This window comes from Lissotriton vulgaris, chromosome 8 (genome assembly GCF_964263255.1).
Source record: "Lissotriton vulgaris chromosome 8, aLisVul1.2, whole genome shotgun sequence".
In the NCBI taxonomy this organism is placed as follows: domain Eukaryota; kingdom Metazoa; phylum Chordata; class Amphibia; order Caudata; family Salamandridae; genus Lissotriton; species Lissotriton vulgaris.
Genome location: NC_141696.1, coordinates 341,791,770 through 342,080,127, shown reverse-complemented (window position 1 = coordinate 342,080,127; position 288,358 = coordinate 341,791,770). Strand labels below are relative to the sequence as shown.

At 45.7% G+C, this 288,358-nt stretch overlaps 1 protein-coding gene across 1 annotated transcript; it reads right to left on the bottom strand.

Moving 5' to 3' along the window:
* Nucleotides 1–68,188: 68,188 nt before the first annotated feature.
* FUNDC1 (FUN14 domain containing 1) lies at nucleotides 68,189–245,334 on the bottom strand. The gene is made up of 5 exons (XM_086934105.1): nucleotides 245,081–245,334; nucleotides 159,486–159,642; nucleotides 120,005–120,080; nucleotides 105,054–105,182; nucleotides 68,189–68,880 (listed from the first exon to the last, which is right to left on the bottom strand). Exons 1-5 carry the CDS (start codon nucleotides 245,265–245,267, stop codon nucleotides 68,803–68,805), a joined length of 627 nt encoding a protein of 208 aa, XP_086790231.1. The 5' UTR covers nucleotides 245,268–245,334; the 3' UTR covers nucleotides 68,189–68,802.
* Nucleotides 245,335–288,358: the final 43,024 nt, after the last annotated feature.

The following is a 288,358-nucleotide window of genomic DNA, read 5'->3' as shown; positions in this document are numbered from 1 at the left end:
GGGCGTAAAAGTTTGGGTTGAGTGTCCCATGTGAGTGAGAGTAGCGAGTGAGGCCAACTGCCCAAAAGGTGTTCCACAGAGTCTCCCCCGAGAAAAGTATGAACAAAGAGTGGGCAATTGGTGCATTTTCAAACAAACTTGACATAAGCAAGAAGGTCAAAAAAAGCAATTGTGAAATTGGAATTGCGAATACTCCACGTGGTTGCAGCAACATAAATAGCATTAGTGCAGCAGATACTGTGGCACAAGGGCCTTCTCCACCCCAAAGGTGTTTTTGAACTAAGAAGACAGATGATGGGGGTCTATTTTCCTTGCTTGTTTTTTGCACCGCAGAGCTGGGGCAGCTACCATAGACTTTTTAAAACGTAAGCAGCCTTACCTCAAGGGCAGGCCCAAACTGAAGGCGTCTTCTCAGTACCATGCACATATGCCAGTCTGCATTGCCAAGATGTGTTAAAAAAATTTCAGCTGACTTCCACATGGTTTTAGACAGTTTTGCTTGTGAAAGTTTAGGCCGATGTATAAAAACTAAACTAGGGAAGGATATAAGTGGGAAATCCTACTCCGAAGTTAACCGTGGGAAAGCGTATTGTCCAGGCCTCTGACCCCTCACCTTCCTCCAGAAGGGTGTAGCTCAGACCGATGAGAGCAGGGCAAATATGAGATAATAGAGAGAGTTGCAGCTGTGGAAACTAGAAAACGAGGTGTAAGTCTCAGCATCAGTTCAACAGCATCATAGGATTAATTCTGGGAAGATCACAATCTCCTCGTGCCTAAAAAACACAAATGCGTTCTTGTGTAATGTAACTGGTAAAGTACTCCAATACGTTCTGGTCAAGTTTGCGCTACAATTTAAACCTGCAATTCTGCAAATAAGAAAAGAGCTTTTATAAAGAAGATCACTAACGGCTACAAGAGAAACATGATGCTCTCAGGGTGAGAGCAGAGCAGGGTTGTGGGTTGCATACAACGCAGCTACAGACCGGATCCAGGTGGGAGACGCTTGAATTTCGAAAGCCAAACATGGCTTTCATTCATCTTTCTCCCGCGGTCTGAATTTGCTCCCAAGTCAGTACAAGCCAAAAGGAGAAATATGTTCTCTCGATTCTCATTTTTTAAATCTTAATCTATCTCCATCTTCATGAGCGGCTGTGAGGAAAACTAGGAGTATGGGAGATGCACTGAAGGGTTCAGACACCATCCGATCCTCCTGTTTCATGTGCGCGCCAAAGCAGTGTGTTTTGTCAACAGGGAAAGAGGGGAGAACTCTGTGCTTTGATTTAAAAAAAATCGAATTATTTCCCCAGTGATAAAAGGAGACGCGTTTCCGATTTTGCCCGCACCAGCTCATTTAATTTATAAGCATTTCCAATGACATAGACCAGAAACGGAAGCGAAATGCAAAAGCCTGCACATAAAGAATAAATATATCAATTGCTCTGCTGCGCCATGGAAAACAGAACAGGTGTCATTAAATTTAAAGTGCCTCTGTAGAGTTGAAGCAACAGTAAACAGAACTTATGCAAAAACTTCTAACAGACCAGGCCTGAGCGAGTTGCTTACTTGTTTCCCCACGGAGGCGGGCTGCTATGTGGTTTTTTTTTTATATTTCTGCTCGTTGTGAGATTGCGGGGCATCGTCGGAAATGGGGAAAAGCTTCAAGCCTTCAAGTTGGTGACTAGTCCTTCAATCTTCACACGCAGCTTCTCATAAAACCACGAGTCTGACTGGTGCAGAAATGGCGTCCTGCATAACTGCAGCGTGGGAAGCAGGAATAAGACTGAATCCAGCTGCACAGGTGATTGGCCAAGCAGTGCGGGCCACAGCAGAGCAGCCAACACCCACGCGTGGCACCATCCTGCTGCTGTAGCAGCCAATCCTGGCGCAGCGTTAACAGCGCCACTGCGCCAGGATTGGCTTACGAGCAGACTGCTATTTGCCCCTAATGAGACCGGGGCCGGGACTGCATGCCTGTCTAGTTTCTTAGTGCTAAGGGTGGGGGGGGGTGGACGGACCACAGTACGCATGCGCAGGCCAGTCAAAATATCGAGGCCTCCTGGATTTCCCATGCGCAGGTGTACAGTTACTGTAGTACACACTGCGCATGTGAAACCCACGAGTCCTCAATATTTTGACAGGCCCGCGCCGCGCGCAGTTACTGGCCAACGCTATTCTGCTTGCACCGCCCCCGCACGGCCCACTGCCTTATGCGCTGCCAGATTCTGTCGGGCTTCTCCCGGCTGGAAACGATAGCGCGCTGCAATTATAATCCCGGCCGTACCGTTCTGACGTTTTTTTAAATAAATTATGCATGCCATGTCTTGTTGGCAGGTGCGTCCATGGCTAGTGGGGCAACGCCCCAACGCCCCCAATGGACGCACCGCCACTGGTGCTGTGCGCTGTTTCTCCGAAAATAAAGCCCCAGTGGGTTTGCAAACAAAGTCCATAGCACACAGACTGCAGTTTTAATCCTTCCGATACGACCTCCTGTCCTGTTATCTGCTAATTAGCATCAACTTCAGGCTGCTTCTGCGCAGCGAGGCTCCATCCACGACTGGGTCAGCCGTAATTAATTCATCACACAAAAAGGTTACCCTTACGGATGGGCCACACACAGGTAGGTAGAGTTTTCGTATTTATTTCAGAAGCTGCAGCTTGGAGCAAAAGGTCTTCTTGCAATTGAACATGCCGACGCGTTTCGTGAATGTCTTTCACTTCTTCAAAGGCAGAATGAAGAAACAGCCGCACTGCCTTCTTTTATGTTGATAACAGGGCACCCGCCCTGACTCAGGGCGAGGCCTCTTGGTACTTGTAGTGACAGTGTTCCCTCCGTGGTAGGTAAGTAGTTTATAAATGTCACTTAAACACAGAGATGATAATATAGGACCATATTTTTGGGACTTGGCCCTTTTTGCAGTTCCATTCCAGACCTTTTTGCCTTCCTCCTGTATTTTTCTGACCTGTTGTTGGAGGTTTTATTACTCTAGGCACTTTATCTCTTCTGATCAGTGCTAAAGTGCATGTGCTCTCTCTTGTAAACTTGGTAAGATTTGTCTACACCTATTTGGTATATTTAATTTACCTATTAGTCCCTTGTACAGTGATACCCCATGTACCCAGGGCCAGTAAATTAAATGCTACTGGTGCGCTTGCAGCGCTGCTTGCGCCATTCACCTAAGTTGCCTTTCAAACCTGTCCCAGGCCTCTGCCCCTGCAGGGCCTGCGCACGCAGTTTACTGCCGCTGTGACGTGTCATATAAAGTGGTTGCCATGTCTGCAACTCCTCTTTTTCTACATATCAGTCACCCATACATAAGGTAGGCCCTGGCTAGCCCTATGGGCAGGGTGTGGTATAGGTAAAAGATAGGGCATGTGCCTTAACTGTGTGGCATGTACTGGTAGTGACAAACAGCCTATTTGGTTTCCCACTGCTGGGAGGCTGCCCTCTCATAGGTTTGCATAGGGGATTCCCTGATATGTGCTTCAGTGGTAATTTCTGACATGAGAGGGGTAGCATGGCCATGTTTGGAATAGTAGTGATAAATCCTGCTTATTGGTGAAAGCAGATTTATTATTACTATTTTAGAAATGCCACTTTTAGGATTGGGCATTTCTGTGTGCTGATGTGTCTTTGTGCCCTGGCTGGATGTGTATTGACCGCCTGGTTCAGACTGACAGGGGAGAGGGGGTGTGCATCCACTCCAGTCAGTCCCTGGGGGGTTGAGGTGTGTCCTGCCCTACCTGGGTGACTCAGCTCTGGGCCGAATAGGCCTTGGCTGAATTTAGAGTAGCTGGAAGAGATTTCCCTTCCACCTGAATAGGCCTGGTCTGCATTTGGAGTGGTGGGAGGAGTTGCACCAGCACCTGAATAGGGATGTGCCTGCCTTCTACAATGCTGGCTCTACCCCCTTGTGGTGTGTCTGGGGCCAAGGTTTACACTGTGAATGGGGGTGTTGTGCACTTGTAAATGTATTTTAAAGTGCCCCCAGAACAAAGACATTTGAACTATAAGTAAAGGGGCTTACCCCATGTAGTAGCAGATTAGCTGTGGACTGCCAGAGGACTGCTGAACGCCAGGAGGAACTGCCTTTTGGGACTAAGTTACTGCCCTCTGCTAAGGGGCTCTGCCTGCTGGCCTGCCTGTGCCCTGTTCTCTGCCCAAGTGACCTCCCAGGGCTTTGTGGCCTGCAGTGTGTGATTTTGACACAGTGCATGGTGAGCTACAGAAGACAAGAAAGACATGGTCTACGCGGGCGGCTCCTTCACAGCGAAATAAGATTGGCCTTAGGCGTTTCATTCACCCACAAAAAAGAGTTGACGGCCTGAATTAATGATATATGCGACACCGTAATTTTTCGTACCGACTACTCAGGATATGGGGGCAGTGACTGGACCATACCCTGCGGATGAACCATGAGCTGAGGTGGTGAATTACCCTCTGTACACCAGGGTCGAAACGTCGACACTCATCCCCCTAGTGGGCCTGTACCTGTTATCATCCCCACCCTATCCATTTCACAGATGATGTTTCTCTGTGCACCTTTTGAAAGAAATATGAACAATACCTGGCACAACCCATAAGAGGCAGGCCCTGGCAAGGAACTGGTCTGACTATAAACCATAGCCAGTTATCTATGTTGTACAATTTAGTGCAATTGACTCTCCATTGGATGAAATTCTGAACCCCTTCTATTCTACTTTATCTGTCCTACACATGAGCACACCTTCATTTCCCTCCCCTCTTGGAGCAACCTTTTCATGTATTGAATATGCCGATTTGTTCATCAAAGGAGAACTTGTGAATAAAACTGTTCTCTTGACTTCAATTTAATTAGTGCCAGTGCATCTGTTGAGAGTATGCATATTTCTCTTGGAGAGAAGTGTTTGTACTGTATCACTTTATGCAAATCAAATACATTTATAATGTGTTTTTAGAATTAAGAATACAGAACAATTTAATTATATGTCAAATTGGTCCAGGACCAACTGAAACGTGGTAATGACAGGAGCCCACTGAGAGCTTCAGGCCCAGAACCATTCCGGCAGCCAGAGGAGCTAAGCCGCGAAGATCACAGCGGCCGGGCTGATCAACCCCACGGGGGTCCAGGAAAAATCCGACTCATCCGGAGTGTGGGCGATTCTGTTTATGGCAGCATGCCCGGTAAGAAGCCAGGTGAGGAGCTGAGCCAGCATCACTCTACTTGCCAGGTAGAGCAGCTGCCACGTGTGGTAGTGGGCTGCCTTGACAAACAGGGCAACACAGGCAGTACTCAAGTGACCCTGTGAAGTCACCCCACTGAGGAAGGTGGTCCACCACTCCCCCATTTCTGACACACCTACCTTTTGGCATTAGTGTGTTTTTGAGTAGCCCGGGGTAAACCTCGACAGAGGCCCCGGCTCCTCAAATGGAATCAAGAGGAGTATTGAAAGCCCCGGTCGGGAGCACATTACCACATTTTTCATGGTGTAGGCGGGCATTTAGTTAAGGAGCCTACGAGAGGGTGCTGCTCTTACTAAAATATGGGTTGTGGTCATCTGGCAATCCATAGGTGCTATGCCCTGATGTGATTATCTTTTTAATGTTACGTTGCCAGGTTTTTGCACCACCTGTAGGGTGAGAGGATGTTCTTTTTCTAATATGTTCACGCTACAAGTGTTTACTATGGTTCACTGTTTATGAAGTTATGCATAATGCTTTACGTAAAGTGTAATCCTACCAGTAGTTACTGGTTGCCCTAATTGTGATCCTTGTGACAGTGGCCCACTTGGCCAAGTGGGTTATGTTACCCCTGTGATGTCTATGACAGTGGTCCAATTGGCCGAGTGATTTATGTGATCCCTGTGAAGTCATGACAAGTACCTAGTGGCACAGTAATACATGTGATTGTGATCTAATGTGTTTTTATGGATAATACAAAGGATATTTTTATATAACCTTGTGTGGAGTCTCTTTTGTGGTATGCCTAGTGTGTCACTGCTGTGTGAGTGTGTTGCGCAAACGCTTTACACATTGCCTCTAGGATAAGCCTGGCTGCTCTGCCAAGCTACCACAGGGAGAGCAGGGGTTATGTTTGGTGTGTAACTCCCTTGCCCTGACTAGAGTGGTGGGTGCATAGCCTATCAAACCAGAAACCCCATTTCTAACAATATTACATGTGACTTGTTATGTATTGTTTATATTACTTGTTTTACTAATTGATGTTACTACTCTTGAGAAACATTTGAGCGCCATCGGTTTAGTATTCATTGTTTGTGGAGACTACAGATGTGTCTGCTAATGTCTTGAGAAATATGTGTCAGCTAATGTCTTGAGAAATATGTGTCTTTGTTGGAGATAATATGCTAATATTTAAAATGTGTTTTAAGCAATCATATAAATTATGAAACGTCAAATTTTAAATGGCATGTGCATTGTATGGACATTTAAAACATGGATTCTAATATGTGGTTTTCTTTTGTAGTGTATCCAAATTAAAGAGTAGGTTTAGCAGAACATATATAAATAAAGAAAATAAAGTGTAATTTGTGACAGTGCAACATTTTGCAGAGAGTCTTATGCACTTCCAATACTTATTTTGACACATCCATGGGCAGATGGGTGTGCAAGGGTAAACTACTCAGGTGGGCTGGTTATTGCCCTGAGAGCAGCACTGTCGTTGTGAAAGTTTTTTGTTTACTCGCTCTGAAAGACAGACCAAATGCTGCGTTAACCGTCCATTTAACTTTTCTAATTGTTTAGGGAATAATATAAACTAATTCAGCACTATGAATTACAGCAAATAATTCAGAGTTAGACCTCTTTTCTTTGAAATATGAGCTTTGAAACCACTGTCAAACACTCAATAGGAAGGTTTACCTAGTTAATATTTATACTTTAGAATTAACAGGGTCGTCCTTTACAACAGAGGTATCTAGGCACTACTATGTGACTCAGTTTTTATTATTGTTCTCTCACCATAATTTCATTGAATTAATCAAAATACCAATAGATTCACTTTTACATCATAAACAATGTTGATTTACTTATATCCTTATTTTAAAAAAGAATCTTTATTAATTAAATCATTCATCAACTATTATCTCAGCACAACAAATGTAATCTCAAATAATGTTTCACATTCTATAGAAAGATATCATCAAAGAGAAATATAATACATTAAAGATCATAATAAGGGTGTGTGGCCTGGGAAGCCAACATGATGGCTGCTTCCTACAGCACTCTGATACCTTTCCCCGTCTATCTTCTTCCATCCTGGTGCTGGCACAGTGCAGCCTTCTCGTACCCAAGAGTCCGCAAGACAGGGAGAGAGGGTATCCTGAGACCCTTTTGTCATATCCGGACCTCATCTGTAAACGGCAGAGGCCGATGGCTCACCACCCGTGAATGGAAAAGGCGGCAGCAGCCAGTGTTGAGTCTCAAAAGTGAGCTGTGAATTCGCTGCATTACAGCAGCCTGAAATAAATGACCTGCTTCCGCTGACCCTAAGCAGCCAGACTTACTCTCAAAAGAGTTCTGCCTCACCAGAACCACCATGCAGTAGATTGTGGGCACCGAAGTGCCGCCCCTTCCCAAGAGGAGCAGGGCCACGGAAGAAGTGATTGGTGTGGGAGCCTGGAAAGGAGGTTGTTAGACTTGGCATAGTAGTCCCCCAAATGTTTTGCCTTCACCCCTCCTTTTGCTGAATTTGTTGTTGTTGTTAGTACTCTGTACACTTTACCACTGCTAACCAGTGTGAAAGTGCTTTAGTGCTCTTCTCCAAACATGGCAAAATTAGCCTGCACCTAATTGGCACATTTAATTTACTTGAAAGTCCCTAATAAATGGCATTACATGTATCCAGGGCCTGTAAATTAAATGCTACTAGTGGTCCTGCAGTACTAACTGTGCCACCTACTAAAGTAGCACTTTAAAAACACGTATCAGGTCTGCCACTGCAGTCTGTGTGTGCAGTTTGAAACTGCGATTTTGACCAGGCAATTATAACCTTTTGCTTGGCATAAACCTTCCTTTTTAGGTCTCGCCTAGCGCATTGCGTAAGCAATCGCTATGCGAGAGATATAGAGAGCTGCTCCAGGAAAGCTTACCAAGGGGCTTTTGAATGCGGATTCTGGAAATTGCATGTGGGAGGTGGCGCGCTTGCCATTTGCTCCCCAAGCCTCTGCATCAGACTTCAAAGGAATGCCTCCCACTCCCCCGCCCGCCACACCAGCCACGTCACAAACCACCATTTGCCTCACATCAGACTTCAAAGGCTTGCGCTTCCATCCTCCTTTTTCCCCTCATTAACAGGCTTTTTTTTTACCAGCAGGCAGTCTCTTTCCCTCGGCTGCTTCTACAACAGTGTCCGAGCTTTAATTATATGTAATACGATATAACACTCGCGCTTACATCCTTCTCTTTTCCCTCATTACTAGGCTTTTAACACCTCACTTTAATTTAGTTTTTAACAGCAGACCGCTCCCCTCGGACATGCTGCAATGCTGAGTACATTAGCTCCCCACCCCGTCCTTTCATAAATGTGGCAGCCGTCTGCTGTTTGGATCGGCATACCAGTGGGGCAGCTCTCCTCCCCTCGCGCTTGTAATTGAAAGCAATACAAAAGTTAGGAGAAAAAAATATATAATTATGCCCTTCTTTTAATTAAGACGTTCACTACTAACGTGTTAATTGTAGCAGTGCATAGCTATAGTCTTAGCTTCTAACTTTTACTGGGCGTGACAACATCGCACACACACACACAACCCCACACACACACCCACAACCCCCAACACACAACCCCACACACACAACCCCCCCGCACACACACACACACACACCCCACCCCACACCCCCCACCTCATGCTCGGCCTCACTACCTGTTCCCCCTCTTACTTTGGTTATTGCTCACACCCCATATGCTCGTTCCCTCCCACCCTTCCGACTTCAAAGGAACGCCACTCCCCTGCTCCCCCACCCCCCCCCCCCCCGTCACGCAATGCCGAGAGCACAATGTTATGTTATGTTATGTTATGTTATGTTAAAATGTGTTTATATAGCGCTCGGCTACTCTAAAAGAGTGTCCCGGCGCTTTCCACATACAGCTACAGTGTATAACAACATAACAAGAAAAACAAAAGCCCCAGAAGAAACAGAGAAGAAAATCCACCTAAACAGAAAGATTAAAAAGCCAGGTCTTCAAATTCCTTCTGAATTGAAGCAAATTGGGAGTGCTGCGAAGTTCCAGTGGGAGCGAGTTCCACAGCTGGGAGGCCTTGAGGCTGAAAGAGCGCCCCCCAATCCGGGCCTTCCTCACGCGTGGAACCACAGCCGTGAAAAGAGATTCCGAACGCAATGAGCGGGCAGGGCGATAGAAAGCCAATCTCTTCTGTAGATATCCAGCGCCTGAGCCAAACAGAGCTTTATGCACCAGCGTCAAGGCTTTGAACATAATCCGCTTTCGGATCGGGAGCCAATGCAGCGTCCGAGGAAGACCAGATGCCCGTGCGCGTCTATGCAGACCAAAGATTGCGCGCGCTGCAGAGTTCTGTGTCACCTGCAGACGCTGGACCAAGTAGTCTGGAAGACCCAGGAAAAGGGCATTGGCATAGTCTAGCCTGGATCCGATAAGCGCCTGCACCGTAATCCGTCTATGCTCCGCAGAAAGTAGTGGAAGAAACTTGCGGAGCATTTTCAGAACGCCGAAACAGGTGCCAGCCAGGCCAAGAACATGTGATCTGAGAGAAAGCTTGTTGTCAAGCTTAACGCCAAGATTTTTAGCCACCAAGGAAGATTGTGCCGGAGGACACATGGCGGCCGGCCACCACTGCCGCCACTCGGGATCGGTGACACAGCCGAAGAATAACACCTCCGACTTACTGGAGTTGGCCTTTAGACTGTTCCGCTGGAACCGGCCAAAGACCATATCCAGACAGTCCCGAATTCTCTCCCCATCAAATGGCTGGTCTTTAGCACATGTGAAAAGGAGTTGCGTGTCGTCGGCATAGGACACGATCTGGGCTCCGTAAGCCTCCACCGCTGCCGCCAGGGGGGACATAAAGATGTTGAACAATGTCGGGCTCAACACAGACCCCTGTGGAACCCCAACTCCCAATGGCGGCATCTCGGCGGAGCTCTGGGAAACCCAGACCGTCTGGCGGCGGCCCTCCAGAAAAGATGAAAACCATCTGAACACCGTCCCCCTTAGGCCGATGTCATGAAGCCTAGCGAGAAGCGCCTCATGAGGGACGGTGTCGAAGGCCGCCGACAGGTCCAACATGACTAGCATGGCCTTGCCACCCACATCCAAGGTCTCCCTGATGATCTCAGAGACCTCCACCAACGCCGTTTCCGTACTGAAGTTCGGACGGAACCCGGATTGGGACGGATGGAGCAAGTTGTTAGATTCTAAAAAGCTCGACAAGACACCATGAACATGTTTCTCGGTGATCTTAGCCAGGGCCGGGAGCAGTGAAATTGGCCTTTAATTGGCCAGGACCTCGGCATCAAGACCAGGCTTTTTCAGGAGGGGGATCACCATCGCCCTTTTCCAGGTGCGAGGGACACTCCCCTCTCTCAAGGAGGCATTGAGGATTGGGTTGACCAGGGGATTCACCACTGCTGCCATCCGGGCCAAAAATTTGGCAGGGCAGGGGTCAAGCGGGGAACCAGATTTGAGACTGGCCAGCAGAGCCCGGGACATATCACTTGAGACAGGTGGGAAGTCAGCCAGTACTGCCGTAGGCAGGGACGATGTTCCAAGTCCTGCCCCGGGGCCACAGCAGCCCTCCACAACGCTCTCCGAGAAGGAGGCCTGAATAGCCTTAATCTTGTCGGTGAAAAAAGTGGCAAGATCACATGCCCACGCATCCGAAGAGACAGGCGGGGGAGAATAGGAGGAAGGGGCCGTGAACTCCTTCACAATCGTGAAGATCTCCTTACAGGAGTTCGCCGCCGTCTCAATCCTCCTGGCAAGATATTCCCGCTTGGCACCAAAAATGTCACGATGATAGGCCTTCACCGCCGATCTATAGGCGAGTTTGGCCTCCCCATCATATTGAAGGCGCCAGGCCCGCTCAGCAACCTTGCATTTACTGCGAGCCAGACGCAGCGCCTCCATAAACCACGGTGCCGACTGCCGTATCACCGAGGACCGGGGGATCACCCTTGGTGCAAGATCATCTAACTTCTCAGTCAGCCATAGCTGCAGGGCCTCAGTGTCTCTTTCCGGATCCCCCGAGAGGGGACAGGGATGTTCCGTGAGCGCCTGCTCCAACATATCTGGCGTCACTCTGTGCAGCGCTCTCGAGGCCGTTCTGGGCACCGTGGGGGCGCAGATGTCAGACCGCCCATTTTCCAACACGGAAAACCCGATCAATCTATGATCCGACCAGAGCACCGGCCGCGTTTCGATGTCAACAATAGGGACAGAAGAGAACACTTGATCGAGGGTATGCCCTCTCTCATGTGTGGGCCCTGACACAAACGGTGTCAAGCCAAGCGGGGATGTAATATCCAGCAATTTAGCCCCATTCGGATCGTCCGTGACATCGAGATGAAAGTTGAAATCGCCTGCCAGCAAGCAATGCTGTGCAGAAAGCGCCAGCTCCGAGATGGCTGTCTGTAGATCCTCCCAAAAGGAACCCACCGGGCCAGGAGGCCTGTAGACTAGCAGACCCTTAAGTGCTTGAACTGGAGACAGTCTGAGCGTAAAGCCAAGGGATTCAGAGCCCTCAATGGAGTTAACAGGAAGAACAGAGCAGGAAATGTTCTTCCTCACCACCACAGCAACTCCGCCCCCTCTACCCTTCGCCCTGTCTTGGCGGAAAATATTATAGGATGGAGGGATCGCAGTAAAGATGTCCGGATTGGACGCCTCTCCCAACCAAGTTTCGGTCAGGAGCAGGCAAAGAGGATTATCCCTGACAAGAAGATCGTAGATGTGCTGGGCATGTCCACCTACCGATCTTGTGTTTAACAGCAGACATAGATGTTTCGCATGCACTTTGGATGTCCTAGGGGCGCAGCAAAGTGACCCAGTGGGCGACCAGCCACACGCCGGGCAGCGACGTTTACCCTTGTGTCGACCGGGGAAAACAGAGCGACACAGGCTAGATGTAGTACGCAAGGCTCGAAGCGTAGCAGAGGAATAATGTATCATCCTCCCTGCTCCTAGTCAGAGTCCGCTGCCGCCCCGCCGCCTCCGAGACGCTGACGGGCGCAGACAGGCAGGACTCTGGCACGACTCAGGCTAAGCGAAGGCGTCCACCTGCGCGTTCCGCTGCGCGGAAGGGGGCGACTTTAAGTAGGCTCTCCCGTCACCCTACGCGCGCGAGTCCGCTCAAAGATGGCGGCCGGCGCTGAAAGTAATGCCCCAAACCAAAATGGCACCCAAAATCGATCCCCAGAACCCGGACCCACCAAAGTGGTGGTGCTTGGAGGCACAGAAGTGCACTTTTTAAATGCAGTGAGGGGCCAGAGGGCGCGCGCTACAAGCTGGAAGCAGCAAGAGGCAGTGCAGTTTAAAAACGAAGGTAAGCGCTAAACAAATACAAACCCAGATAGAGAACAGGCAAAATTGTTAAAAACACAGCGCTAGTGCAGCGCGAGCTTCACGAAGTGGTAGGTGGTCAGGAACACCGCAACGTAAGGAGCCGCCTTAAGTAGGCTCTCCCGTCACCCTACACGCGCGAGTCCGCTCAACACTAGAATGCATGAACATGGGGGCCATACCCTCATCTCCGTCCTGACCATGTTGTGCATTCTTACATTTCACGTGCTTTACTTAATTTTGCCATGCTTTACTTAATTTAGTTTTTAACAGCAGAGCGCTCCACTCAGACATGCTGCAATGCTGAGTTCATTATCTCCCCACCCCGTTCTTTCATAAATGTGGCAGCCGTCTGCTGTTTGGATCGGCATACCAGTGGGGCAGCTCTCCTCCCCCGTGCATGTAATTGAAGGCAATGCAAAAGTTAGGAGAAAAAAAAAATATATAATTATGCCCTTCTTTTAAATAAGACGTTCATTACTAACGTGTTAATTGTAGCAGTGCATAGCTATAGTCGTACCTTCTAACTTTTACTGGGCGTGACAACATCACACACATACAACCCCACACACACACCCACACAACCCCCACACACACACAACCCCCCACACACACAACCCCACACACACACAAAATCCTCTCACACACAAACCCACACATACACACCCCACAGCCCCCCACACACAAACACACACCCCACACACACACACACAGCCTTGTTAATTCTGTTCTTGGGCCCTCCTTTCCTGTTCACGGCATCTGGGAATACGAAAGCACATAGGCTGCTTTGATTACTTGAATTAGTTTCACTTATACAGAAAATCTGCTTCTTGCATTAGTGTTACATCTTTATATACCCACTCGCCCTCTGACTTTTCAAATATTTCAAATCTCTTTGCTTTCTACACGGTCTCTATCTCTTTTTCTTTATTTCTTTCATTCTTTCTACCTCTTAATCCAAATCTAAAGTAGGCGTCTTTGCCACTGCACCCCTCCCTCTCTAAAGACGACCCTTCCGCAGATTTGCTGACAGATGGGCCCGGTGGTGTTGATTTAGGGGCACTCTCCTGACCCAGGCCGAGCGGGTTGCAGGCTGTCTCCGTGCCTGTGTTTTCTTGCTCTCTCTTGAACTTTTGTTTTCAACTAGGAAATATTCTTGGCAGTTGCTGTTGCTGACGAGCTCAGGCTTAGTTCTCATCAGCTTTTGTAAAGTGACTCGACTATTCTGCCACCTCTCTTTCTTATCCACGCACTTTGTCTCCTTATATCTTCTTCTTCGTGTCTTCTTCCTCTCTTTGCTTCTTTCTCATCCGTGTCTAAAATTTTCCTCTTCTGTTCTTTCTGCTTCCGCTCTTACTTTCTCCTTTTCTCTTCTTCCTCCACTTTTCATAGCTAATTTTCTCGAATTTACTCTCCTTCAGTCATGCTCTTCCCTCCCTTCACCCTTGCTTCCTCTCAAATATTCTCTCTGCCTTCACCCTTCACCCTTCATCTCACACTTTCACTCTCGCCTACTCTTGTTCTCACCTTTTCTTTTCTCCCTCTTGTCTCCCTCTCTTCATATGCTTCTCCCCCACACTCCGTTACTTTTTGTCTGGGTGCTTCTGCCCCCCCCAAGCCACCCACGTTGTGCATTTTAATTTTTATCATCTGTTTGCCAAAACCTCCATGTTTGTTCTCCCCTCCCACGGGCCCCTCCTGCTGCCTTCTCTTGGCGTTGCCTGACACTCGCTTTCACCTACCTTGCTCTGGTTTATTGCCCCCAACCGTTTTCTTTCCCCAAACCTTTTACCCTATTTGCCAACTGTCAAAATCAATATGCCTGTCTACACTCAGGATGTAAAACGGAGCATAACCTTTATACGGTCTACGGATACAGCCTCAGTTCTTCATGGGGAAGCAGCCTTCTCACTACTGTCTCTGCCGCCACTTAGTAACAGTAAAACAATGTTAATTAGCAAAGATAAAATGCATATTTGCAGTTGTTGCCACTCATAACATAATTAAAATGCACAGATTGATAGAAAAGCACCCCACGCCATTTCTTCTAACTTTTTTTTGTTTTTTGTTTTCCCATTCAATTTGGATCCAAAAATAGAAAAAAAGGCACTTGTGTAATTTATTAGGCGCATGTTTTCTTGGTGTGCGCACCTACGAAATGACATGCAGGTCGCTCAAGTTTTTTTTTAAAAGCCATGCTACACAGTATTGGTGACTGCGCACTCACACATTGCTCACTCACACTACTTTAGGCCACACACACTGCACCCTCACACCCGCACCCTCACACACACTCATTACACTGTGCCCTCACACACTGCACACTCACACATTGCACACTAACACTACTTTAGGCCACACACACTGCACCCTCACACCCCGCACCCTCACACACATCACACCCTCACACACTCTCATTACACTGTGCCCTCAAACACTGTGCCCTCACACACTGTGCCCTTACACACTGCCCCCTCACACACTGCCCCTTCACATACTGCCCACTCACACACACACAACCCCACACACACAAACCCCTCCACGCACACAACCCCCCCACACACACACAACCCCCCACACACACAACCCCTCCCCACACACAACCCCTCCACACACACAACCCCTTCACACACGCAACCCTTCCACACACACAACCCCTCCACACACAACCCCTCCACACACACAACCCCGGCACACACACATAACCCCTGCACAAACACTACCCCTCCACACACGCAACCCCCTGACACACAGCCCCCCCACACACAACCCCTCCACACACACAACCCCTCCACACACAACCCTTCCACACTTACAACCCTTCCACACACACAACACCTCCACACACACACACATCCCCTCCACACACACAACCCCCATGACACACACAACCCCCACGACACACACAACCCCCACACACACACCCCACACACACAACACCCCCACACATCCCCACACACACACAACCCCCCTCACGCAACCCCCCTACACACACACATTCCCATACACACACACAACCCCATACACACACACAACCCCATACACACACACAACCCCATACACCCACGCAACCCCCCACACACAACCCCACACACATCCCCCACACACACAACCCCACACAAAACCCCACACACCCAACCACACGCACACACAACCACATGACCACATACACAACCCCCCACACACAACTCCCCCCCACACATACACACACACCCCACACACACAACCACACACACACAACCCCACACACACAACCACACAACCACACAACCCCACACACACACAACCCCACACTCGCACAACCCCACTCACACAACCCCACTCACACAACCCCACACTCACACAACCCCACACAACCACACACACACAACCACAACCACACACACATACAACCACACACACACAATCACACACTCACAACCTCACACAGAACCACAACCACACACACAACCATCTATCTATCTATCTCTCTATCTATCGCCCTCACTCTATCGTCCTCACTCTATCTATTACCCTCAGTCTATCTATCTATCTATCTATTTATCTATCGCCCTCACTCTATCTATTGCACTCACTCTATCTATTGCATCACCACAACATCACTCAGCACCATCACAGCATCACTCAGGGGCACCACAACACCACTATGCCCTACCACAGCATCACTCGTCGCTACCACAGTATCACTCGTCGTCACCACAGCATCACTCGTCGTCACCACAGCATCACTCAGCTTCATGGGGAAGCAGCCTTCTCACTACTGTCTCTGCCGCCACTTAGTAACAGTAAAACAATGTTAATTAGCAAAGATAAAATGCATATTTGCAGTTGTTGCCACTCATAACATAATTAAAATGCACAGATTGATAGAAAAGCACCCCACGCCATTTCTTCTAACTTTTTTTTTGTTTTTTGTTTTCCCATTCAATTTGGATCCAAAAATAGAAAAAAAGGCACTTGTGTAATTTATTAGGCGCATGTTTTCTTGGTGTGCGCACCTACGAAATGACATGCAGGTCGCTCAAGTTTTTTTTTAAAAGCCATGCTACACAGTATTGGTGACTGCGCACTCACACATTGCTCACTCACACTACTTTAGGCCACACACACTGCACCCTCACACCCGCACCCTCACACACACTCATTACACTGTGCCCTCACACACTGCACACTCACACATTGCACACTAACACTACTTTAGGCCACACACACTGCACCCTCACACCCCGCACCCTCACACACATCACACCCTCACACACTCTCATTACACTGTGCCCTCAAACACTGTGCCCTCACACACTGTGCCCTTACACACTGCCCCCTCACACACTGCCCCTTCACATACTGCCCACTCACACACACACACAACCCCACACACACAAACCCCTCCACGCACACAACCCCTCCACACACACAACCCCTCCACACACACACAACCCCCCCACACACACACAACCCCCCACACACACACACACACAACCCCTCCCCACACACAACCCCTCCACACACACAACCCCTTCACACACGCAACCCTTCCACACACACAACCCCTCCACACACAACCCCTCCACACACACAACCCCTGCACACACACATAACCCCTGCACACACACTACCCCTCCACACATGCAACCCCCTGACACACAGCCCCCCCACACACAACCCCTCCACACACACAACCCCTCCACACACAACCCTTCCACACTTACAACCCTTCCACACACACAACACCTCCACACACACACACATCCCCTCCACACACACAACCCCCACGACACACACAACCCCCACACACACCCCCCACACACACAACACCCCCACACATCCCCACACACACACAACCCCCTCACACAACCCCCCTACACACACACAACCCCATACACACACACAACCCCATACACACACACAACCCCATACACCCACGCAACCCCCCACACACAACCCCACACACATCCCCCACACACACAACCCCACACAAAACCCCACACACCCAACCACACGCACACACAACCACATGACCACATACACAACCCCCCACACACAACTCCCCCCACACATACACACACACCCCACACACACAACCCCACACACGCAACCCCACACACACAACCCCACACACACAACCACACAACCCCACACACACACAACCCCACACTCGCACAACCCCACTCACACAACCCCACTCACACAACCCCACACTCACACAACCCCACACAACCACACACACACACAACCACAACCACACACACATACAACCACACACACACAATCACACACTCACAACCTCACACAGAACCACAACCACACACACAACCATCTATCTATCTATCTCTCTATCTATCGCCCTCACTCTATCGTCCTCACTCTATCTATTACCCTCAGTCTATCTATCTATCTATCTATCTATCTATCTATCTATCTATCTATCTATCTATCTATCGCCCTCACTCTATCTATTGCACTCACTCTATCTATTGCATCACCACAACATCACTCAGCACCATCACAGCATCACTCAGGGGCACCACAACACCACTATGCCCTACCACAGCATCACTCGTCGCTACCACAGTATCACTCGTCGTCACCACAGCATCACTCGTCGTCACCATAGCATCACTCGGCGCCATGACAACATCACTCAGCGCCATCACAGCATCAATCTGTGCAACAATTCAACAACTGGTTCAAATATGTTCTCTCAATGTTTCAAGCTTTATTACAAATGTCACAAAAAAATGTTAATATTTCACTTCTGTTCTTGGATTTTCGTCACAATAATGTACACTGAACATTATCTTCACAAAAGTTATTTACAAAAGTTTAAGCTATTGCCATTATAAATTACAATAACTTTTATTTAAGTATTAATTTTTTTTTTAAAAAGCCATTGTTATTTGTAATATCAATACATCTAAGTCACATAAATACAACACATATTGCATAACAAAGGCTATAGGTGTCACATTTGCGAAAGTTATAACTATTGGCATTGTAAATGATAAAGCTATTAATTTCGCTATTTTCAAAACCAACACATAAATAAAAAATGTGTCATTTACAATACCAATAGCTCAAACGTTCCAAATGTGAGACCTATTGCATTGCAAATGCTTGTTAATATTTATTAGCCACCCCTAAAGGCTCATAGGGCAGCGTGCATTGCATAACAATGAAATACTAGTAAAGTTGTTTTTTACTGTTGTAAGGCCTAACACTCCGATTGATCAACACTGGGTACCTTGTTACATCTATTAAGTGCTAATGTCTAGGGGAAGAACTTTCCAGAACCAGATGTGGGAGTAGGACAGGGAGTCCCCCCCCTCACACATAAAAGCTGGCACCAGATATCAGTCAATACTGGACCTCCAGAGCCTCTCACCAGAACACTTAATACGTTCTACATTTAGACCAGGAGAAGTAAGAGAGATGCTGTATACATTCAAATGCCTTGTAATTTAATATCCTTATAATGGTGAAGTCGGATTTTAAGTTACAATTCTGAAAATACCACTTTTTGAAAGTTGACATTTTCTTCTCCCAACCATCTGTGCTTTCTGCCAGTGTCCTTGGTCAAATGACAGTGAATGGCTCTGGTGTTGGCTGCAGATGCAGAAAGCAGCTGCAGATGAGAGAAAGGTTAATATTGAGAGGTCATGAATTGTGTCCGAAGGAGCTGGATGTCAAAGCCAAACAGATCTCAGAGACCAGCGGCAACGGTGGCAGTGAACATCAGTGTCCAGTCGAGACAGGATGGTCCACATCCGCAAGGATCTGGTGCCTAACTTTGTTGGAGGGGATGACATAAACAAGTTGGTTGAGGCAAGTAATGTTGTTGTGAAGATGCATAGGGTCCCTGAGGAGGATTATGGGGCAGTCTCTGGAGGCATATACCAAATGAGGTGAGGGGTTCACTGCTGACAGTAGGAAAGTGTAACAAGATGAAGTACGCACTCATGAAGGAAGTCCTCGTTAGATAATATGAGCTCACCCTTGAGAAGTATAGGTTGAAGTTCAGGTACAGCTAGAAGTTGCCCCATCAGTCTTGGGTGGATTATGTGGATTACTTTTGTAATGCACTGGATAGTTGGGTAAAGGGCAGCGATGTGAGTGATTACAATGAGCAGTAAAATTTGATTACAAGAAAGCACATATTCAGTAGTTGTTTTACAGAGCTGCACCAACACCTGATAGATCCAAGCTCACTAACCCCAGGGATCTTGCAAAAGAGGCAGACTGCTGGCTCGGCGCCATGGTCCGCAAGAAGGTATCAAGGGGCGAGGGAGGAATCATCAACAAGCATTGGCAAAGCCAATAGGTCTCGCCTTTGAGGCCTTATAAGTGTTTAGCCATGCAGAACATTGTCCTTGGTGTTGTGCCATCAGGGATTGAAGAGCTATACAATTACTATACACTGGATCATGGAGTCTGATTCAAAAATACATGCTTGCCTCAGGAAACATTTATGGACAAATTCCAAAACGTTTTAAAGCACAGACAGAAAGACAAGTGAGTCTATGCAAGTTAAGAGTACCATAGCATTCTGTATTTGACTGCATCACTACAGTATTGAACAGTGTATGAAAAAAAGCCGTAGAGAACTTTACAATGCCAAAGACATCACAGCCGTCTTCTCCCAGGTCTATTCACCAGGCGCTCTATGCCAGAATTTCCATTCAAAACACTGCTTGCACCATTTGTGTACAACAAGCCCCTGGCCTGCCCTCTGACCCAACCCCCTGGGTATAGGAGCACTGGACATAGCAACAACAACAAAATGCTCCAATTTGTCAGGTAGAGGGGACATAATGAATAAACAGGCAAGGCGTCGTAATCACTTAATCTCTGCGCGCCTAAAAACAAATAAATTAACCTGACCTTGTGTAATGTAACTGGCACTTTTGTTAATCATTCCAATACGTCCAGGTCAGTCGAGTTCCGTTCTATAAAAATGCCCCCAAAATGTAATCTAACCTTGTGTAATGTACCTAGATATCCTGCCTCCTGCTTATTAGTTTTGTTGAAGTAACAATGTCTATCACATGTTCAATTGACTTGCATTTGGAAAAAAGTGTATGAATATATGTAATGTGAATAGGAGTTAGAATTATATTCTCCAACTGGATTTTGAGAAGATGCGCTGGTCCCTTGAATTGACAATAGTCAGTTGCATAGCTGGTTACTATTTTTCAATTAAAAAATGTTAGACTTTAGACCCCTGACATGTTTATTTTACATACTGTAGTCTGGCTGGGCTCCTCAACTATCTATCATGCATGTGTTTAGGACTACTTGCAAAATCCAGGAGACTCTTATTCCTATTCTTGAGTCTCAACACTAAAATTACAGAAAAAATACATAATCCTGATCACTTCACAAAGACTCAAATACCAATCGGATGACAGTGGTTTGGTGTTGAGACACAGGAAGTCGGGTATAAACAACAGAAAGATGAATAGAGGTCATCTGACAATGAAGAGATAGTGCTTTACATTAGACTATTTAAAATGTTTTAGAGGTTCAAATTTTTTCATAGTTACACGAAGGGATGAAAGACGTAGCCGAGTGGATGATGAACAGCCGCCTAAAACTGAACTCAGATAAGACGGAAGTCCTCATCCTGGGATTGTCGCCCTCCGCCTGGGACGACTCCTGGTGGCCCCCTGCCCTGGGCAGCGCACCCAAACCAACAGACCACACACGCAACCTGGGCTTCATCCTGGACTCCTCCCTCTCCATGACCAGACAAGTCAACGCCGTCTCCTCGTCATGCTTCAACATCCTACGCATGCTACGTAAGATCTTCTGGTGGGTCCCCACCTAAACCAGGAAGACGGTCACCCAGGCCCTCGTCACCAGCTGACTGAACTACGGCAACTCCCTTTACGCCGGAACCACTGCAAAACTCCAGAAAAGACTCCAGCGCATTCAGAACGCCTCAGCACGACTCATCCTGGACATCCCCCGACACAGCCACATCTCCGCACACCTGAGAAACCTGCACTTGTTCCCCGTCAGCAAGAGAATCACGTTCCGACTCCTCACCCACGCACACAAAGCTCCCCAAAACCAAGGCCCAAGATACCTCAACGACCGCCTGAACTTCTACACTCCCACCCGCCAGCTTCGATCGACCAGCCACGCCCTCGCCGCCGTCCCCCGCATCCGAAGAGCCACAGCGGGAGGAAGATCCTTCTCCTACCTTGCCGCCAAGACATGGAACTTCCTCCCCACCCACCTCCGCCTGACCCAAGACCACCTCGCCTTCAGGAAGCAACTCAAGACCTGGCTGTTCGAGCAGTAGCGGACCCCCCCTACCCCAAGCGCCTTGAGACCCTCCGGGTGAGTAGCGGGCTATACAAATGCTTTGATTGATTGATAGTTATATTACAACATAATCTGTTTCTCAAAAAGAGGATTATTTAACCCCTTCCAGGCTCATGACGAGCTGGGCTCGTCATGGTGTAGCCTCCTCGCACACTGATGACGAGCCCAGCTCGTCATGTAACATAGAGTTCACAGATTCCCAGCACAGGAGGGGAAAAGCCATAGCAGCCAAGGTGTTAAGAATGGTAAGCTGCCAGTGACCCTCTCATGTGTAACATCTTGACTAGTCCTTACTTTGCAGCCAATAGGACTTTAAGCCAGAGACCTGAATTATTCTACTGACATCTTAAGGTATCATGCAGAGCATGGGGCTACTTGTCAGATTTTTCCACCTATCACTAAGGACACCTGGAAACAATTAACAAAAGGTGGGTATCTCTACATCTGGCTTATGGCCTCACACTCCTTAACAAGATACACAAAATTAGTTGTCATTTATTTCAGTAAGCCATGTATTTATTGAATTGTTAATTAAAACTATACAAATGATCAAGAGAAATGAAATACAATTAATAAAACTCAAGCAAAACTTTTTCAAATGGAAGAATAGCTGAAAACGACCACAGTTTTGACAATGTCATGAAGCTTTTAACTTGCGCCAACAAATCAGCTTTTGAGTAGGCCTGGTTTTGGTACATAAAGCTGAAAACATGTTAGTCACGAGATCTGCACCTACAGGGATAAGCGATTGGGCTTAGTTACAGTCATTCTGAAATGAAATTTCATGGCAGTATTCAACTAAACAAATGTAAACAAAAATAATAACTAATTGAAAAAAGTGTTTTCATTAGAACGAACTTTATCCATTTCCTTGAGAATTTTCATGTACAAAGCCACACATATATGCAGCCGTTTTGGAGCCTGTGCATCAATATTGCAACTAAGAACATCATATTTATGGGGGCAAGTATGTCATCATTGTTATATTTTGAGCATTCTAGTAGTTGGGCGTGGGCGGAGTCATGGGGTGGAGGAAGAGGAGGAGCACGAGCAGGAAAGGGACAGTTAGAGTAGGGACAGGGACGAGGAAGGAGTGTGCCAATAAAGCTCCATAAATCTCAAGTAAGTGTCATTATTGCATGCACGACACTACAGCTGGCGACGAGGGTGGGATGAGGTAACCTGCCATCCCCACAGTGAGAGAGAGAGTGCCCTGTCCCTGGGCAGCACCGAGAAGTAGTCGCCGTCGCGACACGTGTGCCGCCTGAGAAGATCGCCGCCTGAGGACCCAGGCCAGCGACAGTTGTGACAGCTCCGCGATCCGTCGATCGTGTGGAGCGCTGCCGAGTGAGTGCTGGAAGAAGTTTGCGCTGAGAGTCACTTCGCGCCAAAACGGGATCTCACCCCAGATGCGTGCAACTTGGCAAGGCGTCGGAAGTGGCTGCGAGTGAAGCGACAGAATCGTGAGCTTACCCTGACCCCATCGTGAAGAAGCTCCAGTGAAAGGGAGTGGAGCGCAGCTGCTACGGTGCTGCTGACAAGATCGGCGGTCCGGTGAGTCTCAGTGACTGGATTGGAGCGAAGAGAATGAATGAAGTTGAAGTTTCGCGGGAGCCGAGATTTCACTAGCGGCGGCCATTTTGGAGTCAGGCAGCCAACAGGACAGTCCTTATGTGCGAGTGGGAAGCGGCCATTTTGAAGTCAGGCGGCTCATGGCTCCAGCAAGCAAGCACTGGTAGCTGCAAAAACAAGCACTGTCCAATGCAAAACAAGCATTGGTAAATGTAAACAAGCATTGGTAAATGCAAAAACAAGCACTGGCAAATGCAAAACAAGCATTGGTAAATAAAAACAAACACTGGCAAATGCAAAACAAGCATTGGTAAATGAAAACAAGCATTGGTAAATACCAAACAAGCATTGATAAACGCAACCAACACCAGTGAAAAGAAAGGTGATGCTGACAATCACTTGCAGAGATGTCAAATCCACCCCAGCAGAATGGTGGCAATGCTACTGTGGCGACCCCAGCTGAGCCTCGAATATCACACCTGCGTCCCCCTGAACCACTAACGCTGGTGGCTGGTGGAAGCATGGGCCCCCGATGGCAGGAGTGGCTAGAAGATTTTGAGGACTATCTTGAAGGGTCAGAGGTCACTGCAGATGAAGACAAGCTCATTGCATTGCGTAATTTGGTTGGCAAGGAAGTCAGCAAAGTGTTCAAAGAGCTGCCGGCAGACGACAAAGGAACATATGACAAAGCGAAAGAGGCGCTGAATAAGAAATTCATACACAAAATTAATGTGGACTATGAGAGATATGTATTTCATCAAGCTCGTCAAGACAAGGAAGAAAGGATGAGCACCTTCATCTCCAGGCTACGTCGACTATCTCAGTATTGCAACTTTGATGTGTTCTCAACGGAAGACACTATCCAACTACGAGTGATCGAGGGTTTGCTAAGAAAAAGCCATAATCTTGATGAGATAGAAGAAATGACAAGGATACATGATCAAGCGGAGGAGCACGCCAAGTGCATGGAGACAGGAAGAAGTGAGAGAAAAGAACAAGCATTCTGGACGCAAAACACCAACACTCGCAGGAGATCAGGTGAACGACAGAGAAGGTCCAGACCGGCCTATCGTCATCAACACAAAGGACGTTGGTGCTACGGGTCTAGCCGGAGAGACAAGAAGGCCGAACATGCAAGAAAGTCAGAACGGCCTACAAAATGCTATCGATGTGGGTACGATTATCCGCATGCAGATGTGTGTCCGGCGAGGGGTCAACAGTGCCACAAGTGTGGGCGAACGAATCACTTTGAAGCGATGTGTGGTGTATGCAACAAGGAAAGAAGAGGTGAAACGAACAAGCTGCGGTCTGATCCCAGCAGACATCACGCCAAAGCAGTGCAAGACAGGGCGATGTCATCCTCTGGATCGTCCTGTTCCAGCCGAGACTCTCATGGATCCCAGTGGACCAGAAGATAACCGAAACGATCACCATCGAGAGAATCAAGATCGACATCCGCAGAGTCTGAGTATACAGATAATATGTTTGCATGGTATCAGACCCAGATCAACTAAAAAGGTATCCCCCATTGGACATAAGAGTGGGGACCCATGAGACACAATTCATGCTCGACAGTGGGGCATCCCTAAATTACATGCCCATGACAGAATATAACAAAATGAAATCACCACCTCAACTGAGTCCAGCACACGTAAGAGTATTCACCTGGATGGCGAAGAAACCACTTCCATGTTTGGGCAAATTTGAAACAACTCTCACCCATGAAGACAAGTCAGTGACAGCATACATCCATGTCATTGAAGGCCCTGAGGCGGAGTGCTCCTCAGCTTGCCGACTGCGGGACGTCTCTGCCTTGTGGAGATCCTCTATAGAGTCAGCGATGATCCAGACATAATCCCTAAGTTCCTGAAGTTATTCACTGGGCTTGGAAAGATGAACAAATGTCAGATCCATCTACACATCAACGATCAAGTGCGCCCTGTAGCTCAACACCCTCGACGAGTGCCTTTTCATCTTCAGCAAGCAGTGGAAGATGAGATTCAGGGGTTGTTACAAACTGGCATTATTGAAAAAACAGATGGTCCCACACCATGGGTGTCACCAGTCGTCATCGTCCCAAAGAAAGGCACTCCGGAAAAGGTGCGCTTGTGTGTGGACATGAGACTTCCCAACACTGCCATAGAGAGAGAGCGTCACCCAGGACCCCATCTAAGTGACATGATAGCCGGCCTGAATGGAGCCAGAGTATTTTCTAAGCTTGACTTAAATAAAGGCTATCACCAGCTGGAACTCCATGAGAAATCAAGGTATATAACCCCTTTCACTACCCACTTAGGTCTGTTTAGATACAAGAGACTGAGCTTTGGCATTTCATCAGCAGCCGAAATATTTCAGGAAATGATCCGTCAGACCATCAGACACATACCCAACTCGCTGAATTACAGTGATGACATTTTGGTATATGGGTTGAATACACAGGAGCATGACAAGGCGCTAGATAGAGTATGCCATGCCCTTCTAGAGGCCAACTTGACCCTAAATAAGGACAAGTGTGAGTTCCACCAATCCACTCTCAAGTTCTTTGGCCATGTGTTCTCGGGAGCGGGCATGAGGCCTGACCCGGAAAAAGTGACTGCACTCAATGCTACCAAGAGTCCTCAAGATGTTAGTGACATTCGTTCATTTCTGGGCATGGCGAGCTATTGTGCCAGATACATCAAAGACTACGCCACTATCAGTCATCCATTGAGAACTCTCACCAAGCAAGGACAACCTTTTGTGTGGAGCCCCCAATGTGAGAGGGCCTTTTGGGAAATCAAACAGGCCGTTGAGGCTGCGGACAAACTGGCATACTTTAGCCCCAACAGGAAGACTGAAAAAACGGTGGATGCCAGTCCAGTGGGTCTGGGTGCCATCTTAGCCTAGTACGACAAAGACACTGATCAACGGCACATCATGGCCTATGCCAGTCGCAGCCTATCTGAAACTGAAATGGCCTATTCTCAGCCAGAAAAGGAGAGCCTCGCAGTCGTCTGGGCTTGTGAGCACTTTCATGTCTTCATATATGGTAAACATTTCACCATGATAACGGACCACCAGGCGTTGGGCACCATATTTGGCAACCCCAATGCCAAGATGTCACCTGGAATCAAACAATGGGGCCTGCGCCTACAGGAATACACATACACAATCATACACAAACCGGGGAAAGGGGAGAACCCTGCGGACTATATGTCCCGACACCCTCAGGCATCCCAGGCTTCGCCTGCGTCAGTAGCTGAAGAAAGCATACTCTTTGTAGTAGGATCAGCCCGACCTCCAGCCATTCCATTAGAGGCAATCCAGGAAGCTACTGCCCAAGATAACATTCTTCAGAAAGTGATGCGCTGACTGCGCTCCCATAGATGGAGGCATGACAATGAGGAAGAGAAGACCGATCCTCAGGTCCGCCAAGAAATGCAAGCGTTCAGGCACATCAGTGATGAGCTATCTGTCACCTCGGAGGGGCTCCTCCTGAGAGACCATCGGATTGTCATCCCGAGGCAGCTACGACAAGGAGTTATTAACCTGGCTCATGAATGCCACTGGGGAGTGGTTGCAACCAAAATAAATCTCCGTGAGCGAGTCTGTTTCCCGCTGCTTGATTCCATGGTGGAGGCCACCCTCAAGGACTGCCCCCAGTGTCAACTAGTTAGCCATGGAACACCCCCAGCTCTGCTTCAAATGACTAAGTTACCCAGTGGGATATGGCAAGAACTAGCCATGGACTTTTACGGACCTCTCCAATCCGGCAAGTATGTGGTGGCTATCATGGATGAGTACTCGAGCTTTCTGATAGCCCAATTCGTGCCATCCACGAATGTTTCTTGCACAATTGCGGTGCTCGATGAGGTGTTGGCCGCATGGGGTGTCCCAAAGGAACTCAACACAGACAATGGTCCTCCTTTCAATGGTCAGGAGTTTTGTGAGTTCGCAAGATACCTTAACTTTAGACATCGAAAGGTCACGCCCCTGTGGCCACAGGCTAATGGCACCATTGAGCGGTTCATGGTGACTCTGAAGAAAACGTTCAAACAAGCCACGCTCGAGAAGAAAGACTTGCAAGTTGCCCTCAACGAAGTCCTGCAAGCATACAGAACTACACCACATGCCACCACAGGAAAATGCCCGGCCACTCTTATGCTGGGGCGACCCATCAGAACAAGGATTCTGACGTGGGAAGGCGCTCTGCGACCAGTGTCTCCGACACATGTCCACCAAGAAGTGGCCCTGGCTGATCAAACCAGTAAGAACAAAATGAAATCGTATGCGGACACTCGAAGGAGAGCCAAGTCTTCTTCATTAGAGACAGGGGACTGTGAGGTGGTCAAACAAGAACAATCCAGAAAAACAGATTGCATGTTCAAAGACGAACCCTTGGTTGTCACGCAACAAAAGGGCACCATGGTCATGGCGGCGTCCGAAAATAGTGCACGCCCGGCCTGAAAGAGGCGCATGAACAGGATGGAGATCCACCGGAAACACAAGGACCCAATCAAACGGGCACAGCCCAGGGACCTGATCAGAGGACTGAAGCTGAATTGGATGATGGTGTCATGAATCTGCGACCTAGAAGGAACATTCACAGCCCTCAGAGACTGATTGAAGGACTCTAATAAAGTCAGTTCATTCAGTTGTTAACAAAGGGGGAGATGTTATGTTTTGAGCATTCTAGTAGTTGGGCGTGGGCGGAGTCATGGGGTGGAGGAAGAGGAGGAGCACGAGCAAGAAAGGGACAGTTAGAGTAGGGACAGGGACGAGGAAGGAGTGTGCCAATAAAGCTCCATAAATCTCAAGTAAGTGTCTGTCATTATTGCATGCACGACACTACAATCATGTCACGACTGAATTGCACAGGGACAACATCATGCCTTAAGGTACTGAACTAAATGTATGGGCATTTACATATGTGTGTGCGAGGGCCCATTTTTCATCTCATTCTCAATGCCATGAAGAGAAACAAATGTGCAGGACATAGTGCATGCATTCCAACGAGTGCAAACACGAAAGAGGTACATTTAGAAAAAATAAACGGAGGAATTTATTTCCGCATTAACTTGCATTGAAGGGGTGGTAATTTTGGTTGTGAGAAAGCAAAAATAAAGCAACTTTTGGCTTTAAAAATCAGGATTTCCCGCCTGAATCAGGTCTCTTGGCATGTATAAGTGTTACTGATGTGCAAGATGGGTAGCGGATGTTGATTTGGCAGAATCAGTAGAGAAGGCAGGAAACAGCGGGCTGAGACAAAGTGGCATGCGAACATGAACTTCTTTTCAACCTATCACCAATTCAAAGTGTGGGCATCTACACAATCCTCCAAGCTGGCCCAGTAACATGACGGGCAACCAGACAAGCCAATGCCTTAACGGAGTTCACCCAAACAAGACAAGTATTAAAGATGACTGATATAAAGCCTCCCTTTCTGTATGCTCTGTACGGGGTGTGTTGTGTCTTTTGTGCTAGCCCGAGGTCACCCATTATTAAGTGTATTGAGTCAGACTAAAATTACAGTGCAAACTCCTGTATCCGATACAAAAGCAACAACCAGTCCAGTTCAGAAAAACAATGTGCTTGCACAGCTCAACAATAAAAAATAAACAAGCAGCTCCGTTTTCTGCCAGTTCATTCCTGGAGAAAACCGAAAATAATATTGTATTGTAATTGTATTTATATAGCACTTACTTGTCTATTTAAAGAATGGACGAGTACTCGAAATACAATAATGGGTATGTTTATTGTGAGAATCTACTTCAGATGAAATAATGACGCTTGAGACAGGAAGTAGACAAGAAGAAGCAGGTTTAATCCAAAATAGTAACAGGACCCATCCAAGCCACAGCCAACTCAAGTAACTGCCACAGCCTGTCTGAGTTAGAACACAAGCCTTCAAATATTAACATTCTAATACCTAGGAAACACAGCATAGAACATTCCCATGGTCATAGCAAAGAGTCACCATGGTCCAGGTGTCATGGTCACAGTGCCACCGTGACACCTAGGATACCACATTTATATTTCTATAAGCAAGAGATGTGAATTAGCTTAAATTACAAAAACAGCACTTGCTTTAATTTCTCAACAACCTGACCATTTTTTAATTCAGGGACGCCGTTTCTACAAACGCATGCGTACCATATTTCAACGGTTTACCAAGCATTGAAACATTTAATCGTGTATCAAACGCGTAGTAAAAGCTGAATCAACCCTCTGCAAACATGTCTTATTCTATGTTAGAATATCGCCCTTGTGTTAGGCAAGGCTAGAGCGCGTGCAGCAACGGAGAACAACCTACCTAGACCTTCCGCCAAGCAAACAAGTTCAAAATAGAGAAGGAGCGTGTGAGTCAAAAGTGGACACTTCAGAGGTTCGCAACGCAGTTCATTTCTCTCGGCCGGCGGCACCAACTGGAGGAGCGCAGAGGAAACGGCAGCGGTTCGCATCAGCTGAGGAAACGGCGAAGGTCAGTACATGAAAACAAAACTCGGCACCTTTGCTACAGCCAGTGCCTGTCTTGTTTATATTCTGTGTAGTGTTCAAGTAGCTGGTCGCCTCTTCATCCAGAACACACGGTTTCAAATGACGCCAGGGACCGTTGAGAGAGTGCTGGCTGCAGGCGTCTCCAACCGGGATTCTTTGGGGATGTGAGCGTAGGCAGGCAGCTCGAACAAAATGTATACTAACAAAAGGATATGTTTCAATCAGGGCACAAGTCCTAAACAAGTAGCGGCAAGCACAACACGCGCGCACCTCGCTCTGAAAGTTTTAAAACAAGCATTGCCCGCGCAGTGCGGGAAGCTTATGGTAATGTAAAAAAAAACAACAAACAAAAACAAGCTAGTGATGCGCTTGCAGCAGCATGAAAAAGTAAAAGTTATCGCACTGGTAGGGAGGCAGATGGCGTCTGCACGCGTGCAGGCTTGCGTGAACGCAAGCGCTAGGCCAGCCAAAGCAGCTTGAAGCAGCAGCTTTTTAAAGCCCCTACTAAATGTCTCGCAGAGCAGAGCATGCGCTGGCTCTAGCGAGACCTAAAAAGGGAACAGGGCTCTCACCAGAAGAAAGAGGAGGGAGTAAAAAAAAACAAAGATTTCCCAAAAGTCACTCAAAACATTACTTAGGGGAAGGATTCCCAGCCCCAAACTAATCCAAAGAAAAGTGGCTATCCTGAGATGAAGTTTTCAGGACGTTTTTCCCCTAAATGCTGTGTGCTATAGGTACAGGCACGTCAAGGAAGTATCCCACTGCCCTAAAAGGTAGCAGTCCCCCACTGGTGCACAGACTCCAGGGATGGCCAGTGTGGTGCATGTGGAGGAGGTTGACCCAGTTAGTGAAGTGGGAAGTGCAGATGTTACACTAGTGTCCATAGGTGACAGAGAGAACATACTCAAGGTTCACATGCCTAGCGATACTAAAATGTATAGGCAGTGAGTCACCATCAAAGGGCAGCTAGTGGAGACTCTAAAGGACACACGAGCTAGAATAACTACTGTCAGGTGTCATCTGGAGTCCTCAGAGCAGGTAATACCCAATATATTCCACTTTGGTTAGCTTACAACCACAAGAGTCACTATTCCATGGCTCTCCTTCCCTTTGAATGGTGAGGGTCTCAGGTTCGTTAAGAGTTGCTGTGAGTCCAGCCATGCCTGTGGATTGTCTCCTTGGTAATGACGTGAAGCGCACCATCTGGAAAATGGTTGCACTCTGGTCCCTCCTTGAGATGTTAGGGTTGCCTGAGTAGGTGGGCCATGGCAGCCCAAGAGGGAGGTCAAAAGGACCTGGGGCCCGGAAAAATTATCCAGGTACCTGCCAAAATGAGGAAGGGCAGGGGACACGAGTAACCTACCCCTAAGACTCCCATGGTCCAGAAGGAGGCTGAGCTTGAGGGTGACACCCAGGCACCTATATGACAGGACATTGCTGCCCTAGGAGACCTACATAAGATGGCCACCTGAAGAGGGCTATCTGGGCGTAATTCTGCAAAGCCCAAAGAGAGGGCCCTACTCTTGAGGGCCTATGGCAGTTAGCGACATTGCTGTTAATCACCTGATCTATTGGGAGAATGATTTCCTGTATAGTGAGCCTAGGGTTCTGAAGCAAGAAGCAAACCATGTATTGAAATTCCCACCAAGCTACATGGCCTTTTTACTAGGTCTGGCTCATGAAATACCCCTGGAAGGACATCTGGGGCAGGCCAAAATATTTGCAAGGGTGCTCACCCAGCTTAATTAGCCCCAGTTGAGAACGACCTCAGATGTCTTCTGTAGGTCCTGCCCCACCTGCCAGGCCAGTGGGAAGTCAGAAGCAAAGAAAAAGTCCACCTTCTTTCTCTCCCCGTATTTGGAACACATTTTGAGATGGTGGGAATTGATATTGTTATGTCCCTGGACTCCAAGACTGCCCTAGGTAACAGGTTTATCCTGGAACCCAGAAGCCATTGCTCTAAGGAAGGTGGTTGCTCCCTCTGAGGCCAGGGCACTAATCGGGATAATTACTTGACTGGGCTCCACTTAGAAGGTTATGTCACACCAGGGTACCAATTTTTTCATGTCTGTTTACATGAAGTCCATGTGGGATGAGTGTGGGGTAACCTACGAGTTCTCCATGTCATATCACCTGTAGACAATTGGGCTTGTTGAAAGATTCAACAAGGCCCTGAACCCAAGAAGCATTGGTAGGATGTCCTCTGGATATGCCTTCTTTTTACTCGCAGCGAAGTGCCTCAGAAGGTAGTGGGGTTCAGTCCCTTTGAACTTCTGTCTGGCCACCCTGTAGGTGAACCTCTCAGTCTTGTCAAAGAGGGTTGTGAGGAAGCCGTCCAGAAACTCCCTCAAAATGTTATGAACTACATGCTAGCACTCAGGTTCCAGATAAAGCACTTCTGTATGGAAGCCACTGACAACCTGGAAGCCAGTGAGGAAGTGATGAAGAACTGGTACGACCAGAAGGTCACTCTGGAGAACTACCAACCTGGCCAAATATATGGGTTGTGAAGCCTGTGGAGCCCTTGGCACTTAGGGATCAGTGGACCGGGCCCTATGAGGTCAAGGAGTAGATGGGTGAGGTCACCAACACCTTAAGGGTCATGCATGTCAACTGCCTTAAACCCCACTTTGCGAGGTCCGAACGTGCCATATTCCTGGTGATGGATGATGGGTTGGAAGAGGAAAATGAGCCTCTCCCCAACCTTTTATCCTCTAAAGAGCAAGATGGTTCAGTGGAAGGAATTGTTCTCTCCCCTACCCTGACCCCTGAACAACAGAGGGACTGTTATCTTTTGTTGGAGAATTTTGAATCATTATTCTCACTTACCACAGGGCTCACCACTTAGTGCACCCACAGTACTGACACTGGGGATATTATGTCTGTCAAAAACTAAATTTACAGGCAGTCTGATAAAGTAAGAGCCAATATTAAGGATGAGTTATCCAAAATACTGGAATTAGAAGTTATTGAGCACTCAAATAGCCCTTGGTTCAGCCCAGTGTTTCTGGTAGACCTAGGCATAGGTCAGGGAGTTCTGCTCCGTGAAGTGCACAAAAACTCCACCGCGATTCACGGAGTTCTGCGAGCGGCAGAGTGAGGTAAGTCACGCTGCTTGCACTGATTTTTAGCACCAGTAGTTTGTCTTGCACTGGAAAATCAGCACAAACGTGACATCACTGACGTACAGATCCTGGTAACGGGCAGTGAAAAGATCTCCCATCATAAGTGCCCTTCCCCCATTTGGGGGGTTTTAGGGCCCGCTAGGCATTTCATTGCTACGTCCGCCTAGCATGGAGCCAAACCCAATGATAAAGCATGTGACCTAGGTTGGTGAGAGTTCTAAAATCTTAATTTTGGAATGCCTTGGGTAAACGTACACAAGCACTAGGAGATTAAATATAGGACACTTTATAGTCCAATTAACTAACTGTTAAGTTTGGGCTAATACAGTGGAATTTTTGTTGTTTTATGAATAATTGAAAAGCTGTGTCTTCAGCTTGTTGTGGAGATCAAGAAGAGATGAGGAGGCTCTAATGTGGAGTTGTAGCCATTCCATGCTTTAGGAATAATGTAAGAGAATGCCCATCCTCCTTATCTGCTTCAATCAAACCAATCAATCAATCAATCAATCCGAGTACTTGTAGAGTGCTCTACTTACCCGTGAGGGTCTCTATGTGCTGAGAGGGAGGGGGCGGGGAGGGTGCTGCTACTGCTCGAAGAGCCAGGTCTTGAGGAGTCTTCTGAAGTCTTGAAGGCGAGGCTGGCGGTGCGGAGCTGGTGGTTTGGGGTGTAGAAACTGAGTCTGCTCTTCAGGTAGGCTGGTCCGGCGTTGTGGAGTGCTTTGTGTGCATGGGTGAGGAGCTTGATGGTGATCCTCTCAGGTGGGGGTGATGTGGCAGCGGCGGGGGACGTTGACGATCAGTCGGGCAGAGGCGTTTTGTATGCGTTGTAGTCGTCGTTGGTGTTTGGCTGGGATTCCTGCATAGAGTGCGTTACCGTAGTACAGTCTGCTGCTGACAAGAGCCTGTGTCACTGTTTTTCTTGTTTCGGTCGGGATCCACTTGTAGATCCTTCTGTTTATGCGTGGGATGTATGCGAGTAGGAGTTCTGCGGCGTGGTGGTGTCCGGGTGGTTGGTGAGAGGAGCTGTGACTGTTCAGGTAGGTGGGGCCTAAGCGGTGTATTGAGTTTAATGTGTGTGTGTGTGTGTGTGTGTGTAAGGAGTTTAAAATGAACATGTTCGTGTATTGGGAGCCAGTTAAGCTCTATGAGGTGTGGTGTGAGGCAAATTCTGGGAAGTAGAGTGAGGATGAGTTTAGGTGCCGAGTTCTGAATGACTTGCAGTCTTCTAGTGAGTTGCTTGATGATCCCGGCGTAGACGGTGTTTCCGAAGCCCAACTTGCTAGAGACTAGGGCATCTTCAGGGACTGGAACCAGGATGCAGTGTTTGCGAGGACTTGTGTGGTCATGTCCAGTTTGCTATCAATAATTAGTCGGAGGTTCCTGGAGTGCGTGCTGGATGTGGGTGTGTGGTTTGAAATAATATAGATGTTTTCAATATAGTTTTCAGTAATATAGTAGTTGCAAATCTCTTTTTAAACGATTTTAATGTGTTTAAGTTCATATATTAATGTCATGCATTACTATTGTTTATGTAAATGCTATTGTTTTTAAATATAATATAAGTTTGAGTGATTTCAACATTTTTATTTAGTTTTTAATAATAATTTATAGTGGCATAGCATGTTGTTGGGTTATAGGGGGATAGGGTGGCAAGTTAATTAGGCGATAATTAATTAGGAATTATTTAATAAATTTTATTTACTTATATGATTGATATTTATTATGCAAATTATGTACTGATGTATTTATTTTATATGTTATTTTTGGGCTATTAGGTTTGTGAGGTTATAGGGCGGGGAGTAAATGAAGCAATAATTAACAACTAATCATTAATTAATCATTATTTTATTGAATCTAAAATATGTAAATTATGCAATACTTATTTATTTTAATTATATTTTAGTTGCGGGCTGCTAGGGTTGTAGGGGTCTAGGATAGGAAGTTAAATAATAATTAACTATTAATTATTAATTTTTTAATTGTTTTTAAATAAGTCATGGAATACTTATTTTTCTAGTTATATTTTAGGTGTGGGGTGCTAGGTTTGTAGGGGTCTAGGGTGGGCAGTTGATAATTGAATAAAAAGTATGTACTAATTGATGATTATCGAATAGTAATCATGTAACTTGATTGTTAGTAGTTGTTTTAATACATATCTACATATTTTTTATGTTAATTAATTGTTATACTAAGAGTTTAATTTATTTTTCTACACTCATGGGATTATTCATAGTAGTTGTTTTAATACATATCTACATATTTTTGTATGTTAATTAATTGTTATACTAAGAGTTTAATGTATTTTTCTGCACTCACAGGATTATTCATACATGTAATGTGTTTGAAGTGCAGTATTTTCCACACTCTTGCTTAGACTGCCGTAGGAATAGTAAAACTAACCAACTGTAGGTCCAACACTTTTCCATCTGTTACGCTGTTAGGAATCGGAATAGTAAATTTAACCCCTCTAACATCCAAAGCTTTCCCTACTGTTGCATAGACTGGAGGGGGAATATTACATTTTTACCCCTCCAAAGTCAAACACTTTCCCTACTGTTGTGCTGCTTGGAGGCCGAATAGTAAATGTAACCCATCCAAAGTCCAAAGCTTTTCCTACTAGAGTGGGAATAGTAAATTTAACCCCTCCGAAGTCCAACGCTTTCGCCACTATTGCAGTGACTGGAGTAGGATTAGTAAATCTATCTCCTTCGAATTTCAACACTTTGCCTACTGTTGCATAAACTAGAGTGGGAATAGTATATTTAAAATATTTAAACTCCAATAGTTTCCATAATATTGGCTAAGTAGATTTTATAGCATTGTTTTTTATTTATATTTTATAATATTTGTTTTTCATATAGATGTATTTTAATATTTATACTATTTTTAATAAATGTGTTTTTAGGGTTTTAGATTTTTTATATTTTATTTGATTTATTATTTACATTAATAAATATACTTTTTCTATTTCAATTGTGTCTATTTTTGTTTTATTTTGTACTGTGTGTATTGTATATATCTACGCACACTAACCATTACTGAAAACAATTATTTTACATAATATTTATTTTACATTTTAAATGTATAACTATGAATCGATATGTTCATAGTAATAAATGTAGTATTTAAAAACATAATGTAATATAAATATATGTTTATTTTTATTATTAATTATGTTATACTATATATGTGTGTGTGTATATATATTTATATATACACACACTCATATATATGTGTGTTTGTGTGTTTATATAAGTAAACATAATATATAGTATTAAATAGTAGTGTCATTTATTAATGTATATTATAGTAAGTTTATGTATTCAAATATTTACTACTTTAGTCTCTTTATGTTCTTCTCTATATTTTTGGACAATATTAGTGTCAGCTGTATACTATTTTTTTCTGATATTTTTGTACTTATCATTATAGATATAGGAGCACGATATTGTAGTGAACAATATTGTTAACACAATATTTTTTTCAATTATATTTTTTACCACAATATTGTGTCAGTGATCCGAAGAAGCAGATCCAGAGGAGAGCAGGTCCTTGGCTGCTTATCTCATGCAGGCACCAGATGGGGATGGGGTGTGAGACTACATCAAATGCTTCAGAGAGGTCTAGGAGAATGAGGACTGCCATGTCTTCTCTGTCAAGGATCATGGGAATGTCGTCTGCTGCGGCAATGAGTGCTGTTTCTGTACTGTGGTTGGGTCTGTATCTGGAATGCATGTCATTGAACAACTGGTGGTTTCTGAGGTGGTTTGGGAGGAGTCAGCTGATCAGTTTATATAATACCTTTGCCCAGCATCATAGGGGGGAGATGGATCTGTAGCTGGAAAGTGTGGCTGGGTCAGCAAATGGTTGCTTGAGCAGGGGCGAGATGGTTGTATATTTCCAGGTGTCTTGGAAAGTGGCTGCGTCAATGCAGGCACTGAAGATGAGAATTAGTGTTTCAGTAATCGGTAGAAGTCCTCTAGTGAAGGCAGGGTGGGGGTAAGGGTCAGACAAGGCCCCAGAGGAAGACCTTCATGGTAGCAGTGATTTAGATGGTGCTGACAGAGGCCATGAGGTCAGGGTTTGTTCTTCCGCTGTGATGGGAGGTTGATTGTGATGGAGCTGGAGTCTGGATGACAGTTAAAGTTGATATACTTGGAGGTTATGGAGCCATTAGAGGGGTGGATTCATCAGGGCCTGGAGAAATGGGGAATTTGGATCAGAGACTTTACACACGTTGTTTGGATGTACCAAGACAACACTCTTGTTTACCATAGCCACCTGGAACTCTCTGTGCTGGTGATGCTGGCAACTATGGTGGAATCTGAACGTGCTTCGGGTCTGTGCATCAATAAGCAGAAAACAATCCTTTTCCCCCCTGAGGCAGTGAAAGAGGAAGACCCAGTGAAGTGCTAATTTGCTAATACAATTGGCACGGTGTGACAAACTGCATAAACTTGGAAGGATTTGTTTTGTATTGACATGTCAAGTTTTGTACCAATTTATCTGGGAGGGAGGCATGTAATGCCCACTCTTAGTTTGGTCAATTTCATGCAGATCTAGCAGGAAAAGATTTAAAAGGGGGTGGGGGCAATTATTAATTTGCTAAAAAAAAATTAGCATAGTATAAAGAATCATAAACAAATGAAGGAGAATACCCAGAAGAAAGAAGAAATCAACAAGATACGAAGAGGGTGAAAAAAGGAAAAAGTATTCCTTTTTAAAAAGACCCCCCACTCACTAACCTAGTTGGTGACATGCTTCATCATTGGGGTCCCACCCAAGTAGCCGAATGCTACCCGGGTGTGCTTCAACACCTGGTTAAAGTGGAGCAAGTTATTCGCAACAATAGTGCAGGTGAGTGAAAAAGTGAGTTTAAAATTGTCTTTATTGTATGCCCGAAAATGTTATATGAAGCAACAAGACAAGATTAAAAGCAAGGTGTGATTCCAGAGTATCAACAAACACAACAGGGATGCTAAGGGTCTAAGGAGGAAACTACAATGAACCAATACACTCATAAGTAGTAAGTAAAATAGTTTGTGTAAGGAGAGAGAAGAATGTGGAATAATACCCATCAGCCCACCCATTGGCGGAGTCTCATCATCTGGGTTTTGTTGAAAACTGGTATCTGCTAGGTACCTCTTTGATTGTATGTAGAGGAATACTAGCAACAGATCAACCAGTGATAGAGAGCCAACAGAAAGTATAGGTGGGTTGAAATGGAGTAATGTTGCAGTGCTCGAAAGAAATTTTGTGGAGTGGTGTGTGTATAATAATTAAGACTGCCTAGTATGATGCCAAGAAAACAGCTTTATTAAGGGGGGTCATCATACTGGCAAGATTAAAAGCAGAGTGAAGATAGTGTGTTAAACAAATATCACTATCAGTTGTGAGAATAGAATGGTCAACATGTTTCAGCCTTACAAGGCTTTCGTCAGGACCTATTGTAATTACACTACTGCAACCGTGAAAAGTGAAAAAGAATAAATGACCTAACAGAAATAAATTATTTATATGGTGGTCTCACATCATGAAGAAAAAAACTCTCCCATAAATTTTTATGCAGATAGCCTCACCTCTCCTGGCACTCGCTCAGGTCAAAAGAGGCCCCGCTCTGTCCATCGGTACCTCCTGCTACCTTCTGAGCCTCGGCTTTTTCACTTTTCACGGTTGCAGTAGTGTAACCCAGGACAGAGGAAAATCTTACAATCGTACATTCTCAAACACCTGGTACACAAAAGCTGATTGGCTTACAGGGTGGCCTTCAAAAAACAGACTGTTCTGCTTCCCCAGCTTGCGAGTAAAATTTCCACCTAACTATAACTGGTGTGAAACCTATGTTTTTTTCAGTGAATTTAATAGGTTTTTTAAATGCTAATTCCTAACTATAACTGGTGTGAAACCTATGGGTTTTTCTGTGAATATATATATATATATATATATATATATATATATATATATATATATATATATATATATATATATATATATAAATAATTTCTATGGCAAAATGAAACCCCTCATTTTGTTCCTTTTCAAATTAAATGTATTAAGTGTTACCACTTTATTCCAATCAAGATGACTTCAGGTGTGCCATACTTTTGTCATAAGTAAGACTGTTAGCGTTCTAGTTGTTCTTTAGAACACTCTGGGACATTCTGTCATTGGGCTATAGTTGGGATCCATCTGGCTGATATTTGGGCTACATTTGGGCTCTTTTGTCTCTGGTGGCCATCTTGGGAGACTGCATATCAGAATTATTTTAATGAAATATAAGAGGATTTGAGAAGTCACTCAAAATGTGCCCTAATTTTTCTTTCTTCAGCACTAATCATAATTTCTATGGCAAAATGAATTCCCTCATTTTGTTCCTTTGCAAATTAAATGTTTTAAGTGTTAACACTTTATTCCAATGACTTCAGGTGTGCCATACTTCTGTCATAAGTAAGACTGTTAGCGCTCTAGTTGTTCTTAAGAACACCCTGGGACATTCTGTCATTGGTCTATAGTTGGGCTACATCTGCCTGATATTTGGGCTACATTTGTTTTTTGTTGTCTCTGGTGGCCATCTTTGGGCTACATTGGGCTACATTTGGGCTCTAACATATATATAGCCCAATGTAGCCCAATATATATTTTTTCAAAGTTAGTTTTCGTAAAAACCACTGGAGCACATATCTTGAGACATAGCAAAGGCACATCGGGCTACCAGTCCCTACAATTTTGCCACGTTTGGTGCAAATCCATTCAGCCGTTCGGGCTAAAAGTGAGTTCGACCGCCCTATGGAAATTAACATGGGGGAAACACGTTTTGGGACCCCCCTTTTATCTCAGCCCCCGCTTGACGAATATCCCCAAACTTTCAGGGAAGGATCGGAGCTCCGCGAGGCAAATTTGAGGAAATTTTCAGGCAGATTCGTCAACCGACGCCAAAGTTATTCACAATAGAATTTTGAGATTTTGCATTAAAAAAAATCCTAACTATAACTACCTACTGGCGACCGGGGTAACTTGTTTTGCTGTTTAATGGGGACTTTCCTTGGACAAGAGAAGGAGTGTTAGATTTGAAGCATCTGTCTGAAAAAATAAAGAAGCATGCACACACAAGAAAACATATGGAAAACGTGACGAGACTGGGAATGTTGGGAGACGCACTGATTGAGCAGCACATCAGTGATGCATATCGCCAAACAATACAGAAACACAATGAAACAGTTGATAGAAATAGACACATACTATCAAAAATAATTGATTGCATTTGTTTCTGTGGTGCTTTCGAACTGGCATTGCGAGGCCATGATGAATCGGAAGGTTCCACAAATCCTGGAATATTTATGGGTCTTGTAAGATTTAGGAGCAAGCATAGACAAGGAAATGGAAGCACATTTAGCAAGTGCTACAGTCTTTGAGGGCACCTCTAAAACAATACAAAATGAACTCCTCGAGTGTATGCTAGAAATTATGAGAAAGCCATATTGTCCAAGAGTTGCAAAACACAGACTTTGTGGCTATTCAGGCTGATGACACCACTGATGTGGCCACACAAACGCAGTCCGTATTAGTCTTTCAGTACCTGGACAATGGCTATAATGTTGTGGAGAGGTTCTATGGTTTCACTCATTTAAAAACTCCACTGCAGAAACCATTACTGCAGCTATACTGCATCAACTTCACTTTTCCAGAGGTGCATAAAAGAAAAAAACTTATTGCACAAAGTTATGATGGTGCGTCCGTAATGAGTGGAAGCCATGGTGGCGTACAGAAAAGAATTAGAGAGGTCTACCCGTATGCTCATTATGTGCACTGTCATGCCCACCAACATAATCTTATCATGCAACAGGCAGTATCAGAGATCTCCGAGACACAAATTCTCTTTCAGGATGTAGGAGGCATGGCAGCATTCTTCTCGCATTCCCCCCAAAAAATGGAAGCACTTCAGGAGATTGTGGACAAAAGGGTTCCGAGGGGAGCCTCAACTCGTTGGAACTATAACATATGTACAGTCCAACTAATATTTCAATATAGGGAGGACCTTGTGAAATGTTTTGCAGCCATAGAAGCCAATAAAACCTTTGATTTCAAAAGTCACAGTGAAGCCCGTGGCTTTGCTAGAACACTAAAAGATAGAGTTTCAGTTCTTTCTGTTTTCATTTGAAAAGATAATGTCAAATGTTGAGACTTTATACAATCAGTTACAAGGACGAGACATAGATACTGTCTCTGTGAAAAGATATACCACTGACTTTGTCGCAAGCATCAATAAAGTGAGAGATGAGGTTGACAATTTAGACAGCCAACTGCCAGCGGCTTCAACTTTTTAAAACCACAGGAAAAACCTCACCACTCTGGTCCGAAGTGCAAAAGAGATATGTGACATTGTAACTGTGCATGCACAAGAGCGTTTTGCTTTCACAAAACATTTGGAGAGTGCCGCATTATTGGAAAGTAAATACTTTGCAAAATACAATGAATCCTTCCCTGAGCATGCTCTGCATGAGGCTGTGGAAGCTTATCCGATGCTCAACCAAGAGGACCTGAAAAGTGAGTTGACAGTAATGTAGTCAATGCCTGTGTACCAGAAGGCCAAAGATGCCAGGTCTTTGCTGTCTTTAATTCATGAACTTAATATGGAAAAGACATTTACAGAGACAGTAGCTTTACTAAAAAATAGTAATTCCCCCTCCTATGACAACCTCAGAGGCAGAACGATATTTTTCCGCCTTAAAGAAGATTAAGACATTCCTGAGGATCACCATGCTTCAGGAAAGACTCAATGCGTTGGCAATGCTCTCTATAGAGATCAAGCTTGTTCAAAATATTGCTGACTTTAACGTTCAAGTAATTGAAACATTTGCTGCGCTTAAAGACAGATGTGCTGAATTTAGATACAAAAAGTAAATATGTTGAATGGTGATAGTTTGTGACCTGTTTAGTTGGTTCTTTTGTTGTTTGCAGTTTAAATCAAAAAAGTTGTTTGTTTTGTTGTTTGCAGTTTAAACAAAAACAATCTGTGAGGTTCTCAGCATTGTATCTTGAAGTCTGTTATAAAGCTCTGTGGTTATACTGAATAAGCAGCTACCTATGTTATATGACAGCTCTTTAATAATGTAATAGCTGCACTTTCGCAATTGCTTTATTAACCTTCCTGCTTTCTCAAATTTGCTTGAAAATGCACCATTTTTCCACTATTTTTTCAAAATTTTCTCGGGGGAAATTCCCCCGGAACCCTCCTTAGGGGGTTCGGGCTCGCTCGCTACGATGCAGTACGATTATCAGTTTCCGCCTCACCACTTTCAAATGTCACCAGCCGCCACTGCCGTCAAGCAGATTACAGTTAAACCCTTGTACTGGTGGTCTCTTGTCGGTGGTGCTATATCGCTGCACTACTGCTACCGCGAAGCACCAGAACAGTGCACATTGAATGCAGAAAAAAAACAACACAGCTGATGGCCGTTACCAAAGTGGACACACTTACAATTCACATTATAAAACACACCACCTCCCAGACCATGATCCTTTGCCTCTATTCTGTAGCACAGCAATTCCGAGCAGCATAAGTGGTCACACAAGGCAGCCCTTTACACACTATTCCATCACACGTGCTCCACACACATTTTTTTAACTTTTCTCTACACATTTCTTCGTTTACAAGGCTTTTTTCATTAACTTCACCCTTACTTATTTTAGTCACAAATTCATGTTTTTCTGACACCGAGTTGTCAGTGATGGTGGATGAAATCATCAGAGTAGAACCACAGATTTTTGGAAGCCCAAGCCCAGCAAATATCCATTGCTAGGAAGAATGAAATGTGGGAAAAGTTAGTCAACAAGGTGATTGCTGTAGGTACAACCCTGCGCACAAAGAAGGACATCAGGAAGAGGTGGCACATCTTCAGGGAGAGGGTGAAGAACCTGGTCTCCAGGCACCACCTGGAGGCCAAAAAGATAGGCAATGTTCCTCTCGGCCCACATTTAGAACTTGCAGCCTAGGATGGGAAGGTGAACGTCATCCTGCATTCTTAGGGCTTGACCCGGAATACCGGGGGAAGTGAAAAGTGGTAAGTTACAACACACAATCTGTCACAATATATCAATGTTCTGTTTCCACACATCTTAGCTCTTGCTATGGGGTTTCTTATCTATTTTTCCTATATGCATGAGTAAAAGTATCATAGATGTATTACGGGCAGTTACAATCAGTAGCCCTGCACTTAACCCTTTCGCTTCGGCACAAATTCTACCACGGCGCGGGGGGGGGGCTGAGCAAGGCGCTCCAGTACTAATGACGGCTCCACGCTGTCATGAATCACGGGCGGTGTGTGCTCATGACGGCGTGGAGCAGTCATGACCCCGCCTGCTCATTAATTTGCTTGCACAGGCGGGGAATTAGGGCCGTTTGGGCGGAGCAGCAGTTGCATGAGGTCGCCACGCTGTCATAAGCACACTCCGCCCATGGCTCATGACTGCGTGGAGCCGTCGTGAGCACGCATGAGGTTAAGTTAGCATGTATTAACCTCAATTAAATCCCACATGTGGGAATGCCATCTGCAAGTGCATTCATATCAAACCATCATCCCAGGGACCCATATCATGTACAAATATCCAAGGAGGGGGTGTTATGATTTACAATGTACCCCAATATAGTCCTGGGTAGTCACCTAACCTTTAACCTACATCTACCCTGCCATTATACTACATCCTGGTTTGGGTGCTGACCTTTTACCTAGTTATGGTGCTGCATAAATGCTGTGTGGTTTTTCCCAAAAACTAGCCTCATTTATTATGCTTGAGGATTCTCAGAATCACAGCAGAATTACCATCTTCTTCCTAATAACTATGTATAAGGTTCATCACTATTGTCATCCTCGGCCAACATGACACAGCAAGATAGAACCCATGAGGGTACCTTTTGGGTATAGAAGCGCTATATCTTTGCTGGGATGGGCAGAGGAGAGAAACTTCTATGCAGACACGCTGACAAGAGACGCTGGGGTTCCTTCATGCAGACACTCCAGCACGCAGTGGTTTGACATCTCTTGCGGGGTGTCCGTCTCGAGACCAAGACGGGGTCCTTCGTTCTCACATCAGGTAATGGGGTTGGCTTTATCCTAGGGGTATTCTTGAGTACACACCTACATACATGCTAGGTACATTTAGGTACATCTAGTTAGGGGTTGCATCGTAGGAGTATGCATTATTACGGTCATGTATTTATGTGCTTGCATATATTCATTGTTTTAGCACCATGGTACAAGTCTACCATCTATTTACTCTGTTGGTGCTTGTGCCAATATACATGTGTTTCTGTCTGATGGTTGCTGCAGCACACATATTTTACGCTAGAATGATGATGGTTCAATAAATATTCATTGAAAACGTCCTCCATCTTTTATTCTGTGTATATCTCGGAGACTAAATGAGCATGAGTGACTGAGCGTAAAAGTACGGTACCATTCCCATGATCACCGAGGGGTCAGGGTTGTCATGTTCGATAGTTGGCAGAAACTATTCTCTCCTTGGTAAGGGGAGATCATAGTGGCACTGTGAGCTAGCTGGTATACAGGCGAACATATGGGGATTGTCTGGAATCAGTCTGGACACAAGTCCCATAGTTTATGTTGTCTAAACGTGCATATCCTATATAGAATTACAGGAACTACACAACAGTGGGGGGAGAGTATCAAATGACAACTACCATGATGCTCTGTTGCTAGAACACTTCACAAGAGCCACCACTGTTGTTTCGCCTTATTCACTTGTCAGCCAGGTCACTACAGAGCTCCACCTCATAGGCAGTTAGCAATTGGTCAAGTGTTGGGAGGATAGAATCAAATGACTACAACTACCATGAAGCCCTGTTGCTAGAACACTTAACAAGAGCCACAACTGTTGTTTCGTCTTCCTCATTTGTCAGCCATGTGACTACTGAGCCCGTGTCATTATGTCTGAGCACCTTACAGACAATGTTCTGCTCAGGCACGTCTGCGCACTCAGCCTGAACATCCTTTGGTCTCCTTTAAAGAATAAAATGCTGCCATGAGTGACTTCATTTCAAGTTTGTACCTCAAATATCAGTATCGCATGAAGGTAATCCAGCACACTTGAAATGGCTGGTGACCCACCGACACTGTACAGCACACAGGATTATCAACGCTAAATCTACTACCAAGGTGTGTGTATGACTGTAATGTACACATCTATGACTTGGAATTTACTAATACACTTGTATTTTGACACTGTGTTGGCTTAAAAGTCTTTTAAAGAGGACATGTCCATCCCTAATGTCTACATAAAGCCAATGTTCAGGCCAATACCATTTCTTGTAATGGATGTCTCCCTATGTCTTGCAAAAGAGTCAAACACAATGGTTATACTCCACCCCTCTTGTCCCCCCTTAGGCCTGAACTCGCTGTTTACTGGTTTGTCTCAGGGAGGAGCCCTGGCGGAATCCGCAGCTGAACTCTGTAGGTTCTGAGAGGAACAAGGGTAGTCTGACTCGCTGTGTTTGGCCGGTAAGGAAGGAGTGGATCCAGTCCACAGCCTTGTCGCGGATGCTGGAGTCGTGGAGTCTCTTGATTAGGGTGTTGTGGGAGACTGTGTTGAATGCGGCCGAGAGGTCCAGTAGGATGAGGGCTGTGGTTTTGGCCCGGTCGAGGAGGGAGGGGTTGTTGTCGGTGGCAGCAAGGAGTGCTGTCTCAGTTTTGTGGTTAATTCGGAAAACGGATTGGGAGGTGTCAAGGACGTGATTCTCTTTGATGAACACAGAGAATTGGGCGTAGATGTCCTTCTCGACCTTGGCTTGGAGGGGAAAGAGGGAGATGGGTCTGAAGTTCTTGAGGTCTGTCGGGTCGGCAGACGGCTTCTTTGGCAGGGGGTTGATCTCAGCTTGTTTCCCGTCATTGGAGAAGGTGGCGGTTTCGATGGAGCAGTTGATGGTGTAGTGAAGCAGGGGGTGGCGATGGAGATGGCTGCTCTAGGGAAGATGTGGTATGGGCAAGGATCCGATGGAGCTTCATGGTCTTGAGTGTGTCGTCTGTGGTGTGTGGATTTAAGTTGAGCAGGATTTGTTGGGGAATGGTGTGGTTGTGTGCAGTGGTGGCAGAAATAGTGGCAGGGTCTTGGGTGTCAAAGCTAACGTAGATCTGCCTGATCTTGTGGTGGAAGAAGGTGCCGAGTTTGTAGCAGAGGTCTTGAGAGGGTGGGACATCTGAGGTCCCACTGTTGGGCTTGGAAAACTCCTTGGCAATGGCAGAGTTCTTTGCTGTTATGTGCATTGGCGTTGATTCTGTCTTGGAAGGCTGTTTTCTTTGTTGTTTTGAGAAGGTGGTGTATATTAAAGGCGGATTTGAAGGTTACTCAATTACATGGGTCCACATTCCATGCAAATGAGGGCAAACCCCATGACATTACATTGACTGGAAAAATCCACAAACATACATGTATTATAAAAGGGGCTGCTGAGTTGGCATCTACAGACCTTTTTCTGTAATAACACTTTGAACCAATTGCAAATATGAAACATAAGGTTCCATGATCCTATGAATTTTATCTGCACATTTTCAATACCTGGCGATAGAATAGTAAATTAAATCCTCATAGAATTGGTATGTAAAAAAAGTGCAGCGCTGACAGAAAAAGCAGCTGGTTTTAAGTTGAATGGAAATGACTGGCACTTTTCCGAATGTTCTTAGACAGCTACTTTGCGATTCTACCACTTAATTTCATCTAAGTAATATTAGTTCATTTTCACAATCATGAATGTGTTCAATTTGATAACATTCTAAAGATCTTCATAGACCATACATCACATTTAATCTGTCAAATGCACATCTTCCAATGATGTTTGTTCACAATGATCATGCACAAGTGTAGCGTCCATTAAGGTGCAGAAAAATCAGACACTGAATGGCCCTTTTATAGTTTAGAAGGCAGGAATACCACCATGAATTGCACATGCTACTGTCCCACATAATTGGTGGTTTTTGTGTAACATATTGATGAGGAACCACTAGGTTTCCTCTGGTGGAGCCTCAGCTGTCACAGCCGATGGAAACCCATTTGACAAGACAATCTATTTGACAGTGGGCCACCACTTCATAGCAATGATCACCAATTTAAGGCGTTTTCACTACCACTGGTTTCCTGTGTCAAGGTCCATTATGCAAAGCATGGGGGAACTGGATGATGAAATAATCAGTGTCCCTGATGCACTAGGAGAAAGCTCTGTACACATCAGGGCCATTGAGATCTTATTTTTTAGAGAGAACCCCCACTTTGGCGATTTCTTTTTGAAACACACTGACATAAAAACATGGACAATCACTTGGGATTACCAACGACAAAATTACACCTGCAATACTGTCAGAAGGACTTTCACAAGGGAGGTGGGTATGTATGTATGAATATGACAGCTGTCCTCTACCAAGGGTGTGGAGGTTAGGACCACCCCTGACCTGGCCAGTTGGTGGGCCATCTGCCAAAGTATAAATGATCCCCCTAGTCCCGCAGTGTGTTGTCACTTGCCTAGTGTTTTCTCAGTCCTAGTAATACAAATTCTGAACTAAAAAAACATCCAGTATGTGATCTTAGGTTACCCCATGTTTAAGCCAACATGCACAGAAAGGGACTACATAAAGCAAGGTACCCTTCACAAACATGTAACATTCACAACAAACGTGCTGCATGTGTTTATCAGGTTTGTCACTGAGGGTCTGAGAAAGCAGTACACTTGCATCAGGTTTCATGACAGCAATTTACCCACAGAGTGGCAGTCTTATTATTTGGAGGAAAAGGCTAGGTAACAGACTTCACTCTTCAAACTCTCTCAATAGCTACCAGATGGCACAATAAATGGTATGACGTGGGCATGTCTTGTACAAACAGTACTTTTTCGTTACTTCTATTCAAGGACCCTGGAGATGGCTTTTGAAAAATAATAGCAACGTAGTTTGAGTTCAAGATTTTCTCATCTTGATAACATTTCTTTTCCAGTTTTCTAATACAATGTACCGTTGAGTACTTCTTTTCTGACAATGCATTCTTTCTTTCTTATAATGGATGCACAATGTCATGGGACAGTCTGCTTTATGTTGAGTGCACTTCATAGTGTTTCTATTCATTCAATTTTGCCAGGACATTAAAGTTGTGGCTATAGGGACATAGCGTATGTGACTCATCTTGTAATCGATGGGTCAAGACAGAGCATGAAGATATAGTTCCATACTGACCAATGGTTGAAAGCAAGAAACCCATGAGTTACAGACATGTTCACAATTTGCAGTGATTTGTGCCTATCTTGCGACTCATACGTAAGAAAAGCATAGAGAATCCTATTTACTCCCCTTCTGCACATAGAGAAGAGAAAGCAAAGCAGAAAAGGATGAAAAAATGAGGAAGAGGGTAGGAAAACGATGACAAAAGAGGAAAGTAGGAATCTATAACAACCTGCATTAACAACACTATTCAAATACTCCACACCATACAATACAGAAAGTGTGTGTATGTGTCAGTGTGGGCAAGTATAACATCCCAGATTACAATCTACACACTTCAACTCACCTGACTGAAACCACTCCTAGCCAACTATGTCCCACTCCAAGCAAGGGGTACTCCTGGAAGGCTACAGGCCAAGGCACCAGTCTATATTGAACCTGCCTCACAGTCTTCATGTGCACAGGACCTGTGGCACGAAATATATCGGGTACAAACAATATTCTCACAAAGTAGCACGTACATGTGGCTAATGTTTAAGTGCAAGTCCTTGAATTAAACAATGCAGCAACAGTCGTGAGGCAACTCATAGATGTATGTGGAAAGAACGCACATGAAAATGGCGACCAGTGCATCCGAAGTACCAATTAATATTTTCTTTTTGTTTGTTTTTACGTTTGAATACACTTAACAATCCATCTAGAAATACCAAATTGAGATATCTTTCCCTTTATTAGGGGGAGCAAAGGTAACAAAAAGTTGTTTTGTTTCACGAAAATCTTTTGTTCTATCAAAATAATACAAGAAAGCTCTTTTTTTACATCCAATGTACGTAGAGCTCTTTTTGGTACAGAATCAGGTTGAGGAAAGAAAACAGGTGACTGAACCGACTTCTTAATATGAAAAGCAGAAACAAATTTTGGAAGGAACTTTGGGTTAGTGCGAACTACTCTGTCTCGATGGAGTTGAAAAAATGGTTCTAGGGTTAATGCCTGAAACTCACTAACACGTCTTAATGAAGTGATAGCAATCAAGAAAGCAACCTTTCAAGAAAGGAATTGCAGCGGGCAACTGTATAGCGCCTCAAAAGGTGGACCCAAAAGTCTTTTTAGAACAATGTTAAGGTTCCATCCAAGTGCAGGAGGAATTTTCGGTGGCATCACTATCAAGGCCTTCCATAAAGGCTTTAATTACTAGCACTTTGAAGACAGATAAGTGTTGTCGGTTTTGAAATATGCAGCTACTTCTGCCAGGTGTAGTCTTATGGATGTGTATACAAGGCTTGCACCTTGTAGAGTCAACAGATAACAAATAATTTGTTGCATAGAAGCATCTAGTGATTCAATTGTTAGGTTTTTACAATATATACAAACATTTTGCTCTTTGCAGCATAGCGTTCTCTAGTGGTAGGTTTTCTTGCTTCTTTAATAATTAACATGCAATCTGATGGCAGATTTAGGTATCCACACTATGACTTCAGGAGCCAAATAGCTAGGTGAGTTGCTTGGGATTTGGAGGTCGGATTGCTCCATGTTTCTGAGTGAGAAGGTTTGATGTGAGGTAAAGCTTTAGGTGTGGAACTACTAAAAGTTCCAGTTGCGTGCTGAACCATGTGTGAGCTATCAAAATGAGGGTGAGAGATGTTTGCCTGAGCTTCCGAACCAGAAATGAAAGAAGAGGGAGAGGTGGAACAGGAAAAGCAAACATCTCCGACCAGTTCATCCATAGTGCATTGCTTTAGAATAGTGGGCGTGAGAACCTGGAGGCAAAGTGTGGGCATTTTGAGTTCCGAGCTGTTGCAGAGAGATCCATTTCTGGATACCCTAATTTGTGAAAGTATGGGAGGAGGACTTGGGGGTGGAGTTCCCACTCGTGGACTTTTTGCCGCATACTGCTGAGGAAGTCGGGAAATTTATTGTCCGTATCTGGAAGGTGTTCTGCCCAACACCAAATGGCCCGAGAGACGTGTGATCACTGTAGAGAGTGTGTGTCCCCTCGTTTTTAGGTCTCGCCTAGACGAAAGCAAAAGCGAAGCTTTTGCTGTCTATGCGAGACAACTTATGTTGCCACTTTTCTGGGAATGGTGAGGACATCAGACTGTGACGAGCCTGTCCTGGAGATTGCAGCTCGTGAGCGCGCACGTCGCGTCGCCCTGCCTGCTATTCGCATTCACACAAAGGCTCCCGCACGCATGCGCACATACACACACTGCATACACACACATGCACCCCCCTTTAACAGACACACGCGCAGACAGACACACGCACGCACGCACAGACACACTACAACAGACACACGCGCACACCCCACCCCCACTCACCCCTCCTCCTCCGCAACACACTCACCTGTTCTGGCGGTGCTCGGCGTGCCTCTCGGGCGGCGGTTGCGCTTTGCGGGGCACTCTCACCACATGAGAGCCCCGCCTTCTTCATGCGCCCGGCCGCTCTTCACCCGGTCCCCCATCTCGGGACCGGGACTCGATCAGGAGTTCTCGGGGCTCCTCGGACAGTCTCTTCTCTCTCGCGCCGCGATGGGGGGGGGACTTGTTTTTGTACAGCTGGGCAAGAGTTTTGCGTGTGATCCTTTGACAACCCTGAACTGGATCATCCCAGAGGTCTGGCAAATTCAAACTGGACAATTCTGATTTAATAAAAGCCAGCCAGGGGATTTTGTTACTGCCATTCATCCTCAGTACATGGATAAGGTCCTGCCTATAATGATGCAGTTCCTCAGTGGACCATATCCGATGCCAGAACTTCACGGGTTTGGATAAAAGATCTTCAGCGATGGAGTGTAGGCCCAAATCCAATCTTAGGGGGAGCAGTGGCGTTCCCTGCGGGAGAGCAAGCAGGCGTCTCAAAAATGTATTTTCCACCGCTAACAATGCCTTCCCTGCTTTGAAACCCCACAGCTCGCTGCCATACGTGGCTGCTGCCTTCGCTTGAGTTCTATAGGTTTCGAGAGCCGGGCTTACAGGCTTAAAGGTGGATTTATTTGCCACCTTCAGGAGTGCGCCCGCTAGCTGGGATAGCTTCAACCTTGATCTCGCTATCTGGCAGTCCCAGGCCAGGTTTTCTTGTAGTGTTACCCCCAGATAGACAAAGGTCGAGACCCTCTCAAGGCTAACTTCACCCAGTTTTGGGTTGGGTCTGGTTCTGGCTGGGGGATTAAAGATCATAAACTTAGTCTTTTCTGTGTTGACCTCCAACCCGTGTTGCCGACAGAAAAGGCCAAAACCATTTACAATCCTCTGGATCCCCATGGGGGATTTGGAAAGCAGGAGGGTATCATCAGCAAACATGATTGCCGGAACCCTCCTGCCTGCCAAAACCGGGGCATCATTGTCCTCGACAGTCTCAAGATGTTGAATGACACTGTTAATGAACAGGCAGAAAAGGGTTGGCGCCAGGACACAGCCCTGTCTGACTCCTCTAAGGACAGGGAATTTGCCCGAAAGCTTACCATCCCTCCCACACCTTACTTGGGCATAGTTGTTCTCGTGAAGCCTGATGATAGTACTAAGAAGGTGTGGGGGCACTCCTAGCTGATGCAAAACCTCCCAAAGTTTCCCTCTAGGGACTAGGTCAAAGGCTGACCTCAGATCCACGAAGACCATGTACAGTCTTCCACCCTCTATGGTGACAGTCTTCCAATATAGGAGAAGAAGGCGGAAGATCTGATCCATGGTCGACGTGTTCTTTCTGAAGCCAGCCTGAAGGGGGGTCATGATGTCATTTTCCTCCACCCAGTCCAAGAGGTGATTAAGGATGAGGCGCGCAAAAAGCTTCTGGGGGACATCTATTAGGCTAATGGGCCTGTAGTTGGCGGGGAGCAGAGTAGATCCCTTCTTATGGATCGGAACAATCTCTGCCCCCAGCCACGACCCGGGGATTGACATACCTCCTAAGATGGCATTAAAAAGAACAAGAAGGTATGGGCCCCAGATGTCCAAGTGGTGCCTAAACAAATCCCCAGGTAGCCTGTCTAGACCCGGCGCCTTCCCCGGTGGTAGTTGCTTCAGGGCTGCCTCCACTTCCCCCAGGGATAATTCCAATTCACGGTCCTGCATGCCAGGAGGCGCATCCAGAGCTGTAACAGGACAAGGATTGGTTTCTTTATAGAGTTCCCCAAAATGGGCCTCCCAGACCTCGGGGGCAATATTGGGTTCTACTGCGTTCTTAAGTTCCCCTGTACCATTGTTAACAAGAGCCCAGAATTTACGGGAGTCCCTAGCTTTTAGGGCATCACAAAGATCATGCCAGTGGTTCCAGTCCCACTCGGTCCTGGCAGACGCCATCACTGTTTTATAGTGTTTCCTATGGGCACGCACCTCGGCCTTGTTTGACCCCTCTTTTATTGCAGCAATGAGCTCAGACTTTGCTGCCCTACAAGAGGAGGTATACCAGGTGGGAACACGGGTCTTTTTCTTTCTATTTGGCACCAGCGGGTGGAATACCTCAGCCAAATCTCTTACAAGACCCTGGTGGATGTCACCCAGTTTCTCATTATATTCCGGGGTTCTTGGTGCGTTTAGCAGTGCATCCACCTCCATAAACCTTGGGATTGCCAACCCGTATAATTTGCTAATGGCCTCTTCTGAGCTCACCAGTTTTCCCCACTTAACCCGTCGCCTGCTGGTTATGAGGACCAAATCCCCCTCCTCTCCCCCTGAGTTTTCTACCACTTTTCCCGCTGCATGGGGAGGCCACTGGATATTTAAGCACAGGGCGTTATGATCGCTATCCGACCTGTTTATTACCCTAAAATCGTGGACTTTAGGCCAGAGTGAGATATCCACCATGATGTAATCTAGCCTCGACTCATGACCCCTCCTATTAAAGGTACACACTGAGGGAGTATCGGAGATGGTGCGCCCATTACAAGCCCTCAGTGCGTAGTTCAGGGTAAGGGACATAAGTTGTATTACAAGGGGGGACCAGGCTTTAGGATATGGGGAGGACGAAGGTGGGACTCCCCAATAATCGTCTTCAGCCGTGAGGGCACCCTCCGACATGCCCTCCAGGGGTTCAAAGTGGCAATTGAAGTCCCCTCCAAGCACCACCTTGAGGTCTCCCGGCAGCTGCCCCAGGAAGGAGGAGAGGTCGTTTAGGGTGGGGGATTCGTCAGGCGCGGCAACCGGACAAGAGTAGACATTCACAATGGCCCATGATGGTTTACCAGGCCATGTGAGCCGAACACACTGGATGTCCTGCGAGGACGTAAGTACCTGTTCCGCCTGACATCCAGTGTGACTCGCAATCCAGATCGCCAGCCCGCCCGACGGCCTCCCCCTCCCACCCCATTTGGCAGGAATCTCAAATACGTCAAACCCATTCCTGGTTACAGTATCCCGTGCCCAAGTTTCTTGAAGGAGGAGGATGTCGCTACTGGCCAGTAAATGGTCCCACTCCGGTGTGCCTTCCTTGTTTGCAATGCCCGCTACATTCCAAGAAACAATTCTCAGTCCCTGATCTGTGGGTAGAGCACCTTGACCATCAGTAGGGGATTGCATATAGTCGGTAGGTGGGTGAGTTCCTGGCACGATGGTAGGTGGGCCAGCCAGCTCGACCCCCCCGGGTTGCAGGATGTGGCCAGTCCCGGCGTTGTGAGAAGACCCCTGTAAGCCCAAACTATCACCGCTGTTAGGTGGTCGATCACTAGCGTTAACCTGCGGGGCGTATTCTATTGCGGGGGCTGCAGTCATTCCCACCCGACTTTGCTCTTTGCCTTTAGCATTGACCAGGGAGCCAGGTTCAGCTACAGGGGTTCTGCTCTCTCCCACCCCCCTGAGAACCTCATCTACCATCTTTCCCGAGCCAGACGAGGTGTCACTGATTTGTAGTCAGTCGACCTGGTCTAGGCAGGAGAATCTGTTGTAATGTATGAAACTTGCCTGGGCATGCGAAGGGTGGTGCCTTGGTCTGTAGCGTGAGCCATCCACAGCATAGCCCACCCTAGTCCACCCCTTCTCCCCCCTTGCCTCTGTGCTACTTGCATTTGGGTAGAAGTACGAGAGGGGGACTAGTTCTATGTTGGACTTGTCAGGCCTAGCAAGCCAATTAGAAATGTAGTTGGCTACGTGGGGGCTTTTAAAACTTATGATGATACAATCCCCAGCCTTGTTCTTTGGGGTGTAACCAATCCAAGGGATCCTCCTAGCCATCAGGACCTCGCCTTTCAGGTTAGGGGGCAGCGGTCTGTTGATGCTAAGCCAGCTTATCACCTTGTTGCGTAACGAGTCTTGGGGCTCCCTCATATCACCAGTTAGCTCAGGTACTCCCACCATGATTACCGTATAAGGGACCGCTTCTGGGGGCAGGTTGACCACCCTACGCCTATCACATTGGGGAGCAGGACCATCAGTAGTGCCATTTGTAGGGATCACGGCTCCCCCAGTCTGTGGCGCTGGAAGTTGCTTTGATCTCCTTGGGGCCGGAACAGGGGGCCTGGGAGCCGAGGGCAACAAAGGGGGCGCCTGTGGAACAGGCGCCCCGACCGTGCCCAGCAGTACCACATTAGCCCCCTGTGACGGTGTACCGGACCGCAGGCTATTCACCAGGGAGGCCCGGGGGACTGGAGTGGGGTTGGTCATATTTCTATCTGTCCCGGGGCTTTTCCTTAGGTGACTGCTTTCCAGGGCCTTCAATCTGGACTCTATGGCGTCCAGTTTAGCTGCAATGGGAGTTAACAAATTCCTCATAATGTCAGTGAGTGTGTTGACTAATGAGTCAGTGCTGGTAGAAGTAGAAGTTGCCCCACCAAAAATGAAAGGACCCGTGTGCAAGGGTGGGGAAGCAGGAGCTGAAGAGCCCGTGCGAATCGGCCTGGACCCTGATAGGTTGAGGTCCGGAGAGGCAGAAATGTCTGTGCTGTCAGTCTGATTTAGCTCTACTATGTCCACTTTGGCCCTCTTTGCCTTCTTTGCTTTCCTAACCCTTTTCCTTTTGGGGGGGTGCTGTACTATGCTACCTACATCATCTATGGGCAGGTCAGCCTGACCTGCATCTTGTAGGACTGTTCCTCTGCTTTCCGGGATGGTAGTGTGATCAGAGATCCCAGATAGCCGGGAGGAGTTCCTGTCCCTCTGCCTCAAGGGAGTTCTTAACTGCTGAAGGACCGACTCAATCGTCTGATCAATGCTGTCCATTAGTGACATGTGGGTGGCATCCAGTGTGAGCGGTGTACTCGCCTCTGTAGAAAAGGTATCTCCCTGATCCAGAAACACACTTTCCGGGCCCATCTCAAGGAGGGCCTCAGGGATTGGCGGGCATTTACTAGCTAGGTTACTCGTCTTTGGGAAAAATTTGTCCAGAGTGCTTGTACCTTGTTGGGCAGACTTGCTTCGTGAGGTTCTGGTCGCCATGATGGAATATGTAGGGGGAGGTGAAGAAGACCCGAGGCGTCAGAGGGGTGGCCCGGTCCGGTCTCTGCCGGCCTCTAACGGCCTAGAACGGCCCGCTCTTTGCCCGGTCTTCGCCCCGGGCTGCGTCCCGCGCGCGTCCCGCGGTCCGCGGTCAGGCCCAATCTCATATAGAAGGGTTCCCAAGGGGGCGTGGCACTGGGAGGGGGCGCGGCTCCCCCGGGAAGAGGACACAGCTGTAGGTGTTTCAAGCTGAACCTCGCAGTCCCGGGGCCGCGCCTCTCGCCTCCTCTGCGGCCTCACGCCTCCCTCCTCTTGCTGGCAAAGGTTTATGGATGGAGTCCCAGGGCAATGCTACTCCTGTAGCGGGACCACACGAACAGGCTCTGGCAACACGGAACTCCTCTCACGAGCGGCACCCGCGAAGCGGGGGCCGCGAGGAGTAAAGAGCAGGCAGATGGGGGCGGGCACTGGGAGGGGGCGCGGCTCCCCCGGGAAGAGGACACAGCTGTAGGTGTTTCAAGCTGAACCTCGCAGTCCCGGGGCCGCGCCTCTCGCCTCCTCTGCGGCCTCACGCCTCCCTCCTCTTGCTGGCAAAGGTTTATGGATGGAGTCCCAGGGCAATGCTACTCCTGTAGCGGGACCACACGAACAGGCTCTGGCAACACGGAACTCCTCTCACGAGCGGCACCCGCGAAGCGGGGGCCGCGAGGAGTAAAGAGCAGGCAGATGGGGGCGGGCACTGGGAGGGGGCGCGGCTCCCCCGGGAAGAGGACACAGCTGTAGGTGTTTCAAGCTGAACCTCGCAGTCCCGGGGCCGCGCCTCTCGCCTCCTCTGCGGCCTCACGCCTCCCTCCTCTTGCTGGCAAAGGTTTATGGATGGAGTCCCAGGGCAATGCTACTCCTGTAGCGGGACCACACGAACAGGCTCTGGCAACACGGAACTCCTCTCACGAGCGGCACCCGCGAAGCGGGGGCCGCGAGGAGTAAAGAGCAGGCAGATGGGGGCGGGCACTGGGAGGGGGCGCGGCTCCCCCGGGAAGAGGACACAGCTGTAGGTGTTTCAAGCTGAACCTCGCAGTCCCGGGGCCGCGCCTCTCGCCTCCTCTGCGGCCTCACGTCTCCCTCCTCTTGCTGGCAAAGGTTTATGGATGGAGTCCCAGGGCAATGCTACTCCTGTAGCGGGACCACACGAACAGGCTCTGGCAACACGGAACTCCTCTCACGAGCGGCACCCGCGAAGCGGGGGCCGCGAGGAGTAAAGAGCAGGCAGATGGGGGCGGGCACTGGGAGGGGGCGCGGCTCCCCCGGGAAGAGGACACAGCTGTAGGTGTTTCAAGCTGAACCTCGCAGTCCCGGGGCCGCGCCTCTCGCCTCCTCTGCGGCCTCACGCCTCCCTCCTCTTGCTGGCAAAGGTTTATGGATGGAGTCCCAGGGCAATGCTACTCCTGTAGCGGGACCACACGAACAGGCTCTGGCAACACGGAACTCCTCTCACGAGCGGCACCCGCGAAGCGGGGGCCGCGAGGAGTAAAGAGCAGGCAGATGGGGGCGGGCACTGGGAGGGGGCGCGGCTCCCCCGGGAAGAGGACACAGCTGTAGGTGTTTCAAGCTGAACCTCGCAGTCCCGGGGCCGCGCCTCTCGCCTCCTCTGCGGCCTCACGCCTCCCTCCTCTTGCTGGCAAAGGTTTATGGATGGAGTCCCAGGGCAATGCTACTCCTGTAGCGGGACCACACGAACAGGCTCTGGCAACACGGAACTCCTCTCACGAGCGGCACCTAACTAATGCGTCCCAAACGTAATAAATACTGTGTGTGCAGTGTAGATTGTCATTGCATTTATATAATGCTTACTACCTCTGCTAGCACGTAAGATCTCATGCTGTTACAGACGGACAACCCCTGGAATAAACTGTAAAACCATGTGTATAACATGTACTACTCCTATGGCGGATGCTAAAGCGTTTACTCACATAGATAGCAAGCTGCATGTGTGTAAAAGTGGCCAACATTAGACCTCCACTTTGCTTACGCTTAAGTTCCAACAAAGCTTTGAAAGTTGACTCTCAGATTTTAAAACATTGGTATCAGTAAGAGATTGTGAAACTGTGTTATAAAGTACACTGATGAATAAAGCTAGTTTTGTTGGGTTTTGTAAAACTTTATTTAGATAACCCTTTTTGCTTCATCGATCTTGTTAATAAAAAGCCTACACCGAGCCACTAGTCGCTGAGAGTACAGGACCTTACTTTTTCTAAATTAGTGCACATTGTGCAGGAGCTCTCAGGGAAGTTAGCCAATGGCTGAAGTGGGCTGACACGTTGCACTATGCTGTACCAGTAGTGAATGAAAGAAAAATGGGAATGACACAAAATTAGATCAATGCACGAAGGTGACTGGTTTAAGGCACCACTAAGCAAGGCCTCCTTGAATTATGTGGCGGAGGAGGACCAAATTATGCGACATAGTTGACTAAGTTAGGAAGCCAGAAAAGCTATTGGCAATGTAAATGACAAATCCATTTATTTATCTGTTTTCAAAACCAACACATAAATAAAAAATTTGTCATTTACAATGCCAGTAGCTCTAACTTTTGCAAAGGCGAGACCGTTGCATTGTAAATGCTTGTTGTACATAGTAAATAGCTGTCATATTGTCTGTCCGGACTAGGACAACTTTCCCTATCAGGTGAGGTAGAAATGCTTTTAGCACCAAATGAACAGCTAGAAGCTCTAGGTAGTTGACGTGGAGACTCTTGTGTTTGGTGTCACATAGACCTTGAACTATTTGATGTTGTAGATGGGGACCCCACGCTGTAAGGGATGCATCCGCTGGGAGCACGATCTGTGGAACAGGGTCGATAAAGGGCCGCCCTTTTGATAAGTTTTGTGTTATCCACCACTGCAGAGAGCGCTGGGTGCGGCTGTCTACCAACACTAGATCTTTTAATTGACTCTGTGATTGACGTGCTAAGCATTCCTGAAGAGAACACATGTTTAATCTTGCACGAGGATCATGCAAGATCATCTGCTATCGCCCACCAGGGGCCTTTAGCACTCAGCACCAACACTCGCTACTTAATTCTCTTTCCAACATGGCGACTTCCCACAATAAGCTAATCATTTTAGGGGATTTTAATCTTTGGCCTAACGGTCCTTTAGCCACTGGACTGAATAATCTTTTGGCCTCCTGCGAGAGCATGGGGTTGCAACAGCTAGTCAGGGAACCCACTCATAGAGCAGGGCATCGACTTGATCTTATTTTTTCCACCCCTGAGCTAGTACATTTGAATGATATCTTGCCCATGGCTTGGACCGACCATTCTCTCCTTAAATGTTACATCAACTGTAAGGGAGCTAAAACGCAGACTCGCAGTACCTCCTCTGAAGTTACTTATAGAGACTGGAAAGGCGGAGAACTTCTGGTGCCATTTTCCAAGTGGAGGATAGCTTCTCCCCAAATCTTCCGGCCGAGGATAACTATGAAGCCTTATGTCTCAGGATATCGACCACCATTGACTCCCTAGTTCCGTTAAAAAAATGTAAGCACAAGGGTAGAGTATCGGCTCCTTGGTTCGACAATTCTTTAAAGGTTCTTAAATTGGCCTGTAAGCAGGCTGAAAGAAAATGGAGACTAGGCTACCTCGATGCTAACAAGCAACTCTGGAAAACTAAACTTCTGGAATACAAAAATGCGATTATGAAATCCAAATCTGATTACTACTGTTCCACAATTTGTACAGCTGCCAACAGCTCTAAAAGTGTTTTCCAGATTCTGAACAGCCTTACCCATCCTGACTGCGCTAAAAAATCTATCCCTCCCACACAACACTTGTGCGACAATCTCGCGCTGTTCTTCAATGATAAAATTGAGACTATAATTCGAAACCTTGGCAGCTCTCCGAATCTGGTCGACTCCACCGGCCCCGAGATTGCCACTAACAACTATGGAGCAGCGAGCCAAGTGTGCCAGCCAATGGACTTCTTGAGGGAGTTTCCCCCCATTACCGAGGTGGAATTTGACAGACTGTCCCAAGGAATTTCCTCAGGCTCTCCTCTCGACCCCATTCCCCCTAAAAACTGGAAGGTATCCGGAGAGGAACTCTTCCCCACCCTCTGTAGGATTTGTAATCAATCCCTGAGCAGCGGCCTAGTCCCTGCCTCTTGGAAGCAGGCTCTCATTAGGCCACTGTTGAAAATACCCTCTCTGAATCCTGAGTGTCTACAGAACTATCGACCAATCTCCCTGCTACCATTCCCGGCAAAAATCGCCGAGCGCTGGGTGAGCTCGTGTCTCTCCAAACATCTGGAACGTAACAACTTCCTGGACGAAATACAATTCGAATTTCGTCCAGCCCATGGCACTGAAACAGCTCTACTTACTGCCATGGAGGACCTTCGTATGCGTGCAGACAGGGGTCAGAGAGCAGCCTTGATTCTGTTGGACCTGTCTGCCGCATTCGATACGGTCAATCATATGATTCTATTGGAGAGACTAAGAGAGGCCGGGGTGGGTGGCACTGTCCTGCTTTGGTTTCACTCCTTCCTGCGGGATAGGAAGCAGGCTGTGTCCCTCCCCCCGTATTAATCGGCCTTCTCCCCGGTGACTCACCGGGTGCCTCAAGGCTCGTCCATCAGCCTGATTTTATTTAACGTTTATTTAAAACCTCCGATTACGTTAATAAAATCTCACGGGCTAAGAGCAATTAACTATGCCGATGACACTCAGCTCATTCTCTCTTGGGAGGGTGAGGAATCTATTCCTCTGGAGTTGTTTCATGACTGTCTACGAGCCACGGCCTGTTGGTTACACAAGAACTCCCTACAGTTCAACGCCTCTAAAACCGAGGTTCTGTTCTGTGCCGGAAGTCGGATCCCTCGCCCGATTCCAGTGGAGTTCTGGCCCCCGGAAACCCTGGAAAAACCACAGCCGGTTACCACTGTTCGCAATCTGGGTGTTATGATGGACAATAAGCTCACCTTGGAAGCCCAGGTTGCGAAAACAGTGCTCACCTGCACTGCTCTTATCCGCTCACTCCGTAAGATCTTCCCACTCATTCCCTTGCAGGCCCGGGCCTTAATAGTCAGGTGCACCATTCTTAGTCGCCTTGACTATTGCAACGCGCTGTTGCTCGAGGCCCCGGCTGTGCTGTTGGACAGACTCCAAAGAGTTCAAACAGCCGCTGCCAAACTAGCCCTGGGCTGTCCTAGGAGATCCTCGGCCAGTGCGGCAATGGCCGAACTTCATTGGCTCCCTTTGAAACAGCGAGTTGCTTTTAAATCTCTGTCTCGTTTTTAAAGCCTTACACGGAGTTGGGCCCGTCCCCCTGCAATCCATGTTTGATTGGTACATTCCAACCAGAGCCCTCCGATCTTCAACGGCCTGCCTTGTTAAAGTGTCAAGATTTTAAAAAGTCAGGAAAGGAGGAAGATCTTTCAGGGTTACTGCAGCAAAACTCTGAAACAGCCTGCCTCTGGAGGTCCGTCAAACAAGTGAACTTCTCCCTTTCAGGAAATTGGTCAAAACCTGGCTGTTCCGGCACTTATCCTGAGCCACGAAGGCGTATTTAAATGGGAGAAGGGGAACGATCACTTACCGAGTCCAGGTTGTTCATCCCGTAACGCCCTGAATTGGGGCCTGGTCCCTGAGGCGAGGTGAAGAGGGACAAGGTCGAACTGACTAAGATGGCGGCTGGTGCCCTACTCTACGGACCATGTCCAGGTCGGACGGCTGTCATACGGATGGTGCCGTGATGCTGGCGGCGTACACAAGAGCCCACATCCAAGGACGTGTTGGCTGTCCTAACGATTTTGCACAAGACTCTGATCTGTAATGCTCGGGACCTGGGTAGAAGAATAGCCGCCATTACTGTCTCGCCGTCCCTAACGGCCACAGTTCAATCCCAAGTGAGTGCCGACGTGCCCGCAACTATGTCCACGGGGAGAGTCCCAGCTCCGCCTAGGTACCGGGAGCCGCCGAAAGACCCAGTTCCTGTGACCGCTCTGGCCGACATGGTTGTACACGGGAGTGTCTCTTCGGGGCACATGTTCAATTGGCGGCTGGGGAAACAACACCGTTTTCCTTATTGGGCTGTCCCGGCGATGTCGTGGTGCTTGCCGGACTGTGTGACTCTCCTTTCTTGGATGGTACTACTGTGTATGGATTTTGGGAAGCTTCCGGGGTCAACATCGACACTACCGGATCTCCGCTGTATATACTCGGATGGGTTTGGGTTGCTGTACTTTTCTGTGGCTACGCTTCGGCCTGACCCGCCCGGATCGTTTGGACCCTCCAGGCTGCTCTGTATACCGAGTGACAAGTGGACATCTGGCGGTACCATTGCTAGACAAGGCCAGGGGTGATATGGTTCAGAGTTTAGTGGCCTTATTGTTGACTGACGGTGCATTGGGTGTGTTTGACCGGGATTCCATTGCTGTTGTAGCCGGGTCTTGATGTTCTCCATTGATATTTTACTTTGCTTCTGGGAATCTCCTGGGTGTAGGGGTGAAAGGTGGGGTCGGGCAGCGAGACCGAGGGCCCTCCTCTGCTTATATGTTTTCTTTTTCTCTCTCCCTTTCTATATTTTGGGTCTCCAATAGGGCGACAGGCACGCTGCTGGGGGGGGTAGGCCATGGCCTTCTGCTGGAGTGCAGGGTGGGGGGTAGGGGGGATTGTGTTTGTTCGGTATTTGTTTCTATGGCCCTTTAGTCTTTTTTCTCTTTTAAGTGTTGTCATCGTTCATGATCCCTGCAGTATGTTTTGTTTTGAGGGGTGGGGTTTGGATTTGCTACGTACTGGGTTTGTGCCTGCATTTCTCCTGATTTGTGTATCTTACCCCCGATACATTATTCGTATTTGTATTATTTGTGGATATCCTGATTTGCTCGCAGTATTGTAGGACCATGTAGGACTGTACGGCACTCTTTTTCAGTTCCCTATTTGAAAATGAACCTTTCAAATCCTGATTTCAAACCTGCACGTCTGACCACAAGTTATGTTCTGGTACTTCTATGACCCCGGCTTTCGAACTGCTATAACTTTCCATATTGCTTGCTGTACTCCTGCTCTGATTAGCGGCCGGCCGGGATGGTTGTAGGCCCATACTTGTAAATGCTTGTAATACTAATAAAGGTTCCCCAAAAAAAAAACCAACCTGGCTGTTCCCTAAAGATTAATCAACTGCTGTCTCCCAGTGGATCTGTTCCTAAGAGCTATCTCAGCGCCAGGATACCTGCAAGGTGATAGTTGCGCTCTATAAATGTTTTAAATAAATAATAAATAATGAGGTACTATGGCAATGCATGAATTCATCAGCCCTAAAATCTGCGCAAAGGTTCTCACTGTTAGATACTGGTTGCTTTGGATTTGTAGTAGCAGCGTTTGAAAATTTTGAACCTTGGGTGCATTGGGATAGGCTAAACCTGTTTTGAGTATTTAGCATGGCTCACCGATAATGTTGCAGTTGCATGGGTCAGAGATGGGAGATTTGTGCATGGACTGTAAATCGCAATTGATGAAGAAGACTTATCGTAATTTGAGTGTGTTGTAAACACTTGAGATGTGTATTGGCTTTGATGAGCCAATCGTGTGGCTATGAGAAGACATGACTGTCTTCTTAGACAAGCTGCTACTACCACTGGTCACTTGGTAACTACTGTGGGTGAGGTTTTTCCAAATAAGAGTACTTTGAATTGAGAGTGTTATCCTGCAACTACAAATCTGAGGTATTGCGATGTGCTGGATGAATAGGGATGTGAAAGTACGCGTCCTTTGAGTCTACTGTTGACATACAGTTGCACTGCTGTAAGAGAAGAAGCACTAGTTGAATTGCGACCATAAGAAAGTGGTCTGACATATATAAGTTTAGAGGTCTTAGATTCAATATTGGTCGTAGAGAACCGTCCTTTTCAAGGGATTAGCAAGAAAGTACACCCCTGTCCCTTGATGCGGTTTTAGAACTGGGTGTGTACTTCCTGTTTCAGTAGTTGTTGGTGCTCTAGAGAGAGTTTATGAGTGTGAGGTGGAATACTAGGAGGATTGCTGGCGAGCTCCAGGCAATTATGCTGGGTAATGTCCAACACCCACATTTCTTATGTTATTGATTGCCAAATGCTGATGCAGGCTTACCCCGAAAAGGGTGGGGTGGGGGAAATATTGTTATCAAGTTGATGTGAGATGGAGCAGTGCGTGTTGGTATAGCTTTGCCTTTAAAATTGTTTCCTCTGTAGCCACCTCTGTAAAATCCTCTAGAGGGAGAGGATTGTTTTGAGGTTTATAGGAAGATGTGTTGGCATCTGTTGAGGGAATTTTTGAAAGTCCCCTATGAAATGAGCAGCGAAATTAACCTGTTAGAGGGTAACGGTAGTGCTCCTATTTTTTTTGCCACGTCTGTGCCCTTTTTTCAAGAGATGTTCCTTGTAAAATGGGGCATTAAACCCAAAGATTTGTAACCATGTGTGTCTTCTGAAGAGAACACCGGTGTTAACTCTGGCTGCGGTACCAGCAGAGTCTAATGCACACCTAATAGAGGAATTTTAAATTAGTTTCCCCTCCTGCACTAGTTCCTGTCCTCTTTTTCTATGCTCCCCTGGAGATATTGGAGTAAGTGTTCCATTTCGTCCCAGTGTGGCCTGTCGTGCCTAGCCAAAAGACCTTGTGTATTGGCAAAGCACTAGTTGTTGGCTGAATGTGCAGCCACTCTTTTGGCTGAGTCATCTGTCAACTTGGACTCCTTATCTGGAGGTGGTGCATCACCTGAAGTTTATGAATTTGCTCTTTTACGAGGATTGGACACAAATAAGGAATCTAAAGGACCCATAATAAAAATTGGGTCAGATGGTGGGGGGTTATATTTTTATCCCCCATGGGTGTTATTATACGTGCCCTCACTGGACCTTCATAAATGTCTTCAGCATGCCTCATCATACCCTTTAACATAGGTTACGACTGTTGTCTTATATGTGGCCCCTAATGTTTCAAATAAGAAATCCTCCTCCAAAGATTCCTTGCGTAAAGTGACTCCATGATATGTGGCAGGCCCTTGGGTTAATAACGGCAAAAAGACTTGTCACAAAACGCTGGAAGAATAGTGAACCTCCCCAGGCCATACACTGGCGCACTTCATTTGCTACCTGGGTGCAGGCAGAAAGCGTGGCCCTGCACAGGGAGGAAACAGCGGGGTCCACATGTATCCGAGAGCTCAGACATGGGATGACACCCTAATTGCCTTTCACCAAGTGTGTATACAAGGTGGGATCACATAGAGGCTCTTCTCACTAGGCGCCGCCTGACCCCCCCTCCCTGCTTTCCTCTTTCCTCCCCTTCTTCCCTTCCTCTAGGTTACATATTGACTCCCGGCGTCCATCCCCCTCCCCCTCCCTCAGAAGGGGACCGCCCTTAGAGGTCCCCCCCCCCCCATTGCCGCCGCCCTTGCGGCCACTATGCGTGACATTGGATGACACCCACTGCAGACACAATTACACATGCACTTGCCCCTACCCGTAGCCCCGTCTCGTTTGTTTAAATGCAAGCTTCTTATTTTGTTAATATTCCCCCCTTCCTCCCTACTATTATTTTCTCCCCTTCCGTTGGCTTACAGCCCCTATTTTCACAAGTTCTTTAATCACTGTTTAACGTTCTGAGAACATGATATTCAATATTGATTATTCGCAGGTTTCTTTCTAGCGCTCTGCGGGGTGGCTGTAGGACGACGTTGATCACTCAGTCGTGGATAGCACCCTCAGGATGAGTGTGACACTCAGGGACACGACGTACGGGTCATGCCCCGCGACAGGGAGACGATGACTAACGCTACACTTGTTTCATCAGTGCAGTAGCACCCAGCCTGCCCGACTTTCCCCCAATATTACGCTTCTTGTGGCTTGGATATTCTTTATTACCAGCGACACACTACACCTGTCCTGCTTAGTGCTCTTTCGTCAGTCCTCTGGCGCACTCAAACACTTCTCGTCAGTCACCTTATTGTAATAAATGTCCCGCCATACAGATGTTCGTTTTCTATTGCGTAAAACTGGGCAGAGCTAGAATACTAGCAAACTGTTGTCATGGAGAATTATCTTTGTACAGCTGCATTTCCCATCCTTGTCATTCTATGTTTTAAACTGATTCGTAAAATTATTTTTTCTTTATGTACTCATATGTAGACAATGGATGTATGATGACGTATCTAGTCAATACTACTGCTGTACTGTTCTGCTTTCCTGTATTCTAATGAAAGAAATGCAATAAAATATATTCAAACAAAATAAATGATATGTGGCGGCCCTGGCAATTAACGCCTGATATGATGTGCGGTCATCAGGAGGGAAAGGTTTAGCAAGGAATGGAGCTTGGTCTGTGTCTGTAAGAGGATCTATATTATAATCATCCCATAGATCCGGTGGTGGTTGTCCACAAGTGTCATCCCAGCCTCCACATCAGGATCAGTACAAGGAGAGCCCTGTAATGTCTAGAAGGTCTGAAGGTGGTATAATAGGTACTGGTGGAGATGGTGGAGGGATATGAGGAATGGGGTGAAGAGGGCTAGTAGCCAGGTCCTTGTTGAGAGGGATTTTATATCCGGTGTCCATTTTCCTTTTGGAGGGTGGTATCACTGGCTTTGCTGTAATCGGTCTAGTGTATGGATTAATATAGATTTTCTTTTGTCTTGTATCCAGCTTTTGTTGCATGTTCTCCAGAATTGGCTCCAGAGGTTTTTGAGGATCATCTTTCTGTTTCGGTACCAACATTTTAAGTGGCGAGCTGGATTTGTCCTTTGTCTTTCAAGCCAATGTTATAGGTGCCAAAGGTGTGGTATCTCAACTCGAGCCCAAGTCAGAAGGCTTGATGAGCACTTTCATTGTTGAGACGGAGTGCAGGGAGTTGGAAGCTCAGTCTCTGTGCCTACCATGACAAGGATGTCTGTGGCAGCTCGGAAGCCTTATGTTAAGTGGAAGCGGGTTTTGTGGGCAAAGGGGCTTTGGGACTCACGGCAACTTGACCAGCTGGAACATCATGGGACTCCTGTTCTATCTCCAGCTCGGAGTGGGAGTCTTGGACGGAGAAGGCTGTTCTTCTGCTGTGGACGCTTCCATTACTTCCTGTTCAGTATTTTCTCCGAAGATATTGGGGGTGTCTTTGATACTTTGTGGCTGCATTTCTTTACGTCAAGCTAGACGTCTCGGTGGCTCTCTTTCAAGCAAAATAAACTACAGGTGTCACAGTCTTCTTCCTTGTGCTCCGGAGACAGGAACAGGTTATGGACTTTGTGAAGGTCAGTGCGCAGATATCTGGAATGACACCGAGGGCAGAATTGAAACGGAGCCCGTTTCAGTGGCAGATTACTCTATGATGTTTTGTTCGAGTAAAAGTGAACAGGCTAGGCACGAAGGCCATGGTTGGAGTTTTCGATCCAACAAGGGAATGTTTTTGATTTTCGACACGTGGCAGATGGGAAACCCGTTCGAAACAATAAAGATGCGAGTACAGTGGGTTGCAAACCGAAGGGATCTCTATGAACTGTCTCGAGCCAGAGCACAGCAAACCACATCCGAACCCGATGGCGGAAAGAAAACAATCTACCCACAAAGCTGATGCCCATGCGCACTATCACCGAAAGCAGGAGACACCTTACCTCATGTCTGGAAAAGACATCTTAGAAGAAAAACAACTTGCAAATATCCAGACCAAACACTAGATGGCAGGAGTATGCAAAGCATGTGTATCTACAGAACACATGCCTCGAACATCTATGTATGAAAATTATTTGTAATACAGCAGTTGGTGTGACTGCTTAACACTGTAGCACGGCGGACCAACCGCCTCTGACAGAACTGCAGAAGCCGGTCCGACCAGCATTGTAATGAGGCCATTTGCTTCTTTCTCATGTAGATTGCATTGTGCTAATCCCCATGCTTAAAAACTTTGAGATAAGCACATTCAGAATTTTGCTGGTGTTGTAGGGTGCTCAATACAGAAGCTGCTCTCCATCGTAACTTGGGAACTACCCAGAGTTCTCTGCTTTGCATAATTTATGCAGCACTCTATGCATGAAAGGGTTTGTTATGGCTTCTACTGGGTGCTCACTTGTGTATGGACAAAGCTAAAACTCTCTGAAGAGCTGTAATAATAGCGAAATACGCCAGGGGTTGCTTTTATTAATTTCAGGTTGGCTTGGATGGTATTTTACCAATCTAAAGCTGTAATACTGTGCTTGGAGGGGTAAAACTCTTGTCATTTTACAGCTCGGCGTGGATGGCACTGTGCTAATCCTATGCTTAAAGACTTTGCTGTAGAAATGGCAAAAGACTTTGTCCCTTTCTATCTCAGCATGGATGGCATGGTGCTAATCCTATGCTTAAAAACGTTAATTCATGCTGCAAGTTGAGAACGATTCCCAGTAAGACTGTTCTGGAAGCAAATGTTGAATTCTTACAATGAGGCATTCATTTAGCCTGCTGAAAGAAGAAATCACTCACTGTTGCAGAGACCTAAAGTCTTGTACTCTACCCACATCGGTTTACCTTGTGGTAAAAAAAAAAACTCAAGTGACATGCTATTGCTGACAAACAGAAAACATGATAATCTGCTTTAGATTTAAGTTCTCTTTTAATAATGAATACATTCAGAATGCCAATGATCGATTTCTGTAAGGAAACCTACATTTGTAGATTATTGCACAAGGTGATTTCTGAAGTCACATGGGCAGCTCCAGGCTGCAAAAGCATACAGCATCCATTTATTGGCACTACAGAAGAGCATCACAACATAACACATTTAAGATAAATAAAATAGCTATGCGGTTTGGAATAAAAGTTTAAAAGATACAAAAAGTTTAAAAGAAAGGCGATATCCTTTACACAACCTCAAATATACAGTTTGGAGAAAACATGAATGATAATTCACAAAAACAGCATAAAAAATATTCTCATTTCAAACAGCAGTTTAAGAAACGTCAGTCCATAAATACAATAATGCATACAGCACCATTTATTTTATTTTTAGCCAGTCCTAGTTTTATTGCAAGCTTCTGTAGGAGTAAGCCTTGGGTGAAAAAGCGTCAGTTTTGCTAGGCCGGTCAATCTTCATGAGATTGAGAGAACAGGACTGCACACACCAGTATCTCCCCAGCGACGCCACCACCACTGCATCATTTGTTTTTTTTCCTTCAGGCGTGAGCATTAAAACCCACCTGGGATGCAGCTTAAGAGGCGAGACCGAGCAGAAACCCCCCAACAAATCCACTGGACACCACTATATTCTGTTTCACAAACTCCGTCGACTGAAAGAAAAGAAAAGGGTTATTTGAACACTCAAGATTTAAAGATTGTTTTCATTCACTGCAGAGAAACAGATCAACTGCTCGTATACAGACTTTTAAATAAAACAAGGTAATAATCTTAACCAGAACACAACAAATTGTGCAAGAAACCGGAGATTATTGAGAAGTGCACATCAGTATAGCGCTACCATAAAAACCTGCAGAGTACAACCTTAGATTCGCATCCTACCTTAAAAACTCTTTCAGCATTCCACCAATTCGGTCCATTTACTCCGACCGCATTACCACACACCTTGTCAACTACAACAGATCCCCAAACTTCTCTTGTCTTTTTCTTACATGACAATCTTTCTTCATGGGAACAACATCCCCCACCTCAAGAACAATGTCAAGAACCTACTTCCTCTAGTAAAAATATGAACTCTGTTTGAGTTATGCTTTAGAAACATTATCCCTGACAGAGGTGTCAAGCTTGACTAAAGACACTCCTTCTTTAACCCATGTGGCCAGTTTGCACTCTCTTAACAATTCAAAAGGCAAAACTTTGGTGGTGGAGTGGGGAATAGTTTGACATACGCTGAATGCATTTAACCAACACAAGGTTCATATGTTCCACAAGACCATTAGTTTATGGGTGGTAAAGTGAATTCTATGGCAGGACCGGAGGCTCAGATTATGCCTCTTTCTTCGCTGCTTCCGCAGCCAGTTAAGTGTTTTTTCTCCTCTCTCAGTTTAATGCTGTTAGGGGATTTTTTCAGATGTATTTCTGCATGTAATGTTTATATTTCTTGGGGCTATGGGTCTCTGATGTGTTTTCTTAGCAGTCCCATTCAGGTCGCGGAAGCGCCGTCTCGCTTCCTTCGCGACTGTTTCCCAGTATTTGTTGTTGCGGTGCGCAGTCATCCGCAAGAGGGCGCGGCCGCGTCTCGTTGGTCTCCGGCGCGAGTTTCTCCTCACAGAGGAGCCGCGCTGAGGAGACCAACCGCCGCGGAGCCGAGCCCTCAAGTCTGCCTCACTGAACGCCCGTTTCTCGGGTCTGTACACTTTTGCCCCATTTCTGAATGCCCCGGTGGGGGTCGGTATTGCGGTGTTCTACCGCGTTAACGCCGATTTGGCAAGTCTGCACTCGTGTAGAACATTGGTGTGGCAGCGCGCTGTGAGGCAGCTGACCTGGTCCCCCTGGGGTGGGTCTGCGCGCTGAGGGAGCGAGTGCACCCAGAATTTTGCCAGTCCCTGGCAACCAAAACTGTTGCAGTCCTCTGGTCTGCCCTAATCTCTGTGACACCCAAACTGTGGGTAGTGTGTGAACCCCTTTGCGCTAGCTTTGTGCAACATGGAGGACGAGTATTATGGGGGTGATTCTCAATCCTATCTGCAGGATGAGGAGTTCTACCAAGCAGTAGACAGCTCCATCTACCGCTGCGTGACAGAGGTGGTAACCCCTATGGAGGAGCGTCTCTCTGCGCGCATAGTGGAGGAATGCGCCAAGTTAGCTCAGGCGCAGTCAGGAAACCCTTATGCCCTCCCAGGCCCATCGGGTGAGGGCCCCCCTGCTTCTAAGAAACCCTGCAAAGGGGGGTTGTCGGAGGGTGCTCAGGGGGTGGACAAGGGTGCCTTTGAGCGTCTACGTGACGCATTTTTGGCTAAGGCGACTGAGTCCCCACCTGACCAGCCTGCGGCCCCCGCCTCGGTGGTGGCTACTGGAACTGCCCCTTCGTCTCCAGGGGATTCCCCGGATTCGGATGGGGACGAGGAATCGGTGCGTTCCTGGCGACCTTCGAGCTCAGCCACTGAGTTACCGCGGGACAGCTCAGGTATGCTGGACCCGGATGAGATCATGCATCCGCGGTCCGCAGCCTGGGCCCCGGGTGACAAGGTGGCAAAGTTCGTGGCTAGTCGGCTGCGCAAGCCTCTGGAGCAGGAGGCCAGGGGATGCCTCCGTGGAGAATGCCCTAGACCCACCTTGGAGGGGAAAGTTGCCATGACACCGGATTTAGATGCCAAGATGGCGACATTTCTAGCAAAGTTTATGAAGGACCCCCGTAAGGGCATTGACCAATCCTGGCGGTCGTGTCAGGACAAGATGCTAGACGCAGTGGGGCCCATTACTAAGATCCTAGACATGGCGGAGGAGGCTAAAGTTACTGGATCCGCCATTGACCCCGATGTCTTGTCAAATTGGGCGCAGAGGGTGATTGTTTTCTTAGGCAATGCCAACTGCGCCCTTTCCACCGAACGGCGGAGGTCTTTCCTGATTAAGCTAGACCCTAAGTTGGGAGACTTAGCCTCTTCGGAAGCAGGAGCAGTTGCCCAAGGCGGTCTCTTCGGAGAACCGTTCATTAAGGAGCTAGGGAAGTTCGTGTCTACCTTCACATCCCTTGATAGAGCTCAGACCAGTATCAAACGCGTGTTCCAACAGCGTTTCTCCCAAGGGGCCGGACGCGGTAGGGGCCGCGCGACCGGCCGTGGCGGGCAGAATGCCGGTAACAGAGGGCAAGGCTCCGGGCGAGGGCAGTACAACACCTCGGCCAACTTCAACTCCTTCTACCCTACAAGAGGGCAGCGTTTCGGAGGTCGAGGCTTCAGAAAGAACTCCAACGCTTCCAGCACACACGGTGAGTGTTATCCCCGCGGAGCAGGTTCAGATTGGCGGCCGACTAGCAGCCTTTCGGAGGGCGTGGGTAGATCTTACAGCGGATGCTTGGGTGCTGCAAACTATCCGCGGTTTTCATATCGAATTCTACGATCAGCCTGTCCAGGTGTGCGCCCCGCGCCCTATAACCTTTTCGGTGTCCGATGCCCAGTTGATAGACGAAGAGGTCGCGGAACTTCTCCGCAAAAGGGCCGTTCGCCAATCAACTCGGCATCCGTCGGGCTTCATCAGCAATCTTTTCCTAGTGGACAAACCCGGCGGAGGCCGTCGTCCGGTGATCAACCTCAAAGAATTCAATGGGTGGTTGGTCTATCATCATTTCAAAATGGAAGGAATGCATCTCCTTCGAGATATCCTCCTTCCACGGGACTGGTTGGTATGGTTGGATCTCAAGGATGCTTATCTTGTGGTTCCAATCTATCCTCCTCACCGTCGCTTCCTCCAGTTTCTCTGGCGGGAACAGGTGTTCGAATTCACGGCCCTTCCGTTCGGTCTATCCTCGGCTCCGTGGTGTTTCACCAAAGTGTTACATCCCGTGGTGGAATCCTTGCGAGCGCAGGGGATTCGCCTGATCGTCTATCTGGATGACATTTTGCTGATGGCGCAATGTCCGCACAGCTTGCTTTCTCAACTGGGCCGGACTGTCGACCTCCTTCAGGATCTCGGTTTTGTCATCAATGGAGACAAGTCGGTTCTTGTACCCTCTCAGAAAGTAGAATTTTTGGGATTTGTCATAGACTCCGTCGACGCCTCCCAGAGTCTTCCGTCTCGGAAGATGTCCAAGATCAAACACGTCTTGCGACAGACAATTACAAAGTCTCACACGTCGTTACGTCAAGTTGCCAGAGTGGTGGGCCTGCTATCGTCCTCGATTCAGGCCATCTTTCCGGGCCCTCTGCACTACAGGGCTCTCCAGCGCCTCAAAGCTTATCATCTACGCAGAGGCGTGTCCTACGACCAAATGGTTCCCCTATCGGTAGAGGTCAAGGAAGAGATGTTGTGGTGGCTTACCCACATGGAGGCCTGGAATGGTCGGGCAATTTTCGGATCTTCCCCGGACCTCGTCATCGAATCCGATGCCAGCAGAGTCGGTTGGGGAGCGCGCTGTGGAGATTTTTCAACAGGCGGCACTTGGTCCTTGGAAGAACAGAAGTTGCATATCAACTGTCTAGAGCTTCTGGCGGGTTCCTTTGCAGTACGCTGCTGGACCAGGGACTCAGTGAAGTCGTGTGTCCTATTGAAAATGGACAATGTATCGGCAGTGCGGTATGTGAACCACCTAGGGGGCGCGAGGTCCCGTGCACTGGCGAATTTGGCAAAACAGTTCTGGGATTACTGTCTAGAACATCATGTATCGGTGACGGCGGAGTACCAGCCGGGTCAGGCCAACCAGGTGGCAGACTGGCACTCCAGGTACCTCCGGGATTCCAGTCTGTGGATGTTGAATGTCCAGGTCTTTCGCTGGCTCAACGGGCTGTGGGGTCCTTTCTCACTGGACCTGTTTGCGTCCCGCTTGGATCATCAACTTCCGAGGTTCTTCAGTTGGAGACCGGATCCGCTGGCAGAGGCCACGGACGCGTTTCTCCAGGACTGGAGCAAGGAGAAGCCGTTTGCGTTTCCACCTTTTTCGATGGTGATGCGAACGGCGGCGCAGGTTCGCCGGCAGGAAGTGGAGCTGGTGTTGGTGACGCCGCTCTGGAGGTACCAAGTCTGGTTTCCAGTTCTTCTGGAAATTTCCTGGGATTCTCCAATCCTACTCCCCCGGTTTCCTCACCTGCTCCTCAACCCGGATCGGGATCCGCATCCTCTCATCGTTCAGGGCTCTCTCCACCTCATGGCATGGAGGCTTTCAGGAGACGTTGGTCGCTCCCGGGCCTTTCGAGATCAGCTGAAGGTCTGTTATCCAAGGCCTGGGCTGTCAGTACGTCGAAGCGCTACAAATCCGCTTGGTCTAAGTGGGTGCGTTGGTGTCTTCGACGGAGTTTGGATCCCTTGGTCGCGGGACTCGTACCCGTGTTGAATTATTTGGCGGAATTGGCCGTGGGTGGCTTTGCCTACCGCACGATTAATGCTGTGCGTTTGGCTATTTCTGCGGCACACCACCCAGTTGATGGTGCTCCGATCGGAGTACACCCTTTTGTATGCCGACTTTTGCGGAGCGTCCGGTTGGCGTTACCACCAGAGCCCCGGTACTCGGTCCTTTGGGACATCAATTTGGTTTTGAACCTTTTCCTGTCCTGGCAACCTAACAGGTACCTATCGGTCAAGGAACTCTCTGCGAAACTGGCTATGCTTCTATGCTTGGTGTCCTGCCGGAGAGTGTCGGACGTGCGTGCTCTGGATGTCTCGGCACGCGTGTTTTCACCAGATGGTGTCACCTTCACGATTGGTCGCCGCACAAAGTCGGCTTCTAGAACAATTTCGTATCCGGCTTTCGTGGATGTCCCGAAGCTATGTGTTGTTCAGTGTTTGAAAGCTTATGAAGATATGACTTGGGACATTCGCCCTCCGGGCGAGAGACAATTGTTAATTGCCTTGCGAAAACCACACCATGCGGTCTCTTCCCCCACCATAGCGAGGTGGGTGCGCTGGGTCATGCAAGAGGCAGGTATTGATACCAAATGTTTCGGAGCTCACTCTGCCAGAGGGGCCATGGCCTCTAAGGCTTTCTCTGCGGGAGCTCGTTTAGAGGATTTGATGCGGGCCGCGGACTGGTCCTCCGATTCCACCTTTAAGAGGTTTTACTTTAAGCCGGTGGTGGATATTGCAAGTTTGGTGGTGAGTAAGCTTTGAACTAGCATAATCTGAGCCTCCGGTCCTGCCATAGAATCGAAATTTGCCTAGCATTTGTAACGGTAAGTTTCAATTCTATTAAGGACACGGAGGCGAGGATTATCTCACCCGGTATATCGTCGAGCGACACCCCCCCCCGTATGGCAGTAAGTAACCAGGTTTTAAAAGTTTTTCCTCATGGTTGAATATGAGCCTTGAATAGTTAATTCGATTGTAAAATCCAGAATTTTCCGTTACGGCGCTGACGCAGTTCTATTTCTTCTGTTAGGAAATGATGGTTCCTTCCGCGACCTGAATGGGACTCTGCAAAGAAAACACATCAGAGACCCATAGCCCCAAGAAATATAAACATTACATGCAGAAATACATCAGAAAAAATCCCCTAACAGCATTAAACTGAGAGAGGAGAAAAAACACTTCACTGGCTGCGGAAGCAGCGAAGAAAGAGGCATAATCCTCGCCTCCGTGTCCTTAATAGAATTGAAACTTACCGTTACAAATGCTAGGCAAATTTCGATTCTTAAGATGTTTGACATCACCTAACTTCAGAAAATGCCTGCCCTCTTCACCAACAACCTGGACACCATTATCAGAGACTAAAAACTGCATAAATCCCTTGTGTATGAACTCATCTCGGAGAAACATAATTACTGCTTTAGAATTAGTTTGAGGAATTAACCTAGTTTCTGGCCACTTGGAGTAAAAATCTTCAAGAACCAGGGAAAGTGAGGAATTAAGTGGTCCATCAAGGTCAATGCCTACCTTCTCCCACCCCCTTGATAGAAGCTCAATGCAATGTAAAGGAGAGTTGGTAATTTTAAGGTCATTCACAAATCATGCCTTCACAAATACATTCACCCACTTCTTGATGGACCACATAACATTTGAAAAAGTCGCTGTTTGGTAAAAGTACACCCCAAATGCCCCTTGTGGGCTTCTTCATCAACTTTAAACCCTTCAGGTGGCACCAACTTTTTCCCGCGGATAAGCAAGCCATTCTCAAGTGACTACTGGAAATGAATGTTCCAAAATGGTTGACAAGAACACACAACACCTTTCTCTCCTGGCTAAACAATAAATACAAATAAAATTACTTGTTTCATAGTTTCGTCTGCAAGAATTTCTCTCCACCACTTTTCTTCAGAAATAGCACACACAGCTTCAAATGTATAGATGCAATCAAACAACTCTCATTGTCTTTATCCCTAGTATCACTAAGTGGTTCCTCAGTGGCAGGGAACCTAACAAATAATCTGCCCATATATTCCTAGCACATATTTGTATCTGTACTTTAACAAAATGATACTAAAATATTTTGGTAGAAACCTTGCAATTCTAGCATTCCATCTTTAAATTTTCGAGCACTTAAAATGGCCACTAGAGACTTATGGCCGGTCTTCAAGGTGATTTTTGTACTCCAAAATTAAGTATTAAACTTTTGTAAAACAAACTAGAAGGACAACAATTCTCTGTCAATAGTCGAAAAATGTACTTCAGTATCTCGGAGTTCTCTTGTGTACTCTGTGTAAGGACTGCTCCCAGACAGATTGTTGGCATCATTGTGATGCAGCTGCATGATAAATTGAGGGGTGCGAGGCCGAACGTTTTAAGAGACCTGGAGCGGGCTGGTTGTTTTTTTAATCAAAGGATTCTTTACTCAATTCATTCCAAATAAACATGAGTATTTTTCTTTAGTAATACAGAAAATGGTTTAGCACGAGAAGCATAATCAGGAATGATTTGTGTACAAAACCCACACAAACCCCAAAAATGATTTCAGACCCTTCTTGTTAGTGGGTGCGAAGCCATCAATAATTGCATCCACTAGACCAAGCTTAGGTTTCATTCCATCTCAAGACCGCATGAAGACTCCACCGTGAGGACTGAATTAACCCTCCTTCATAGGGGTCAAAACTTTGACGACACACACCTACATCACAAGCTCTGATGACTGATTTCCAATTAGTGGATGTATATTAGAGTTCTGTGTATACCCGGGAACAATTGACCTGTTTTAGGCCGGGAAGGTTATATCATGTATAATCGATGTATATATGTCACATCACCTCTTACCTGTCCTTCACCCACACGTTTTCACTTGATTCCCAACCTTCCCCTTTTTCCTATATCAAGAGCACTGTAAATACGGATCACACGGTTATATGCTTGAGCAACTGTGTTGCCAATAATAACCAATGCTTTGAATTAAAATTGCATTGAATGCCAATGATTCATACAAGAAATTGGATTTATGCATTAAATGAAAAGAATGCGGTTATATTTATTGTATGTTACAAGTGTTGCTACCGCAACCACTTACATATTGTACTGCACTACCAGGTATGACAGCCATAGAGAGAGCTCAATAGGTTCAATAATGCTCTTATCACAAGTAAGTTCCTTAGGTGTCAGGACAATCAAGACAGCAATTACAGTAGGTTTTCAGGGCATATATCTGCAACTGAGCTGGCTATTAAAATACTTTGATTAAAGAACAGTAGAGTTACAGAAAGCAATTCTGGCCACCTATGCCACTTGACTGAAGTCTTCCTTCACCTGAAAACATGAATGTCCTCGAAAAACGCCAGACAATGCAAATCTCCACCCCTCAAACGTAACCGGAGAGAACAATTAGGTTGTTCCAGTACTCTTCATGGACACAGCTCATCAAACAACTCATGAGTAATCCTAGGTATTCTTGACAGAGACAACCAAAAGTCTCAAATTTTTGTTCTCAACGACATCAATATAAGGGTCAACACAATCAGAGGGATCCCTGTTTAAAACATCACTCTCACTGATGATCATCACAATATCTTTAAGGTCATACTGAATTTTGTTAAAACAAACCACATTTCTTCGGACACTAGCACACTTTCGCAAAGTGTCCCACTTTATTGCAACTCCTGCATGTGACAACTTTAGTTGGGATTGCCCCACCTCCCTTGACATGTACTGGATGAACACATCTGAAACAAATATTGGTTTGACTGCAAAAAAAAAAAAAAAAAGAAAGAAAAAATTACAACCAAACCTTTCCCTACTATTTTTTTTACAACTTTGAAATCTTTGGCTTCCTTGAAATGTTGTTTCCTTGGGGCATACTACATTAACTATCTCGGTGTTTATCCTCCAGCTCTAACAGAAATTTTGGAAGTCTCAGTGCTTTTAGCAGTCCTAGTGGTCTCGTCTAGTGTTCGATAGATGGAGAATAGATAGACGTTTTTGTAGAATTGCTTTGTCAGTTCTTGACAAAGTACTGAAAAATAAATTGATCACACACTAATTCATCTGTAAATGTATCGAATTCACAGTAAGCAATAAGTCTCCCGAATGCAGCAATGTATGCATCGACATTTTCCCCACTTCAATGTATTCCACTATTTCTTCGCCTTCATTCTGACCCAGGTTAGGTTAATGTTTGTAAACAGACCTCAAAATCAAGAGAATTGTAATAAAAAGAATGTCTTCCTTTCGGGTCTAAATGAGATGTTCCAATTGCTCTGAGGTAAGCCTGGAAGACATAGTGTTAATTCCTTCAAGAAATAGGTTGGTCCCCCGGAGTTTCTCAAATTACCTGGAACGTGCAGCTCTATCCCCCTGTGCCACTCCAACACATACTTTTGACCTTTGACCTTGTTTTTTGGAGGTTTGCTGCATAACCGGTTATTAAGGATAAGTAGTCTCACATGCCCGCGATGCTATATTCAAAGGATCAGTTGCATGCATTTACCATCTCCATAATTTCATAACAGGAACACAGATGCTCACAGTGACACCGTCAAGCACAAAGGAGGAGTAGCCAACTGAGCGTTGGACTCAAGCTGCACATCGCAGACGAGGCCCATAAAGGCTTAAACAACTCAGTTGCTTGTATTCAAGTTCAAAGGTAACATGACCGAAATAATCGGGCTGGACCATTACAGGTGGTGCTGGACCAGGGCTGGCTTGCCTGTTGTGGTTGGTCCCCGTCTGTAGAGACACAGTAAACACAAAAAAAACAACAGACTGGAATATGGCCCAAAATGAGCACAGTGTCTACGAGTATATTAAGCAATTCAACCACTACTATGTTGTTTCTTAAGCCACTTCAACCCACAGAAAGACAACTAAATAGATACCAAATAACCTAAGAATGGGTGGGATGGACAATTTCACACATTAACAATGTAACAGCCAATACAGTTTAATGCAATGCCTTAATTCCCTCTAATCGATTAGTCTTTAACTTCCAATTACCAAAGCAACACCATGAAGCTGGAAGCACAAGAGAAGAAACACCAATAAGAAGCACCAATGAAACATTCATATAAAAAAAAGGAATTATTTTCCTAAAACTGTCCAATAGCTATTATATTAGAATCCATACAGCCACCATTGTGAATATGTGTAAAGTTGCCGCTTTTCAGATTTCAAGCAAAGGTTGTCTGGTGAAAGCAGTGAGTAAGCACTAAACTCTGGTTATTCTCTTTGTGTAACAGAGAAGTATGTGCGCAAATCACTTGAAAAAATTATAACCAAGAGAGAAAGGAGCTGTTTAAGAGAATACTAATGCCGGGGAGCCAGAACAATACTTATGATGTGATATATAGGCTAGCTGGATGAGAGAACCATTATAAATCAGTTGCTATCCTGCCACGGCAAGCTTGTGAATCCCCGCTCTCATTTAGAGGTTGGTGGAACCAATGGAAGACTGCTGGTGGAGCCCAAAAAGCCCCCAATGTTGGCATATTACATGCATATGGAGGACTGCCTCATTTAGGGCAGTTCTCCCTGGATATATTACTCCCTGAGCAGGAAAAAAAACAGTGGCCCCAAATGCAGAGAAAAAAATGCATGTGAGGGTTATTTGCTTTCTGTTTGTAACAAATAAAACTCTTGCTTTGAGTTTGGTTGTGATAAACAAGAAATAAATGCAGTGTCCAAAAACATGGAAAAAATATTGCGATTCTTTTCAAATGCTTCCATGAGGAGCGCCAGCATAACCCTTCAATCTCCTGAAGCGCCCTGCGATGGTGAGGAAGGGATCCCTAGGCGTTAATGCAGTCATGGAGGCCTGCTGAGTCCAGATAATGTGATGGTGTGAGAATCCATACTATGAAGATGGATCATCACTAAGGGCCAGTGGGTACAGTCTGGGGCCCGGAAAAAAATGGCAAAACAAAGTTCTGGTCAAGGAAAAAAAGGGGGCAAGGATAGAGTGGATAGAGTGGATCAGCGCTGCAGAGCACTGTAACTCTGGGGTCAGGGGAAGAGTAACAATATAGTAGAGATACTTTTGACAGTCTCTTTCTTACCCATCTACAGTCACGGATCCTCCGCTTAAACCATACTAGCCTTTCCTCGCCCTCCCATGAGGAACCCTGCACCCAGAAATGTGGGGCACAATGAGCAAAGTGAGTTGAAAATTGTAAAGCCCCTACAATGGAACTGGAGTGAGAAGCAGTTTGTGCAGAAAAGTCCAGCCTACGCATGAGATGTGCGCAGAGTTTTGACATACAACAAGTGAGAATATAAGACTATGCGCAAAAAAGGGGGAAGAGGCCTAAGGTGGGCTGCCAGTGTGGAGTCCAAGACAGACACACAGTCAAACACCAGCATCACGTAACTGGAACACCTCCCCAGCTGAGCGGAATATGAATTAGAGACAGAGGTACGAATGAGGGACACACTGAATAAGGATTAGGTTACTTACCCAGTAAGCATCTGTTCTTGGCATGTAGTATTGTAGATTTGCATGCTTTGCATATGTCCACCATCTAGTGTTGGGCTCGGATGATTACTTGTTTTTCCTATAAGAATTATTTTTGAGTTACAAGACAAAGTGACTTCTCTCTTCGGTAACAATGCGCATAGGCATGGACTCCATCTTTAGACTGTTTTGTAGCAAATGGGTGAGAATGGAGTTAGAAATAGTGTAGAATATGTGATTTGATTTATAAATTTATAAAGCGCAACGAATGCCCGGAGGCGTCTTGGTGCTGGAAACTAAAAGGACGAGTCAGAGTAGGGGAGGACACTTTAAATATCTGTTTGAAAAAGCCAAGTCTTTGGGGGCGTGGCTAGCAGCCGAACATGGCGGCAGCTTAGAGGTCTAGCTCCGAGAGAGAAGCGGCCTCTCCTAACATCCGTAGCCTGATCCGTGGCTATTACAGGACCCCGAGGGAGGAATTGAAGGCCCAGGACCGGGCGGCACTGGCGGCAAAAACTCCGACACGAATCGGACGTTGGAAGGCGGAGTTTCGATCGACTATCCCGGCGGCCCGGAAGCCGACCAGAAGCAGGGGACTCCACTACTCGGAGTACCCGACCGGAAGTGCCATCAAGCCGGCTGAGTGGGACCGGATGTGACCGGCGACCGGAGGGTGAGGATCGAGGCGTCCCAGCAGCGTATTCCAGGCGACCCTGATTGTGGCAGAGGAGAGCCCCAGAAGGTAGCGGCCAGCGGCGGCGGAACAACAGAGGACGCCGCCGCCAATACTTCGCGCTCGGCGACAACGCGGCCGAGCGCCAGCGCGGGAGACCAGTGCAACATACCGGAGGCAGCGAGGGCGGTAGGATTCTCCGGAGCAACATTATTAATAAAGAAAACAAAATAAAAAGAGATCCCCCCCCCCCTCTCCCCGCGTCGAGCCTGACTGGGAAAAACAAAAAACAAAAGAGAAAACAAAAAACAATAAAAAATGCGATGAACATGTGGTGAGGCTTGGCAAACGGAGACGAGCCTGGCAGAGGTAGGGCCCGAATTCTTTGCTGGTCACTGAAGGGCTGGCTCGCAAGGGACCACCACGAATTTGAGCAGTCGGGAGCACAGGTGTTGCAGGTACAGACCACGGTGGGCTCCATCTCCACAGAGATAACCCTCATACGAGCGGACCTCCACAAAATGGCTGAAAAAGTGGGGTCGCTGGAACTGGTCACAAAGTCCCTGGTGGAAGATGTGTCAGAGCTACAAACAGCGATGGAGAAAATCACGGCAGAGAACAACGCGCTGAAAGAAAAGCTGGACGACCAGGAAGGGCGTTCCCGAAGAAACATAAGAATCCTTGGAGTTCCGGAATCTGAAGGTGTCAGAGCAACTGATCTCTTTGTGGAAGACCTGATTAAATCGAAACTCCAACCTAAGGGGCTGTCGACCTTCTTCTCCGTTGAGAGGGCACATAGAGTGCCGGGAGGACGGCCAAAGCAGGGGGCGTCCCCAAGACCTATCTTAGCACGACTATTTAACTTCCGAGATAGGGATGCCATCCTACAAGCGGCAAGAGTATCTCCTCCGGTAAGGATACAGAACTCCACTCTGGCCTTCTTCCCTGACTACACAGCGGAGGTGGCTCGTAAGCGGAAGACATTTTTAGAAATTAAAAAAGAATTGAGACAGAGAGAAATTCCATACTCCATGCTGTTCCCAGCCAGACTGCGAGTGGAGGCGGAAAACAAGACTTGTTTTTTTGATAATCCGAAAGTAGCCCGAGACTGGCTGGACGGCTTGATACCGTCTTCTCAATCCCGCCGTGCGGGCAGGAACGCTAGAGACCAACGTACGGATGGACGGGCGGACGTCCAGACTACAGGACCCGAGGCAGCGAGTCGCTCACCAACAAGAGAGTGTTCACGAGGATGTGGAGGCGGAAGGATAACAGTCCGATGGGCAGGGAACATTTAATAGTGCTGGAAATGCTGGGTAGGCTGCCATGGACACTTGGCTGAAGACCTCCAAGGAGAGTATGAGGGGTCGCTGACTCCGGAGTGTTCTTCTCCCCCCAACGAGCAAGTAACTTTGAGTTTTATATGTGGGTTGGTTAGGCACTCTGCTAAGTTTGGGTGGCGGGCAGTTCAAGGTCCGTGTAGCAGGGGGGCAGGGTGGGGGGGGGGGACCACGGGGGAAAGGGAGTATGTTAAAGGTTGATTGTTTAAATTGTTTGACTCTTACGGAATATGCGAGGTACACTACATGGCACTATGTGCTGGTTAACACATGCCGGTCACAATGGCATCAGTCCAAGACGCGAATAGACCCACCACTACAGACTAACATCAACAGCTCTATGGTTAGTTATGGGCCGTGGTTACTGATGACGTCTCATATGGAGTTCATCTCCATCTCTGTAATTAAGTAATGGCACAGGCTGCGCAGACTGATAGTTTAGGGGGGGAATCCCCACTCAGGTCCGGTGGCCCCACTACAATTGATGTCCTGGAATGTGAGGGTACTGGGGGACAAGATAAAGAGAGGGTTAGTCATGCAAAGCATTAGAAGGATAAATCATGATCTGGTCCTCCTACAGGAAACACATCTAACAGGTGACACTACTAAGGCACTAGATAGACGTGGCTACCGTATGATAGTCCACTCAGACTTCACTTTAGGGTCCCGGGGGACAGGTATTTTAATGAAGAAGGCCTCCCGGTTCATACGACAGACCGTTAAAACGGATGACCACGGCCGCTTTGCAGCGGCATGTGGTCAATGGGAAGGGACGCCCCTTAACGTAGTGTCTGTATACATTCCACCGGCGTTGCATGCGGCTGCACTTCAGAACCCGGGTAGATTCCTGATAGAACTCCCAGAGGGTGATCTAATAGTGGGGGAGACTTTAACGCTGTAGCTCACAATACACAGGATAGGTTCCCGGTCAGAACCCAGACGCCCGGCCCATCTCGCTTCAGTGAATTTCTGGAGGCACAGGGTCTACAGGAAATATGGCGGCATCTTCACCCTGAAGGCCAACACTGCACCTACTACTCGGCAACCCACAATAGCCTATCCCGTATTGACTACTTCCTCACACTGGGAGAGGGCCGCCTCACAATTAGTGACATGCTGATTAGACCCGGGGGTATATCAGACCACTCCCCACTAACGCTAAGCTTGTCATGTTCCGAAAGTACACGCAAAAGAGTATATCCAATTTACCCAGGGTATCTCAGGGTTCCGCACATCCGTAAGGCCCTGAAAACCACGACCAAGTATTACTTTTCAGAAAATGCAGACTCAGGGTCATCCCCCACGACCTTATGGGAGGTCGACAAAACAGTGTTACGGGGACAGGCGATAGCAACGATAGCAGGACATAAACGCGCGCAACAACAGGAACTGCTAGATTTAGAACTGAGGGTGGAAAGGGCTAACGCGGACCATATGGCAGACCCGACAGAGGAGGCGCTTCACATCTGTCAACAATTACATGACGATCACCTTCGACGACGGACAGTAGAGAATATAGAGGCGACAAAACACAGAATATATGATATAGGGGACAAGGCCAGTAAACTCCTGGCATGGCTAGATAAAAAAAAAAAAGGAAGGCAGCAGGACTATACTGCAATTGAGAGACGCGGAGGGGCTGATACATTCACGCCCCTCTGAAATTATAGATATCCTAGCTGATCACTTCCAAGGGGTGTATACCCCGGAAGCGGAGGTCACAGCGGAAGCGGCGATAGCAGCTCTTACTAATGTGCAGACTGAGATCCTGCCGCAAGAGGCCGTAGAAGACCTGGAAACTGACCTGTCGGTGGAAGAGATACGGACGGCGATTAACGCGCTTCATACGGGTAAGGCACTGGGCCCCAATGGGATCCCGATCGAGTGGTTTCAGACTATGACAGATGTACTGTTCAAGCCCTTACTAGACATGGTCGTGGAGTCGGGAGAGAGGTACTTTACCTTTGGATCAACGAATGGCGACTATAGTGGCCATCCCAAAACCGGATAAATCACCCACAGAATGCACCTCATACCGTCCGATTTCGCTTCTTAATGCCGAAGCGAAAATCTTGGCGAAACTGCTGGCCAATCGACTGTTGCCACACCTCTCACACCTGATTCATCCAGACCAATCAGGCTTCATGCCACATAGGAGCACGGCTTTGAACCTCAGACGCGTGCACGGAGCTCTAGCTAGGGCACACATGCTAACAGACCCGGCAGCCATACTTTCCTTAGATACCAGAATGGTGTTCGATATGGTGGAGTGGCACTACATCTTCGCAGTCCTAGCCCATATGGGCTTAGGCCCCAGGTTCATCTCATGGGTAAGACTACTATACACAGAACCAGTCGCACACGTAGCTGCCAATGGCCACATTTCCCGAGAAACCCCCCTGGCCAGAGGGACACGACAGGGATGCCCACTCTCACCCCTACTATTCGCGTTGGTCATAGAACCATTAGCCACAGTCCTTAGGACGACACCATTATTGAAAGGAGTGCAGTGGGGAGATAATTGGGAGGATAAGGTTTCCCTATATGCAGATGACATGCTAATCTATCTATCTGACCCGGAGGCCGGCATCCCGAGGTTACTGGCGCTATGCGATACACACGGAATAAACGCTGGGTATACGATTAACTGGTCGAAATCGGTCATCTACGTCTTACGGGGTCCTGCCCCGACCCTACCTAATGACTGTCCATTAACGATTGCAAATACATCGTTTAAATATCTGGGCGTCCAAATCACTCGAGACGCGGAGGTATTCTATACACAAAACCTGCTACCACCACTTGTTCGCTTAAAGGCAGACGTAAGACACTGGAAAGCCCTCCCTCTAACGCTGCTGGGAAGAGAGGCGTTATATACAAGGAGGCGTGTAGCGTCATCATTTTAAACATTAGAAAACACCCCAGATGCGGTACCGCCTTCCTATTTTCGAAGGGTGACTGCGACGATGACAGGTCTGTTATGGGGAGATCGCCCAGCCAGGGTGGCGCACGCAAAACTTAATCGAGGATGGTATGACGGGGGAATAGCCCTGCCAAACATACAATTATATTACTGGGCATCACAGCTTAAGGTGATAGACCAGTGGATACACGCCCGCAAAATGACCCAGCATATCTAGCGGACAGCGCCAAACTAGGCACACACAGCCTCTTAGCCCCACTATATAATCAGGGTCTCACGGCGAAGCTGATTGGCCCAACCGGACACACAGTGCAGCTCTGGCCTAAGGCGCAGACGCAACTCAAATGGAACGGGGTTATTACTAAACTTACACCATTATGGGACGCCAAGCGGCTCGGCTGCCTGAGATTTAGTAAGGGATTTACCCAATGGGATAATATTGGAATCACAACAGTGGGGGACTTGTGGACCAGCAACGGGATGATCCCTTTCTCACAAATGCAGCAGCAGTACGAGTTGGGCTCCAACGAAACCTACAGATACATACAAATAAGACATGCATTGATGACAGTCATCGAGCCAGGGTCGACAGTCCCCGAATCTTCACCGTTAGAAGACAGTCTACTCACTGATTTTATGCAGACAGGTGCCACATCACTCACATACCGGAAGCTACTGAATAATCTTCCAGACCCCCTGCTTAAATTAAAAGAGAAATGGGAGACCGAATTGGGTGCCATGGACGAGAAAGACTGGAACGCCGCGTTGGCATCACCACGAGAAGCAGGCATTTCAGCGCGATTTAGATTGGTACAATTTAAAATACTGCACAGAGTTTACTACACCAGAACCACCCTTCATAAAATACATAGAGCGGAACACCCGAACTGCCTTAGAGGTTGTGGTGAGGAAGGGACATTGCTGCACACACTTTGGGACTGCCCGATTTGCTGCATATTGGAGACAAATTATGCGCACCATTTCCCAAACCTTAGAGACGTCACTTGCACCGGACCCCCGGGTGTGCTTACTGAATGTTTGGGAAAGAAGTGATCTGACGCGCCGGGGGCAGCAGTGGGTTACGATTGGGGTCATGGTGGCCAAGCGAGATATAGCGCTGAAGTGGGGGGTGGCAGAGACACCGACACTAGCGCAGTGGTGCAGGGCGATGGACAGACTTATGGTGATCGAGCGAGCAGTATATAAAATGAGAGCTAACCCTCGCAAATGGAATAAGATATGGCAAGCATGGACAAGCTATAGGGGAGATCTGTACGAACCTCTACCTGAGGACGACATAGATAGCTCAGGGGACGAAGAAGGGATGGAGGGCTGATGCACTAGAGGGCGGTTGGGAAGAATTGGGAAGGGGACTGGGACACGCATACATCTAAGTTCTGCCAGGATATGGGGCAGGAGAGGGTTACGGGGGATGCATGGGACTCGCAGCCAGCATGGGGTGCCTGAAATACATGGCCTTTGACACCTATAACTACCTGAACTTAAGGAGTCTAAAGTTTTGTTGTATAAAAATAAAAATGTAAGACTACTCATACTGCATACATATTATGCGAAAGCCTTATATAAACTATCGACAAACGCTGCCGGACCGGAAGGTTGTCGGCTGAATAGCTGTGTAACCATGACTGAACTTTTTGTGTGATTAACGATGAACCACCGGATTATACTGAACTAAGATGTATTTTTTGGCAATTACAAATAAAGTCTTACGAAAAAAAAAAAAAAGCCAAGTCTTTAAAACTTTCCTGAAAGTGGTAAGATTCGCACTGGTTTTAATCGGAATTGGTAAACTATTCCAAATTTTTGCCACTCCCAACAGAAAGCTCCTGCCCCCCCAGCGTACCAGTTTGAATCTTGGTATTTGGAGCAGCTTCTGCTGAGCGGATCTCAAACTCCTCGATGGGGCATAATACTATTCTGGAAGTCAAGTAGGACGGGCCGCTGCCATGAAGTGCTTTAAATGTAATACAGAGTGCTTTAAATGCAACTCTTTTCCGGACTGGCAGCCAGTGAAGTGCTGTCAACCGTTGTGCCACTGATTCATGCCTTGGTATATTTAAAATCAGTCTGGCCGACGCATTCTGCAGGCGTTGGAGCTTACTCAGATGTTGTTTTTAAATCCCGAGGTACAGTGCATTACCATAATTCAGCGTTGATATGGCAAGGGCAATTACGACTGTTTTCAGGGCTTCAGGGGGAATAAACACACAAATCTTCCTAATCAATTTCAATGTGGCCCAGAAACTAGACGTAAGGGAGTTAATCTGGCTGTCAAAAGTTAAGCGACAGTCGAAGATCACCCCCAAGTTCCTGACCTTGGATACTGGTATGGGGCAATCACCTAATTCAGTATGCCACCATTTTGGCAACCAGCTCAGAGGGTTTGTCCACAGCAGTAGTACCTCGGTTTTTGTGCCATTCAATTTTAAACAGTTTGCCTGCATCCTGCTATTAATATCTGACATGCAGCTGTTAAAACAGTCTGCGACCTCCTCTTCATTATTAGAAATGGACATCACAATTTTGTGTGTCGTCTGCATAACTAACTATTGAGAAGCCGAACTGTCTAATCAGAGCGGCTAGCGGGGCCAAATATACTTTGAAAAGTGTGGGGCTCAAAGAAGAGCCCTGTGGCACTCCGCAATGCAGGTCGAAACTTTGTGAGCTAGTCTCACCTACCTAAAACAAACAACAGGAGAGTGTTAGTATCCACAACAGACAAACTCTACTAGCCAAAATTAGTTCTGAATACCACTAAGTTAATAGACAAGGCTGTTATTGTCAGTTGGAGAAGATAGAGTGCACGTGTTTAAAGAACTAGCTAAAAGGACCCTCAGGCCCCAGTGGAACACTGGTAGCCAGTTGTCTTCATTGGGTCCCTTTTGTCGCTAGGGAAGTGAAAGTGAATCTAAAAAGAGTGTGCACTACTCCTCAAAATTATTTAATAAGAGGGTAGCTCTAACTCTATTAAAAACAGTGATCGAAAAACATAGTTGTTTTTTCTGGACTACTCAGGGTTGTGCCAGTTTGAACCAGATAGTCCCATTAGTGAAGTGAAAAGGAAATATTTAAAACGCGGTCAACATGTTTCTGCCATTTGAGCTGAATTTGCTCGGCATTCGTCAGGACCAGGAAGAAGAATAAACTCACTGTTCTGGGCACACTAAAGTGCACAGATACAGGGAGTAATGACATTTAATGATACGACCTGCAATTTGTCGAAGCACTTAGTTGAAAAATCTTCCCCAAGTTGCTAAAGGCTCCTTCTTATAGGAGACACCATTGGATCTGTGAGGGTAGATAGAAAAAGTGAAAGAAATCAGAATATGAAATATTAAACTTTGGCGCCATAAAATATATGCTTCTACCCTGTTATGGCTCCAATCATGTGCACCTAGTTATTCCTACCAAATGTGTCTTTATTTCGAAGGAAGAAGGATTGTACCTTCAAAACACCAAAGTGGACCCATTGTTATCGGTATGTCCACCATTCAATCAACATTGAAGACAAAGGCATTACTTTATCTTGACAGGCATTGTATACCGAGAATAAAGAAGGAATGTGATTACATAAAAAACAGTGCTTAGATGTACCAAATGAGTTTGAAAACTGGGTGAGTTTGAAAACTCGGCAAAATTACGTCTGAAAAAACACACACACACTTTTGCAAGTAGCATATAGAGCACAAGATACTTCAAAGGAGGTAAGCCTAGTTGTGCACTTACTTATCATTTAATGAAGATAAACCCCATGGGCAATGCGGCAGGAGGAATCTTCACGTTTGGGTGCTGGAAGAAATTATTTACAAACACGCGTTTTAGCGTATTTCCAAAACCTGTGGCAGTTTAGTAACAAATCTAATATCCCGTACGGGCTGGCAAGGGACTTACTTTCTGCCAAACGGCTCCCTGCTGGATCACCTGAAAGCGGCCACATCCGCCACCCGTATCATCCAGCGCGGTAATGGCGCTGTGTTAGAGATATACGCTTAGAACGCGCAAAGCGTCCAGGGCGGTGACGCCAGTCACGTGACCTTCTGGGATCGCGTAATTTTTAAAGGGGCCACTTTGTTTATCAACATGAATGTAGAGCGATCATTGCACAAAAGGGAAACCTTTTGGAATCGCGTAATTTTTAAAGGTGCCGCTTTGTTTATCAACATGAATGTAGAGCGATCATTGCACAAAAGGGAACTAAGAGAGGGAAACCTCAAGAGACAGGGCGAACATCGTGTTTATGTTGTACAGCCCAATGATATAATTCCCATGTATATTCACGCTTCAAGTAAATTGAATGTCTCATAATATTATTGTCTTTGTAAGTGAAAATAAAATTCAGAAGGCCTACTGCGTATGTCATGTAAATAGATCGTACATTGTCTAATTACCATATTGGCTAGGTAAACAAACACCATGAGGTGTCAGAACTGGTAGGCAAATAATCAGAACTAGTAGGCTGGTAGTCAAAGTGAGTGGGCCATTTATCGACGCAATACCGATCCCCAGGGGATGTCGTCATTGAGGCCCTGTCTATGCGTGGACAGGCGGTATATCCAACGCTGCTCCTTTTCGAACAGTGTATTTTTATTGGTGTTATTCAGCTGTTCAATTACCACCCACTTGACGTCATTAGCACAGTGGCCTTGCTCCAAAAAATGAGTGGTCATTTTTGTGGTGGCTCTGCCACATCGGATATTACTTCGATGCTCTCCTATTCTTGTTTTGATTCTTCTCGTGGTCATCCCTATATACCTAAGGCCACAGGGACATGTAATCATGTAGATGACGTTACATGAATTACAGTTTGTATGATTTCTTAGGTACCAAGTTTTGCCTTCCTCTAGTTGTAGTGTTTTTTTAGGCGATGTTAGGTGGCAGACACTAAATCCCCCACAGGGGAAATGGCCAATTACCGAAGGCAAACCCCAAGCCTTTAGCAACTTGGGGAAGATTTTTCAACTAAGTGCTTCGACAAATTGCAGGTCGTATCATTAAATGTCATTACTCCCTGTATCTGTGCACTTTAGTGTGCCCAGAACAGTGAGTTTATTCTTCTTCCTGGTCCTGACGAATGCCGAGCAAATTCAGCTCAAATGGCAGAAACATGTTGACCGCGTTTTAAATATTTCCTTTTCACTTCACTAATGGGACTATCTGGTTCAAACTGGCACAACCCTGAGTAGTCCAGAAAAAACAACTATGTTTTTCGATCACTGCTTTTAATAGAGTTAGAGCTACCCTCTTATTAAATAATTTTGAGGAGTAGTGCACACTCTTTTTAGATTCACTTTCACTTCCCTAGCGACAAAAGGGACCCAATGAAGACAACTGGCTACCAGTGTTCCACTGGGGCCTGAGGGTCCTTTTAGCTAGTTCTTTGAACACGTGCACTCTATCTTCTCCAACTGACAATAACAGCCTTGTCTATTAACTTAGTGGTATTCAGAACTAATTTTGGCTAGTAGAGTTTGTCTGTTGTGGATACTAACACTCTCCTGTTGTTTGAGTTATGGATTCATAGGGGCATGAGAGTGTTTTTCTTATAACCCTTACTCTCTTGTTGATGGAACTAGTCTCACCTACCTCCACTCTGAAAGATCTATCGGCTAAATAGGATGACAGCAGTGTTGCAGACGAACTGTGGATCCAAAGCTCTAGGATTCTCGATATAAGGATGTTATGATTGACGGTGTCGAAGGCCGACGAGAGGTCTAATAAAATCAAGGCGGCCTTCCTGCCTCCATCGAGAATTTTCCTGAGCTCCTCACTTGTCGTGATCAAGGCAAATTCAGTCCCATGTCGTTCTCTGAATCCATACTCAGAATAATCTAGTAGATTATTAGAGGAGATGCAAGTAGATAACTGCAAGTTCTCTACTGTAAGTTATCATGTGATGACCATGCAAATGACGTAAATAAATGTAAACTACCAACCACACAGATATCCAGTGAGGAAGGAGGGCACATGTAATTCTACAGCACTACATACCAAGAACAGATGCTTATGGGACAAGTAACATTATCCGCTCAAGGCTTGTGTGGCTGTAGATACACATGCTTTGCACAGACTGTAAATTAGTCCCAATCCTAAAGCGGTGGCTATCCTGTGGGGCATGTAGTTGTTTGAAATAGAGTGCGTAGTACAGTCTGTCCAACATTAAACTGTGGTCGTACTGATACATTCACACAATAATATTCAGTAAAAGTATGTGGTGTAGACCAAGTTTCCATTTCACATATTTCAACAATGCAATGTTCCCTAAAAATGCCACAGAGGCACCAACTTTACTGGTGGAGTGGGCTTTAGAGGTAACTAGCAGCAGTTGTTTAGCTTTAGTATAACACGCCTTGATGCATTTAACTATCAATCTAGCAATTCCATTTTTTAAAATTGGCCTTCCAGTGCGTTGAGGTGAGAAAGCAACAAATATTTGCTTTGCCTTTCTGAAACTTTTAGTTCCGACAATATAATACGTTAATACGCTTTTAACATTCAAAGTATGAAGAGCTCTTTCTGTCACATAGTCCAGGTTTGGAAAGAACACAGGCAATTCAATAGATTGGTTCATATTAAAAGGAGAGACAACTTTAAGAAGGAATTTTGGGTTTGTGCTTAAGACTACTTTATTTTTGTGCAATTGGAAGAGAGGTTCTTCTAATGTTAATGTCTGGAGTTCACCAATTCGTCTAAGTGAACTGATTGCTATTAAAAAAGCAACTTCCCAAGCCAAAAATTGAAGTTGATATCAATGCAATGGCTCAAAAGGAGGACCCTCGAACCTGGTTAGGAAAACATTATGGTTCCAAACTGGTTCAAGTAGTAGTCTGGGAAGAATAATTATTCAAGTCCCTCCAAGAAAGCTTTATTAACTGGTACTTTAAGTAAAGATATATGTTGTCTGTTTTGTAGATAAGCAGCAATTGCAGAAAAATTTAGTTGTATAAATAATAGTTAGTACTTGCACATCAAATGTATTGCAATTTTTGTTTTGAAAGTAAATAACAAACCTTTTCCATTTGGACGCGTAACATTGTCTAGTTATTAGTTTACATGCCTCCTTAAGAACATCCATACAATTTTGTGGAAGATTAAAGTACCCAACGTTATGACTTTAGGAGCCATATTCCAAGGTTCATCTCTTTGGGATCTCATGTGGCACCTGAAAAAGTGCCAATAGGGTGGTAAACCATGGTTGACGTGCCCATGTGAATGCCCCCAGTATTAGTGCGAGTGAAGTTTGCCGTAAGTTCCTGACCACAAACGGAAGTAGTGGGATAGGGGGAAAAGTGTATGCAAATATCCCTGACCAATTGATCCATAGGGCATTGTCCTTGGATAGAGGGTGTATGAATCTGGTTGCGAGGATTTGGCATTTTGCGTTTTCTGGGGTTGCGAATAGATTTATTTGAGGAAACCCCCTTCTGCGAGAGTATGGGAGTAGGGTTGAAGTTCTCAAATGTGGACTTGTTGCAGCGTACTACAGAGGAGGTCTGCAACTTGATTGCTCGTTCCTGTGACATATTCCGCTAAGTGACAGGTGTGATGTAGAGCTAGACGCCATATTCTCTAGGACTAGGATAATGTTGTTCTTCAGGTGAGTTAGGAATGCTTTCAATGCTAGGTGTGTGTAAGAACAACAGGAGGAAACCCATAGACCACGTTGGGATGGGTGTGTAGTGTAAACAAGAACAATTCCCAACAGGTATCATGCAAAGGCAATTTAAACAATGCATGCAGTTTGCATTACAAAATTAAGGAACAAGGAGTCACTAGAGTTTTTTGAAAAAAGGCGGTATTATTCACCAATAGAAACAGGGAAAGGTCTTTCACATGGCAATACAGTTAAACAGCACTGTACAGAACAGATCATGTGACAACCCAGTGGCACTTGGTGCGAGGTGATATATACAATTGGTGATTGTGAGGGTGCAAGTGCTAAAGTGAACAGCGTAGTCGGCGCATAAACATAAGTTGTACATCAATAATGGCTCCACCAGATCAAGTTGTAATCACTTAAAACAAGATTGTATAAATTTAAACAGGAGCACAAAACGTAATATGCGTCATATAGTTATGCTGTAGAGTCGACGGCGTTTCGATCCCCGTTAGTCGGGATCGTCATTAGGACAGGGTTGTCGATGGAGGCAGTGAGTGACACCCAAGCGGGGACGCGTGGGTGGCTAAGATCCATGCGGTCGCTCAAGAGTCGAAGGCTGATCGGGGATTGAATCTGCTCAGCAGGCAGGGCGTGCGGCGCCTGTGTGAATCAGGGCGGCGGAGGGCGATTAGGGCTCTTCTGGATGTCGAGTGCTCGCTCTTCAGCATTAATTGCGAGCACTCGACATCCAGAAGAGCCCTAATCGCCCTCCGCCGCCCTGATTCACACAGGCACCGCACGCCCCGCCTGCTGATCAGATTCAATCCCCGATCAGCCTTCGACTCTTGAGCGACCGCATGGATCTTAGCCACCCACGCGTCCCCGCTTGGGTGTCACTCACTGCCTCCATCGACAACCCTGTCCTGATGACGATCCCAACTAACGGGGATCGAAACGCCGTCGACTCTACAGCATAACTATATGACGCATATTACGTTTTGTGCTCCTGTTTAAATGTATACAATCTTGTTTTAAGTGATTACAACTTGATCTGGTGGAGCCATTATTGATGTACAACTTATGTTTATGCGCCGACTACGCTGTTCACTTTAGCACTTGCACCCTCACAATCACCAATTGTATATATCACCTCACACCAAGTGCCACTGGGTTGTCACATGATCTGTTCTGTACAGTGCCGTTTAACTGTATTGCCATGTGAAAGACATTTCCCTGTTTCTATTGGTGAATAATACCGCCTTTTTTCAAAAAACTCTAGTGACTCTTTGTTCCTTAATTTTGTAATGCAAACTGCATACATTGTTTAAATTGCCTTTGCATGATACCTGTTGGGAATTGTTCAATGCTAGGTGAACAGCTTGAAGATCGAGGTAGTTGATATGGAGACTCGGCTTTTGCATATCCCATATCGCATGTATAGTTAGATGTTTGAGATGGGCTCCGCAACCTGTAAGTGAGGCATCCACTGTAAGAATGACTTGGGGGAACAGAGTGTAGAAACGGCCGAGCCCTTGGTTACCCTTTGACGGTTACACCAATGCAGAGAGTGATGTGTGCGTCTGTCTATCAACACTAGATATTGAAGGGGACCCAGTGACTGATTCCATTGAAGTGAAAAGGCATTCTTGCAGTGGTTTCACATGCAATTTGGCATGTGGAACTATGGCTATACAAGAGGCCATCATGCCAAGTAGTCTTAGCAATATTTTGACTTGAATGTGTATTCCGGTCTGAAATTGTAGCACTAAGGACAAAATATTTTAAATGACTTAATGTGGCGATGCTAGCGCCAGTTGTGTGTTGAGAATGGCCTCTAGATATGGCTGTATTTGTGCAGGTTGCGAATGGGATTTTTGCAGATTCACTGTGAAACCTAACTGGTCTAGAAGAATTAAGGTCGGCTAAGTATACTGATTGCATAGTTTTAGCCGGTTTGTTTTTAGAGGTCAATCGTCTAGGTAAGGGAAGACATGAATGTTTTCCCTTCTTAGATGCTTTGCTACCACTGATGGACATTTTGTGAATACACTTGGAGCTGTTGTGACTACCAAAGAAAGTACTTTTAACTGATAATGTTTGCCTTGAAACAGAAAACATAGGTACTTGCGGTGTGCTGGATGAATGGGAATATGAAAGTAGGCGTCCTTGAGGTCTAATGTAGCCATGAAATCTCCTTGCTGAAGTAGAGGTATAAACTCATGAAGGCTGACTATGTGAAAGTGTTCTGACAGAATGTATTGATTTAATACCTGGAGGTCTAAAATGGGTCTGAGTGAGCTGTCCTTTTTGGGAATAAGAAAGTACAGGGAATGTACTCTTGTTCATTGTTGTAACATTGGAACTAGCTCTATTGCCCCTTTTGATAAAAGAGCTGCAATCTCTTGTTTTAACAGAAGTTGGTGCTGAACAGAGAGGTTGTGTTTGGGAGGAGAAATGTTTGGAGGAGTTGTGATGAGCTCCAGACAATAACCATGTTGGATAATATCCAACACCCATTGATCTGTGGCGATGTTTTTCCGCAGTGGCAGATAGAATTACAAACGTTAAATGTGTGTTAAAAGGTGTTAAATGTTCGGAGGGTACTAGACTTAAGTCATTGTTTGGAATTGTTGTTATTGGCTGTGCTTGCGGGATTTTCACTGCCTTTGAAATTATTTCCTATATAACATCCTCTGCACAACCCCTTTGAGGGGGTGGATTGAGTTTGTCCCTTGTATGAGGATGCTGCTGTGTCAGTACTGGCAGACCTAGCACCTTGTCTAAATAATGAACGTCGAAAGGAACCACAAAATGTTGTGGTTTGAAGCGCCTCCATTGACTCTGCCACCTCTATATACTTTTTGATTTTTTTCAAGTGCTGTGTCAAAAAGGTGTTCCTCATCAAATATTAAATTTATGATAGCTTGTTGAACCTCTGGTTTAAAACCAGATACTATAAGTCAAGCATGTTTGCGAAGTAAAATACTGGTGTTAATACTTCTAGCCCCAGTATCTTCTGCGTCAGGCACACATTTAATAGAGTTATTAGAAATTAGTTTGCCTTCAGCAAACAATTCTGGTCCTCTTTTCCTAAATTTTTGTAGGAGATTTTGGAGGACTCTCTCCATTTCATCCCAGTGCCTGATTATTTGCTATTCTTCATTGGTTTACGAATTGTGCTGCAACCCTTTTTCCAGAAGATTCAAGTAATTTTGACCACTTGTCTGGGGAAGGAGTATTTCCTGTAGCCTGGGAATTAGCTCGTTTTCTAGCATTTGCTACCACTAAAGAGTCTGGTGTTCATTGACCTTTAATGTATACTGGGTCTGAAGGAGCTGCCTTCTACTTTTTATCTATTCTAAGTGTGATAATGTGAACTTTAACTGGATCTTTAAATATTTTATCAGCATGACGTAAAACCCCCTTTAACATTGGCAGGCATTTGTTCCTCTTTCAGCATAAGTGAGACTCTCAAAGAGAAAGTAATCTTCAATAGGATCTCTGTGTAATGGGATCTGATGGAAGCATATTAACCATAGCAATTACATCTCAAAAGCGAGGCATCATCTGGTGGTGAAGGCCTTGATTGGTATAAGTCAGAATCAGTATTTATTTATTTATTTATTTAATGATATTTATAGAGCGCGTGCAAATACCCGTAGGCGCCTCGGCGCTGATTATTATTATGATGATGATGAGTATTATCTTGCGGCTCAACCTAATAATCAGACCAAGAGTTGTGTGGTTGTGGATGATCTACTAAATCATTTGTGTCTACAATATGTGCAGGGGAATATTGAGAGACATTTTCCTCCTGTGACGGAGGTGAAAAATGAGGAGGTGTAGTTACAGGTTGTGGTGGAGTAACAGGTTGTGGTGGAGTAACAGGTTGTGGTGGAGACGTGTACATTTGGCTGTGTATGTCTAGTGTCCTGGTCCTTTAGTTTTTTAAGGAGGGGTGGTGAAGGGTCCAGGGCCTCTTGAAAGTGCAAAGGCTCCTTGGAAACCTGGGTTTTTGCTGGCTGTACAATTATTTTCTTTGTGCCAGGCTGTATCTGCAATGTCTTCTGTTTTGGGTCGAGTTTTCGGCCATCACCTCCAGAATTGCTTGTGGAGGAGATTTCGATCTGACATGAAAAGTTTTGGGCCCAAAAGCGAAACATTTCGGTGCCAAAATTGCTTTCGGTTTTGCAGTCTGACCGCTCGGTTCGGAATCAGAGAGTATTTGTTTCGGTCCAAAGACACGTTTGTTGGATTTGGAGGTGGAGGCTCCTGCTGAAAGCCGTTCTTTTGGTGCCGAGCAAGAAAGCGTGGGTTCCGAAGATGATTTTTGGTGCACGCCATGGCTTTTATGCAGTGGAGGCCGGTGAGCAGGTTTTTCGGTGGAAAGTGATTTGTTTCAGATCAGGGGCATATATCTGGCGTGTCGCCAGTGTTTTTGCACTGCACCTCGAGACGGCGCGCATGCTGGTCGCGAAGAGTTTTCTTTGAGCAGAACAATTTCCACGATTCACAAGTATCTTGTTTATGCTTGGGCGAGAGGCATAAGTTACAGATCAAATGAAGATCTGTATGGGGATATTTGGAGGGGAACTGTGGACAGAAACAGAACTGAGTGCAGCCCATTAACAGCTCTTTTTCTTACTGAGCTGACCAAGTGGAAACTATGGAGTCGGCCACAGCCTGTAGGCCAAAAGATTATTTATTCGATCCGGACCCGTCGAAGATATTCAAAATGTAATATAAACAACACAATAGAAATAATACAGTTGAATGTAGAGGACTAGCTAACAGACCTGAGGCCGAAATGACGACCTCGAACAGGAGCGAGAGGGAGTACATCCGAACCAGTTGGTGGAAAAAACGATCTAAAGATGGAGTTGATCCCCATGCGCAAGCGCATTGTTACCAAAAGGAGAAGTCGCATTGCCTCGAGACTCAAAAATAATTCTTCGAAGAAAAACTTTTAATCATTCAAGCCCCAACACTAGATAGTGGACTTATGCAAAGCATGTGTATCTACAGTCAAACATGCCTTGAACACATTGCTATAGCTACATAGTGGTGAGATGTAAGACAAAGAAGAGCTAATGCAACACCACAAGAGACTCAAACAATGTAATCACCCTTGAGGGTGAAAAAGAAAATAGCTCAAGGGTACAAGCCATCAAAATAGATGAATATGTATGTGATGCAGACAACACAGGAGTCCCAAGGAAAAACACCTGACCCCTCATTAGTACAGATTCTCCACGCAATTAAGACATTCCAGAATGGTGCTGGAGAGCAAGACAGAAACAATATACCCAGAAGTTAACACCTTGCCTGTGACAGGACATTCCAATCGCGGGTGGGGTCGTGATGGAACCATGCAGTCATGAGCACAGCCCACCCGTGACTCATGACGGCATGGTTCCATCACGAGCATCAAAGGGGTTAATCTGCTCAGAGCGGACTTGAGAAAAGAGGCAGATAAGACCCAGAAGACACAGTAGGCAGCTTAACATACACAAATACATACATGAGCAGGAGCTTAAAAAAACAGTGTTATTGTTGTCTAGAATGACCAGGCTTTGGAAAATGGGTGACGACACCGAAGGTTGGGCAAGAAGTAATCATCTCAGATTTTTGGAAAAAGTGGATGACCTTTAGCAGAACGGTCAAGCCCACATTTCTCAATTGAGCAAGCTCACACAGACACTACAAACTCGCACTCAAACAGTGCATAATAGAGAAAAAACAAAGGCTGTAATAAAAAGGGAAGATGAGAAGGAGGATTGCAGCACACACAGCATCCCTCGCAATGAGAAGCATTGCGATTGTCTGGATGGGGATCCCAGGGTTCTCCTGAGCCAGCGTTGGTGAAAGTTGTGGACAGTGGTAGAGGTAGGGCTGATAAAAGTCGTTAGAACTGGCTAATGAAAAATTAACAGGTGACTTGGCAGATTGGTCAGAGATGATAAAGCGGCTGTAAGACGAGCCCGGATGGAAGATCACGATGCAGGACAGCGATGTGATATGAGCACTTTTAAAAATGGATTGGAAAAAGCAAGAAAAACTGTTAAGAGTTAATAGGGTACGTGTTGACTGGATAAAACGAAGCAGGTGTACATATTTCATATGTACCCCAATTTAAGAATAAATAATAAACAAACATAAAAAATAAAATTACCAAAATCCAACAAGGTGGAATGTGTCGTCATGAAAGTCATAGTAAGTGGCATGTTGCGATTCGGCATAAGTGGGAATACAGCAGATGAAAATTGCTATAACAGACTGACTTTTTTGAGATGTCACGTTCATGGTTCACAATAGCACCACAATACCACTTTTGAAAAACACAACGTTTGCGATATCTAGCAGAAACAGTTTTGCAAATGAAGCAGCATTGAAGTCTTAGTTGTTCATTATTTTGAGGGCTCTCTGCAGTCTTATTGACAGTTGTTGTGGTTTTGATTCAAAAGTTCTGATTTAGCCTTCAGAGTCCCAATCCGCTCATTTTGTCTTTTTATTAAGATACCTACAACTGGGGGAGGAGCTTCGCGGGCAGCCAAGATGGCCGCGTAAGCTCGGAGCTCCACGGACCTTCCGATCCTCCTCATATATCCTGATTGAAATCCTGATCCACGAAGGGTGGATTCTTATTGCTGATGGTCTACTGAGGCAGGAGCTGCCTTCCGCCTTCGAATCGGTGGTTCCTACGCTGAGCTACGTCGAGTTGAACTCCGTGCCGGTGGCTGTGCCATTGTCTCTCCGGTCTCCGCCACTCCGCAAGATTAGACTGCGTAGTGACTGACTGCTGTCCCTGATGGCGGAGTGCTAGTGCCTACAGTGCGCTCTTTCATCGGTCTGGTCTAGCTGTCTAGCTCGGATTCTCTTCTTGGCTCACGGGGCTCGGGCTTGGCCGGTGCAGCCCTTTGTTCTCATCGGAACCAACATGTCCGGCAGAGGGGACCCCGACAAGACATCGAACAAAGGCGTCCGCGGAAAAGCTCAGTCACAACAGAGCAGAATTGAGCGTTATGTCCAGCCGAAGACGCCGCCTGCCACGGGACCTTCTGCCAAGAACCTTGCATCTACGGGCTCGCCTGATGGCTCCGAGCCTACCCTGAGCGACATTATGGGGGCCATCACCAGTTTTCGGGCTGACATGCAGCAACAACATGAGATCTTGACCCACAAGGTAGACCCTATGGCTGTTGAACTGACTCTCATTAGAGCCGACCTGGGCAAAACTAATGATCGAGTGAAGTCACTGGACATTAGGACCTCTAGCCTAACGGCCGACGTCTCGGACCTGCAAACCGAGGTCCGGAACCTGCGGATGACCGCTGACCAATTCTCCAGGAGGCTGGAGGACTTTGAGGGACGTGCCAGGCGACAGAACGTCCGCATTGTTGGTGTCCCGGAGGGGTCGGAGGAGGCGGCGACGGACCTCTTTGTGGAGGACCTGATAAAGACCCATTTGACACCGTCTGGTCTTAGCAACTTTTTCTCTGTGGAGCGTGCCCATCGAGTACCGGGCGGCCCGCCGAAGTCGGGCATGGCGCCTAGACCCATTGTAGCATGGCTACTCAACTTTCGTGACCGAGATGCGGTCCTGCAGGCGTCCAGACGGCATGGACCACTCAAGTACCAGAATGCTGAGGTTCACTTTTACCCGGACTTTACCAGGGCTGTTCAACGACAGCGCCAGAGTTATGCGGGAGTAAAACGCCGACTGCGAGATATGGGATATAAGTACTCTATGATGTTCCCTGCCAAGCTCCGGGTTGAGCATGAGGGCCGTGCCCTGTTCTTTGACTTTGCCGAAAATGTGAGTGAATGGTTGGACACTTTATCGCCTCGTCGGGACGCTCAAGATGATCAAGATGGAGGTGCAGCTGGTGGCCCGGATCTATGAGACTTGGCTCTATTGTGTAACACTGGCGTTTGGTGACCGCGCTTCGTGAGACTGTCGGTATTGTTTTTAAGTGACCCTGCTGACTTTCCTGTCTTTACACGGAGGGTGGCGGGAGGTGTTCGTGGAGATTCCTTACTCCTCTGGGACTTTTTGTAGAGTAGTTTATGGGGCGACAGGCACACTGCTGGTTGGGGGGGCTTTTTAGTCTGATGCAGGGGTGCAGGGTGGGGGGTGCACTTATACGAGTTTCTTTGTTTGTTCGTTCTTTCTCTCTTCTTTCCTTTAGGCAATGGACCATGTTTGCTACTGTTTTTTACTTGAAGGTTGGGTTGGCTGAGGTTGGGTGGGGCGGGTTGTGGGACGATGGGGGGTAGGAAATTGAAAGTGATCAGTTGGAATGTTAACGGGTTGGGTGATCGAGTTAAGAGAGGGGTGGTGATTCAACTGCTTAAGAGACATATGCCCGACATTGTGCTCCTACAAGAGACGCATTTGATTGGAAACTCTTGCAAGGCTCTTAATCGTAAAGGCTACAAGATGGTGGCCCACTCTGGGTTCTCTTCGGGTTCCCGGGGGGCGGGAATCCTGGTGCGTGCATCCCTCCCCCTTGAGATAGACGCCACTGTGATTGATGAGAGGGGGCGCTATGCTGCGGTTGCAGGGAGGTGGGAGGGGCGTTCCCTCGCGCTGCTTTCGGTTTATGTTCCCCCAGGCCTACAATCCAGTACTTTCCAGGACCTTGGTGGCGCCATTTTGTCCTTGCCTGATGGTCTATTGATAATAGGGGGTGACTTCAACTCAGTCTGCTCTGGCTCCCTGGACCGCCAACCGCCGAGAGACCTCCGCAGTTCCCAATTGTGGTTGCCTTCCTTTCTAGATTCCATGGGTTTGGTGGACAGCTGGAGGCTTCTGCAACCCGCGCTCCGCCATTTCTCCTTCCTTTCGAGTGCCCATGGTAGTCTCTCTCGTATAGACTACGTTTTTACCTTAGCTGCGCATGCGTCTGCGGTGTCAGAAGCCCGTTTTTTGGCGCGGGGAATCTCCGACCACTCCCCGTTGTGGGTCTCGTTTGATTTTAACATCGTCCTCTCTGACCGGCCGGTGGCGGTTAACCCCTGGTACTTCCGTAATCTCAAGACCCGTACACTCCTTGCTAAGGCCATTGACCTCTACTTCTTGGAGAATGTGGGCTCTGTTGGCTCGGCCATTACCTTGTGGGAAGCATTTAAAACTGTGCTAAGGGGTGAGGCTTTTGCTCTCATTGCAGAGGCCAGGCGAGTCAGGGACGCCGCCCTCACGTGTGTTGAAAAAGAGGTCTTGCGCCTCGAGTCCCAACTGGGGCCTGAGCCCGATCCCTCTCTCTTGCATGCCCTTTCCCTTAAACAGACGGAATATCATGATCTTGCCACAAATGCTGCCCTTACCCTTGCCAAGGAACAGCAAGGGCGTATTTACGATGTTGGAGATAAGGCTGGGAAACTGCTGGCTTGGTTGGATAGACGCGAGATGGCTAGCCGCGTCGTGCCTGAGATCTTGGGCGACGACGGGGTCGCCGTCACGGACCCAAGTGCTATTGCCGAGTCTTTTGCTGATTATTTCCGGGGTGTCTACACTTCCATCTCAGACCGCTCCGAGGCTGACTCGGCTGCGTTCCTCTCCACGATTGACCTTCCCTGTCTTTCTGAAGAGGACCGTGATGATTTAGATCGGGACATATCCGCTGACGAGATCGCCACGGCGATCCGTGCACTAAGGTCGGGAAAGGCGACCGGCCCCAATGGTATTCCGGTCGAGTTATACAAAATCCGACCAGATGTGGTGTCCCCGCACCTGCGGACTATGTTTCTGAAGGCATTGGACGAGGGTTTCCTCTCCTTGGACCAAAGGCTGGCCACCATCGTGGTCATTCACAAGGAGGGGAAACCTAGGGACGTGTGCCGTTCTTATCGTCCTATTTCTCTCCTTAATGTGGAGCCTAAAATCCTGGCCGAACTGCTTGCCAATCGGTTGGTTGGAGTCATCAGTGATTTGGTGCACCCAGACCAGTCGGGTTTCATTCCCCGTCGTAACACTGCCCTTAACCTGCGTCGGCTCCATGGTGTCATGGCCAGAGCCCACACCCTCGAGGAACCGGCGGTGCTTGCTTCTTTTGACGCCACGATGGCTTTTGACTCGCTTGAGTGGGGTTACCTCTGGGCGGTTCTGGCGAAGCTTGGATTTGGACCAGTCTTCGTGAGTTGGGTGCAGCTCCTTTATGCTGGCCCGCTGGCTAATGTCACTGTCAATGGTCGCGTGTCGGCGTCCTTTGCCCTACACCGAGGGACCAGGCAGGGTTGCCCTCTGTCCCCTCTCCTGTTTGCCCTGGCTCTTGAGCCGCTTGCGGCCATGCTACGTACACACCCGGACCTACATGGTATAACTTGGGCCCCGGGCTTTGAAGATAGAGTTTCCCTGTACGCGGATGATATTCTGCTCTATCTTACTTCCCCCTGCAAATCGCTCATTGTGGCATGCGACGTGCTCAGGCTTTTTGGCCGCTACTCTGGCCTGGTCATCAACTGGGCCAAGTCTTCTCTGTACGTTCTGAAGGGAGACACACCGCGCCTCCCTAGAGGCTGCAATATCCAGATGGCCGGGCACGGCTTTAAGTACCTGGGAATACACATTTCCGGTAGCTCTAGGGCGCGATACGACCTCAATCTGCTCCCCCCCCCTCCAACGGTTGCGGCGGGACGTGGATAGTTGGCGCAGGCTTCCGCTCTCTCTCCTGGGTCGGGCAGCATTATTCAAAATGATGTCCTTGCCTAGGTTCCTTTATGCCTTGCAGAACACTCAGGACCCGGTCCCGGCCCGTTACTTTCGGGAGATTGAGAGTTTGCAACGGGCCCTTCTCTGGGATGGTCGACCTCGTGTCGCCATCCAGAAGCTCACGTTACCGTGGTACGACGGAGGCATAGCCCTACAGGATGTACGTCGATACTATTGGTCCTCTCAGCTCACTGCCATCAACCATGGTTTCTATGGCCCCACTGATAGCCCGGGCTACGCAATGGATAGGTGGCTCTTCCGCGGCAGCAACTATTATCGTGCCCTGTACTCTAAGTCCTTTGATCGGCGCCTATCGGGCCCGACCAAAGCAGCGGTTCACATCTGGCGGACGGTCACTAAAGCGCAGGGATGGCAGGACAGACTGACTAGGTTTTCCCCACTGTACGATTCGGACATTTTGGGCAGGTTATGGCACACCAAGGGCTTTGACAAATGGGATCTTATAGGCATCTCCAGGGTGGGCGATATGGTAATTAAAAGCGGAGTCAAGACCTTTTCTCAACTTCAGGCCGAATTCCGTTTAGGCGCTTCGGAGTTTTTCCGCTACGCCCAGCTGAGACACGCATTGCTCTCTGCCAAGACACCTGAAGGAGAGATTCCCGAAAGCTCCCCCTTGGAGGACAGGATACTGGATGGCCATATGCCTGACAAAGCTATTTCCCTGTCCTATAAGAAATTGATTAATGTTCGAACTGATCTCCTCCTGTGCTTGCGAGACCAATGGACGGCGGATGGCCTGGAGCTTGACGACGAGGACTGGCAGAGTGCAGTCTCCTCCCCTAAGGAGGTCGCTATATCCTCACGTCTCCGACTGGTACAATTCAAAATCCTTCACCGGGTTTATGTCACCGGTCCTCGGCTCATGCATATGGGATTCTCGCCAGATGGCCTTTGTCGTCGAGGTTGTGGTGCTCTAGCAACCTTCCTACCTATTCTTTGGGAGTGTCCCGTCATTGCCCCCTACTGGACGAGAGTGCACCGGATCATGGGGGAGGTGACTGGAGTGGTGTTGGCTGCGGAGGCGCGGAGGTGTCTCCTTAACGTCTGGGAACCGACTGACCACAACACGGCACAGACTCGTTGGGTGACATTGGGCAATATGGTTGCTAAGCGCGATATTGCTCAAAAATGGGGTGCTGCTGCAGCCCCCCTGGTGGTGCAATGGAAAGCCAACATGGATTGGTGTATGCTCCGAGAAAAGACGGTCTATGTAGCCAGGGGGAGGCCTCAGACCTGGAATAAAGTGTGGGGGGCATGGAATGCGTACAGAGGCGATGTGTGCTTGCCGCCGGAACCCGTCTCTCTGGACAAACACCTGTCACCGTAACCTGTGACACCAACTGTTTTATGTTCTTTACATCTCTCCTGCTTTTTCCTCCCCCCCCCCCCCCCCCCCCATCACATCCTATCACTCATTCTTTTACTGATTCTTCGCCTGTCCTCCCCTGGCCTTTTGCTGACTCCTTGACATCTTTATTGCTCCATTGCCACTCTCTTGCGCCTTTTGGCGTTTCTTTTCTTGGTTTCGTTTTCTCTCTTAAAAAACAATAAAACAACCTGCAATGTTCTTATGTGAATAACCTTGCACTTTTCTCCTCCTGATTCTATGCTGCCTTGCCTCCGGGATGTTAGGCTGAATAGCTGTGTGCTCTTTTATAATAAAGGTTTTAAAAAATTTTAAAAAAATAAATAAAAAAAAGATACCTACAACTTTTTTCGTTACTGTCCTACAGATTTGATATGACTTACCTCTTCAATAAGGTTGTTAATTTCCGGTGCTGCCTGGTTTGCTTGTTTTCTTATCTTTCGCTTGGCTCGAGTTACATCTTTTTCAACTCGTTTCCAATCAATTTGTACATAACCACTGTGACTAGCAATCTGAAAAACACATACAAAATGGTAAACATCTCACCAAAACGTACAACAAATCCTAGAAATGCGTAGCAGACTGTAAAACGTATACCATGTTTATGCATACAGGAGTCAGACACTAGACATACTGATCATCAGGTGCTACTGTACTTCAGCGAATAGTACTTTATTGGAGCTGCACGACATCCTGTTAACTTAAACACTAATTTACTTCAGAATCCCCAGAACCAGTGTTGTGTATTTTCTGTGCTTGCAGTAACAGATGGAGATGAATGGATCACTGTATATATGTTTAGATGTGGCCTAAAGACAGTTTGATGCCCCTCCAGCCTCATGTTTTCCAAAAAGCTTTTGGTCTGCCCTCTTTGTCCATGGTCTGCTCAAGCATCATTTACATTTTGCTTCTGCACACAAGGTATACAGCGTGGAGCAACGGATCAGCTTACTTTATCCACTCCAAGTGGCTGCAATTTGCCTTACCACATGTGCGTATCCACATGAAAATAAAAGCACTTCAGCGCAATGGCCGTTTTGGCTGCGGAATCACAGCCTACTTTCATATTTTTTCCAATTTGTTTTTTTTGCATATTGAATATGTCAGTTCAAATAAAATGTACAGCCAGACCTACTGGCTTTCCAATAACCGTTTAATTGTACAGTTGCAGATTATTTCACTATTCTAAATGTATTTCTTACTGTTGACTACCATGCCTGCTTTTCAAATAAACGGCAAGTCAATTTTTTAGAAAAGGCGCTAAGGTCACAGGAAAAAAAGAAATTCAACTACCTCTTTCTTATCTATTCAGGGAGTTGCCTTACACAGAAGACAAATTTAGCTGTACTGAGCTCTTGGACAAGAAAGCTTTATGTATCTGCATAACTTGGCTCCTGGCCATCTCCCAGGTCACATTTCTACCCATGTCACATACCTTTGAAGTTCTCCTCATCCACCAAGTCAATAGATGCAGAATCAAGTTGCTTTGCAAAGGGGAAATCTCCTATTCCTATCAGGGCTCCCACATGTTGTAATGGTCTATCTCTAAAACCGTGCACATAAAAAAAAACGGATGTTTTTCAGAAGAGCCCTACAACTCACTTTTTTGTTGTTGCTGTATTGGTTGCCTTTCCGCCCCCCAATGTAGTAATGTAGGTAGAGTCTGTAGGAAATGTTGGCAATCAGTCAAGACCTCTGTGACAGCATGTGCAGCCAAAAAAGCAGTTCATTGGTTGCACCTAAGAATCTCTGCAATCAGTCTTGCTCATTTGGCATCATGACCAACTGGAGGCAGCAGTGAGGGATACCTAAAGGTTCAGAAAAAGTGGCCATGCAGAACGATGGAGTCTGTTTATTGGAACTGACCTCAGATGAGCTGGCACTCATGCAGGAAGCAAGTCGTTTCTTAAAAGAAAATCTTAGAGAAGGCTCTGAGAACTGGAAACAAGCATTTACAATGCAAAGGTTTCGCCTTTGGAAAAGTTAGAGCTATTGGCATTCTAAATGACAAAATTTGTATTTATGTGTTGGTTTTGAAAACAGATAAATAAATGGCATTGTCATTTACATTGTCATTAGCTTAATCTCTCACAAATGTGAGACCTATTGTACCTTACGGACGAGCTCAGCAGACAGCAATTACTACCACACACACACACACACCCCCAGAACCAGCCATACACACCCAGAGCCAGCCACACACACACACACACACACACCCAGAGCCAGCCACACACACACACCCAGAGCCACCCAGAGCCACACACAGAGCCACACACACACACACCCACCCAGAGCCACACACACACACACACCCAGAGCCACACACACACACACACCCAGAGCCACACACACACACACACCCAGAGCCACACACACACTCAGAGCCACACACACACACCCACCCAGAACCACACACACACTCAGGAGAGCAAGCACAGCGAGGGGGCAGGGAAGCAAGCACAGCGAGGGGGCAGGGAAGCAAGCACAGCGAGGGGGCAGGGAAGCAAGCACAGCGAGGGGGCAGGGAAGCAAGCACAGCGAGGGGGCAGGGAAGCAAGCACAGCGAGGGGGCAGGGAAGCAAGCAGGTCGAGGGGGCAGGGAAGCAAGCACAGCGAGGGGGCAGAGAAGCAAGCACAGCGAGGGGGCAGAGAAGCAAGCACAGCCAGGTTGCAGGGGCAGGGAAGCAAGCAGGTCGAGGGGGCAGGGAAGCAAGCACAGCGAGGGGGCAGAGAAGCAAGCACAGCGAGGGGGCAGGGGAGCAAGCACAGCCAGGTTGCAGGGGAGCAAGCACAGCCAGGTTGTAGGGGAGCAAGCACAGCCAGGTTGCAGGGGAGCAAGCACAGCCAGGTTGCAGGGGAGCAAGCACAGCAAGGTTGCAGGGGAGCAAGCACAGCCAGGTTGCAGGGGGCGGATGCCCATCATCTGCACTGGCACACCTCTGCTGTGTGCAGTCACAAAGATACACAGTACAGGACAAACATCAACTGCAACCTACGTGTCTGATATGCACACCTAAAAGGAACAACTGCACTCCTAACTCCAAAGTGCCAGCAGACACATACATTGTGTGTACATAGAGCCATTTCAGGAATCTTTTCTTAGCGCCACCACCTCACCTTCACACTCGGGCAACTCTCCAGGTGGGGCACAAGCCTTGCTCACTTCTGTAGCTTTTCTTGAGGAAAACTGAGAAATACAAATAATATGTACTGGCACCAAGTTCGCACATGTGGTGAAAGTGCACTAGGTGCACTTCAGTTGAGCTACCTAATAAACATATGATTGTGTGCACTATACAGTCACAGAAAGCCCAGCAACTGCGTCAGGCTGCATATAAATGAAACAAAAATGACTTACGTGAAGCCTTTTGTTCCAGTCCCTGTTCAGTATGTGTAATGGGAAAGTGCATTTTGTATGTACTGTCTGCGGCCATGAAAGTGCAGTCGTCTTAAATATCGGTAGCCACCGCTGCAAACAATGGAAACTACGAGGTGCCAGGAGGTGCACTGTCTGAGAGTACTGGACGCCCGGCAGTGTTATCAGAGGTGCAGGGTACGTTATGACGGAAACAGGAGTCATTTCAAATGACAGGAAGTCCCTCAGCTGCACTCCATACGCACTATATATATTTAGAAAAAAAGTACACCTCGTGTGTAACGTCGGCGGTCACAGGAAGTGGTCTTTGGAAGTAATACCGGACATTCAGCTATTAGTGGTACCCCGAGACATACCTTTAAATCTCAAATTTCAGTTTCGTGTATATTTATTGGTCTTACATTGACAGGCAAGGGAGGCTTAATACAGTTCATATTGATTTTCAAATGCTATCCTGCTTTAAAATCCCGGGATTCCTTCAAGACAACCTGTAGTTTAGCACACACTTGATGGGCATTCACAAGGGGCTGAGATTACATGGGTGGGCAGAGGTTAAGTAAAAGCACAATAAGATGAGAATTTACTTTGTTGATCGTTGGAACACTATGTGCATACCTCAAAAGTAAGAGATTGTACATCAGAAAGAGAGTCAAATTAAACCTCTGCTTTGAAATGTTTTGGGCAATATGTCTTTTAAAACAAAAGGTAAAGTTAAGTTTTAAACAAGCACAGCGAGGGGGCAGGGAAGCAAGCACAGCGAGGGGGGCAGGGAAGCAAGCACAGCGACATACAAGTCGGGTGGCACACTATGTTAAGGCAGATTTTTATCGTATATGTTTTTAAGCCACGCCCTTAATTACACTGGCCACGCACCTTGCAGAGACCCTCCAGTTTTTCGTCCCAGTTAAAGCCCTGCTGCTCCCTACGTGTTCCTCCATACACGGCGAACCCTCCCCAAGCCCCACACATCTCCCCATATCTCAGCAGTGATCTTCGGTGCCCTTCACCCCTCCTCCTTGTGCTTCTCCCGCCGCGCTGGCAAAGAAACGTCTCATCATATTTGTTGCTATAGTTCGGTGCCTTTTAAAGGCTGGGGTGTCTGCGGTGTCGACGGGCACCCCTGGCAGTACCAGTGCCCCGGCCCTGCTGGCCTTCATGGTGCGCTGACTCTGAACAGCTCCTTAATGTTTTAGAGGCTGCGCCGCGGCCCGTCCCTAAAGCACCACTGTGGTCTCATTTGCATGTAAACTACCCGTGAGGCTCTGCGCAACGAGGACCGCGCCTGATTTCCATATAACCTGCCGCTGCCAGCCTCGGCAATTAATTCTCGTTTCTTAATTGGGAACAATTCTTCTTTCTAATGGCGTAAGGTTGGAGGAGGCCTGACGGATGCCGGCGGGGACTGCAGCAAGCCACGTCCACCCAGTGTGACTCTGACCTGGGCGTGTCGCCCTTCGAGCACTCACCACTCCTGACCCCACTGTTCTCAAGGTCACCAGAGCAAGGGTCTGCCACAGGTCCACCCCACACCTAAGAACTTCTTAATACTGACCCCACCCTGGCGCGTGGCACCCCACCGGACCTGTATACTGCAGTGTACCATGTGGTAGCATGCCGCCAAGGACACAATACTAAACTCCTGCTGTGTATTTTAAAACCCCAGTGCATTCTGGGGCTTATAGGACTGGTTCAGTTCCGTTGCTCCAAAAGACCAACTCACCCACCTGAAAAGAATGATTTGTAAAAGAAAAGCCCAGGACTCGGGCATTGCGTCCTTGAGAGAAGGCGTCCTCAGGACCCCTATATCTGCCCTTGTGTGACAGGCAGGGTGCCTGGAATTGCCGATTTATGTAGGGCTCCAACATTTCTAGAAAGGATCTTTCCACCCTGAGGTGTTGCCTCCCTCTTGCGTTGATCAGTGCTTCGATATGATTTTGAAAGGCTGGGCACTGAAGCTGTTACTTAAGCGTTCACTTCGATTCAATTGCTTTCTGCTCCACAGGACTGGAGACGAGGCTCTGTCCTCCTCCTTGAGGCATTAAAAGCCCAGTACAACAAGACGGCACTGCGGAGCTTCTCAAGTAAGCTACTGCCCGGCCGCCATCTTCGGAGAAATGCCCAAAGCGGACGTCAGGCGAAACCTAAAAACGTCCAACAAGAAGTGGCCACTATACTGCTATTACATGCTGAACATACATAAGTACTGCAAGTACTTACCAGAGCTTTATCCTTGCAGTGTAGGACTGGCTTTTCGGGCTGTCTGGAACTACTAGATCATTTTCTTTTTTATTTATTTTTTATTTGCCAACGTAAAAAAATAATACATAAAGAATTTCAATGAAGCACCCACCCCCCCTACCCCTCAATGAAAGAGAAAACTATGTATAGTTTAGACAGAAGATAAAGACACAGTGCACCAAAAAAAGCACAGAGAGCACAGATGTTTAAGAAAAGAAGAAAAGAAGAAGCAAAATATGAAAATACGTGAACAAAAACCACAAGGCCTAGGAGTCGGTTAAAAAGAAAGAAAAAAGAAAAAAAAGAAATAATATTTAGTTTACAAAGAGACTAGGGAGGAGAAGCGGGACGGAATGAAGGTTCTCTTGACTGTGCCAGCCAAGATGTCAGTTTTTCCCACACCTCCAGGCCCTTTTTCCGTCCTTTCCTTCCTTTCTTTGTGTACACACAATTTCTAGGTGATACATAGCAATAAATCTGGCTAGCCAGTGTGAGAACGATGGGGGCTCCGGGTCAAGCCAGGCAGAGGCCACACAGAGCCGCCAAACTGTCATCGCAATAAAAATTAAACCATCTCTTTTCAATTTATAAGTATCTGTCTGTGTTCCTAGCAGAATAATAGTTGGATTCAGTGTGATAGGCTGAGTTGTGACTTCCCTTAAAAATTCCTGTATTCGGTTTAAGGTGATGGAGAGTTTCAAGCATGTAGAAAAAATATGGATAGAGTTGACCGCAAATTCCGAGCATCTAGGACATAGGGTGCCTTGGCCGGTGCCCCACTTTGCAATTTTACTAGGAGTGAGATATAAAAAGAAGATGGTTTTAAAGTGCTGCGCCTGTAGTTTGGCTGAAATTAAAATGTTCTGTGACAGGGCAAGTGAGTTAAAAAAAGTGGTGCTAGGAGTGTTAGTTTTGTTGTGCCATTTATCAGCTATGTTCTGTAAGTCGTCTGGGGTCTGCCTATTTATGATATTATATAGCAGGCCAATTCGGGGGGTTAATGGCTTGCGTAAAGTTTTAAGCAGGTCACTTTCCCTGAATCCTGAGGCCCCCCCTGCTTTCCTAGACAAAAAGTCAGATACAGAGAGATATTTAAATGCGTCTTCTTTTTTGAGTTTGAATCTAAGCAATAGCTCAGAAAAAGGGACCACCCCTTCACAAGTGATAAGGTCTACCAGTTTCAGTATGCCGGCCTTATGCCAGTCTGAGAAGTAAGCCCTGCCGAAGATTGCAGGCAAGCTGCCATTGTTCAGCGTGGGAGTATAGAAGTTGAATCTGCCCAGCCCTAAGAATTTTCGGATACTGCGGAAGGTTTTAAAAGAGTTTAGTAATGTCTTGAATCTCACCCTTTTATAGTATCCGTAGGTGGTTTCCCGGAGAAGACAGCCCCAGGACTGTTCTCCCAGTAGTAGCTGGAAGGGCGTGGGAAGCCCTAAAGTGTGTGAGGATGGAGCCTCTTTTAGCAATTCTGCGCTGAATTGTAAAACCGAAGCCCAATAGTAAAGAGTGATGTTTGGAAAGGACCAACCTCCTCGCTCTTTTGGTAGACAGAGCTGCCTTAAAGCCCTCCTGGGTTGGGAATATGACCAAATAAACTGTGTGAATATTTGTTGAAATTTTTGTAGGTTAGATTTACTGAATTCCAGAGGTATTGTGCGGAAAAAATATAGAAGTTTAGGAAAATGTCATTTTTATGACATTACATCTGCCAACAAGGGTTAGATGTAGATTGTTGATTTGTTTTAGAGCCCTTTTAGTATGTAATGCCAAGGGGGCTAGGTTGTCTGTGACAATTTCATCCAGGTTTGATGAGATAGAGACCCCCAGATATTTGGCTTTGGGAACTACTCTATAATCGGTCCAGGGTACTTGGCTATTGGTTATTATTTGGGTTTTGTTTTGGTTCAGGGCATAGCCAGAAATCCTCCCAAATTTTAGCGCCTCATTTTCAAGGGCCACTATGGTGTTTAAGGGATCAGGTGAAGTGATGGCCAGATCATCTGCGTAAGCCATGATCTTAGTACAGCTGCCTTGTAGGTTGACTGGGAGGATCTCATTATTTCTCTCTATTTGCTTGATAAAGGGGTCCAAATAGAGGGCAAACAGCAGAGGGGAGCATGGGCAGCCCTGTCTGGTGCCCCGGGAGATCTCAAACTGCCCGGTAAGTTGTCCATTAATGGAAACACAAGCTGTTGGTTTTACATTAAGGGCTTGTACTGCCTGCGTGATCCTTGGCCCGAATCCCATTCTCTTTATGACTGCCCACAGAAATTGCCAGGAGACCCGATCAAAGGCTTTCTCAGCGTCCAAGAGTGTGAGTGACATCGGGTCTCCCGCAGCCTGTGCAGCATCAAAAAGAGTAATGGCCCTCCTAACATGCTCTGTGGTTCCTTTTTTCGGGATAAACCCATGCTGCCACTCTGAGACCAACGATTCGACCACTAAAGAAATTCTGTTGGCTAGCACTTTGGAAAAAATCTTTGAATCACAGTTAATGAGCGTTATCGGTCGATACGAACTCATCTCTGTTGGAGATTTATCCTTCTTTGGGAAAATAGCTATTCTGGCTATGGACCAGGATGCTGGTGGTAAAGTCCCATTGAAGATAGAGGTTATTACTTCTATAAGAATTGTCTTAATTTGTGGAGCGAAAATCTTATAAAACTCTACTGGGATTCCATCCAGCCCAGTAGCTTTCCCATCAGGCAGGCTATTAAGGGATTCCAGTATCTCGTCCCATGTAGGAGTTATGTCTAGCATTTCCCTATCCTCTAAGGAAAGAGAACTGAGGTTGATCTCGCTAAGGTAGTTGGTGGTCTCATTAGCGATTAAGTCACTGGGACCATTGTTCTCCTCCGTATAGAGCTTGGAGTAGAAGTCCTGAAAACCCTTTCTTATGTGATCTATGTTGTTAGTCTCTTCTCCTGATGGGAGTTTAATTGCACGTATCTCATTGCAGGAGCCCTGTTGTCTGGTCCTAACAGCCAGATGATGCCCGATATTGTCACTGCACTCATAATTTTTTTCTCGGGTGCTTGCCCATTTTGCTGCAGTTTTTTCAGCAAAAATTGCCCCAATTTCGGCTCTAACCAGCACTACCTCTTTCTGCACTGTCTCAATGTCTTGTCTTGTTTGAATGCAGTGAGTCAATTTGGTTTCGGCCACCCTTAGCTTCCCTTGTAGGCTACTTATCACCGTTTTCTCTTTTCTATTTTTACGCACTGAGAATCCGAGAGTCTCACCCCTGATCCCAGCTTTTAAAGCGTCCCAGACTGTCATAAGAGGGGCAGAGCCAACATTAATCTCCAGGAATTCCTCTAGCCACCCTTGCATATGTGTTTTGTACAGCTGGTCCTGTAGTAAAGCTTTTCAAAACTCCAGGAGGAGGCCTCTCTAGCTTTCCCCAGACCTTTAATGTTAATGATAAGGGGATTATGGTCGGACATAAAGCGTGGGGCCATTTCAATAGAGCAATTGTTAATAATTGAGGATGAAAGGAAAATGTAATCCAGCCTAACAAGGGTGTGATGAGGAGCAGAAAAAAAAGTGTACCCTGGCTGGGAGGGGTTCATTTTTTCCCAACAATCTCTCAGACCATGCATCTGCGCAAGATCTATCAAGGCCTGATATACCAGGGGTTTCCTCCCCTTGTATTTCCAGTGGCTAACGCTATCCCAGTTGGAGGGTAAATGCAAATTCAAATCACCACAGAGAACAATAGGGGTGGGCCAGTGAGCTAGTTCCCCTGAGACCAAGTTGATGACTCCTGGGTCATCTACATTACTCCCGTAGATTGAGCAAAGTGTGAAAGGGAGGTTATTAGAAACAAGAAACTCAGTAATCACCCATCTACCTAAAGAATCAGCCTTGACCCGGGGTGAAGAGATAGAAAGTCTTTTCTCTGCCAATATCCCCACCCCCCTAGTTTTGGAACCCTGTGTAGTGGCCCCCAGGACTTGGAAACCCAAAGAATCTAATAAGTGTTTCTGGGAGCCCTCGATATGAGTTTCCTGTATGCAGTTGATATCCCCCCCCCCCCAGAGTGCGAAGCCCAAGTGCCACGTTCTGCCTTTTAGAGTGATCGTTTAACCCGCAGATGTTCACAGAGACAATTCTTAAAGAGTTTAGCTTAGCCATTTAATAAACAAAAAAAAAAACAACAAAAAAAAAGAACCAGAGGATAATAATTCTTCAGACTCCTAATAACTTGTTTTGTACCAAGACAAGTGTATATTATATGTACATGTGTATGTGCAGGAAAGATCCACATACTCGTGCTCAAGTTTTCTGTGCAGATCTCTTCTCTTGAGGTGCCGTTCCCATCCCTCCCCCCTCCCCCCCCCCTTTTCCGAGCAATCAGGCAGAGCCTGAGTGATGATAATCAACTTGAGCCCCGACTGCCAGCCACGCGGGATTGATAGAAACTTAAGCTCTAGTTCATCAGTTCGGCCGCATGCCCTCTTTTTTTGACTGCGCTCAATGATAAAGTGATAAAGTGGAAAAGTAAAATAGTGTGAGAATAACATAGAGAAATTAAGAACGCTGCATAGCAGAAAATAGAGCAAATGTCAAATACTGTCAAAAAGGTGCCACAGTCAGGGTCAAAGAGGGTTCGGCTTAGGTCTAGTTTAACTCATTGGACAGAGTGTACAAATGTTACTTCTTCCTGAGTTTCAGTTCCTCCAAATATTCCCCCGCTTTAATCTCAGAGAGAAAAACCTTGGTGCTCCCGTTTAGGATTACTTTGAGCCTTGAGGGGACCATAAGATACACTTCCGCCCCCAGCTGTTGGAAAGCGGAGATTAGCTGTCTCATTCGCCATCTCCTCTCGACAGTCTGATGGCAAAAATCTGGTTTCGCAAAGAAAGTTACGCCATTTGCACCTTTTTTGGAGTTAAAGCGGGCCTGGTCATAAATCATCTGTCTAAGGAGGAAATTCCCAAAGTACACGAGAAATACCCTAGGTTGCCCTCCTGACGAGTTGCCACCGCTGTGTTGTCGCTTTTGATGAAAAGGGAACCGGTGCGCCCTCTGAACTTCATGGTCCCAATCCCATCCCGGATGGTCTGGAAAGGAATCCTTTAGTAATTTAACTATGAAGAGCCTGGGGTCGTCCCCCTCCTTCCCCTCCGGAATACCAAGTAGGCGGAGGTTGTTCCGGCGCTGACGGTTTTCCTGCTCCTCAATCTTTGTCATCAGATCCATCATGCAGGCAGTATTAGACTCCCCCTGCTGTTTGGTAGCTAGGGCTTCAGTTTCCAAGTATTCTGTTCGTGCCTCTACCATCGTGACCCGGTCACTAATGTCTGCACAGGTTTTGTTCAACCGCCTCAGCCCACCCTGCAGCTTTTTGGCAGCATTTTTAGCAATGCGGTTATCCGCCCGGACTTCTTCGTGGAACTCCTTGATGGAAGTCAGAATGGCAGCTAGAGAAGGTTCAGAGGTGCCGGCTTGAAGGTTGCTGGTACTTCTCCATTGAGTAGAGATTAAATCGTCTTCTTCTAAGGGGTATGATACCTGAGAGTCGGAATAATCCCACTTTAGCTGACTGCGGCGTTTATTTTTGGTGGTGGGCTTTTTAGATCGTTGCACCGTGCCTGTGTCTTGGAGTGAAACCTCGCTCTCCCTCTCGCTGGATTCCTCAGAGCCATCTTCGATGGAAGAATTTGGAGTGCTGTCTGACACGGAGTAAAAGTCTTCCCCTCCTGCTTCGGTGTCCAGGGTATCTGGGAACCGAGGGGCACCGTCAGATTTTGGATCACTTTATTAGTCCCTGCTTCGCCAGGGTCAGAGTCATTGATGAGCAGTGGGGCCTCCATACTATTCTCGCCAAGTATGTTATCTAGTGCCTGTGCCTGTTGGATAGGCTGTGGCAGAAGGGTTGTGGTATCTACAAGAGGGAGTGCTGACACCGGGACTAGGTATGACCCAGCCTGCACCCCTGTAGGTTCTATTGATTCAGCGGAGTCATTGTCTGGTACAGTGCGTGGGGCAGCGCCATCCATTCCGCTCCCAGCGTGAAGTGCCCCTGCCTTTACGTTATCTGCTTGAGGGTGATTGATGCAGGGGGAGGGGGGCTTCATATTGGGATTTAGCACATTTTTTTTAATTCCCAAAAAGATTTTTGCAGGGGGGGGGTTGAACAGACTCAGTGTTTTTCGAATCTTTGGGCGGAGCCCCCCCCCCCCCCCGATTTGCCCCACTGTTTTGCCAGCGTCTTCTTATCCCCACTGACCTCATTTTTAGGTTTAAGTGCTCCCTCAGTGGCAGATGCAGCATCTTTGGCAGTTTTGATGTCCATGGGGTCTGAGGCGGTTATCAGAGTCCTTTGCTTTGAGCCGCTTTGAGCCTCTTCGAGCCCCTCGAGCACTCATGGTGGCCCTGCTGGATTCAAGCAGCTTTGCTCCACGGAGGTCTTTGAGAACAACAATCCAGAGGTCCAAAAGTTCGTTAACCTCATAAAATATCGCGCGGGAAGCAGAGAAAGCCAGGCAGAAGGTCGACTTTGTAGAAAAATGCAAAGCGTCCCGTGTTTTTATCACCAGCTTTTTGCGAGCAGGAAGTGCAGATAGATATTGGCCGGCACGAGATCACCAAAGCAGAGCCCCTTTCTGAAAAAAGCAGCCTCAGTGTTTGCAGCGAGGAGCAGAGCTGGCGTGCGTGATGATCTGGCATCTCTGAAGGCAGCGCAGGGCAGCAAGCCGAGCATTACGCGACCGGCGTGAGCAGCCGAGCAGCGTGAGCTCAGGCGAATTCCATCTTTGCTCTCCCCCAAGGAACTACTAGATCATGATGGGCTACCTTGAAAGGATCAGTGGGTGAACTGTCCTTTTTTTTTTTGCTCCTGTTGCTGGCCAAAGAACCCTAAAAAAAGGCTCTCTCTGTGCTATATTTACAATGCCATACTTTTATTTATCTAAAACATACTCTTGGTATGCACTAAAAAAACTTGCTAAAATTATGTGCTGTCCGTTTTTGTGACGGGTGTTCCACATCATCAAACCAGACATGACCAATGGGACCCTGGAATCACAATAATACAATCCTTATTTTGGCTTACAAAGAAATTAAATTGAGAAATATGTTGTACAATTCCCAACATTTGAATCGCATTTCTACCAACGGGCCTGTGAAAAGCATTTCCAAAGCCAATGAAAAGGAGCATCGTGCAACCCGCATCTACAGCAGGGCGGAAGGCCGATGAACACCAGACAGCAAGTGGCTCCAACAAGGATCACTTCGAGATTCAGAGCAAATGCAAAACTTTTATGGGACTCACAAATAATACCAGAAGTACTAACAAAAAAAATAGACCAAATGGAGATTTCTAGGAGAATCTGCCACATGCAAAACATTTTTGTATGCCGAATAGCCACCAGGTAGACATTGTAAGTGTGTAAACTGGAGGTAGAAGTGGACCTTTATCTTGACGGGGAAAACAAATTTCTCTGTGCAGAGATGCTTCCCCGTTAATTATAGAGGTGTCTCTTCCACAGTTCCACCTGGGAAATATAATGGCATGTTTCCATGTTCATGAATGCACTTTGCGAAAGTAAAAATTGTATGTTTGTAAAGTGACGTTTTTGTGCATCCAACTTTTTTCAAAAACAAAATTTATTAGCTTAGCACAGCATTCGCACAGACCAGCACTGTTTTAACAAGCAGTTGGTATTATACGAAATGGTCCAATTTCTTTTCAGCAACATTATATGCGTAAAATCTAGTTTTTTTCTTTGGGTGAGACATGCAAAGCAAAGGAGTGAACCAAACAATGTCTATACTAGAATTCCCCTACCCCATCGCCCATCCGATCAACACTCAACTCGCTCTCAGTAGGTCATCCAGGGTTCTAGTATTCATTACCTAGGCAGTGCCATCCCTCCCCAAAACCATCAGTTCACATCTAGGAGTTATAGCTTAACCATTGCGGAGGGTATACAATGACAAGTATAACATGGAAATAAATGTAATCGACGCATGGATTAAAACATTGGAAACTATGGAAGGCGTACCTTCAGGTTTCAAGCATCGCATCGCATCCCATCTATAAGTAATAGCAATTTTTGGACAACCTTGCACCTTCCTCCCCATGAAAATGCGTAAATTATACTTCCAGCTATCTGGTGACAGAAGGGGACAGAGGTACTTTTCCAAGTAACTGATATTATGCTTTGCCAGGAGTAAAGTAAGATTCACAAAGTTCACAGTCACTCGATCAGTCCTGAGATGTGGGAAAATACCCAGATGGCAAGCTCCAACTGCACAGAGATCTTTGCAGTCCATGGCATGGGTTAGATAAGCAACAACCCAGGCCCAGTGGGGCGCCAGCGTATCACAGGGCCACATCATGTGGACAAAGCCAGCCTCATCAGTGCAGTATCGGAACAATGTGAGGAAACCCAAGGAAAGAGGTCAGATTTAATCAGAGGTTAAGTAGGCTATATTAAGACTATTATTCTATATGCTTAAATTGCGTGTAAATCGAGAACCTGCTTACGTTTAGGAGGATCTTTCCCCAGTCCAAGTCCTTTAACACTCTGGATATGGACGTTTTCCACTGTAAGTGGAGTTCGAGTTCGACCCAAATAGATCTATAAGATGTAAATCATCTCTATAGAGCCATCTAATTAACTGCTTGTTGTTACCAATGATGTGCAGAGTTTGACGCAGATCGTGCACAGGTGGTTTCAAAGTTTAAATCTGCAATATTCTACATAAAGCTAAATTAATTATCATAGGTAAGGAACTTCCCTCTTGGAATGTTGCAATTTTTTATGAGGGTGTCAGAGTTGATTAGTGTCCCATCTCCAAATAAAACCATGGCCATCCCCCTCACAATCTACACCCGGGGTTAGTATTCCCCAAGCCATCCTGTGTGTTTGGGTAGGCCACGCATTGGGGTATCAGGAGCATAATGGAGTATATGTTTAGTAATTGTGTACCTCGGTTTCAGGCAGGCCTATGCAATTCACAGTAGTGTGGACGGTTGAATAGGTGGTCCCTTTGTGGGGAACATCAGCCTCTGTAGAGTACCATCAGTGATTCTGTCCTCATGGTGGCAGGTCTCCCACGAAGAATGGCCAGCCAGTCATCAGGAAACCCACTGGAGCTGTGCAGCAAGGTAGCATTATTCTAAGTCTGCAAGTCCCGCCCTCACATTTCAAAAGGCAATTTTAGTGCCACTATAGCAACTTGATATCGCCCTTCAGCCCACACAGAATCCGACCGTTTATTTTAAAAGTATCAGGCGCTCTAGTAGTAGCCGTCACGCCATCATCTTAGTCAGTATTTAATAGTCTTAATTTAAATTAGAGGCCTGTAGAAGGCCATTTCCTGGGGGCCTCTCCGTGGTTTTGGAACAGAAGGATTCATGCCCTCCTGGTGAAGGGTGGCGGGGTAAGTGGTAATTTACTTTGCATAGAACAGCACTGTAGAAAATTTAGGAGCGCCTCCATTTTTAGGAGTGCAAAGCGGCTTATGACAAAGGCAGCGAAGTCCAAAATGCTATCGGTGTATTAAAGTTTCATACTGCTTTGCCTAAGTTACCATCACAGAGGTCCTGTACAGTTTGCTAGATGTTAATCCCCAGATAGCTGAATGTTATACAAGTGTGGTAAGAGGAATGCATGGGCAAGGTAGGATTAAGTTTCTGGGCACAAAGTGTGCTTGACAGACAGTTTCCTGTTTATATATTTCACAAACATTTATTGAAAATACCTGTAGCAGGAGAAAACCACCACCTACTGCTGTGGCTGCAAGCTTCCCGACTTTCTGGAATAAAAAGCCTGCGCACCTTAAATGAGATGAAAAATAATAACAGTTAATGGAATACCCAACATGTAATTCCCCATACCATGAAATTCGAGTCTTTTCTTTTCAACTTATGGAAAAAAAGATGCATATAGCAGTCATCTGTGAGCACAGTTCAGTACAAATCCAGACCAAATGACGATATAATGATGCACAAGAACATAGGTACATCGTCTTTTACATTTGTCAAGCGATTCTGACGGAGACAGATATGCACAAGACTATCTACAGCTATGCAAATCCCAAAGCTACCCGAGGGTTTCATCTCCCTCACCTCAATGCCTGTCTGTACTCCCCTGTATGGAACTTCTGAAGCTTGTTGAGGGACTGGGAAGGGGCAGTGAGGACGATCTCAACAAATGTATCTGCAGTTCAACTGCAGCCGTGCCTTGTCCTGCTGCTCTGAGGCTATAACCCGTATGGAAGTTAGAGTTCTTAAGGCAAATCATCCCCCAATGTCACCTGCATACTACATTTACTCTTGGTCACCTCTACAGTGTGAATCCATGGTTTGATCCTTCAATAAGGCCCGTTTTTAGACAAACTGCATTTCATTTCCAGTCCTCACAGTTCTTTCACCTCCCTACAAATTTCCATGATGTAACATATCTCCACTGTTATTCCATTTCCCCTCCCACTTTTCAGGTTTTAAAGGAGGCATTTCCAGCAACCCTTTCTTTCCCGATGACCTACATGAAAGAGGTTGCATAAAATCTTGAAGCAATGTTCTCATATTAGCCACATACTTCACTACTTTTTCTTCTGTTATGGTGCATTTCAGAAGCATCTCTTCTGCGACTGACTGCGCTTCCACATTATTTCGCCATCTTACCAGTTTAAGTCCAAGCAGTTGAATTCAGGTGGATGCCTGTCCTTCCCTTTGAAAACAAATTCCCAGTACCATTTCCATCTTTTTGATTTCGAGGTCACCCCTAACATGTACTGCAGGGATCCAGTGGAGGCTGTTGCTTTGGCATCTACCTAATCTAATCACCAACTTGCCCCAGAATCCTTGAATTTTAGGCCATGGCTACAACTTGAAGTCCATCCCCCTTCCCTCACCCTCACAACATTCAGGATATATTTTCTTTGGTACTTTGAGCATCGAATATGTGTTTCATAGATAAATTGTATCAGTTAAAACCTGGCATTTCAGTAAGTGCTGTTAAAATCTGGTTTGCGACATCAACATCATCGGCGCCATCTTGTCCCTTTTCAGGCTCATATGTGCGCGTAAGTGGCAGCCATTTTGAATGCCATGGCCTCTCTGCCCACCGCCGATAGCCAGCGCGTCTCTCTCTCTCTCTCCCTCTGACAATGCAAGCATCTCCCCGCACACTGACAGCCCACGCACTCACATGCTCGGGCCATAAACTCCCCTTCAGCGCGACCCTGCCTCTGAGCCACATCCCGTAACCAGCTAACACCTCCCTCCGTTCCTTTCATGATCATGCATCCTTTGATGAACCCCCCCCCCCCTTTTCCTCTGTGCCAGATTGTCCTGCTCGTTCCCAGGCCACCACCTGGCCCTGCTGATGCAGTTCATTGCCCCCATACAGTAGGAAGCTGCTCTTCTCAAAGGATCTACGACTGATCAAAGCGCCCACCCCATGAGATCCGATCAACCGCACACATTCCGGGAACCGGCGGAATGTCCAGCTGCGCGACAGTCATCACCTACTGAGATCGGGGTGGGGATTTCTACTGTAAATGTGTGTGGGAACGGGCATGAAGCGGGGATTCAGAGAATGTCTTTCCGTACTTCAAAGTATTTGCAAGAGTGTGCCACAAGTAATAAACTGTAATAAAGACCATAAACCTGTGTATAAGAGGCCAGGCCTCAGTGATGCGTTTAGAGCACCTCGAGAAGATACCCTGTTGTCTGATTTGACGTGTTCTGCTCCGTCGGAATAAACTCCTGTTTCCTGTCTTCCAGTCTCCAGCGCCTGCCTCTTTGTTTGATAATTTCGAGTGGTATGAGAGGCGGCTAACGCCGGGCAATACTTTAAGGTTTTTGGTCGAAATCGGCCCTACCTTTTAACAATTGGCGCCCAACATAGGGCCCATTAGCGACACGTGGACCCAGTGGGAGAGGTCCTGACGACAGAGTGAACGACTGCAACGATCAGGAAGAGCTCCTGCCCGATAGACCCTCGTCTGGCAGCCGATCATCCGTACTTCACCTGGTCCGAGCAGACATCTCTCGAGTGATCTACGGTCCTGACTGGGAACCATCAGGAGTGCCGAGGCAATTACAGAGAATAGAGGACGATCGGGCGCTGGAAGCGGAAGACGAGAAACTGTCCATGCGGTCCGGGTAAGGTCGTGTAACACGACAAATTGCGAAACGATTGTTTGAAAAAAAAATACTAGTATTGCTCATTGATTGTTTTTGAGATATTCTCTGCCTGCAAACGGGGAAGAATAGAAATATGCTCTCTTCCTTTGCAGATAGTGAAGGGTAGGTAACGAGGACTTTTGTCCCCCGTTGTAATCTGTCGTGCCTATTTTTCTCCCCACTGATTGATTGATTGTCCGAACATTGATTGTTCGAAGTTGGTTCTTTGAGATATTCTCTGTTTGCAAATACCGTAGAATAGAAATATTCTGTCTAGTCTTTGCAAGTAGTGAAGGATAGGTAGTGCGGACCTTTGTCCCCCGTTGTAATCTGTCATGCCTATCTTCTCCCCACTGATTGGTAGTTGGTTCAGCCCGGACCGCTTATTAGAGATGAACCATCCAGCACCCCTAATAAAGGCACCCCTAATAAAGATATGTTCACCAAGTATGGACTAGTCGCCGTAGCCTATAGTAAGCTATGGCACAAATACACGAGAAAGGATCAGGAAAGTCAGTGGCCACTGATAGGATCCTTCGATGACGATAAAATAAATGTGCTGGAAACAGCCCTTCGAAACAATAAGACAACGCCACTATGCTTGATAGTCTCGGCATGTGGCGCAAAGAAGCAGAACAACGAAAAAAGAGAAACTAAGTCAGATTAGAGCAAGAGCTACGAAAAGCAGCTCACCTAGCTGCTAAAAAGTTAGAGGAAGAGATAAAGGAGAGAGAGGAAGCCAAACAGAAGCAAGAGTCCGAAACATCGAGCCAGTGCCCCGTTAGAACACCCTCTACGCTCTACCCTGAGTTACCCTCGAAACAACGAGCGAACGATGATTTATTGCTAGGTCCCCTAATCATCTATATGCCCCCTCCGTATGCCCCTTCTCAACCCGTAGTACAGCACCCGCAGCCCCCAAGCACAGGTGAGAATAGTGCCAGGGCCTCGGTCCTCACGGCCTCCGCGCCGGCCGAGCCTCTTGTACTTGACGCAACGCAGACAGCAACATCAGATAACCCCGAGGCCCGAAAGAAAGATTCCACTAGAGTGAACAGGTTGAGCAAGGATGAACGAGCAGGAATCGATAAGATAGTGAGGACACTGGTGGAACGAAAGGAGAACGAAGAGTGTGTAACGGATATGTACAATTCATATGCCGATAGCCACAGACGACACTTTGTCGTGCGATTTTGTTATCACACCCTCAATACCTACGAGGACCGATACCAAGACAAAGGTCCTGAGAGTCTAACGATCTTGTATAGGAAAGTCGACATTAAGGATGAAGGAGAGTGTGACGTGACGGACCTCTTCACGTGCACGCTTGAAGTTTTCCGCCACCTCACCGAACAGTTAGAAGGTTAGAAGCTAAAACTACGACTCCTGTAGCGACCGAACCTCGGATAGAAAAAATTAATACAATGATGCCTATAAGGGAAGCCGCTCCCTACTGGGTTCCCCCACGAGTTCAGGGAACGCATGATGACGTTAACCATCAAGATGCGAGAGGGAGGGTAGTTTATAACTGGGTCCACCAACCATGGGATCGACAAGATATCCTGACATTCCGAAAGTCCCTGCCCGATTTACGGAAAAACCCCACTGCTTTTTATACTGAATTAGGTACAGCCTTTGGTTCGACAATTATGATCCTATCCGACATGGATTTGTTTTTCGGGTTATGTCTGCCAGCTGATGTGTGGAAGCAAATCCGGAAAGTCGACCACCTTGAGCTGTTCGGACATACCTGGTCACAACTCGATGGCATAGACAGACAACGAGAGCCTGGAAAGAAACCTTTGAAATCCATTTTAGAGCTCCCAGACAAGATTGTCCAGAAATGGAAAACTCTGATCCCAGAAAAGAAGGTGGACTGGTCGATAGTAAGGGCCTGCCACCAGAAACCCCAGGAAGACGTATCAGAATACTTCTCCCGGTTTGAGACGGTGTTTTCCGATTACAGTGGCCAGGACACGACCACTGCAACCGGACATCATCTGTTTGTCCAGAACTATGTTAAAGGTTTGTCACAGGAGGTCTCTCAGAAACTACAGGCTAGCGAGAGTAGTTGGGCGGCCTCCAAGCCTGCGGCTATCCTTCAGATGGCCCAGTATTATGAGCATCGGAAGAACGAGAATGATAGGGCGATTGAGAAAAAGAAAAAGGACCTGAAGGAAAGGGTGATGATCGCACAGTTGCAGGGGGTGACTATAGGAAGAGAGCAGTACAAGGGAAATTACCAGTCGAATGCTCCTAGATTTCCACCCCCTAAAGACCGTACGCCCGCACCCTATGCTGGACGTAAAGACATCGACGAGAACCAGTGTGCATTTTGCAAGGGATTTGGCCATTGGAAATCCCAGTGTCCGGTTCTGTTAGAAATGAATAAGAATAGGGACACAAGAGATGTAGCGGGTGGGCCTAGAAACAGAGGACAGGGACGAGGGTCCACGAACGACACCAACAACGACAGGCCAGGCAGACCGAACACATATGACCGTCCCCGACAGAACCAATACCAACAGTCTGACTGCGACGACACCCACGACTTCGCATAAGACTGCCAAGGCCAAGGGAGGGATCCAGTCGAGCTCTATGTTGACCAGCAAGGTCCTTATGTCACCGCTAAGGTCCTGGGTACGAAGTCTCCATTTTTGGTAGACACTGGCACAACACGTAGTGCATTATCTAAACGACTGATTCCAAGGGCACCCTTGTATGGCTCATATATAACATAGATAGGCTTCGATGGAACGCCCTCCACTAATCCCTTGTCCACACCAATCTCCTTTGACTTAGAAAACAACACCACTGACACGACGTTTTACTCTCATCCCTGATGCCATTATGGGACTTGACTTATTGAAGCATTTCCGAGCTACTATTAGGTGTTCGCACAACGGAGTTTGAGTCTTTTTGTACGACAACCCGACTCTGCTCAGACTTTGTCCCACCCGACGCATGTTTTCCATCACTGATGCTGACTTGTCCCTGCTTGACACTCTACCCCCTTATCTGTGGGCCAAGACTGACTCGGACGTAGGACGCATGATGATCGACCCGGTGCACATAACTGTTCGACAAGATGCAATACTCCCAAAACTTCCATAGTATCGGATATCACCCGAGGGCTAGAGGGCATTGGTAAAGATTATCCAGTCACTGATAGATGCAGGAGTGGTAGAGGAAGTAGTTAGCAATGTTTGCAACAGCCCGATCCTACCCATTGTAAAGAAGCAGGGAGATGAGAAAGCGTACAGCTTCATCATCGACCTTCGAGAGGTTAACAAGGTGGTTGTACCTCAGTACCCCGTAGTCTCAGACATCACCACTATTCTGACTCTGATTCCCTCCACTGCCACCACCTTCACTGTAATCGACCTCAAGAACGCATTCTTCTCCATCCCCATGCACCCAGACAGCCGCTACCTTTTCGGCTTCACCCTAAAAGCCCGCTCGTATAGATTCTGTTGAGTACCCCAAGGCTACACCGAAAGCCCCAGCATCTATAGCCAGGCCCTCAAGAGACAACTGGACGCAGTCCAGTTACCGGATGGAGTGGTGTTGATACAATACGTCGATGATATTCTTTTGGCGGCCGACACCACTCCACTTGCAGTCACAGCCACCATCCAACTCCTGCACTTCCTCGCGGAAAATGGCCACAAGGTCTCCAAGAAGAAGTTGCAATTCTGCCTACCCCAGGTCACTATCTAGGCCACCTCTTGTCCAAAGACGGGAGAAAGCTTACACCTGATCGAATTCAGACCATTCTAGAGACCCCTATCCCTAAGACCCAGAAACAAGTCGGCTCCCTGCTAGGCCTTACCTCCTTCTGCCGACAGTGGTTGCCAAATTTCAGCCTCATTGTGAAACCACTGCTTTCCTTACTGGCTAAAGATGTCCCCTTCCCGCTTCCTTGGACCTCTGAATGCCAATCCTCCTTCAAAGAACTACGAGATGCCCTCTGCTCAGCCCCCATCCTAGGAACCCCCGATTACACAAAGCCCTTCTCCCTCTACACTCACGAAAGGGAGGGGTGCGCTTTGTCTGTCCTGACTCAGTCCATTGGCCCCAAACAACGCCCATGTGCCTACTTCTCTGCCACTCTTGACCCCGTAGCCAGAGCTTTGCCTGCCTGCCTTCGAGCTGTAGCTGCCGCTGCTGTCTCTATCCGACAAAGTGAGGGGATCGTGCTCTCGAACTCCCTCACGGTGTTAGTACCCCATGCGGTCGACACTCTCCTGAACCAGACTAAGACGCAACATCTGACTAGTGCACGACTGACTGTGATAATTCTTTATTGTTTGATTATTTAAAATCTTACAATATTTCCAATACAAAAACATAGTTTTAAAATACAGTAAAAAAACACTTATATCCCAAAAGATTTCTATAAAAAGTTATTTTAAAAATAATTTTTCTAAATCATTCTCCCAGTTTTGTAGATGGTATCTTTAGGAACTTTACAAAGGCAGCGTTCATGACTATATCATTTGAATGAAGACAGATTTTTAAAGCCTGCCTACATGTCCTTGTTCCACGCATATTAAAGTGAGATTTCAGTAGTGCACATCTTTCATTTCGGAAACCAGGGAAGATACATAGAAGGTGGACAATATTCTCTTCTCCACCGTTACATAGTCTACACTATGTGTTGCTGTTGGTCTTTTTCCACGGCGGGGCATGACTGAGGCCTGGTAGTATTTCAAATCTTGCTCTTATGAGATATTGTTTGCTTTTTTCAGACCAGGGTGTCTCCAGATATTCTTGTACTTTCTTTTTTTCGTATCCATTTATTACTGACCACGAATGCTTTCTTTTTGCCAACGTATCTTTGTCCTTTACTAGTGATAGATGGTTTGTTGTTCGATTTACAATTTTTTTAAATGATCCATTGCTTATCATATTTATCCAGATTGGCATTAGTGCAAACTCTTCTATTGCCTCATTGAGGTATTTCCATGCAACCGATTTCGTGTTCTTATTTATTTCTTGCCAAAGTAATTGGGATAAATGATTATCATGGTCATTTTTAATCCTATACCAAGTTTTAATAAATTGGCCTTTTCTTGCGAATTCTTGATTGTTTAAACCGAACTCCAGTCTAATTTGTGCCGGTGAAGCGTTATTTGGGAGATAGAAAAGCGTTTTATACGTTTTAGAAAGAACTTGTTTTATCGTTTCCGCATCCATCCCCATTAATGCTTCACTACCATATGATATTGTTGGGAGCAATTTAGCCCCTATAATTTTCAAAAGCGGTTGATGGGTCAGATTTCCGAGCGATTTCTGTGCTATCTTAAATGCTGCAGTAAGTGAAATGAAATGAAATTAAATGAAAACGGGATTTCTAGAGCGCATGGCTGCCCGGGGGCGTCCCAGCGCTGGGATTGTACTAACAACTGAGGGGGGGGGAATCAGAAACGGGAAGGGTGTGGGCAAATTATTGTGGGAAAAGGTGGGTTTTGAGTAGCTTGCGAAATTTGTTGTGATTCGATTCCGCGCGTAGATGGGTTGGTAGGGCGTTCCACAAAATTGCGGCTGCAACTGAAAAACGGCGTCCTCCAGTTCGGGCTTTCTTAATTTTGTGTACTGTGGCCAAGTTGCCATGGGAGGAACGCAGAGACCTGTTGGGTTTGTATGGGAAGAGCCTGATTTTATGCAACGGGGGACCCTGGCTTTGTAGAGCTTTGTGCGTTATGCATAGGGCCTTAAATTTGACCCTTTCACGGACTGGCAGCAAGTGAAGTGCCTTCAATGCAGGTTTGGCTGATGTTCTACGGGGGGTGCCTGTCAGGAGCCTAGCAGCGGCATTTTGAGTTCTCTGCAGAATGTTCATGGTTGTTTCAGGGGCTGACAGGAAGAGGGCATTGCCATAGTCTAGCCTAGATAATATCAGACCTTGTATTAGGAGTTTTTGAGAAGGTGCTGGGAGCAGAGGGAGAATTTTCCTGGCCGAACGGAGTAGGCCTACGCAAGTACCTGCTGTTTTTTTGGCCTGGGTTTTAAGTGAAAGGTCCGGTGAAGTTTGGGGTCCCAGTAGCATAAGCTCGGTTTTAGAGCCATTCAGTTTCAGCCTTGAGTCACACATCCACTGATAGATCCCTTCAAGGCAGTCATGAAGGTTTTTGATTTGGGCACTTTCTAGCGAGAATGAGACCACCATTTGGGTGTCGTCAGCGTATGTGATGGTTTTTATCCCGAAGGAGGTAACCACTTCCTCCAGGGGGGCCATGTAAGTATTAAATAGTGTAGGGCTCAATGAAGAGCCCTGAGGGACCCCACACTGGAGGGGGAAGAAGTCAGATCGCTCATTACCTTCACAGACCTAAAAGGTTCTGTCTTTAAGGAAGGATGTGAGCCAGCAGAGTGCCGTATTTCTTACTCCTAAGTTAGACAGTCGCTGTATCAGGATCTCGTGGTCAACCGTGTCAAATGCAGCGCTTAGATCCAGGAGGACCAGTAACACTGATCCTCCTGAATCCAAGATGCATCTGGCTTCCTCCACCACTTGAAGGAGGGCTGTCTCGGTCCCCTGCCCAGGACGGAACCCAGTTTGAGAGGGACGAAGAAGGTTGTTGGCTTCGAGAAAAGCCGATAATTGCTGATTGACAACCTTCTCTGTGTTCTTACTTATCCCTGGCAATAGGGAGATTGGGCGGAGGTTGGAGAGGTCAAGTGGGTCAAGACCTGGTTTTTTCTGTAGGGCTTTCACTACTATGTGCTTCCAGCAATGGGGGACCACACCTTGGCTGAGGGAGGCGTTAATGAGATGGGTGGCCAGGTGTGAGATAGTGGGTCCCACTTGTTTGAGAATATGAATGGGGGCTGGATCATTTGGAGAGCCACTTTTCATGCCTGAGAGAGTTTTTAGAAATTCTTCGTTGGTCATCTGATCGAAACTGTCAAGGAGAGGGCCGTTCGTTGGAGGTGCAGAGGTTTATGCGGGGGTTTTGTCAGATTTGGGGGGGAGGGTTTGAAGAATGGTTGTTATTTTGTTCTGAAAAAAAGTTGCTATTTGATTGCATCTAGCAACAGAGGGTACCTGGGTGGGGGGGGGGGGGGGGGGGTAGGAATTTTTAATAAGTCTTTAAATATTTTGTAGGTCTCGCGGGACGAGTTAGAGGCAGATTTAATTTTTTCCTCATAGGAGGAGGCCTGTGCTGACTTTCGGGCTAATTTATAGATATTCATTAATTTTTTATTAGCTTTTCTTTGTATATCCAGTTTTTGTGATTGAAAATTTCCTTTTTGGTCAAATAGTACACCCAAATACTTGTATACTTCTCTTTGTTCCAGTTGGGTGTTTTCCATATACCATTTATTTTTTTGTCTTAGTTTTATATTCCTCGTGACCACCATGATTTTTGTTTTGGTTTCATTTATTAATTAAACAACAAGGGGTGGTGATGGACAGAGTTTCTGAATTAAGCAGAATACTCTCACCCAGTCAAGAGATCAGGGCTAGATACAACACTGTTTTTTAGCTCACTGCACCATCCCAGCTCAGATCAAGCCCTGATCTTTGGACTGGGTAAGAGTGGTCTGCTTAATTCAGACACTCTGTTCATCACCACCCCCTTTGCTGAATCGTTTTCACCACCCCCTTTTCTGAATCGTTTTTAGCCACTATAGGTGTGGCAGGGTATACTCAGACATGAGTCCCTTTCTCACTGCACCATCAGGATTCAAGCAAGCCGGGCCGAAGACAGCTGAAATGCCAGAAACCGGTCCCCGGTAGCTTGTCTCCTTTCTGGTGAAGAATTGGCTTGGTAGTTTAGTCTGCCCTGTTCCCATGATGCACTGGGCCAGGGACAGACTGATTTGCATATAGCCATGTTCTGAGCTGGGATGGGGCAGTGAGATAAATAACGGTGATGGATCAAGCCCTGATCTTTGGACTGGGTAAGAGTGGTCTGTTTAACTCAGACACTCTGTTCATCACCACCCCCTTTTTGTAAATCAGTAAAATTCCAGCAAACAGTTTAGCATCCATGTCTTGTAGGGCGACTAGTCTATAGTTCTCCGCAAGGGCCCAATTACCTTTCTTGAATATGGGGGAGATTAAAGATCCTCGCCAGGACTCCGGGATGTTACCTGTCTCTATAACTTCTTTAAATACTATTTCCAAGTGCACGACTGACTGGGTACGAACTGACTCTGCTTGCACCCCACATCACATTGAAAAGATGTACCACGCTGAATCCAGCCACTCTGTTGCCCCTACCTGAGAACGACCCCAATGTGTCCCCTATACATGACTGTTACCCTCACGGACGAACAGACTAGGAGTAGGGTTGACCTCCGAGACACTGCCTTCCCAGACCCGGACGGAGAACTATGGGTGGATGGCTCTTGCATCAAACTCCCCGATGGCACCACCTCAGCTGCTTATGCAGTTACCACAGCCCGAACTGTAGTAGAGACCGCCCGCATCACACAACGATCTGCACAAGCAGCAGAACTGATTGCCCTCACACGAGCATGTATACTAGCAGCAGGTACAACAGCAAACATTTACACCGACAGCCAGTACGCCTTCGGGGTGGTTCATCATTTTGGGCTCTTATGGAAGGAGAGGGGATTCCTGACCTCACACGGCACCCCCATCCTACACGGAGATCTAGTCTCCGCCCTGACTGAAGCGGTCCTCCTTCCCAAGCAACTTGCAGTAATCAAATGGCAGGCACACAAAAAGGTGACAGACATCATTGGGCAGGGGAATGCACTGGCCGACATCACTGCCCGAACCACAGCCGAGAGTAGGACAACGACACACATGTATGTGACCAGGTCACAATCAGAAAAATGGACGGACTCTAGGGAAACTATTAGGGACATCCAGATGGCCAGCTCACCACACGAATTGACTGAATGGGCACGGGTGGGATTGAAAGACTATGAAGGCTGCTGGCGAACAAAAGACACAAACAAATGGTTACTACCCAACTCGTACCTGATACCCATACTGACCATGGCACACTCCCCAGCACACATAGGATCTGCCCCTATGGCCGACCTTGTCTCCAAAGTCTGGCACAATGACAAGATTACAGATTCAGCTAAACGTCTGGTCCAACAATGTCTGATATGCCTGCAACACAACCCTGGGAAAGGAACTGTAGTACCCCGGGGAGGGTTTGGGGTCCCCAATCATCCATTTGAAATCCTACAGATGGACTACATCCAACTCGAAAGATGCCAAGGCCTGAAATACGTACTTGTTGTCGTGTGCGCATTTAGCAAGTGGGTGGAAGCCTATCCAACTCGCGACAACACTGCCATTGCCACTGCAAAGGTATTACTGAAAGAATTCTTTCCTCGCTACGGCCTTTGTCAAATTTTGTGGAGTGACAATGACCCCCACTTCGTAGCAGAGGTTATCCAATTCATCTTGAAGGGGTTGGGTGTAAAACAAACATTTCACGCAGTCTTCCACCCCTAATCTGCTGGACTAGTTGAGTGACATAATGCTACACTGAAGCTTAAACTAGCAAAGATAGTGGCTACCACAGGACTGAAATGGCCAAACGCTCTCCCACAGGCATTGCTATCAATGCGTTCCACCGCCACCAAACACCATTTGACCCCTTACGAGGTAGTTTTCGGGCATCCTATGAGTATTTGGTCAGCACCAAAACAGACATCCATTCACGACGTCCCAGACGTCCTAATGTCTGACTATTTGTACAATCTGACTAAGACACTGTCTGTTATCCATCAACAGGTGCTGCAGGCCATCCCTGATGCTTCCAGGGGCCCCGGACACGACATCCAACCCAGTGACTATGTATTAGTCCGGAACTTCCAGCGTGCAAAGAGTCTGGAACCCCGGTGGACGGGCCCCTGGCAAGTTATGATCACCACCCGAACAGCTCTTCGAGTGGAAGGGAAACGTAACTGGCTACATGCGCACCACTGCAAGAAGATCTCCTCAACCCTGACGACAACCGAAGACGTGGCTACCCAAGAAGAGCTCCTGAACAAAGACCGACCATCCCTGAGCTGTTACCCTGATACAGAGACACTTGAACTGGCAGAATTCCCCGATCCCACTGTGCCATCCAGAGAAGGGTATAACCTGCGACGAAAGGAGGGAGCTTCGGCTAAGCAGACCACTGACTAAGTTACAATTCTCAGAGCGGTGGCCTAACACTACTAAGGCTGCCAGGAGAGAAGCCAAACAAAGTTTGGAGTTCTGCCCACTACCGAGCCCCTTGAAGATGATGGAAGCGCCCGATATGAAGATGATGGAAGCACCCGACGCGAAGATGATGGAAGCAATCGGACATCCGAAGACCCACTATAGAAACCCAAAGACTGACAGAATTCACAGCTCAAGGACTATTGCTCTCTTTATCGCCCTTCTCTTTTGCCTCCTCCTCATGACCACCCTCTGGATTGTGGAAGAGAGCCACCAGCTCATAAGACATTTCTAACCACTGCACAGCCCACTACCATGAAAGAACACTACCTGGTCTCTCTTCCACCTCAACTCCGAGAAAGACGTAAGGAGTTTTGGAACAACTCCTTCGTGCAGTTGCTGCACCAGCACAACCTTGCTGCCAATGCCACAAACTGCTGGATCTGTGAGTTGTTACCAGACGCTACTTGACATTCTATCCACTTCATTCCTTCACCTTTCTCCGTTCACGGCTCCTGCCTTGCTTGGCTGATCCTCTTGCAAGAAAGCTACAGGGATAATGCCACTTCCAGCAGAACTATGGCACACTTCTATCATGGGGTCTGGCAGAACAAAACAGAAAGAACTGCAGCCCCCTTCTGCCCTCTGACATCCAACGACTCTATACATATGGACATTCCTGCCAAAGAACGGATTGAAATGCAGGTGTTCAACAACCCAGCCAGACCCACCTTCTCCTACCTCCGAAACGAACAGCTGCCACCCTGACTGTGGCCCTATCTGTCGTCAATATGTCGGGCCTTGTTTGCATCGAAGGCCTTGGGACACAGCTGGTAGGCCACAGCGCTTGCCGCATCACCAGAACTTTGGACTCAACTGATCCATCTTCTTTTGTCACTTCTCCAAATATGTACTTTGTTTGTGGTACGAAAGCCTACACTTGGCTCCCCAAAGGCTGGGGGGTACCTGTTACATTGCCTTCATCCTTCCTCCGACCTATGTGGCTCCAGCAAACCATCACTGACAAAAACGAGCAAAAGACATTGAGCAAGCCGACTCCACCGGAGCACAGTTCCTGGACGCAATGAAGGGACTTGTTCCACTCTGGGGTCCGATGGCGAACAGCCGTGCCATCCGAAATTTGACCCAGGCAGTTGAAACTACAATGAATATTACAGCTGGCATCCTCACAAACAATACAGCCGAGCTTCAGGCGGTCCCGCCTGGTGGCTCTTCAGAACCGCCTTATTCTAGATGTGGTTCTAGCGGATCGTGTAGGAGCATGCCATATCATTGGGTCCAGCTGTTGCACCTACATACCGGACAATTCACCCTCAGTTTACAAAGCCATTGAACACCTCCACAGACTTTCCTCAGAAGTTCACCAGGAACAAGAAGAATGGTCACTTGGGAGTTCGTTCTGGAGTACTGTAAAAGACTGGGCGTGGAGGTTGTTTATGATCATATTGATACCGATTGTCGTAATTTGTGGATTCTGCCTGGGTGTTTAATGCTTGCCACCCCTGTGCTCACTTTGTGCTAGCTGTATCTGCCCCAAGACTTTGGACTTTGAAGCTGAGCGCATGAAAGCTTTGTATAAAGTAGAAGTTCGAAATATAATGGGGATAGATATAGATTGACAAGCTGGCTAGATATGTTGAAAAGGGAGGACTGTTAAAATCTGGTTTGCGACATCAACATTATCGGCGCCATCTTGTCCCTTTTCAGGCTCATATGTGTGCATAAGTAGCAGCCATTTTGAATGCCATGGCCTCTCTGCCCACTGCCGATAGCCAACGCATCTCTCTCTCTCTCTCTCCCTCTCCCTCTGACATTGCAAGCATCCCCCCGCACGCTCACAGCCCCCGCTATCACATGCTCGAGCCATAAACCTCCCCTTCAGAGCGACCCTGCCTCGGAGCCACATCCCGTAACCAGCTAACACCTCCCTCCGTCCCTTTCATGATCATGCATCCTTTGATGAACCCCCCCCCCTTTCCTCTGTGCCCGATTGTCCTGCTCGTTCCCAGGCCACCACCTGGCCCTGCTGATGCAGTTTATTGCCCCCATACAGTAGGAAGCTGCTCTCCTCAAAGGATCTACAACTGATCAAAGCCCCCACCCCATGAGATCCGATCAACCGCACACATTCCGGGAACCGGCGGAATGTCCAGCTGCGCGACAGTCATCACCTACTGAGATCGGGTGGGGACTTCTACTGTAAATGTGTGTGGGAACGGGCATGAAGCGGGGATTCCGAGAATGTCTTTCCGTACTTCAAAGTATTTGCAAGAATGTGCCACATGTAATAAACTGTAATAAAGACCATAAACCTGTGTATAAGAGGCCAGGCCTCAGAGATGCGTTTAGAGCACCTCGAGAAGATAGCCTGTTGTCTGATTTGACGTGTTCTGCTCCGTCGGAATAAACTCCTGTTTCCTGCCTTCCAGTCTCCAGCGCCTGGTCGAAATCGGCCCTACCTTTTAACAGTGCTTCTGATGTGCAAGTGTGCCTGCCATAGTGTATTCTGTCTCAATTAAACAGGCCAGCAGTTCATACAGCTTTTGTCCCCAACAATCAGTTAGTGCTTAATTTGCGCCAGTGTTTGCCTGTGATGAGCACCAGTACTTTTTTGCTGCCTCAGACTTATATTTGTTGGCACACTTTGACTGAAAGTAAGAGAGATAGACGGGAAAGGGGGAAGAGAACATTTGAAAAACAGTGACTAAGGGAGAAAGCAGGAATGGAAAAGTACATGCAAGAGTGAGTCAAAACGAAGGAGAGTGTAGGTTGGTGGAAGAAAAAGGTACATGGTGGAAGAGATGAGACAGCTTTGCTTTACAGCAACCCTTTCTATTCTGGGCTTCTCCTCTTTCTCTACTGGGCCACGCTTGCACAATGACCAGCTCGTCTCGCTAGACGCACCTGATGCGGTGTATATGGTACACCGGGTGGCAGCCTTCCAAAATGGGTGGCCGCGCCGCCTCATGCAGTGAGCCCGCCCCCGGGCCCGCACCCCACCCAAGCCCGCCCGCACCACCAGGATCCTCGGGTAAGCAATGGCGCCGCTGAAAGCTACGCATTGCGGCCTAGGGTGGAGGCTGCTGCCAAGTAGGTGAGGAATTGTTGCTCCCACCTTTAAAGGAGAAACGGCTCAAGTGGTCCTGATTAATTGAATCGTGGGGGCTCAGGGGCTAAGACGACTGTGCGGTCATCTTGATAAGCCCTGCCTGACTTCAACACGGAGCCCAAGATGATACTTGCCTGACCCTGACTTGACGCCCATAGTATAGAGGAGGAGCAACATGCAGGAGCGAAGCCACTGTAAGATGGCAGCCAAGCTACATACCCTTTCCTATCATGCCATCCTCATCGTCTCCCCCCTCCCGTTACTGGACCCAACACTTTCGGTCACCCAAGAACCACCCTTGAGTGCAACACCATCTGAACACATGGCTGAACGATGGCAAGAATTTCCTGCTCTGTAAATATGTAATATATAATTGTCCAAGCCTAATCGCTGTTAAAATGTAATCATGAGTGAATTTGCCATTTGTATATATATTTATCTCTAACCACTACTATATGTAGTAGACCTTTGTACTTACTACCATTCCTAATTGATTTTAGAGTTTATCTGTGTGTATCTCTTCCTTGAGCGACTTTACAGCTTGTACATTTGCAATTTTTCCCCTCATTTCGCTCCACTTGTACAGTTGCAATTCTTTTCCTGTTTATATCTCTTATGTTACTCATGTAATCCAAAGTCCTTATGTAACGTAACTGGTTATTTTGTAAAGTGCTCGGACACCTTCGGGTAACGTTTGTGCGATATAAAATTGCATTAAATAAAACCCCAGCATTTGGCAGCACATTTTTTAATCTGTCAGACCCTATTATGCAGTCCACAGCGCAGGTAGGGGTTAATACCCCAACCGTAGTGAATGATATTATTTGCCACTGGTGCCCTAGCGTCCATCCTACTATGGCTCTGCAACTAGAACAAGTAAAAGTCTTTCTGCACTTGACTGTTGGGGTAGCGAGGGCAAGCAGTCAGAGGCTCTTAAAGGGGTAGTGTGGTAGACAGGAGCTCAGAACTCTGCAAACACCAGACACCATAAGGTACTGTAGCTCAGCGCTTATCATTTTATAAAAGAAAGTACAGTAGTTTTAATCTCATAGCAAAACTAAATACTACATAATTAAATCAATTTAATATACAGGGTTGTCGTAAGTAGCGCTAATCGTGAGGAATAATACTGTCCCCATTCCCCCAGTAGCCATCAGCTCTCCCTCTGGATCGTGTATCCCACTCCTACTGTGGAATAGGTAGGCATTAGGTTCAGGTGTAGACAGTTTGAACTGAGTTGCCTAACTGATTTAAGACACCTTTAAAGTCTTCAAAATTCTTTGGTTCTCGCAGTTTCAGTGGGAGTAGCAGTTTTCCTTGCAAGTGTTTCAGTCTCTCATCGCAGATGCAGATAGGCTTGCACTTACTTGTACTCCCTTATGGGTACCCGGGCTGTACAGCGGTCGCAGTGGTGGTTCCCACCAATACAGAGCAGGCTTTGCTGGGGCTTGGTCACCATAGCACTTTTACACACATTTTCCAGATAGGGAATGGGGTTACAATGTCATAAACTTCCCCAGTTTGAGGTGGTTCTTCTCTCCAACGTCCTTCCCAGGCCGCTCTCCAGACACAACCTTTGTGTAAAGTGCTAATCTTCACAACAGAAAGGTATGTGACTATCTCCAATCCCACAACAAGAACACAATGAAGTACGAGTTTACTACTCCTGGTCATGAGTCTTTCTGAGGCTGTAATCAGGAATAGACAAAAGGGCAGATCTGGCCTCCAAACTTCCTCACCAGGAACAGAAACTGCAGTTTCACCTTTCACACCTATCAAATAGTGTTCAGGAAAAACTGGTCAGCAGCCATTGGCTTTTCCAATTTCCAAAGGTAACCCGGTCACCATCCTTCTCACTTGAGTTTATGAGTCTCCTGTTTTTATTCAAGGAAGGGAGACTACGGCTCATATAAATACTGCTATCTCTGCCTTTGATCTTGCTGGAAAAAACGATATTGTACTAGGTATGTTGCTTTTAGACGCAGAAAAGCCATTCGATAGGGTCAATTGGAAGTTTTTATGGGCTGTATTGGCAAAAATGGGGATAGAGAATATTTTTAAACAGTGGATTCAGGTTTTATATGACAAACCACAAGCAAAATTAATGTATTTAGGGATACAATCAGAAGTATTTTCAATTTTTCGTGGTACACGACAAGGATGTGAGGTTCCGTGACGATTTGAACCCGTGTTTTCAATATTGTCGGAAATACATAATATTGGTATCAGCGAACCGCAAATGATCCATTTAGCATATCCTGGTGTTTTCGCTACGCTACGAGCAAGAGTACTCCTGTTACGAACATTTCTCCGATCTACCCATGGCATCCATCTTAGATCATGGCAGCCATTTTGTGTTTCTTGCCCTCACATACGCAATAACCTCTGATCACTTCATTTCGATTAAGGACACGTAGCCTTAGCCGGCGATTCACCTTTCTAGTGACACGTGCACCTTGGAACAGAACACGCTGTAGCTGCATGACTCGACAAAGGCTGCCTCCTCTGCCCGAGGCCAGTCCTGCTATACTGGTTCTTGTGGTCGTTGGCCTGATCACGATTAGGCGGCCGAAGCCGGTAGCCTTGCCCATTTACGACCCACAAACATCTCTTATCCTGCTTTTCTATCTTCTGCACCTGGCTCTGCTCCTTTCCTTCTGGGCCTTTATTAGGGGGAGGTAACGAAATTTACGATGAGGCGGTCCGGGTCTTGAATGAAAAGTTGACATGAGATTATGATGGAAAAGTGGGAACCTCTCATTCGTAATGTTTTGTCATCAGATATTGTCGACGATTCCTGTGCAACGCCAAATATTTATTGTTTAGGACACAAAGGTTTGGGAATGTACTAACATGTGAAGAATTTGCCTGAAGCCCAATTTTTAGTATATAAGGAGCAACCCTCTTTGTACAAATCGAACAGGCTCCTAGACACTGCCCATGCGTAGTTTCTGTGACTTCTGTGTCCCTGCAGTAATAAACCTTTGGTCTTTGACGCCACCATCGAGAAGCCCGTGTTTCTGTTTATTTGTGCACCAAGACAGGTGGAACTCCGGGGTCTTCGGGTGTTGTTCCCTGACACCTCTGGACGGAACCAAAAAGTCCAGAACTCCAGATATCCACATTCTCCCCTTTTATTGGCTCTTTATATTGAACCGCTTATTTTTTCATTACAGTTTAATCCTCAAATTATACCGTTACGATAGGGTGCAAGCTCATTAAAGGTAATCGCTTATGCGGATGACATAGCGATCTTTACAAAAGAACCAATAGGAGCAATGGAGGAAATTGAAAAGGAAGCAGCTGGGTTTGGTGCAATAGCCGGTTATAAACTTAAAACTCCTAAAACTCAGACACTCTTAAATTTTACACAGAAGGAGCCTATAAGTGGAGTGTGTACTGTTGCTACGTATCTGGGGGTTAGATTATCTTCACAGAATAATCAAATAGTTTCCTTGATTTATAAGTTTATGATAAAAGATACGGCCATTTTGTTGAAAAAATGGCATAAACTTCCCATTGGCATTATAGGCCGGGATAATATCATTAAAATAAAAAAACTCCCAAATGTTTGTATTTTTTTAGGTCTATTCCTCTGCGGATCCCGAATAGTTTAAAAAAAAAATTAGATGGTCTCTTTTGCAGTTTTATTTGGGGCTACAAGAGTGCAGGGAGAGCAATGGATTTACTTAAACGCCCCTTTGATCAGGGTGGAATAGGCTTTCCAGATTTTAAGATGTATTTTTGGTCTGCATTCGTGTGTCGTTTTCGGAGTCTATTAGTTCCTTCATGCACCACCTTTTTTCACCAATTATTGCTGGCAGAAAATAGCTCGATGTATCTGTATAAAATTATTGATCCAAACTATTTTAAGCGTGTTAAATTTAAGACCTTACGGGATACTATGTCTATTTGGAAAGCTATCTTGATTAGATGTGATTTATCATTCTATCATGATAAACTTCCTTTGTGGGGGAACTCAGTCTTTCCTGAGATCTTTGAGGATACTATAAGTAAACAATGGGCTGACTCTGGTATCTTAACACTTGGGGACCTGTATGATCATGGTGGCTTTGCTTTTTTTGAAAACCTGCAACTTTTGTTTAAGTTACCAGGGCATATATTTTTTAAATATTTGCAAATCAAGAACTATCTTTTGACACACTTAAAACTGACGAATAGAACTAAGTCAGAGATATGGGACAATTTTTATCAGGATAAAGCTAAATCTATCATTAGCCATATGTATACATTTTTCGCTAGTTTCAGAAATGGGGATGGTAATAAATTAGCCGAAAAATGGAGTATAATATTGGGGGAGGAGGTCACGGTAAACAATATAGAACAAAGTCTAAGGGTAGATAAGAAACCTGTACATGCTACCAATTTACAAATGCAACAGCTTCGCACTGTTTGTGCCCTTTATTAAACACCCGAGAAAATAGCTAAATGGGCTATTATAGGAACTGCCAGTAGGCGATTAAAATGCCCTAGATGTGATCTTTTCGCAGCAAATATAACACATATGTTTGTAAAGTGTCCCAATCTCGATAATTTTTGGCAACAGGTCGGTCAGATTTGTTCTCAAAAGTTAGGGATAGATTTTTCCCCTACTGTGAGAGACATCATGTTGGGACCTGAAACCTTCAATCACAGACAAAATCGGCTATTACGGATATTGTTGGTAATAGCCAGATTAGTGATTGCCCGAGTTTGGATCAGCCCACATCCTCCAAATACAAGTGATTGTTGGATGTTAATGAAGGAAATATACGCAATGGAATACACTTTGGCAAATGCAAGGAGAACACAAGCTCTGAATAGATTAAAATCTATATGGAGACTTATATTTTGATATATAGATATGAACTAGGATCGAGGGTTTTTGAGAACTATCTGTCTTTGTTTTTTTCCTTTTTTTGTTTAGTCCTTCATTTTATACGGGATATATGCAATTGAACCTGCTGTTTGTTGAATATGCTGACTTGTTGATGAATAAAGATATTTGAAAAGAAAAAAAAAAAAAAGAGTTTATGAGTCTCCAACCTCCAGCCACAGGAATGCAGGCAGGACACTTCCTCTGTCTGGGAAAGCTGTCCTTAACCTCCAACTTGTGCCATGCTAAGTCAGGGACATCCAAAATGGACCCCACTGGCTTCAAGACACAGACAGACAGACACAAAAACACACACACAGACTATACATGAATCACAGGCTCACCGCACACACAGGCACCAGACGCTCATACAGTAGGCCACACTCTCCCAGAGACAGATAAAAGGTTTGGTCGCATTATCCAACGCAGAACCATTTCACTTCATCTTATGCATGATTGTAATCCACTGTTCACTAGGAAGGCCTGCTTGGTGTAACCCTCTTGGTCACATATCACATTATCAGGGACAGGACAGGGCTTCTGCACAAACACCAGCTCAGTGTAACAGAAGGGCTAAAATAAAAGTCAGGATACCAGATTCACATGTAGTCGGACACTCAGAGCAGGGGAACATACCTGTATACCAAACAGAGACATTCACTATTTTTTTTAACAAATGAATCACTATTGCCAGCAATGAACCTAACTTTCATATCACATATTGCCCTACCGAGCTCAGTCTTCTCCATCTAGCAGTGCTAGCTGTTTTTATAGTGTTTCTTTCTCCTGTGACGTTTCCAAGAATTTGCTCCAAGTATCCACAACGGTTCCGTCTAGCCTTGCATAATGCAGCAATTTTCTTGAATTTCTACAGTTACTGCAGGAATGTTTGTTCAGATGTTGCTATCCAAGGTAAATATATGAGTGTCATAAGTATGCAATGACATGGGAGGCAGCCAGTGTCTGTATACCTTATTCAGCCAGGCATGCCCAAAGTCTACATATTAAGGGTTCCACAACAATTGCAAATTAGTGTGAGAAAAGGCAACACAGATGGGTGCCTCTTTCAATCTTACAGCATCTCAATACTACCCCCTTATCTCAACTCTTACAATAAATTAGGTACATAACAATCGGACCAAACCCACAAAGTTAAGTTCAAAGTTCAGGCTTTGTATAACTGTCAGAAAATGCCAAGATGGCAGACATTGCTGATACTCCTCACATTGCCTTTTGGCGATGATCCCCTTGAATGTGACCCCTCCTCGGATCTCTTCACTCGCCTGGTGCTCCGGTGGACAACTGTCCTTTTTGACTCACCGATTCAGAGAATCACGGACGACACACAGGGAAGCGGAACGTTGGGACAGCAGGGAGGGTCGGATCGCCCGAGACAGACTTCTACGTGCAAGGCCCGATGTTATCCGTCTGGCTCAGCGAGTGATCGTCTGTACACAGCTCCGGTCAGCGGACCTGACTTGCCCTCCAGGAGCAAGTAGATCAAGAGGATGCCTTTGGTTTTCTTTTAGACTTTGCTGATCCACCTGGCTGTATTTCACAGACTTGCCTGACCTGGAGGCCTGTTTCTGAGATGGCAGTTGTCAACGCGGAATGGGCGCCATCCAGAGGTCTGGCAGGTGGACTTGATCAGCCGGCGTTTAATCAATTAGCCAGGAGGACCAAGTAAGCACCTACTCTTGCATTTACTGTCACTAAAGCTCACCATCCTTTCCCATCGCGCCAACAACTCTCCTACCTGCCTTACTCAAATGCTTGACCTCAAGATGGCGGCTCTCTTTGCAATGTAAGCGCGAGCAGTATAAATAGACAGACAAATACACGGATCCAGGTGGAACCAGGTGGTAGACCCGACTTACCCTGCAGGAGCAAGTAGCTAACATTAATATGTCCAGTAATCTTTGGCCATTCTTCAATCCACCTCGTTGCAATTACCCCACTTGCCTGACCATGCTGCCTATACCTAAGATGGTGGACAACCACAGAAAACAAATGTGTTCCAGATGTGCAGCAGTGGGACCAGATCAACTGGCCTTAAATTGTTTCACCTAAAAGCATAATTTAAGCACCTCCTCTTACATCTACTCTTACTTAGGCCACAATCTTTCAAGGGCCCGCCTACCCCTAGAGTCAAGGTATTTGAGGCAGGTGAGAGATTTCAGCAGGTGGCAGACAAGCTTATCCGAGTCACACCTGACTGGTGATGGACTTCAGCTTCATCCGTTGGCTTTTAAAAGTTCTGATAGCGGCAGTGAGTTCTCCTTGCTTAGACCAAGGAACTACGGTGGCGCGCTCGGCTCTCCTGGGGTCGAGCTGGAGGATGAGGCGAGCATCGCTTCCCAGTAACTCCGGGACTGGTGCGGCTGATGGAATCTATGACGATGCCCCCGGGCGGAAACTATTTGAATGTTTTACTGACCGCGGAGCCGGAGCAACATGGCAGATGCCCAGTGGAGCTGTTTAGGCAGCTACAGAGGAGTTTTAGCTCTGATTCACCCCCTCGGCCGGCACCTACCCAACCGGACACTGGACATAGTTTTTCCTTGTCTCTCATTGTGTTACGTGCCCTTTCCCGCCTTTTTTTGTCCTGGTTATGTTATACTCTTCGAACTCATGTTATTGTGTAACATTGTCTTTTTCAATTGGCATTTTATGCTCCAGTAACGTATGTAATTTTGTAACTTGTCATTCCTCGTGTAAAGCGCTCTGATACCTCCGGATCTAGCCAGCGCATTATAAAACTTCAAATATATAAAATCGAATAAGAACATCCTTCCAAGCAATGGTGTCAAAGTTTTTTCTATATACAGCAGCCAATGCACAAAACCACAGTGGTCCAGTTGAACCAATGCTCCAATCACTAGTAGCAGTCTGGTCATGAGAATTTTACTTAATATTGGTGAATGGCTAGAATCTCAGCTACTGGTAATGACTTTGTGCCATCATTTTATTTTTGCACACCACGCACCTTTGACAGGAAACTTCCATATGCAAATCAGTCTTGGTCCTGCTCTAAACGCAACAGTTCACCTTAACTGGCAGGACGGATCCCATCCGCGAGGGAACATAAGCAACCCTAGATGGGTGCAGCCTATTTTGTCTTTGTCAGTAGGGTGTAGTTTAAGTCTTTTCGCGCACAGTGAGCACAGGACCCACACCTGGGCATATGCATCACACTTAGGGCATTGCACTGAGGACAATAAGTGTGATCAGTGGATTGCTTGAAACAGTCGCTGGTACTTAACTCTAGGTCACAACCTAGTCCATTGTTGAAATCGGTATGGAATTTATTTGTATTCTCATCTGGAGAACACCTGGTGTGCAAGCCCAGGCTGAACTGTTCCCATTGGAAGAAGAAAAGAAAGATTTCCACAAAACAGGTCTCTGTCTAGAATGACATACTGGGTGAAAAACCATTGTCTGTGATGCTGAGCATGTGGCAGTGGCTGACATTAATTCAAGCATTCCATCCATCATCTTGTTGTTTGTTGCAGAATACTCTATAAGTGTGACTGGTATGCCCACATGCAAGTCCCTTACTCACTGTGCCATAGGGCTCAAGCTATACCTCACAGACCAGATCTAAGTAGTGAAATTAGTCTGGGGTTGCTTGGGTTGACATCTGGAGGGGACTGGTCAGGTAGTTCAGGCTTGATTGTTCCATTCAAGACTAACTTGCATATAAAAGGTTTCAGAATTAAGAGGCTACACTTAATGGGGGCCCAAGACTATTCTCCTCTCAAGCAGTCAATATTGGCCGTGATGTACCACAAGCCTCATCCATATTCTGCTGGTTACCTAATCTGTGTGTACTCTCTTTGCCAATCCCAATTTCTACATGTAACTTTCAACGCTACATGTAAGCAAATGATACCCATATCCTTCTTGGGTTGAATGGTGAAGAAAAGACTGCATTATCACGCTTTGGCACTGTGAAAACATGTAGTTCACCTGCTAGAAAATCAAGGGAAAGTAGAATACAATTGTGATTTTGAGTGAGCAAAGGATTTGTGGGCCCATGCTTTTTAGAAACCTATCCAAATGATCAAGAATGTAGGTTACCTTATCGACACGCATAGTTCACTAATCACTCAGGAGAAATTGTGTCTAAAGCCGGTTTCTTTCCAGAAGTCAATTCTTCAGAGGAGTTTCCTTTGCATCTGTCTTTGCAAAAGACCTATTATCAGTGAAGCAATTACTTATTTATAGGATTAATTATTCTAATATTTACTGAGACAGCTGCACTTAGTTCACCTCTCCGGGACTGTGTTGGGATGGGCGAGATGATGTTTGCTCTGAGTGTGTCCGACTTGTATCAAAAGAAAGGCCAAAATTCTTTGGAGGGAGAGGCAGGAGTTTTTCAGTTTTTTTTTGGGGGGGGGGGGAACGTAGTCCTTGGGGATCTGGAATGTTCTATGGAAGCTCTCTATGCACTTATCTTTGAGAAATGAAGAAAAACATATGTGTTTGTCCTTGTGCCCACTGCCACTTATTATCTGGAATGAGAATCTTTTTGTTTAAATAATGTAACGCAAGAAAGCAATGACAATACATCACATTCTCACATCCCCTGCACCCACCACCTTCACCTAGCAAGTCAGTTTCAATTTCCAATCACGTCACCAATATCCGTTCGAGGCTCTACGCTCACCTTTATTGCACTGCCCACAGTGGCCTTTTAGTGCCCTTTTGTACCTCCTCTTCATTGGATATCTCTCAAGGAACCCTGTCCACGGGTCCCATATTTTCTCAAACTTATGTAGGCACCCCATAGCATAGAACACCAACTCCTCTTCCCTCCTGCACCAGTCCATATTAGATGACCATTCTGTCACTGTGGGGACTTTTGCTTCTCCTCAGTACCAGACTATATCCCTCCTGGCCACCCTTATGCCACATTACAGAACAGGAGATGGTATATGCTGAATTTAGGCTCCCTCCAGATCTGCAGCGTCGCCAATTGTGGGGTGAGAGTGATAGGGTAGTCCAGAACTATAGTTATCCTGTCTCTCACCTTTTCCAAGTAACCCCATATGCTTGGGCATTCCAACAGAGTGTGGATCAAAGTTCCCTTCTGGCCACATCTCCTTGACAAAGGTCATTATCCACCTGTCACATCTGGTTGAGGCGTGTTCTTATGAATTATGCCCTATGGAGTAGTTTTAGCTGCTCTAGCCAAAAACCTGTCATGATAGCTACCTCTTGGATATATTTGCAGGCTTCCCCCCAATGGTCATCCTCCAACCTCCCCAAATAAATGTCCTGCTTGCTTAGTGGGGCATCAAGAAGGGGCAGGCTATGAGTCAGGAGGGTATATTTGTGATCCTGCATACGTGTGTGTGTGAGTGGGGGGGGGCGTACTTTCGATTCAAGGGTCGCTTCCTTCCCAATATCCCAGAGGAGGTCTCAATAGTCCAGAAGAATATGTTTTCCCTGTTGATATTGAAGATATTGCCCCCCTCTCCCCGTCTGTTTGAATTGTGCCAGAATTACAGGAAATGTAATAATGTCTCCGTCCTTCCAGACGTATCCCACTTTGGAAGTTCCTAGTACATCCCACTTACTATGCCCCTCCACACTTTTCAGGCACTCAAGCAGTTGTGAGACCCAAAGCAGGGTCTCCAGCGTAACTCGACCCTTCCAGCCCACTGCTTTCATTGCTTTCTGCCACATCCTAAACGCCTAGGTGGTGAGGCCTGGCAGTAAGTTCCACCTGCCCACACCATACAGCCAACTAAGGTATTCCCACAGGGTCCATTGCCTCCTATCCGCATGTAGTGAGAAATCTTGCAACATCATGAAAACCCAATCATTTATTGCCTGCAGTTGACCAGCTCAATAGTATAAATTGAGGTTTGGGAGGGCCACCCTCCCGTCCTCTGGCTTCTGAGTCAATACAAATAAAGCAGTCCTTCGTGGGCCCCCATTCCACATCACCCATCGGGTCATCGCCTCCATGTCTCTAAATAATTTGTCTGGGACCCTAAATGGTGTGGTCTGCAAGATATACAGAAACCTAGGGAGAAATATCATTTTGTAAAGGGCTGCACAGCCTAGTTCAGAAATCGAAAGCTTCTCCCAGTGGGCCAACGCCCCTTTATAGTTATGCAAGATATCCTCCAAGTTTTCATGAAAAAAGGTGTCCGGCTGCATTGCAACATAATTGCACATGTACCCAAACCCCATCTCACGGGACAACTTAGATTGCTAGGTGGGGTCCACTCTGTCAAGGGGAAAGCTAGAGATTTGTTCCAGTTAATACCGATCCCAGCATATGCCCCGAACACCTCAAGGATATACAGAATACAAGGGAAAGAGCTTTCGGGGTCAGCTACAGATAGTAGGATATCATCCGCATAAAGCGATATCACATATTCCCATTCTAAGTCCTAGTTTAACCACTTGGATGCTATGACTCCTCTGGCTCTTCCATGTAATTTCCATTGAAATCAATGGAAACTCCATGACGAGTTACCCTTGTCATTAGCGGCGAAGAGGTTAAGACCCTGAGCTGTGCATCACCCTGGATTCAAGTCGCAAGAGGCTTGATCGTCAGAGCGAACAATAATAAGATAGGGGGCATACCTGTCTGGTGCCAGTGATGAGTCTAAAGTCCCTTGACCGTGTCCGCTTTACACGGACCTCGGCCAGTGGTTCCCGATAGAGCAGACCTACCCATTTCAAAAACATTGGGCCAAAGCCCATTTTCAGTAAAACTGCCATCAAATATGGACATTCCACTGAATCAAATGCCTTTTCGGCATCCAGTGAAAGCAGCATTGCTGGAAAACCACTCCAGTATCTCTGGGCCAGATAAACAAACAAGCTTCTAAGCATATGCCTGGTCACCCTGTATGGCATGAAGCCTGACTGGTATGGGGTTATTAGTGTGTCTATCATCTTCATGAGCCAACACCCAAGCACCTTGGCCAGGATTTTCGTTTTAATATATAGCAGTGAAATCAGCCAATTGAAGGCACAGTTCTCCCTCGGCTTCCTTTCCTTGTGGATTAGGACTATGTTGGCCTGTATCAAATCCTTGAGTAGGAATCCTTCTTGCAGGGCTTTCACAAACATAACCTTCATGGGGGCCACTATATGGGATTTCACACCCTTGCAGAACTCTTGAGGTGAACTGGTTTGGTCCCGGGGCCTGTCGGCTCCTAAGCTGAGCCATCACTTCGGAGATTTCTTTCTCAGTCATTTCTATCTCTAGGACCTTACTCGCCACCTCCTGTAGTTGGGGAACTGGAAGGCCCTAAATAAACTTCTCCATGTCAGATTGAGACACCTCCAGTTTCGAGCGGTACACCCCCTTGGGTAAAGACCTGCGCTATTTCATTGGGGGTCTCCACTAGGGCCCTCCCAAGAATGAACACTCTGTTTACCCATCTTTGGCATTCCTCCTTTTTGACCAACCAAGGTAGCATCTTTCTAGATTTATTTCCAATTTCACACAGCCTCCCCTGTTTATTTCTGAAGAGCTGACTCTCCTCCTGCTGGGCCAGACTCCGGTAATCTTTCCTCAGAGCCTCGAGTCTCCTCACCCCTTACCTAGTAGGGTGGGCCACATACTTCACCTCTCTTTATACTAACTCATCCGCCAGTTTCCTACTTAGTTTCTCCCTTTCTCTCCTTTTCTGTGATGTGGGCTTTCAGGTCCCCCTCAGTACTGTTTTGTATGCCTTCCAAATTGTCATGCTTGAGCTCACCAACCCCACACGGACCTTAAAACAACATTCGGTGCCTTGCCTTATGTCACGCGTATTCCTATCTGTCAGTTCTCAGGGATCTAATCTCCACCCCCTCTCAGGACTGGGCAATCTCATCCAGAGTGTTTTCACCACTGGGGTGTGGTCCGAGATTCCTCTGGGCGGTTACTCCCCATTCCCAAAGGCTTCCACTAGGTGGTGCGGTATCAACAGATAATCAAACTTGGATATTGACAGCATGGAATTGGAGTCTTTGGGAATTATGGGCCTCCGATAAAATCGGCCATTCCGATTGCAACCAACAAGTCTCCCAATTGGGTATCCTCCTTTCGGGGGGATACCAGAACAAGTCAGTTGGTCCCCGTCTCCCTTATGAGTCAGACTGCAGTCTCCCCCCACTAATAGCAGGGCAACCGGAGCATCGATTATTAATTCTATGATCCTAGCCAACCCTTCCCATTGCAGTCCCGATGGTAGGTACCAGGAGGCGACAACAAACCCCATGCCATTTCAGCAGCCTGTCACTGCAGCGTAACATCCCTTGGGATCTATCCATGTTTCAGTCACCTGCAGGAGAAGCGAATTTTGCACCAATACACCCACTCCCTTCAATTCACTAGAAAAGCCTGCATGAGCCAGAAGCCTATAGCGACCCCGGGCTATGGAGAAGGAGCAACCACCAATTCGGCTGTGATGAACGTGGGGTGTGTGGGTGAATGAAGAGGAGCACAGGTGACTAGCGGATTGGTGGAAGTTCAGTCAATGGTTGAAGTAGGCAGGTCCTAGATCATGGAGGGCTTTGTAGGCGTGTGTAAGGATCTTGAACTGGCATCTCTTCTGGATGGGGAGCTAGTGGAGGTCTCTAGGAGGTGTTAGTTTGAAGAGGTCCAGGAGGAGTCTGTCTGCCGCGTTCTGTTTGGTCCAGAGTCTTAAGAAGAGCTGAGTGGAGATGCCAGCATTGATACCGTTGCCGTAGTCAAGGCGGCTGGTGAAGAAGGCCTGAGTAACTGTCTTTCTGGTGTTGGTTTGGATCAACCTGAATATTTTGCAGAGCATGCAAAGTGTGTGGAAGCAGGAGGAGGCGACTGCGTTGACTTGTCGTTTCATGGTCAGTTGGCTGTCGAGGATAATGCAGAGGATGTTAGGTCGTTGTGGATGTGGATGTGGGTCCGAGTTTTGCCGGCCAACAGCTGTGGTCCCATGCGGATGTGTTCTTCCCGAAGATCAGTAGTTTAGTATTGTTGGAGTTGAGTTGGAGGCAGTTGTCTCATCCATTTGGATACGATGGTCATGGTGTTGCAGAAGTTGGCTTTAGCATTGGAGGGGTCCTCGGTGAGCGAGAGGATCAGCTGAGTGTCGCCTGCGTAGGAGATTATGTTGAGTCTGTGGGATCGGATGACATCTGCAAGGGTGGGGGGTCCTGTAGATGTTGAACAGGGTAAGGCTGAGGGAATATCCTTGTGGGATGCCGCATATGAAGTCTTTGGGTACGGCAGTGACGGGAGGCAGTCGGATGCTCTGTGTGCATCCTGCAAGGAATGAGGCAATCCACTTTTGGACGTCCTGCTGTATGCCTATGTTGTAGAGTTTGTTGAGGAGGGTGTTGTGGGAGACCATGTCGAACGATGCAGAGAGGTCGAGGAGGATCAGGGCCACAGTTTCTCACGGTCAAGGAGTGTTCTGATGTCGTCTGATGCAGCCATCAGCACAGTCTCCGTGACAGAATTCACTTCATGTTTTTCATAGTGCCAGGAAGGTACTATTCACTATTTCACTTAGAGCGATTGTCGACTTTGAATTTTCTTTAGTGGAACAAACATGTTATTGTTTCATTTTTCACAATCTGCTTACGCAAAGCTGATGGGTATGGAGTGAGAATTGCAGTGAGGTGGTGTGAATTCGTGTCATAAGGTGTAGCACTCGGATTAGTCCGTCAGTATGTGTGCCAGACTGGGATTCGTTATGTCATTGTGTGCCGGACTATGAGTGGTAAGTTTAGTGGTGCCATGAAAGGATTGGGCGTGTGTTATGGAGCATTAGCTTGTAATTTTTTGAAAATTGTCGGTTATTTCAATTTGGAGTTTACGATTTCCATGTTGTTGTAGGTAAAGAGTAAAAATTTAATTCTTTGAGAAAATAAGAGCAATGTGGAGAAATGATATGAGAATACCTGTTCTTGAGTGTGATGAAGCCCCTCCAGAGGGCACACTTGTAATGTAATGTAATGATGTCTTGTAAAGCGCATGAATCACCCCACATGGGGTATCTCCGCGCTGTAAACCGCTGGGGAACCCGTCCTGGCTTTCCCTGTGAGATGGTCCCTGCTGGGTAGCCCCAAGGTGAAACCAGGCATTCCCGGCGTATGTGGGGGGCCGTTGTGGAGAGGAGGCAAGCTAATGCCCAGAGTTGCAGAGTGTGATGCCTGGTTAGAGTAGGCACCGAGGCGAGAATTATCGAGTCCGCTGACCCTGCCGCGTCGGGAATTGAACCCTGGTCCCGGGCCGTCCTCTGCTTCCGGGTCTGCCGCCTCTAACCAGTGAGCCGAGCCACTCCACTCCACTCCACAAGTGTATTTGAAACAAATAATGAAATAAAATCACAACGAATAAATGGTCCTTGCAATTTCCCCACATGGAACCTTTAACTTGAGAATAACTGAGAAACCAAGGCGAGTGTTGTATGAAATGAAACCTTCACCTAGACCTGCTCAATATGAGGCATTGAATCCATGGGAGCATGTTGCACATGCGAAAGAGAAGGAAAAGTAAAAACCTCAACCATGAAACCATGTCCATAGTTGGATGGAGGTAAAGAGGGATGCAGATAGCAAAGAGAAGAAAAGAAAGAAAGAAAGAAAGAAAGAAATAAGTGGTAGGTGGGAATAAAGAGAAAGGGGTGAGAGCAACAGTGACTCAGATGACAACGTTTTGGACGATTTGCCAACTTCTGGCAACCCCCATATAAGGTTGTTAATCAGGTTGTAGGAGACCAACACTGCCCGATAGGAGTTAGGGGGGGAGGAACGAACAAAGGTACAGGTGCGAGAGAGCACTCGTTGATCAAGACTACACAGGAGGGAGGTCAGCCTCTGAATCCCTGAGCGAAGAAGACATCCTGGGTACTGTAGAGGAGGACACTAAATGGGCTATCCCAATACTCAACGTAGCGCCAATAAAGAAATGGACTCAAAGAGCCATTCAAATCAATGCCCTGACCTTAGAGCATAATCTAAGGGCAGCCAACGGCAGGACTCGCTCTGATCCTGCAGGAGCAAATACATTTAATAGGATTAGCTCTCCCTCCTGCATCGATTATTATATTATGCTGGATCTAAGTCTATGGGCTGACCTAATTGACATGGAGGTTATCCCAAGTCTTGAAAGTGACCGTAACTTCTTGTCCATGCAACTTAGAAGAAAGGAGGTCAACACATCCATTGTGAGAGCTAGTACTACGCTTCTGTTAACAAGGGAGGCAGCACCATCTAACTGCAACTGCTGCACTGTTGAAGGCCTCTAACTCTTTTTGGGAGCTCATTAATATAAGCACGAGGCGGGGAGCAAATCCGCTTACCAATCATATTACAGGCCGCCAATGGTTTGATCATTTCCAGGGGTTGTATTCTGGAGGTACAGGGAGTACATCCTCTGTCCAAGAGACTCAGCTAACTACCATAGTGACCCGGATAGCCTCTGATACTACTACTACCCTTAATTTGGGAGCACAACCTCATACAAGACGTAGTCCTCTTATAAGTGTGCCCGTTATTGCTGCTGAGCCAGAACCAGAGTAGCAAGTCTCAAAAAAGGAGGCAGCTCCTAGAGGATTGGATGTCTTGAGGCTTAGAGTTTGGGGAGCCAGCAAAATGAAAACTAGATTTAGAGTTCATAGAAGGGTGCAATGGAAAAGAGCTTTTATTTTTGAGCAGGGAAGCTGCAAGACGAGCTTGTGAAACTCAAGAAAAGTTTGGAGATTTGGCTGCGGAGTTTGGATCGGATTTGAGAAAGTCAGGATTTAAAGAAGAACTTCATGATGTTTATATGTGAAGGTACTCTTAAGAGTTTGAGAAGTCCTGGTTTGAAATTACATTTTTTGGGAACTATCAGGCAATAGTAAAATGGAGTAACATTCAAAAACTCAACAATCGATGGTCCAAGAAGAAAATAAATCAGAAGTAGAAGGATGATACAGGTGGGACACATGAGGAAACTAGTTCGAGCGATCAGAGGTAAAAGCCTACCAGTTGAGAGAGGTGCATGCAGAAGGACTTGTGCATGTGCCCTGGAGTCACAGTGACCTTTCCACATTTCCACATTTACAAACCAGTTTGTAAACAATTGTGAGAAAACGCTGATCTATGGAGAGGTCTAAATGGTTCAAAGGTGTTGTGGGACTCCTTAAACACTTTCTTTGACATTGTGGTTCCTAATGACCGATGACCAGAATGAAAGGTAGCCTTAGCTTGCCCAGCTGCTGAATCACAGAGATGCTAGAATGAATGCACCTTCTTCTACTGTCATGGCAAAGTATAATCAAGTGATTACCTTTTTAAAAACAAAGGTTCCACAGAAAGAGGATGATTGGCTCAAGATAATCAGAACTACCCAATAGTCTAAAGAGTGTGTGCATGCCAATTATGGGAGGCAAGAGTGGGCCATTTGTAAATGTAAAGGTGAATGGCCACCCTGTATCATTTTTGATTAATACTGGAGCTACCCGCTCTACTGTTAGAATGGTAGAGGTACCGAACCTACCCCTCTCGCGAAAACAAGTCCACGTTTTAGGCATATCTAATACACAGAGCACAAACCCAGTTTCAGTTAAAGTACCTGTGAAAATAGGGTCTCTTGAAGTTGATCATCAGTACGTAATATGAGATTACAGTCAATCTACTTGGCAAAGATTTACTCTGTAATATGGATTGAGTCATCTATTGCACATCGGACAAGGTTGAGCTTAGACACATAATGAAATTTTAATTTAAAATTGAAAACCCAAGATTCAACCATTGGGTTGTTCCCAGTTTTATTAAGGGAAGACTTACCTCTTGTCTTAAGAGATTTGGTGAAAGAGGAAGTCTGATATTTTCCATGCAAAGCTATTGGTCGTATTAGGGATGCTGAACCAGAGAAAATAACCATAAAACTGTAGGGTATCCCTGAAATCCCCAATACATCCTCTCATCTGAGGTGGTGGCTAAAATTACGCCCATGACTGAATCTATGCTAGAACAAGGAATCCAACAGGAAATATTAGGGAGCCCCAGCAATTCCTCTGTGATGGGTTTGCAGAAGCCAAATAAGAGAAGTGGAGAATATTTCAAGATTTCATAAAAGTGAACCAGATCATTGTTCCATGCAGTTCCATGGTAACAAATCCTGCCTTAATACTCTCTCAAATCCCTTGCGATGCTGAATGGTTCTCAGTCATTGACGTGTGTCAGACACTACCTACTGGTGACGTCTCTAACAAAGAGAGAATCTTTACAATCCAGAGAATTAACCCCTTATATGATGCAAAGAGAAGTCAAGGTGTTTCTGGGAATGGTGGGCTACTGTCCACTGAATTACCAACTTTTCCTCAGTGGCAAAGCCGCTATAGAGACTTAAACATAAGGATGTGTCTTATATGCTACCTTGGGATAACAAACACACGAGTGTCTTCCTAAAGGTGACAGAAAACCTCTGTTGCACCCCAGCTCTAAAAATGTCTGATTACGACAAAGATGTTATTCTCCACTGCTATGAGTGTGAATGGTGCACCTTGTCTGTGTTGACAGCCCCATGGTGAAACCAAAGGACCTGTTGCTTATTTTTTAGCCACAGTCGATCTGAAAGCTGCAGGGTTTCTTGGATGCCTTTAGCCAGTGGCTGCACTTGATGTCAGCATTCAGCAGTGCAAGGGCATCATCATGAGTTACCTCCTTATTGTTATGGTTCCACACTCAGACAAGATGTTGTTGACCCACACCCTTGGTAGCTTGGCACGAGCAGACAGGCTTATCTCAGAGGCAGTGTGAAAAGCATTTGTGAACCCATACAGTAAACAAGTGACAACACTACAGGTGGGCACCACACAGGCTTTATATCAAAAATACGTTTTCTTTATATAGACTTAACACAAGACCACAAACGACAAAAATCCACAATACCGTACTTAAAAGGGTAGTTTTAGCTTATTTCTGTTCAATTCTTAAAATGCGACACTTTAAGTCAATGTACCTTATGATGCGTGACGCTTCCACAACAAAAGTGTTGCAGCGATTGAAATGCAACAAAGTTCCGGTGCAAAGAAATAAAGACGTGAAGATCTTCCAGATGCAGCACGCTTCTCCAATGTTGCAAGAAGTCTCGGCTTGATGTGCTCGTCAGTGCTCAAGCACCAACACAGAGCATTGACGTCTATTTCTTAATCTTTCTCCTTCTGTGCCCTCAGAAATAGAGCATGTCAAACAAACTGTAGGTGACCATGTGCCAAAATCTAACTTTGGACCTTTAAAGATGTTAAGGAGTCCACTCTACAGAAAAGGGAGGTAAGGGGGCAGTGTGGGACCCGAAGTTAGAATATGCACGAGAAAGGGCATTAGCAAAGATAAATAACTTTCTTCTGAGGGAGACTTCTAACTGTGGATCCTTCCCCTTTACATAAATATGACAGCACTACATGCCAGAGGTGGATGTACTCAGGAGTGGCCTCAACTGGTGGCGGCTGAACTTAGACCTGCATCCAGACCCAGTACCCATGCCAAGAACTGCGAATAATCCTCAACAGCAAACTAGACAAGTCAATGATGTACTGCTTCCTGCTACCACACCCTGAAGATGATGGGGAAGAACTTCAAATGGCTCCCAAGTAATACTAGAAAAACGGTCAATCATGATCTAGTCACCAGCAAGTTAGGCTACTGGACCCTCCTATACGGGGGATCACAAAGTAACTCTTTAGAAGTCCACAATACACAGAACCACATCAGGACGCAAGGCATTCTCTTACACTGCTCCTAAAGCGTGGAACAACCTCCCACTCCACATTCGAGCCTCTTCCTTTCTTCTTGAATTCTGCAATTAACCGCCTACCATAGGTTGTTGTATGGCGTGTTATGATCTGAGCAAAATTTCCAGATTCATGCCCTTATATAGGTACAATTCACATTGCCCTAATATAGGAATAGAAATCATACCCATATTTAGACATAGCCCATGCAGTCCAAATACAGGCATGGCTACATCCTCCCGCACCAAAAAGCCACAACGATTTCTTAGAAAATCGGCTTAAGCAGTCAGGGACTTCCCCTTGCTTCAATATTGATTTGTCCAAGAACTCATGGAGTTTACAAAGAACTGCCATTCCCTTGGGGTTCTTTACTGACGATATTATGCCCGACTTTACGTCAAACTAGGCACCTTAAGGTATAAATATGGCTTCACTTGCTCTAGCAAGGACACAGTGGTTCGGAGCAGCTCGACTATCTACTTGCCCGTCGCAGCTCGCTACAGCAAGTGCCGAAGGAAGCCGACCCTCCTGCTCACCCACTGATCGAGAAGCTGTCTTTTCTCGCTCTGAGAATCCAGCTCCAGTGTTTCTAAGCTCCCCTCGCGGGGTGTTGGGAAATCGAGTCCTGAGACAGAGATACCAGACCTCCTTCATTCTAAACTAAGGTATGGGGCTGATTAGACCCTAAAGAGAAATCTTGGATAGATTCTTGGCAAAGAAACTAAACCTATGGTACACCATACTTTATTCTTCCCTCGTACTGGACGAAGCACCAGTTGAGTACTTTTAGCCTTTGTTATTTATGTATGTATTTATTTATGGTTCAGAAACCATACAATGCTTTTACAGTATTATTTTGTAACACTCTTCACGCTGTACGCATTATACTTTGAAGCCTGTATTACGATTGTAGCAGTTCACTTTACTTGCATAAGAAATAAGATAGTTCAATAAATCCCTTTTATTGAAAACGCCTGTCCCTCTATTTCTCTGCACCTCTGATGAAACGAAGCATGCACGATTGACTGAGCAAAATATCTATCTATTGTTTCCAAGACTCTGAAGATACGTATATTCTTGGGGAAACAAAGTTGTCATGTTTATGCAGTTGTCAGAAACTAATCCCTTCTTGTTTATTCGAGAAAGTTTCTAGTGACCTCTGAGCTAGCTGCCACTCACAATTAAGTCTAATATATTCGATAGAGACCTAGTAGACATAAGTCCTACGTCAAATCTATAGGATATATTATTCCAATGCGCAGAGCCTATTGGGAATATAGGAACTACACTACAAGGTAGGGCTAGCTACACACTCCTGCTCAGCGCCAGTATACCCTAGCAGTCAAAAGTGCGCTTTACAAATACACATAACATAATAAGAATTTACTCCACAACCTTTTACCAGAAACGCCAATGACGTAATCGTAGTTGTGTTCACGGATTTGGCTCTATAAGTGTATTCTGTGATATAAGTGTAGTATTTATATATGGGCACCACAAGCCCTGTAAGGAACATTGAGAAGATATACATATATGTGTGTATGTGCCTTAATACCATCATGTGTATCGAGAAAACGTCAATCCGTATGTGAGCCTTGACATGTACCATTACATTTAATTATTGAATTGCTATGTACTTTTTATACCAACCTAAGGATGACTGAAATACTAGTATGCATTTCGAGTTACACGCATTTCTTATGCATCGCAGCCATTTGATTTAGTGTTGTATTACTGTACATTTTCTACTCCATGTAATAAGCGTAGCTTCGTTCAGTGGATTGGAATAATGAAAGGGAAATTCTAGAAAATAGTGGAGCCAGCTCCTGTATGTGCTTCTGTAACAATTTGTCATGATCTTCTCACATTCTTTCTCGTGAGAAGATCCTGGCACTTGCTTATTAGTGATTATCATTTAGTTTCACTCTAGTCACATGTTCCCACTTCCATTCACTTGCATGGATTTTCTTTTTTCAATAAAATTTGGCAAACAAATGTATAGATTTCAGCATTGCAAGCTCCAAACGATTAAGGGCAGAAGTCCAGGTGTGTTGAAACAGCAAGTTCCTTTAATTAATTTTGCTTCCTTATTGGCTATTTTACATTAAACACCTTAGACCCTATGGGCTATGCTGAATATTGAGTTTTCTTTTACAATCATACAACATTATCTGATACCAAGAATGCCTACTATTTTTTAAGCAGATTATATAAGCATTAGCTGGCAACAAGCCAGGGAATGGCGGAGGCGGACAGTAGCACTTCACCTCTCTTCTAGAAATACATCTTAAACATGCATCAACAACAAAAAAAGGGACAGTAGCTCACTTTTAGTTTGGTCAAGCACGTGCTCAGGGTGTGGGTACAAGCTAGCATTCAAAACAAAAAAGCTTTGACGATTTTTAGCAATGGTGCCACAGAAGAATTATTCCACTATTGTGAAATAGTGAAGTGGTTACATGGGACAAAAATTTGAAGAAAAAGTTTACATTATAAAACAGAAAGATGTACTAGCTTCTAGTAGAGTTGAGTGCCTTCATTCAAGAAGGCAAGATACAGGCCAGTCTCATCAGTGTTGGTCCCTCTATGCATTGTTGGTTCCTGCTTGTTCAAGCGCTAAAAGGAATTCAGACCCCTCCGTTCATGTAGGGACTCTTTAAATTCATCTGTACTTTTTCTTCCCACTGTGTGATGTGGTAGGGAGCAAGGGAAACGGGTATGTAGCCCAAGTTTAGAAGTAAAATTGCTCTAGATTTCTTTAATTCACTATTGATCCCTTCCTAAAAGGAATAAAGGCGAGTGAATTGTTCCAGAAATGAAATGCATTCTACTTCTTAAAGTATTCTGTTCCCAGTAAAGGCAACAATTTAATTCCTGGATTTAAACAGACGGTGTAGCTTTGGTCAAACAACCAGTTTCCTCAAAGCCTACTTCTTGATCGTCAGAAAATAGTATGCTGTCCTCTCTCTCCCTCCTCCAATCCCATCCCCTCCCCGGCTTCCTGGCACCGTGGCCCCTCAGGTTTATATTAGCGAAATCACACCCAGTTAGTACGATAAGGCTCATCATAAGTGGACACACCCTTCCCTCTCGACGCCTCTACTACACCCTCGATATGGTCAATGTAACTTCAAAACAGGGCAACTTACCTCCCTTATACCCCATGCAGCAAACGACACATAACAGAGGCGATTTCTTTTCTTACATCAACTGCCACACCTCCCTATAGACTTATGCACTCTGGGCATTGTCCCCGCCTTGTGCCTAGGAACCAGCACGATCCCAGTGCAATTTGATCAGACATGACATGGCCTCCTATAATAGGTTATTGCAGTCACGTAATCCCCCCCCCCCCTCCCACCTACACCTTAACACAGCACATTTAACAACTGAAACGCTGATATAGTCACATCTTTCCCTCCCCCTTTCCTCTCTTTCTTCCCATTTCTTTCCCCCGTCCTATCACATTCTTCTTGAAAAATTTCCTCATTTTTCAAGAGGCACGTACCACACAACGTTTTGCTGCAATATCGAATGTTCCTAGAATCATTAAGGTGAGATAGGGTGGTAAGAGCTTTACAGCCACAACTGCAAGCCTTTGGAACTCCTTGCCTATCACGTTGAAAAAAGAGAATAGTCTCTTTAAATTCCGGAAGGGCCACAAAACCTGGCAGTTCTCGGTTTGTCTTACTGCATATTAAAGGCAGCGCCTAGGCACCCCAGGGAATTTGTTGCGCTCTACAAATTTCTAATCATCATCAATGTGGTCATTTTATCTATGTGGCCGATGCTGATGTTCCTACAATGTTATTTTATTTCAAATTTGCTAATAAAGAATCACCCAAAAAATAAATAGTATGCTGAAAAATTAGGAAGCCAAAGGGCAGAAAGCAAAACTTGCTGACGACAGCAATTATAAAATAAATTAATACATCAGGAAATCAGAAAGTAAATGTACATGGAGATTTTTTTTTTAAGTGGGGACTGAAAATAACTTAAAAAAAAGAATTTAACATTACATGATCGTTCTAAAGTTGAAGAGAACCAAATAATATTGAAGGATAACAAGCTGAACGATGAGATATACAATTTCTTACTAAATCATGCTGGCACTTTCAAATGAATAAGGCTCTCCATGCTTATTATTAATGTATAGACAAATATATCTTACCAGCCAGATACTCCACCAATTACAATTTGAGTAGCCACAGAATATTTTTCAGTGATTGGTCCAGAGTTGTTGCCAAAGACCCTGCTCCACCAGTGATGACGTCTAGCATACTGTGTTATATCTAACACTTCAAAGGAGTCGTCATCACTCTCGCGATCTTTGCAAAAAATTAAAAACAAGAAATTGTTAACATCAACACTTGTAAGCAATTTTTAAGAAAATAGGGTTCTTCTCGGCTTTCACAGACTGCAAGTACCAAGCATTTAATTACATATAATATTCCTTGCTCACAATCACATTATTTTAAGCATAAAACATACAAAATAGCAGTGCATAATTGGCACTAAACACTACACTGTCTAACAGCACAGATTTAATTTTGATTTGATAGAAACAGAAAGGAATATGGTAAATATATATGTATCCATTTCATGGTAAAGCATTCTAATTTGAGACCAAAAAAATCCCTGTATCAGGATCCAATTGGGATTACCTTTTTTCTGATTAACTCCTCTAGTATAGCGGGGGTGTTGTGTGTGGGTGTGGGTGTGGGTGTGGGTGTGTGTGTGTGTAAAGGTAGTTGAGAGATGGGAAAATAGGCAATAGGTTATTTAGCACAGTGAACTGATACCCCTTTAAGGATTTAATAATATGCAAATACAGAGGACAGAGTAAAAGACACATGAATATAGTGTGGTATTGTGAAATAAGGTTTGTTCTTTTCCCGCCAACTATCCATTAAACTACTGTTCTATGTAAAACAGCTTCTGAACCTACAGTGACTCAGCAACATTGTTTGTATAAATAAAATAGGCAATTCGTGGCAACAAAAATCTTAGTGTTTTTATCGATGATGAAGGTGAAGCATTGCATAATAGAGTATAGCTAATATTGAAATGAACTTGTTACGATATGAGGTTAATCACGTATACACAAAGGGATAACAATTGTTTAATTTCAGGCTAAAATGTATGAGGGAACTTCCATTGGCTCTTGAATAACCAATTCACAGTGTATCCATCAAAGAGGGGCTCTACATAATGTCTTATACCTCATTGTAAAACACATGTTTTAAACAGGGTTCTCAGTGCTTAATTTGAGCACGGTGGTTTTCGGTGCTCAGCATCGGCACTTAATCAACACCGGCGCTTTTCCAGAGCACCAGTTAAGGACACATTAATTTATGTGAAGATTACGTGATTTGCCCAGAACAGAATGTGGAGCTGGTTCCCCGCCTCCAAAGTCGGCAGCTCTGGGCATTGCGCCTCATCCTATCCCCACTTTCACTCCCCACTAGTAGTTGGTTCTGTTCGAGCCGGCGCTAACAGAGTAAATGGGCTGGTGCAAGCTGCTTCCAAAACCCTTCATTGTCTGGCAATCATAACGGTTCTTAAAAAACCCAAAAGACAGCTTCTACGAAGTGTGATGGGTGACAAACGAAGGATGGGTCCAAAGCCTTTATGTCTGGGTGTCCACCAGCCCTTTTGCCATTAATATTTTTCCATTAATATGTGGTAGTGATGAGCTTCCAGTTGTGGCACCACCAATTTGTAACAGGAGGAACATATCAGCAGAGAGGTTTTTGTGTTTTTAATACTTTGTGAATTTGGGCAAGTAGGAATGAGTTAAGCCATACCTAGCAACCTTGATCCACTGAATACACCTTACCATCTGTACTTTTTCTGATGCTTCATCATTTGTCATCCTGTTACCAATGTTTTAGACCTGAAAATTCAGTGCCTTCGTGCATCTTAATGTGTTAAAAATGATACCCACAGGTGTTGCAGAAGCATGCTTTGTATGCAAATCTTTCGTACCTATGGGTAATAAAGTGTCAAATGAAGACCTGTCACTGCTTAAGTAGTAACTGGTCTGGATATAAAAGGCACTGCAAAGTAAAAGATGGCCAAGGTGGCAATGCACCAACAGTTTATTGGTTATATTTATATCACTGAGCCCAACGTATTCTTCACATGGTCCCTGCGTTCACTGCCTTCAGAATATGGGCCAGCTAAGGATATAATTGTTCTAAAAGAAAATGGATGGGTTAAAAAAAAAGGTTCTTTTGAACTATAGTACAGGCATGGGGACTTCCTCAAGGGCACAATCACCAAATTACCAGAGAATATCCCGGTTACATGGGAGAAGACCACAGTGTATGCTCCCCAGCCATTGTGCCAGAAAACATGGCCATGTCTACACTGTGCCAAAGCACAGACCCCTACTACGTAATGGAACACAGCCATCACTATCACAGAGAACTTGCTAAACATTGTACCATGAGAGTAATTGTGTCACAAAACAGTTGGCCGATTGTGGTTAGGAACAAAAAAAGAAAAAAGCAGATAAAATGACCTTAACTGAAGGTTCTACCAGCCAACAGGTAGTCTCAGCAGGATGTTACAGCTAAGAAGAACCTTACAACTCACCTAAAATGGTATCTGTTTTCATAAGAAAGCCTTTTCTACTCAAACTGTAAGTTGTATGAGCAATACTGTTACGAATCGCAACAAAAGGTTTATGGAAGTATACAAAAATACCCTTCCAGATACACTTAGGTTGTTCTTCAAAATAACCCAACGTACTTTCTTGTTCCAAAAACATTTGATATCCAAATATAAAAAGGAGATACGAAAAGGGGTACAAAGTCAAGAGCTTTTCAAAAAGACACAGAAAAGACGTCCACTCAAAAAATAATTCCGGGATGAAGAGGAATAAATGTGATCTCCACTCCACCATACAAAGAGGAAATTGGCTTTTCTTATCAGAATGAACAAGGCTTCTGCAGCCCAAAGTACATCACAGGCCAAACAATAAACATTATATCCTACAGCAGGGGTAATCCTACAGCAGGGGGTTCCAACCTTTTCAACAGTAATAGCTACTTATATTCAATGAAAACCATTCTGCGCTACTAATATTATTAGTGCCAACACACCAAAAAAAGATTAGATTAGTGATAACCACATGCAGGATTACCCGCTGTGATCACCTCAGAGCAGGATTACCAGCAGTAATGTAAAAAAGGGTTGCTCAATTTTGAATGCCTCTACAAGGGTAATACATAACAGCCACAATGGCAATACCACTAGCATCAAGGTAATAATTCAAAGGTAACAATATTTTTAATAAATCTTCCAATGCTGCATGATTATCATTTTTCAGTTTTTAATATTTTTGGACATTATGGTCTTTAAAAATGCACACATTTTCATCTCGAATACCCACTTTTCAGTTTTGGTTTATAAATATTAATTCAACCAAGCAAAAGCTTCTAACGAAGTAGGCTGGAACGCACACAGGAGAGCTACTCATGGGTAGCTGGAGAAGCCTGTCCTACGGGCTATTTCAGCCATCCTTTCTCTTCCCCTAGCCAGGAGACGAGAGTTGCCACATAGTCACAAACAGACACTAATGGGGACAGCAAAACAGGCATGGTAGGCATAGAACACACTTCAACAGAAAAGGGCAGCAAGCAGCTCAAAACAGCCATGCATATGCTTAGCATTAGAGAGTAAAGAGCGTGGCAGCACCCTATTCTTTCATGGAAGTCACAGGCAAGCAGAAACATGTATTCACCTGACGTGCTATGAGTACATATTACACAGGTATCGTCCACCATACAGTAAATGGAATTTCTGCTGCCGGACAAGACTAGTAAATGCTAATTACTGAGTTTATGATACAGCACTTGCTCCAAGTCTTGTGATTACATGCTGCTGTAACCAGGAGGCGTTACTGCTAACCAATTCTCTGCCATTCATTTTGTCATCCTCCAAAAGATAATATTGCATCCAAAAACTATCAAATACACATGATCCGTTGTTTTTACACAGGTTTTTGAAATATGCACCTAAGCCCACGGAGGTGTACCCGTGACTTTCATACTTCATGTTTATCCAAAAATATTTATTTATTCACTTTGGAAGAGGCAATACTGTTAGTTTCCATAAACATGTACCACGAGATGAGAACAAACAAAAAAAAAAAAATCACATTTTGTACTAAAATACGCAAACACCAAAATAAGTACCACCATTTTTAAATCTCAACGAATTCACAATACCGAGTTATGTCCTAGTAGAACTTGAGTGTGGACTAAGCAAAGCAGATACATTTGAAATTCATACCAAATGTCCTTGGGTTTATAACCAGGAATCAAAGAGTCTCTTACATTTGTTCTGGTGTGGTTAGGTCTTCAATATTGAAGCATGTCACAAACCTTGGGCGAGGTGACCTATCCAATTCTTTTCGGATTCCTACAACTCACATGTTAATGTTAACTGGTATTTATATAGCGCTTAATCACAGGCAGGTCTATTGGAGCTTGAAGGAGTGTGGCCAGAAGCTACTAAACGGTGTCATAGACAGTGCATGGATATGGAGCTAGACCGTATTCAGACATGAGGACACAAGAAACATTACTCCACAGACGTAGAGACCTCAGCACTTGGAGTGTGTTATTCTTCTATAGGGAGGCTGTGCTCAGGTCAACGACCTATCAAACTCCCTGTGCATGTACAGACTAGCAAATCCACCCACACACATGACAAGTGAGCCTTAGGGACCCAATCAGCAGGCCAAAATATAAGTAAAAAAGAGATGGGCATTTGTCGGCCACACATCCTTTTTTGTAGTCAAAATTACTCTACCCTGAAATCCAGCAACTTTCTCTATTACCAAGCCAAATACATGGTCTTGAGAGATGCTACTGTATGCATCTATTTTAGATTCAGCTATTTAGTTTAGTTTTGTGAGTGAACAATATAACCTGGGGGGGTATTAAAGTGCATAACATAGTGCCCGTAATTCACCCATGTCGGGCAAATACACAAATGCTTAATCTACTCTAAGATTGTACTAAATGCCCTAAATCTAGTATCTACTTAAATCCGGTCACACCAGATCTCTGGCATTTGTCACAAACCGCAATGCTGTCAAATGTCGATATTGTTTGTACACAAGCATCTTCCCTAGTTATGATTGTCACATTTGGGAAACCCTTCGTTGAACAAGAAAATTCACCAAATAGAACTGATGTTCCACCCAAAAGCGAGAATATGAACAGAATGTATTATATTTCTAGATCCCCTCTGCTTTTGAGCTGATTTGGAGCCATAATCCAGTTATCGAATAGGTTTCCTACATTTAAAATAGAAACTGGTAAATGATTTAACGAGTGAGCTCAAAGATTACATTATTTGCCAAGCATGTTCGCTTTGAAAGGCTCGGGCAATAGGAAGCTACACCTTCCAGCCTTTTGGTGATCTTAATTAGATAATGTTCATCACAGCAATAGGTTACCTTAACCAACTGCTATTTCAGTTTCCATTACCTAAAAGGTAGCTCTGGACTGTGCTTCTTATTTTTATGTTCATGCTTCTGGAGCTGCCACCAATCCTCTTCCTGAAGTCTTTAAAATGCGGTTACTTTTTAGGTGTTGCGCAGCATCTGATATCGCTCAGTGCAGCAGAGATAAAGGCCTTTGTTGAAGGAAGTCTATGACAACCAGTATTATACAGTTACACCAGTATTATACAGTTACACAGGAACCTTTTTCGTTTTAAAAATGCCATCAGAAACAATTAATTACAGTGTATGAAGCAAAGCAGAAAGTTTCATCATGCTTTTGAAAACATAGCACAGTTAATAAACATCTTCATTTTAAACAACACTGGCTAAACAACATTAGCACATTTTTCTAGTTATCTTTTAACATTTTTCTATTATGTCTTATATAAAATCATATAGGCGGCCCTGGTGTAGTTTATTCATGAATTAATCCATATAAATCATGTTGTGTTTTTTCTTTCTTGAGGAGTGAACTCTGGTACAATAGTTTTATGTTCAGATGATAAGAGCAATTGGATAAAGAGTAATTTGTGCTCCATGAGCATAATACTGCACATTTTTGGTATTTCCACATTGGGCTTATTAAGTGAAATTCCACTATTACGCCACCAACACCCGGAACGTGGACGGCTGCTGCTTGAAGCACCTGTGTTCTTTTGCAATTTGTCAGCATTAAAAGCATCCTCACATCTTGCACTAAAATATCGTAACAGATTCCGGTTTCACATTTCACAGAATTTTCTAAAATTTCACACAATTACACAAAAGTAAATTACACTCATTTCGCACACCCAAGAATGATCTCCTAAGAAACAAATGGCAAACAAATCAGAAAGCACCCAAAATACTCTTTTGCTCATCCAAAGCCTAAGAAATTGGGATGCCCAACAGCTGCATAGTGAATAATCCAAGGAGAGCACCAGCAAACCGGCTTCTTTCTGGATTCCCAGAAGACTTTGCAGAGAGCAATTACATAGTAACTGAGAATATCCAGTTAATCAGCATGTGCTCTTTGAGTATCTGAGGCAGTCACTTTTAGGTCGAGCTTTGGCAGCACGCATGCGCTGTCTGCAAGACCTGCTGTAATCTACCTACAAAGGGAAATACTACCTGCTCTTACCATTGGTTCACGTCTCTGGCTTTCTTTGGTGCGTCCTTATTGGTTGGGACTTGAGTACATCATTTTCGTTTTGGACTCTGGAGCACCGGCTAACTACAGTTCCCTTACGCTGTAGCAGTTTATTTGTTCCTTCGAGGACTCCTTCAGGAATGGAAAAGTGTTAAAGAAAGCTTACAAATATAGCACTGCAGGCTATCTGGCGCTTCCTCACTCTTAGAAACCTATTTGCCTTGGCCAGGGCCTCAAGTATTAAAAAAGGAATGGGGGGGGGGGGGGGGGGGGACTCTTCAAGTTGGGTACAATGGGGGACATCACCTCGAGGTGAAATTACGGGAAGTGGCATCAGAGCACATGTTCACATGCGCCATCACAGGGATTGGAATCATAACCTATGACCTCACAGGAATTGACAGCAGATCTTAAGACCTCACATATGTTTAGCAGGTCTATCATGAGTACATTTGAGTGCATTACAATATTTAACAAATTTGATTTTGTATTGATGTTGTGCCAAAATAGACGCATCTCCGACGCAAAAGCTGAGCCTCAACTTGTACATTTCCTTTTTAAGCCCTGCCACAAAGAAACTGGCTACAAAGGGAAACGTGGCAGTAAATCTGTTCTGCTTATTTGGTTGCAACGTCAACATAATTGCTGGAGAGATCTGTTTTTTGCCTAGTCCTAAATCAAGGTAGAAGAGGATTAATATGTCTCCTGCAAAGCATGCTATGTAACGTAGGTCTTGCATTACTGAAAGTTTGAGCTATTCATGGTGCATAATAATTATGCTGATTTGTACCTGCCTTGCACTCCTCGGGTGCATATGAGCCGAGCAGGGGTCGCTCATTTAGGGCTCTGGTCCCTGCCATATGGAACTCCATTCCTCTAGCCGCTCGCAGCACACAAGATCATTGGGCATTTAGAAAACCGATCAAAACCTGGCTGTTCGGGGGGAGGAGCCAAGCGGGCGACCGAAATGGCCGCATAGACGCTCGGCTCCCAGAGCCCTCTCGACCCGCACATACATCCTGACACTTATCCTGCGCCGTAACGGCATATTTCAGAAGACAAAGGAAAACTCTCCCTTACCGTTTGCTTTTGGGGCTTCTACGTGCGGCAGATCCGAAGAAATGTCCCCGACTGTTCTGCGGCCTTCACGGAGCTGGGACCGGGGTGTCGAGTGAGAGGAGCAACCGGCTGCGACTGTCACAACAGCGGCCATTGGTGGAGGTGTGGTGTCGGCCGGTGGGCTCCGGAGGTGTGCTGGGCCGATGGAGGCGGCGGCGATTCAGTCCGTCTAGCGGAGTGCCTTGTGTGGGTGCGTGGCGGTGCAGGATCGGGGGGGGGGGGGCACGTGAAATTTGGCCCCCCTTTCGGTCTTGTGTCCGGGCATGACAAACGGCTTCCCCCGGAATCGGTGGGCAGCTCCCGAGGAGCAGCAGCGAATTTGTTTAGCCCTTTGGTGGTTCTTCGCTGGATGGCCTGCCTAGACTTTCTGTCTCCACACTGTACATCCTGTTGAGCCCTGGTGTAGGGCCTGGTTCCGGGGTGAGGTGAAGAAGGACGAGGCCGGATCAGCTAAGATGGCGGCGGTCACCCTCCTACGCAGCTTGCATTTGAATGGAAGAGCCGCTGTGCGGGAGTGTTCAGGGGTCTGGCGGCACGAGACTGAGCCCTCGTCCCAAGATATATTGGTTGCTCTAACGACCCTGCATGCGGCCCTGATCCATGGCGCCCAAGATCTGGGAAGAAGGATGGCCGCCATTGTTGTCCTGACATTCCATACGGACACATCTCGATCTCAAGGAAACGGCGATGTGCCTGCCCCAATGTCTGTGAAGAATTTCTGCTATGCCTATGTTCGTTGAGACGCTGGAAGACCCGGCTCAAGAGATCGCCTTGGATAGCTTTGTAGTACGCATGAGTGATTCGTTGGGGCGTATACTTGATCAGCGGCCGGGGAAACAACGCCGGTCTATGTCTTGGGCTGCCCAGGTGCCATCTCAGTGCTTGCCGTATGGTGTGACTCTTTCTCCTTGGACGGTGAGACTGTGTTCGGACTTGAAGCTCTTATCGGTGTCGATACCGACTCATATGGATTTTCCTCATGCACATTCGGCTGGGTTTTGGTTGCTGCAGTCCCATGGAGTAATTACGCGGCTCGGTCCGCCCGGATCTCCTGGACCCTACACGCAGCTTTGTCTGCCGATTGTGAAACGGACGTATGTTGGTGCTATTGATAGGAAAGGCCAAGGGTGACACTGTCTATGATCCGGTGGACTTATTGATGGCTGATGGTGATTTGGGGGACATTCGGCGGGGAGTTAATTGATGATGCCTTCAATGCTTAATGTTTTCCGTGGCTATTCTGATTATGTTTCTAGGATGTTTACCGTGGGCTGGGGGTGGGGCCGAGTGGCGAGATCGAGGGCCCTTCTCCACTTTTTCTTTCCTTCTTTTCTTCTTTCTCCTCCTTTACTATATTTTGGGTCTCTCATTTAGGGCGACAGGCACGCTGCTGGGGGGGTGGTGGGGAGGTAGGCCGTGGCCTTCTGCAGGCGTGCAGGGTGGGGGGTAGGGGGATGGGGTTGTTACTTTGTCCGTTCTTTGTTTCTATAGCCCTTTTGTCTTTCTTCCTTCTTGGTGTCGTCCTCTTTCATGTTTCCTGCAATATGTTTCGATTTGAGGGTAGGAGCGTAGCTTGCTATGGAATGGGTTTGTGGTCACATATGTCCTGACTCCTATACCTTACTCCCAATACTTAAATTGTGTATGCATTATTTGCGGATTCCCTGATTCAGGCTTGTTATTGTAGGACCATGTATGACTATACGGCACTGATCCTTAGTTTTTCTTATCATAAAATGAACCTTCATGAATCCTGAATATAGGGCACTACGCCTGAATATGAGTCATATCCTGGACGTTCGTTAGACCCCGGTTCTTGGGCTGCTCTGTTTTTCCTATATTGATTGCTGTACTTATGACTTGGCTAGCGGCCGGCCGGGATGGTTGTAGGCCCATATTTGTATCTGCTTGAAGTAATAATAAAGGTTCAAATAAATAAATCAATTAAAACCTGGCTGTTCTCGTCCATCTAGCTTCATGGTGTGCACGCCTGGTGCGCACATCTCCCCTGGACATTCAGATACTGGTTATACCTGATCGCTGTTCTTCTGTCTAGCTTCTCCTCCCCTGACTTTCCGTCTACCAGCGCTGGGACGCCCAGGTGCTGGGGCAGCCATGCACTATATAAAAATATTTAACATAACATAACATTAGCAATGCCAATTGCTCAAACTTTCAGTAATGCGAGACCTATTGCATTGCAAATGCTTGTTATTTTAAGTGGTCCAAGCTTTGGTGAATAGAACAGTCACTTTAGCCAAAACAGCTAGCCTATGTAAACTCTCACTTACAATATTAAAGGGAAATATTTGTTAAATGTTATTTTAATGAAGAACATTTTGGTTTCTCTACACAGTTACTTTTATAAACGATTTCAATACTGTTAAAATATGGATAACCCAAGATATAAAAATGAATACCACCTCATTTATTAGAATTAAGTTCAATGTTGTGTGCTCCAGTTCCAGTGACTGTGACCAGGAATCGGTTGCATTTACCAAGAACTTTTAGAGAGAGTAGAAGGCCTTTCCGTGATGCAAAGATGGAGGCAATGTTAGAATTTTTTCACAGGATTTCATATTGAACACACTGTGGTATAGGGTTGGTCATACTGTTTTTGTTTATACACACTTGAAATTATTTTTCAAATAGGAGACCGCTCTTGCATTTCTACCATTGTACTTTAAAGACAACTCAGCTAGGTTTAAACATATTTTTGTTTACCAAATATTCGCCTGTAAAAAAAGAAGAAAAAAAAATCTGACCAATTTCTGATATTTTAAGCTTATAAAAAAAACAGAGACACTAGTTACCATCAGCAGGAAGACACTGAAAACAGAGGTGGTGGCTCACTAGGAATAACTTACTTTGACAACCAAACTCCCTAAAACTTCAGTTTTACACAACCAATTGATACTAACCACCTTGTTTGGGCCCCACTCCGACTCCCGGTAAGGAGGCAAAGAACTTACGGATTTGGGTGGATCCCGCCCTCTCCTATGAAGTTCATATACAGCGGCCGGTAGGGAAATGCTTTGGTGTACTAAAAACATTGAACAAAATGTTGGATCTTCTCCCATTAAGCCAGGCAGACAATGACTCAGGCGCTCATCATGTCCCGCATGGATTACGGGAACGTATTATATCTGGGAACGTCTGAAAAGATTCTAGGCCGACTACAGGTTCTACAAAAAACGCCACAGCTAGGCTAGTGTTGAGACTCCCTAGAAGAGCGCAGGCTAAACCCACTCTGGTAGCCCTGCACTGGCTTCCTGTTAAGAAACAAATCCTGTTTAAATCCCTTCTCATATGCCATTGTATTCTCTGGCATAAAGCTCCTTCCTATCTAGGAGACCTGGTTACCAGATACGTACCAGGCAGGGAGTTGAGATCGGTAGGGTCAGGTCAGCTAGTTATCCCCAGGATCCAGAAAGCCAGGATGGGTGGTCGCTCTTTCAGGGTCTTAGCCGCACACAGCTGGAACAATCTCCCGACATCCCTTAGACGAGAGTGTTCTGAGTCCAGGTTTAGGAATCTTCTCAAAACACGCTTGTTCTCCATATAATGTCAAGTAGAAATTGAGGGTGTTTTTTTTCTGAACTGTAGGTAGGCTATTGTTTCTCCACAGCGCGGGGACACGCTGGGATGGCGTTACCAGGCACTCTATAAGCTTCTTTATTATTATTATTAAATATGCAGCCTTACCTTACAACTGTTTTAAGCTCACGGCATAGATTTTTGCTTACACGTCTAAGATTGGATACATTTCACAGATTATGTACTTTTCCCACTGTGAGCGAGTGGTCAACAGAACTGGTAAATTGTCCGCGTGATGGTAGGCTGCGGCAGAACACCATGCATGTGGTTCTTTTGTGAACATTTTACTCTAAATATAGGAAGCTGTATTTTTTTTTCAATTATAAGCCAGCTAAGTTTTAAACAATGCCGCCCTGTTTATTTGTACTTCCTTTGGGCAGTTTTTTACGCTAGAAAGAAGATGACAACATGTACCATATAGAGTATAGTAAGGGGAATATACATCAATGAGCCACGGTCATCAAGGTATCTGGGAATAACAAAATCTGGAAAGGGAACACGTGGAATACTGTACTATTGCAGAGTAACTATTTTAGGATTATATTTGTATAAACGTGTGTCTTGACAGGGTTTTTGGCTCTATTTCGGAGTGATGAAGACTTTAAGCTTGCTCACACCTATAGTCTGTATTCTTACCTTGTGTTGGCCCTTTTAAGCCCTTTTTCCAGACCTAGAAGAGGATAGCTGCTTTATATGATGATAGATCCCTTATTCTTGACTCTAATCCATCTATTGCCTATTGGCTTTGACATAATTATGTGTCCTTTCATTAACCTGCCTATAGTAGAGGGTGGATCCTGTGGTCCTGACTTTATATTACATATTGGTATGGTTTGTGTAGGTCCTCTGACAGAGCTAAGGGTTATTTCATCCTTCTCAGGCCTACAAGGCCCAGAACTAGAGACTCCATTTTGCTTTCGATCCCTGCAGAGCTGAGATGCTTGAAGGGGAAAGGTAATATTTTGGTTTTGAGCTGTTGTTCGCCCTAAGCGAACCGGAGAGAACCGGCCAGAGCTGAATCTAATCAAGAAGTGTCCCTGGGCTCAGGTCTCTAGACGAAACAAGCAGCTGATCACTGTGGGAGCGTCTAGAGCAAGGAGCCCGGTGCATGGACCTGGTGGGAGGAGGCTGCTGGCTGGAGCTTTCCACTAGAGGAGAGGATTCCATATTAGCGAATTGCAGGAGAGGAGGAGTGGTCAGTTTGGTTCTTGAAGAGTGGAGAGTAGGATGTTTGCTGGAGCTGCAGAGTGCAGTTCAGTTCTATTGGTTTTCTGGAATGGAGAAAGAAGGCAGATGATTGCTGAAGCTGGAGAGAGCAGTCATATGAACAAAGTTGGAACTATCAGCTGGGACTGCCAGTTTATCAGAATGCATTAAAGCAGATGGAGGAGTTGAGGCTGTCAGCTGAAGCAGTTGAGCCAGAGGCGTGAAGCTGTGGTGACGGAGGGAGAGACAGAGAGCCCTGATCCTACCAGAGAGAGATAAAACTTCCTTCTAATAGGTGAGGTAGTTTAAATTAGTTTGCTTTACACTTACACCTTAATCTTGTCTTTATTCCCTAGGCTATTGTATGTCTAATCCTTTTCTTTCAGCGGTGTGTTATAGTTCCTGTTAGTTACAGAGACCCCTCAGATTTGTGTATGTGTATTCTAATGTTATTGTAATAAAGATACCCCAGTTCTTAGTGAACCAGTGTGCATGTGTTATTCTTATGATAAAGCGAGCCTTTCTTCTAACCAGATGCTTTAGCAACTGATGGATCACAAGGAAATAGGAGCGTTTAAATCAGGGAATAACTCTTGCATACAGTGTGTGTCTCTTGTTCTTAAAGCACAGGTAACCTTTCCTTCTAGTCAGGTGTTACAGCCAGAACAGATGCTGCCCCTGATCCGGTAAGTAGCCACTGAATAATTAGGGAGAGAGAGGAGCCCTTGAGCTAGGGAATTATTGACACTAAGTGATTCGGCCATCCCATAATATTATTGTAGTAGCGAACCCTTAGTGAATAGTGAGAGAGACTTCCCAACATAGAGAGAGAGAGAGAGCTGAAGGTATTCATAGGAAAGTGATCGTCGTTGTGTAGCGGCGTTAGTGAGAGCACTGATTGTGGTCAGTGTGTATACCCACATGATTGTGGCTTGAGAGAGCACCAGGGGGATACGGTGTGTAATGAGATCGCCTCTAGGGAAAGTGGCGTTAGTGAGAGCATCAGGTGGAAGCCTGATGTGTAGGTCCGCCGGATTGTGGACTGGATAAAAATAGCACTGGGGCTGCAGCTCAGTGTGTATGGCACGCCGGATTGCGTGTCGAGTGAGCACTGATGGTAATCAGTGTGTAATGGTAAATAATCAGAACTGCCCCAGGGTAGATTAGTCTGGACCCATGTGGTCGCGAGACTATGAAGTATGAGTGTGGTGTAGGGCATGGATGTCCTTAGTAATCAGTGAGTATTCCTAGTAATCCCTATAGATTTAGTGGTGTTTCTGATGATATGAGCTTGTATATTGCGAGTTCCCCATCCTCAGGTAGGTACCCAGGTGCCTGGATAGATGGGTCCTGAGGAGGGAGGTGGTTACGTTCCGGCTGGGTTGGAGGTGCTCCAAGGAGCTGATCCCATCTGGTTCGAGAACCCGGTCGTTACAACGTGTAATGGAACCCTGGGTAGCAGTGGTATTTTAGTACTTCGGCCTTATGTTTATAAGACATTTTATAAGTATTGCAATTAATTTAATAGTTTTTTAATATTTTGATCGTATGATGGCTCTGCTTTTAACCCGTTTTTATATGTAATGAAATGAATTCGATATTTGTTGTTTTTATCTGTGTAATTGCTTTTACGGATGTTTGTTGTGACTCCGAATAAAGCTATATAAGACTATGAGTTTATAAATAAGGTTGTGCAAGGACTCTATCCTAAGTATGCAACTCTAGTCCTCAGCCTTTTTGTAAAAAATCAAATAACTTAAAATGTTGCATCACCATAGTCAGCACATCTGTTCTGTTTGACTGTGCTAGAGCATGCATTTGACACATCACTTGGTGTGCTAGCTGCTGACACACACACCCCTACCGCTAGGCACCGTCAACCAGTCAAAGAAAAGGAATATGCAATGAGAGGGGGCGATCTAAACTGAGAAGCAGTGGAAGCATGTGCTTTATTGTAGCAAGGGCACAAATTAATGCATGGACAAAAGGTCAAGCTTTATTGTGGCACAGCATGCATATGCTTGGCTATATAGGACTCATCTAATTAATGTCAAGATCCTTGGCTGAGAAAATGCTCGATTTTTAGGTCTAGCCTACAAACCGCCTTCAGATGTCGACTGTCAAAGTCATACTAGGGACAATATCAAAACTTAGTAACCTTTGGAGCAGCCATTGCTTACAATTAGTTTTTTGTCATTCTCTTTTACTTGCTTCAGATCTGATCGCTTTACTTTCTCCTCTTGAGTTTGTGCATCTCTCTGGAGAACATCTTCTTTGGTATACCTTTGATTTGATGACTTGCGTCCTTCCACTGCTCACATTCAGGCAACTACTGTTTTTGTGTTTTTGTTTTCCCTTCAGCACTCCATGGCAGAGCAGGGGTTTTTAGGTCGAGCCTGGGCAGGGTGTGCATTGCTCTGCGAGGCATGTTGTTATGTAGACTATTGCTTGCAGCACCTCTCATCTTTTCAATTTGTTTGTGTCTGTGCCCTTCATATATGCCTGCTTTTGATTGGATAGCATACTTCAAGAGTCCCACCTTTGCATGTTTCGGACCCTCCCAGCAGACTGCCCCTGCAACATGTGGTCTTGCACGTTTTATAATTTATGTACCTTCCTGGGTCTTGTGTATCAGCACGGCGCCCGCTTCACGGATGCGGCGCTTGCGTTTACAAAAGGTATATTTTTCTCAGAATAGCCCGACTGCCGCCGCATCGAGTCTTGTTCATGTCTTGTTGGCCATCTACTCGCTGATCGCTGCTTTCCTATTTGTATTGGCGTCCCCCCACTGCCTACCCGGACGTGGTTCTATTTTGGAGCTTCTTTTTCATCCAACCTTTGACCCTTACACAAAGAAGTACTTTGGAAGATTGTTGACAATCGTAGGAGACATTCTATACAATTATGAAGTATCTAGGACCTCTGTTCCTGTGGACTCACTCGCTTACAAGTCTACACCAAACTCCCCTCTCCCCCTTTACTGAAGAACACCTCTAGAAAGCTCACATATCCACTTCAAGAAAATCTTCGAGCACAAGGCACAACGCTGCTACAGCTTTTGTATTCGTTTTTAGGTCTCCAGAATCTGAAAGTACGAGCTGTCTGCTTGTGAAAGACATATTGTGAATTTACAGTGGGCTTACAGGCCATCCATTGCTTGCCTTTGTTTAGCTTTATTGTCACCCTTCCTTTGTGTTTCCCTTCTTCTTATGTGTTGGTCCCTCCTCTGACACATAGCCTCTTTACTTTTGTCTTTGCATTGCTCATATTTTGGAAATTACACTTCCCGGTTTTTTAACCACTCCATGAGGGTGCATGTATTTTCCAGCTATCTCCCTCCTTTACTTCTTTCCTCTTCCTCTATAACAGCTGTGACTGCATCAGTTTCAGCTTCATAACACTTATAATGTGCAATAGGGAGAGGCAATTTTAGGTCCTTAAAAATAATTTTTTTTATAAATTGTTACAGCTCGTTAGCTATTTACAACACCAATAGCTCAAAGTTGCTCAAATGCAAGACCGATTGCAAAAATAGTGACCAACTAGTATGGGTGCAAATTCAGGACGACGAGTGTGAAAAATCAGGACAAAGGGTCAAAATTCAGGACAAATATTCAAGACAGAAGGTCAAAATTCAGGACAAAACTCTGAGACAAAAGATACGTTTTACACACACATCAGAGGAGATTGCGCAATAGTATAAAAGTAAGTAAATAGACAAACACATAACAAGCCAAAATAAGTTTATATTAGGTTGAGACAATTTTGCAATTTGTGGTTTTTCGGCATGGGAGCAGCTTTTAGCAACTGTGCAGGTCTTTTTGTGGTATTTCATATACATCTATTTATATGGTTACTGCACTGGGTTGTTCAGTCTGAAATTCTGTTTACAGTTCATGGTCCTTAGCAGGCACGTTTGGTGTGAGAAGTGGTCGGTAAGATCCGCTCGGATGGACTTTGTTACTAGCGTCTCATATTTGAGTACCATTGTGAGATGTAAAGCAACACTCATAGGATACAGTTAATTGTGCCCTGCAGTGCTGGACTAGAGTGCAGTCCTCTGAGTGACCAGCTTTATATGTCAAATCGCTTCAAGTATTCCATGTCTGTTCAGCTAGTGATGACTGGTTATGGGGCTGGTACAGTACTGAGTAATGGATAAGGCCCAGTTAGATAGGAGTGGACATTACTATACAATGCCCTGGCTAGTCATATATTGCCCTCCTTATTTTACCTGTATTTGGGAAATAGTATACTGATTGGGCCATTTCATTTCTGTGAGCTGTAAATTGCAGATTCTCAGTGTTACACAGAAGTGTTCTATAGACTAAAAACTGTATACATTGTTGAGGTATTATTGTAGGTCAGAAGGAGGCACTGTCTTTTACATGCAGAACATTTTCTATTGAAAGGAAGCAAAATGTTGGTGCCGACGTCTGCAAGCGCAGATTATATTGTCTTACCCACACTTCCCTGCGAAGGGCTGCATGGAGTCATGGACTCCCGCATCTCTTGTGGCCTAAGGGCAGGGAGAGGGCTGCTCGCGCAGCCTGCTGGCGGCCTCAGGAGCAGCGCTGCATAGCAGCACAACAGCGAAACGTCTCTTGTGGTACCATAGCACTGTACAAAAATACATTTTCGGCTTTTTGGCAGGCCAAAGGAGCATTTCGAGCCAGAGTTCTGCACTTGCTGCCATGTGTCAGTTTGGGGTGGCAGGTTGAGTCTTCCGGGGTTGTGGCGCCCAAAGTGGGGAGGCTGCGATGTGCCAGCCGCCCCGGCCCCCAAGGAGTTATTGCCCTAAGAGAAAAGGTTGCTTGTCGTGGTCATCCTGTGGAGTCTGTTTGACGTGAAAGCTGTTTGTTTCCCGAAGAGTGAAAGTTGGAGTCACGGTGAGAGCAGAGGAAGTGAGAGAGACGAGGGGAGCTTACATGCGCAACTTTACTGCGCGAGCCCAGTCCCCGCATTACACTCTGTGGGCAATGGGTATGCTGAGCAGGTGGACACCATAGTCCTGGCTAACACTTTGCCCGACACCCCCTGGCTATGGGATCGTAGGGCTGGTTGCACAGTCTACCATCCTGGCTATGCATGCTGCCTTACACTCTCAGCCTGTTTTCACACAGGGCTGGGTGACACGGTCCACAGACCTGGCTGTGCACTCTGTCAGTCTATGGGCACGTGGGCAGCAGACACACTGTCTAATGGGTTCTGGCAGCTGTCATCATCTCAAATGTCATTGATGCTGCTGGGGTTTTCCCACATCTGTGCCCAGGCTACGGTTGCTGCTGGCAGGCACACACCTGCTGTTGCTATTTGTAAGGTGCTCTAGTTATTGGTGTGAGAGGTAAGTACTTCTAAGGTGCAGTAGATACCATACTTTGAAATACAGAAACTCGGGATTTAAAACATAACATGGTGGTTGGGTTTGCTTTTACTAATAAGGATTTATTATTATCCAAAAGAATCCTATTTAGCAACCTTGGAATAATGAACGTTTGTTGAAAAACAAAGGCAGGTAATAAAAGGAATTATGTGACAACCGCAGTTACCCACTGAGCTATTCACATATAAATCAATTTGTTCATCTGCACGTTAAACCGTGTGCTTTACAAGAGGCACGGTATCCCTCTGCGCTACTTGAGTCATACTGGGACAATATATTTTTTGAGCACGTTATCATTCCAGAAAATCGAGAGGATCGTTGGGACTATCTTCAGCTTGTTGCTGTGGTCCGAGGAAGCTTGCTTTCGTCTGAGCCAGAGACATTTTTGCAGGATCCAACCTATTCTTTTTTACTTCTTTCGCTGGCATCTTTTAAAGAACTGTATTCTCATACGGAGCATGGGATTGTTTGTACATTTCTTCCATCTGGTGAGGTGCAAAATTGTTCTTTATGTACCATGTGAACAGTTTTTTTCCCCTCGATGGATACAGAATGCTCTGCCCTAGACCAAGGAACAAGGGGGCACACTGCATGCTGTAACAGCCCAGACTAGCCCATTGAACGACAATGTGTCCATTCAAGACTGAGAGGCCGGGGAGGGGCTTCTCTTGAGCACAGATTACTAAGCTAATTAGGAAGAGTAAGTTTTGTGTCTTCCTGATGGTGTCTTTAGTGAATCCATGGAACAATTGCATGAAGGATGACATATTAGATCAGAAGCGTGTCGCCTGGAATGATCTGTACTTCAGCCTGTGCCAGAACTCCGACCTGCATGACAACCTTATTTTTTCAGGGCTGTGAGAAAAATCATCAGATGCTTCCTCTTCAATGTTCTTGATTCAGAAAGGCACAGATTCTTCATAAATAGTTCAAAGATGATAATTATTCTCATCACAATTTAGCTGCTGCGGAAATTGAGAATAGATTTTTCACTGAAACTGAACCATGTGAAAAGAGAATGCCTTGCATTGTAGACAGTTGCATGCCCTTTTATAGGTTCCACCTTGCCTAATGCTGCTTTCCACCATGGGGTCCTGGTCCACTTCAATCCCTTTAGCAATATAACTCAGCTACACTTTGGAATTTTATTGCACAATTTGCCAAATTGATTAACACCACGTTTATGAATTACATCTCTCACTGAAAATAAAAGCTTTGATGATCGGATCTTTTTCGACTAGAGAAGGGCAAGATGGCTGCTGACAGGCCATAGCACTTAGTCGCAGATCTCTCTCCCTCCTCTCTGATTTACGATGGCGAGTTAAAGAGAATGTTGGTGCTCCCTACTCTACAGAATTTCACCTCGGCAGCGTGACGACAGGATTGTGCCTCGAGGCGGCGGTTACTGTACCCTGTAACCTCATTTGTGGTGCTGGTCCAGCACAGCCTTGCACGAATAGCAGGGCTGCTACAGCAACAGAGCTGGGCACACGATGGAGCCGAGGGGCCCGAAGCAGCTAAAGGAGCAGAAGGACCTAGGAGCCGCTAAAGAACCAAGCAAGGATACCCCGGCTGTGAATCCAGGGCAGCGTACTATTGGGACGTTGCACAGGACACTCACGAAGAAACTGACTGATCAGCAGGGCAATGGCGGTAGTAAAGACATCCCTGATGCTGGTCGGAAAGTTGCATCAGCTGTAAAATCAGTGAAGGACACGATTAAACCTAAGGAAACTTCGCTTCGTCAGCCTACCTTAGCCGAGTCCTTCGCCGCAAAACCACAGGAGAGCACGGAAGCGGGAACTGATTAAGCCGGCCTCGAGGACGCTGGAATCCCAGTATCCAGGCAACGTGCGGATACAGTGTTGCAGGCACCACCTGGGGCAGACGCGAGTCAAGGTAAGCCGAGCGCAGAGCCAGTGGGCTCGGTCCGAGAAGATCACTCAAGCAAGATAGGAGACTCCGCTGCAATGGAAACTGGCATCAATGCGGTGGTGAAAGCTGGAACTTCAGCGGGAGGAGAGCTGGTGTTACCGGAGGATGCCGTGAGTAATCAGGAGCTGGGACTCCTATTAAATCCCTCAGGGCCTGCTGATTTCACAAATATCCTGCAGTTTCAGGGGCTAGCACAGGATGGAGGGGCTACGGGCTCAACTGATGGGGGACTGTGTTTTCTCTTTAAATGACGGCTCGGATTCTCTGCTTTCAAGCGAAGGGAGTCTTTCTGGAGATTCGGACTCTGCAGACAGCTCTTCTGTGCAGAAGGCACCCCATAGGGGCACCCAGCAGAAAAGGAAGTCCAAATCAAAAATTAAAATGCCTGATAGTCCCTCTAACACCGGGACAGCAAGGAAGCTTATTTGGGACTATTCAGCTACATCACAGTTGTATCAAGACAATGGTAGTATAAATAAACAGGCGGGACAGAATGCATCAATTACCCCTCCTCAGCCCACCTCACTGGATCTTCCCTACACTACGCTAACGCAAATGCAGGGAGAAGCCAGGAAAAAGAGTCGGAGGTCCAAGCAGGCAACTAAAAAGATACAAAGTTCTCGGAGGAAAATGAACTGTATGAAGACATGGCAGATAGGGTTGCCCACGGGAAGGAGAGAACAGGAAGATTGGAGGATGACGTTAGCAGATGGCAAACTTTCAAACAAGCACAAGAGAAAGCGGTTGAGGACGTCCAGTGGAAGCTGGAGGATTTTGAAAACCACCAGCCGCGGAATAACATAAGGATGTTGGGGGTGGCCGAAGGGGGTTGAAGGGCAAGTCGTCAGGCTGTTTGTAGTTAATCCTCTGAAGGGCGCTTTTGCCGAGATGGCCTCTTGGAACTGGGAGAACAAGGTACAGAGAGCTCATTGGTTCCCTCTGACTCAAAAGGAAAGCTTTGGGGCATCTCAAGTTGAATACCTAGGGCAATCTTGGTATACGTGGGTAATTATCTTAGACAAGAAGTCATGGAAAAGGCAAAGCCCAAGTCTAGGCGCACATTTAATGGTATTTCATTCTTTGCCCCACCTGATTTCTGCCACGTTACCGAAGAAAGAAGGTGGAGGTTAAGGCAGCTGATAGCTCCTTTTTAGGGACTCGGGTCTGAGGCTCATCTATTGTATCCTACAAAGCTTAAAGTGATCACTAAAGGGAAAGTCAGAATGGTTTTTTTTCCGAGGTCAAGGCCCAACAGTAAAAGGATGAATTAAAAGGGCAGAAGGGGGGGGGGGTGAGGTTGTGGGCCCAAGGGTAGGCAACATTATTAGGGGGTTTCTCTGTCTGTTGTCCACTCCAGGGGATCCTGGTGTTCAACTTTTTCTTTTTTCTTAGATTTCATTAGGTATCTGAAGACATGGTCTGTCATGGTATGATTTAGGGACACAACCGGTCAGAATAACGGAGAGGGGGGAGGCTGCGATTGCTGCGTGCCAAGCGGTCACATATAGGTCATGCTTGAACTATTTGCCTGTAAGGGGGTGGTGGGGTCGAGAACGTAGCATTTCTGCAAGGGAACCCTCTAGATCAAGTACTCCTCAAAATTATACTTACAAAAGCAGAGGCAATTGAGAGTATTGCTAGCAAGGTGGCAGCGAACTTCTTAATTAAAAAACAGCAAAGTCACTAATTAAATGAGCGGGTAGGGCACACTTACGTACAAGGCAGAAGGCAGACACAGGGGAAGAAAGAGAAATCTCAGACGGCAGAGGAGCTACAGTAACGGATCCTGGAGAGATCCGTGAGTTTTTCAGACAGTTTTATGCAGGGTTATATAATGAGGAGGTGCCAAGAGACTTAACAGTCATTCAGGAGTATCTCAGGGATATATCAGCTACCTGGCTCTCTGAGGGGATAGGGCGGCACTTGAAGTTCCTCTGACCCTTGATAAGATTGCTACAGGATTAAACAGCCTCCCATTGGGTAAAGCAGCAGGTCCTAACCAAATCCCTATTGAGTTCTACAAGATCTTTCATGAGGTCATCCGCTTGGACCTGGTGGATACGATGCTCCAGGCACCATGTGGAGTCTCCATACCAAATTCTTGGGCAGGAGCAGACAGTGATAATATTGAAAAAGGGTAAATTTGAGGAAGACCCGTAGCTGAGGTGTTGATTCTCCCTCTACAGCGCAAGGGTCGAAATGTCGACGATCTCCCCCCATTTTTTGAGGCCTGCACCCCCTCCCCCGCCCTCTCCCTGAAAGACTATAAACAAATCGTACGATTGATATATGTGGGGCAGGCTCAACACTAAGGGAATAGTACCTTAGCTTTTCTAACCATTGGATTATCTTTTCATTTATTCTCTCTTTCACTTGAGCACGCATTTTTGCACTTTCTACTGCACCTGGCACAACTCTCCCAACCTCTTGGTTTTTAATGAATATGTATATTTGTATATGAAATAAATTGCGAATTTAAATTGCCATACACTTCTGTATTTTTGTGTTTTGGGTATCATCCATAAGACTAGAAACGCATTTGGTTCCTCTGTTGCTTTTTCCTCCTTATTATTCAGGATTAAATCCCAAGATATAACTCTGATTCATAATGAGTATTACATTTAAATGTGTTGAATAAATTGTGTCTAGGACCACTTTGTTTTCTATACTATCGGATACCCAGGTCCTTTGATTTTTCTGGGTCATACCCCATTTTCTTAATCATTGCACCTACGCAGCACAAAGTATGATACAGCCCCTGGCCTGCCTTTTCATTGTCCCATCTCCTCTTTCTATTTTCCTTCCATGCTCCCTTTCCTCCTATTCCAGCTATCCGTTCTTCCTTCTTTCATGCCTTTCCACTCAGCCTCAGTTATTGCAAACTTTTTTTTTTATCTCTTCCCCTTACTCAAGATCTTTACTCCTACTACTTTTTCTTTTCTTTACACTGTGGCGTCATTCTCTTGCCACATGTGCTTTGTTCCACCTTACCTTCAAAACTTTTCCCTCCTATTACCTCCTTTTCTTTACTTCATTGTTCCCTTACTCTACACTTCATTTCTTTCTCCTGTCTGCCTTTTGTTGCCACTCTCATAGCCTTCAACTTTTTATTCCTCATTTCTGTGTCCTCTTCCTCTCTGCTCTACATTCTAGAGCTGTTCCAAGCACGTTTTAATTCCAGAGGGGTACAAATGAGCTCATCTCAAGGAATAATGCCCAAACGCCATTGAATACACAATTATCCTTCACCACATGTACAAAATATTTGAAAACAGCATGAAAAACAAAATACAACACTATACTAAACCGTACCTAAATCATTTCGGATATAATAGGAAATACAAATTGTCTTAATCAAACAGTGACAACTACAAAATACATCTCAGCCAGAGGTTTCAAAACAGAGTAAGGCTATGCAACCATGGTATTAGACTGGAACGTCTAGATGTGTTGACCATGGTATAATCTAAGAAAAAGTACTTTACATCCAAATGTGGACTGAGTAAACAAAAATATGTCCCATTATTTACCCTTACCAGAGCCACAGAAACTTCAACTTGACAGCCCAGGTTAAGTCCTGCACAAACACATAATACATGTCAGGAACACTACCACCATCAGAATCAGTGTGTTCTTATATCGTGAGTGCAGGCAGGGGTTTGTCACTGGGGCCAATCAAGCTATATCGTTTCTATATAAATAGCATGGCTATACAGGTCAGGCTTACCTTCTTTTTTCACTTGACTGGGCCTCTCAGATCGGTTAAATCTCCTGATACGCTGCTCCTTATCACCAAACTTAATACTTTCTTTTCTGGAAACACTGTCCTTCCTAATACAAATGTGACACATTCCATTTGTGTTAGCCCTTGGAATGTTTTTAATACATGCCCAATGCAAATTGACAGACTCATTCTTACAATAAGTGTTGTCCTATGATGTTTGGTGGGGGACTCAATGAGTATTTATGAACATAATGAGATTCGGTCAGGGTTTCCCAATCATCTCACTGAGGGGCCAGCATTTCTTAAGAATTTTTTTCCTGTTCACTGTTACCCTCAGGGTGTGTCACATTGCTTCCTGGAGATACCTAGACTATTTCACACTGTAGTTGGTAAATAACCGTTTTAGCCACACTCGTTTGGTCAAACCTGCTAAAATGAAATCTCGATTTATATATTAACTTTCTGCATGCCTTGCCATGAACACTGCACTCTGAGGTTTAACTAAATATAGACCTTGATGGGTAGTCATTTTCGGAACTACTCTACAAGAGGCACAGTGAAAATACCCTTTGATCGTAAAGCGGCTATTGTGATTACCTATTGCTTCAAACTGCAATAAAATGGGGTATTTACATCACAGGGTAATCTCTCCTTTCTGACTTTTATTTCTTCGTAGGATACGATTATCAGAAAATAGACTACAGGAACCTTGTAGACGAAGAGAGCCAATGATGTGGTTATTTCTCTCTTTCTGCTTGTAATTAATACATACAATGTGGTGGTATAATTTGTCCGTTTCATTTAAGGACCTAGATTGCAGAATAGAGTGAAGTCTCCAGAGTCACACAAATGCTCTCTATTCAGCAAAAGTGTGTCTTTCTCAGGTCCCCCTTTCCCTCCACCACTGCTCTCAGGCGCGTTTTGTTTTCTAGTGAACTTCATGAGGATTCTGCAGGCAGATATCTTCACTTTTTTTGATAGAATCTTTTTGGTTATATGATTTCTTGAATGCCATTACTGAAATCTGTACTCCGAAAACAGATTGAGTCAACATTAACAAGTGTAAACAAAACAAAGAGGAAACCGTTGCTGATTTTCCAGATCAACTGACCTTCCTTCTGGTATTGTGAGCTCTGACGAAACATCTCAAGAGCCAGTGGGAGATTATTTTGTTTGGGTTTACTGCCAAAGGTGTAAAAGAAATAGAGAATCATTGCCACAGGCTGGCCATACAAATATACCTCTGGTGGTTTCTATACCAAGTCATTATGTAGTGGTTCAAGAATGTAAAAATGAATCTATTGAATCGAAGCTAATGTCATTAAACACACAATCCTTTCAGCAAACAGTCAGAGGGAGGACCAGAGAGGGACTAGGTGGGGCGAGTGGACAGGGTAGCATAATGGTACGGAAAGGAAAAGGGCAGGCAATGAATGGTTTAAAATGCAGCTGCCACTCTAGTGAAAAGATGTCCTAGAGATAAAAACAAACAAAAAGAACTGACCAGATAGCTTAATATTCATTGGAATCTCCTGCCTGTGTTGAACAACCATATTTTTGAGCCTACATCTAAACAGCAGCTCAGCTGTCGAGGTGCATGTGTCAAAGGGGAGGACACTCTAATGCTTGGGCATTAGATAGACAAAAGAACTACCACATATCCCGGAATGCTGAAAGCAATGGATCCACAGAAACTTGGCACCAGAGGACTGCCATTGTCAAGGGTGAATCTGAAGGACTAAGAAGTTTTGAATACAGATTAGACCATTTTTGGAATAGGTTTTGAAAGTCATGCAATTACATCTAAAAAGGACTTTCTTTCTGGAAGTAAAGAAGTTATTCCAGATGAGCTGAACCCCTAATGGCAATGAGAGAGACGGATGATCAAATGAGCATCTGGGTGCTATACAATTCAGAGTTTACAAAGAAGATACATTTGGAGACCCAGATATAGCTCATTTCTGTAGTCTAGTATTGCAGTGATAAGGGCATACATTACGGTTTTCAAAGCTATAGTAGGTAGCAGATCATTCATTTTCCCAAGTGATCATAGTACAGAAAAACAAGTGGATGAGACAGTGGTTATCTGGGAAGAGAAGGATAGATCTGAATCAAATTATATGCCTAGATTTTTGCAAAGAGTGGATGGTGTAGGTATAATCCTAATTCCCATTGCCATCAAGCTTCCATACATGGAGGAAGACAGTTTACCAAAGATCAGCATCTCTGTTTTATTGCCGTTCGATTTCATACAACTCTCCTTCATCCTATAGTCCACTGTATGCATAGAGGCTTAGAAACTGTCTAGTTTAAGTGACATTATCTGAGATCGAGACTATTAGCTAAGTATCATCAGCATAAGAATACATACAAACGTTTACACTATGGCTACTAAGGGTACCATACTGACATTAAATAGTGTGTTGAGTTCAGTGAGTTGCCTTGCGGGAAACCCTAGAAAGAAGAGAACTTATAAGGAGGAAGAATGACAGACTATGATCTCTGGGTTAAGAAGAACTTAGTAATTTTAGAGCAGATTTACAAATCCCTAGAATGAAAATGTGTATTAATAGCATTGAATGGGAGAATGTATCAAGCCCTGGAAATAGGTCTAATAGGATAAAAGCAGCAGAACCTCCTCTCAATGTGAATCTCACTTCTGAGACTGATCAAAGAGCAGTTTTTCTGCTGTGTTATGGCCTAAATCCAGAATGGGTCTCTTCTAGTAGGGTGTTTATTTTAAAACACTCCATCAGTTCTTTATTATTGTTTTTTAAGCATCTAGTGCAGAAGTGGTAAAAGTATTACAGGGCAGAAATTGGCAGGAGTGGCACTACAGAAGCCTGTTTCCAGACATCTGGAACGATGATAGTACGGCAAGAGTAATACATTTATTGCAAGAGATTAGGTAAGATAGCTTCTGTCCCTATGGCAACCTCTAGATACCATCTGGAGATCTGCATTTGCCGAAAGAAAGCGCAGTTACAATTTTACGAATAGTTATATGAGAAAACTGGCAAACATAGATCCTGAAGGCGCAATTGAGGGAGCGTCCTCAATCTACTGAAAGATGAAGTTAAAGGTACTATAAAAGGTTAACAATTTTGTTTTCAAAGGAGGTAGATAATTTTCAGAGAGTGTACTTGTAGGGGACACTGTCTAGTTGACAGCGTTTGGGTCCAACTGGGATTTTACAATCTTTGCATAACGTATGACGTTTCCATTTTATTAGTGTAATAAGAGGTATGTGCTTTTCATATGTGGCAACAATAGGCTCTGAAGTCACTCTTTAGGTATAGTAATATTTAAAACTGTAGTCCAGGGGGCGTGTCCATGATGGCGGCGTGATAGGAAGCAGGTTTCCGAGGCTCCCTGCCCGATCCCGCCGATCGCCGCATTTAATGCCCGAATCTCCCCCAAAGCGAAGCCAAAGCGTTGGAAAAGGTGCCCAACGACAGCGGGGGCCCCGAAACCGTGCCCCTGGTCTGTACACCCTGAGGAGGTGCGAATCGGAGTGAGACGCCGCACTGCCATCCGCAATGGTGGCCGCACCGGAGAGCTAGCGCCCGCTGCCAGTGACGGCAGAAACAAACCCAGCTGGCGAAAACTCAGAGGACAGGGTTGGAGGAGCGGGTCCCTGCGGCGATTCCTGCACCGCGAACCCCCATTGCAGCACTTCGCCGCCTTTGCGATCCGGCCGGAGGTAGAGTGGGACCCGACCGGTGATCGCGAAAATTGAGTCCCCGGCTTCGGGCCTGCGACCCAGCCTACACACCCCAGCGGGCCTGGGAGAGACCCTGCTCGGGAAGCACAGTGCAGCGCTGCCCCACCTCCGCGGAGATCCGCTCCTGGTAGTGCACGAAGTACCGCCGTGACCCCGGGGAAGCCCTGCAGCCACACAACACTGGGCAGCGTCTGGCGGTGGGACGGAGCTGAGCAGAAGACCCGGACCTGCTGTGGAGAACCGCTCCGGGGCCGACGAATGCGGAGGTGAGGAGAGTAGAGGTGGGCACTTTGGCCAGCTCGGGGGGCACGATCGAGCCCCCGGTGTGGGATTGCAGGGAAAGACCTGAGAGACACCGCACCTCGGGCCTGGGGTGCCACTGGGGACAAGCTCACTTTGGGGCGTTAGAGGCCGTAACCACCAACCCTGCTATACGACACTGGCAATCACCTAGCTGGGAACTGTGGGACTGAAGCGGCGAGGCCGACTTTGCCGCGCTTCTCGCGGACCTGTGGGCAGGTGACTGCGTCTACTGCCTTGCAATCAGAGACACAGAGAGTGAGTTGCCCTACACCTGCAAGACTACCCCCCTGAAGACACGCTACAGAACTGCACCACCCCCCGGGGGCCCCAGTGACCCGCCATCTACCTACTACAGGGGCTGTCCACAAAATGGCAGCGCAGAGTGCTAAGAGGGGATCCCAAACGCTTCCTGAACTGATGGCCAAGTCCCAGCCCAAGCCTAGCAAAGACTCCCCCTCCCCGGTGACCACAAAATCGACGCCAGCTTCAACAGAAGACCAGGTACCAATTACTAGGTCTTTTCTAGAAACATTATTTAATTCACTCAGAGAGGACTTCCGATCCTTGAAGCAGGAGGTGGCGGGGGAGGCCTGAGAGCTCCGGCGTGATGTGGAGGGCCTTGGGGAACGTGTGGTCGCCATTGAAGAGGCAGACCAGACTAGAAGCAGCGAAATTGAGCAACTCCAGCAGGAAGTCCTGCGCCTCACTGACCAGCAACTTGACCTCCAGGCCCATGCGGAGGACCTTGAGAACCGTTCCCGTCGCAACAACATACGGGTACGGGGGGGTCCCTCAAAAGGAAGAAGGGACTGATATCACTGGCTACATGCAATCCCTCTTCAGGAGCACACTGGGGGAACCTGCGGACTTTGCCATTCTCATCGACAGGGCCGACAGGGTTGGGTTGCCACGTCGGGCCCTTGCCCCGCCACCGGACATTTTGGCCTTCCTCCCGGATTTCCCCCTGAAGGAGAGGATTCTCCGAGAGGCTCGGCGAGCCCAGCCCCTTCAATTTCAAGGTCACCCCATCGCCCTATACCAAGATCTCTCCTCCATCCCTATCCAAAAAAGGAAGGAATTCAAACAAGCGACGGACTTCCTAAGGCAGAAAGAGATCCCCTACTCATGGGGACACCCATTTCGGATAATATTCAAGTGGAATGGACGGCTACATCAGCTGCGGTCACTCAAAGACACCTGTGCCCTCCTGGGTCTTGACCAGGTTGATACTGAACTGATGTTAAGAAACTCACAAGGATCATCCAGAGGAGGCTGGCAGACTGAGTTACAAACGATCCCCACCTCACCGCCTTAAACCGGATGCCTGTCATCTCCTGAGAGCGCGAGACTGCGGTGGCGAAGGTAGCCAAAGAAACTTCTTCTCCAGAGTGATAGCCACTTCTTCAGGGGAGGTTCCACATTGCACATGCTCTGCCCATGCGGTAGGTGGGTCGGGCGGGGGGACCGGAGAGGCCGCCATCGGAGATGACCCCTTCAGTATTCTTTAACACGGCCCTATGTGGACTAACAGGACTGGGACTATGCATTTCTAGGTTAGTTGGGGCTGGGAGGGGGGAGTTTGGGTTGGGGGGGGGCAGTTTTAGAGCCTCCGCTTAGAACGATTTTCGCTTACATATGCAGCGACGCAGACAATGGAGGCTTTGGGTTGTTTTGGGGGGGCTTTTTGGGTTGTGGGGGGGTTCAAAGGAGGGAACCAGTGTGCCAGATCGGTTCTATCATTTGTGGGGATGACACGTCACTGCTGCGCCGATTCCGATGTTTGTCACTCACTTGCGTACAGGGTCTAGAAATGGGTCTGAGGGATTTCCGGGGGGGACCTGGCTTGAGACTTGTTACGCTGATGCTCTGCAACATACGGGATGCCTACTCTGAGCTATGCCACATGTCCACTGCACCATGACTGACACTACCCTTAAGATATTGACCCTCAACGTGAAAGGGCTGAATAACACAATTAAGAGACAGGCTATTATTTCCTACTTGGAACATTCTGGGGCAGATATCTGCTTACTACAGGAGACTCGCCTCTTGCAAAAAGACTGGCATAGAATGCGCTCCCGCACCTTCCCACAACAGCTCTTCTCCTCTCTCCCAACTAAAACTGCTGGGGAAGCGATTCTAATATCTAGAAGTTTCCAGGGAAGGGTGGGAAACAGGGTGGGGGAAATCAAGGGTCGTCTCTTAGTGCATGCATTTCAGCTAGGTGACACATCTTACGATTGGCTCTCTTTATGCCCCGAACACAGGACAAGAAGCCTTCCTAAAAGGCGCGGTTTCGGAGGCGCTTCAAACCCCACACGCACCCCTACTCCTGGGCGGGGATCTCAACATCGTTATGGAGACACATGCTGATAGATCGGGACACCGTTACGGAGGGGCTGGTGCTCTCTCGTCCAATAGTCGTGAATGGCTGCAAGATAGGGATTTAGTAGACCTCTGGAGGGCCAAACACCCGACCGCATCGCAGTTCACATTTTACTCGCATGTGCACCGCACATATGCCAGACTCGATCACTTCATAGGTTCTTCGGAAATACTCAAAAATCTTGAGGAGGTCACCATAGTGCCGGCAGCCATCTCCGACCATGACGCAGTGGAACTGTCACTCACACTTCGTGCGGCCCACCGCCCCCGCGGCCTGTGGCGCCTACGCGAAACCCTACTGCAACGACCAGACGTCACTAGAAGAATCAGTGAGTGCATCGCTGACTACTTGGCCACCAACCACATGCCGGGAATCACCATGACAGCTCTCTGGGGCGCCCTGAAATCGGTCACTCGAGGCGAACTCATTGCCATAGCAGCGGCCGAGGCCAAAGACCGCAAAAGTAATAGGGATGACCTCACTGCGCGCGTCGCGGAGCTGGAGCGGGTCCATAGCCGCACCTGCGCCCCACGCGTTTGGAGGCAGTTAAGAGCAGCACGGGACCAGCTAGCTAGCCTAGACACAGACAGAGCGGAATTTGCGGCTCTCCGTCTTCGACATACTTATTATGTCGGGGGCAATAGAACAGGCCGCCTACTGGCCAGCGCTCTGAAGGCCAAGACCCAGCGTGCTAATGTCAATGGTCTCTCGGGCGACAACGGGGCGGTGCTCACAGACGACACACAGGTGGCCGAGGCGTTCCGTTCCTACTATGCCTCGCTGTACGGAGAGGAGGAGACTTCCTCTGAGGACATTGGGGCCTACTTGGCCACGACAACCCTTACCGGGACCAGATGGCTTTTCGGCGGGATTTTATAAAATCTTTAGCCGACAGTTGGCCCCAGTGCCCACCCGCCTCTTCAATTCTTTCAAGGGACTGGGCGCCATCCCTTCGGACATGCTGGCCGCAGAAGTGGTGGTGCTACCAAAACCCGATAAGAAACCCACACACTGCTCTGCCTTCCGCCCTTCATTATTGAACCTCGACTTAAAGCTCTTTACAGGCATTCTTGCCGCGCGCCTTGGCCCTTGCCTTCCTGGAATTTTGGAACCCGACCAATCAGGCTTTGTACCCAATCGGCAGTGCAGCGACAACACCAAAAGGGTACTTCATCTCATCGACAAGTCGCATTTTCAAGCCTCAGACTCCGCATTGCTTACTATCGACGCGGAGAAGGCGCTCGACCGCGTGAACTGGACTTACTTACAACATGTCCTGCGACGCTTCGGCCTAGGCGACCGCTTCTGCTCTCGGATAGCAAGCTGTTACCATCACCCGCAAGCTAGGGTCCGCCTGGGAGGTTAGCGCTCGAACCCATTCGAAATCCAGCGCGGCACCAGGCAGGGGTGTCCCCTCTCCCCCCTTCTATTCGCCATGTATATAGAGCCGTTGGCGCAGAAGGTCCGAGATAACCCAAGAATTAAGGGTATCAATTTCGGGCACGAACCCCACACCATCAGTTTATATGCGGATGACGTTATACAGGGCTCGACAAATCCACTCGCCCGCTCGCATTTGCGAGGGAGAATGGATCAGGACGAGCTATTTTTAGGTCCTACTCGCCCTTTCTGGCGAGTAGGAAGTCAAACTAACTTTTGTCCTCTGTCTTTGAAAACAGAGCAAAAGTGACAAGATAACATGATTTAAAGGCACTTTTATTGCCCCTAAAGGGAATGAGCAATAAAGATGCCTTTAAATCTTGTTATCTTGTCACTTTTGCTCCGTTTTCAGAGACGGAGGTCAAGTGGGTTGCAGTCAGGTCGAGGGGATTTTCCATGGTACTAGACCTGCAGGACTAGTACCATTTTTCGGATTTGTCGAGCCCTGCGCGTCACCCTTGACCAACCTAATAGCTCTATACCCGCCTTTATGGAGGAGCTTGCCTCATTCGGCTCCGTTTCAGGGTTCCGAATTAACATAGATAAGTCTTTGATACTGCCGCTGGGCAAAAATGCATGCCCACGCACTCCTGCCATTGGTCAAGGGTGCGGTCTTCAGCTAGCTACCCAGGTCCCGTACTTGGGGATTATCCTAACTTCTTTAACGGACTTAACGGTGTCGACTAACTACAACACTCTCACCGCCCAGATCCGGACGGATCTGGAGCAATGGTCCAATCAGCCCCTTTCCCTGCTGGGAAGGGTAGCGGCGGTGAAAATGTCTATCCTGCCTCGAATCCTATATCTCTTTCAGACCGTCCCAGTTATGCCCCCGGCGGGCACCTTGAAAGACTTACAGGACACCTTGCTTAACTTCGTCTGGGAGGGGAAACGTGCACGAGTCCACAAACAACTGGCGTACAAGAGCATGGACGAAGGCGGCCTTGGAGTCCCCAACCTGGTACGATACTTCCAGGCATCTCAACTCCGCTACCTAGTGGAGTGGTACAGGCCAGAGTCGGAGAAGAGATGGCTCTTCCAGGATAGGGCTATGGCACAGACTCCGCTTTGGAGGATTCCATTCCTCGCTAGGCAACATAGACCACGATACATGTTAAGGTCCCCTATTACACGCACGACTATACAGATATGGGATAGGGTGTCACTCAAACACTGTTTAACAACCTTTCCTTCCCCATTCACTCCCATATTGGATAACCCAGACTTTCCTCCGGGCAATGGCGCAGGCACATTCCTCCAATGGCGGGGCACAGCATGTCGTTCCGCTGGCGACCTTTTTGATCTGCGGGGATTTCTTCCTTTCTTAGATATCAAACAGGTGTACGACATAGAGAACCCTCACCTTTTCCAATACCTTCAACTTAGACATTGGCTCACTGACCCGGACACCGCTGCACTGGTGGGTCGCCCCATGTCGACCTTTGAAAAATGCTTACTTACTAAGGACACGGATAAACACCTTATCTCAGAAATTTACAAAATGCTCACACCACCACACACCCCGGATAAAACACCAAGTCAGAGGCGCTGGGAGGCTGAACTGGGTAGGGCCTTGACATCTAAAGAATGGGGCTACGTCTACTATAAGGCTTCACATACCACACGTAATACAAAGGCAAGAGAGGCGGCAGTAAAATTGGGTATGTACTGGCACCTCACCCCAGCCCGCCTACACAAAGGGAACCCGGCACGTAGCGAGCTTTGCTTGAGGGGATGTGGGGAAACGGGCACTCTAACCAACCTCCTTTGAGAATGTCCAGAACTTGGAGACTACTGGAAAGCGGTCCTGGACGATATTGATTCCACCTTTGAGACCGACATCCCGAGATTCCCTGCATATGCTTTACTAGGTCTCCCCAACACACTAACCTTCCCCATGAAGTCGCTGCCGGGTCGGCAAATGGGAATTGCCATACTGGCAGCCACGCAGCATATACTATCACTGTGGGGCTCCACAACTAAACCTACGCACACGGGGTGGCTCCACAAGCTTTGGTTTACACTTGGGATGGAACGCATACAGGCCACACTCACCAACTCAACCGATGCATTTCGGAAAACGTGGCTTCCATTATTGACCCTCCTGTCCAAGGAATTCAATGAAATCACATGTCCCAAGTATCTTAAGATTTTGCGTCTCACCAATGTGAATCTCGGTGACTTCCCGGACAGGGGCACTGGGCCTCACTAGCCCGTTGACGGACCTTCTGGCACTACAGGGCACACTGGTTGGGGCGGGGGGGGGGGTGGGAGTTATTGGTTGTTGTTGTCCTTCTTACGTTATTTTATTGCACTGCAGGTCATTTGCATCCACGATGTCATAGTATCTCTTTGCCATATCTGTCTCGCTCTGCTACTCAATTTTAGGGAAGACATGCTTGTCTGTCCCGTCCGCTGTATGTGCCTATTGCCTCTACAACATGCCGAGATGTCTCTGTTTATGCCTGCTGAAAAACCCAATAAAATACATTTGAAACTAAAACTGTAGTCCATGCTTCATTTATATTCCAGTACTCTGTGCTGTTGCTTTAAGGTTCTTAGTTTTCCAGTGATTTGGGAAGCCACTTGTGAGAAATAATGAGAACTAGGAGATTTGAGTTGGGTAACAATCAAAAGCAAGTGAAATACATTTAATAGAACTATCAGGATCTCTGGAGAAGTCACAAGAGGAAGATGTTGTCATCAAGTTTACAGCATGCATAAACTTTGAGGCATAGGCCTTGAACCAGGAGCATGAAGGTTTAATTATAGTAGCAGACTGCGCACAAAACTTAAGAGAAACATTCTGAAAATGAATTGCGTAGAGATGAGTCCCAGAACTTGGAGTTTACATTTTTTTTTTTTTTTTTTTTTTTTAATCGAGTCTAGGGTATGCCCTGCTCTGAACATAGGAGATGTGACACACTGTTAGTTTGAGCGAGACTAAGGCGTCAATCAATAGTACAAATTGAGGGTGCCTCTTTGTTTAAGGGAAATTTAGATCACCAAGAATGAAAAAATAATTCATTTCAGAATGTAGGGTCTCAGTGAGAGATTTACCAAAATTGCTTGAGTGGCTTAAGTGATAAATGAGCATGCCCGACAGCAGGTGGGACAAAGATCATACCTTCTCCTTTGGCTATTTCAAGATTGTTAACAACGGAGCAGGTCAATTCAGAAGTGATAAATTATGACTACCCAATTGCCTACCCGCTGAGTGCAGTCTTTGGTAGAAATACATTCAAAGATACCCAGTCTATGATTAGGGTGGGATTTCACAACAAGGGGACATAATTTTGCTGGGACCTGACACTTGCTCACCCTGAGAGGTTCCCCCATTCATATTTTATTAGTATCCTAAGGATGACTAATTCTGCTTTTGGATGAGAAAAATTAACATGCATGGGTCCAAAGAGGGAATCAGACTGTAGTGGGGGTGAAGTAGAGCATTTTGCCCACCTGGTAACTCGGAGTCATGTTTAAACTGTGCTCAGTTAAGATACTGGATATGAGACTGGCCGAATTTAACCCAGAGTGCCAATGATCAGCCCGAACAGCCTCATTTCCATCCTCCTTCTCCCAACATGAACCCTACATTTAATGAGAGCTTGAGGGAAGAAGATCATGCCTTAATGATACTAGTGCTAGTAGGCCATCTGTAAGAACTTCCAAGTTCTCTATACTTCCTACCTCGAGATAAACAACTGATACAGGTCACTGTCTGCAGTGTAAAGCTTTAATGAACTAACTTACTAACCAGTGCCCCCTCCTGTAACTGTATACTCAACAGAGCAGTGGAGAGAACAGCAAAGAGGCAGATAGATCTACACACTGCCTGCCACGCTACATTGTCTGGGGTTCAATAATTAAACAACTGGTTGCTGGGGCAACACACTCCCTGTATATGTATCATCATCACTGTCTGCAAAGCAAAGATTTTTTATGAATTTGTGAAATTACTATGAGGAAGTGTGTAGTAAATAAGTTCCAATGGCCAAGTAGGTAAAGTATGAAGGGTTCTTTATTTAAGATAAAGAGTAGGTCGAGAGCGGACCCTTCACTGCAGTGGCAACCAGTAAACTCCCACATAGTAGAATACAGAACATACAAAACACAGAATATAGAATACAGAACACCACACAAGTAAGTTCCATAAAGACTAGAAAGATACCTTTTAATGAAGATAGCTTGTAATGTATTGTAATGAAGATAACTTGTAATGTACTACACATCTTCTCTCTTTCTTTTCCAAAGAAAATACTAAGGGAAAAAAGCCCACAAATTAACAGATAAAATCCTTTAAGTAGGCAGGTGGTCGATGAGACCTTGCAGAACGTGTATCCAGTACATCATTCAGAACAGGAGGAGCATTGCACAAAGGGGCAGGAGCATCTCCATCTCCCGAATTACTCAGCTCATTGTAGGATAAGGACTCAACAGGGGCATGCACAGCTAGCAAATACCCACTTGTAGAAGGAGTCAAAATGCTAGGAGAATCACAACCATCACATGATGGAGAGGAGGGAGCATTACCTTGAGAAATAGACTTCATTTTCTTATAAAGAGCTACCCTCCTAAAATTCCAACACTCTCCATTGTTAAGAATGACACAATGATTAAGTACTTTTTTCACTTTGAACGGCCCATTGAATTTTGACAAACCCCTTTGTACTCTCCCAGTTTAAACTTTAACCAAGTCACCAATCGAAAAGGGAACAGGGTCAAGTGCAATGGTGGGAAGAAGGGGTTGTGCGATAGGCCCACAACATCTCACTGACCATCTTTCCAACGATACCTCCATTGCTGGAAGCCATCTGAATAATTCCTTTCACAACCTTGTTGGCCTTTTCACATACTGCGTTGCCTTGTGGATTATATAAAGATGTACGGTGGTGTGAAATCCAACAATCCTTTAAGAAAATCTGCATATCCCTAGAAGTAAGTTGAGTCCCATTATCAGTAATCATTACCGAAGGTTAACCCTCATCTTTGAAAAGATTCCCTAAGAATCTAATAGTGCTACCTGCAGTAATGTCATTAGTAAAATGTACAACTAACCATTTTGTAAAAACGTCCACCACAACCATAGCAAATCTATCCCTCTCATTCAGTTCACCCATTGGACCAATGAAGTCAAGGCAGATAGTATGCCAAGGTAAATCAGGACTTTGTATATGTGCACCAGAACTGGATTTAGGACCGGTCTTCAAAAGTTTCTCACCTGCTCTACACATAACACAAATCTCAACCCATTCCACAACTTGGGCATCAATGCCTGGCCACCAAAAGTGATCTCTAATGCGATGTTGAGTAACAGTCTGTCCCATATGACCCTCATGTGCTAAAGCGAACACTTTATTTCTCAGACCAAATGGAGGTATGAACTTCTCTCTTTTAAGCAACATGTTATCTACAAGTGAAAGTTCATCAAATACCTTAATGAAAGGCCTGACTGAAATGGAGACTGAACTCTCACACCTAGGACCTAGCTTGATGAGTTTAACCACCTCTTGTAGAGTGTGGTCAGCAGCCATCTCCTTCAACCAGTCACTAGCTGAAAAAACACCTTCACCAACAAAAACAGCATCCTCAACCGATGCAACAGCTAAATCGTCCATAGACCGAGATAGCTCCGAGCCATGAAAGGTACGCCAGTCTAAAGACAACCTGAAAAGGCAATCTGCTTGCACGTTTTTCCATCCTTGGATATATTCCACTGAGTACTAAAATTCCTGAAGCTTAGCGGCTAGTTTCATAAGCCTCGCAGAACCCTTTCCTGCACCACCAGGAGAAAGAACTTTGATGAGAGGCTTATGATCTGTTCTTATGATGAATTTCATTCCCTACAGATATGTGCGAAAATACTCAACTGCCCAAGAAGCAGTGAATATTTTTCTCAGACTCAGTGAGCGTCCTTGACGCGAAAGCAACAGTGACTTCAGACGTATCTTTGATCTGCGAGAGCATAGCCCCTAGACCAGTCGCACTGGCATCTACAGTGAATATAGACTTATTGTGAACATCAAAAGAAGACAAAACTTTCGCATTACATATCTCATTCTTGATATTGTCAAAGCACTCCTGCTGTTGGGGACCCCAGGTGAAGCTAACACCACGTTTGAGCAAAGACCTGATACATACAGTCTTATCTGAAAAGTTTTTGACGAACTTTAAATAGTATTCAATAAGTCCCATAAAGGAACGTAGTTGGTCCTTGTCAACTGGTTGAGGAGCAGAACGAATGGCCTCACAAATCTCTTTTTGGTTTGATACCCAAAGAAGTGATGATGTATCTTAAATAATCCACCTGAACCACTGAAAACAAACACTTATCCCTACGCAAAGTAAGACCACCAGTAGACAACTTGTCAAGAACAACTTTAAGTGTGGAATTATGTTGGTCTGATGTTTTACCATAAATTAATATGTCGTCTTGAAAATAAACAACATTTTGTACCCCCTCAAAAATGCTCGAAACCATCCGCTGAAAAACACTAGCAGCAGAATTGAGGCCAAACGTGAGTCGTTTGAATTGGAAAGTGCCCCACGGAGTAATGAAAGCTGTTAAACTCTTTAAATCTTTATGAAAGTCGATCTGGTGGTAAGCGCTTCTAAGATCAAGTTTAGAAAAGAACTTAGCCCCCTTGAGTGTAGGGACCAGTTCTGCGATGTTGGGCATGGGAAAGGTGTCAGCCACAACACATTGGTTAAGAGACCTACGGTCCACACAGAAGCGGAGCTTGCATCCGATTTTTTGGTGACGACAATCGGAGAAGCCCAAGGAGAGGCCTCTACGGGTTCAATCACACCAGAAAGCAACATTTCATCAATAAGTCGTTTTACCTCATCTCTGATGACAATGGGTATACGTCTTACTTTATGTTGCACAGGAATTGAATCTTTTTTAAGAATAATCTTATGGGAAAATCCTTTGAGACGGCCCAAGCTCTCACCAAACACATGTTAGAAATTTGAAATGATCTGGGGGTCAGCACGTGGATTAACAATGATACAAAGATCATACTGGTGAACCCACCCTAGAATGGCAGGACCAGTCGCAGAAACATACACCTTCCCTTGAATTTGCCCTGTGGGAAACCTAATGTTTGCTTCAAAATGCCCAAGAATGTCTAAGGGTTCCCCTTGGTAGCAACCAGGAGAAAAGTCTTAGGGAAGAAGTGGCCCCGTGCCCCACACCTCAACATAAACACTATTAGGAATAATAGTGTAGCGTGAACCAGTGTCCACCATTAAATAAACATCTCTGTCATTAACCTCTTCGCCGCTAATGACAAGGGTAACTCGTCATGCACTTTTCATTGATTTCAATGGAAATTAGATGAAAAGTAAAATATTGCCTTAGCAGCCAAGTGGTTAATAGTAAACAACGCTTTGGGCCTGTTTCTACGTTAGGTTCATCCTCATGAGAACAGTCGTCAAGTCCTACAGTCAAAATCTTATTGTTTTGATCAGAGACTGTAGAAATGTCACTCACACAAGACACAGAAGAGTGAGCTTTACTCCTACACACTCTTGCATTGTGTCCTAATTTACCACACTTCATGCATTCTTACTTAGCAGCAAAACAAAATTTCGAGTCTGACGTGTGACCAAAACTACTGCACCTGTTACATTGTTTTGCTTGTAACGGTCTAGTAATATTTTGGGATTTCACTTGGACAGTTTTTTTGTTAAAGAACTTCTTGCTTTTAACAACAGCAATGTCATCTTCTTCATCTTCAGGACCTACCGTTGGATTTGAAAGAGACACTTCACTTAAGTCACTTGAAACCACCCTTTTTTCAAGTTCCGTCATACATCCCTCCGATTGTTCTACAATCTTAGCCAAGTCAATAGCTGTTTGTAAGTTCGGATTTTAGGCCACCCACAACCGTTCTTGGAATTTTTTTTATTGTTGCACTGGACTATAAGTTGATCTCTAATCAACTCGTCCGTCATGTTGCCAAACTTACACTTTACAGACATCTCGCGAAGTCTGGACACAAAGTCATCAATTGACACACCCACTCTTTGATACTTTGTGTAAAACTTAAACCTATTCATAACTAGGTTTTCCTCTTTTGAATACCTTGCTTCCAAACGAGAAATGGCTTCCTTATATTCATCTAAAGGAGCTTGTGCAACAGCTTGAAGAGCCTGTGGTAAAAACTTAAAGACACGCTGACCTTCTTTCCCAAGTGAACTTAATAAAAGAGCTTTTTTGCGTTTTGCAGAATATTCTTGTGCATCTAATGCATCCAAGTAATTATCGAACATGGGAAACCAATCTTTCCAAGATATGGTAGGTTGACCTGGGCTTGGAAGAAAGCTAGGTGGTAATATAACTGAACAGTTTTGAGAAATAGCTTGGTCAGACATAATAAACAATGTGCACACTGAAAGCAAAAAGAAAATAAAAGTGAAATAAACTAATGAAGTGATGTTAACAAGTCATAAAACATCAATAGTCTTCAAATTAGATATTTTCCACAATGTACTTGAGTTTGACGTGTATATCGTCGTAGACATACACAAACAAAATGTATTTGAATGGAGACAAATGTGTGTGGAACTGCAGGCTGTAGGATTCAGAGATCGCCGATAATGAATTTGTGACGTAAATCCTTGTCAAGAAGTAAAGTATGAAAACGGGTACACAACTGGCGTGTGTGTCGCCGAAAACAATCCACAATATACATTGCACCACAGACGTGTGGATAGTCGGAGATGGTTGCGTTACAGGAGGTGATCTTGTAGTACCGTCGGGTTTCCACGGCAACTCAAAATGGCTTCCTTACGGCTGCGTTGCGCGGTGACGTTTCATCTGTAGAGTGAACGTTAACCCGGAGACACCTCAAGATAACTGGAGCGTGGACTGCCAAGCGGTGATTGGATGGTAACTCCAGCGTCATCCAAGGATCCACCAACTCCTGCTGCATATTCTAATACATCATCAGACCAATGCGGGGAGAGGCGAAGGCAGACCAAGACAGCCGGACACAGAGCGAAGACTTGAAGGCCAAAGTAAGGTAAGAATTGCGAGCAAAATTCCAACAGAGTCACTATTTCCCGGTGATCACTTTAAAATGCACACTTTGAGAGTATGAGTAGCAAAAATGTCACCGTGCGGTCATAAGGTCATTCGAAAACCGCAAAAATAGTCAAATTATTTCGAGGAAGTTCAAAACGAGGTACTCACTCCGTCAAATAAAGTAGAAGACTCGACGGTCACTCTGCCAACGGAAACCACAGGATGAAGGCAATGAAAACACCTCAGTTTAGTCCGCTCTTGGCTTCAAGCTTGCACAACTATGATGGATTCGAGAAGATGTCGCCAAAAAGTTGTAGTAAATAAGTTCCATTGGCCTGTTGTGTTTCTATCTAGGACCCTAATTCGATATTCCCGATTCTTGCCCTTATGAGGTTATAATCAAGAATATCCTGATACAGGCATAAGAATCATATCCATATTCACTAATTGCCCATGCAGTCCAAAGCACAGCACGGCTACTACCATTGACTCCTAGACAGCACAACGCGTTCATTAAACAAACCAAGCCTCCAGCAGCCCGGGAAATCCCCCCCTGCTTTTGTTTTGATTTGAACAAGAACTCCTGGAGTTCAGAAAGAACTGGTAGTTCTTAGTGACGTCTTATGTCCAACCTTACGTCAAACTCTGCACCTTTCAGGTATAAATATACCAACAGTTGCCTTAAGCAAACACACTGTGGTTTGGAGCAGAGCGGCCATCTACTTGCCCGAGAGCCCAGCTGATGAGAGCCCACGGAAGCCGCCCCTCCCGTTTGACGCACTAAGAGAGACGCTGTCTTTTTCTCCAGCCGAGAAAATCCAGCGCTGGTGTTTCCAGCCTACCCTTGCGGGTTGCTGGGAGATCAAGTCCTGAGGAAAGAGATACCAGACCTCCCACATTCTATTACCAAGGTACGCAGCCGACTAAACCCTTAAGAGAATTCTTGATGCAGATTCTTGGCAAAACAAAATTAACCAACTTAACTTAAACGGCTACTTACTTACTCCTTCCCAAGTATTAGGCTTAGGTCAGGTACACAGGGGTAGGCGTAGTTAGAAGCACCAGTTGAGTACGTTAGTCAAATGTTTTTATGTATGTATATATATAATCCATTTTAAAGTATCATATGGCTAAGAAACCATATCAAAGCTTTTACAGTATTATTTCATAATACTACTTTTACTGTACGCACTTTATTTCATGGTAAGTATTGCGATTGTGGCAATTCATTTCTCTTGCATGAGAAAGAAGACTGCTCAATAAACGACACCTTTTATTGAAAACGCTTGTCTCTCTATTTCTCTGCACTCTGGTGAAAAAAAGTATGCACGGTTGACTGAGAGAAATAGATGCCTATTGTTTTCACACGACTCTAGAGATACACTCTTATTCTGAGGGAACAAAGTTGTCATGTTTATGCGGTTGTCAGAAACTGAATCCCTTCTTGTCTGAGTCAGGGAAGTTCATCCCTTCCTATTCATTCAAGAAAGTTTCTAGTGACCTCTGAGCTAGCTGGCACAAACCTAAATTAAGTTTAACATAATCAGTAGAGACCTAGATGAACTCAGTCCTACGTCTACACTGCTGTTTATGTTATTCCAATGCGCAGAGCCTATTGGGAAAATAGGAACTACACTACATAGCGCCCAACGTTTGTTAAGGCGATAATCTAATGCAAGACACTAGAGTAACTCAGTCGTGCTTTTTCACACAGAACCCTTTTTCCCGTAAAAACGGCAAAAGACCTCTGGAGTGGGTGAAAGGTTAATTTCCGCCGGAACTTAATAGGATGAGAATCCTATGTATTAGTTCTTGGTTTAGTCAACGTTGAAGGATACAGTGTTCCAAAATATTGTGCACCTAATCTTTGTTTCCTTGAAACTCGATCTGCAACAGAAAACTTTCAGTCAGTAAAATGTCAGAAAGTGACGAAGGGAGAGAAAGAGAAGCCTTAGCTGCTCGACTCTTAGAGGAAGACACAACCCTCCATGAAAATGACCCGAGTGTTATAATCATTCCGGTCAATATAAGAAGAACTATAACTCTTAAACTTATAGAAAACGGACTGACACCACAAGGTGGTACAGTCATATTTGTGGTAGGGGCACATGAACATCGGCAGACAGAGGTATTCTATTCATGGATACATTTTCCAGCAGCACACGCTGTGACAGAAGACTTCCACTATTACAAAATAGAGGAACCTCCAGGAGAATACACTCCTTTCGAAATCCCACTAAATTACCAAGAGCACCTGCTCTGGTTTAATGGCGCCCTAAAACATAATAATCACATCACCAGGCTCGGTCCACTAGGTAGACCAGAAGCAATGGGGCCGGTCCTATGCAACTACGCAACACACCCAGACATCGAAACAATGTCAAGCGAAGAACTCCTAGTTAAACTAAAAGAATTAACAAAGGCATATAGAGAATTAGTTCAATTGGCAAGCAATGATATAAAGTACCTCCAGAAATTGAAGGAAACAGATATAGCAGACCAACCATTTGAACTCGCCAGAATCATAGAAAAATCCTATGAAGAACTAGGAAGAGATAGTTTGGGTGGGAAACCGGTAAAACCCCAACTAACAAAATCCTGAAAAACATTTATTAAAAATAATTTAAAAACTCCAAAAAAGAGTTGGGATGGTAATAAACAATCCACTCCCAGGGAAAAACATTTCCAGTCCAGAGGAAGGTCTCCTCAGCGGAGAGAGAGATCTCCAGACAGAGAAGACAAGTCTCCCCAAAGGGAGCCCTCTGAAAGAAGATATAACCTTAGAGATAGGGATAAAATAAGAAAACCTGACAGATATCAAGATGTTGATACACGTCCCCCTCGATCCTTCTCACTCAATCTCTCGATCTTCCTCACAGAAATCGGAAAGAAGAGGATGGTCAAAACACAGAGAAGAGCACGTCAAGTCCAAAGACATAGAACCTGCTCATCAAAGTAAAAAATAACAATTTCCCAGAAAGAAGGTAGCAAGTATTAAAATTAAACATGCCGAGAATTCTGAGGACAACTGAAAAACGGAGAGTGGGCTCAGACAATGCTAGACAGCGCAGCAGAAGTGACAATAGCTCGCAAGATCCTGATGAATCTTCTGGAGACAGTGGACACAAATGAATACATTCAGGTGGAAACTGCAGACACACGAGTTAGTGTGCCCCATAAACTATATGAAATAACATTACGTATAGAGGGAGATAGAACTAGGAAAATAAAAGGTCTCTTTTGGGAAAAACTTTCTAAAGGCTATGACATCCAGTTAGCTGAGAAAGACTGGCCACCAGAGTTTGTCAGGGAGTGCCCTCATGGCGAAGAAATGATTATGCCTGCCTTCTCAAATCATATTCCGATTTATAAATAAAACACATTGGTAAGAAAATGGGCAGTGGCCCAAGCTCCTGCTTTATACAAAAATCATGTAGGATGGGATGAGGATTCTCCTCACCACAAAATCCAGTAAAAAAAAAATTCAGCCCACTGCACAAAGACAGTACTCAGTTAAACAAGAAGCGAAAAAGCAAGTCAGGGAGATCTTAGATCAACTTGAATATCAAGGGGTGATCGAAACATGCACCTCTCAAATGAACAATCCTTTGTTTCCTGTCTCCAAGCCAGACGATTCATATCGTCTAGTTTTGGACTACAGACACCTTAACTCCTGTTGTAAAACATTTGCAGTACAAAACTCACATAGTGCAGCACTAATGAATAACATTGTGCGCAAAAAATATAAAACGACATTAGTTATCTCTAATGGATTCTTCTGTCAAAACATTGCAGCTGAAAGCAGGTATTTGACCGCTTTCTCAATAATGGGATCGTAAAAACAATTTTGCCGACTCCCACAGGGATGCAAGAATAGCCCAGGATTATTCTCAGCAAGGGTAACAGAGTTACAACAAATTTATGATGATGAGGCATTATTCTATGTCGATCACATCCATCTCACAGATGATGACCGGGAGACTAACTTAAAAAAAAGAGTGAACACCATAATACTTGGGTTCGCATCAGAGGGTTACAAATTCAACTTTAAAAAGTCACGAATTGCCCATCTAACTGTCCTATTTTTAGGATATGAATTATCAAGTGAAGGCAAAAGCCTGGCAGACAATTTCTTAGAGAAATGTGCTGTACTCCAAGCACCAAAAACGCTGAAGAATTTACAATCTATACTAGGTTTCCTGAATTTCGGAAGAACATACATTCTAAATTATGCAGAGAGGGTTAAACCTCTCTATGAATTGATGAGGCCAGATTTCAAACAAATCAATTGGACTCACACAGATTGAGATCATTGCAAACAGACATGTTAGCCAAAACAAAATTACAAACTTGCGAAAACATACGCAATCTTGTAATCCGAGTCATCCCAGAAAGATGCGGATTCACATACCTGACCTCTAATGAGGGAGAAACGGTACCTATAGCTTACAAATCTCATTTGTACACTCAAGCTGAAATGAAATTCAGCTCTACAGAAAAAATTCTGAAAGTGGTTCAAACTGCTGTAGCAAAAGAACGAGCCCTAGCCCAAGGCAAAAGAATATCTGTTTATACCGCAGAATCGGCCCTTGAGGCATTAACAAGTCCACGTAATCTGATTACAGTGGCCTTAGATCCAAAATGGATAGAATAAGAAAATTATTTTGCTACAGAAGACGTGAAATACTATTTTGACCCGAAACTGAAAAAACTAGATGCTCTAGAATATGAACGAGAATATCCTCTGCCAATCGAAATTTTGCCTCTGGAACAATACACCTGCGTAATCTATATAGACAGATTCGCACAACACTACGATGTAGATAAAGAATCCTACAATACAGCGTGCGCGATTGTTAAAGGTCGCTGGCGCTCTGGTAAATTCATACCGATGATCACCAAAACTGAATTACTCAGAAACTGTTCAGCTCAGCGAGCTGAAATAAGATCTTTAAAGATGGCGCTTGAAAATGCCGATCGCGAATTCCCCACACTAATAGTGTGTGATTCGTATTTCTGCGTCAAATCATACAACAGTGACATGCAACATGGAGTAATAACGGTTACAAAGATGACACAGGTGCCACAATAAAGCATAAAACGCTTTGGGAACAAGTAGTTCTTGTAAAGAAAGAACTACGAAAGGCTCATGTGAAACACGCCCTTAGTCATCGACATGATGGCGTTCACGTTGCAGGGAATTCATTAGCTAACACAGCCACAGCGGAAGCGGTTCAACCAGCTTCCGTAGCCACTGAAAAGCGTTCAGAAAAACAAATAGATGGAGAAACCATGCTGGCAGTAAAAGGCTCATTAAAAGGCGATTATGCAGTATTACCTCTCAACTATCCACTCAGTAATACATACATTATTGATGCAAACTCCGTTCTGTTTGCTCGAATCCCTGGAGTCGGGGATAGAGTAATTCCAAACACAAACCGGAGAGTTTTCTTGATTGAAGACGCACACATGGGATTGGGTCTGAGGCACCAAGAGATCCTGAAATCTCTGATGGAATTACAATCAATCAGAGTACTGATGGCCGGGAATGAGCGTAGACATCCACAATTTAGCAAAAAATTGTGAGGACTGCAACAGAGATCGCAGTTGTGAACCGGACCAGCCAATAGCCCAGAAACCACTAATAGCCTGATGCTATCTATCTAAAGCGCAGAAATCCAGTCGGAGGAATGCGTCCCCATTATTATTAAGACTGAATTCACTTAAAATGTAGACCCCAGCACTCGGCTGGCGCCAGAACTGTTATAAAAGATTTGCGAGTCTTTATCGGCACATACGCAATTGGCATGCTACATTCTGATCAAGGTCCTGCGTTTAGCTCTCGAGCTTACAAAGAGGCCATGAACAGCATGGGCATTGCATTGCGGTACTCTTCTCCCTTCCATTCTGAGGGAAATGCGGTAGTGGAAAGAAAAAAACGGGACATAAAGCAATCTATAACGGCGAGGTTATTAGGTTCAGGTGATGGGTGGGTCAAACATTTAACAAGTGTCCAACGTAGTCTTGATAATCTGCCAAGAAATTCTCTAAAAGGTCTCACTCCATACAAACTATTGTTCGGCACTAGAATGCTCATTCAGGACCTTGATTGTCACACTTCAGTGGTAGAAGGAAAATCCTTTGATATCAAAGACCGTTTGGCTGTTTTACAGGATTTAAATGAAACAAGAAAAAACCTGAGTAACATAAAGTTGAAACAACAGCCGACAGCCACTGAAGAAAAACCACCTGTCCCAGCAAGACCTGTCTGGATTCCAAAGATTGGGGATCTGGTCAGAGAGAAGATCGCAGTGAAGAAGGAATGTGGGCCTTCTTACAGAAAAGCAGTACCTGTCTTAGTTATCAGAGGAACAAGATCAGTTGTACTACCGCTCCTTGCTGGTAAAAAGGAGAACAGAGTTGTATCCATCAACCTGGTAAAACCACAATCATGTGGCCAATAATAAGTAGTAGGCCAAGTGGACTCCCAAGAAATAGCAGAATACCGAAATTTGCTACAATCCAAGAGGCTCATACTGAGAGACTAATCACATTTGATAAACCTGCAGTGAATAAAAAAGGACTATGCAATAATGCCAAGGAACTTGTGCCTCTTGAAAACCAAATTGCAACAGTTCGTCAAGAAACACCAGTCTACAATGATGTAGCCTCCGACTATGCTAATGAAACAAAGAAAAGTGCAAAAGCAAATGAAAATCCGGAAATAATTCTAACAATTGACAGAACTGCATCTGGCTTCTTTATCAACTTCGACGACTTCTCTGAAGATCCAAGCGAGCATGAAAAAACGCCTGCAACAAAAACTTTCAAAGACAAAGTAATTGGACTTTTTCACCAACTAAAAGAAACATATCTGATTTCACCATGGATTGAATTTTGGATTGTGTTAGGTGTACTTCCTCTCCTGCTTTGGCTCATCATGGTTCTAAATTAATTGATGGAAAATATAGTACAATGGACACAGCAAGTCAGAACATCAACTTGGTCCTAAAGCCTCCCACATCGAAAATAGAGAACTGTCATCAGTAAACATCTCAGCCAATCCAATGCCCGGTGGGGTAGCATGGGACGGAACTGATTATGACATTTTTGGCCCGGTTGAGCTCTTGAAATATCCACACCAGTTCAAGGTTTCATTAAGTGACTTTGTGACACCAAGTACCTGCTCTGATGATTGGGACTTTGAAAACATTATTAATATGATGTCAGATTTAGTAATGTCAGCCAAATTTACAGTACATGATTACTTACAGGGTTCATCGAATTATGAAGAGTTATACTGTTCTAATCATTATGGAGATCACTATTTGCATAAAACTGCTCAGCCTAGAAATGTTTTATCTTATAACCAATGGGAACACTGTCCAACTCCACCAAAAGGCAGTTCGAAAACATTTTATGAGAAATTCCAATACTTCTCAGGGTTTAATAAAAGTGATCCAGAAACGTTTTATTTTAAAATGTTATTTAAGACAGGAATGAAAGCAATGTTGACAAATACTAAATTGATTTATTCTGAAAAATTTTATGACAAAATGTCTACATTTGGTTTCGAATTTTGGAAAAACACCATTGAAACAAAAACGATCTGGGGTTCCAAAGATTGGCAAGTACAAGGCCTAGAAGCATTATTTAGGGCCTGCATGATCCCAGAACAAATTATATTCTTGAATGACAATTCAACAAACTACTTGTCTTGGCCTAGCTAAGATAAAAGACTTAAATACACAGTCTATTCCGAAACCCATAACCGATAGTGACAGCACTACAGATGTGGAGGTAGACGTATTCCATATTTTACACCAAAACAGAACACATCCTGATTGGAAAAAGTGCTTGATCTGGCCAACAGACACGAATAACTGTCAAGATAGATTCCTGAACAAAACACAGGGGTTCAAAATGACCAGGTCAGACCGTAGATACTCCCAGAGACAACATCCAGGGATAGTTACAACATACAGTGTAGTGAAACTATGCCTTGAGTGGCTAAAGAAATCCACACTGGCTGAAATTAAGCAACACTTGACTTTACTTAAAGACGGTGCTGACTTGCGTGATTTCATATTGGGACCACGCAAACAGCGTCAAAAACGTTTCATAGCGGCCGGTATATACGCTGCGTATAACGAAGCTTGGAAAGTAATGCAAATTGAAACAGCAGAAAAAATACGATAAATTGATTGTATACATTTGGAAAAATCACTTTCTGTAGTGGACAATGGGTTAACGACTGTCCTCCAGAATATATTCACTGGACAGCATTGTATCATCTGCTTTTGATATAATAGAGCAGGACTTACTAATGTTACAACATGGTCAGTCTCAATTACGTTGTATTGTACAGCTTGGTTGGACGTTGCAAAATCTGCGTTCAGGCTACGTACCATGGCGTTTAATCAACACAACGTCATTATTAGGTATCTTTAACCTTACTGATAAACAAATCAGTTTGACACAAAAAGGAGCAGACTGTACCATTCTTAGCATTGAAAAACTCGAGAGATTACCATTGACAATGTCAGAGAGACCGGTCATTGAATGGATAATACACGGAACAATTACAATTCCGATAACAACTTTCCAGTTTAAATACTGCCAAGAGTATATACACCATCAGGCCAGTTTGAAAGGTTGGGTAAAGAATACATCAAATCAACCTGGGATTTACCTTATACACACAGATTTTATAGTGAAGGGAACAAGGAGGTATTCCTTAGTGGTCAAAATTGTAAAAAATCACTAAGCGGTACACTTCTGTGTCAAGGTATTAACTTGCATGGAGCCTGCGAAGGGTCTTCGAATAACCTTTCATGTCACCTGCATGGCACGCCTGCAAAACAGATAGAAAGTGGTCTAAAAAATGTCTCTAACGTCAGTTACGTTTTAATAAGTGACCACAGCTGTTGTGGCATGCTGCCAGGAAAAGCCCGACAACTGTAACTTCCAGGGTCGTTTGCTGTATGCAAGTATTGTATCCACACAGCAATCCAGATATGGGGGCTACGTTATGGCCTTCGTTGAATATCTCTTCTATTTGAATTGATACTTTAAGCAGAATGAAGTCTATTCTTTTACAGACAACTGTGCCTTTAACGTCATCCAAAGAAATGTATGATCTGCAAGTGGCAAGGACATCGGCAGAGATACATTCCCTTTTATCGACAAATTGCCCCGTGCATTTCGTAGAAATGTTAAGCCAAAACTTAAACATGTCTGATACCAGTGGCATCGCACATGTATTTAAGACAATTTTTTCGGGAGTGTTAGCACCATTTGAAACAGTTCTGGGCATCTTCCCGAATTTTGTCCTTTCTGTGTTTGGCGGCCTACCCTTAATCTTGGGACTCGTGGCAGGAATATTATTTTGCTCCTTCTGCACCGATATGGGAAGCCAATCCACAGACAAGACTCGAGCAACGATGGAAGAAACGATCCTAGCAATACGATACCGAGACCGTATCACTAAGGTCCTCTGATTGGCCCGGCTAAGAGATCTGAATACAACCTGGTTTCTTTCATTCAGACCAATCTGGCAAGATTGCATCTTACCTGTGCTTTGATGTCTGCTATGCGGAGAAGAATGCGTGTTGGACGTCTGTCTTACACTACCATCAACAGTACCAAAGGATATCGATACTTTGCTAGGTCCTGTAACGACTCATGCATCGTGTTGTCCCCAGCAGCTACCCATTCTGATGACGGCATTCGTTGAGACTTCACCACTACGAGTAGGTGGCGGTGAGGTACGAGAGGAAAGCAGCACCAAACAGGTACAACCTTCTGTGAGCATTGCTGATCCAAACATCGATGATAGCAATCACGCAGAGAACTGCACAGTTGCAGCATTTTCGAACTTGGGTCAAACTTTCACCTGATGTGGTAGACCAATTTTTTGCGGGTCTGTCGGAAATAATGTTCTCTCCAGTCAACGAGAATAACTCTTAAAAAAACAACGAGGAGACCGCGTTCCCTGAACTCTGAATTCGGCCTTCAGTTTTGATAAAACAAAGCTACAGAAAATATTTGGAACTATTTTTCCCCCTGAAACCGAAATTATTTTTGTCCATTTTCCAAAATATTTACCTTTTTTTTTGGCACATGGGACTCTGCTTAACGTAGAACTATTCTTAGAGAACAGAGCTTCTATTTTTAGGATACTAGAGACAATAATTTACCTCAGCCTCTAGCACATATACAGCATTTTTGTATAAATATGTGATGGAATGGTCTCGACCTTCTTTTCTGTATTCAGAGCCATTTCATGTGTAATTTTCGGAATTCATTCAGCTGATATATATATATATGCATTTATCTGAATGATGACACTGCTTGAAAAGCGTACAGTACCAACACTCATTTTCGTGTATTTACCATATACTATTTCAAATGCGAAATATGTATTTTGGGGTGGGTCGGAAAACACACATGCATCGTTAAATGTTTACTATTGCTTAGTTTTTTAGTAATGATGGACATTAATCAGTGGAGTGGGTGTTGTGTTTCTATCTAGGACCCTAATTCGATATTCCAGATTCTTGCCCTTATGTGGTTATAATCAATAATATCCTGATAAAGGCATAAGAATCATATCCATATTCAGTAATAGCCCATGCAGTCCAAAGCACAGCACAGCTACTCCCATCGACTCCTAGAAAGCACAACGCGTTCTTTAAACAAACCAAGCCTCCAGCAGCCCGGGAAATCCCCCCCCCCTGCTTTTGTTTTGATTTGAACAAGAACTCCTGGAGTTCAGAAAGAACTGGTAGTTCTTAGTGACGTCTTATGTCCAACCTTACGTCAAACTCGGCACCTTTCAGGTATAAATATAACAACAGTTGCCTTAAGCAAACACACAGTGGTTTGGAGCAGAGCGGCCATCTACTTGCCCGAGAGCCCAGCTGATGCGAGAGCCCACGGAAGCCGCCCCTCCCGTTTGACGCACTAAGAGAGACGCTGTCTTTTTCTCCAGCCGAGAAAATCCAGCTCCGGTGTTTCCAGCCTACCCTTGCGGGTTGCTGGGAGATCAAGTCCTGAGGAAAAAGATACCAGACCTCCCACATTCTATTACCAGGGTATGGAGCTGGCTAAACCCTTAAGAGAATTCTTGATGCAGATTCTTGGCAAAACAATCTTAACCAACTTAACTTAAACGGCTACTTACTTACTCCTTCCCAAGTATTAGGCTTAGGTCAGGTACACCGGGGTAGGCGTAGTTAGAAGCACCAGTTGAGTACGTTAGTCAAATGTTTTTATGTATGTATATATTTTATCCATTTTGAATGAATGAATGAATTAATTAATTAATTAATGAAAGGAATTTTATAGAGCGCGAACAGCTGCCCTGAGGCGTCCAGGCGCTAGTGAGTAAAGGGAACTTCTGCTGGGGTGGATCACTGGTGGGGGCGAGTTATTAATGTTTTTTTTTTTTGTTAAAGAGGAAGGTTTTCAGTTGTTTGCGAAAGGTAAGTAGGTTGGGGTTGGACCTTAGACAGGGCTCGACAAATGTACTCGCCCGCTCGCAAATGCGAGTGAATTTCTTGAAGGTCGAGTCAGTTTCAAGGCCTACTTGACCGGCCTGGCAAGTGCTATCTGGCACTGCAGTATCAGGCAAAGGCTCTAGGGGGCAGCATTACAATGGCAGCAACGACGTCATTAAAGAATCAAGTGCACGCGGTGCGCAGTGAAGGCTCTAGGGGGCAGCATGCACGCACCACCTAACTTAGTGGTGGTGGTGTGGTGCGCTGCCTATTGTTTCTGTGGGTCCCAGGGCCGTCAATCTGGTAGCGCGCGAAAGCTCTACCAATGATGGCCCTGGCCTACCTCCGCGCGCTGTGCTGCTTAAAGTGTAACAGTGACGCAGCATGCCACCACGCGCTTTCTTCGGCGGAGTCGGGATGGACTGCAGGGCGATTTGGAGGGGAGTGTTTTTTTTATACATGGTTTAATGTAGGCCTGCTCGGTGTCGTCTAAAATCACACATCCGTGTTAGGCTTAATGTACAAGGTGTATAAGGAGTAAAAAGGAGATACCTGACGTTCTGCCCTCACCAAATGTTTGCATTCTGCATGGAAACATTAAGGATTGCAATACTTATTATGTTGCGCTAGATTCGAGTTTTAATTCGAGGGAGTTGAGTCATATCAAAAAGTGGGTCACACAACACAGCTTACCGAGTCCTCCGACCTGAGCAGAGGAGGAAATTAATGAAAAGAGATGCAGGAAAAAAGAAACGTAAGAATTCAAACAACTGAAAACACATTGTTGTGAGAAAGTGGCGATGTAAATGTCGAAAGGAACAACCACAAACACTGCGGATGTTTGTAGTGTCAGGTGCTCTCGAGTTAATCATGCACTTGCTTGGTGTTCAGCTGTGTTAAGATTAAAGGAGGTAAATGAGTAACATACTTGTTCGGAGTGTTATAATTGCTTGGGTTTGCTATACATCATTTGGAGGAAGTTGGTTTCTGTGATTTTGAAGATGTTGTGATTCAATTGTGATTTTAGAAAACATGAGTTACATTTCCTGTGATTGTCCAAAGTGTAGAATAGTTTGTTCCACTTTCACAGTGATCCCTTTGGAGGTAATCTCGTGGAAGCGTTTCTTCCATTTCATTGCATGTGATCAACTTTTGCCCCCCCTTCACTGATGTTTTTATTGAACCCGCTCTATGACAAGTATCAGACGAATTATGTCTATATCTGGTTCTTAGATACTTTGCACGGCATCTTGAGGAAGGCTTTGTGAACGAGTATAAAGAGATACTGAGACAGCTTTACTGTTCATAAAATATAATTGTCGAACCTTTCATGTAAGTGGGTGCACCAATTGCACTAGAAAATAGGATGTCATGCATGCCACGTGAGTGGGAGAGGGACTGTCATTTTATTTTGTCTTTATTTCCACATTAATACTGGGTAGATTATATTTTGCTATGGGATCTTGTGCTGAAATGAGGTTTTGGTTGGGGTAACTAAATGTATTTTCTCTGATGCACATCATTTCTGAATCGTTCACAGGGCATGCTTAATAAGGATTGTTGCATACTCTGTGCAATTTGTTTACAGTGCGTGCTGCGCCCATATAAACTGTTTAAAAAAGGTTTGCTTGCCTTTTCCCGGATGAAGCGTCAGCATAGTTTGATTTGGCCGTTTGTGTTGCAGCGTAGGGTTTCTATACTTGCACTTTAAACGTCCTGACTTCTGTCAGTGCGAGCCTTCAAATAAGTTGAGGACCATAAAAGGTTTGCCATGAGTCCCTGCCTGATCATGGCTTTGGCAGCACTGTCGATTGATGGGTATGGAGTTATTATATTGGACCAGTGCATGCAGTCAGTATGTTAAATTTGTCAGGGCTCAACCGTCCTAAGATGTCCAGGTTGCATTCTGTGTTGAAAACGTAAATGCAGGGTCAGGGACTGGGAGTTAGCCGAAACCAAACTGAAGTGGGCTGTTCAAGTCATTTGAATTCAAGCCTTTCAAGAGTGTTTTTTTTCTTTTTATAAGTGTGGTTCAAGGGAGGCGATAAAGTTGAAAGAACAAATCAGCTGCTATGTAAATGTATTTATGTAATATGTAAATGTATTTAGCGCAAACGTTGCCTGAAGAGGTTGGAGCACTTCACAAAAAAATGCATTTGAAAATCTGTCAGCATTAGCGTGATGTATCCTTTCATGTGCCACCATAACACAGAATAACATTCATTCTGCGCCTATAACCTCCGTCGTGCAATTTTGAAGCGGCCTAATTACTGGAGTCGTACTTTTTGGCAACTTCAAGTGACAGCAATGTAATACTACCACTCACTGGCCGTAGCTAATTCTGGGACCTTAATGAGAGCCCCTTTCACTTGAATCTGTCAGGAGAATCGGTTATCTGAAGGTACAAAGGAAATAAATTAAATGTCTTCCCAGAGCTTAATACTGCTTATGCAAGTTGCAGTAGAACATTGTGCGGTGAATGTACTATGCTGTAATTTGTGAATAATTGTATGTTTCCCTCACCTTAATTGCTTGATTTTGCTTGCAAGAAAGTGTCACTCATAAGGTGCGGATTGTGCCGATTGTGTGACCGCTAATTTCCACACCCACAGTTTCCCCCCAAAAATGAAGTTTAGGCCCAGAGAGTTAGGCTTTGGGAGGGGGGAGTGAGCTTCAGAGACCTGATCGTAGATGTTTCCGTAAAAAGATGGTGCAATTAATTGCAGGGAACACAGCCTCAGCTGTACTGCTAGAATCCACAGGGTAGACCCCGAATGTCACATTAAGAGTATTGGTTTTGCCAGTGCCTATTTCTGAATGGCAGGAGTACGTTTTGGGCATGATTAAGGTTGTGTCCAGATCAGAGAGATCTGGAAGCTTTTATTTTTGCTGCATGCTGGTTATAAGCAGGATTTTCCATTATGTGACAGTACTGTGCCTGACCGGAGACTTTTTAACTGCTATGTGCGTGCCTGCCTGGCTTGGCAGTGTTGCAGCTGGCCCGCTGGTTGTTGTTGGCGCTGCAAATGCTTTGAAATAAAATTCATATGCGAACAGTTTGTGGGTCGAGTGCATTGCTGTTAGGTCGAGTAGAAAAGTCTACTCACTCGACCCGCAGGTCTAGTAAGATTTTTTAGATTTGTCGAGCCCTGTTAGATAGAGGGGGAGAGAGTTCCATAATTTGGATGCGTTGTAGGAAAAACAGCGGCCTCCTGATCTGGCTCTTCGTATCTGTGGGACAACGGTTAGGAAGGCTTTCGATGAACCGAGTTCCTTTTTGGGATGGTAGGGGGGGGTGATCAAGGAGTGATTGATCGCCGGCCCGGATTTCCAGAAGGCTTGGTGAGTGATGCACAAGACCTTGAATTTAATCCTCTCCCTAACAGGGAGCCAGTGCAGAGTTTTTAGACCAGGCCCTATGGGGTTTCTGCGGGGGATTCCAAGAAGGGTGCGTGCTGCGCAGTTCTGGATCCGCTGAGGTTTGTTTAGGCAGTATTCTGGAGCCTCCAAAGACAGGGCGTTACTGTAGTCTATACGAGACTGGATTAAGCCCTGGATGACTACCTGTTTTGCCTCAAAAGGGAGAAGTGGGAGGATTTTTCTCATCTGTCTGATCAGACCAAAGCATGTCGCTGACAATTTGGTGACTAGTGTGTTAAATGTCAGGGATTTATCTAGCCATACTCCAAGGCTTTTTATGTTGTCTTTGGGTACAGGGGGGCGCCTAGGCTGGGGGGCCACAGAAGCTCTAGGGTGGAGGGGGCTGAGGGGCCGAGAAGCATCAGCTCGGTCTTATCCCCGTTAAGCTTTAAGCATGAGCTCGTCATCCAGCTCTTTACCTGCTCCAGACAGGGAATCGAGTTGATCTGTGATTGGTGACTGTCCTTGTGCGCAAGGGAGACCACTAGCTGGGTGTCGTCCGCATAGGTGACGATCTTAATGCCATGCGGCTAAGAAACCATATCAATGCTTTTACAGTATTATTTCATAATACTACTTTTAATGTACGCACTTTACTTTATGATAAGTATTGAGATTGTGGCAATTCATTTCTCTTGCATGAGAAAGAAGACTGCTCAATAAATAACACCTTTTATTGAAAACGCCGTCTCTCTATTTCTCTGCACTCTGGTGAAACTAAGTATGCACGGTTGACTGAGTGAAATAGCTGCCTATTGTTTTCACACGACTCTAGAGATATACTCTTATTCGGAGGGAACAAAGTTGTCATGTTTATGCGGTTGTCAGAAACTGAATCCCTTCTTGTCTGAGTCAGGGAAGTTCATCCCTTCCTATTCATTCAAGAAAGTTTCTAGTGACCTCTGAGCTAGCTGGCGCAAACCTAAATTAAGTTTAACATAGTAGAGATCTAGATGACCTCAGTCCTACGTCTACACTGCTGTTTGTGTTATTCCAATGCGCAGAGCATATTGGGAAAATAGGAACTACACTACAGGCCAAGTAGGTAAAGTATGAAGGGTTCTTTATTTAAGATAAAGAGTAGGTCAAGAGCGGACCGTTCACTGCAGTAGCAACTAGTAAACTGCCACATAGTAGAATACAGAACATACAAAGCACAGAATATAGAATACAGAATACCATACAAGTAAGTTCCATAAAGACTAGAAAGATAACTTGTAATGAAGGTAGCTTGTAATGTATTGTAATGAAGATAACTTGTAATGTACTACAAAGTGCACACAAGTCACTCAATCCGCGACAGAGCAGTGAAGAGCACTGCAAGAAGGCAGGTCTACAGACTGCTTGACGCACTGCGCTTTGCGGGGATTCAGCGTTTAAACATCTTGTATAGTGACTCAGGCAGGGAGTCGCCATCGTGCTGTCTGGCCAGCAGGTAGCATGCAGTGAGCGAGTAAGGGCATCCGTTTTTTGTCTTGTGAGGAGCAAAACATTCTTTAAGTAAAGATATCTCCTGTTTAGGAAGTAACACAACATGAACACGTGGTTATTACAAGAAGTATAGAAATCAAACAAAACAGAGCAAACAAAAAACACTTCACGCAGCTACTATCATTTATGTAAAAACTGGGAACAGAAAGCTAAGTAATATCATGGGAGTATTGTTCAAGGAAAGAGTCTTACTTGTATCAATTTACTTCATCAGCAATTAAAATAGAAGACACAGGCTCAGTCGTGAATAACTGCATAAAAATCAGACTGCGTAGCTGAAATTATCACTGAAACATTCAGTAGTCAACTGTTTGAACAGTCTAGCTCCAGTATCCCAATAAAGAAAAGGCTAATTTAACCTTGAGCTCAGGAATGTTAGTGGCCTTGAACAAAGCTTGGCTTCTCCCTAATAAAAAGAGTATACAGTGAGAATAGTCACAGAACCACTCATGCAGCAAATACTTTATTATTCTTTCAGTTAATGGGTTCAAAAGCAGAAAATATTCCAAAATGACCCAGGTCTTCTACATCATGGAAAAAACTATGCAGTTGAACAAATTAAATACACAAATTGATCTCCTACGGTTATTGGCTACTTACGTAGCAGGCACTGATAAAAACAATAGTCTATGTATTTGGTGAGGTGGTTGAAGGGAAAGCAAACTTAAATCGAACCAAGGAGAATGGCTGCTTTGTGTTTAGTGGTCGTGGGCAAACTAACCAGGCTTCCTGAAATGATATCGACCGTGCTCGAGGATTTCAAAAACAGCCACATACTTGTTGGCATTTATATACTGGAAAATAGAGTGCAAAAATGATTCGCCATCACCAGACTAGTAGAAGAGTAGCCCCCATTTGAGGGTAAAATGGTATCATCACTGAAAAGCAGAGTCAAGATTAAAGCCTCGGAAGCAATGATTGAAGTCCTTGTAGGTATGACTAACACTAGGCTACATAGAGCCCAAGTTCACACTACTAAAGCTTGTGAGGCTAGCACTGATCTCTGAGGTGTGGAGCACGATACACCTAACGCTACGTTACATGTATTGCAATCTTCTTTAGCAGTATGAACAGTCATGTTTGAAATCTCCACAACAACTATTTAGTAAAAGAAAAATTCAAGCTTCTAAATAAAGATCAGGCAATTTTTATCTGTGGTGTTATATATTAAAGATAGCCCTCGAAAGATTTACCACTTATGACCCCTTATAATTCTGAGGCAAACAAAAAGGCAGCAAATGAAGTGAAACAAGCACAAGGGGTCAACAGGGATTTATAAGCAGTTCTTTATTCAATGTTGCAGTATCAAGGTAGGTTGATATGGGACAAGAAAACCTAAAGAGGGAAATACTATCATACATATAATTACCAACTAAAAATAACATTAATTTGTATTTACATGCCCCAGCAATCATGTAATAAGTAGTCTAAAGATAAATGAATTTGGGTACACAAACCTGTACCACACAACAAACATCATAATGAACATAGAGGACCACCATTTAGTTATACCAAGAAAAGAGGTCTAACAATGCAGAAGATGCCAGCTTTAGCATGGCCTCCTTTACAAAAAAAGCTTGAAAATTAGAAAGGTCATGTTATATCTCAACTGTAAACATGGTCTAGTGTTAGATTCAGATTGGTGGCTATCTTAAGCATGCCCCCCCCCCCGAAACTATCTGAAGGCGATATTTGTCACGTTACCTAATAATCAGCTGTTCTACCTGGAATAAGTCTCAAAAAAGGAGTATTGACGTGTTGAACAGAAGCAATATTCCCCTTTTAAATGCCCACCAAAACGTATACCACCTTGTCCCAAAATACATACTTGGTATAGTTTAAGTCTCCTGGGGTGAAGATATTTAAGAATCAACAAAATTCACTTGGACATCTCAAGAAATATTTAGTCTTGTGTTTGAAAATAGGTCTGCCGTTAATGACTCTGGAAAAAGAATATCTAGATGTGAATATGAACAACATCAGTTGCTCTATGTGACACTGTACCAAAATCATTCCATTTCATTCACAGGAAGTGCTATCAGTGCATACATGTATACTCCATAATGCCAAAGGCTTCAATCTAAAAAAAACCCTCAGGATAAAAAGTGCTGATCATGCAGCTACATGTAATATGGAGAAGCATAAGATGTTTAACTGGCCAAGATTTTAAGGAAAATGCGAGTTGGTTTGCTTCGGCTTTGTTGTTTTCCTCATGAAAAATGTATGCATAAGTTACAATCAATATGTTATCCACGGTCTTAAAAATTCGCTCTTCAAACATAGGACAATTAGTACGACTCGGGGGGTAGTGTATTCTAGAGTTGTACAGAATCTGTAATCAGTAAGAAATTATGGGGCCCCTGGCCCTTATAGACTTCCTGCCCTAATTTTTAAACAGAAAGTAATTAGTCTTTACCCATTGTTTTTTAACTAAAACAATTCCAGATAGCTGGTGAGGTTCTAAACTTTTTGCAATTCACAACAAGCATTTACAATGCAATGGTCTTGGCATTGTTAAAGTTAGAGCTATTGGCATTGCTCATGACATTTTTATTTATGTTTGTTTTTAAAACATATAAATAAATGGCATTGTCATTTACAATGCCAACAGCTTATTCTCTCGCAAATGCGAGACCTATTGCATTTGCATCCACGCACACAAAGCCACCCACTCACACATACAGAGCCACCCACACAGAGCAACTCACAGTCATTCACATAGAGCCACCCCCACACACACACAGAGCCACCACCACACACACACAGAGCCGCCACCACCACACACACACACACAGAGCCACCCTCACACACAGAGCCACCCTCACACACAGAGCCACCCTCACACACAGAGCCACCCACACACACAGAGCCACCTACAAAAAAGCCACCCACACACAGCCACACACACAGAGCCCAACACACACAGAGCCCAACACACACAGAGCCCAACACACACAGAACCCAACACACACACAGAACCCAACACACACACAGAGCAACACACACACACACACACACACACACAGAGCTCACACACACACAGAGCTCACACACACACAGAGCTCACACACACACAGAGCTCACACACACACAGAGCTCACACACACAGAGCCACACAGAGCCACACAGACACACACAGAGCCACACACACACACACACACACAGACATCCCTCAGTCTAGGTCAGCCACACACCCATCTCTGCCCAGTAACGCCCCAGGAAACCGAGGCAAGAAAAAACGATCACAAGCAGGGAACAGAGGCAAGAAAAAACGATCACAAGCAGGGAACAAATTAAAAAAAAAACAGTTGATGGTCAGAATGCAAAACAATGTCATACATTCACCCCAGTACAGAGATCTGGGCCTAAATCCATTGTTCTTTTGCACTCCACCCCACCCCAGTTCAGACATGGGCATATGCAAATCAGCCTGGACCCTGTGCCTCATGGGAAGGGTATATGCCCAACCGTGGGTACCTTGCTCACTAAGCCACTGGAGTCAAGCTATCCTGGCTGAAGATGGCTGATAGCCAGAAACCGGTCCTAGGATGCTTGCAAGGGTTTATTGGGTCACCCACTTCTTTTGAATATGTTTTTTCTCTTATGGCAGGTGCGTGTGGCAACACGGACAACAGGATTCTGAACAATACTGATAGTAAGAGACAAGGTGGAAGGAAAAGGGCAACAGGACAGCACTGGCTGTGTTATTTAATTTTTTTCTAATGGCGGTGGGGATGGGTAGCGTAGGAAGGTACCTCCTGACTATGGTTGCCCCCAACTTTTTGCCCTGTGTTTTAGCTGTTTTTTGACATAGTCGACCTGGGGCCCTGCCAATCAGGACCCCAGGCCTACTGCTCTCTCTGTAAAATGGATTCCATGTACCCTAGGTGCATTTCCAATTGGTACTGGGCCACCCTATCAGACCCTGTAACTCAGGGCATGGGTGTACCCAGGGCTGCCAGGGGCTGCAGCATGTATTATGCCACCCCTGGCTGGCCTCCTAAATTTGACACAACTGGCTGCATGACAGCTGGGGCAAAGTCGTGTAATCACCCTTTGCTGTAGATATAGTATACCTATATCTAACCCTAAAATGGACACACAGATTCCTATCAGTCACTCCTATGGCAGGCCTTAACAATCCTGAAGGCAGAGTGCTTGGAATCGTGTGAGATGGTGCTCTGGCATGAGCTGAGCCTGTCTGCAGCTTGCGGAACCAAGTCCTAATAGCTGTTCCATGATATCGCATACCATATACTCTTAAGTGCATTATAATCCTCGCGGTTAAATGCTATCTTTGGTATTGCTTTATCAAAACATGTCGAGTAAGGTGTCATACGAATTGGAATACTAACCCCTCGCCAATTCTGGCGACGGGGTTAGCATTCCACCCTTCTAGAGGGACACGACATGTATGTAACTGTGAACCCCGGTTAAAGTTAAACGAAGCCTCAGCTCCACAAAATGGATGCTGCCACCACAGACACGAGTCTGACCCCCTGCAGCTGGGAGTCCTTCCAGCGAGGGGAGCCTGGACAAAGGGTTTCCTGTCAGGGGCGGTGCTAGCACCGTCCCAGACATGGTTTTGTGTATCCTGGGTAGGCAGGGCTTTACAGGAAGGTGACTGCTGAGTGGCACCCCGGTGCTCACTACGCATAGGCCGGTCAGAACCAGTTCCAGGGGCACACCAGCCCCTGGCCTGGGGAAAGTCCGGCATGGCAGAGGGGTGTAACCACCCCCCTCCTAGTCCCACCCATAGGCAGGACCTAGTCACCGGGTCAGCCCCCTTTTTTTAGTATAAAGATGGGAGCGGGCCCCCTGTTCAAATTAGATCATCTTTGGAATCAAGACACGACTTTCTGCGAAAGGACATCAAGATTTCTTCTTCAAGATTCTCCCTTGTGGCTAAGGAGTAGTCACCCTGCATCAAGCGGGCACCATCCTAAGAACACTGCGGTCTGCTGCAAGTCCTTCCTCCGGAATCCGACTGCCCAGCTCGACGAGACCCGGCTTCCCTGGCACCTCTGACCTCTACTCACCTCTACAGCCAAGCTGAGAACCGTGAGTGCGACGAGACCTCGAGGGACCGACGATCGCCAAGACTGCACGACTTCTTTGCAACAAGCCCACCGTGTGCACCACTGGTGAGTGCTTTGGGGTCCGAGAAGCCCCAACCCTGAGCAGCTCCAGCACCGAAGATCAGCCCTCCAGCATCTCCACGATCTGCGTGGGGCCCTTCTGCTTTTGCCTGCTCACCGCGCTGTGTGGCTACTAGCCGGCTGGCTTTTGGCCTTCTTCACGACGCCCGACGACATCACTGCTGCTGGTCTGGTTGCTCCAGACTGGCCCTTGCTTCCTTCTTCAAGAGAGGCATCCCGGACCCTCCTGGGCCACTCCAGACGCCATTTTGAGTCCACCGCGTGGGCTTGAATTTGCCAAGGCTTTGTTGCCCAATCCTGGGTCCAGCGACGCCAACAGCTTCATCCATCGTGGGACAGCTCGCTCCTCCATCCTAGTCGCCGACAACGCCTCCTGGTCCGTGAGATCTGCGAGCACAGCGTCACCCACTCACCTAGTCGAGGTGACTACCATCCGGTGCCCTCCTGGTGCCACCTGACTACTGGCTAGTAGTCTCGAACTTGGTCCCCTCTGCTTTCAGGTGTCATCTTCCTTCGATCCAGGCTTGGATCCATCGAACTTTCTTCACTGGTCGCCTGCCAGCAACTTCTTTCTTCCAGGCTCCTGGTCCGGCAACGAGGATTCCCGACGTCTTTTGAGACCTATGCAGCTGCAGCCCCTGGGCTAGGTAACTTCGGCACTTCGGTGCCCCAGCATAGCCTCACTATCCAAGGGTCAGGATCCACTTTCGTTTTCTCCCTACCAGGTCGGGTTCGCCCGAGAACACTAACTTTGTCATTACTAGCTACCATAGACTTTGTCCCGCATCACGCGTGAGAGTGCACACTCTGCACCCGAGTCTCCTGGGTCTCCTAGAAGTAATCTGAAGATTCTATAGTCAAGTCCTAGCGATTCCTAAGCCTATTAGTACTGTACTTACCTGCTAGTAATTTCGCATTCCACTTTCAGGGTATATGGTTTTCCGTGCCCCTCGGGCATTTGTATATACTGTGCTAACTTAAGTATTTTCGTAAGAGTTTTGTTTTGTGCTTAGTACCCTGTCCTCATAAAGAGTACAGGGCTGTTGTGATTCTTAATAAATATCTTGTTTATTTTCATAACACTTGTGTGGTGTCCTTTCACTGGGTATTCAAGGGGTATATGTGTGGTAAACAGCTGGCTTAACACGCCCTCTCGAGTCTTTAGCCTTAGACTGCTCGTATCCATGCTACTAGGATAGCTGGTCTATAAGGTTGACTTACAACCAATCATCAATAAGGGTTGCTGGACTGATACATAGTGTTCACTAGAATAGTGAGCACTGCATATCAGGCCACCTTCTCACAGGTAGTACGGACAACAGGAGGGTGAGGGGTAGGAGGGGGAAGACGTAGCATGGACAAAGAGGAATGGTAGAGGAAAGAAGCAACATGGATAAGGGGGTAGGAGGAGAAAGCAGCATCAAGGACAATGGTGGATGGGAGGGAAAGAAGCAACATGGACAACGAGGTAGGAGGAGAAGCACTAATACGTATACTTAGGTCAGTACTTGGTCCATGCTCCTGCTGAAAGAAGAGGAAGTGAAGCCTTCACGCACTGGCCAATTAGAATGCCACAAATAATAAGAGTGACAATGAAGCCAACGAATGCAAGCAATGATCTTGCTGCAGGTCCCTTGTTATATACAATAACTCGCACATGCAAGACCTAAGAACTGCAGTGGATTTTCCTTCTTCAGTGCCTTCATGGCTAACTAATAAAGAAGCAGGCTATTGTTCAACTGTGCATCATAAAGCATCCAGCAAAAACCCTGTCTCTTACTTACGATGGATTTTTGATCAATCTGTTTTAGCAACCATGTTAGCAGCATCTTGGCAAACGCTTTTGACCCCAAGTTCACTAGTGCTATGTTATCATTCATTTGTTCACCAGCTTAGTTAGGCTAGTCACCTTTTCGTATAAACGGGGAACTACATCACAAATCCAATCACCCCCTCCCCACAACCAAAAAAAAGAAAAGAAAAAAAAAAAAAGAATTTCAGAGTACTCCAAGTAAGTCACTGTTACTCACTCACGAGCCCAGCATTATTTTCTTAAGCCTGGAAAAGTAGAGCGACATTTGGGAATATCCAATGAAATCTAGATACGCGCATTGTCCCTTGACATAGCTGTAAGCAGCTGGTTATGCCATCATGATCTTTTCAGTGGGAGGCCAGTGTGATATTGAAAAGATTAATAAGACGTTGCTGGCCTGTGCTGTCAGGTTCCACCGTGCACAGGGTTTCACAGCCTCCCCATGATTGCAGTTCACATACAGAGGCTGGTTTGAAACACTGTGAAATAATATGAATGCTCTTTCTCGCCTTCCGCTTGTCCTCGGTCCTTTTGACTGCTCTCAGTCGTGGCCCTTGGTGGGTTTTTGGGTGTTGCCACGCTGCAGCATTTGGCAGCAATTCAAAGGATTTCTGTGTGAAGCTCGGTGAAAGCCACATTAGGTAGCCAAAATAATACACGTTGTGCTTGCAATGCACCGGCATTGGCAGTGCCAGACCCATGAGGCATCTCTACCACCTTCCCCTAGCAACCCACTATCTTTGGGCCATGGCATATATAGGAAGGTATTTAAAGCCATAGAAAGAAAAGAAAGAAAACAAATAACAAAATACAAAAGAAAAGAAATAACATCACGGACAACGGGAGGGAGGATGATAGAGGTGGGCAGAGAGACAGCACAGACGACGGAAGGGAGGGTGCATGGGTGGGGAAGGCACGGACAATGGGAGGGAGAATGAGGGGGTATTTTGAAGGCACAGAGTTGAAGCGCCACGAACGATGCGCAGCCTCACCGGAAGTCAGGCAAAGTCGCATGTGACGGGGGCAGGGCCGCGTCCGGACCGGAAGAGGAGGCAGGCGGAGTGAAAGCATCTTGCTGCCTGGGGCTCCTGTGAGCGGTGGAGAGCCCCGGGGCCGCCAGAAGGAGGTTGTGCAAGTGTTGCACATGCCTGGTGCCTGCCGCGTGCGGAGAGCGGAGTCCCCCAAAATTGGCCCGGTAAGTTGAAAAGGGCTGGGGGGGGTCTCGGTGCACTCTTGTGCGTGTGCTTGTGTGTGTATGCATGTGTGCGACGGGGGGGGGGGGCTGGGTGCACTCATGTGTGTGTGTGCGCGCACGTGTGTGTATGTGTGCGGGGTAGGTGTCTCTGTATGTATGTATGTATGTATGTATGTGCGTGCATGGGCGCTCGTGTGTGTGTCTGTGTGTATGCGCATGCGTGTGTGGTGTTTCGAGCTTCCCAGGAGACAGCGACTGGCCACATCGCGCGTTCGCATGCGTGTGGCAGTTTCAAATTGCCTCCAAGGCGATGCGCGCGGCCAGGATTGTCTCCTGGAAAGCAGGCACGGCAACAATAGGTTCTCGGCGAGAACGCGCTTCCGCGTGCTTAGCCGAGACCTAAAAAGGACTCACAAACTTCCTTCCAATTATCGCTTGATTACGTTTACTGTAAGTGGAAGGGAAATGTTCTGCAAATATTCTACTGCAGGAACTAGAAAGTGTTGTGAAGGATAAAAACTATTGGCAAATTTTCAGACTGCTTTCCATGATGCAAGAGGAAAGACTGTGTGGATCATAGTTTATCGTGGTTAAAGATGTCAAATTGGGGGAGTTCCTCAACACTTCTATGAGCTATTAAAGAACTGTACTCGGATGCATAGGTTAAGGTGAAGGTAAGCGCCTTAATGAGAGCTTCAGACAAAATGTATACTAAGAGGGACCAGAAGCAGGACTGGTTCTTGTGCCCCTGATTTTTAATCTACATATTGATGTCCTTGGCGCTGTCACTTACGATTCTACTACCTTACCACCAAAACCGAGTGGCCACACTGCTAATTCTGCAATATACATATGCTGCTGTCCAACTAGACAGGATGGTGATGGGGCTGCTGTATGCACTAAATGCTTTGGGGTCCTGTTATTGCTCATATAAGTGAACTATAAACCCTGAACAAACACAGACAGTTCTTTTTGGCTGACAGCTGGGCAAAATGAGCCAATGGCTTTGGATAAAACAAAGGAATAATGTGCATCTACATACAAATAAGTGGAAACACTGTTTAAAGAGCGTGACTGTCAGCGACATCTCTCTTCTTTGAAAGCAAAGACTTCTGCAATAAACTTTGCTTTCTTGCAACCAAGCGAACAACACTCTAGTCTATTATGAAACCCAATAATATGAGTCATAAATGCAACATTAATGCCAACACAACATATGGCTTTGTTGCTCTTCTTGATAGAATGGTTTGTTTGTCCAATATAGCACATTGTCACACTAATCGATTGTTGTTTTACCTTTCCAACACAAGATCATACTCACTTTGAATTTGCTTTGCTGAAGCAAAGTTGTGCATTTCAGGCCAAGTATGTGAACTATGTAACAAGAGTTAGATCTGCCCCAAACTCTACTTAAAACCATTTGATATGGGGAAACATAACAAACCATCCCTCATTAAAAGCAATCCTTGGTCAAATTTCTTCAGGAAAACATGATCGTCTTAAAATTTGAGGAAGTCAACCTATAAATAACATATTTAAAAAATCTAGTGAGATCACAAGCAAAGCTAATATCGTAGATAAAAGATCTTGAGAAGTTTAAAGGACATCTGCCTGCATGAATGAGCCTTTTTACACAAAAAGGGTAAGTCGGGTATCCTCCAATAGCCCAATTTCATTTGCACAAAAGCATCAATTAGCTTGCCTTCACTTTCAGCTGTTCCCATTGAAAGAAAGGGTGGAAACATACAAATAAATGTTTTAGCTATCGCATAGGCAATTATAAAGTTTGTTTTTTGAGGAATTTTTAACAACAAGGATGTTTTAGAACCGATTTTTGTTTATTTAATGCTTACAAATATAGTGGTGCCATTATTATGGTTTACAAGGCGACATCCCAAAACTTACTGCCCGTTTCCTGAAGTTTATAAACTGTATAGAGCGCTTTCTGCAATGTCATTAGTGGTTATTTTTGTTTTTAATTCAAACAAATGTGTGAGGAATAAGCAACCCACGGGTGACATTGGTTAGCTAGCTTACTGCATTTTGAGGGACGTACCCAAGGTAATAAGTTTAATGCTCTTGTTATTTTATGTATTTTTTGCAAAGGTTTTAAGTAACTGTGCAAATAAAAGATTTCTAAACCTTATTGATGCATTTGGCATTTCTAACACCTGTTCCTTATCCCTGTAGTAACCCTATGGCCATTTCTTTGGGTCCAATAGGAGACCAGCAAGCTTTCCTTTTGAGTCCCACCTTCATGGCGAACCTACTGGGTATGGACCTCCTGTGTAAATTCAACCGTACTCAGTACTGTGTGAGTGATGGCCTTTATTTTAAATGTTCAAAATAAAAATGTTGTCTTAGCCATTTTATCTGGAAATGAAGGCTTTTCCAGTGTAACTAATGTTTTCCTGGTGGTATCAGGTAACAGGGGGAACACCCTTCGGAGAAGCCCAATAACATGGAAACAGGAGCTTACTACTTGAGTAGCGTGATGTTTAAGAGTGAGCTCCTGATCCAGTTTAACTCCTAGATCTTTCACTACCACTTTGGGCTCAGGGACTGGGCCTAGATCTCGAGGCCACCAGTCAGGAGTCCACAGACGTTTGGCTTCCCCAAAGAGCATCACCTCCGTCTTAGAGACGTTACACTGAAGGAAGTTTGCTGCCATCCAATGTGCCACTTCTTTCATCCCCTGGGCAAAGGAGTTACGCACTTCAGGAGTCATGATTTTAAACGGAAAGAGGAGTTGTGTATCGTCTGCATACGATACGGGGATAAACCCGTGGGATCTCATGATGTTAGCTAGGGGTGCCACATAGATGTTAAATAACGTTGGGCTCAAGCAAGAGCCCTGTGACACCCCCTTTGAGATCTCCACCTCCTCTAACTGGTAGGGACCAAGTATGACTCTCTGAGTGCGTTTGGTGAAAAAACTCCTTAACCAGGCCAGCGCCTTGCCTCCCAGGCCGATGTCAACTAGTCTGGTGGTCATGATATCATGTGGCACAGTGTCAAACGCCGATGACAAATCTAACAACACCAGGATAACGGGGTACCCCTTATCCTGAAGCATATGAAGATTGTCAGCGACGGACAGCAAGGCGGTCTCAGTGCTGTGCCTGGGCCTAAAACCCGATTGGGAGGGGTCTAGTCCCCCTGCACTCTCGATGTATTTGGATAAGTGCCGGTTAACAAACTTCTCGGTGAGCTTCCCTAAAAAAGGGAGGAGATGGGTCTCAAGTTTGTGAGGTCAGTCCAAGGAATGGAGTTGTTCTTCCGTAGAGGCCTCACCAAAGCACGCTTCCAGTCTAGGGGGACTTCCCCTGACCTCAAGGATAGATTGACTACCCGCCGAATTCCGGCACCCAGATCATCCCTCAGAAGTGACATGATCCGAGCTGGAATAATATCCGAAGGGCATCCACTCTTAGTTTGATTGATTAGAGTGCTTATGTCCTCCATTGATATAGGGGGGGAATTCAACAAGCTTGCTTGCATTGTTTTCTGCTGTGCTAAGGTGTGGCGGAACCATACTGTCAACAGTTCTCAAGTTATTGGAGGTAGATTTTGAGGCTAAGATCTTAGCGTAAATGCCTTCTATTTTTCTAACAAAGAACTGTGAGATGTTGTTACAGAGTTCCTGGGACTCAATCCCCTCTGTTTCACAGGCTGCAGGCTTGATAAAGGTCTGTAAGATTTGATAGAGGACTTTAGCATTTTTACCAGCTGCTGATAATTGGGCTGCTATGTGATGTTTCCGGGCAGACCGAATAGCTTTATGGTAACTTTTTAGGGAAGTCCTATGAATTTCTTTATCCTCTGCCTTACGTGTGACTCTCCATCGTTTTTTATACATTGTATTGCCAAGCCAGGGAGGGGTTTGCCCTCCGAGGGTTGGTAAAAGACCACAGTGAAAGACAGAAACGGATTGCTTGTGCCTCTGCTACTAATGCTGTGGTAGCAAGGCTGCTTCAATGCTTGTGCACTGCTGGGTCAGCCACCACCTTCTTGGAGTTCCTGAAAACATTGTTTTTCGGTCATCCTTCACTCTTGCTGTACCCCATGGGGTGGTGTGGTGAGCAAAATAACAATGGATTAACCTCAGTGCTGCAGCTCAGCTCGTCATGAGCACACGAGCAGTGTACTGCACGACGAGCTGAGCTAGCCATGAGCATTGAAGGGGTTAAACCCAGATCTGTGACTGGGGGTGAATGTTTTGCTATAGTGCAACATTCCGTCCATCAATTGTTGTTTTTGCCTTTGTCACCCGAGTGGGATGGGTATGCTCAGACGGGAGTCATGTCCTCTCAATGCCTCTGGAATCAAGCTATCCTGGCTGATGACGGCTGATAGCCAGAAATCGTTCCTAGGATGCTTGATTCCGGTCCAGGGAAGACATGGTCTGGAAGTTCGAGCTGGACTGTTCCCATGAGGCACAGGGTCAAGACTGATTTCCAGATGGCCATGTCTGAACTGGGCTCATGTGGTGAGCAAAATAACGATGGATTAAATCCAGATCTGTGACTGGGGGTGAATGTTTTGCCATTGTGCAACATTCCGTCCATCAATTGTTGTTTTTGCGTACCTCATGCTATGGTAGCACAGTTGTTGATAATGAAATCTCAGCATCTATCAATGTCAAGACTATCCAAGTATAAAATACTGTTATTCTAGGTTTCCCAGATTACTGTACTACAATGTCCTGAGCAGAATCCAGCGTCATTGTTTCCTACTTACCCTGATGGAAACTCCATGGTTGTGTCCTCACAACTGCCAAACTCACTCAATGAGGTCTGTGTTCATTTTAATACACACCTGCCTTTTTGTTATTTTCTGCATTATGTTGATGGCTACGGTCTCAGGAATGATAAAGTAACTCTGGATTCTAGTTATTTCTCTTTGCACACTACATGAAATTGTTGATGGTTGATGTTTACCACAAGCATACTCTGCCCATGTAGCTGAATCAATTGCTCTTTGATGTGCTTGCTTTCTTTTCTTCAAAAAATAACCCATTATACCAATTCAAAGTACACATTTAAGAGGTCTATGACTTTGGGCTCAGAGATACAGCAAACGTTTCTCATTTCTGCAGAGACCCCGATCAATAAAGAATTTTACATCGAATAAATGGATGCTGGACAGCCTCCAACTGCCAAGGAAAGGAGCTGTTCGTAAGTGTGCTGGCCACCAATCTGCTCAAGTTGAAGTGCCTAAAGGTTACACTTTTGCTGAAAGTGCTGCTACAAATGCTGCTTTGTCATCCGATTCCAATATGACCCTGTATGGGTCTCAAACTGTTTAACTTCTCACGTCCACTCTACAAGATCCCTCAGACTTACATGAGCAAGCTTTTGAAAGCGAAGAGCTAGTATGTATAAGGTACGAGCGTCAGAAACATTCAGATTGGTTGTGACATGACAAGAAGTAAAATGGTTGCGCCCAAAAAAGTTACCAAATTTGGCGCTGTTGTACATTGTCTTGCAAACATCAGTCAAGATGGAATGATCAGTGCTGTAGGCATACAATAGTTTGAACCTTATTTACGATCAATTGGCCAACATTATTGTTGTATGTGTCCCCATCTATCAAGTATTAAAACTACAGTAGCTGTCCATGCCTCAAGGACCATTGCCCTATCTATACTAATATTATAAAGAGAGAACACAAACCTTTTGACAAGGTAAACTCGGGAACCACAGCGTCAATCCACACACCCAATACATTGTTGTAATCCTCAGGGTGTGTAGATGGACATAGGCTATAGAAAATTTTTAAAAAACGTAAATTAAAAAAAAAAAAGTAGTGCCCTGAAAGTAGCGCCGGCCGCGACGCTGACGGCCACGACGTAGCGCTGGCCGCAACGTACGTGATGATGAGGAGGACCGGCGGTGAAGTAAGGAGCTCGGGGAGGAGCGGCGGCTCAGGTAAGGCTCTGGGACACGGGACGGGAGGGAGCCGGTGCGGGAGGTTGGCCCGGAACAACTGCGGTAAGGCTCAGGGTCTGGGGGCAGCATTTCAGGCTTGCGTGCACTCCCGCCCCGGCCCCCGCCCGCCACGACATTGTCCAGGACACAGACAATGTCGTGGCGGGCGGGGGCACGCAAGCCTGAAATGCTGCCCCCAGCCCCCTTCTGCCCCAGGCAACGCTGGGGCGGGCTGCTAGTATCCTACTAAATTTCTTTCAAATGCCCCCAATCCTGATGCTGTTCATAGATCTACGGCCTTGTATTGGTTTAAATGTTTCCTGGATGGGTGGAAGCCTATGCCTGTGCCATTGCTGATGCCAACACTGTGTCCCAGAAACTTATAGAAGACAGTTGTCTCAGATCTGAAATTCCACTCAAAATCAGAAGTGACAAAATAACAAATGTTTTGTGTACCATTGTTCAGGAACTATGCAAAGCTTTAGATATTTAAATGAGTAAAACTTTCATTATCATTTGATAGAAGCAAAGAAGAAGCATAACTTTTACAGGCCCAGGATTTATTTGAGGAGAATTCACTAGGTCCTGAGAAACTATGCCAGCAGTGTACTGAGCTGCTCACTGCTTTAGACTCAAAAAGGCTTTGCATGGGCACTGTAAAATATGCAAATGTGGACGTACTCCTGCAACCAACCAGGGGGCAGTTTCCCAAACTACTGAAGTAGATGTCAGTTCCCTCTCCATCGTTGAGATAAAAACACATTTCAAATGTATTTTTAAGAGAAATAGGAGTGTCAATACAGAATTCAAAAACATAATTTCATAAATTTGGACTTCTGTAATAAACAGGTAAGTGATGAATGGTGAGAGAAGTTCAGAAATTACAGTAACACATTCACATAGAATGTTACATTTTGGAACTATAAAGAAATAGTTTAACAGTCAAGGTCCAAATATGGCACACTTAGTAAAAGACAGAGGGCATGCATGCAAAATACAAACACATTCACAGAAAGTGCAGCAAAAGCACACAGGGCAAACTGGGACAGTAGGAGATAGTGGGCATACAGGTGGAAGTGGAAGTAACTGGGCTTTGGCAAAACAGTGAAGGGGGTGCAGTGAGACACCAAGACATGAGGCAAAGATGAACACGGAAATCAGACAGCAAAGGGGAACACATACCTTTATCAATGGATACAATTTGCAAAAAAAGGTGCAGGATGGAATGTGAACATAGATTAGCAGAGGGCAATGGGCCCATGGATGCACCAGGGAATCATGAAGGAGAATAATACATGAGGCAGAAGTCCATGGTGGCACCAAAGGTCAAAGCACTGAGTTCCATATAGGACGCAAAATGCACACGAGTAAGGCGGCAAACTGGCTAGGGGAGGTGTGTGGCCAGATGCGATGTTGGGGTGGGACTGGTTCAAGCATGCTGTCCAGGAGTGCCAGGCCTTCCCAAGGAAGCCCTCTAGCCAACCCAAGGCCCATTCAAAAGGGTGTCCATTTGTATTATTTTTAAAGTTTCACATGTGCCAGAACCACGTTGTTCCTGCTTTATCTTCATGCTTGCAGGATAACTCACAATGAATCTTTAAGCTTTGTGTTAGTGTGACATGGCGGTCAAGTGGGTATGCAGCCGAGTCTATAATCCTAAGGCCTGAGCTTCGAGGAGTCCCACCTGCAGGAGGTTCAGTTCTAAGAATAAACTAAGTCTCCTCTGTTTGCTCTGGAAACAGTGAATGGGAAGTAGTATGGGAAAATGCATGCAGAAGGACAGACAGAAAAGGCAGCGATGAAGCGGAAGGCGATGAGTGAAATATGCAGACGGGATTTCAGAATGATGTGGGGAGGTAAACTGTGTAAAAGTTTACCTAAGCAAGAGATTGCACGGGAAAGTGGTGTTAACGGGAGCATGGGAGTGAATGAGACACTCTAAAAGACCTCTTTCACCATTTCTTCTACAGACTTTAGCAATGTTTAATTCAGTCTCTTCTTTTCAGAATTGAAACATTTTCAATTGTAATTATTAGCAGAAATGCCATGGTTACATATTTATTTGATACTACTAGCGAGCATTGGCTAAACCAAAAAGGTTTGGATCGTTGTAAGTATATATTTGTTGTTTTAGGATATGCCTGGAAGCAGTGCTGGTAATGAGGAGGATCCAACCAGATTCCATATCTGGAAGCTATTATTGAGCAGTATCCAGGCTGGCCCCAGTGAAATATACAGAATTTGTCCTGGTGAAATATGCCATTACTGAGACACATTCAGCAACCCCAGCACATAGTCTTCTTTGTGTTCGGAACAGAAAACCGTAAGGGGATTGTCTTATTTTCATTTTAACATGGGCCCCATACAAAGTCCTCACCTAAAAGGCAAACAGCCCTCCTTTTGTTGGAGTCTCATTCCAGCAAGGAGCTACAAGGAGCTTAGCTCAAAGATACCAATACAACGGAGGGAAACAAAGGCACATAAACAACGAGAATCCACCTAGTAATGTATGGAAAGTGTTCCTCACAATGGCGTGGAGCACTTTGTGTTTCTTAAAATAACCCTCACACACCAAAAGGACCCTTGGCGTCATGCTTCATCATAGGGGTCTTCCCACCCCTCTACGGGATGCGGCGTGCTGTGACCTACGACTACGCGGGAGCACTAATAATAGACTATGTATGGTGCATGTGAGAGTTTAATATGTGAGTGAGTGGTGGGAGGAGTGAAAAATTAAAAAGTACCCGACTCGTAGGACTCTGAAAAAAATGTTATTTGGTCCCCGGGCTGGTGCTATTAAAAGAAGTGAAGTGCGAGGTGTTTAATGTAGTGATAATGTACATCACCTCAAAGTGTGCGTCGACATGTTTCGGAGGCTGAGCTCCTTCTTCAGGACAGGGTGCACAACTTCCCCACCTTACTCACATTTCACTACACAAAAGAATAATGTGTAATTACAAAAAAGTGGATATATATATACGAAACGCGTCATGCCACACTCTGCTGAATAAAATCCTTTCCTGAAGTCCCCGCTGTGTCTCTCCGGTTCTTCACGCAGGAATCGATTTCTTTCATTCAAATTGCGCGTCAGCCCCTGGGCGCGCTTGAGCAGACCCGTCTTTTGAAGTGGCCGGAGGCACAAGGGCAGCTACGGCATCTCTCTAATTCTCCAAGGTATTGGAAGCACTCCGGCTCGCCGCTCTCCTAATTAGCAAGGCTCCCGCTGCAGCCCAGCAGTCCGTGACCTCATGGAGAAGTCAGGATCACGGCATTCTTGGCTTCAGGAACAGCGTTGCAGGAGTTACCAGCGGTTAAGACGTTTGGGGAATCGGGAGAGGAGCAGACTTCAGCAACAACACAGTCTCTTCGTTTTACAAGCGTCCACAAACATCCAGCACTCCACTAGACAACAGTGGATTCAGGGGGACTATTCTTACCTGGCTTTCCATCACTGCTGAATGCTGGGAGTTGTAGTTTGCCGACGCAGCTACAACGCATCTCCTCCAATCAACCTGACCCACCTGGATGGCCACCAATGGCAAGACGCCGTTTTCCACTTAAAAACGAATGGACAGAATTTTAAAGTGTAACTGGCATTTGGGAAAGACATTGCTGTCGAAACGCGTCATGCCACACTCTGCTGAATATAATCCTTTCCTGAAGTCCCCGCTGTGTCTCTCCGGTTCTTCACGCAGGAATCGATTTCTTTCATTCAAATTGCGCGTCAGCCCCTGGGCGCGCTTGAGCAGACCCGTCTTTTGAAGTGGCCGGAGGCACAAGGGCAGCTACGGCATCTCTCTAATTCTCCAAGGTATTGGAAGCACTCCGGCTCGCCGCTCTCCTAATTAGCAAGGCTCCCGCTGCAGCCCAGCAGTCCGTGACCTCATGGAGAAGTCAGGATCACGGCATTCTTGGCTTCAGGAACAGCGTTGCAGGAGTTACCAGCGGTTAAGACGTTTGGGGAATCGGGAGAGGAGCAGACTTCAGCAACAACACAGTCTCTTCGTTTTACAAGCGTCCACATTCATCCAGCACTCCACGAGACAACAGTGGATTCAGGGGGACTATTCTTACCTGGCTTTCCATCACTGCTGAATGCTGGGAGTTGTAGTTTGCCGACGCAGCTACAACGCATCTCCTCCAATCAACCTGACCCACCTGGATGGCCACCAATGGCAAGACGCCGTTTTCCACTTAAAAACGAATGGACAGAATTTTAAAGTGTAACTGGCATTTGAGAAAGACATTGCTGTCGAAACGCGTCATGCCACACTCTGCTGAATAAAATCCTTTCCTGAAGTCCCCGCTGTGTCTCTCCGGTTCTTCACGCAGGAATCGATTTATATATATATATATATATATATATATATATATATATATATATATATATGTATAAATTATAGGTTACAATGTACCTACAGCGTTAATGCTCAAGAAAATGCGAATAGCTGTATTTGTCTTTGCAATGTTGTAAGCATCATGAGCCTCAAGAATGTCTGGGGTGATAATTGCCAATCTGCAATGAACTCAATGGGAATTCTGATCCATGTTACCCCATACTCGGTCATGGAGCCGCGTATGGGTAACATGGATCAGAACTCCCATTGAGTTCATTGCAGATTGGTAATTATCACCCCAGACGTTCTTGAACAACAGATGTACTTATACGAGTAATATAACTAATAAATATTTAAATAGCACTTATTAATTTGTTTTATTTAATTTCTTTTATAACGCTACTCATCCCAATGTAGGGTGTCAAGACACTTTACGTCACACTCATATGGAGGCAATGAATCATACAAGTGCTTAAATCAATGTACACGAAATGTTACATAAGGCAATAAGTTGTCATGGCTATGAGTCGTATATTCGAACTGGTAGGCCAGTATAGGTTAAGAGTGCTTGGTGTGGAGAAACATAAACTAAGGATTTTAAATGTAATGCAGTGGTTGGGGTTGTCTATACTAATAAAACTGTATAACTACTGAAAGGAACCCTTTTAGCAACCTTAGACTCTTGAAAGATTGTAAAAAAACAATACAGTTTTCACCCAATGCCTTACAATTTGAATGTAGCTCCTTCATGCCAGTTTATAGCTTACTGTGCTATATTAGTACGATTGTTACTTATGAAATGTACGCAAAAAGAGCACCTGTTACAAAAGCAGTAACTAAATGAGCTATCTACATAAAATACAAATCTGTAATCAGTATATTAAGTTGTGCTGCATCGTAGGCACATTAACCATCTATGTTACAACTGTGACTAGACAAAACTCACATCTCTAGCAAGCGCATTAAGCACTAGAGTTATCTTTTTATTTTTATAATTTCAAAATTGCTGGGTACGCAAAGCTCTCTGCAGCAGATGCTTTAAGCCAGTAAGACGTTTTAAAATGCAGCCTGTTTATGACCAACTAAGGTTAATTAAGAAAACGCCACGGAAAACATAGAAGTTGGGCGCCAAGATCAAACTTAAAAGCGGTTGATCCGTGCAAACGAGGGTCACAGAAGAAATAGGGCTGTGCCTCCAACAGTGGAAAGAGGAGCAATATTTACGGCTCGATTCCACAGCGCAAGACTCCCGCCCACAGCCTTTGATACAGGTTACCCTTTGGTTCATTTGTAATATAATGTGAGGGTTTTAATCGTTCCGCGCATGGTGAGGCTATTTTATTCAACCAGACGCAACATCCTCGAACCATATCAAGGTTAGAGGCCATGATTCTGTGTATCGTGCCACATACCAGCAAATAGAGGAACGCCTTTTGGGAACCGTTTCATTACTGTGCACACTAGAGGAAATTTTATGACCCCCTGGTTACGACAGACATTGTGTTTAGTCTTGAGAAAGGTGGCCAAAACCTGGAAAATCCATCAAAACGCGTCGACGCTTTGTTGTCCTGTATAATTCAAGACTAGGTCATCATTGTAGATATATTGATTATTTGAATACACAACATCGATGCTAGAAACCAGGAGTTTGAATATACGAGTAGTATTATACAACTTCTATGTCCTACTGTTTGTCTTTTTGCACCAATTATGCGGGTCATAATTGAATGTTATGAGTATTATGATTTGTGTTGACAATTTTAATTTAGCTTCCAGTATTGTTTTGTTTAGTATCTATTGTATGTATACATAATAAATTGTGATCCTTTTTCTTAATTAGCTTGTGAATTTGTTTGTAATTTTTTTATTAAGGTATTGATTGTTCTTGCTAATTCCTTATAGTTCTGTTCAAGGGAACTCCACTTTTTCCCGGTTGTTTAACCCTACTTCCCTTGATTCATTTAAGGGGTACCTCTCTATTTTTAACTATGACCAACTAAGTCAGAACAGAAACACTGTTACATGTGTCCTTACTGACATGAAGGGCCACTCCCAACTCCACCTCTTCTCTGCTGCCACACCTTGAACCCAAATTTATAAGATCCCAGGGTATTCTTTCTCCATTTCCAGCATTATCTAGATGCAATAGTGGCGTGCACATCCCTAAGCTGGATTTCACCACAACATATTGTAATTATCCTGGACTAAATGTCATCCACAATCTTGGGACTTCTACTACTCCTGGGTGCATTCTACAAAGAGGTCTACTGCTGGTACAAAAGGGCCTCCAGTGGTCGGGCTCCTATCACAACTTGGTAGACTCCATAAAGTAATTACTGGTTTTCTAACAGCGCCTTCGGGGTTGAGCTAATTTTGTGTCAGGACCGATTTCAACTATTTCCCATTCAGGGGGGCAACTTACTTTTTCCTGCTAGGCAAATCTTGAAACTGGTTCCCATGAAGAATAAGGAATGTTAAAGCCACTGGCATGCAGATCACCAACAAATACTAGGGCTCTCCTAAAAACAGCAGAGATGACCATGAATGACACACTGATGTTTGGATACCTCCTTATGTTTCAAGCGTGTGTACATGCTGCTTTGACGCATTTAAAGCACACTCTCAGGGCACTAAAAAACAAAATGAAAACTCTACACTTTAGATAACACTGAACTAAAACCCATCCAATCCAGTAAGATTGGGTCCTACCCAACAGCCTACATAGAAAAGGTTTCAAACACGGAAAAAAAAGGTGCACAAAACACTACAGAAATGCTAAAACACTAATTGATATTTAATACTAATGGTTTATTAGAGGTGGTGTCCCTGAAAAGCCGATAGGGCAGGGTCAGAGTCAATTAAATGTCAGGGAATGCTGTAATTATATGATCACTCTGCATGTCGCTCGATAATTCCGTACTTATTCCCAATCCTATAGTTACCAACATGGTAAAACAAGCATTTGCAATGCAATAGGTCTCGCATTAGGAAAGTTTGAGCTATTGGTATTGTAATGACACATTTTTTATTTATGTTTGTTTTTGAAAATAGCGAAATTAGTAGCTTAGTCATTTACAATGCCAATAGTTATAACTTTCGCAAATGTGACACGTATAGCATTTGTAATGCAACATGTGTTATATTTACTTGACGTACATGTATTGATATTACAAATAACAATGGCTTTTAATTTTTTTTCAATAATTAATACTGAGAGGGGGGTGAGGGGGTATGAGGGTGTGTGAGGGTGAGGGGGTGTGTGAGGATGAGAGGGTGTGAGGGGGTGTGAGGGTGAGTGAGGGTGAGTGAGGGTGAGAGGGTGAGTGAGGGTGAGAGGGTGAGTGAGGGTGAGAGGGTGAGTGAGTGTGTGTAAGGGTGAGGGTGTTTGAGGGTATGGGTGAGGGGGTGAGGGTGTGTGTGAGGGTGTAAGGGTGAGGGGGTGTGGGAGGAGGTGTGGGAGGAGGTGTGGGTGTGTGAGGGTGAGGGGTGAGGGGGGTGTGAGGGTGAGGGGGGTGTGAGAATGAGTGGAGAGTGGAGGGTGTAAGGGTGAGGGAGTGTGTGGGTGTGTGGGGGTGAGGGGGTGTGAGGGGGTGTGAGGGTAAGGGTGTGTGAGGGGGTGTGAGGTTGAATGAGGATGAGGGTGTGTGAGGGTGAAGAGGTGTGAGGGTCCGAAGTAGTGTGAGAGGGTGTGTGAGGGTGAGGGTGTGTGGATGTGTGAGGGTGAGGGGGTGTGAGAGTGAGGGGATATGAGGGGAGGAGGTGTGTGAGGGTGAGGGGGTTTGATGGTGAGTGAGGGTTGTGGGGGGTGGGTGAGTGAGGGTGTTAGAGGGTGGGTGATGGTGAGAGAGTGTGAGAGGATGTGTGAGGGTGAAAGGGTGTGTGGGGGAAACCTGCATGTGGTCACACTCTGGAAGGAAAAACAATATTCCAAGAGGAAATGAAGCCACTGGGATCGATATGGAATCTGTGGCTAAAACGAAGTTAAAAGGCCTCGGGCAGTGAGTCTGGCTCCTAACACTGAGGAAAATCGAGGAACACCTGGGGTCTTGCTTTTTAGGAAAGCTACCCTGCTGGAAGAGAGGGGGTTTTGTTTGTAGGGATAATTGATGCAGTGTGTGTTCACTACGTTAAGGAACATATTGCTGATTTCTAACATGTTGCAGTTGAAATTGATATTGTGTCGTGCTGAGGAATGAAAAAAAGATAAGAAATGTGAACCAAACAGCAATCGGAAACTCCAGATGCAAAGGTAGCTCTGCTGGTTAAGGTTAAACATAGTGCCAGAAGTAAGTGCAGTACAGAGTTATTTCAAAACATTGGTGGCTTTTCTGACCAAAAGGTCTATTTTTTCGAATTATTTCAGTTTCGAAACATGTGACTGTAGCATTTTATTAGCAGGAGTAAGCTGACACATCAGTGACGGCGGAAGGCATTTCCTTCTCGGAATTAATGTCCCAATGCTTTACCCAAAGACATCAGGTTGTCGGGATTAATGTCTTCAGTGTTTCCACATCAAAAGCACTTTTAAAGCCGTGCACCTCAACGCTGCGCACTTCGAATGGCTGGCTGCTGGGAAGGTTTAAGAGTTGGGCTTCTGCTGAGAGTTCGCCCAAACTTCGCTCAGTTGATTGCAGACCTCGGTGCCTCGGGGGCTCGGCGTTCCGTACCTCACGAATGTTTCTGACTGGCTGACTTTCTCGCTTCGCCACCTGGATTTCTGAAGGCCTCTCGGTCTCTGCTGGGGATGTGCCCCAGCTAGGACCCGGCTGCTCTCCCCTATCACCCCTGTGACCGATGAGCCGTAGCTGTGACTGGCAGGTCGGAACGAGGAAAGACATTAAGCTGGAGTAGGCTCTGGAACTGCTGTGAAACAAAACGCGGCGTGAAAAAGGAGCAGGAAAGAGCCAGGGCGGGCGGACGGGATGGGAATCCGAGATAAAAAAACAAGCGCCTCAAAAAAACAAGCGCCTCATTTCGCCTTTTCATTTTAAATAACGTCCACGCCCATTTATTTCTTTGACGACCTGCCTCTATAGACAGTGGCGCTGCTGCCATTATGTTAAAGCACCGAACGGGGTGCTTGTAAAACCAGCAACACAGAACAGAAACAGAAAGCAGCCCGGGCTGAGTGAGAGGGCGGGGGCTGCCCGCGCATGCGCGCTCCGAGCCTCGGTGCCAAGGCGGACTGCGGCATCTGAAGTCCCGGGTCCCAGGAGGGGGCCCGGGTGAAGACCAGCGCTGCGGAGGAGACACCGAACACGCCGAAAGAGCCCGGTGAGTGGTGGGGCGGTGGGGGGGGGGGGGGGGGGGGGGGATATAGTGTACGCGCGTGTGTCTGTGTGTGTGTGTGTTCGAGTGTGTCTGTGCGTGTGTCTGTCTGTATGCGCCTGGGTCTGTTTAAGGGGGGGTGCGTGTGTGTATGCAGTGTGTGTGTGTCTGTGTGTGTGTGTGTCTGTGTATGCGTGTGGCTGTGTATGTGCGCATGCGTAAGTGTGGCTGTGTGAGTGTTTGCGCACGGGAATATGAGGCACGAGAGGGGCACGGCGACGTGCGCGCCCACGAGGTAAAATCTCCGGCAGGAGAAGCGCGTGTCAGTCTGCTGTCCACATTCCCCCCAGAGTAATAACATAAGTTGTCGAGCCCTAGACAGCAAAAGCTTTGCTTTTGCTTTCGTCTAGGCTTGACCTAAAAAAGGATAAAAAAGTAAGATTCATTAGTGGAGCTTTGCAGGCGCTCTTTTTTCCCCCCACTGCTTGAAAATGATCTCTGTGGTCCATCATACAGTATTTCTCTAAAAGCCTCTATTCCCTTCCATTAGCATTACATTGCTTTGTTCATTTGAGCAGTATTCGTCAATTTAAACTAAATAACAGCTTACATAAGCAGCAGCTCACCTCCCACTGAATTGTCTTGCTCTCCTCTGCACCTCTTATGACTCATGTATCTACTTTATGCTTTGCACACGTGAAGGCTCCGTAGAGAGGATGCTGCTGATGCCTTTCCATCTCCTCTTTGTGCTCTTTGTGTGGTGAGAATGGATAGCACATGGTCTGGAACGTATAGCGCTGCTTGCTCTAAGCCTTGGCCCGATAGCACTGCTGACCTGAAAGTAGTCCTAGGGCAGGGCTTGTTCTAGCTGCAGCTAAACCGCGTAGCGGGGTGCAGAGGCTTTTGAGGAGGGGCTGTAGGGGTAAAGCTGTGAAGGGACTATCACGAATGCTGCATTCTTAATTCGTACTAGAGACGCCCGAGGACACTGCATATAGGCAAGGACGCACACTGTCAGAAGCTGTTACACCATTTAGCCCACCAAGTTACAACGACAAGTGCACACTGCCTGCATGTTATAAAGCTGTGAACGGAGCCATGAAGAGTATCTGAGGCGGGCCGAGCTGTGGTGGAGACTAGGATGTTTTCTCTGCAGGGTGCCTGCGGACAGCCACCCTGCTGTGCCGTTTCCACGCTTTCCATCTCAGGGGAAACGGCAGCCCGAGCCGGAGTCCCTGGCGGTGCACCGGTTCTCGCCTGCCCGCCTGCGACTTGCCATTATGTTAAAGCACCGAACGGGGTGCTTGTAAAACCAGCAACACAGAACAGAAACAGAAAGCAGCCCGGGCTGAGTGAGAGGGCGGGGGCTGCCCGCGCATGCGCGCTCCGAGCCCCGGCGCCAAAGCGGAGTGCGGCACATGAAGTCCAGGGTCCCAGGAGGGGGCCCGGGTGAAGACCAGCGCTGCGGAGGAGACACGGAACACGCCGAAAGAGCCCGGTGAGTGGTGGGGGGGTAGTGTACGCGCGTGTGTCTGTGCGTGTCTCTGTCTTTGTGCGCGTGGGTCTGTTTAAGGGGGGGTGCGTGTGTGTATGCAGTGTGTGGGTGTGTATGCAGTGTGTGTCTGTGTGTGTGTCTGTGTATGAGTGTGGCTGTGTATGTGTGCATGCGTGTGGCTGTGTGAGTGTTTGCGCACGGGAATATGAGGCACGAGAGGGGCACGGCGCCGTGCGCGCCCACGAGGTAAAATCTCCGTCAGGAGAAGCGCGTGTCAGTCTGCTGTCCACATTCCCCCCAGAGTGATAACATAAGTTGTCGAGCCCTATACAGCAAAAGCTTTGCTTTTGCTTTCGTCTAGGCTCGACCTAAAAATCACCCTATTTCTAAGTGCATTTTAAAATCATTCTCTTATGTGCCTTTTCGTCTTACCCTACCAACATGGTGGCCACTCACTACCCCAAGTGCTCCAATTGAACTGTGCCTTTTCTTTAAATAATTAATAGAGGGAAGGTTCAGTGCAATGTAAAATTCTATTTGAATGCTAATGTATTTTAAGCAATCTTACTGACCTATTATGCATTAAAATGCTAAATTCAATGGTTTTCTCCACAAGTCTCACTTTACCTATATAAACATTTCATCTTGATCACTATTACTTGCCCGCACTGTTTTAAAAAGCTCTATTCTTCATTCATGCTTCCAAAGGTACCCAAGGAGAACTCCAAACCCTATGGAAAAGCTTGCTTAAAAACTCAAGTTTTGATGAGTGCCACTGGAATTTCTATCAAAATTAAAGATTTGTATGAATGCTCAAAAACATTTTGGGAGAGAACAAAGAATTGGGTCCCACAAGTAGTCTTTCCCCAGAGCCTCACAAATCCTTCTGAATAGTCTGTTGTGAAAAAATGTGAATTTTGTGAGGAGGGAAGCTTATACTGTCACACCATCCATCAACAAATTCAACCAGGTATGCTACAACACTCTAGTAAAACTAAAAGAGAATGCAAGCTCCTGATGGAGCAAGGTTTCATAAGTACAGAAACGTGCTCGTATTCAATCCTCTCGAAATAACATGCAACTTATTAACACCTTCGAGTCTCATGACGAGCTCAGCTCGTCATGAGCCACGGTGCTCATGTGCTCATGACGAGCTAGAACGCTCGCATGCTGGGCAAAAATCCCCTGCTGTGCGAGCGTTCTAAAGAAACGGGTGTCGTCATGACGAGCTCAGCTTGTCATGAGTACACGACCACCGTGGCTCATGACGAGCTTAGCTCGTCATGAGCACGGGGGAGCTGTGCACGCCCCCCAGCACAGCAACGGAATTTGCCCAGCTGTGAAGGGGTTAACCAACATGTTTTGTGAATATTAAAAACCACACTAAATGACATTTCTAGTATCAAGGGGAAGCTTTCCTATGTGCTTTTACTAACAGTAACCAGAGTGTCCCAATATGGCCGCCGAAAACGCAGGAATCTTTCTGCGCATGTATCTGCTACATCTACGTAGTGTGACGTATCTTTGCTTTTGGTGGGAACTCCTTGCAGCTGCGCATTAGTGCCATGATGGCTGCTTCATGCTTCACATACTAATGCACATGCTCCTGCTCAAACTAAAACTTGTATGTTCTGCTTAACTATTAATGCTATAGTTAAAATAAAGTAATGGGATTAGAGTAGAAATAAGTGGTATACAATGCATTCATTTATTTTTGTATTCCAATGTGTCTTTCTTTGATTTCATTGATAGCTCTTCTTTGGGCCTGAAGGGTGTCGCAAACTCCATTTTAAAAGGGCTGCGTCTGCGCAGATGATCATAGAAAACCTTGAAGCCGCTGACATTGACAAGCAGCCAAAGTCCTGACTTATTCGCAATGTTCCTTGGAATCTGACCGCGTGACCCCAGCAGAGTAAGAAATTCAATGATTTTGAATACATTGTATATGAAATGAAACTAATATTGCTGGGTGGAATAAAATCATGGGAAAATAAATTATGGGCGGGAACATTGATCAACTGTATCGAAAGGAAATGATCTCGTACTGGTATGGTGCGATTACCTCTCCTCGTCTTTCTGACCAATCAAATGAAGGGATCACATAGAATTTGCAACATTAGGGGGGTGCTACACACTCTAAAATGGCATAACTAGGGTATGCTTAGTCAGTTAGATTGTCCGACTTGTCACAGACCTGTCACGGACCCAACGTATGCTGAAGGAGAATCGAGAGCAGAATGCTAGTCGAGCACTGACAGAAGAATCAGAGTTTACTGAGGGAGAAGAATCGATCTATCCAGTCTGGGTCTGAGAGTAGGCTGTAGAGGGGGGTGCGACGCTGGTGTTGCACTTAGCGGAGGTTGCCTGTCCTGTCCTGCACCTGTCCTGTCCTGATGGCACCTGATTAGTTGGGAGCGCTTTTCTTGTCAGCCCGTGGCCAGGGTTGGTTCTCGCACCATTCTAGGAAAATATAATCTGTGTGGTATGTCCTTGTACCGTTTTCTCCTTTTCACCCTTCCAATGTCTAAAGGCATTTTCTTAAAGTCCTGCAAGATTTAAGTTTTAATAATTGTTTTCTTACTTGCAAAGTCCCTAATTTCACTACTGTGGCACCTGACTCAAAAAGTAGTGCATAGATAAAGTGTTTAAAACTTTCCTGAGTCTGTGGTTATTTTCATTAAGATAAATGTTATTATCTACCTATTATTCTAACTCCCTTGATGCTTAGATTTTGGACTTAGAGCACAAGTGACAAGGATTGGTAAGTCATGGTGTAGAGGTATAAGTCCTAAAGGTAATAAAAATTCTGATAGCCAGGAAATGAAGCTGGATTACCGGTTTAATGTGTGAATGTTTATGGGCCTAGGTGAGTATGGTAAACTGAGCTGGTAATCCCGCCCCATCACTCTCGTCAAAAGGAAGCTTAAAGTCAAAAACAAAAGATTAACCTAGGGCATGACCACAGGTTGTACCCATTAGATCCACCATTACAAAAGATATGCTACTTTCACTTCATAGACATATCCATATTCAACAGCTATTGTCAGAATGTAAATACATCTCCAAGCATCCTGAATTTTGCCCGCTTCCTCCATGGACCTTCACACCTCACCCAGGCTTCTTCTTAACTCTCCCAGATCCACAATGCTAGAGCCTAGCGCATTTGGGAGTACCAAAATATGATTAATACAATGAGGCCATACAAAGTGACAGGGATACTTTCGGGAGACACTGGCAAAAGATGCTGTGGGCACAAATGCAGCTGATAGATGCGGTATGGAATTACATAACTGAAAATACACAGGGGGTATACCAGGATAGAAAATACAATGGGGCAGAAAAGTCAGCAAGCGCAGTCGAAGTAGTGGCTTTAGAGGCAAGGGTTGAAGCCAGAAGCGGCAGGAACAAGGAGTAAAGTCAGAATACAGTGGGATCAGGCTGCATAACGTTGGGGCGCTGGAGTAAAAAGGAAGCTTGAAAGGAAGATAGGTTCACACAAAACAGGGATGCTATGGGGAACGCACGAGATACATGAATAAGGGACATACACATCTTGAAAGGTTTGTAGTGGGAGCAGAGATTGCAATGACAACACACCAAGTTTGGGCCACTTGGCGAACATCTGGGAGGGGACCTGGGGCACAAGTTATTCCGCACCTCTCGTGTCCTGCGTAGAGTTCATCTTGTGAGGCTCTGTGCGGCTTCCGAAGCAGGTGATTTTAGAGGTGCTGAAACCCCCGCGCTCAAATGGATTAGGGCCAGAGCCGCTACTCTCCTGTTGATGATGTTCATCTGTGACACCGCCCCTTCCTCTCCACAGCCTATCCACAGCGTCAGCCTCCATCACAGGAAGCGTCCTGTCAAAGGTGCCTCCGTCACGTGACTGCGCGTCTGCCACTGACTACACGTGCGTACGTGTACGCTTCCTTCCTATTTTGTAACCGGCTCTCCGATTGGAGGTAGCCTAGAAACTAGCCTCCTCTCATTGGTGTACAATCTAACACGCAGAGGGCGGGGACAGGCTAAACCTAATAAACACAGCAGATGTGAGTGGAGTGCTTCAACCAAAATACTTTCGTGTTGTGCTTCGTACTTATAGACACACACCTACGTACGGATATGTAAAGTGACTCTTCAAAGTATTGCTCCTCTAAGGGCAAGTCTGCGCGAGTTTAGACCTGACCAAAGATTGTTCTCACGGAGGATATCAGACTAGGTGCGGACGTCCATTAGAATTTATCCTTTAGGCGTGCACGAACATGTTAACTCTCCCACTTACAGTCATCAGCGTTTCGCCCACTCGCAGAGTTCCTCGTCCAGTTAGGTATCCTTCTAACAGCACATTTCTCACGGTGAGTATTTCAGTGTGCCAGACAGGATCTGCCATTCTTTAAAACAATTGCTGCCCCACACCAGTAGGTGGTGCCGTCGGATTCTGCGACTACTGTGCTGCACCCCCTACAAGTTGTAACGGGGGTAACTCCAGACACACACATGTACTGGGCCAGCCTCGGGTGATCAGACGCATTAATAGACAACATTGCTCCTTAATGGTGGTATGAGCCTGAAGCCACGAGCGACCCCGGCTCCTTTATTTAAGCTCTCTAGCCACGCCTGGCCAGAGAGGGCTACATAGTTTAGAGGTGCTTCCGGAGAACTAGCCCTCGAGGGGCGAACAGCTAGAACGCTACATCCCATCCCAACTTGGTTCTTCAAACAGCTGAAATAAAATATGCATCAGCACACAAAGTCAGCTAGTCTCTTGTTGGGTTGGGGGTTTCGCCTTAGATTGTTTAGGGTGCCCGCGGCTCTCTTGCTCTGGTTCCAGACTCATTATTCCTGGACTGTTGGCTGTTGTCTCGGACCTGATGGTTTCCGACAGCGACGACTCCGTTGGACTGCGAGGTGTACCTTCATCTGCATGGCTCTCAGCATAGTCAGGTTTCACTTCAATGTTCCTAGATGTGTCTGTTTCCTGGGACGCTGTGACTGGAGATGGAACTTCCTTAAACCATGAAATGTTCCTTGTGATCACCTCGCCATCTCGCTCTGCGGTAACTGCCGTTCCTTTTGTTGACTTGACCGTCCACAGTCCGGGTTCTTAAGGAGTGCAGAATTTTCCTCCACCCCACCGATTCCTTAACAATACCGAACACCCAGGATGCATCACCCGGACTTTCTCCCTGCGTCGGCGATTTGCTCTGTCATTGGTCTTTTGTCTCTGAGTATGTGTGGATGCAGGATTGTAGGGTTCTTGCTGCCAGTTGCTGGCCATGGGCAACATGTCCCATCTAGGTCCGGTAAGCATGAGCGACCATGGAGACCGCTTTGTTGTGCAGTGAGGCGTGCTGCGGTACTCCCTCAGAAACTGTTGTAGCGCAACTTCTGGATTGGTGCACTCGGCCACCGCTATGCGCAATATTTTGTTTGAAGTGCGCATGAAACGCTCAACTTCACTGTTGGCTTGGGGCCACTGAGGAGTAATTCGGTGATGTTTGATTCTTACTCGAGCTAGGAAGTCTTTGAATTCACTGCCTTGAAACGGGGGTCCGTTGTCTGTCTTGATGACATGCAGCAATCTAAATAGGGCAAACGATTTTTCCAGGACAGGTTGTAAATTGGCAAAGGCAGTGGACGGCAGAGCTTCAAGTTTGGGATACTTGGTGTAACTGTCGATCAGTACGGCAGTGACTCTCCCTTTAGGGAAGCTTCTGAAATCAAGGCTTACCCATGACCATGACGAGGGATCTGGGTCCTCCGTGATCACGGGTGCCGCGGCCTCGCGTTGCTTGTGATCTTACAGGCTCGGCAGTTGCGCACAACTGTATCCACACTGTCTTCGAGATCGGGGAACCACACCTTTTCTCTCATCCTTGATTTCATCCTCCCAACGCCTTCATGTCCTTCATGGGCAATTGTCGTTGTTCGTTCTTGCAAGCCGTGCGGTATGACAATACGTCTGCCTCTTAGTATTATTCCATTCTCCGCGGAACTCAGCTCGTTGCGAAGCTTCCAAAATTTTCCTAAACGGGTCCTGTCGGGCTCACTCCATCCTTGAATGTTCTTGAGAAGTCCTTCCCACGATCCATCCTTCAGAGCATCAGCTACTCGTTTGAGGACTGCGACACGGTCTATGTGTTCTTTCACTTCTTCTATGGAGAGGGCTCGCGGGCACAACTAGTAAGTGACCATGTTGACAAACTCTTCTGTTTTTGTTTCTTGATCATTGTCTCCCTCGGCTGTTAGGGCTGGGCGTCGAGGCAAGAAGTCCGCCGAGTTCTTGGCGCCTGGCCGATATAATAGCTCCATTTGGTAATGTTGTAACTTAATGGCCCATCTTTCGATTATGGGTGGTGGATGTGGCGCCGTCCCTTTGAATAGCGGGACTAGAGGTTGATGGTCTGTTATCACCCGAAAAGGGTGTCTGCTCACATATAAGTGAAAGTGGTTGCAGGCCCACTTGATGGCTAAGGCTTCTCGCTCTATTTGTGAATACCGGGTTTCTGTCGCTGTAAGGGCTTTGCTTGCGAAAGCTTTTGGAACCCAAGTCCCTGGTTCAGTCTCTTGGGTGAGCAGAGCTCCAAGGCCTACCGGGCTGGCGTCCACGAGGAATTCTGTGGTATGCTTGGTGTCAAAGTATGCCATGGTCGTGCTATCTAGCAGAGCTGACTTCACTGGCTTGAAAGCATGGTCCTCCTCTGCGGTCCACTTCCAGGGAGTTTCTTTCTTGGTGAGGTTCCGCAACGGGTCTGCAATTGTTGCTAAATTCGGGATAAAGCGTCCACAGTAGGTTGCCATCCCCAAGAAACTTCTTACTTCCGAAGCGTTGGTGGGAGCAGGGGCAAGTTGAATTGCTTGTGATTTCTTGGGGTCTACTTTGACACCCTCTGAGCTGAACACATATCCGAAAAAGTCGATCGTTTTGCGGAAGAATTGGCATTTCTATTTATGTAGGGTCACGGTATGTTCTGCAAGTCGCTGGAGCGTGGCTCGGAGTCGTCAGTGGTGTTCTTCAAGGGTTTTCGAGTGAATGAGAATATCGTCACTGACGTTGAGGAAGCCTTGAAGGCCTGATAGGATTTCCCTTACCGCGTTCTGAAATATTTCAGCTGCTGACGATATTCCAAAGTTCAGTCTTTTATATCGACGAAGTCCAAGGTGGATTGAAAAAGTTGTAATGTATCTGCTCTCTTCTGCTTGTGTTAGTTGATGGTATCCCGCATTGAGATCTAGTTTCGAAAACCATTGGGACCCATTAAGATCGGCAAGGATATCATCCACTGTTGGCGTTAGGTGTCTCTCCCGTCTTATCGCTCGGTTTGGCATCCTCATGTCAATGCAGATGCGAATCTTCCCCGGCTGCTTGGGTTTTTCGGCAATCACCATGGGAAATACCCACGGGGTAGGCCCTGTTACTTTTTCAATCACCCCCTGTTGTTCGAGCTTCAGGAGTTCTTCCTCTACAAACGGTCGGAGATGGAAGGGGACTCGTCGATGTCTTAACGCAACAGGTTGTACTGCCTTATCTATGTGCAGCTTTACTGGTGGTCTTTTAATGTTTCCTAGTCCTTGGAACAACTATGGGAACATATCCAGCATGTCATCGGTTTGAAGTAGTTTCACTGCGTTCGCAAATGCAATCAGGTTAAGGTCTTCTGCAGTGTGGCTTCCAACGAGTATGTCTGCTTCTCGGTCCACAACATGAAATGTCGTCGTGACTTCTTGGGTCTCAGACTTTACTTGAACTGTCATTTTTCCTCTTAAGGGAAGCCGCTTTTGGCTTCCATACGTAAGAATGCGGATTCTGGATGGGGTAAGGGCTGGCTTCGGATTCAACTTCTTGTAGTGTTGTAATCCCATCACATTGATGGTCACCCCGGTATCAATCAGGCCTGTCACCGGAGACCCATCAATTTCGATGTTGCACTTGGGTTGTGGCCGTCGTCTCTTTTTGAGGTCACTTGCAAATGACACGAACTAGCATTCTTCATCGTCTTCCGTGGACGAATCATCCAGGAGTTGGACGGGGCGTGAGGATGTCTGTACTGACGGGGATGCGCTGGGCTTTTCAAGCGCTAGTTGCCTGACAGCTCCTGTCACTGTACTTCTCCCTGGGTTGCCTCTACCTCATGAGCCTCCTCGACACACGCTCGCGAAGTGATTTGGGATTCCACACTTGGAACATGTCTTTCCCTTCGCTGGGCTGCTTTCTGGTGGGTGTTCTTCTCTCCCACAGTAGCCACACTGTGGCCGTCTTGTTGTCCTTGTGGGCCACCTTCCTCGTCCACCGCGAGACGACGTGCGAATGGCGTCGGCTCGCTCCGCCTTGACACTCACCGGTTGTTCAGCCTGCTGGTTGAGCGCAATTTCCATTGCAGTTGACCGGATATCTGACAATTCATGCGAGCGCGCGAGGATTAGGATCTCTTCTAGCGTTATGGGTGGTTGGCGGAGTATGAGTGTCCGCAGTGTTTTATTACGGCAACCTTGAATGAGTTGTGCTGTCACCTTTTTTGTCTGGTCATCCTCAGTGCAGGTGCTTGCTAGTTCCCTGAGGTGTGCGTGAAAAATGTCCATGGACTCTCCTTCTCTTTGTCTGGCTTGTCTAAGTTTGAACCGCTCGTAGTGAGGGTTGAGTTGAGGGTCAAAGTGTGCATCTAAAGCCCTGACGGCAGCTTCATAGTCAGTGGCTGCGCCCATGTTTGGAAGATGCGTGAACAATTTGTATATTTCATCTCCCGCGAAGTGTAGAAGCAGCGATCTCTTGACTGCGCCATCCATCTCTCTAGTAGCCACAAAGTAGATGTTGAGGTGGCTAACCCACACTTTCCACCTTGGTGACGCGGTGGCGGGTCGATTAGTTCACGGAATGGTGGAAGTGCAGAAATTTGGGTGTGCACCGGATATTGCATTGCAGGCAGGACTGCTTGCTGTTGTGTAGGTGGGGCTGCCTGTTGTTGAGCCGCTGGCGCCACGGGATTCGACATGGTGACTGTTTATCTGCTTGCACCCCTGGTGTGGCGCCACGTGATGGTGCCTTGTTTGCTGCTTTGCAGGTAGATTGTGTTGGTTTTACCAGTGCTTTGTATTGTTTTCAGTGTTCTCGGGGAGGGACTGCCCTAGCTGGTGCTTTGACTCTTTTCCTTTGTTATGCAGTAGTCTCAGGTGTGTCACTATAGCCACTGTCTTCTTGGTTTCCTACCTCCAAACTGGCGTTGCCTTTGCCAGTGCTTGATTATTTTCGCCGGCTCGGCGTAGAAGAGAGGAAGAGAAGTGTTGTGGTTTTCCCCTCAATGTAGTGCGCTTATGTTGTGTGTCTTGGCCTCATGACTGGGGCTCTTTCTTGCGCTGGTCACGCGGCCTTCTGCGCATGCACGCTGGTGCAGACGGTGATTGCGGGTCTCCCAACTGCGCTGTGACTCGGCAGGCCACTGTGCGCGTCGCTCATCAGCGCTGGGGTGACCTGGGACATTGGTTGTGTTGAGCGCTTCTCACCTCGGACTTCCTTCCACGAACACACCCTGCCGCTCGCACGTTGCGCCGCTGCTGGGCTCACCCTCGTTCAGGTAGGCACGCCGATACTTCAGTGCGCTCCTTTCTGGGATTCTCCGATCCCACCCTTGTCGCCAGTGTAACATGGGTAACTCCAGACACACACGTGTACTGGGCCAGCCTCGGGTGATCTATAGTAATTAGCACAGACGCACTAATAGACAATACTGCTCCGTAATGGTGGTATGAGCCAGAAGCCACGAGCGACCCCGGCTCCTTTATTTAAGCTCTATGGCCATGCCTGGCCAGAGAGTGCTACATAGTTTAGAGGTGGTTCCGGAGAACTAGCCCTCGAGGGGCAAACAGCTAGAACGCTACACAAGTGACAACGAATTTGCAGATAGATGTCACCCCTGCACATTTATCTCTGTTCCTTTCTTTGCCCTTTGACGCGGCTCTGGAATATCACTGTAAATTGTGCTCGTCTACAGATGCAATATCAAACTAAAGAATGACATTGTGTCTTGGAAGAAATAATGTCTCTTCTTAAGGAGACTGGTTGTATGTAAGTTGTGCCACGACTACAGAAAGTAAATGTCAGTCAGGGATCAACATTACGGTATTCGTGTGTGTGGCCATGTAAAATGGGTAAATAGAGGTAGTAAACTAACTGTGAAGTTCCAAATGACCTTTAAATACTTTATTGAAGCTTCAGGTGGAATATACAGGAGTGCGTCTGATGGAGCAGGATTTTGCAAAAAGAAACCTGCTCGAATGAATACCCCCATAATACATACTAACAGTAAGTCGTAGTAGAAAACTAACGTGCACCTTACACAAACATGAGGGAAATAGCTTTGCGCATGTATCCACTAATGTGAAATAATATATGATAGAACAAAAAACGTATTTACAAGTATGCTTTGAAAGAAACGAGAAATAATGCATGACTAGGCTGCATGTGCATTTCGTAGTTTGCATGTTGCATCTTGCTTTGAAATAAATAATGCCGCTTTTGCTTAAAGCCTATGCTAGGAAATATTAATAGGAGGCCGCTCACTTGTTCCTTGTTGCTCTTGCTATTCCCGAGGAGAGTCTCCCGCTGCACACGGAGGGTGCGTTTGACATCAGGGGGCATATTTGGAAGGTCGCGCCGCTGGTGGGAGCTTCTCCGCATTCGGCGGACAGCCTGCACGCTCCCAGCGTGCGCTTGACCCTTTAAACTACCGCTGCCTTCACCGGGGGACTGCGAGGACCAGCAGCCTCTACACCTCACAGCTGGTGCCTCTTCCCCCGGCGGCAACGCCCCCCATCAGCTGCTACTTACTTTTCGCGACACCCGCTTCGCGGGTGCCGCTCACTTGTTCCTTGTTGCTCTTGCTATTCCCGAGGAGAGTTTCCCGCTGCACACGGAGGGTGCGTTTGACATCAGGGGGCATATTTGGAAGGTTGCGCCGCTGGTGGGAGCTTCTCCGCATTCGGCGGACAGCCTGCACGCTCCCAGCGTGTGCTTGACCCTTTAAACTACCGCTGCCTTCACCGGGGGACTGCGAGGACCAGCAGCCTCTACACCTCACAGCTGGTGCCTCTTCCCCCGGCGGCCACGCCCCCCATCAGCTGCTACTTACTTTTCGCGACACCCGCTTCGCGGGTGCCGCTCACTTGTTCCTTGTTGCTCTTGCTATTCCCGAGGAGAGTTTCCCGCTGCACACAGAGGGTGTGTTTGACATCAGGGGGCCTATTTGGAAGGTCGCGCCGCTGGTGGGAGCTTCTCCGCATTCGGCGGACAGCCTGCACGCTCCCAGCGTGCGCTTGACCCTTTAAACTACCTCTGCCTTCACCGGGGGACTGCGAGGACCAGCAGCCTCTACACCTCACAGCTGGTGCCTCTTCCCCCGGCGGCCACGCCCCCTGCACGAACATAATAACTAGAACAGTCCCTCCCGCAACGCGGGACGCGCGCGGGACGAAGCGCGGGGCGAAGCCCGGGCCAAGGGCGGGCCCGTTTAAGCTCGTTCAAGCCAGGGCAAGACTGGACTGGGCCACTTTCTTTCACGCTTGCTTTTTTTTTCTCCCCCTTCAATATTGCTGTTACTGTATATATTATTAACCAACTTCTTAAACTGGAACTTTACATTTTCACCATCTGTATTTCACCACTAGCCACTGTACATCATGTCCCCTAGAAACACCAGAAATACTGGTAAAAAACAGGCCCAGGCCGCTGCTGAGGTCATTGGGCCGATAGATCAATTCATAACCAAAGCCAACGACGCCATTGAGCAGGGTATTATCCTACTGGAACGACGAGTCTCTCAGGACCTGGCTATTGCGAGACGCTCTTCCATGGGCTTACTGGCTACCGCAAAAACTCCTCAGCGTCCAGTAGAGCTACCCCCGCCAGTGACAGTGCATGCAGAGGTGCATACTGTCCCTCGTACTGTCGATCTCTCGGCAACCCTAGATTTGTCTGAATCCCATTTATCGCTTGAAAAATCTCCGGTCATTTTTGCTAGTCACTCTGACACTGCCCCCTCTCCAGTTATAGATAGGGGCTCACACCAAGGTGCAATCCCCCCAAAAAAGAGAAAGAAAACTACTAAGTTACTACGCACTACTAATTCCCCTTCCACAACCATCCCTATAACCCCTTCTACTTCGCATCTCCCCCCTCAAATCATTAACCTTGTTTTAACTCCCCATCAACACCCCTCCCCCGCGATAGCAGCTGCAACGACCCTTACTGCAGATAACCTGAATCTTAGCAGTTCTAGTAGCTATGACAGCGAGGGTAGTATGGCTGATAATGGTAATCTAACTACCAATACCTGCAGTAATGATAGCTTACTGCTTAGCAAAATAGGAGACCTACTCAAGTCATACTTAAATCCCATAGAAAAAGCACTGTATCAGGTCCAATCCCAACTAACCCATCAGTCTTCAGCCCTGAATTCAAGCAAGGGTATCATTAAAGATCCCAATCTAGCCCAAGGGAGGCCCCTTCCAAATAACATCAAAACAACTAAGCCTGGCTCGGCCAAATCGAATCTCCCCAATGCTAACACTAATCAAAAGGCTCCGCAGCAATCTATTCAAAAACAGCCACCACCAGCTGCACCCAAGCCCCAAGCCCTACCCAAACCACCTAATCCCCCATCAACCCAACCTCCGACTAACTCCAAGGATCAGCTGTCTAATCAGCAAAAATCTCTTCCTCCTCCTGCCCTCCCCACCCCGGCCCCTTCCCTCCCCAAACAACAATCGGTTGAATTTAACACCATCCCGAGAAATCGAAAGAGGAGGGGCCATCCCATTCATCTCCCGCCTGAGGCATCCCCCTACGTAGTAATCATGACAGGTGTCTCGGAACTCCCCCCCCCAACCAAGACGAGCCAATCTGGTCACTAAAAAACAAAGTTATATACTGGTTGTCCAATAATAGACCTCTACCAACTTTCTTGGACAACAGAGTCACCACCGTGCGCAGAGTGCCATGGCTTGGCACCGAGCCCAAAAGCATCCAGGGTGACTGCGTTATAGTGAACTTTGCTGACCCTAATACTGTTGAGCACATCTGCTCCTGGGGAGACCACACTTCCACTGAAGGGATAGCCACCTATAATCTGTCATATTTCTACCCCCCGGCTCCTCGACATAACGCCGGTCCTCCCTGGAGTTGGACGAGAGCGGGCAATTGGGATGGGAATAGAGACCGAGGTCACTGGGCAGGTTACGGTTTCTCCAACTCTACCTCTGGTCATTTTACCAACTGGAGAAGACCACCATTATCCAACAGATACGAATGCTTGGACATGGTTGACTGACCACCAGTCCCCTTCGTCAACATCCAAGACACTATTAATACTCAGATCCATTCTAATCACATTCCCAGAAAAACTTTGCTGGCAGGGCCCAATCAGTCCTCCCTGTCCGGCTCTCTTATCGAGCCCCACACTTCTCTGCTAAACTTATCCTCGCAATCGCCAACCCCACGGGACCTTGATCCCAGCTCTGCCCTTTCTATCGTCTCTAAGGAATCAGACATGAGGCAACAAAATATTACATCAACCTCTTGTGACCTAAAAACCAACGCCTCCTCCTTTATTCCGTCCCCTCAGTTTTGTGATCCATCATGCCCTGTTAATCTGCAGTCTACATATCCTACTCTATCATCAACTTGGGATCTCCCAGTCATTTATTGGAATGTAGCGGGCCTCAGATCCAAGATACATCTCCAGTCTTGGATCGACTTGGTCATTAGGCACAACATAGTCTGCCTCCAGGAAACCTGGGCTACCGAGCCGATTCACATTCAGGGCTTTAAAACCTTCCATATGTCTGCCAGTCCATCTGTACAAGGAAGACCCAAGGGTGGCCTCGCTATCTATGTTTCTAACCAAATTCAATTTACTATTACTGAAGTATTCCCAGCGTCCCCAATATTCCAAATTCTCAAGTTAGTCCCCGATAAAAGTTCCATTTATTACTTTATTAATATGTATAACAACTCAACACCCGCTGACTGTGTAAAGTCTCTGACTGAAATTACTTTATTTCTGCACGACCAGAAAGTCAAAAACTCGCAGTTACAATGTTATTTTGTGTGGGGTGGGGACGTTAATGTTTATCTATGCAGTAATTACAACAAAGGTATCTGTGGCCTTCAAGATGAGAATGATCTTCCCATTACCCACTTTGCACACTCCAGTATAGGGTCTGCTTTAAATAATTGTCTATCTTCATTAGAACTTGAATTTGCAAACAAACTTGTGTGTCCTGTCGTCGATTTCAAGTCGACTTTTCATGGAAGAGGATTGTCGTCTACTATTGACTATATCCTATGCTCGCAAATTTTAGGCAATAGATTGAAAAACTTTACAACTGGCACAGACCCCTCTAGTGATCATTTCCCCAACAGCATCACCATCATATTTAACACTGTTCCCTCATCTCACTCTAAGCCCAGCCTTCTAACTCAGCAATCCCTGGTGATGGGTAAAACCAACGGCTATACAGTAAAGTGGTCAAAGATCAACCCCAACGAGGTCACCGGTAGAATTATCCAACAATCCCTTCCTCTAATATACAACTGTTTAGAGGTGACTTCATCCCCCCAGTTGATCCTGTCTAGTTTTGTCAAGATTCTAGAAACCATACGGCAGGAGCTTACCCGCCAACATAAGAAGCAGGATAAAGATACCCGGGGGTGGTTCGATTCCCACTGCCGTAAAGCCCTTAGCGCACTAAAACGAGCTCTTCATAGCCAAGACAGGGATACGGCCTTAATTACCTTACTAAGAAGGCAATACAAACTGGCCCTAAAAGCCCGTAAACGGGAAATAAAAAACAATCTCTGGGCCCAACTTCATGAGAGTACAAGATCCAAGGACAGCACATTGTTTTGGCGAACAGTCAAGTCCCCTTTCTTAGCGGATGCCACCGCTCCTTCTCATCTAGATGTGGCTGTACCCGCAGAAAAATGGGTAACCCATTACTCTCAGATTTTTGGGGACTCCATTCCAATGACTAAGGCCACAAGACCTGGGGAGGCAGCTCCCACTAGTGATAATATCTATCCCATCGACCTCCATTTTGACCTTGGGGAGGTGAACGCAGCACTGACTTCCTCAAAGACCGGGAAAGCTCCCGGTCCTGATGGAGTCCCACTTGACATCTTTGTGAACAATCTAGAATTATGGTCCCCAGTAGTCATGCAAGTTATGTCCGCAGCCTCTCAGGTCGGCCTAATCGACTCTTGGTCCACCTCTGTGCTTTTCCCCATTTTTAAAAAGGGAGACCGTGATAACCCAGCCTGCTACAGACCAATTTCCCTCTTGGACTCGCTGGGCAAGGTCGCTGGGAGACTCATCCTGGAACGTCTCCAGGACTGGGCAAAGGAGAATAAGATCATTACCGACCTCCAGTTTGGGTTCCAAGAGGGATTGGGTACTGTAGAACAGGCCCTTAACCTAACACTACTTATGGGTAAATACGTCTGGGCCAAAGGCGGTAATCTTTACCTGGTCTATGTGGACTTAAGTTCCGCATTTGACTGCGTAATCCACTCCAAGCTATGGGAGATGCTGAGTAATTTGGGAGTAGATCCTCCAATTCTGAAATTTCTCCGAGAGCTCTACTCGGATGCCAAAGCATGTGTGAGATATGGCATCAACGGAGAGCTATCGGACTCATTCAATATTACAAAAGGCGTCAGACAGGGGTGCGTCCTTGCTCCATTTTTATTTAATATTTACACAAATGGTTTGGAACAAGCGATGTTGGCAGGTAATAAGGACCTCCCTTGCATAAGCACCCGTCCAATCCCAGCAATACTATATGCTGACGATTCTGTTATTTTAGCGAGGACACCTAATCAGCTCCAGCTGCAACTGGACAAGTATTGTCAATATATGCTTTCTCTTGGCCTAAAAGTAAATAAATCCAAGACTTTTGTTATGCATATTGGCAAGAAAACCCAGAAATGCAAACCCCTCTATATCGAGAATACTAGGTTAGAAAGCGCTAGGAACTATCCATATTTAGGAATTCTCATTGATGACCAAATGTCCTGGAAACCTGCTATTTCCAGTAAGAAACTGCAGTTTCAGCGCACAACAACGGCGCTGACCTCTTTTTCAAGAAAGTTGGGCAAGCCCGCTCCGGCTGTGATCCTGAAAATCTATCAAGCCAAATGTCTGAGCGTGGCGACCTATGGAGCAGGTGTATGGGGCAATGCTCCCACCAACGAGCTTCAAGTAATTGAAACAGATTTCCTGAAATATGTATTAGCCCTCCCCCGAAGCGCCTCCAATTACGGTAGCCACATAGAGCTCGGTTGGGACTATCTATCTGACACCATTAGATACCAACCGATCCTCCTCTGGCACCGTATATGGACTCAGGAGCAATGTCTCCTTACTCGGTCGCTAATAACAGACTGCCTGTCACTGACCCACTGGAAAAAGATTCCCTGGCTTTTGTATGTTTTTAACTTTTTGAACGATTTGAATTGTCCAGTGTTTTTTACTAATCCCGCTTCACTAATGGCCATTCCCAGAAAGACTCTAAAGATTCTATGTGTGTCCCATTTAAGAGACTTACGCATGTGTTCTGAAATTGGCAAACAGTCGTCCACACATTTAGTGATGATCCAATCCTCATATGGCATCCAACCTTATCTGTCTTTTTATTTGTCAAATTATGACAGATATGTTTTAACTAGATTCCGGTTTGATTCATTTTACCGTCTTGTCTCGTTCCCTGAGCCCTCTGATTGGTCCCGCGAATTGATTAAATGCCCCTGTGACGACTGTTCTTCTCAGTCTACACTGCATGTAACTTTATTTTGTACTTTTTATGAGACCCCACGTAAACGTTGGTTGGTCCCACTGCTTAGACAAATAGGACTGAGAAGATGCAGACCTACTCTTTTGGCACTACAGTGTTTAGACTCCCCTTTTGCTGCCTAATCAGTTGCTTGTTTTTTAAAGACATGTATGAAAATCCGTTATCAGCTAGCGGCTTCTGCATAGTAAATTTTCTTCTTCGTCTATGTGTGAATAACTTTACCCCATTGCCATACAGGGTACCATTGTAAAGTCGATTCCTTTAAAGATTAATTCAATGTCTAGAAATCAGTCAATTTTGCTAACATGGAAACTTTTTATAAACAGTCAATTTTTGCTAACATGGAAACTTTTTATAAATTGTTGTAAATATTTTTCTATAATGTACTTTTATGATTGTAAATTCAATCGAATAAAGTTTCTTTGAATTGAATAATAGGAAATAGTGCAAGAGTGGGTGGTAAACAGTGAAAAGTGCATTATCATATAATGAATGAATGTTCATGTTCCATTTGCTATAGTGAACTGGATGAGACACCATTTTCCCTTAACTTAGCCGGATAGAGGAGGGGTGAAGAAAGGAGGGAAATTGATTTGTCAAAGGCAAGACAGAAGTGCTGAGCACAGCAGAAGACTTGCAGGGGTTGAAGGCCAATGTAATGATCACCTGCAAAGGGATGTGACTGACTGTGGGACAAAAAGACTCCTTCCGCTGACATTGCTTAAATTATGTGCAATTGTAACATCAAATCATGTGAACGGAACAATGATGAAATCATGGGAATAGGTGTAGAACAATGAATATGTCCAAAGTTTGAATGAAGTCATCGTGGTGTGACAGAGCCACCTCCTAAACTCTCCAATCAACTGTTGAGTGTCGTAAAATGTTTCAACTGATGTGGGACGGACATGTAGGTTTTAGGGTATAACTGGGGTTCCTTTATTGGTGTGGTTAGCACTTGCGGGGAGGAAGAGAAGAAGGGTGAATGCATCGCTGTTAGTCAGTTTGCAGAGAGGCTTAGTGGTTCCTCTCCCTGTCCTGCTCCTGGGTTCTGAAAGCTTTGTTCCCTGATTATATTTCAGGGAACTTCAACCATGCACCTTGGCCGGGGGGGTGGTTTTCCACAGACCTTAGATTTGTATTATTCTGACTTGTTCTTGCAAAATTACTTGCAAATGTATTTTGTCTCTGAAACATTTGTCTCTTCACCTATCCACTCCGTCGTAGTTACATTGACACATATTATTTCAGATGAATCTATTGTCTCTTCATCTATCCCCTCCATTAGATGTATTTTGATTTTGCTGACAGTTTTGTCTCTTAATCTATCCACTCCTTAAAGCACAATGTCATTGCATGTATGATGAGTTTGTATCCATTTGAAGTTGCTGATGTTTCCTTTCCCTTTGTGAATTTTATTGTTTGCATTTGTGACTGTACTCAAGGAGCATTCCAATCATTTAATGCGAGATAAAGCTTTATTAACTTTACTGAGAGTCTGTGAATATTTAGCTGACTGAATAGTTAGATAGTATTATCATTACCTTCAACTATTCAACTAATTGGTTCATCGACCAAGTAGAAGAAAAGTGGATGCATAAATGAGATAAGCATTTTGTAATGTCACACATGGATTTTAGAAGGAAAAGAATTGAACATATATAAATTGACCCCAGCGCATCAGGGATTTGGGTGAATGAGTATGGGCCATTGTTCTGTGATTTTATCGAGTATTGATCTCTGATCAGGTATTGGCTGTGCGCTGGATCACGTCTCTCCTCAATGAAGAACAGGGTGCATCTGGCTGTTGCATGCATTCTGTTTTTGTTGAAGAGAAACCGCAGCATGAGAAATACACGTTCAAACATATACATGACTTCAGCACATGCCGTGCTGGAATTGATGTACGGAATTAATGTACGTACAAGAACCTAATGTACATGAAGATAACATAGAAGAAGCTCTACAATTGTGTCTTGATAAGCATCATTATATCCTCCCCTCCTTTTAAAGAAAAAATAATACATATAAAAATCTCTAAGCCTAGAAGGTAAAGAACAATTACGATATGTCCTGGAGTAACCAGAGCAAGCTTCTTCACTCAAATCACTTTGCTGAGAATGAACATCTTGTTGGAATGAAGGTTCTTCGAAGTGTAAGTGGAATACTTACAAACTTATAAGTGAAATATGAGCAGGTATAGCATGAGAAGTGGAATGAATAGTTAAACATGTCTTTGATACATCATTAGACGAATAACCTAGGGAGAAATAAGAGAAATTGAAATGATCTTTTACAGATGTATTCTTGGAAGCAAGAATCTTCGCTGCCTGATCAGGTGTCAGCTTGACAACCACTCTTTTATTCCACTACCCCTTTTTTTCCAAAGAGAGTGATCGTTTTGGAGTATTAAGAATTTGTACAGAGAGAGAAAACTTTGAAGCTCCTTTTTTTTTACTCTATTAGGATTTTTAACCATGGCCAATCACCTACTTGAAAATAATGATAAACATTGGTAAACTTTGAGTCAAAGAGATTTATCTGTATGTCTTGTTGTATAGATACATTCTTTCTGATTCTTTGTTTGTCCTTACAAGTTAAACATGAATCATTCTGCTTTTTCAATACTTTTAGCCAATCTGGACACATATTATCATTGGGATCTCTTTTCCTAAGAAGTCTAAAGGGAGAAATCCCTGTGGTAAAATGGGAAGTAGTTGCGTAAGACCAATTTTTTTTTATAGAAACTCTTCAACAGATAATTTGCAGGCTAAAGCAGATGGTATTCCCTCTTATATGAATCTATTCATTCTTTCTACTAGACCACTGGAAAAAGGAGAATACCAAGCTCCTCTTATTAGATGTTTCATATCATGATGTAAAAGAAAATCCTGCATGGTACAAGATGTAAAATGTGTGGCATTGTCTGTAACTGTTTCCTTGGGATATCCTTCGGAACTGAATACTCTGGACAGGAAATTAATTACAGACAGTGTAATAGGAGTATTACAGAACTCAAATTCTACCCATTTAGAAAAGTACTCTTTTAAGACTATGATATATCTCTTGTCACTGGGTAATAATTCAAAGGGACCAGCAAAATCAAGAGCTAGTTTTAACCAAGCTTCTTCTGGAACAGGTACTGAATTTAAAGGTGTTTGGACTGTTTTGCAATGTTTATCAGAAACTAGACGGATCTGGAAATTACCTATCCATTGAGATACATCTTTATCCATAGCAGGCCACCAAAAATGTTCTTTCAACTTCCCAGATGTGCCTCCTACACCTAAATGGCCTTCATGAGCTGCTTGAAAATTTTAAAGGTGAAGTGAGACAGGAGGAACACACAGATCTCCACACATGAATATGTTTTGTACAATGGAAAGTGAAACATGATCAAAGGATTTTAAAGGAGCAGCTAACAAACATTCTTTAGGCCAGCCAGTGACCACCATTTTTTTAGCCGACTGAAGGACATTGTCTTCTTCAGAAGTACTAAGCCAGTCCTTGTGAGTAACCGGTGTTCTGGAACCAAACATAAATTCAATAAAAGCAACAGCACATTCAATATTATCACATTTAGTTTCTGTGCAGTTGTCTGTTAGTGGTGACCTTGAAAGACAATCTGCCCTGACATTATGCCCACCTGGAATGTATTTCATAACAAAGTTGTATTCATGTAAATGAGATAAAATGAGAACTAACCTTGCATAGGCTTTGTCTGTACCATTTCCGTATAGTAGGTGTAATAAAGGTTTATGATAAGAATATTTGTCAATAGGAGTGCCCCATATAAACGTTTTGAATTGCTCCACAACCCAGGAACAAGCTAGAGCTTCTCCTTCTATGGTGCTATAATTGGTTTCAACAACCGTTAAGGATCTGGAGGCAAAGCCTATGGTGTGCTCTTTACCAGCGACCCATTGACATAATACAGCACCTAACCCATATTACCTACCATCCACATTAATGAAACACTTTTGGCCTGGAACAAAAGAAGACAGAGCAGGGGCATCAATAATTAATTTTTTGACTAGGTCAAATGCATTGTGTGCTTCTTGGTTCCAAAAAAAACTTGAATTCTTTTTAAGAAGAGAACATAAAGGTTGCACTACCTGGGCATATCCTGCAATGAATCAAGAGTAATATTCTGTCATGCCCAGAAATTACTTCAATAAGTCCTTATCTTTAGGTGCAGGAACTTGAGAAATGGCTTGTGTAAGCAACAATTTTGGTCTGTAACCTGAAGATGAAATGATGTGACCTAAATATTCAATTGACTGAGTTTTTTTTTTACATTTTCACTGCCTACCGTGACACCAACATCCTTAAATTTGTTCATTACTTTTTTTAGTGTAATCATGTGTTCAGCTTTGCATTTTGAAAAAATCAAAACAACATTTTGGTATGCTTGTACAGAATCAATTCCCTTAAAGATATGGTCCTTAAATGTCAGAAATACGCTGGTTGCGGAGGCCAATCCAAAGGGTAACCTTAAAAATGAGTAAGCTCCAAACGGAGTAAGAAAATTAGTTAAGTCAGTAGAGAGGGAGGACAGTGGAATCTGTTGGTATGCGGAGCTTAAATCTAACAACGTAAAACCACGGATCCACTAATTCCTGCTAGCAAATTCTAGATTTTAGGGAGTGGATGACAGTTTACTAAAATATATTTGTTAACATTGCGTAAATCCGCCCACAAGTTAATATTTCCATCCTTTTTTTGAATAATTACTATGGGACTGACCCACTCTGAAGAATCAGTGGCCTCAACGATACCTTCAGACACCAATTCGCAGGAAGCTTTATGAGATCTTCTCTGACACTCAAAGGTATCGACCTTGGCTTGTGAGAGATGGGAATTGTGATAGGTTTCAATATGATCACATGTTGAAACCTGAATATTTTACCTATAGCAGAACTACAAACGTCAGGAAATTCAGATATACGTTTTTGAACATCCTCATCATCCACACACTCTGAAATCATGGATACGGTCACATCATTAATTTGCACAGGGTTGTCCAAACCAGGTACCAATTTGAGGCCCATTTTAGCCAAATCTTGCCAGCCTATGATATTTATACCTTTTATGGCAACCTAAATTTTTGTGAATACCTTCCTCCCTAGACAAGTTACATTTTCTCAGAAAAATACAAATCAATTTCTCTGTCACCGTAAGCTTTTGGGATAATATTAGTGTGCTCCAGAGACATGTGAGAAGCCCAATGATTCTTGAATAAAAGATCAGAAATGATTGTGACAGGAGCCCCTGAGTCTGCCATCATGTCACGCTCAAGATCATCCACAATGACCTGACAGGTGGGATCTTTAGCTCTATGAGACTGTTGAAGGGGGCATCAGCATCAATGGAAAGAATTAGTCTTTCAAAATCATTTATTAAAGTAACATCAAGTTTGGTAACATTAGAATCAATGCAATCATGAGCTTGGACAGTACTGGCCTGAACTACATTTTTACCTCGACATACTGAATGAAAGTGACCAACTTAATTGCATTTTGCACTTGTTTTAACTAGAGCAGAGCAAATGGGGCTGTAGCCTAGGTGAGACCTTGTCCCGCATCTACAGCAGATTCCACTAGGTTTTTTCTGAAAAGGTTTGGGGATTTTGTTTTTGAAAGAAACTGCATTAATAGAAGAATCTGCATGAATTAAATTAGAAGAAAAATTATCACTTGAAATACATGTTGACGAAATTATAGCTCTCTCAATACTTTTCGCCATATCAACAACCTCCGGTAGAATCAGGTCTCTACAGATTAATATGCGTTCTTGGATTTTTTTTTACTATAGCAGCTATAAACAAATTGATCCCTAGGCTAAGTGTGGAAAGGAAGGGCCAAAGTTACAGTTAGCTACTAAGTTTCTCAAAGCCGAAATGTACTCCTCAACAGATTCGTTGAGGTCTTGTTTGGTTTTCATGAAGTTGAATCTTTCAAGAATGACACTCGGTTGATTCAGAAATTTCTTATTAAGTCTCTCTGGCATCTGTATAACTGTTCCAACCATCTCCATCCCCTGTAAAAGGTAAGGAAACTGGCTGGTTATATATTTGTTGGCCAGCACTGCCCAAATAGCTGAAGAGAATAGCCAAATTCCATCTTGGGGAATATTCTTCCGCATCTATGGCCACCAGATCATTTTCAAAGGAGCAAAACCATATTTTCCATGTTTCTTTTGGTTTCCCCAGAGATGGTAAAAAATGATTCAATTGAACAATTTGCTGATTGGAAGCCATACTTTGATTTAAATAATGTACAAAAGAATATGTTTAAAATCTTACCAGTGTTTCCCTTTAGAAGAAAATATCCATAGAAGGTTGCAATGTGCGCCAGAAACACACAGTGTTAGGCCATAGGAATGCAAACAAATTATCGTTGGCTCCTTCAGAGAATCACCAGAAACGTTAAATGAAGATCGTGTGGAATCATGGTATGCCAAAGGGAAGAAGGGTTACAATAGGAAAAATAAACTTCCTACTCAAGTAAGATGGCCGCTGTGCGTCCGATGCATGATGACGTCATCATGTAAGGAAGAGACCTACGAGTCTCGAGACCCAGCACGGGGAAGAAGCTGCCAACGAATGCCAATGCCAAAAATATCAATATGCCAATAATAAGCCAGGTCCTTACAGCGGAAGAAGAGGAATCCAGGAGGAAGTTGCAGGGAAGGCAGATGACAAAGAAGATCCGAGGTGAGGGTTCCGAAAATTTCTTCTTTATAGAGAAACAGCACAAAAGTGGTGAAAATGCTCTAGAACCCTTCGTCGCCAGATGTAAAGTGGGTAAATAGAGGTAGTAAACAAAGTGTGAAGTTCCAGATGACTTTTAAATACTTTATTGAAGCTTCAGGTGGAATACACAGGAGCACATCTCTGCTCAATGAAGATCTAGGTCGATCTGGCTGTTGCATGCATTCTCTCTTTGTTGAAAAGAAACCCCAGCACGAAAAATACACTTTCAAACATATACATGTTGACTTCAGCACATGCCGCGTTGGAATTAATGTATGTACAAGAACCTAATGAACATGGAAATAAACATAGAAGGCACACTACAATTGTATCTTGAGAAGCATCATTACATCATCCCCATCATTTTAAAAAAACTTAATACACATAAAAATGTCTAAACCTAGCAGGTAAAGAACAATTATGAGATGTCCTGGAGTAACCAGAGCAATCTTCTTCACTCAAATCACCTTACTGAGAATGAACATCTTGCTGGAATGAAGGTTCATCCAAGTGTGAACTTATATGTGGAATATGAGCAGGTATGTCATGAGAAGTGGAATGATTAGTTAAACGCGTACAAGAACCTAATGAATATAGAGAAAAACATAGAAGATACACTACAATTGTGTCTTGATAAGCATCATTATAGGCCACCACTGAAAGTCATGCAGCAAATGCTCTCTGAGTGGTGATAGTGCGTGTTTGGGGCAAAATGTAAATAATATGGTTCAACCTTTTTTTAACATCAATTTTAGGGTTAACCCCCGTTCCTGTGTTGGCTTCCGAGTATAACTCGCTTCGTGTGACAGATCTTTGCCACCTTGTTTTTAATCAGGAGATAGTTCATCAACAGAAGTTAAATCACACTACAGTTCTAAGTTCAGTCAATGACAAGAGTTTAACTTAGTTTTTTTATTGTGTTTCTCATTTAGAGTTTAGTAAGATTTTTTCTGTTCTTTTTATTCAGATTAGTCAATAAATACAAGTAAGCAAGTAAGTTTACAGAAATCTCATAAAAATATGATTAGAACAAATCATATAAAGCATCAATCTCATTCCATAAAGGACAAAAACCCTGATCTAAAGAACAGGACCAGAATTTTAGAGTTAGTAGAACTCATGAAGAGTTTTGAAGTTAAAGGTAAAGAGTGATATAAGGAGAGAGCATAAAGGTCAAAATCCAATTAACTAGTGGGCCTGAAGCACTGATTGTACCACCCACATGAGTAGCCCCGCAACCATGCCTCACACCTGCCACTGCAGTGTCCGCGAGTGCAGTTGTAAACTGCCATGTCGACCTGGCAAGTGCACCCACTTGCCAGGCCCAAACCTTCCTATTTCTACATGTAAGGCACCCCTAAGATAGGCCCAATGTACCCACATGGGCAGGATGCAGTGTGTGTGAAAGGTAGAATACTTTCTGGTGTGTTTTACCTGTCATGATCGTGAAATACTACCAATTTCGTTTTTCACTTTGGCAAGGACTATCTCTCCCGTGGGTTACAATTGGAGCTACCTTGTTACCTCTTACAAGTGTAATGTTCAAAATCGGAAGATATAGAGATTTGGAGTTTGGGGTCCCTGAACTCCCAATTTAAAAATACATATTTTAGTGAAGTTGGTTTTTAAATTGTGTGTTTGAAAATGCCACTTTTAGAAAGGGTGCATTTTCTTGCTTTCCCATTCTGTGCCTCTGCCTGTCAGTGGAATCCACGTCTGGTTTAGACCTACAAATTGGGCTGTTGGTGCATTCACTCTAGGCAGTTACACAAATAGAGCTGAGATGTTCCCTGCATATCCTGATGGCCCTTCACCAATCTTATGGGTCTTCTTGAGCTACAGTGGTGGGAGGAGTGGTCACTGACACCAGGATAGGGCTGTGCTCGTCCACACACAATGCTGTGCCCACCCCCTGCAGTGTGGCTGGAGCCAGGTCAGGGCAAGGTATGATCTGTGCATTACAAAGACACCTCCCCTGATCACCTAATTAGGCCCCCTTAATCATTCTTCAAAAGTTGCCGCCGGCACCCGATATTTCTCTCACCCTCCTCTTCCCGAGAGAGGACGTCGCCGCGCGGCTCGTGCTGATTACGAGGACTCAGATCCTCCCTGTAATCCCTCCACCCCCTGCACCTCCCCGCCGGTGATGCCGTAGACGCTGCACATATCCCTAAATCCATGCAGGACTGGGGAAAAATTAGAAACATCGACCGACTTCAGCGGCCGTCCACATCGCGCCCCCCCCCCCCGGATCCCTATTGACCACCGGCGACCTTATGACTGAGTTAACCCTCCCGACAATTCGGAACCTGATACTGAATTATTGATATATTTGATGTTTCCCCCCCCGCCTGATATCTCGGAGAATCCATTCTTACCCAAGCGGGACCCTTCAGTCACGAGGGTGACCTTCCTAGGTGTTTAAACCCTCATCACTGCTTATGGGTCTCTCCCCCCTCCCTCCGCCTTAAGATCTACGTGATCCAGTCTATATCTCATTTGAAAGAAGAATAACATCGCCCGGATATCTTATATCTAGGCTGTCCTGTTTTCAGTTTCTATTTTTGGTAAATTCTGATGGGGTTTTTTCAGTGTTTTCAATATTTTAAAAAACAGTTGTTATCAGTGGTTACACACTTTCACGCCACTAAAAACAACAGAAAAAGTGTTTTTCCTGTGTTTATGAAACGTTTTGCTTTTATCATTGCTTGCTTTCTGCACTGAAAGAACATGGTATATAGACAGTGTACGTATAGTGTGTATGAGGTACAAAGAGATTTTTGCAAATTAATCTTATTGTAGTACACCATACAATACTTCTTCAGTGAGTCTTTGGTCATCTGCACTTGCGCTTTCCTTCCCATGTAAACTTTTGTGAAAAGGCCCTCTCAGCATTCATAGCCCCTTGGGCTGAGAGCCATCAGTTGGGATGACTCTTTCCTTGATGCCACATAAAGCACAAAATGATAAATATTTGCGTTTTAGTTCCTGGGCATAAGAAAACAGTGCACCAAAAGTCTGGTGTCTCGTTTTTACCACTATCCCAGATGCTTGGTGATATATATACTTGTCACTATACCTTGCATTTCATGTTTAATGCCTGAGGTGTTGGCAATTCACCTACTATCAATACTGACCCACTAGAAACTATGGTCTGATGTATTAGGGGTTTTTACCCATTCTCTGTGGGTAAATGTGATGACACATATTAGGAAAGATTTTTATGAAACCAGCCATTTTACCTATCAGTGAAAGAATCAAATGCAGCCACAATTTCAAATATGAGTTTGATATGTCCTGATTCTCTACAGTTTATAAAATAATTAAACTAGACCTAAAACATGAAACTAAACCCTGCATCTTTAGACCAAAGGCCATAAAACTGAAAAAAGTAAAAAGAAGAAGAAACAATATTTTAGTGGCATCCCTAAAGAACAAAACTCAAGCAGGATAATGTTAGCCAGTCATTCTTACTGCTAGCTTCTACAGCAAAGTTACATCTTATTGACCCCTTCAGTAAGAACAAAATTACTCTTTCACTTTCTTTTTCCTTTCTTTGAATGGCATTTAGTTTGTGGTTGTGCAGGTGTTTTTTCAGTGTTTATATGTTTTCACCGGTGAGGGCTATTTTTCTTTCAGTGGGGTTGTATCAGTTATTATAGGTTTAAACCTAAAACCCCACAGCCTACTTATATCCTACCAGAAAATCCTGGGACCCCCTCTTCTATGAATCCACCTACCTGTGATCAGGATACCTTTTGAGAATTACCCACTTTTCAACACAGAGATCCTTGTGTGATGCCTTTGAAGCCCATCGTACCTTAGATTCCCCCTATGTGTATAGAGTGTACATGTTCCCACCCCCTGGTCCACGTCGCCCTGATGAAGGTGCAGCCTAAATAGGCCTCCCATCGAAACGTGCGTTGGCGTGATCTACATGGATGGCCTCTAATGTAGTTGTTGTAAAAACGTTCTACCCACATTGTTCTGCCTCCATGTTACTCCAATCCTAGCAGTTTATAAATTCGTTCCCTGCAGGCCCATATGTATCCCGATGACCTAATGTGTATGAGTGCTTGACTATAGTGAGGTAGTGTGAAAGTGAGTGTCTGTTGAATGAATGTTTGTGGAAGTGTGTGGGACATGAACCTTGGATTGTTCTCTGTGAAGATCAACTTTGACTTGTTTCATATTTAATGTTTTATCTACCTTTCCACATTTGCCCTGAATTTTGCACATGGACTCATGCCTGAGCCACTGTTTTATTTATAAATGAACTCTATTTTCATAACATAGATGTACTGAATTTGTGTGATGTATTATTGTCTCTGATATGTAGCTCGTTTGTCACCACCCCCATTATTTTTAGGATCCCCCCCCAGGGACCTAGCTATCTACTTTGGCAGGGTACTTCTGTTCTATTCAGCTGTTTACTTTCCCTCCCTTTTCCTGCCTATATCTGAACTATCCCACTGGGGAACCCCCTTCTATTTTGTTGTTTTGTTATCCTTTAAAGAATGCCTACTTCAAAGACCAAAAAGGGTATAAGTATTGGACCTGTACCTCCAGACTTTTAAAACACTCCTGGAATGAGGACCCTGCCACGATGAAGAGCTGTCAGAAGGAGTACTGCCCCCTTTGTTGTATGTTGCTTTGCAGGGTTGACCTGGAGTTGCTGCTTCTGTCTGTGGGCAGTGAAAGAACTGGACTTTGCTTTCTTGTTTTCTGCTCTTTCAAGGTTCTCCAAGGGCTTGTGTGTGCTTGCCTCCTATTGGAGGTCTCAGGGCCATCAAAGACTTCATTTGCAGCATCTTTGAACTCCACTCTTGGGAGTTCTGACCTGCCAGGTGGTGCCAAATCCAGTTCTGGGTCCTTGGAGGTGAGTCTGCTGCTTCAAGACTTGAAAATCCACGTATCGCCCTTCCAGTGCTATTTTTCATGCCACAAGCTTGCCGTGCGGCTGAAGAATCGCTGCAGCCTGAGTCCAGAGCACAGTGTCCCTGTTATCCGAGGTCCCCGCTCCGATGCAGGCCGGCTGTGTGGCTGAAGGAATTGGCACATCACCTGTTCGCAGCTGGAAGAATTAACGCAGCGCCTGTTTGGCTGCCGCCGGATTGACTCCAGCACATCCGGATTTCTGATTAATCACACCTGTGCTCCAAGTCTACATCGACACTGGGCTTCTGTAAGGATACGAGGTAGCGTGTCCGGAGAAATTAAGTATCACCTCCCTGCCCAGTAAGAAACCGGCACATCACCTCCTCTCACAGTAAGGAACCAACGCATCACTTCCCCTGCTTAGCAGTAAGGAATCAATGCATCACCCCTCCTATGATCAAAGAACCAATGCTTCACCTTCCCTGCGTGTTCGGAACCGATGCATCAATTTGCTTTCCCGGCGCCTCACCTCCCCAGTGCCTGTTTTTGTATTGTGATTTTGACTCATCCCAGGTACTTTGTGCTAAAAGCGATGCATCCATAGTTTTGTACTGAAGTGTTTTAAACTTTTAAAAGTTATATCTTGATCTGTGTAGATTGGATTTTTGTTGTTTTGGTTTTGTTTGGTTTAGATAAAGATTGGTTATTTTTATAAACTGGTGTTGGGTCCATTTGTAGAGTTTTAACTGTGTTACTGTGTGTTTATGTGCAAATACTGTACACATTGCCTTTGAGATAAGCCTGACTGCTTGTGCCAAGCTACCAAGGAGGTGTGCAGGGGTCATCTTAGGTGTGTAATTCCCTTACCCTGACTAGAAGGAAGGGTCCCTACTTGGATAAGGATGACAGCCACTGCCAACTGGAGACCCCCATTTCTAACAGCTGACAATATTCTTTTATATATTAGGGAGCCGCAAACCTCCCTTCTCTACATTTTTCAAATGCTTGAAGAGTATGGGAGTATTTCCGGTTATCAAATTAACTGGGATAAAAAGGTATTGTACCTTCTGTGGGGTTGCTTCGAGGTGCCCTTCCTACCCAGGTATCTGACGTGTGCGCTGGACTGATTTAGATATCTAGGTATATTCATGACACTTGAGAAAGATCTTTGTTTTGCTCTGAATCTTGGGAGAGTGATGAGGGCATGTTGTGAGGAGATGGAGAGGCGGATGAGCTGCCCCTTACAATATTGAGGCGAGCAGCTATGTTCAAAATTATCTCCCTCCCAAAATTGCTGTATGTTGCGCAAAACACGTATCACTAGATTTCTCCGGAGGTCTTCACCAAGACCAACATGAATTTCTCTTTCATCTTTTTCTGTTTCATCTCCTGTTCATTACTGCAATGTTTTGCATACCTCAGGATCTCATCAAGTGATTTATTCTTCCAGCAGACTACACTATGTTGTATATGTGCTCTTATCTCTGGTCTCAACATAGTACAAACTGAGATACAGAAATCCCCTTGTCACTCTCATCCAGATATTCTCTCCCACAGTGCTGCTGAAACACCTGCAACAACCACTCATACCCATCTACTTATTTTTTTGTTTCTTGTGTAGTTCGTTTAATTTTTTTACCAGATCTTTCAGGAGCACTCTGGGGGCCATTAGGATGACGGGTAGACTTTGTCCGCCCGTCATCCTACCGGTGATCTAGACCACCTGCCATAAGAGCGGGGGTCCCGTGGCCAGCATTAGGATGCGCACGCCACAGTGGCGGGCGCATCCAGCATACCAACCATTGTGGTGGGCGGTGCACTCAGCACCGCCCGCCAAAATGGCAGGAAGGCATGCTGTGCACTTCCATGAACAGCATGGCAGGCACCGGGCGGTGCCTGCCATGCTGTGCATGGAACTGCTGGGGGTACCATACCCCCAATGTGTACCTCCCACCCCCCCCCGGAGTCCTTGGGGGCCCGCTACGGGCCCCCATAAGCAATTCCACCTGCCTTTCCGGAAAGGCATCTGCAACAGCCCATCCTAATATGGCTGGCGGTCTCTGATACACACCGCCACCATATAAACCCTTTTCCGCCCCGGCCACAAGGCGACCGGGGTAGAAAAGCGGCGGACGGTGTTTCCATCCGCCGCGGTCCCCCCCCCCGCCATAGTAATATGGCAGGGGGGAATGGGTGGTGGGCGGGCAAAGATGTCGGGCGGATCGCCACCGCCCACATGGCGGTGGCGATCCGCCCGACATCCTAATGGGCCCCTTTGCCTTTCAGGAAAATAATCACTGCTTCATATTTCTCCTACTACAGGAGACAGCGGCTTAGTGCATGTCACTCTCGTTGGCTCTTCATGCGGCCTTCGTACAGCAATCTTACACTCAGCCCGAAAATCACTTGCACTACAATATCAAAAAATGTATTCAAATCAATCCATAGTAGTTTTGAAATCTTCACAAATCGATCAACTTGTGTGTACCATTGCAAAGGCTTGTCTCTTAATTTTTAGAAAATGTTCATAAAAGTTGCAAAATCACCTCTGTTCCAAGGCGCATGAACAAACACTCTTCCCGTTGTTTCTTACAGTGGATAATCTGAAGCTTCTTCCTCATCCTGTTCTTTATTTTCCCCTACTAACTTTGGTTGCTTCTTTTTCTTTTCAGGTTTTCTTGCCCATTTGTATCTAATTTTTCAAAATCACTGCATTTACAAATATATTTTAATAATTCTGTAATGTGTTACCACATTCCTAAAGAAGCATTGTTTCAATTGCTTCATCATCTAATTGAACCTTTTAGCTTCTCTGCAAAGAAAAACGTTTAGAAAGTTCAACCACATATTTCCGTACCAACTCGGTCAAGTTATCATGTGTAATTGCTGCCCGTCTTGTAATTTCTTTACTCAAGTAAATCAATTCTTTCTTTTGATATAGATTCAAATGCTCCAAATCTAGACATCCCCATATAATCTCTTCTAGTTCAGCATTCAATTGGGGAAAGCATTTGAACAGTGTTCTCTGTCTTTGTAATCCCTACCGCTTCTTGAAACCATGGTGGAATAATTCCTTCTTTAAACAAATTTGTTTCCCCGGGGCTATCAATGTTGTCAAAACAATCCTTCATCCACCTCAAGATGCATGGACCATCTGAGGTGGTCTCCATGTAACACTCTATTAATTCTGAAAAGTTAGAATAAATACTGACGTACTTAAACCTGCTACCACTCCTTGAGCCTCCGGAGTCAGGTTAATGTATACTGGGGCATTTGTAATTGGTCTAGGCACTGTCTGCACAGTTGATGCTTGTGGTACTTGCACTGGATCACTCATAATAGATGTAGTCATCACAGGTAGAATACTAATCTGTGACTGAGCAACACATGATATGGCAATCTGAAGTATTTGAAAGGGTCTCTCAACTAGCATTATGCTAGTTTCTACAGGAGCAGGAGCTATTGCACTGCGTGTAATGGCATAATTTCCAGCACTAACAGTTGGGGTTGCATAATGCGTGGGGTGTGCAGCTAACATTTCTTCTGAAATATAATCTCCTGAATCACTATCTGTCTCGTCTTCTTTTTCAATTTTCCCTATGTCTTTAACCTGCATCTTTGTTTTCTTCCCCTTCTCTGGTATTTCTGTGGAAAAAGGAGGTTACAATTTAGTCCCTTCAACTATAGCTTACCTTCATCTCTGCTGTCCTTCATCCCACCAAGCCTCTGCAAAATTACGTATTGCTCATTTTGTGCTTTTCTGATATTTTTCCCTATCTTTCTCTTGTGCAACTTTCTCCCACATATTTAAAGCTTCATATTGAGTGGATCTAGGGGGGAGTTTCATTTTGTATAGTTTTTCTTTCAATCTTTCCATAATTCTAGTCTCAAAGCTATCGTTTTTTGGAAATTTTAATGGACCTTCCTTCTCAGTAATCTTGCACCATTGATTAAGCCATTAGCATGTATGTAATCCCAGTTCAGTTGCCATCTAATGTGCAGGCGTACCTTCAGGAGGTCTTTCTTCACCTTTATGTATCAGGATTATAACATCACCCTTCAAAAAAGTCTTAAATTCTTTGAAGCATTTCATAATTCTCACAAATTCATAAGGCAAAACAATTGCACTTCAATATTTTGATTCTGTTCCGTAAATGTCAGATCCGATTTCTTTTACTCCAATCTTGTCACAGTTGTTATTTAACAAAATCCCGTTAACAAATCCCAATGCAAAATTCACACCACCAGTGCCCTATCACTGCGCGGCACCCTCATTTCACCAACCAATCACAGTACCAAACAAAGTACATCAACCACTGAATCTTAGCGGGAAAGACTCTGAAGTAGTATCTCACTTCTTGCAGCAGCACAACCTCCTATACAATTTCTCTCGTATTTGTACAGTTCAACAATCATTTTCAAAATGGCAATAACAAAACATATGACAATTTTTTTGCTCTGCTAAGGAAAACGATAGTACTTTAACAACCGGAATATTGAGGTTTTTACACCCTCTGACTTTTGCCACACTAAAAGAATTGCACATTAGCTAATGAAATCACGACAAGCGGGAAATCACTCTAATCAATGCTGCTTCACCCATTGTGCAATCAGGTTCTGCAAACATCAATCAATATTCGAACAATCACAACAGTCCATTAGTGTCCCTATCTTACATGTGTAAGTGATGATACCTCACACTCTACACCACAAAAACCTGCAAACAAAAAATACTATTCAACGATGGCTATTTAAGTGTTTTTCGCGCTTGCCTCAATATGCCGGTATCCAGCCTGAAACTCTTCAACTTATTTACATATAAACAGTAAACATTTCCATTTAGTCAACCATTCACTCTCATCTCAATAGTACACCAGTAAACACAATTACAATAGACAGAGCATCACCATATTCATATTCACACCTCCAAAACAGCAACCACCTTTGAAAATCACATCTTGTCAGTTCTTCAAGCTCTGGGCATTGGATTTCAGGATTTGGGTATTTTATTCCAACTTGGGCAATTATTTTATGGCTCCTTGTTCAAGGTGTGAACCATAACTTTGCAACCAGAAAACTGATAGTGCAGAGTTGGGGAAAATTTTTAATAATATGGTTCAACATTTTCTTCTTATCAATTTCAGGGTTAAGCAACATTCCCACGCTGGCTTCCAAGTTTAACTCGCTTCAGGCCATGGATCTTTGCCACCATGTTTTGAATCAGCACCCTTGGATCACTCTGGACATCTTCCTCCTGGTCGCCTGCAGCATCTTTCTTCAAGGCTCCATTGACTTCAACGCGGAAACCCGACACACTTTCACACCTACGCACCCGCAGCCCGTGGGTGAGGTAACGAGAGCATTTCGGTGCTCAAAGGTAGATTGACTCTCCTAGTGTCCAGGTATCCTGTAGTTTTAGTCGTAACCAGTCGGACCTGTCCGTACTCACCTTTTTCTTAATTTGTTCTGCCCATTGACTTTGTACCGCATCTCGTGTGTGAGTTCACACTCTGCACACGCGTCCCGTGGGCCTCCTGCTCCTTACCTAAGGTTAGGGTAGTGTATTCCCAGCGATCCTACAGCCTCTGGGCATCTTCATTTCTTCTATCAATTTCCTTATACCATTTACTAAGTATATGGTTTGTCGTGCCCCTAGGGCACCATTGTAATATGTGCAACTTATCGTATTTTTCTTAAGAGTCTTGTTATGTGCTTAGCCCTCTGATCTCATAAAGAGTTCAGAGGTGTTTTGTTAGTAATAAATATATTGTTTATTTTCATAACAACCTGTGTGGTGTCCTTTAACTTGGTATTCAAGGGGTTATATGTGGTAAAACAGCTGGCTTCACATGCCAAAAGAGTTTAGCCTAAGACTGCTTTGTCCATGCTACCATTAGGATAGCTGGTCTATAAGGTTGACTTACAACCATTCACCATAAGGGTTGTTTGGACTGATACAAGGTCATCACTAGTACTAGTGAGCATCATATATCAGGCCAACTTCTCACATTGGTGTGCAGCGGGTGGGATTTGAGCTTGCTGTTGTTTTTACCAAATATAATCTTGAGATATCATTTGAAAGATCACATAAGGTACCATAGGTACATATAACAAAGCTTAGAAATACTCTGAGTTCTACTGAACCCGCTGTTGTAGTAGAAAGGGTGTAGCAAACCCTGACTACAACTCTTAGCAATGGATCAGTAGGAAAACCCATAGTGTAGGTAAGTGCAACACTTACACCTCACTAGAAAGCATGTCTATCACAGGAGAGAACACAGTGACTCCCCTTGTGATTAGTGACCCTCCACAGGTCCTTTCCAGATATGCAGCACTCAGCTTCCAGGAGATGAGACAATTGTGTACCTCCAAGTAACTGAAACAGGGTTCTAACCCTACCCTTCCTTTTCTGTTAGGTCTCTTAGAGACATATGATGCTAGAAGGGCTTCTAATCTAGGCCCCTCAGATGCAGCAGATGGAAGCATGCCCCCCTTAGAAGGTGACCCTGACTCTAACCTCCCTGAAACAGAAGATGTAGATGGTAGGGAAGATGGGAACTCATCTGAGGAAGAGGTAGACAATGGCAAAGCTTTAGTCAGCAGACTTACAAGGGCCAACCTAAGCCTACATGGGGATGGAACTGGGGGAGCCCCAGACCTATCCACAAGCAGGCCTAACCTTGGGAATAGAAGAGGTAGATCTCACTCCAGAGACTCTAACAAATCTATTCACTCCCATGTCTCTCACACATCTTCTCAGAGGGGGATGACTTTCCCTCAGAGGAGAGAACATGAGGCAAAGATGAAGGAAGTTAATCTGAGGATCCAAAGGGAAGAACTTGCCCTTGCCAAGGAGAAACTTGCCTTTGCCAGAGAGCAGAAATTGAGTGGGTTAGAACCCACTGGTGGCAGCAGTATCCCTAGAGATAAATACAGGAGTTTTGACAATAGACACCTGAGTAAAATAGTGCCCTCCTATAAGGTAGAAGATGACATCCATAAATGGATGACTGCTTTGGAGAGGGTCTGCAAAGTACAGCAGGTACCACAGAGTCAGTTGGCAGCTAGCTATATTGTGGCTCTCCTTTAAAGGTAAAGGTAGAGATAAGCTCCTCACTGTTAGAGATGAGGATGCTAATGATTACCAAGTCCTGAAAAATGCACTGATTGATGGATTTGGCCTAACAACTGAACAGTACAGGTTGATGTTCAGAGACACCCAGAAAACGCAGTCTCAGGATTGGACTGACTTTGGTGATTGTGCCACTAAGGCTTTGGAAGGCTGGTTACTGGGAAGTAAAGTTACTGATTACACAGGATTGTACACTCTTATTATGAGAGAACAAATCTTAAATAATGGGCAGAACCAGTTGTTCCATCAGCACCTGATTGACTCAGATCTGACCTCTCCCCAAGAATTGGGAAAGAAGGCAGACAGATGGGTCAGAACCAGGGTCAAGCAGCAGAACCAGAACCAGGGTGGTGGCCAGAAGAAAGCAGACCAAAAGGGTAGTAATCAGAATCAACAAAATGACCAGAAGTCTTCAACAAGGCCTCAACAATCTAAGGAGGGTGGGTCCCAGAATTCCCAAAAGAAGAAGACTGGTGTTCCAAGAAAACCATGGTGCCAGTACTGTAAAAGTAAAACTCACTGGTTTAGTGAGTGCACCAAGAAAGGCTCAGCTCCTACCACTACTGCCCCTAAGGCACCTGTACCCCCTAGTACAGTTAGTAGTGGTAGTGTACCCCCCAAGGCTATAGTTGGGTTAACCCTGGGAACTGAGGTGGGTTCTGACTTAGTCAGAATACCTACTCAGGCTGTTCTTGTTTATAGTGGGGACTTGGATATGATCCCTACTGTAAGTCCCAGTACTCTTGGCAAATACAGGCAAACGCCTTTAATCAATGGAAAAATGGCTCAGGCCTATAGGGACACATGTGCCAGTGTCACTATGGTGACACCAGCCTTTGTGGACCCTGATCAGATCATACTAGGTTCAGACTACCTAGTGACCAATGCTAGCAACGTCACTAACAATCACAGTATGGCAGTTGTTAACTTCTCCTGGGGAGGGGTAACTGGCCTCAAAAGGGTTGTAGTTAGGTCAGACCTCGCAGTGGAATGTCTTTTGGGCAATGATTTGGAATCCTCCTTATGGTCAGAAGTGGAGTATAGGACTCATGTGGAAATGTTAGGTTTGTCAGCACATGTCCTTGCTGTGACCAGGTCACAGGCCAAGAAATGCCCAGCTGAACAAGTGCTGGATCCTGGAACAATGGACCAGACACTACCCAAGAGGAAGAGCAGTAGGGTTAAGGCAATGCCTTCCCCCCTGCCTCAAGGTAAGGATCAGCCCTCTCAGGAGGCTGACCCAAAGACCCCAGAAGGAACTGTCCTAGAAGAGCTTGAACCTGAACAGGTTGAGTTTCTTGGGACCGGGGGACCTTCCAGGGCAGACTTGAGGAAGGCACAGTTAGACTGTTCCTCCCTTCAACCCCTCAGACAGCAAGCTGCTGCTGAGGCTGCAGGGAATGCTACAGGTACCCACAAGGTGTACTGGGATGATGGACTCCTATACTCTGAGGCAAGAGACCCCAAGCCAGGTGCTACCAGGAGGCTGGTCATCCCCTTGTCTCTTAGAGGTTTCCGTCTTACCTTAGTCCATGAGATTCCCCTTGCAGGTCACTTAGGCCAGAACAAGACTTGGGACAGGCTTGTCCCTCACTTTCACTGGCCTCATATGTCTGAAGACACCAAAGAGTTTTGTCGCTCATGTGTCACCTGTCAAGCTAGTGGTAAATCAGGTGGCACAACAAAGGCCCCCCTTATACCACTACCTGTGGTTGGGGTACCCTTTGAAAGAGTGGGGATAGACATTGTTGGACCAATGGACCCCCCAACAGCATCTGGGCACAGATTTATACTGGTGGTAGTGGATATGCCATCAGGTATCCAGAAGCTATTCCCCTTAGGACCACTGCAGCTCCTGTTGTGGCCAAGGCCCTACTTGCAGTTTTCTCCAGAGTGGGGTTTCCTAAGGAGGTTGTCTCTGACAGAGGTGCAAACTTCATGTCAGGATACCTGACTGCAATGTGGAAGGAGTATGGTGTAAATTACAAATTTACCACACCCTATCACCCACAGTGCAATGGGCTTGTGGAGAGATTCAACAAGACCCTAAAAGGGATGATAAAAGGGTTACCTGAAAAGCTTAGGCTAAGATGGGACATCCTTTTACCCGGCCTTCTGTTTGCTTACAGAAAGGTCCCACAGAAGGGCGTTGGCTACAGCCCTTTTGAGCTTCTATTTGGGCATCCTGTAGGAGGACCCCTATGTCTTGTGAAGGAAGGATGGGAGTTACCTCTCAAAAAGCCTAAGCTTGACATAGTGGACTATGTACTTGGTCTCCGCTCCAGGATGGCAGAGTACACGGAGAAGGCAACCAAAAACCTTGAGGCCAGCCAAGAACTTCAAAAAGCTTGGCATGACCAAAAGGCTGTCCTAACTGTTTACCAGCCAGGACAGAAGGTGTGGGCGTTGGAGCCAATGGCCCCAGCAGCTCTCCAAGACAAATGGTCTGGACCCCACACTATCATTGAGCAGAAGGGAGAGGTCACCCACCTGGTGGACCTTGGAACTCCCAGGAGCCCCACACAGGATGCTTCATGTTAACAGGCTCAAGGCATTTGTTGACAGGGCGGACATGGGATTGCTCATGGCCACAGATGAGGGACAGGAGGAAGAGAGTGACCCTCTCCCAGACCTGCTCACTCAGAACCCTGATGATGGGTCAGTAGATGGTGTGGTCTTTTCTGACAGCCTCTCTGAGCATCAACAAAAGGATTGCAAACAGGTTCTTCAATTCTTTAGACAAATGTTCTCTCTGACCCCCAGTCAGACAAACTGATGCACCCATGAGGTGGACACTGGTGACAGTCTGCCTATAAAGAGTAAAATCTACAGGCAACCTGACCACGTCAGAGACTGTATAAAGAAAGAAGTACAAAAGATTTTGGAATTGGGAGTCATTGAACCCTCAGAGAGCCCTTGGGCTAGTCCTGTAGTTCTAGTGCCAAAACCTCACACCCAGGATGGTAAGAGAGAGATGAGGTTTTGTGTAGACTACAGGGGTCTCAATGCTGTTACTAAAACAGATGCCCATCCAATACCTAGGGCAGATGAACTCATAGATAAATTGGCTTCTGCCAAATTCTTGAGTACATTTGACCTGACAGCTGGTTATTGGCAAATCAGGTTAGCTGAGGATGCCAAGGCCAAAACAGCATTTTCTACCCCAGGAGGTCATTACCAATTTGTGGTGATGCCCTTTGGTTTGAGAAATGCACCTGCCACTTTTCAAAGGTTGGTGAACCAAGTTCTCACTGGGTTGGATGACTTTTGTGCAGCATATCTAGATGATATTGCTGTCTTCAGCTCCACCTGGGAGGATCACTGATCCACCTGAGGAAAGTTTTGGAGGCCCTGCAGAAGTCAGGCCTCACTATCAAGGCCACCAAGTGCCAGATAGGGCAGAGTCAGGTTGTGTACCTGGGCCACCTTGTAGGTGGAGGCCAGGTTCAACCATTGGAGAGCAAGATACAGGCCATAAAGGACTGGGCTCCTCCAACCACCCAGACACAGGTCAGAGCTTTCTTGGGCCGGTCTGGTTACTATAGGAAATTTGTCAGAAATTATGGGACCATTGTGACCTCACTTAATGACCTGACAAGCAAGAAAATGACAAAGAAAGTTCAGTGGACATTTAGCTGTCAAAAGGCATTCGATGACCTGAAGCAGGCCATGTGTACTGCACCTATTCTCAAGAATCCAGACTACTCCAAAACTTTCATTGTCCAAACAGATGCTTCTGAGTTGGGTATGGGAGCTGTTCTATCTCAACTGAATAATGATGGTCATGACCAGCCCATTGCTTTTATAAGTAGAAGGCTGACCCCTAGAGAGAAACGTTGGTCAGCTATTGAGAGGGAGGCCTTTGCTGTGGTTTGGGCCCTGAAGAAGTTGAGGTCATACTTATTTGGAACTCACTTCAAGATTCAGACCGACCATAAGCCCCTCTTGTCGCTAAATCAAATGAAGGGTGAAAACCTCAAACTTCTTAGGTGGTCCATTTCCCTACAGGGGATAGACTTTACAGTGGAGCACAGACCAGGGACTGACCATGGCAATGCAGATGGTCTCTCCAGATATTTCCACTTAGAACAGGAAGACTCACCTGGTCAAGGTTAGTTTAATGTCCCTAAGTTTGGGGGGTTATGTAGGAGAGTAGGGTCTGCAATCCTATGGTCACCCCAGATTTTTGCTTTTTGCTTCACTGGTTTACGACTTTCCCTGGCTGTGGGCCTTCTAATCAGAACCACAGCCTAGCTGTTCTCTCTCTAAATTGACATCCATGTACTTTAGGTGCATTTACCAATTGGTATTGGGTCACTCTTGTAAGTCCTTGTACAGTGTACCATAGGTACCCAGGGCATAAGTGCACCCAAGGCCTACCAGGGGCTGCAGCATGTATTGTGCCTCCCCTGGCTAGCCATTTAAACAGACACAACTGGCTGGTAACACAGCTGGGGCAAGGTGGTGTAATCACCCTTTGCTTTAGATATAGTATTCCTATATCTAACCCTAAAATGGACACATATACTCCTATAAGTCACTCCTATGGCAGGCCTTATCAATCCTGAAGGCAGAGTGCTTGGAATTATGTGAGATGGTGCTCTAGCATGAGCTGAGCCTGTCTGCAGCTTTCGGAACCATGTCCTTATAGCTGTTCCATGATAACGCTATACCATATACTCTTAAGTACATTATAATCCTCGCAGTTATTGCTAACTTTGGCATAGCATTATCAAAACATGTCGAGTAAGGTGTCATATGAATTGGAATACTACCCCCTCGCCAGTTCTGGTGACGGGGGTAGCATTCCACCCTTTTAGAGGGAGACAACATGTAAGTAACTAGAACCCCGGTTAAAGTTAACCCGAGCCTCAGCATCACAAAATGGATGCTGCTGCCACAGACACAAGTCTGACCTCCTGCTGCTGGGAGTCCTTCCAGCAACGGAGGCCTGGACAAAGGATTTCCTGCCAGACAGGACTTTGTGTATCCAGATAGGCAGGGCTGAAAGGAATGAGACATGCCTGGGGCCCACAAGGTGTCCCTGTGCATACCCCGGTTCAAACCAGTTGCTGGGGCACTCCAGCCCCAGCTCTGGCGCGAAACCGGACAAAGGATAGGTGTAACCACCCCCCTTCTGGTCCCACCCATAGGAGGGACCTAGTCACAGTACAGCCCCCTTTAGGAGAATAAAGGTAGGAGCTGGTCCCATTCCAAATTAGATTATCCTGAATTGAAACTACAAAGAAGAAACTCCGGACTTCGACGTTCTGCTCCACAGAAGACTGAAGAAAATCTCCCTTGTGGCCAAGGAGTGACCGCCCTGTACAAGCAGGCACCATCACGCGTCCAAGCGGTTCACTTTGTCGTCCTTCCTGGTGGAACCAGACTTCAGAGCCCGACGAGACCCGGACTTCCAGACCTCTCCGACCTCTACCTACATCTGCAGCACAGCTGAGATCCGTGGGTGCGACGAGACACGTGGGACCGGCCATCTTTGAGAAACTGCACTTCGCTTCCAGCACGACTTCAGAGGCATCCTCGAGAAAGTGCTTTGGGGATTGAGAAGCCCCAGCCCGAGCAGCTTCTGCACAGAAGACCAGCCCTCCATCATCCACGAGATCTGGGTGGGGCCCCTTTTGCTTGATTGCTGCTTGACACGTAGTCTGGTCACTTGCCGGCTGGCTAGTAGCCTCCTAGACGACGATCCTTGAAATCCACACCGCTGGTCTGGTTGCTCCAGCCTGGCCCTTGCTTCCCTGCAAAGGAGAAGCACCCTGGACCCTCCTGGTCTGCACCAGACGCCATCTCCACTAACCGTGTGGGTTGCCTTTGCCAAGGCCTGTTGACTCCGAATCCGGATGAGACACCGCCAACAGCGAGAGCCTGCGTGGACAGCTCGTGCCTCCATCCTGGTCGTCGAAGACACCTCCTGGTCCACGTGGCTGCAGAGTCAAGCATCCACTCTTCACCTGATCACGACAACAGCATCTGGTTCCTTCCTGGTTCCACTCCGGTCACTGGCTAGTGACTGTGAACATTGTCCCCTCTGCTTTCAGGTCTCTATCTTCCTCGATCCACCCTTGGATCGCTCCGGACATCTTCCTCCTGGTCGCCTGCAGCATCTTTCTTCTAGGCTCCATTGACTTCAACGCGGAAACCCAACACACTTTCACACCTATGCACCTGCAGCCCGTGGGTGAGGTAACGAGAGCATTTTGGTGCTCAAAGGTAGATTGACTCTCCTAGTGTCCAGGTATCCTGTAGTTTTAGTCATAACCAGTCGGACCTGTCCGTACTCACCTTTTTCGTAATTTGTTCTACCCATTGACTTCGTACCGCATCTCGATTGTGAGTTCACACTCTGCACACGCGTCCCGTGGGCCTCCTGCTCCTTACCTAAGGTTAGGGTAGTGTAGTCCCAGCGATCCTACAGCCTCTGGGCATCTTCATTTCTTCTATCGATTTCCTTATACCATTTACTTAGGGCACCATTGTAATTTGTGCAACTTATCGTATTTTTCTTAAGAGTCTTGTTATGTGCTTAGCCTTCTGATCTCATAAAGAGTTCAGAGGTGTTTTGTAATAAATATATTGTTTATTTTCATAACAACCTGTGTGGTGTCCTTTCACTTGGTATTCAAGGGGTTATATGTGGTAAAACAGCTGGCTTCACATGCCAAAAGAGTTTAGCCTAAGACTGCTTTGTCCATGCTACCATTAGGATAGCTGATCTATAAGGTTGACTTACAACCAATCACCATAAGGGTTGTTTGGACTGATACAAGGTGATCGCTAGAACTAGTGAGCATCATATATCAGGCCAACTTCTCACACAAAGCACATGACATGACAAAGGTATGCATGATATTATAATGTCTAGTTCATGCTCAGATGTAAAGTCTTCCACACAGAGTAATCAATAAAGAGGCTTCACATAAAGTTGTTGTGCTGCTAGTCGTTAGATGACAGCATGTCCTTGTAATCACAAAATCTGCACGTGGTGCATGGTATCTACTGATATGTCACACCATGGACAAGTAATGAATATACCTCCACGTCATGTCATGATGCACAGTACTATGCAGACATACAATGTGATATCAATGTAAACTGTGTGGTGTATAACTTGTAAATAAAATACATCTAACACCAAGCTTGAAGGGTGCCAATGACCATTTTACCTCTGTTCCACAGGTGACCAAGAACTGCCAGCAGAAGATGATCACACCAACCTGCAGAGCCAGTCTCCACCCCCAGAACATGGACTCTCTGATGCTGACTCCCTAGCTTTCTTGGATGCGGTGCCAGAAGCTGGCCCATCAGGCATGCCAGGGCGCAACAGGTCCCAGGATCCCACTGTCCCCACTGCCACCACCTCAGCAAAAGCAACTATGCTTACCCCTACTGTAACGACCTGTGCGGCCTCCACCCCCACCACCACCAGTGCTGCCTGCAACACTCTCTCTGCCTCAGAGGGTGACCAACCCACCCCACAATCTGAGTAGGGCAGGGAGAGTGCGCGGGTGCATAGAGTGGTGACACCACAGGTACGGGACAGCAGGGCAGGTGGGAGGGCAACTGGGCATCAAAACCAACTGGACACTGGGATCGAAGCCCTGGCCAACATCGTCCTTGGGGCCTATGAACGAGCCCAGGGACACACAGGCCAGGCTTTTGAAGATTCCAGTGAGCTCCGCCGGCTGCTGAGGTCCATAGCATCCCGCATGGGCCAAACCGTGGACCTCTTGGGCCAACTTGTGAGGGTTCTGAGAGACAGGCCTGCGGCCCAAACAGCTCCACCTTCCTCCAGTGGCCCGCAGGATGACAGTTGTCCCACCTCCTCTGTGGCCACAGAGAGGGGTGAGTCCTCAGCTCCACTGAGCCCGCAGCGAAGGCCCCCCAGCCAAACGCTCAAGGGGCCGGCCAAAGAATTCCCAGGGAGGATCCCATGGCGAAGCACCAGCCAAACGTCAGTCAAGGAGGCAGCCATGATGGCACCCCTATTCACCATGCCATTGACTTTGTTGACTGTCCTTACCACACTGCCAGGTTAATGGCATGTGTCTGTTATACAGGGTCACCACATCAATGTGGTGACTACTCAATTGTCTCATCTACCATCACTAACAACTCATTGTTTCCCTTTTCACCATTTTTTAAATATTCACTTCCCTGTCACATATACCCATTGTAAATAAACTCTCCTTACGCACCTATGTGTTTGTGTTAGCTCCATGTTTATCACAGGATGGACAATGTTGACTCTGTTTAGAATGTATCAGGAGCACTGATTGTCTGGATTCATTGAGAGGTTGAAGGGACCTAGGAAAACACAAGAGAACACTATTCAGTTGTCAGGTGATGGCATCACAGCCATTACACCACACTTGTCATCAAGGTACTCAAATCTGCACACATTACAATGAGCAACAGTACCAACATAGACATCCTGTAGTTGTGCATGGCTACCCTGTCCCAGAAACATTAGCAGCCAGCCCAGAGCCAACAACAGGCAGCAGTCACAAAGCTCACCTAGGCCTTTTCACCACAACAAAATCAGCAGACAATGGCACCGTTGTACGTTTTCACTCACCTTCAAGGGAAGTAGCGGTTGATGAGCTAGTGACGCAGGTCGACACCTTCCTCCTCTCCACTATCCTTGTCACTGGACATGTGTGGGTTTGCAGACGGTGGCCTTGGCTGCTCATCATCGTCCAGGAGCAGGGGGATCTCCTTGCGCAAGGCCAGGTTGTGGAGCATGCAGCATGCAACTACGATCTGCTACACCTTTTAGGGAAAGTACATCAGTGGACCTCCGGTTTTGTGCAGGCAGCGAAATCGTGACTTAAGTAGACCAAAAGTACGCTCCTCCACACTACGGGTCCTGATATGGGCATCATTGTAGCGGATATCACCCGGGGTCCTGGGATTCCTCAGTGGGCTCAGCAACCAAGGCCGGTTGGGATATGCAGAGTCCCCTAGGTGTGAGATACACTGACCAATTTTGTAAGATAAACAGTAGCTCAGAACAGCATGTCACACATACAGCACACTACTTGACTCTGCGTACTCACCCTGTTGCGTGCTTATCTAGGTTCCTGATCGATACTGTGACCTTATGCCCCTATTCGGCTATAAATCCATTTATTCCCTATATTGGCATAACCGTTCAAGTGCGATTTTCTGAAAAGTCATCTCTGGCCTCACACGAACAGAGCCACATTCCAGCATGACTCTCTGCTACTTCCTTTGCGACCAATTAGTGCAATGACAGAGCAGCAGTCACTATCTGATATTCCTAGATAACACTCCGAGTTCTTCAACAAGATAAAAACTTAGCAAACCTGGAAATCCCCGCTTGCTATGTTTTGATTAGTAATGGAACTCTAATGAGCAACTGATAACTGTCACTTCCTAGTGACATCTTTAATTGACGTCTTATGTCCAGCAAACTTGCGTCAAACCCGCCACCTGTCAGGTATAAATATTACCAACGGTGCCTTAAGCAATGAGCGAACATGTTGCTGATGCCAGCTGCCTGCATGACCCTGTGTTGGTAAAAACTAGCACTCTGTCGCTGCAGCCTGCTATCCTGTGGTGGTGAAGCTGCTGATTACCATTATCGCCGCTACAGCGCGAACTATGGTTCAGTACGCTTGAGGAGCCGTGCAGCCGTCCTCTGCGAAGACATCCAGCCCAGCTGCCCGCGGACGCTGTCACCCCTCCTTCCTCGACGCGCTGAGAGAAGCCGCTGCCTTTCTCGTGCAGAGAAATCCAGTCCCGGCGCTTCCAGTTTACCCTCGCGGGTGACTGGGATATCGAGAGAGACCCCTGAAGGAGATACCAATCCTCCATCATTCTATTCAGAGGTATGGTGTTGACTAAACCCTTAGACGAGAATTCTTGAAACAAACCTTGGCAAAACCAACTTAACTTAAGCTACTTACTTACTCCCCTTTTCACGTGTTAGGCTTAGGTCAGGCACACTGGGGTAGGCTTAGTTAGAAGCACCAGTTGAGTATGTTAGCCTAATGTATATATGACTGTATATATGTTTTATTACTTTTAAACCATTGTATGGCTTAGAAACCATATCAATGCTTTTACAGTTCTATTTCGCAATACTTATCTTACTGTACGTACTTTTTATAATAACAGTTATTGCAATTGTGGCAATACATTTCTCTTGTACGAGAAGAAAGACTGTTCAATAAATGTTAACCTTTATTGATACACGCCCGTCTCTCTATTCTCTACATACTGTGAAAGTAAACTGCACTAGACTGACTGAGTGAAATCTGTGTCTATTGTTTCACACGACCCTAGAGATCGACTCTTGATCTGAGGAGCAAAGTTGTCATGTTGCACGGTTGTTGGAAAACTGAATCCCTTCTTGTCTGTGCCAAGGAAGCTGATCACTTCCTATGCAGAGAAGAAAGTTTCCAGTGACCTCTGAGCTAGTTGGTAACACAACCCAATTAAGTTTAGCATAGTCAGTAGAGGCCTGGAATATAAGCAGTTCCACGTCGATACTACTGTTTATGTTATTCCAATGCGCAGGGCCTAGTGGGAAACTAGGAACTACACTACATGGCGCCCTAACGTTTGGTAAGGCGATAAACTAACGTAAGACTTGTAGAGTAACTCAGTCGTGCATATTTCACACCCCTTTCTCCCGTAAATACTCCAATAGACGTCTGGAGTGGGTGAAAGGTTAAAATCCGCCCGACCTTAGTAGGAAGAGATTCCTATGTAAAGCTCTGGTTTATTCAACGTTGAAGGATACAGTGTTCCAAAATATTGTGCATCTAATCTTTGTCTCCTTGGAGACCTACTCTGCAAACCTCGCATTTTTTACAATGCCAGGAGAAAACGGAGCCCCTGGGGCCGCAGTAGATGCGACTCAGCAAGGTCCCGAATACACAGACCCGGGTGCTATTATCATCCCGGTCCAGTTAAGAAGATCTATAACTTTAAAACTTATAGAAAACGGACTGCCACCTCAAGGTGGTACAGTAATTTTCGTGATAGAGGCTCACGAGTATCGGCAGACAGAGGTATTCTATTCATGGATAAACTTTCCAGCGGTAAACGCTATAACACAAGAGTTTCACTATTACAAAATAGAGGAACCTCCGGATGAGTACGCCCCTTTCGAGGAGGTTGAAATTCCACTTAAATTTCAAGAGCACCTGCTCTGGTTTAATGGCGCCCTAAAACACAATGATCACATAACCAGGCTCGGTCCACTAGGTAGACCAGGAGCCACGTGGCCGGTTCTAGCCAGCTACACACCACATCCTGACATTACAAGAATGTCTAGAGAAGA

Excerpts from the sequence above, each read along its gene's own strand:
- FUNDC1 (XM_086934105.1), bottom strand. The coding sequence starts at position 245,267 with ATGGAGGCTGACGCTGTGGATAGGCTGTGGAGAGGAAGGGGCGGTGTC. Across the intron at positions 120,081-159,485 it reads ATTGGTGGAGTATCTGGCTG|GTGCGCAGGCTTTTTATTCC; the intron begins GTAAGATATATT and ends ATCTCATTTAAG. Across the intron at positions 105,183-120,004 it reads GTGGTTTTCTCCTGCTACAG|ATTGCTAGTCACAGTGGTTA; the intron begins GTATTTTCAATA and ends TGTGTTTTTCAG.